The 260042-nt window shown below is 38.1% G+C and overlaps 5 protein-coding genes and 1 long non-coding RNA gene across 13 annotated transcripts; 3 read left to right on the top strand and 3 right to left on the bottom strand.

The window, feature by feature from the left end:
- Positions 1 to 22810: 22810 nt before the first annotated feature.
- cep104 (centrosomal protein 104) lies at positions 22811 to 57257 on the top strand. Of its 4 annotated transcripts, XR_534025.3 has the most exons (23): positions 22814 to 23028; positions 23469 to 23585; positions 24412 to 24585; positions 24953 to 25091; positions 25474 to 25536; positions 27530 to 27612; positions 28212 to 28380; positions 32413 to 32568; positions 32687 to 32911; positions 33613 to 33828; positions 34872 to 35039; positions 37064 to 37237; positions 41527 to 41703; positions 46002 to 46202; positions 46860 to 46955; positions 47085 to 47160; positions 48165 to 48237; positions 48449 to 48557; positions 48702 to 48840; positions 50458 to 50519; positions 51744 to 51831; positions 53947 to 54227; positions 54310 to 57257. XR_534025.3 is itself a non-coding variant. In XM_008413098.3 (22 exons), the coding sequence occupies exons 2-22, from the start codon at positions 23473 to 23475 to the stop codon at positions 54081 to 54083; spliced, it is 2838 nt and encodes a 945-aa protein (XP_008411320.2). In that variant the 5' UTR covers positions 22814 to 23028; positions 23469 to 23472; the 3' UTR covers positions 54084 to 57257. The 4 variants fall into 4 exon arrangements, 3 of the variants coding, with proteins under 3 accessions (XP_081464911.1, XP_008411320.2, XP_081464910.1); XM_008413098.3 differs by having other exon boundaries at positions 53947 to 57257; XM_081608784.1 differs by having other exon boundaries at positions 22814 to 23050; positions 53947 to 57257.
- A 108-nt stretch (positions 57258 to 57365) lies between these two features.
- On the bottom strand, positions 57366 to 59917 carry b3gnt7l (UDP-GlcNAc:betaGal beta-1,3-N-acetylglucosaminyltransferase 7, like). Its single transcript, XM_017305852.2, has one exon. The coding sequence runs from the start codon at positions 59673 to 59675 to the stop codon at positions 58440 to 58442; it is 1236 nt and encodes a 411-aa protein (XP_017161341.1). The 5' UTR covers positions 59676 to 59917; the 3' UTR covers positions 57366 to 58439.
- A 1987-nt stretch (positions 59918 to 61904) lies between these two features.
- Positions 61905 to 66088, top strand: c7h1orf174 (chromosome 7 C1orf174 homolog). The gene is made up of 4 exons (XM_008413100.3): positions 61905 to 62245; positions 64077 to 64148; positions 64284 to 64643; positions 65596 to 66088. The coding sequence occupies exons 1-4, from the start codon at positions 62237 to 62239 to the stop codon at positions 65734 to 65736; spliced, it is 582 nt and encodes a 193-aa protein (XP_008411322.1). The 5' UTR covers positions 61905 to 62236; the 3' UTR covers positions 65737 to 66088.
- A 913-nt stretch (positions 66089 to 67001) lies between these two features.
- Positions 67002 to 70803, bottom strand: dffb (DNA fragmentation factor, beta polypeptide (caspase-activated DNase)). Its single transcript, XM_008413096.3, has 7 exons — positions 70596 to 70803; positions 69526 to 69652; positions 69249 to 69434; positions 68530 to 68609; positions 68277 to 68450; positions 67960 to 68060; positions 67002 to 67881 (listed from the first exon to the last, which is right to left on the bottom strand). The coding sequence occupies exons 1-7, from the start codon at positions 70716 to 70718 to the stop codon at positions 67632 to 67634; spliced, it is 1041 nt and encodes a 346-aa protein (XP_008411318.1). The 5' UTR covers positions 70719 to 70803; the 3' UTR covers positions 67002 to 67631.
- Positions 70804 to 71750: 947 nt separating this feature from the next.
- On the top strand, positions 71751 to 257530 carry nphp4 (nephronophthisis 4). Of its 5 annotated transcripts, none has more exons than XM_008413093.3 (31): positions 71751 to 71989; positions 72143 to 72223; positions 72305 to 72468; positions 73231 to 73365; positions 90927 to 91096; positions 93284 to 93348; positions 105257 to 105406; positions 109299 to 109435; positions 126999 to 127183; positions 131865 to 132000; positions 154533 to 154751; positions 155264 to 155396; positions 159023 to 159075; positions 173609 to 173746; positions 180822 to 180979; positions 183211 to 183402; positions 187923 to 188110; positions 204847 to 205007; positions 206301 to 206484; positions 220084 to 220218; positions 224134 to 224324; positions 225215 to 225429; positions 232830 to 233019; positions 233645 to 233728; positions 238551 to 238707; positions 239040 to 239116; positions 239345 to 239430; positions 241045 to 241216; positions 246357 to 246536; positions 247841 to 247984; positions 253888 to 257530. In XM_008413093.3, exons 3-31 carry the CDS (start codon positions 72319 to 72321, stop codon positions 254026 to 254028), a joined length of 4326 nt encoding a protein of 1441 aa, XP_008411315.1. In that variant the 5' UTR covers positions 71751 to 71989; positions 72143 to 72223; positions 72305 to 72318; the 3' UTR covers positions 254029 to 257530. The 5 variants fall into 5 exon arrangements, with proteins under 5 accessions (XP_008411315.1, XP_008411314.1, XP_017161436.1 ...); XM_008413092.3 differs by having other exon boundaries at positions 72301 to 72468; XM_017305947.2 differs by having other exon boundaries at positions 72143 to 72468; positions 253888 to 254034; positions 256340 to 257530.
- LOC103467042 (uncharacterized) lies at positions 197242 to 198174 on the bottom strand. Its single transcript, XR_014088141.1, has 2 exons — positions 197487 to 198174; positions 197242 to 197354 (listed from the first exon to the last, which is right to left on the bottom strand). It is a non-coding gene; the product is annotated as an uncharacterized LOC103467042 (long non-coding RNA).
- Positions 257531 to 260042: the final 2512 nt, after the last annotated feature.

Raw genomic sequence — 260042 nt, 5'->3', positions numbered from 1 at the left:
TGGGGTGCGTCTGTGTTGCTGAAAAGTCCTTCAGTCAAACTGTGGTCTGCCTATCAGGTAGTCACAGAGTTAGCTGATAGTTGAGGCCTCCAGCTGTGTTTTCTGGAGTTTCTCACAGAGCAGATCAGGCCGAATTCTAAAACTGAAAATTTGAGCAGTGATTGTAAGCAGCCAAAATCTTTTGCTGAAAAATCCACACAGCCTAAATGACATCTTAATCTAAACAGCATAACACTTCAATGCAAAAATCAACTGACTGAAGATTCGACTTGTGAACCTAAGCAGCTTACAATGAGAAAAGTACTAAAAAACATTTTGGACTTGGAGGAGGTAAAAACCAAATTGATCAGATAGCCCAAAATGAGCACAATACTGTTACGTTCAAGTAAAATCAGCCAGAACCCAATAAGCAGCCAATACAAGAGATCATCACACGTTTTATTAAAAATAATGAGATGGTGTAGAAGGGGCTCCACTAGGGGTGATTGCACTGGTAGGTCTGGAACACAAAAACAGAGATGAGACTCGTGATTGGATGAAAAACAGGGAAAACACAAAAAGAGATTTACCAGTAATGGGGAATCCACAGGAGCCAGAAACTCCTTGGACATGAATCAGGGCTTGAAAGCTGTGACAGGGGCAACAGACGGTCTTACACTGATTAGCAGCCGTTTAAATGGGGAGCAGCACAGTGCAGGTGATGCTCATGAGCAATCAGTCAGAGGGAGGGAGAGTAAGCAGCAACGTTAAGGTAGAACTGAAATCACGAGATAAAGTCAGAGATTCAAATAGAGACATGAAGGTGCAGCTTGAGACAAAACAAAAGGAGCAAGTATTGCCTGACAAAGTAGCAAAAAGCATCAAAGATTAATTTGATGATGTAGGAGAAAATGTAGACCTGCTGATAACACCAAACTTTGCAGTTGAAGCCCAACAGCAAGCTAAAATCTTTGCAGCTGAAAAATCAACTCAAACGGAAAATTTGAGCAGTGGTTGTAAGCAGCCAAACTCTTTTTCTGGAAAATCCACACAGACTAAATGACATCTTAATCTAAACAGCATAAGACTTCAATACAAAAGTCAACTCAGACTGAAGTTTCGACTTGTGAACCTAAGCAGCTTGAGACTTCATCTAAAAAAACAACTCAAACACACACACAAATTTAGGGCGGTAAAGACTTCAACTTGAAAATCCACTCAAGCTAAAACTTTGGCCTATGAACCTAAGCAACCTAAATCTACAGTTTGAAACTTGTATTTCTGCTAAATGTCTGAGTTTGTAGGGTATGTGTGTGAATAGCCTCTTATTTATTGGTAAATACACCATGCTAGGTATTTTCCAAGCAGCAATAACTCTTTCACACTGATATTGCCCCTGCTTAGAGGCAAAGAGCAGTAGAGGGCATACCTGTTGCCTCCTCTTCTTGGTAAATGTACATTGGAGTTCACCCAGGTGAACATAACGGCAGGGTCCCTCCACCTACATGAGGGAGGATGGGTTCTTGCTGTTTGTGCTTATATACAAAGAAGTAGTTCATATTACACAATCGTTTAGGAGTCATTGAAGAGGGACTCCCGTGTTGTATTGGGGAACTTGAACATCCAGTTGGACAAATATGGTGTCACAGCTGCTGCAGAGCTGTGACCACTCACATCTGATCATCATCACCGATCTCCAGCTGCTGCCATATAAGGACAGATCTTCCTCTTACACAGCGTCAGATTGTTGTGAATCCCTCAGCCGTAACACCTTCAGGCCTGCTGTAGTTACTTGACTGATTTGCCCGGTTACTAACCTGTCTGTCTCTTGCCTTCTGTAAAGTTGCCCTTCCTTAACCCCAATCCTTAACTACTCCACTGGATTTGGACCTCCTGGCGTTTGAACCCTGTCCGTCTGGACCTGGATTTGGATTCCCTTACTCTGACCCTGACCTGTCTGACTATGAAAAAGCCGATCCCTCAATATACACCTGTTCTGTATTCACTGCTCAGTGCCTGGATCGTGTCATATGGTTGACTTTGAGGTGATTCTGGTCCACCATCCGGCGTCTTGGTCCAGATGGTTCACCATCCTCCACTCGGGGCATTGTGTGTCAGTGGACAGAATTCTGTGAAGAACTTCTCAATTCCACCAGCACGTCTTCCATTGAGGAAGCTGAGCCTGAGGATCTTGGGTAAAGCTTTCTAACCCCTGGTGTTGATGTCACTAAGGTGGTTAAAAAAGGTGGTGAAAATAAAAACTTAAAGGAATAATAGTTAAATTAAAACACAAGGTATCAATAAAACACTGAATGGCCATATAATTGTGAAATGTTGGTGCAGGTTCACTTTTAAGGTGAGTGTTGAGCGGCATCAACTTAGCCTTTAAAGCCAAGTGTGTAGTATGTGCGCTCACACACATTTGCATTGAGCTGTGGAGACAGCGTGGTGTGGACTCTCCGACTTCTGTTAGAGTTTACACCAACTCAAGCAGCACCAAATGAAGTGGGTGCTGCTTGGGATCAATCACCCCCACCAACTCTTTGAACATGAAGAGGTGGCTGTAGTTTTTAGCTAGGTTCAACATCCCTCTCTCACTCATAGCCTGGGCGGTTTCCCACATCAGATCTGAAGACCTTAGTCCTTGCAGGCTCACCACTACTCGGCTCATCTCTTGGTTATTGGCTGCCACGAGTCCTCTCTCTATTCCGTGCCACATCTTCTCTCGGTAAGTCTTGAGGGTGTAAATCCTCTTATCGTAGGCTTCGATCAGAACGAGGATTACTACACAGTAGGGCAGATTGTAACCATTTATAATTGCAATTTTCTTCACCTTTGGAGGCCTTTATCAGATGCTCATCTTGTTGGTAATCTGGTCTTGCTCTGGTCTTTAGCTCCCCTCTGAACGTCCGGTTATGGACCTTGTACTGATGGTCAGTGAATACTATGAGGCCACCACCTTCGATGTCCCAGGCCTCCCCTATGAATTGATAGACTTTGAGTTCAGTTAACATTCCTACATTCCTGGCCTCGCAAGGCATTGAAGCCAGCTCTTGGGTCATCTTTCAGATGCCCGTTTTCTGGGTTGACTTTCTGGGTTGGTTGATCTCCTTTTCTTCTTCATCTGAATCCATGTCTACCTCGTCGGGGCTGCTCTTCTCCGTGCCTCCCTCGTGAGCTGACCTCTTTCATTCGGTGCTGCAAGCTCCCGGTTGAAAGGTATATTCTTTTGTCTTTGTGGGGAGAACCTCTCTGCCGCCTCCCTCAGGATCGCCTCCGTCAGGGGATAGTGATCCTCTTCTACATCCCCTTGACCTAGAGGGGGCAGGGCTGCTGGGTTGTTTCGCGGTAACTCCTCTTTGTCGCTGTCCAGAGAGCGATCTATCGTATGCGTAGCCTGTGGACTCCCTTTCATCTTCGGGGATCTGGTTCTGCTGGGAAGTTGCGACGACATGTCAGCCACGCTATCCGACTCCTCCGGTTCCCTGTAGAGCTGCCACTCCAAGCAAGCTATTCAGAACCATCTTTCTGTTTTACACGCTCAGACTTCTTGGGCTCAACCTCTTCTAAAGGTGAAAGTCCCTGTAACTTCTGCCAGTTTACTTTTATAATTTATTAGATTCTGGAAGCAAATAATTTTCTTAAGTATTTTAAAAGCTTTATTTTAAGCCTTGTTTAATTGCTGTTGAACTTTCTGGTGTCCACCAAGGAACTATCTACTTTTTTGTAATACCACTACATCTAGGAATATTATTTTTGGCTGTATGAGTAATACATTGACTAATTCCTAAATTTTATTCATTCATCAGTTTACTTAAATTTATATTTTTCATGTTAATCTCACTCATCATTTTAAAATTGTCCCAGTTTGCTTTCCCAAATTTCCATCGGCCCTCAATTTCTACCTGGTCTTGGTCTGTATCTATTCCTATGCTGACAAAAATTGTCAGCATAGGACAATGCTGACAATCACAAGGCTGTTTCCAGCCTTGTGATTGTCAAGGTACTCTCCAGCTACAAATATCAGCAAGAGATTGAGAAACCAAGGTTAGATCAATAGCAGATTCCTTACCCCTTACAAACTCCACCCGAATACCTACTCCATTTAAAAATTTGAATTCTTTTTCTTCAATCACCTCTTCTAAAAATCTTTCATTATTATCATCTTGATCTCCCCATAAAGTGATATGTGCATTTCAAAGTTCTTACAAAAATGCTGCGTCAAATCCTTTGATCAAAGATAATATTTCTGCCTTATTTTTAAAGTCTCGCAACAATGAGTCAGCTGCTTCAACAAACACCTTTACCATCTCTCCGTCTTGGAAGGACTTCTTCTTAATTAGGAGGTGACTCACTCAGAACGATGCTTCGGTGGCGGCTTTCGGTTTTGAAGTATGCTGCAAGAAAAATGACTGTTGTACGGACAACTGGCATTTCAATTCCTTCACCTTTTTCAGATAACCTAGCTTTCCACCAGCATTTAAACGAACCAATTACGCTCAAATCTGAGGCTGTCTGAAGCGCATAATGAGTCTAAAAAATTCTGGCGCACTTGTAACCGGATCTAGCAGTACACTACCTTCCGTCTGTGTAGATTTTTCAGCGATTTCAGATTTGGACTCCTTATATTCACTCACAAGCTGCAACTTCAGGTCTCTCTTTGAATCTCTGAGAGACTGTTATTTCATACAGTTCACCTATGTTGCATTCATTTTGGGTTAAAAGAGCAGTTGTTTGATTTTTTCCTCCAAGTCCAAAGTCCTTTTTTCAGCACTGTTTTGAGTTTCTTTCAAAGTCGTAATTTTATCTGTTAATGCTGCCATCTTGGATTTCAGTCTAGTCACTTCAGCTTTCAATGTATAATTCTCTTCCATCAGAGAGGATTCTTTCTTTTGCATTTCTTCTTCGTGGTTCATTATGTTACGGCCACTAGTAGCCGAAGTGCAATGAACAGCCAGCATGAAATTAACAATATTTATTATTACAAAATAAGAGGGTGAGTACTTGCAGGAAGTGACCCAAAAACAATAAAAAACTAAATAAATGATAAAGATAAACTGAAAATCAGACTCTAAAAGAACAGCAGGGCGCAGTGACACAACTGCAAAAAACAAAAATGACCAAACGTTTATTAAATCACTGCAACTAAATCCATCTAAAAAACATTAAGAACAACACTACATACCTGTATCGCACAAACCAGCCCTCTCTGATTTACCGTACCAAGTATATGGTCAATTTAACAGATCTGGCACACCCCTATCAAATAAAAACAATATTAAAAAAACAAAAACATACAATTCAATCCAGTTAAAAATATACAAAGCCTACCTGCAGCGTCAAACAGCCACACGCCCAGGTGATGCTACCGCTGGATCATCAATAATGATTATGTGGCCCACAAACAAACAGTGGAACGCGTGGGCCAAAGTTATAAATATTTTTGATTTTAAAATTTTTTTATTCACATATATATATATATATATATACATACATACATACATACATACATACATATATATATATATATATATATATATATATATATATATATATATATATATATATATATATATATATATATATATATATATATATGTATGTATAGGGGAGACCGGGTATGGTTGTAACATGGGGAGAGTTGTAACACCACCAGTTCCACGAATCAGGGATAAGATAGGAGTCACATGATCATTTCAGTGTTAACCCGCTTCATTCCCAATCAGCAGAATGAAGCTGCAATCACAAGGCTGTTTCCAGCCTTGTGATTGTCAAGGCTGGAAACAGGCACATGCAGATACTAAGGAGAAAAAAATTATTTTGAGGTAAGAAAGTACATTTTTTGATCATGACTATATTTTGTTTAGTACTTATACTGTTGCAGATAAAACCATATGACTTGCATTAGATGAAAGTGTAATTTCTCAGGCAAAATGTTATGCATTTTCCCGTGCTAATTTCACACCGCTATGCTACTACAGCTAGCTAAACATGGCTGACAGGGTTGGGGTGGGTTGTAACACATCTTTAAAAAGTGTTACAACCATCCCCTTACATACAACTAAGAACATTTTGATTTTAATAATTTTACAGAATGCCTAGGCAGTGGATACGAAAGACTGATAGAGGTGTGCCTGCAGATGTGTTAAGAAAGGCATCTGATGAGGTCACAAAGAAGAGCAAGTCAGTCAGATCAGTTGCGAAGGCGCATGGGATCTGCCATGTAACACTGAGCAGATACTGCAAATCACTGCAGAAGCTGAGAGAACAGGGGTCCAATGATCTTCCCAGTGTAGGTTATTGGAGCAGCAACAAAGTCTTCTCTGAGGTGCAAGGAGGAAGTGTTGGCTGACTATTTGACTCAGGCAGCAGACCTGTATTATGGACTTACTCCATGTGAGGTAAGCATATGACAGGTTAATCACTGGAGACAAGAGAAGAATTGAATACCAGCGTAGGTGCTAGACAAATTGAAAAACATTTTGTGTCTATGTACTCTGATTTTCTATTCAAACATATCACATGGTGTGGCCTCTGTTTTTGTTTCTTTTGTGTAATTGTTACAACTTAACCCAGCAGGTGTTACAACCTACCCCAGTAGTGGTAGGTTGTAACACAAAGACATATAAATTTAAATTAATATTAATAAATAAATTAGCATCACACAGCCCCCATAGCAACAGTAAACGTTGGAACACTAGTAACAGTAGCCATAGCAACAGCAGACGCCGAAGCTATATTAGCCACGGGGTTTATCTAGAGAATTCCCACAACGGTTGAGCCCTCAACGTTGAACAGACGGTACAACACCACGGACAGAAAACCAACGGTTCTTTTAAGAACCTTTACTTTAATAAGGACACTTACCACAAACAAATTATTGTAAGTAGTTTATTTATTTTTTCCTCTCACCTGCTTTGATCCTGATCAGCCACTCACAGCGGGAGAACTGAACATCCGGGTGCGGAATCGTCGGTGGAGCACTGGTTTTGGGGCGGTCTAGGCCCACCTAACTGCGGAACAAAAGTACATCAACCACAAACAACTCTTGTTTCTAACAGGCACAGACCCACCCAGACCTAGGTACTTTTACCTTCTCCCAAAGAACCCACTGAATGGACAAAACCATTTCAGATCCCAAAAGGGAGGCCGATTGTCTCAGACTGCAGCAGTGAGTCTTATGGCTCGGCACAGCTATTGGACCACTATTTGAACCCTCTCTCCCAAAAACACCCTACCTACATAAAAGACACTAAAGATTTTCTACAAAAAATGGCCATACACACTGTCACTGAGAAAACCTTCCTTTTCACCATGGACGTAGAAAATCTCTACACAAACATTGAAACAGAAAAGGGACTGGAAGCAATTCAGGAATGCCTCCAGGAGAGTCCAGACCCCTCAAGACCTTACGAAATCCTACTGGAACTCCTAAAAATCAACCTCGAAAGGAACCTCCTGTTTGATGACAATTGGTTTTTACAAATTAAAGGCACAGCGATGGGGAAACGTTTTTCGCCCGCCTATGCTAACATCTACATGGCCAAATGGGAAAAGGAAGTGTTCCAAAAGTGCCCAAAACTTCCGGAGGCCTTTTACAGATATCTGGACAATATCTGGGGCCTATGGGGACACAGCCGGGAGGATTTTGAGCACTTTACACAAATTCTGAACAACCACCACACCACCATCAAAATCAAAACCACCATCAACACACAACAAGTAGTTTTCCTGGACACGATAACATTCAAAGGTGAAAATTTTCAGAAAACAGGCAAATTGGACAGCAAAATTTATTTCAAACCCACAGACTCACACCAACTCTTACACCGGGACAGCTTTCACCCCAAACACACATTCCAGGGAATCCTAAAATCACAACTGATTAGGTACAAAAGAATCTGCTCCAACAAAACAGATGGGGAAGAAGCCACTAAAGTCCTCTTCCAGGCCCTCAGAAGGAGAGGGTACTCCAGAACCCTTTTACAAAAAGTGAGAAGAGAGGTTTTCCACAGAAAGAACACAAATAAAAATAGAAACACAGAAACACAACCACACATGATTGCACTGACAGGCCCCTACTCAACCTTCACAATGAAAAATCACAAGATATTAAAAGACCACTTCAAACAATTACAACAGGAATTACCACAGAGCCAGAATTGGAAAATCATCGCAGCACCCCAAAAGAACCCAAATTTACAAGACCTCCTGGTCCGCTCCAAATTCACCAGCAAGAACAAACCCAGTAAAAAGAAACAAAAACGCCCATACATTAGGAGTACCAGCAACAACAAACGCTGGCCTCTCCCCTCTGGAATCTCCCCTGATCAGGACAATGTAGTTTACCTAATCTGGTGCCACAAATGCAGGAAACAGTACGTTGGGGAAACGGTTTACTTTTATAATTTATTATATTCTAGAAACAAATAATTTTCTTAAGTATTTTAAAAGCCTTTTTTTAAGCCTTGTTTAATTGCTGTTGAACTTTCTGGCGTCCACCAAGGAACTATCTACGTTTTTGTAATACCACTACTTCTAGGAATATTATTTTTGGCTGTATGAGTTTTACTATATTTACAGTTTTACATTTACTAATTTCTAAATTTTATTCATTCATCAGTTTACTTAAATCTATATTTTTCATGTTAATCTCACTCATCATTTTAAAATTGTCCCAGTTTGCTTTCCCAAATTTCCATCGGCCCTCAATTTCTACCTGGTCTTGGTCTGTATCGATTCCTATGCTGACAAAAATTGGATAATGATTATTCCCCTTTGTGCTTTCTTTAAATACTCTACAGCCACAAATATCAGCAAGAGATTGAGAAACCAAGTTTAGATCAATAGCAGATTTCTTACCCCTTACAACCTCCACCCGAATACCTACTCCATTATTTAAAAATTTGAATTCTTTTTCTTCAATCACCTCTTCTAAAAATCTTCCATTATTATCGTCTTGATCTCCCCATAAAGTGATATGTGCATTTCAAAATTCTTACAAAGTTGCTGCGTCAAATCCTCAGCCTTCACTGCGCCGTGCAACGGTACTTCTTGACAGCAAGACAAAAAATGATGCATATAAGAGCCATTAGTTTATAAAAGTCGATGCAAACATAAATTTACCATTTTAAAAACAAAAAGCAGCGGGAGGATGTAACTTCATAACCTAATTTTCTAAGCAGAATCTCAGAGGGAAAAAAAGAGAAATTACGTTGTGTAACGCAAGAACAGATTATAGCAGCCAACTGGAAAAATTCACTCTAACGTGGATTGTAATTATTTTCGGGATTCGGGAAATACGTGATTTGTACCATTTGTTCAGTGGGTTTTTTATGTGGCTCGGTGCCACTTAAACGGTTGTAAAGCAAGGGTTTTGGACCTTAATTTGACTGACAACTTGTGTGGTTCGGATCGGGCTGAAGCGTTGCTGCCCTCGGTTGTTCTTAAATTACCGTGTTCGGTATCGGAGGGGCTCGTCGCTCCGACTGCATGTTAAATGTATTTTATATAATTGTCATATAAACAAAAACTAAGGAGTTCCCTAAAAATAATTTCATACTCTGTGTAACACAAACGCACATCAACACACGTAATTACTGGACACAACGGCACACCAAAAAACTCGATTGTTGTACCAGTAGCTCACAGATATTTTAAGTTTTGTGTCTTTTTTATGGTACAGATCTAGCAGTTTTGGCCAAGAACAATAGGAGCAAGCAGGACCCGGAACCAATCTATGTGGCATAAATTCAAACGGAAAAACGTCACCACCTCTCGTGGCATATACCCCATTTTTGCCATACTTTCATGAGTTTTTGTTCAACATTCTTTCCCTCAGATTTACTTGTTTTAACTGTAAAACTAATATTATTCTGAATTTCCCTCCTTGCCATTTTATCTGCCCTCATTTCCTTCTACTCCAATATGAGCTGGAACCCACACAAATAACTATTAAACCCATATTTTGTATTCTGAATAATGTATGAAATATTTATAATAAAATGTGCGTCCTACTATCTGAATGATTACATTTTAAACTTAATAATGCAGAGCTTGAATATGAACATATTGTTTTTAATGGTTTCATGTCTTCTACCCATTGTAAAGCTAATAATATTGCCAATATTTCTCCTGTGTACACTGATAATCCATCTATAATTCGTTTTCCAATTTTTATATTGAATTCTGGTACTACAAAAGCTATTCCTATTTTTCCAGTTATTTTTATGCATTTGTATAGATTTGAATATATTGATAATAGTTTAAATGTAACTACTGAACTATCTATGATGTAAGATTTGTCTTGTTTCTTTTCTGTTATTGACATATCTACTATTGCTTCTTGTAGAATTCAAGGTTGTATAATTAGGCCCGAGCAGTGAAGCGCTGCGAAGACCTATTGTAATTGAAATACATTTCTGATTCCTTCACATTCAGAAAAAGCATATTTTCAGCATGTTGGGGCTCTCACTCGTGGCATCTTTACAGCATAGTTAAATAGCGGTATTGTGAAGCTCAACTGTTAAACAGTTCCTACCTCGTTTGTGCCTCCTGGACTTGGGTATTTCTTCGTGGCCACTCAATAAAATAAAATGACACATCATTTAATGTATAACTAGTAAAACTTAACTTAAACACTAACTTAGTCCTGAATAACTTTCAGCACCAAGTTTAAATCACTTTATTTTTTAATAATACTAGTGATAATAATAATAATAATAATAAAATTAAGGAACATTAAAAATAATTCAGTAACATATTGTCTGACTTAATTTTTGCTTTTAATTTTAGTACTACAATTATAAAGGTCAGCATGAGTATCTTTTTACATTTTTGGATGCTGCAGAGTCATCATTAGGAGCATTCCAGTGTTCTTTACATCAATAAAATCCTTATAATCCCTATTTTCCTGGTTTGTATACCATTAATCAATAATAACTGATTAAAATGCTTAAATGTGCAAAACAATCACAGGAACTCCATTCGTTTGATAGTTTTTTGACATTTTTTCTAAATATGAAAAGTTTCCTAACTTTATTTTGGAAACTTGTCAATACAAAAAAGTTGCACACAAGCCTTCTAAACCAAACACAATTTATTTGAAGATTTTTCAAAGCTTAGTTTCAAAGTTACAGCCAATTTTCTAAAAACAAAAAAACGGGGGAAAAAAAAGAAATCCTTTTATCAGTGCAATCAGAATAAAGTGCCCAAGACACATTGTACATTGTGCATCAACAGTAAAATACAAACATTGAAATGAAAGTGTGTCAGTCACTGTATATTGTTCATCGTTTGCATAAATCACAATAAAATTACTTGCATTATGGCAGCCTGGTCAAAATATAATTTGAATAGTTCTGATGGAGACGGAATGTCATCATTTGAGAGGGGCGGCTGAACACCTGGTTTCCTCTTTGGACGGAAATTGAGTGGGGGATGTGGCAAATGATCAGGCTCCTTCTCCGTTTTCCACCCGACTTGAGTATTGGCATAAGTTTCTGACCTTTTGCGTTTCCTTTTACTTGCTGGACCATCCCGACTACTTTTTCTTCCTCTATTTGCACCCACCTGTTGTCCTCTTCATCATCCTCATTCAGCTCGTCGTCTTTCTCCTCCACGCCATTGTCAGTACTGCACACAGACGTAACATTACAGATTAGTTAGATTTTTCAATCACATGTTTGTCTTTATATATATATATATATATATATATATATGGCCTGTCACAATAACAAATTTTGCTGGACGATTAATTGTCTAAAAAATTATTGCGATAAACAATAATATTGATTCACGACTTTTTGACACTGATTTAATGGAAATGACTAATACATGCGATTTCCTGATAAATACACTTTATTTTCAAAAGAACACATAACACAGGAACTGATAAACAACCAAAAGCAAAAATAAAATGGATTCTCAGTCTCCATTAACAAAAAACGTACTTGAATAAAAACTAAACAACATAAAGCCAAAGTGGAAATAAATACTGCATTCAACCAAAAGAGTGCAGATTACGAAGTCTGTATTGCCCTTCAGTAATCACTAGATTTAAATAGCGAAAATGGGCACATCCGACTACACCATTTTTTGCCCCTATTTTCTCCTTATGACAATCTTAAATCGTTGGCCGATCTAACCGATCATCCTGCAGTGTGTGGTGGGTTATGGTAGATCGTCGTGGCCGCCCCGATCTAAATCAGGGGTTTTCCCCGTCTGGGAGCTTAATGCTGCCCGTTGAATGTGACAGGTAGCCAATCAGAAAGCGCGGATTCTCCTCCGTGCTTTCTGAGGGGAAATTACAGAGGGGAATCCCAAACAGCTGAAACAGCGCAACCCGAAGTCCAGCGGACGTTGCAGATGATTTGTGGTATCATTAATGTTTATTCAGCATTTTATGCAAAAAATATAGAAATGACAAGGGGAGGAGTTGGAGCCAAATTGCTATCTCAGTTGATAAACCCAGCAAGTTTTCAGCTGTTCTTCGTTAACGTGACATAAATAGGTTATAATGATTTTCATTCAGTCAGGACTTTATGCTGACTCTAGCCACATTGCATCACAGGTAGATTCTAGTAACGCATTGATTAATGCCTGATTTTAAAATTAGTTAACTGGACTTGTAGCCATTATTTTGGCTACAAGATAATGTAGCCGTGCCGTGTGGCTGGACACCACACGGCACGACGAACCCGATCGAACCGTTATACCTAGGATTTCTGTCGGCTAAGGTGTGGTCTCTTAGGGTTTGAAAATGGGCCGACAACTCTAATGTGCGCTGGACATTACATAAAGGAAATGAGGAAGGGATATGTCAGTGGAGAGCACCGGAGCTGAGCCTTTTTTCATTCAGTGTCATCAACAGAAAGAAAAAAGGCCGGAAGAGACGATAAAGACGATAATTAAAATGAGGTCGATCAGGCCTAAATATATAAAGGAGAGAGAGAGAGACAAAGAGAGAGCCCACTTACATCTCATGAAGTTGATCGATCCCTTCAATGAAGTCAGCTTCCTCGTCACTGTATGCGGCATCAGCTCTGAAGAATACCTCTTCATTCTCGCCATTTTGAGCAGTGACGAGCTCAAAGACTTCGGCCGCAGAGTAAAATCTTCTGACTCCGTGTCTTCCCATAATTTTTTTTCGTGTGTTCGCACGTGTTTCCAAAAAGATGTTGAAAATTATCGAGCACATGTTTGCTAGCAAAAGCCGAGCCGAATAGTGCAAACACTGGCAGGAAGAAAGTTGCTAGGAAACGGAAATGGCGTTCGGTGAGATTTGATGAAATGTCACGATATTTCATGCTGTCACAGAACAAGATATCCAACACAGGAAGTGATTGGCCACACCCGAGCAGATCTACAAATATAGGGATGGATGCTACCTCATGTTTGCCTTGCATCTTTGGGCCCATCCTTTTTACTATAAATCTGTGAACTTGTCTGCGCGCACACTGCAACTCGGGGGGATGTTTAGGGTCGGAAAAAGAAGTGTAATTCTTCTCTCTCGGGTTGACGAACCTTAACTAGCCAACTCCACCTGGTCAACTGACAGCGGGCGAGACGAGCCAGCAGGTGCAGTGGGATCGGATAAGTCCGAACACGTCCGAGCACTTTTGTAATTAAGCCATATGTTAATAAACCGAGCACATAATTCAGGTTTACTCAACTAATTTATCGCCTAATAACTTTGTAAAAGTTATTTTCCAAAAAGCATAATATACCCACTTTATTAATAGCTTTGCGTGCTCTCCTCCGCCATTACTGCTGGTGTTTGAACACGTCGCTTCAGGCCGCTGAGGATGCGCGCGCATATTGCACCCTGCTAGTGAACTAAGCCCGCGAAAATCAGGGGACAAACCGTCAACTATCTTTTCTTTTAAAACTAATTAGATTTTTTTTTAAATTGACTGTTAAGTTACGGACAAATATGTTTGGGGTTATATTAAACTATTATATTTACTTGACAAATTGTGCCCTACTCTATCCCCTTCTTTATCTTTATTTAAATTTTTTTTTCAACAGCTGTGTCAGCAATGCTAAAGCTTTCTTTGTCAGAGCAACCTAATAAACATTTTAAATAACCATAAAATAAATATCAAAGATTTTTTAAATAAATTATGTTTATTAATAAAATCCTATAACGCACAAACTTGGAAAATCTGATGAGGTAGCACAGATCGCCAGGATCGGTTGTCAGTATGATGCATTAAAGGTAGGTGATGTAGAATACTTTTTTGCTTTTAAAAAATTAGTGTTTATAGAACACTCTCATTGAATTCATTTGCAAGGAAAGTACTTCTTTCAGTAGAAGTGTTATTTTAAATAGTGAAAAACATTGATAGTTTTACGGTGACAATGGAAAACTGTCAGGTTCGTAAAAAGTTTCAACAGCTCAATAAGCAGCTGTCTGAGTTGATTGTTCTTCAAAAAAGGTGTTTAAAATATAAGCAGGAGAATGGACCTTACTAAGTTCCGCCCAGAAACGCCCCTCGAAAGTCTCACGTGACTGCATGTCTCACAAACAAAGCCTCGCTGTGTTTAGTTTCTATGTAATTTCATTTCAACTGACTCTCTGCAGAGTATTTCTGAGTCGATTAGTGTAGCATTTCTGCCGGATTTTCAAAAATATCAGCCACGACAATGGACAGGGGAACCAACAAGTTCATGTCATCTTTTTTGGACGACATCAAGGTGTTTGAGCCACGCGATGCTTCCAAGATTGTGCGCGTCACAGCTAAATGCTACCGGTCAATAAGGAACACAGCAGATCCTCAGACCCTCAGCATAAATATAGCTGTGGACAAGATCACTGACGCCTATTGTTCTTGCAAGGCTGGGTAAGTCGGGCATTCATGGTTTTGAGGGTGATTTCTGTTGGCAAATGTTCGTATGTGCCTAGGCCTGATACACGGTACTCGGAAGCTAACATGATTAGCGTGGCTAACACGATTACAGTTTAGTAAAAAGCCTTTTCAGGTAAAATAAAATTTTTAATGTATGTCAGATACGGCACACATTGCATATTGATCTGTTCAGCTAACGTAAGACTGTAACAGACAGGCTTGTAGAAGTTGTATCGGTACTGCCATTATGCTGTACTTGGCTAAAAAGTTTTCATAATGGATGTGTTTATTATTGACTTTCTTTTTTTCATTCACTAAACACAAAGAAAGCAAAGCAGTAATACTTACACCAGCAGACACTCCTTTGTTCTTATTGATCCAATGATGGTTGAGCTGCAAATGCAGTCGTGCACAAGCTTTGATCCAAGGAAGGTATTCCGTTTCAGATTTTGGAAATCTGTGAATTTTAGTTCCACAAATATGATCAGGATACCTGACATCGCCTGTACAGATACCCCACTGACAGTGGAGAACCATTCTTTTTCGAGTCCTGACGCAAAAACTTTCTGCCGGTCTGCTAGTCCACAATGTAAATTAGCATGTGTTTACTACTGTAGCTTGTGTTTGTGAGACGGTCACGCACGTGGTAGCTGCGCTGTGCCGTAAAATGGGCATTAGCCAATGAAACGCGGCCCCTGTGGTAAGGTCCATGAACAGCTGAGAGAAGTGTTGTATCAGCTTGAATTTCAGGTAGAAGTCAGTAAAACTGAACACCGGAGTGAAAAACAAAAACTTTCAGCAATAATAGCTGAATTGACACACAAGATATCAATATTAAAATCACTGAACGACCATATAACAAATCATAAAGAAAAAATGCAAAAATAAGAATCCTTTCTGACAGAAGATAATTATACATTGCAAGCTGAAGTGACTAGACTGAAATCCAAGATAGCAGCATTAATAGATGAAGCTATGACTTCAAAAAAAAAAGAAAAAAGAAAGTGCTGAGAAAAAGACTTTGGACTTGAAGAACAGTTGATAGTTCTTCAAAAAAGGTATTTAAAATTACACAGGAGAATGAACAGCTGAGACAACGTATCATCTTGAACATCTGTGAAACCGAACAGGGAGTGAAAAACAAAAACTTTCAGGAATAATAGCTGAATTGAAGCATAATGTAAGATGATTTATTTTTCCTTTTCAATTAAAGTGGTTACATACAGTTATTTACTAAAGTTGATCTACCCACCTTATTCCTAGACCCCAGGAGGCTATGCGTGATTTATGGGCTTATTATTTGCTGATGATAATGCTTGGTACTGCTGCTTTATTGGTTAAATATGCAGAACTGCAGGGTGACTTTTATTACAGGTAAGGTATGTTAGACGTTGTGGACAGTTCTTACTCATATGCCCCTTATGTAAGCAGCCACAGCATAAACCTTTACTTTTAAGGAATGTCACCTTTTCTTTGTTGGCTTTCTGCTTGAATGAGTCGCATTTTTCCATGCAATGATTTCTATCACAAAATAAGCACCGTGTGAATATAGATTTGCAAAAAACCCTACAAATTACAATGAAATAATGCTACTTCCGCTAGCCGCCGGAAGTAACATCCATAATCGCTTCCCCAGAATGCATTTATAGTACTCAAAAATTATAAAGAGAAAAATGTTTTCACCCCCATAAACCTCACAAAAGACTCTGCCATAGTGACTTTTCTTCTCATCTGTATCAATATATCGAATGATGACCGAGGCCTATACTTGCTTTGAAATATCAAGTGTACAGGCCAGTTCCACTGCAAAGTACTTAGAGGCTTTGATCTGGGCAGATATTTTATCCAAAACACACTCTGATATTGAATCTTAAAATTCATTCTGAGTGCACCATGTCATATATCCAGTGGTCTGTTTAGAGGCAGCCTTTCTAAGATGTTCTACCAGTGTGACATATTGGTCTGTGAGCTCAAGGATTCCCAGAAAATTTCTATTTTTAGGATTTCCTAACTGAGAATTTCCCCCCCTTAGTGGCAAGTTTCTCTCTGCAAGGAAAAGTATGCAGTCAATAACTCGAGTCAACACACTTCCCCTGTGTGCTTTTTCAGCTGCCATGGTTCTCTGCAGTTCACTATCAATAGTATTACCTAGGCGTAAGTGAGATGCCAGTTCTTTCCACATTAGATAAGCGTTTATGTGAGAACCACTGGTTTCATGGTGCGTCAGTGCAATTTTCTCTCCATTAGACAGTACACAAAAACAGTATGCTTTGGAAAAGCACCTCTTACACCTCTGATGCTGGGTATGGGCCATCGAAACATTTCTGTGAGCCATTTTCAACCATCTACTGCCTAAATGTGTCCTCCATTTTGTGTGGCAAAGGCCATTCTCCACTAAGTCATATGGTGAAAAAGCATTATATATTAGTTGTAAAAATTACAGATCTTAATACAGTTTTTAAAAATGTTTAAACATTATTGTTTGGGGTCAAGTAGCTGTTCCCTCACTTCCACCTAATATTAGACCAACCTGTTGCCTTCCCCTGTCTGCCATGATTCTTCCTCTGTCATCTTCTCTCCTTTCTCTCCATCTTCACATCCACACATTTTGTGGCATCAGCATTTTCAAAACACTGTCTGTGTTATGGCACCTTTTTTTCTTTGTTAGATTGACAAGAGGGCCAATTATAGATCACACAAAATTGTGGATGAGATGTTGGAGATCCTAGCTAGAGTTGTGAAAAAAACGATTCTAGAGGCCGTCCGACTTGAGGTGGACGAATCTACAGATATGTCCTTGACCAGGCAACTGGATATACATATTAGGTCATTTTACTGTGAATATAAATGAAATCTTGTACTAGGTCAAATAAAAATAATAAAAATTTTTAGGTATTTAGATAGAGATGGTCAGCTTTTCTGTCAATTTCTTGACACGGTGCCGCTAAATGATGGGAAGGCAAATACAGTAGCAGAGGCCATCCGTGAGGTGATCGCAGTCAAAGCCATATCAACAGATCGGATTCTTGGTTTGGGGACAGATGGCGCTGCTGTGATGACAGGAAAGAACTTAAAATCAAGTATAATTTTGAGTTATAGTTCCTATTTGTCTCCAAGTACCTGTAATGTCTATTAACGGCGCCAGAATGGTTGTGTCACTAAAATGATTTATGTTAGAAATTAACATAAGTTTTTTCATAACTGTTAGGATTATGTATTTTAATTTGTTTGGTTTATGTTTTGAGATTTGTGTAAAATGATTATATTTTACTTTGAGCTACTTTTTGTTGGAAGTCATCACGAGATTTGTGTATATGTGATTTGTGCATTTGTGCTGCGAGACGAATAAACAGAGAAGGAGCAGAAGTCTGGAATTGAGCACGTGCAGCAGCCTTGTATCTCGTGTAGCTGTTAAGGTATTTTGTAGTTATATTTGTAATATTTTGTCAATTTTATTGGTTATGGTGTTTTAATTACTTAATATTTTGATTTAGAGTGGACGAAGAAGTAGTAATCTGCTAAAGACCTCCGAAGTGGCAGGTGGCCACGATGTAACTTTGTTAAAGCACGGGTCACATGTCTGTCTGTAAATGTATCTATGTCTAAAGCTTTGTGTTTTATTTCTATAGTTTTCACGGCATGTAATAAAAAGAGCTCGTCTAAAGAAAGCCGTGCCAGTGCGTCATTTTGGAGCTACAATGGTGTTGAAAAACAGCTGAGACTCCTGGCCACAGCTAGTTTCTGTGCACTGCGCAGCACACTGCCTTCCTCTTGCATGCAAAGATGCTGCAGACAATTTTCCATTCATGAAAATGTTCCAAGGGAACATTCAAGATCTGCACCTTTATTTTTGAAACTGTCAATCGCACAGCCGTACGGAAAGCATCTTCCAGTGTTCTACAAGTGGACAGCCTAAAAATAATTGTAAGCAATCTTAACTTTTCCTTAATATTTTAGACATCACTGTTTGCAAAAATGGGCTAAATTCCCTGTCTTGAATTTATCAATGTATGAAAAATTATTTGTTTGGATAATTTTCCACACAATTATCTCTGTCCTTTGCATATTAGGAGGTGAAGGACACAAGATGGCTGTCCCAAGACAGAGCTATCTCAACTCTTCAGAGAAATCTTGCAGGTGTACTGGCAGCTCTTGCTGAGGAGGCAGAGAAAAAGGACCCAGTAGCAAGGGGCCTTTATACATATTGCGCAACATACAGGTTTGTAGCTGCCATCCATGTCCAGGCAGATGTTCTTCCCCACCTGACACAGCTTTCAAAGCTTTCCAAAAGGAAAAAGTCAATTGTTTGGCCATCAAGAAACATGTAAGTTGATTTTTAAGGACTAACTTACTTGTTTATGGAAAATTATGAAAAGCAAATAAGACTTGGATCTTTAATCTATTTATTTAATTAGGTGCCTGTTACTATTGAGGCCATTCGACAAATCAAGGAGGCAGGAGATGTGCAACCTCCAGGGTCATATCAGTTTTTTGGAAGAAAGAGTGAAACGCCTCAGTGATTTTGACCTCGCCTCTTTTTGGACTCGTTTTCAAACTCATGTCTTGAATATTCAGTGTTTCCAGTTACAAACTTGGAAAATATGATGGAATTAGACAACCTTTGTTTTATCTATTAAAAATACATCTTTTCACAAGGTAACAGCCATATTTAGACCATCTGATTGAGCATTTTGAGAGGAGATTCCCAGAGATGAACATCCTTGCTGCATGCATTCAACATACTCAGCCCACAAGCAGTGGAGAAGGAAGATGACTTTTTTGCAACTGCTTGTCAAAACGTTTCCCACTTTGGATGAAGGGGCAGTACTCCAAGAATGGACCTGTTTCAAAGTCCATCTTGGCCAAGGCATTTTTTGTTATGTTTGTGTTCTCAGTGGTTTATTTTAGGTTCCCTGTGTTATTTAGGTTTTGTGTGTCTGTTCCCTGTGAGTCTATGTTGTCCTGTCTACTAGTTGATTAGTGTCACCTGTTCCTTGTTTCCCTGTGATTGTCTCCCTGTGTATTTAAGCCCACCAGTTGTCTCTGTCCCTGGTTGGATCCTTGTCTAATGTCTGTCGTTAGTCATGTGTCCTTTCAGTTAGCCTTCCCAGTAGAACTGTAAAGTCCTGTGTCGGCATTAGCTCCTGTATGTCAGTCTTACCAGTTACAATCGGTGCCGAGTTGTTTTGTACCTACTCTGCCGAGTTGCCTGTGTTTCATGGACTGTCTGAGCTCTCTTCATTAAATCATGTTCATCATTGTCATCATCATTCTGGATCTACAGCATTCTTACTCACCACCACACCGCAAATCGTGACATTTTTAAGGTAAATAGCAAAATGTGAGAAATTTCTTTAAAACGTAAATTTTTTTTTTCACTTTTTCCCTAAAAATAACTATTCCAAAAACATTTGTTTCAGGATAAGTCACAGCTGGAGGTGATGCAGGATATGGCCTCTGACTTTGATGAACTGAAGCTACCCAAATCTGTCACCACTCTGCCATTGCATTGACCAGTGGTTCCCAAAAATTTTCTTCTGGGCCCCCCTATGGATTACAAAAAAAAAAAAAATCAACTGGGCACACACATCGTTCAACCAGACATAAACCTATACACATATTTTGTTTTCACACTCCACTGAAGTTTATTTCACACTTCAGGTTGCAACAAAACAAATTACGAACCATCTTTACACTGAAACACTTTTGTGTAACTTTTTTTTTTTTTTTTAGCTCTATACTGTAGAAGTTTTCTTTGTTAGTGTTATTTCAAACTTTTTTTTTTTAATTTGTAACAATATTCACCTTTGCTATCAACACATTTTAAAAAAGCCTCTGCAAAATGGGGTTAAAAAACAGTTCCACAGGAATTATTATATATTTGTAACATCAATTTTCTGTAATATAAGTGGTCAAACTATGGGTATGTTTGTAATTGACTTTGAACAAATGATCACCAAAATGGTTTTAAAGTAAAGACACCATGCACAATCCTTACCACAATAAATATTTCCACATACAGCACCATCCATCCATCTTCTATACACCCTTGTCCCTAATGGGTTCAGGAAGAGTTGCTGGTGCGGATTTCCAGCTAATGTTCAGAGCGAGAGATACAGCATTATATGCAAGTAAATGTGATTGAGTGAAAACTGAACAGCAGGGCTTCAACTTCAGTTCAGGAGTTCAGGGTCACTTATTAATTCTTCAAGTAGTTCGACGTCTCATGTCTATGCTTTTATTTTGAAGTGCTTCCTATTATTTTGAAGGAGGTTTGTGCCGTTTATTTTGTTCTTGACACTTGTCAACTGATCTGTTTACTGTTCAGAGCAGCGCTGCAGTCATTGATAATGTGAGTAGCTGCTGATCCTCCAGTAAAAAAACATGAGACCCCAAATCCATCAGTCAGCCGCTCTTCACTGTGTAGAAGAAAAAATAAGATGTTCTTTATACACACAGAAATTTAATAAATTAGAATTGAAAGGGATTTTCAGTTATATTCACTAGGTGAATATAAGACGGCGCTTGGGAAACCCAGGCTTCTGGTTGAGCACGAATCGGCTGAGATCTGGTCACTATTGGGGACCCGCTCCTCTTATCCTCCCGATGATTATCTACAGGCGAGTCAAAACACACCTCTGGAGAAGACTACACCAGCCGAACTCTAGAAGGCCACCTAGAGAGAAACTATAGGGGCTGCAGAAGCAGCAGATCCTTAGGCAAAACAGATACTGTAAGAACTACCAAATAATTTTCACGGATTAAAGACTCTTAAAATGCTGAAGACATACTGTTGCTGGTCAAAATCAAAGCTTTTTTTTGGGGGGGGGAAGGTGGGGGGTCACAATTACTCTATGTACTGAAGTGTATTGGTAACAGAATCATTTTATATGCATTAGAAAACTATTATTTATAAGTTACTTGGAAAATAATCAGTCAATTATATTTATAAAGCACCCTTCATACTAAAAGCAGTTTAAAGTGCTGTACAGATCAATAAAAACTAATTGGACACACAGCATTAAGTAGTTCATTATTTTTGATAGTGAAACACCAATGTGGTTGTGGGGAAGATGAGATAATAGAACATGTTATTTTGCACTGAATTACCAGATTCAGAAAAACAAGTTAAATAAGAATCTTAGTAATCCTTGTCAGGGACAAGGATTCTGTTATCAATCCTTGTCCCATGGTGGGGTCGGGAGGGTTGCTGGTCCAGGAGAGGGGCGGGGTCACCTGGACAGTTCGCCAGTCTGTCGCAGGGCAACACAGAGACAAACAACCATGCACACACTCTCACACCTAGGGGCAATTTAGACAGGCCAATTAACCTGACAGTCACGTTTTTGGACTGTGGGAGGAAACCGGAGTACCTGCAGTACACGCATGCCATGCACAGGGAGAACATGCAAACTCCATGCAGAAAGACCGGGGCCGGGAATTGAACCCGGCCCCGGTGTACATTTTAGGCTAATAAAGTATGCCTTAATTTTCTTTATTTAACCAGGTGAACCAAGTTGAGATCCAGATCTTATTTTCAAGAGGGAGCTGGGCAGAAGTCTGCATCACGCAGCAACCTGATTACAAAATAAAACTAATTAATACTTGTGCAGAAGTATGTCTTTTAGTTTGTTTAATGTAATATGAATTTTTAAGTGCCTTAATAATCTTTAATATTTGTGCAGAAGAGCTGTTGCTCTTGCCTTCTGGCAAGAGAGCTGTTGCCTTTCCTTCTGGCTGCAAGGCAACATATATATATATATATATATATATATATATATATATATATATATATATATATATATATATATATAATTTTTTTTTTCTTTGAAACAGTGTAAGTTGTATAAAAAGATTTCTTTCATTTTTTTTATCTTGTGGTACACACTCCTTACCGGTTGGTGTCGGTAAGTTCACGTTACTTTTTTTTTTTGTTGCCTACCGCCAATAAATCTCAAGAAGAAGTGCGAGTAGGAAGAAGAATCCTTTGAGGCTCACCTACTGCGCATGTGTGAAAAGCGTGTTGTCATCGGTGGTTATGGAGATGAGATGGGAGTGCGATCCTTTATTTATACGGTCATGTTGCTGGTAAGATGTCTCCAAAACCCCCAGAAGAAGGTCTTTATACATCTAGCTGTGCGCTTACAACGAGTTGTGAATAAAGACTCGCGACTGTCGGTCTTATTCGCATTTTAGTCGGGTAAGTCTTCTGTACAATACAGGTAATGTTAGACTAGATGACGTTTGCTATGTTGCAGATGAAACAATTTTAACACGTTTAAGTCAGCAAAAACGTACCGTTTATTGTGTTTAACAATGTTATCTATAGCCAGTCTATGTTGCCTTCATGAAGAGAAGTTATGCATGTAAATGTCACGTTTTGGTATGCAGCTGACAAGCTAGATACACTTTCCTGTCAACCCAAAAGTTGTCTTTCTTTTATGTTTCCTAATGTATTTACACAATTATGAAATTCATTGAAATATGTTAAATGTAAAGATAATTTTATCAAATTATTTGAGCCCAACAGAATTGTTCAACCAACACTTTACACGTGCAGGTTTAGACTGTTTCTTTTGTTTATATTTTAGTAACTCTTTTGAACAAAAATAAAAAAAAATATATCTTGGTGTCTATCAGAGGAATGCCCAAGAAGACGGAATTCACTGCGGTCACCTCTTCAAGTCATGAGGATAATTTCAGTGCCAAGGAGCTGATGGTGCATGCACCCACTGTCAGTGGTTGGAGATCCAGCAGGTAATTAAAACCAGGGGGTCTCTTTTCAGAAACGTAGTTAATCTCTGATGTATTTTTCATTTAAGCAATGTAGGCCTTAAAGCATAAACCTTAGATTTTGATAGTGCGGTATGGGTTCAGAAACCTTGCTCATCTTTTGCTCCCTATGAAATAAAATTGGTCTTGACCTGCTATATCTATCTACTTTTAAAATGAGTTAGTACCTACATGTGTTAATGGTAACTAAGAAATCTAATTTGTTGGTTTGATTGCCGAATAAAACCATTTGTCTACTATTTAAGATTTAGAACAATTAAAAGTAGATTCTGAATAGAGTTGTCCCTTATGTATAAAGAGTGAAGAATAAAAGTACAGTTTGCAGCCCATTGACAAAAGCAGTAAACAAAATGAATATTTCTTGGACTCTTAATCCCATCCGGTTCTGGAAATTATGTAGAGAGTTTTCATCAAAAACTGGAACAGACACATGTCCAAGCAATGTGCTTGGATACACCACTGTGTAAACAGTTGGCGTTATCACTTGTGATTTACCTCACTGTCAAGTCAGCAGTCGTCTCCATGATTAGCCCTTAAAATATTACAATATAATGTATAAGTGGGTTTCACTTTTTACATTGAAATACTGTTATTGCTATGAATTTCCATCTCGGCGGTAGACACTGTAAAATTCAAGATGATGATCATTCAAGCTATCATATTTGTTTTCTTAAAAATATGTTGACATAAGGCTTTGTTATTTATATAACAGCATGTCGTTTTCTCAAGTTGCTCTTTAATCTACCTTTTTAACGGAGCCTAATATTTATATGTATCAAAATTTCTGCAGGCTGTGTTCGTTTCCTCAGCACCTCACCCTTCAACTGGTGGAGAGATGTAGAATAAGAAAGTTGCAACTGCTGGCTCACCAGTACATGATCCCAGCCAAGGTTGAATTTCATGTTGGTGACAGCCTGCCTGAAGCCAGCCCTCCAGGCTTACCTGGACAATTTCACAGACTTGGGTAAGACCTCAGAGTTAGTCTGGAAAAATATTATATGAAAACGGTGCGACCATTCTATCACAGTAAATGTGGAAATGTGGACAGCTGATGCACATCAGCATTACATGATGATCACTCACTGGGAAATCATAATGAATTTATTGGTTGAATGATTGAGAAAAATATTAATGAATTGACATTTAATTGTCAATTCACTTAACAATTAATGAATTGTACCATAATCTCACCAGTAGATTAGAAAGTTGGAGTCATTAAGGTTTTTTTTTTCAGCTGCCAAGATGGTGGAGTTATAACCTTTAATAAACCTACCAGCACCTGCTCAAGGTATGATCTAATCTAAAATAACAAAGTTGCACTTTTTCAACAGGTATGTGTCTTTATCGGATAACGAGAAGACCGGCTTCAAAGCCCGGGAGCTGAAGTCGGTGCATGTTGATGCCGTCGGAACGTATCTGAGAATAACTCTCCACAGGAACCACGCCAACCGTTACAATCGCTACAATCAGGTAATCTGTTGGGGCATTTCTCCCAGATCAGAAACAAAGCTACTGGGGTGGCTTCAGGTTGGTTTTCATTTTGGTTCTCTACCAGAGGTAAATTTTTTTGCACAGTATCTTTTTCTTTTCTTAAAAAAAATGCCTGATTTACTGATCTAAACTGCTGTAGTTGAGGCCTGCAGTATTTAAGATTTAGCTTTTTTTGGAAACCTCAGTAACGAGTTAATGGAGTAATTTTGGGAGGTGGATCACTCCTGGAAAGACTCACAAATTTTTCATGTTTCCTTCATTTGTGGAGAATGGCTCAATGTGTTTCATTTGAGGCCAAAATTCCCCAAAAAGGACTTTTTAATTCTTCTCAAACTGATGTCAATAAATTTAACTTCTTCAGGTTGCACTGGTCGCCATTAACGTTCTGGGAGATCCTTTGGATAGCATTGCACATCACACAGGGGTAAGTGAACAGTCTCCTCATTTCACTCTGTGCTGAATTTACATTTGCAAAGCAGAAGGGGGGGATGTTGAACTGACTTTGGACTCTCACCATTGACTGGTCGGGCAGATTTAATAGATTTTTTTTTATTCAACCTTAGACCAAACCCTTGACACATTTCAAATTTTAATTTTGCAACATTGCATAACATTAACATAATGTTGGTCAGTTTAGCACTTTTTCTTTTTTTAACTTAACACCAGAAGCCATTAAGTTTGAGATATTCCGTTTTTGTTTTCACAAGCTGAAGTAACTGCAGATAATTGACAGAATACAGCAGGATGTTGGTGAAGGGGACGCACAAAATCAAGACTCGCACGACCTATTCAAATGAGTTATTAAGTTATCATTTAATTTTCAAAGTATTTATTGTTGGCTCTGGCCCAACTAAACTCCACAAGTGCCCAAACTTATTTGTACAAGTGTTTATGTATGTCATCCGTGTAGTAATGAGACACAAAGAGAGGGCACTATGTAATCACACAGGAGACCTTCAGTTGGTGAGTGTAATCAGAGAGTCCTGCAGATGGACGGCTCCTGGAGGAGCGAGACTGCCTTAAAACACACACACGCACGTACATGCAATAACACACAGAAACGCAAGGAAAGCGTGGACTCCCCTCGCACAGATTCCAGTGAACAAGCCGTGCATTGTTGCTTCTCTAATCCCGCTGAGCACCTTCATCACTGCAATCTTCTTGCCTGTTGGCCACAGCTGGGGCTCCTGGATCTGCTTTATGTTTGTTCTGGACATTGAAACTGTGATGTAAATATGTAAAACGAGGATTATTTACTTCTTGGTTGAACTAAATTTGATTAAGAACATCTCATCTCTACCTTGTCTAATGTCAGCACTCCTTTCTTTAGGAGTGTTGAAGTATCATCATTTACAAAATAATGCAGAGTTGGCACTTAGAGCAACTTTGCATTAAAAGTGTCATTATTTATCGAATTACACGTCATGACAACAGTCATAGACATTCATAAAGCCTCCTTCATGCTCATGACAGGTGTTATGTCATGTTTATCACAGTGTCACATCAGTCTTATTCACACCCCGTCAAATAAAGTGTTACCAAAATGGCTTCTGACACAGCAACATGCTCCTCTACTTTACATTAAGCGATTACAATCTTTTCCTTTATGTTCCTTCACACAAAACAGTGGCCTTCAAAAACTTTGACTAGACCTGATGTTGTCACTTAAAGCTTTACTGGAAAGTTCTTATTCTAACTTTTTTTCTAGCCAGCAGGAAGTGCTGCATGACGATAAACTTTGTTCCATGTCATGACAGCAGCTTTTAAGCTGAGATATCGGAAACATTTCAGCAAACGCTGCTTTGTTTGTGTAATTATTAGCTTTCAAAGCATTTGAAGGACTGAGTAGGGATCTGTGTGTGTGTTTACCACTGCCAATGCCACGGACATTTTCTTACAAAACCACAAACTTCAGTTTGTTTCATTTGGATTTTATTTGATCGACCAAGATAAGGCAGTTCATGATTGAGCAGTGGAAGCAAAAAATGCGTTGTTTTCAAAATTTGTTACAAATGCATGTAAAACAAGAAAAGCGTCCCACTGAGTCAGTACTTTGCAAAACGTCTTTTTGTTGTAGTTCGAACATTTGAGTTTGCATTGGGAATTAGATTTTCCCATATAGAGATTTATAATTTTTCCATTCAACATGCTCAGTCTGATTGAATGGAAAGTCATGGTGTATCATGAACGCCAATTTTCAAGTAATTCAACAAATTTTCAATTGCATTTAGGGCTGAACTTTAATCCGTAAATACACCTTATGTATTAAATCCTGAGTTTGACACTCAGGGTTTGATGTAAAGCCTTTGTTGGATTAAATTAGGGTTCTCTGACAGGGAAAACTCAAACCTTAGCCCTGCACAATACAGAAATAAGTGTGCAGCCAATCCACTTGTGTAATTTGTCCATCTGTTTAGCCCCAGCCAAGCAGAGACCAGCTGATTGAACTGTCCCTCAACAGTACCCAGCAGGAAGCTGCCCTGGACACGACTTTCATGGGGTGAGGCTTGGCCGTTGAACCCTGGTTTCTTTGTCTTGTGACAATAACACAGTCCACCAAAACCATTCAGTCTGGGAGACAACCAGTAAGCCATTCAGGGTCACACACGTTTGAGGACAATGCAGGTAGTTTTTTTGTGCGAGGAAACAAAACCCATCTTTGAAATATATACAAATATACTTACTTCTTAGCCTTTTAATCTGTGTAAATGATACAATTAGATTGTTTTTACATACTTTGATCAAGAATTGTACAGAAACCTTCTGAGGATTGTGATAAAAATAAAGTACAGAAAAAACATTTACATCAGAGCGCTGCAACAAGCAACCCTGTCAAATAGAGAATCATTTACTATATTTATCACAGACTGTATGATAAATACATTTTCTATGAGTACTCATGCTGTTGTTGCATGCGTTTGATCATAAATTAAATTTCTGTGGGATTACCGGTGCAATATTACCTGTGGAGATGCAACTTTTTATACAAGTGATCTCAGGCTTTTTTTAACATTCTTTACCAAAGAGCTATTAATTGATAATAACGTAAACTGGATTCCTACTCCAATCATGGATTTTCATGCTTTCTTTCACATTCAGCAAATGTTTATCAATCTCCCAATTTGATGATTTGGCCTTCGACATGTACCAGGACCCGGAGGTCGCTCACATCATTCGTCTCTTGGACCAAAAGAAGCAAGCCGTTGTCCGACAGGAGAACTTTGAGGAGGCCAAGAAGTTGAAGCAAGCCATCGCAGACCTTCAGAAGGTAGATTCAATTCCCTTTACATTAAGTAGAAGAAGTATTCGCAATGCAGTCAGAATGTTATGCATGAAATTCACAGAGTGTAAGAGCTTGGAGTGAAAATATCTTAACGGTAAATAAAAGATTGAAAGAAAACCGCAGGACACAATTTTCTTTTTTACAGAAAAGCAACACACTTTTACACTTTTTCACAGTAATATAATGTTAGTATGATAAAATTCTTTAGAACTTTTATCCATTGATTTTGGATCGTTTTGATTGTTATTAATAACATTTAGCAAATTAAAAGAAGCTTTTCTATCTAGCCAATAGACAGTTTTTGGGAATAAGTAATTCTGTGTTTTTCTCTCTCTTGTAGCTATTTGTATACTCATATAAACGCACACACATATGCGCACGTATGTATATACACAGCTAAGGTTAAGGAAAGGACACACTGGAACGCCCTCTTTAGGGCGTAGCTTAGATAGAGGCCTGCAAAAGGAATCAGAAACTGTTGCTAGGTCCCATTTGCTGTGTTGTCCCTTAAGGAAAGCATGGTGATGGGCCAGCGCTGCATTTTGGTCTTTATAAATGGAATTGATGAATTGACTATTCAACCTCATAAACTATGGACCTAGCGCAGAGCAACAGAATGAGGAAGAACAGCGGTGCAATAATCTGTGCTCCATTTACCTCTAGAAAATGATTTGTATAAAATCATTTTTACTGTCCAACTGCATCATTGGTATTGTTCTACGCCACAAAGACATCAGACCTCGTTGGTGCAACTTATGTTCTTGGACCAATAACAGAGTCCTAGTATTACATTAAGCAACAGGTCAGAAAATGAAAACATGTTTTAAAGTAATAAATAAATCATTTATATCCATGTATGACCAGCTAGACCTTTTCACATCAACTCATTATGTTTTGTCTCCTGAAAATCTAAATTATTCTGCAACTTTGTCTCCATTTGTAACAGAAGCTGTTAAACATTGTTCAGATACCTGCTACAGTCCTTCTTTGTGTTCAGTGTTACCATGCAGACCATGAATTCTTAACGAGCTCGACAGCTGCTGTCAGGATACCTGGCCAGTGTGTGTCCTACTCCCAGTTGAAAGGCCTTTTGTAACCAGATAACACACAGTCTTACAAGTGCTAGTCGCTTGTTAGCATAGCACTTTAGCATTGTGGACACAAGTTAGTCATGCTGAAAATCCCCTGTCGTCACACCCTCATGACGTCGGAATTATCCATTTTGTAGCATCTTAGGATATATGAATAAAACACACAACAAACTGACTTGCTCCATTTCTTCCATCAACAAAAATTCAGTTTATCACAGGAGTGTTTTTTAGAAATGAAACGATTACAAATTAATAAGAGCAGATGTGTGTTTTTCTGTCTCCAGGAGTGACAGAACTCCTAAAACCTCAGACACTCTGAACGTTTTCTTCAGATGCATTTAGAACCGATCCTTCTTGTAGTGAGTGAGGCTTGACTGTAGACCTGTGAAGACCGTGTTGGCTGGCACCTAGTTAGCAACTTTATTCACCTCGAAGGAATTTCCGTGCGTAGAAATTTTGTGTCCAACTCACTGGAAGCTGTTGTCGAGTTTCCACACTGTAAGTCTCAAAGTTTTAATATCTGGCACTCCTGCTTTTTTTCCTGAACCAGGGCTGGAGTATCATCTGAGGCATTTGAACTGGCCATGTGAAGATACATTTACATTTCTACAAATGTTTTGTAGAAAGAAAACATTTCAACTTTAGCCACCGAGGTGTACTAATAAGCATTTAAGTTAGACATTAAAAAACGTAAGATGCATCGGACAACTGAGCCCAATCTAATGACTTATTCCAATATAATGAATGGAAACCTCCATTGAAAACTATTCCCAGACCAAGTAAGATGTAGAGCAAAACATATGATAAATGTTTTAGCGTCTATAAAAAATTTACTCTACATCTTTTTGTTTAGTGATTGATCAAGTCCGGAGACGGGCGAACCAGTACAAGATTCTCTAAATGTGATGGATGCCCTTCGTTAAAAAATACCACAGTATTATAATGCATGCATGCAAAAAAACAACAACTTGCATTTAGGATATATTGTTTCATTTAAAACTGAGGAGAAACAATTATTGGTAGTGCAGCTAATATAGTTCAACACTAATTATTGACGTTTTATTAGTGGTATTTAAAACAGACTTATTTTGATACAGAGTATTAGCTGGATATTTAGTCAGGCTGTCTGCTCGGGTAGCTAAGCTGAAATTGGCTACTTAACAGACAAGCCACTCTGAAATGCAGTGAGAGCGACTGTCTGAATTCCCTACATGCTCATCCAGGAGGAGTGAATGCTGCAAGTCAGTGACTTGATTTTTTTCTGTTTCCTTTTTACCAATTTGAATCATAAACTGAACTTGACTGCGTTGTTAAATAACCAGGATCCGTTGAAATAGATGCAGATTGGTTTGAATTGACTCTTTTTTGGTAAAGTGTTTTGAGATTGTATGTTATGAATTGACACGAAATATATAATGTCTGTCGTCTCATTAAAGGGATTTTTAAGCACTGGAAAAGTGTTATGACAATTTTGACACCTGGTTCCAACCTACATGTGGTCCAGACCAGAAGATGTTAACACAATAATAGAAATGCAATGTTGACTAGCAAAACAAGTGTTTCAAGCTGCATAGGAAGAGAGAAGGAGGGGTATTTAAGCCCCTAATGATTTAAACCCTTGGAAGAAATGGGTTTAAATTAAGATTTTAAATTAATCCACATGTTTCTCCTGATGTTGATGGCAAGGAGCCCTTCCAGCGTCAAAGACATCAATCAATAAATCAAATTTTATTTGTATAGCACATTTCAACAGCAAGGCATTTCAAAGTGCTTTACATAATTAAAATAAAAACAGCATGTGACATTAAATAAACAGTGAGAAAGAGAGATTAAAAAAAAAAAGATAAAAACATTAAAACCTGCACCCCTTTAGGACTTCGGTTAAACGTTGTTTAACTGGGATTCTAACCCTCTGGGACTTTAGTCAAAAAACATTGTTTGACAAGGACTCCAACCTCTAGGTTTTTAGTTGAAACGCCGTCAACTGGGACTCTAAACCCCATAGGACTTTAGTTAAACGTTTAACTGGGACGTTTTCCAGGGGTTTTTACATCATTAAAACGTCAAAAAGAAATAAAAAGACATTAAAAACATTAAAGACATAAAAACATGAAAGACATCAAAACCCACACTCTAATCCTAATTTAGCCATAAACAACTCTAAACAGGTGGGTTTTAAGTTGAGATTTAAAGGCACCCAGTGTTTCAGCTGTTTTACAGTTTTCTGGAAGTTTGTTCCAAATCTGTGGTGCATAGAAACTGAATGCTGCTTCTCCTCGTTTGGTTCTGGTTCTGGGGATGCAGAGCAGAACCAGAACCAGAAGATCTGAGGGATCTAGACGGTTGGTACAGCCATAACAGATCTTTAAGGTATTGTAGTGCTAAACCGTTCAGTGATTTATAAATTATCAGTATTTTAAAGTCTATTCTCTGAGCTACAGGGAGCCAGTGTAGGGACTTTAAAACTGGTGTTATGTGCTCTATCTTCCTGGTTTTAGTGAGGACGCCTGACCAAAAATGCATAATACCTGCTAAAAGTTGGTCAACAAATAAAAAACGGGTTTGGTTGATTCCATTGATTGTTGAGAAGGTCATTACTGAATTACTCAACATTACAAATCAATGTAGATCAAATATGTTTTTTTTATTCCCTCCTTATATTTTGCATTCATTAGACAGGTTGCATTTTCTGTCAAAAAAACATTTCTTGGTTGACTGAAAATAATTTTAAATCTAAATCCACCAGGGGTATCAATACTTTTGGGCTAAACTGTGCAGGCTTTAATTATGCTTTTTATAATATCTTAACAGTTCAATAAAATAGTTATCCAATCTGAAACCAATTGCATTGTATAAAAAAATGTCTCTCTTTATGAACTTTATAAACATGCTGGAAAAGTCTCAAGGTGGTTTTGGGCTCTTCCAGGTTGGAGAGCGTTTGGCTCGATATGATGTGGAGAAGAAAAGTGCGATTGAAAAGGAGAACTATGACCTGGCCAAGACGAAGAAGGAGCTCATGGACGAGTACAGGAAGAGCGTCTACCTACAGCTGGAAGTTCACAACCTGCTGGACATGACAATGGTCAGTCTCAAGCAGTTAACCACGCTCCAGCTACACAGTCGAGACCAGTGGATTGTGATGGGAAACAAAGTTTTTAGAGTTTCCATAAATGATTCTGTCTCTTTCATGGTGTCATCAGATCACCAAGACCTCAAATTTGACCTCGGCTCAATGTCCTCCACTTCCTCTGCCTTCTCCTGCTGATGGTTCAGCCCCCACCAAGCCCCTGTTGTCCACAGATGACATTAAGGAGGGGAAGAAACTAAGCGCTCATAGTCAGCAAACAGCCACACAGACTGTTGTACCCACACCTAGCAGTCAGCCCGACAAGTCTGTCACCCCTGCTTCCCTCCCTACCGTTAACGTAAGTATTTTTTCACATCGAAATTGTTAATTAGCTTCTAGGGAAAAAAAATCCTCTATGAAACCATTTCCTAAGAGGATCAGTGTTTTCTTTAGAATAAACCTGCGGTGTTTTCTTCTTTACACACACATTCCTGTAAACATACCAAAGCTCAGAAGCACCTTTGGAACATGTCTCCTGACTAAACCTGAGCAGTGCTTGAACCCAGAGCACACGGGGAGATTATGACCAGCAGGGGCCTTTATGCTTTACTCACCACCTACTAAGACCGGACCTGCTACAGGTTTGGGTTTCACTATTTAATTAAAAGCGTGCAACAGTTGGCTGACTCTGGCGGCTGCCAACCTGGGCTCAAGGCAGTGCTTTGAGACTATTGTTAAGCAGTAGGCTGTCAGTTGGCCCAGAGGCACAAAACGCAGAACTTTCTGGCTCGAGCTTTGGTTTGTATCGAGGGTGGCAAACAGTCATTGTTGTTCGAATGTTGAATGATACTGAGTCTCTCCGGTGTTCAAATGCTAAAGTTGTTTGCAGAGATTACATTTTGACCTTTTTAGCCCCGAGACAGACAGGCTTCTGAGAAATGCATTCGGTTTTAAAATATTTTCATTTTGTAGAAAATGAGGGACAAAAATCGAACGATAAAATACTTTGAGGCGTAACATTTCAGCTGAAATGTTTATGTTTTTGCTTTCTGCTGACAGATCACCGGCATGCCTTATGATGAGAGGCCCCTGCCGGCACTTCAGCGAAAAGATAGGGCGGTGGAAAGCATCCATTCACCATCAGCGGGGAACTCCCCTAAATCTGACGTGTTGAGGTCTCCACGTGGTCCTGACCTGAGTGGAGAGCCAGAGCCCCTGACAGAGAAGGCTCTGAGAGAGGCTGGCCTTCCTGTTGAGGCCTTTGGAGAGAGTCTGGTAAGAATGTCATGAGTGCCATAGGCTGATGTAACAGAAATTTCAGTGACCCTTTTAGTTTTAGCTGATGAGAAAAACTTGCTTTGGTGTTTTTAAACCGTCCCCCAGAATGGCACCTTGAAAGAATATTCAGATTTTGAGCTTTTCCAACTTTTATCACTTAACAACCAAACACCTTTTTGTATTTTTTTGTGATTGAGTCACGCAAACTTGTGCGTAGAGGTAAAGTAAAAAAGCAAAGAAAACATTTTGGCCAGCTGGAAAGTTTTTCAGGATTTCCTTGCATTTAGCTCTGTCCATTTTCCTCTACTCTGACCAGCTTGCTTGTTACTGCTGAAAACCATCCGAACGGCAGCATGCTCCCTTTTCAAAATGGGATATTGACGTTTTTACGGTGACAAAAGCTTAAGAGATAGTAGTTCTTACAAGGCTTCAGCTGTTTTTTGAAATCAGAATTATTACGGTCAAAGTTTGTACATGCCCTTGCTGTACAAACAAGGGCATTATTGTGCTGACATCAGCCCAATAATCATAAAACCTCTCCTGCCTTCTGGAATCATTCACATGAAGCTCCCATTAAAAGGATTTCTGATTATAAAGGATGGGGAGCTTACTTATTAATGAGTACTTTTTTCGACACTTCTGTTTTGGTATTTTTAGGGCTTATGGTCTTACACGTTTGATTAGCTTGACGATCAAACATACACTGTGTTTACAATCCAGCAACGTGCAATTGTTTTTTTTTCTTTTCCATTTTAAGTTTTTGATCCATGGTGTATGTAGTGCATTATAATCGATGTAAGAAAGAACCATAAAAGGTGAAACATGAGAGAAATTTCAAAACATTTCGTACTATCATTACTTTGTGTTCTTTCTGGAGTTTCCTTGTTACCCATCAGCTGTATTTTTAAATCATTCCTGTGAAGAAATGCATTTAATTTAAAATAAAGGGTACCACTGTATGATATGGTTGATAAAAAGCATATATTTTATGGATAAGAGGCAGTGCATCTACGATATTAATGAGAAACATGCTTCCTCAGGTGGCTGGTGCATATTCTAAGACCTGGTGCTACAGAGAAGACGCGCTGCTTACTGTGCACAACAAACTGCTGGAAGTAAGCGCCGCAGCGCCCAAAGACGAGCTGAGAAACATGATCAGAGCAGCAGTCTTTCTGGTTAAGAAGGCCCTTCTGGATAAAGTTTCATCTGTGAGTCAATTTACTTTAAAGAAGTTTGCGTTGATACAAAAGGCAACTCTGTTAAAAGACAGTGGATCATAGAAAAGGCAGTATCTTAACAGGCAGTACATTAATAGCAGGGCTACATTATTTGAATAGATTCCACAAAATCATTTTTGCACAACAAAACAAAGTACTGATTTGTTAATTAGTAAACTAAGTGCCAGTTTACGACTAAATGTACATAAAAATAGTGAAACCAAAAACAATAATGTTACTTATTCAACATTAATTATTGTTAGAAATGGGCCTGCTAGTATATTGGCCTTAGCAGCTCTAACCAGGTTCTAAAGTTCCCCAAAAACCCGGTCAGAAGGTGAGCCTGCCAGCAGTGCACACCAAAGGAAAACTGGATTCTGGAGCAGAGACCCCACCTCTGCTGTCTGCCATCTGTCTTTCCCCTCCCTCCTTTTTCTAACTCCGCGTGGCAAAGATGAGAGGCGCCGGATCGGTCATGCTCCACAAGCGGCTGCTGGTGGATTTGTTGGGCAGCACGCAGTATTATAAAACCTCTATATGACAGGAGAGGGGGGCAAAAAGATGATACTAGATTGCGAGAGATTATAACATAAACGTTATGTCATTAAAGACATTTTTCAGTTCTTTGTAAATCTCTAAAAAGAACTGGTTATTGTTGAAAACATACTTGTGTATTGGTTGAAGTAGCTACTTCTGCCTTTACGCTAGGACTAGACAATAAATAAATAATTATACATATTGCGTCAGACACGTGATCAATATCAATATGTCCAATAATTTCACTGAACTCCGATTCAGAAACGCACAGCATTCTGGGGGATGTAGGCAGAGGACAGGCTTTTTATAGCCACTCAACATCTCACGGCTTATAAAGTGCCATCAAATAACTAGCTTGCTCTTTGTTTAACTAGCAACAACCTGATGACTAACTTGAGCAGCAGCTGATTCAGGTTTCGCCACCATGCCTCATAACCGCTTAAAAAGTAAAAAAAAAAAAAAACTGCTGTGGAGTGAAAGGAGAAAATGTGCACAGCAGCTTGAGAGGAAACTGGAAAAAACAGGAAGTCACATTGCCAGTTTGGCAGTATTTCAGGTATTTAAGACAGAAAACTAATCAGTAATTATTGATATCGACTGATAGGAAACACTTATGTTGTGGTATATTTTTCAGTTATTTCGTTCAGCCCTACTTTGCTTTATAAACAGCGTCATTCCTGCAAAACAGCGCCACGTAGCAGGAATAATGGCAAAAGAAGAGTTGTGTGGGGAGTGTAGTTTTTATAGGAAAGTATTGTAATACAGAAATCCTGTTTACATTTCTGGGTTGTTAAACATTCTGTAATATTTTTTTCCCAACCCCAGGCAAGTCACTGTAATGCTATTTTTTTTTTTGCAATAAATTCCATACCTTCCTGGTTTAAGCATCACATTGACGGGAAAAGGCTTTATGCACATTCATGCTGTCAACATACTTTCTGTGCCACATGCAAAACATTTCACACAAGCTGCTTTGTTAAAGCAGGAAATTTGACAAGCTTGACTTTGTATCCATTCTGTGGAAGCTGATCCCAGCTTTTCATGGTGATGTAAACGGCAGTGTAATTATAATTGCACTGATTTATTTCACACTGATCCAGAAAACGCCTCTAAAGATCTTTGAAATGTCTTTTTCTTACTCACATTGCTGTCCCTGATTCTATTTGGTTGGCCATTTCTGTATAATATTTCAGTAATTTTTTAAAATGTCTAAATCTGCTGTGTGAATCGACATTAATAAGCAGATAAATGTTGAATTTATAGTCATTATTTAAATGCTTAGTTGGCTTTTTTTCTTTTCATTTTCCTTCCTTTTAAGCTTTTATTAAATAAATAAATACCAAACACAGCTGTAAAATATTTGACTTATTTCAAGTTAATAATTCTTTAAGACATCTAGTTTTTCTGTGTTGTTACCAGGGGATTTTTAAAAATAGCTCACAAAGTTTTAAGCCTAACCTGTCTAGTTCACGCCTCAGGTTTTTCACGCCTCGCTGAAGCTGCTCCGGTTGATTCTGAGCCAGCTGATCCCAGCTCTGAGCCTCGGCCGGGTTGAGGTGACCCACTGCTTGGAGCAGACCTTACCTAATTTGCTGGCGAGGACGGGAGACTCCCCTAACCGTCTACGGGCGGCTGCCATCGCCCTCATACTGGTAATATGACACTCCAAGTGATGTGTTTGTTTGTGGGTTGGTATTTTGCATCTATTGAGCTTGTTGGTCTGACTGCTCCGTATCTGTACTTTTCAAGCCCAAGTTGTTTTCTGTTTTCATTCATACATACCAAAGTCAAATGTCATATTTGTCAATTCCAGACAAATGTGGAAATGACAAACACCAGGCATTTCCTTGTGCTTCCAGAACACAAGGAAATGCAAAGGATAACTTGTGTGACTGATGGGCAGACATTCCGCTTGCAGCTTGCTGACCATGGTCGGCTAAATCTGTTTCTCTTGGAAACAAAGGAAAACGGTGTGACCCTTATTTCAGCCAGCGTACTGGCAGTGCAGAGCAGCTTGAGAAATCTTTGTTCACGCTCATTTTCACTGAGCTCACATCAAACATATTAAAATGTAGAAATAGCAGGAGATTTCTTTCAGTTGTTTCTCATGATTTGTTGTTTAGAACCTCAACCTGCTATTGCATTCATTACACCTTTGAGGAAGGGAACTAGTAATCTAATTTTACTGGTTTTTATTCTGTAATTGCCTTCATGGTCATTTATATATTTATATGTTTTTAATTTTGTTGAAATCAGAAAATGTGTCCTTCTTTTCTTTTTGTGTTGCTAGGAAGAGGTACGCTTTGTGTGCGCGTTCTGGTTTGTTGAAGTCGTGAGTGTTTGGAATGAGTCTTTGCACTTGTTGATGTCAATTTGAAAGTCATTTTGTGACTCAAAAGAGGCCTGAAGATCTCTAGTTAGAGGAAACTCTGATCTTAATGTTGCTATGCACATGGATAAACAGAACCGGATTGCTTTCAGTGTGGCTGACAAGCTGCTTTCTAAGCCCAGTTGATGCTCCTTTTCAGTGGTCCAATATCCCAGCTCCTCCAATGGGAAAGCGAAGAAGCTGGTGGGATGTGGGCAGAACTGCTTTTAGGTATGCATGGTTGGAATCCCCAAAAACCACAATGAAAGTGTCAGGGTAGCAGTTTGAAGCTGGTTAATAGTACCAAACGGTTCCTTCAGGGCCCGCTGGGTGAAATCTCTGGAAGGAATGTAGACACCACCAGCATAGCTGTGAATTCTCGTGGCTAATGGAAGGACTGGCATTTCACAATAGCTCTATCAACAGAGAGCTGTGACTGCAGCGTGTTACAAATGCCCACCACATATGTTATTACTGGAGCTCTTGTCTCTTTTTATTTCTACACGTAACGACACTGGCCCATCAAGCCAGATTAAAGTCACTGACGATGTTGTGGAGCCAGGTTTCAGTCAAGGCAAAAACTCACAAGTAGCATATTTTGTACCGTGTGTTATTACTTTAGCATTATGACTTATTGTCGAAGAATAAATGTTGGCAATGTAAAGCAATACTGTAACTGGCTTGTGAGGTTTCGCTTGAAGCCGCACCCAGATCCCTGCCCTGTTGGAACATTTCTAAATGCTGGTATAATAGTTTCTGTCCATCCTGCTCCAATAAGCTGGACATTTCCTATGTAATTTACTGTATCCTATTTCCCTCCATAACAAACTACGACTTCTACAGTGATCAGCTCAAATTTGTCAATCCTGATAACTTTGTTCCAACAGATAAAGATATTTCCAGTCTACTAACCACAACAATCCCTTTTTAAAAATGTGCGGTGAAACTAAAAAGGAGCTTTGTTTATAATGTTAAATTCTTTGAATTAAATATTGATCCATTGTGTTTTTCTATCTAAAGACTAAAACAAAAGCAAGCAAGCAACGCCTTCTGTGAGTTCATCAGAAAGCTGGATATAGTTTTCTGTGCCAGGGGGAGACTTTAAAAGTGTTTGCAGGTTTGTGCATGGAGAGATGGCGTGTTGTGTACAGTATAGAGTGCCGTGAGAAAGTTCAGTAGTGGTGCCAACTGCCTGTTGTGCAGGATATCACAACAGGCAGTTGTGAAATTCTGGTTAATGGGTCAGGCTATCTGCTCAGGTAGAGCCAGCAGTCAGCTGCTTAACAGACTTGCCACTCATAGCTCACCAACTATATCTGTAAAAAAGGTGCAAAATTAATCATCTTTAGTTTCCACGGAATGACTCTTCATATTTTTTCAGACTGGAAAATGCTACCAAACCGCCCAGATTTTCCTTTCTTGTAGCCGAGAACATAGCATGGCGTTTGTCAGTGCCTTTTTTTCTGCTGTGACTAGCTCTCTGCTGGCGTGCCATTCCAGTGCCGTGACTTGTCCTCCTGTAGCGAGGCATGCCAATGATCTGCTCAGGAAGAGAGCTTTATGTCAATGTATGAGCCCATTCTTTTATGAGAAAGAGAAAATTTGCAGAATATGCAAAACTTAGACAAGAAAATAGACTAGCATTCACATTTTCAAGCCAAATGACAAAACATTTGCTTAGCAAAAATGTATTGCTTTCTTCAGATTTCAGTTTGTGTTCATCTAAAGAAAAAAAAAAAAAAGCTTACTGTAAGTATGATTCCTTTCTTGCCTCAATGTCTCCATCCTGTGCTTCGGCCTAATAAACAGTAAGAGGCAAATAAGGAGGTGTAGTCATGGTCTCTAAACAAGCCTGAGGTTGTTTTCTCCCCGACTCCCCACACTGACTCCTTTAACTATAATTGGTGTCAACTGGGACTGTGAGTTCATCAGAAAGCTGGATATAGTTTTCTGTGCCAGGGTGAGACTTAAAAGTGTTTGCAGGTTTGTGCATGGAGAGATGGCGTGTTGTGTACAGTATAGAGTGCCGTGAGAAAGTATTTGCAGATTTATCCCGTTTTAGATTCATTTCGCACTGAAATGTTTCAGGTCCTCAAACAAATAACCTGAGTTAAGAGAAAAGGCTAGCCAAGCCAATATGGCCCCATGCAAAATAGTGATTATCCCACTCGTTACATAAGGATTTGTAATTGTGATTAAGTGCATTTTGTGGAAAGCAGAGTTCAATTTTGTCAGTTGCACACAAGTCTGATTACTGTGACGCCACTAGAATCAAGAAATTACTTAAACATTTTCTGATGACCCTCTAAACTTTGGCCAATTATTCTGAGGACTGGTGAGAAAATAAATCTTGTTAAAAGTTTAATTACATTTCTAATAATACTAATGCAGCAATTCAGAAAAGGAACATTTTACAGGCAGTAGTAATGTGATAGGCTGAGGCCGCTTTGTTTTTTGACTTGTTTTAATTGGTGATCAATAAATTCTGCTCCAGAAGATGAATGTCCATCCATTGGTTTGTGATCAAAAGTCCAAGCTCACATGGGTTATTTAGAAGGGAAGCAATTTAATGTACACTACCTCTAAAAGGCCAAAAAGAACAGAAAATCCTTGTTTTGGAGGGGCCTAGTTAAAGTTAGGACCTAAATTCTATTGAAATGCTATGACTTGATGTTAGACTAGCTTTACAGTGTGGTTGACTTAAAAGCGTTCATTGAAGAATAGTGGGTTGAAACTCCTCAGCAATATTAAAGATTTGTAGCCAGTCATCCCAAGTTTTTGATGGCAGATGTTCCTGTCAGGAATGATAAATCTCATTATTTGGTGTAATGAGCAATTTTTCACATAGAAACAGCTATGTGAAAAACGACAGCCTGAAAAAAAGGCACTTAAAGATGACTTAATAAATAGTTATCTTTATTAAGAGATTATCGTTTTCTCTTAATAAATGGGGGTAAAAAAATGAAAACAGCTTTTTTTTTTGTATTAAGTTAGGTTAATGTTTGTCTGGTAATAACGTTTGTTTGATTATTTGAAATACTGAGGTGTGACAAAAGTACAGACTAAATCTCTAAGGGAACAAATATATTTTTTATGGCACTGAATATTCTTGCCCCATGGGAGCTGTGGCGGTGAACTCATTCAAGGGTGTGAGCGTACGAGAGGGAGTGTTTCCTTTAGCTCAGCAGCTCATAGACATTACCAAGCCTGACTGCATTCTAGGTTGGTCTCTAATGTCTCATTAATAAAACTTTGATTATTTATTTGCTTGACAAATACAAAATTCACTGTTTTTGTCTTACATTTCAAATGCATGTAGGTCTTACTTTAGTCCTCGACAATGAGAGGGGGTTTTATCAGAGCCTTCTTCTGCACATTACACTTGTATTATCTGCCATGACTTGTCGACTTATAGGATGCTTGTGTTGAAAGAGAAATTGCTATGTGGCAACAAGCAAGTACTTACCAGGAGCTCGCAGGATACATTTTACCTAATAAAAATCTGTAGGTCTAGAAAGGCATCAACTAACCTCGACAGTGTAAATCTCATTCTTCCTCTTGTCCTTTGTTTAGGAGATTGCTGTTTTGAAGGATGTCAGAGCCCTACAGCTCATCCCCAGTGAATTAGTGAAGCCTTTCAAATCCAACTTCCCCCCTCGTCTGGCTCAGAGTCGGGCTGAACTGCTCCAGAAACTTCTTGTGGATCTGGGCATAGACAACTCTGGCTTCACCCTGGAAAATGTCGTCATGGTAAAGAACCAAGATAGTAATAATAATAATAATAATAATAATAATAGAAGTTTGTCTTACGTTGGGTTTTGAGTTTTTTGTTTTTATGTAATCTTGAATTATTTGAAGTGTCTAAAGTTCACACTAATCCAGTTTTCACAAGTCAAAAGACTCGCATCACATTCAGATTTTAAAAAATCTCAATTAGAAATGACTTTTTCCCCCATAAGTACAGTCTGTTTTGCTTCCATAACAAACATCAGTTGCATGATAGTCTGTGATGATGGCTTCACAGATGGAAAGAAACTTTCTTCCCTTGTTTTGGAACAAATGCTGACCGTCATTCATACATTTATTTTAAGGACACAGTAAAGCATCGCTCTTACAGCATCTAGTCAGTTCTTGTGTTTGCTTAGCATAGGTTCTTTTCAGACCTCTTGCTCTGTGAAGCTGGTTCTTAATTTGTCATCAATCCATTGCAGATCCCAAGGAAAACACAACTTTGGGTTCTTGGAGACCAACAACTAATCAAAAAAATGTGACCATTATGTTTAAATCTCCTGAGGTAGTTTCAATTTTAATCTCCATAGTCTAAAAAAAACCCAACAACAAAGCAATAATAAATTTCAACATTACTGTCAGAAAAACTTGTCCTTTTTTTAACTCCAGCTGTATCTTTGAATATCACTGATTGCATAGCAAATGTAGGACAAAGCACCATACTATATTGCTGCTCTAAGCTACACTTCCAGCTGAAATAATATCACCCATTTGTAACTTCATAAACATTATTGTGTCATTTACACTCACCTGCTTGCATTTATAAATCCCTTTTGAAACGGTGCATGCAACTCCTGTTTGCAGAAGGTTTTTAAATACTTATGTTTCAAGCACAATTACACACACCAGCTGTTGCTTAACAACATTTATAGATGACAAGCTGTCATATCATACAGCAATTTAAGTTTAGGCCAATATATGTCATTTTGTAAAAATGTCAACCATCAAAAAGGCTGCAAAATGAAGTCTGGAGGGAACCACTTTTCAGACTTTAGTCAACTGTGAGCAACGCAATCAGCTAAAGGTCTTTGAGAAAGTAGCTTCAAGATTAACAACCAAACAGGGAATCACAAGGCAAGTGTTTATAATCTGAATTGTCTCCAGACTTTGATACTTTATCTCTGAAAACCCAAAAATGTTCCTCTTCTTCTGGTCTAATCTAATCCAGTTTACCATTTGAAAACAATTTTTGCAGTTTTTACAACGTACATTCAACTATGAATTTTATAAGACATTTCTATTTTTTTCCCCTAAAACCTTGCTGGCAGAGCGACTTTTTGTGACTTTTTATTTCACCCAGACTTCCAGTATACTCCACTCAGCTGAGCCTATGTTGGCACAAGTGACACTCTTTACTTCATTGGTTTCCAGTAATGATAAAAAATTTTTTTTTACATAGTTGTTTTAACTCCAGCCCTTTCAGGACAGTCTAAAAAGCTGCCCAGTCCTCTTTGGTCCACCAAAGAAAGTCTCTGTAATCCTGTTTGATCCTCCTCTTGACTCTGCTTCACATTTGTGAGGGAGAGCAAATTGTTAGTTTTGTCATCTCAGTTTCAAGTCTGGACAGGCTTGGAACCAAATGCCTTTTTAGAGGAGGGGGAGGATGTTTGCTTCGAAAACATTCTCTACCTAGATTGAGCTGTGCTATACTCACAGCTTGTCTTCTCCTCTAACACGATTTAGGATTAGAAATAAGATTTACTTTAAAATTAACCTCTTGAGTTGACATTAAGATTTTCATTTTGATATTTAGAGATATGACAGGAGAAATGAAGTTTGTTTGTGTTGATTCTTACTGCTTTACAGCAACTAATGGTGTCAACTTTAAGCATTTCAGTTGGCATCAGCCTTAATAATTTAAGGAATAAAAAACCCCTAAAAGGTTATTGAAGTATTTTAAAATATAGACATTTTGTTACTGATTCCAGACTAATGGAAAAGATAAGTATATCTCTTTATAAAGCAAAGAGAAGTATATCTTTTTAGAATAAGATTTTTTAAAGTCTAAACTTTACAACTCAATCCCGATGAACTGCATACAAAGCACAGTTGACCATTGTTCTGTTTAGTCTCTGAAAAGAAACGCGTTATCTGTGTAAAATATGCTCAATGTACACATAGTCATAGTCACATAGTCATATGTGTACAACATTTTTCTAACAACTCTCTCAGCTTGTGTGACGGGCACTCTGTGCTACTCTACAGTGGTCTCAGAGATGGTTCAAACATTTTTTCTTTTTCTCGTTCTGTTACCGTGGCGATTTGCTCTAAGGCAGGGGGCCAGAGTCAAGAAAAGGGAATTTCCTGCAATTAAAAATGAGAACTGGTCTGTGGAGACGGCAGAATAATGGTATGTTGTCCCTGAACCCTTTGAGCAAAGGATGGTTGGCCTTTTGACTCTGTTATCTCAGAGAAGAGAATCACGGCACTGAGGTAATACAGCCAGTGGGAACATGACCATTTGGACAGTAGCTTACTACTGAATGAGTGGTTTTTTGTTTTTTGTTTTTTTTAGCGTCCTGATATTTTAGCAACGTAATCAACTCTGCCTTTGTTACTGAATAAATAACTGGTAATGGCAACTTGAATATGTATGAACCAATTTTAAGTTTTTTTGTGATCCAAGTTGGGATTCACCTGTGCACTGATTTTTAAAAAAAATTATTATTATTATTGAATTAGCTCTGTATTGAATTGTACTTGCAGAATTAAAGTGGTGTGTTGGTCAAATTGCTCACTATTTGAGAGCTAAAACTAATGATTGGGACGACAACAACACAGCAGTTATCTTGGTTATGAAAAAAACAAATCCTGTCCCGTTGCTATATTCCTGACCCAGTGAATGTTTCCATCGGCCTCACAGTCGTCCTGCACGTTCAGAAATATTGCCTCCGAGCATATAACACAAGCACTGGACAAACAGGCGTAGAGTGCCATAATTGTGAGTCGTAGAAAGCGTATTTGAATAAGATTTTTCAATCAATCAAACATAGTTCACCTGTCGAGATTTCAGAGCCACAAAACAAAGCATCCCAAAGTCAACATCCAAGAAGTGAAAAACACTCTCTAAAGCCTCCTTCTCGGCTCCAAATGTAGCTCTGTTGAGGGTTATTTTTAATCCATATGGTTCAACTTTACATTAAAAGTTTATTTTGAGAATGAAACGGTAAAGCTTCTCAGCTAAACAACCCACTTGATTAAACTAACATCTCTATTGTCTAGCCTCTGTTTTTGGTGAACTCCACTCCACTTGGAGTGAGTGGGACCTGCCCTAAACTTATCATTAGAATTTTCACCTGCTTAAAATTTTATCATTGATATATTGGCAATTGGTTCTTCAATAGTTTCCTGTTACCTTAAAATCGGAAAGGATTCCAGTCCTTTCTTGTAGGCAATGAACTAGCGGGAAAATCTGAGGATATGTTGGCCTCGAGAAAAACAAAATTACTATATTTTATATTTTCTATGGACACAAGAAGTTTAAATTATGAGTTTATTTGTATAGCAAATGTTACAAAAAAACTTTTGCAAACCAATGTCTGTTTAGTGAAATCTCTGCAAACCATTTTCCTACAACGTTTAGGATCTGCAGCACAAGGTTGAATTTTGAAGGAAGGTAGCTTTTGTAACTTCTGAAGAGATGAGTCTATGTTTGTTTTTTGTTTTTTTCTGTATTGGCTTGACTAAGGAGGTTGGAAGGACACCGGAATTACATGAGCTGGGCTTTTTGTGGCCATTCAAAGCACTTCAGGCTTGTGATGTTACAGGAGTAAAAACAGACCAGATGTGAGAGCATCTGGCATCTGGTCTGGTCTGAGAGTCCCTGGAATGTTGCAGAGAAAACAGCGTGATGCTCCATCTCAAGGCTCCCACCTTGTGTGGTATTCCACAGGAAACAACAGGGGCAATTTTAGGATGTCAAAGAACACCCTGGGGTGGTTTTGGTTTGAAGCTATAAAACTGTCAAACTAGGCAGTACTGGCATGTTTAATCATGTCTTTAAAATATGTGATAAGATCTCCAGAGGCAGCCGATGAATTTGCATTTTTTGAAACTAAAAGGAGGAAAAACATGGACATAATTTATGGATATTTAGTTTTAGAAAACAACAACGACAACAAAAATGTCTTATTTACTTGTGTTCTGCTCCCCAGTGTCACATCTCCACATTTCAGTTCCTTTTTTTTTTGGGACTAAAACTACAAAATGTATCTATTCATTCCACTCATGTTGACCCAATTTCTCTTGTTATTTGTCAGTTTTGTACAGCTGCTTTGGAGCACAGTGCAAAAGGGGTTCGAGAGCTGGCAGTAAGCATCATCTTATCCCTGTATGAGCAGCACAGAGGAGCTGTTCTCAGCTACCTTCCGCCTAACGATGCTTCCGCACAGAAGAACTTTCTCTACAAAACCCTGTTTGATGGATTCGGGAAGATTGATGGAAAAATTGCGGCACCTCAGGCAAATGTTTTTTTTTTTTATTAACATTTTGATTCATTCTTCAGTGTCTTTACTCTGGTCAACATATTTGCATCAAATTGACAGACACAGGCAGTATTCATCGTTGTAAACGGATAGTAGGCCAATAGAGCAGCTGGTAGATGGGCAGTGAAACTCTTAGACATGCTAGATGGGAGCGTTCTTATAACCTGAACTTGCAGGACGGGTTTTTAGATGAGACTTCATCAAAAAGGCAGGTGAGAATTTCACGGAAGGTAAAAATAATCTGACAGAACTCGCAGTCTTTCTCCCTTTTTTGGTTAACAAATCAGCAAAAGATAGACGCATGCCAGTTTATCATGCATTAGAATGTTCTTTGGAAGCTTTTATAACGTCACTATAATTTTTAGCAGGAACCATAACCCTGGCTTTATCTTATCTACACTAATGTGCATTTGTAGTGCAAACTGTAAACTGCAAACAGTGATGGAACAAGAATGCATTCTTTTAAGAACCTTAGCAGTCTAATTTCTTCCGTTTTGCATAGTGACACTGCTTTTGAGTTTAGTTTCAAGAATCTTTTAAAAGAGCATCGTAAACAAAGGCTCAGCAGAACGCAAGATTTGACGTGGGCATCATTAGCTCAAATAGGCCAACGATGTGCTGGTTTTCTCTCAGGCTTTGAAAAAAGATGTCAGACAGCAGCCTGGACAAAAGGAGAAGAAAGAAATTCACTTCCTTCAAAAGCAGCTGGCCGCCTTGAAAGACATCACAGTAGGTGGAGATGTCATCAGTCTGCAGTTACATCAGCTCTTCCAACATTTGATCATTTCTGTTTATGACTTCAGTCACTTTGACTGTGGCCACATGCTCTGATATGCTTTTGTTTCCTCTGATGTGTAGGAAAGGGAGAGCGAAAGCACCACAGACCAAACATCCAATCAAGAGCAAGACAAAGTTGACAAACAGTCCCTAAAAGGTGCCAAAGCAAATGTCTGGATACTGTTTATTTAAAACAACAGAAAAGAATATCATATTCGTCTTATGCTATTGCTATGGAATATTATTAGTGGGGTATAAACATTAAAGAAGTGCAAAAACATAGACCTTTTAACAGATGTCCATAATTAATGGATGTTTTGTAAGTAGCCATTGTGCATTTTAATGAGCAAACAAAAAGTGAAGCCTGCACATTAATCATTCATATTATAACTTGGCCTCTCAACTTAACTTGCAGATTTATATAAACATAATGTACTGTAAATAATGTTCAACCATCACTTTTCTGTGTCTGGTATTTTAGCATGTATAGCTTGATTTTCAGATTGCCACCAAGTTTTTTGATATCTATTAACAAGCTCCACAGAGTGAGAATTTTAACCAGACACAAGTACACAAGTGCTAGTCAAATGTCACCGCAATGACCTGGTAGGATTACTTTAATCTCATGCTTTGCTGCGCTATGGAAATCTGTCAGATTTACACACCTTAGCATGTTAATGTTTGAAGTAAATAACACAGAGGAGCGATAAAATGTGTAATAATTTTGACAGTTTTGAAAAGTTCAATTATTTCAGTAACTTAATTCAAACAGTGAGATATGTTATATACAGACTGATGTTTTCAAGCCTTCATTTCTATCATTTATGATGAATTTCCTCTTACAACTAATGAAAACATGGCATTTAAAGTTAGCATATTATATCAGCAATAGAAAAAACATTAATAGAGAAATGCGGACGTGATGAGAGTATGCTTAATATCCGTTTAAACATTGTTTTACAATTATGTTATATTTACAAATATAACATAATATATAACATTTACAAATATATATAATATATTTATTTATTTTTACTATTTTAGTTAAAGAACACTTTATTTTTACTATTTTAGTTAAAGAACACTTTATTCTAAAAAATAAAACTTGAATCATTGCAGATGTAACACACAGCTTTTTTTTTTGCATGGATTAATTTACAGGTGTCACAAAAGGGCCCCAGAACCAGACAGCTGACTGTGTAGACGTACAGGAATCCATCGAGTATCTGGATAAGTAAGTAATGTAAAACCCAGTGCAGGCCTGTAAAAAGCTAATTAGTTAAAACTAATAAAAAAAGAAATGTTGGCGAGAGATAACGTTTGAAATCCACCGATTACCTAAAGCTCAGTTCCTTTTGCTGTTGATTTGTTTTATGTAAATTCTCATCTTTATGTCACTGATGTTGCACTACAACATGGTCTGACAGGATCTCTATCTGTTCTAGCATGTGCATTTTCTGTGGCAAAAAAGATGAATCTTTTACAGAAGATGGATTGGACCTTCACTACTGGAAACAGTGTCTGATGCTGCAGCGCTGCGATGAGTGCAGACAGGTACATTCATGCATTGGTATTGTCCAACGCCCCATAGTTTTGGGGGCTTGTTTTCTCTAACCTTCCTCAAACTAAGCCGCCACACAATCTGTTTTAGGACCTCTGCAATGGGCCATTGTGTACGTGTGTGTGTTTCGTTCACAGGTAGTTGAGATAGCCAGTCTCACAGAACACCTGCTGCGGGAATGTGAAAACAGGTCCAAGTTCAGCCAGTGTCCACGCTGCTCAGAGGCCGTGCCCACTGACGACCTCACTGGTCACGTTCAGGGCTCAAACTGTAACCGTAAGTTGTTTTCAGTATTTCACCTGGATGGAAAGTCTAAATAATTCATCACTAATAATGATGTTTTTGGGATTGTAAATTATTATTATTATTATTATTGTAATAGGTTGTTTATTCTGTCTTTTTTTAATTTTTTTTAATTTTTTTACTTTTGTTAAAATATATAGGTAAAATGACTTTAGGAGAGATCGAGGCATTCATCAAAGACCTCCCAAAAATTAAGGATGGGGTTATTAATGTTTAATCCATCACAATCTCTGTGACTTTTAGAATGTTAAACATTTATCACAAGTGCAATAATACACTTGTAACAAATGTTGTATAATTGATAATGTTCTATAATGTTATTATCGCTCACACAGATACTGTGATGACCATGTATTCACTGTAGCTCTGTTCTGGTAGCTGTTCTGTAAAAAACATATCAGACGTCATCCCTGAAATCTGCTTGATCTGTGCTACGAATTTGGATTTCCCCGTCTTAAATTCTTTAATAAACGCTGATGCAACCATAGCCTTAACTTTCCACCATTTTCCCTTTCACACATCGACACTTCTTAATCTTTGTTTATTTTTCTTAATGCTGATCTCACTTGGCATTGCACAAATCCCTTAATCTGGTTTGTCAGCAACTTGGTTTGCTATCATCGCTTTGTTACACCAGTTCCCAGAGCATGAAGGTCACTCTTCACTTCCTTTCCAAATCTTTTTGATGTTAACTTCAGGCCAGTCTGACCATATTGTGTACCGATGGTGTAAAAGAGATTTCCAACGCTCGCTGATGGCAAGTAGCTCCACATATCGATGGCTCTTTCAGACACGCCACTCTGCTTGTAATGTCTTGGCTGTAGCGAAGATCCTTGAGACGACATGTTTGTGATGGATGCTACAAAACTGCAACAACAACCACAAGGTTGCAATAACATCACAATTCACTTTCCTGATATCATACATCCCTACCCTAATGGTTTTTATTTACTCCAGTCAGAGGTAAAGTAGCTCCGTTTGTGGAGAATGGAGAGGTGTTACCAACTTTATTTAAACAAAATTACCTTTTCTTATGCAGTTTCTGTTTATACAGTAACTATTTTACAAAAGATCTACTTTCTAGTGATGATTGACTCAACATTCAATGAAGTCATTTTATGCGCTTTTTAAATTTGTCCTGAGGATAATTCTGTATTAGCAGCTACAACTTTGCAGAGTAGTTCTTCTAGTTATTGTCAGGCAAAATTATGTTTCAAAACATAATTTTGAAACATAATTTTCAAAATTATGTTTTGAAAATACATAATTTTTACATTTGTTGCAGTATGTAACTGCAACAAATGTAACTGTTGCAGTTACATTTGTTGCAGTATGTAACTGCAACAAATTGCAGTTACATACTGTCAACTGCAATTTGTTGCATGAATAATTAATGATGCTTGTTTGCTTTTAAGATGAAGTTTGTCTGCTTTCTTTTTTCACCACAAACTGATTAAATTTGTGTTCAGAGTTAGGTTCGACTGTATTCCCAGGCTTAACAAAACGTCATTCAGTGGGTATTTTTCTTTTAAATTGTGTGGCGTTAGACTTAAACATATTATGTTTTTTTTGTTCTCGCAATTGTTTCAGGTACAGTCTCCGCCTCCAACCACTGTCCTTTGTGTCACAACAACTTTCCACCTGGAGAGGAGGTGAGATTTTTTTTTTAAGCACTTTAGTTATTCACCAGTGAACAACAATGGCTTGAGCGTTAATAAAATGGAATGGTTTTGTCAAATGGTAAGATGTTTTTTGTTTCTTTCTTCGCATCAAAAAAGGGTGAGAAAAACTAGATGCACTACTTGGCATATAATAGTAGACTTTAGGCAGCAACAGATGTTCAGGGTAAACTCTGCTATTATCACACCCTTTGTTACTACAGGTGTTTGTAATTCTCTCCTGGTAAAGAAAATACCATCACACACTTTACATTTCCATTGCTTCTAAGAATCAACTTATGACGTTTGGTCACTTCTTTATGATTCTTTTGTAAAGTGAAATAGGTTTGACTGTGTGTCATCTGGCCAATTAGATACAATTATTAAAACTTATGCCTTATTGTGCTTAAGGCTGCAGTTTTTAGAGACACTCACCAACACTAATGGCAGCAAGGTGAAATGTCGCAGAAAAATGTCAGATTTTGGACTTTCTTGAATCCAGTTTTGAAGTGCTTGTATAAATCTCCACAGTTTGTCGGGTTGTTACTGTTTACACTTTTATGTTTTATAGGCTGTGGTGTATTGAGTTAAAAAAAAAGGCCCTTTGGTCCACACAGTAGTAGAAGTGATGTTTTGCTTTTGCACCCTTGGAGAGAGAGGGGACACATTTCAGTGGAAAGGTGGAATATGTTTGGGCCTTCATTTTTAATCGTTGTAATCATTATGCTTCACTGCTTCTGGCATTTTATGGTAAGTTTGAATTACAAGATGGACTTCTGAAGTTGCATATGCAACAACGTAACCAGGTTAGGACTAACCTGCAGTGCATCAATGTAAAATGTAGAGTATTTCTAAGATGCTGAATAAAGTTGGATTAAATTTGTCATGGACAAATTTAAGATTAGCTATTTTGTTTTTTTTGCTTATTGGGTAATGCTTCTAGTAAAAAAAATACAAAAAGGTAAAATAGAGAGAAAAAAGTAGAGCGAAAATTTCTTTTGATAGCTCACCTCACACAACCTAAAAAGGGGTGCAGAACTTCACAGATTCTCTTTGCCTCGTCTGCGAGTGTGAACCCAATGAAAGAGGGCACTGTTGGTAAGAGAGAGGGCAACCAGTCAGACTTTGACTGGGCCTACAGTCACCTGCGGTGGTCCGGGTCAAGAGGGTTCCTGGTGAGGGAATAAACTCACTGTGCCACTTTTGTCCCCGCTTCAGGCCTGGAAGACTCACCTCATGGGCAGAGAGGGCTGTAAGCAAAACTCACGCAGGACTGCGGTGTCCCAAAGAACCCAGCCAGCACAAGGTGAGGCATTCATCTGCCTCCTGCCTGCATGGTGTAGGGTGCAAGAGGTATAGAGTTCATACTTGTCTGTAAAAGTTTAATGGTGCACCAAATACCATTTCCTCCCTCAACATTGACAATTAACACGGTAGCAAGATTAGCTAGTTATTCTTTCTGTTCAATGTTTTGTAGGAATTCTTCATTTTGTTGTTTTCATTGGCTCAGTGTTTTTTTTTTTTTTTCCTTTCGGGGGGTCGGGATGGGGGATTTGTTGGTACTTTTTCAACAAGTCTGATGCAGACAGACTATTAGTGTTTCCCACTAGAAAACCAAGAGATGCATGATTCAGATTGGCATATAAACCAGTATTTCATAAGTTTTGTCTGTTTTGTCTTCTGTTATAACCCTACTGTTCTCATTGTTCAAGCTGCTCTAATTTAATCCATTTCCATATGAAAAATGCATGTTGCAATGAGTGCTACTATACCTCTTGCCAACACTAATAACAGCAACGTGACATAATGAAATGTCACAGAAACATGTCAGATTTCGGACTTTGTTGATCTCAGTTAAAAATCTCCCCACTTTTTTTTTTTTCAGGTGCTGCTCTTTAAACTCGTCCTTACGGTCTGTGGTGTATTGAGTTAAAAAAGGCCTGAAACCTTCTCAGTCGTGTTTCACAGAGTATTTACTTTTTCTTTTCGCGTTACTGTCTTTTATTGAGATTCTACGTGAAAGACCAATAAAGTGGTGCATAATTGTGAACTAAAGACAAATTGTTACATGGTTCAACTTTTTTTACTAGAGAACAAGCTGACATTGTGCGTTTGAAATTTTCCCCTTAGTTGACACTGTGGAACTTCGTTTCGCTCTGAAACAGATCCCTCTTTAATGTCAGCTTTGCATATCAGAGGCCTGGATTTCTATCCATTCGGATTGAGCTTCAGAATGATCTTCTCTTCAACTCTGACCAGCTTCCTTGTTCCTGAGGAAGAAAAGCATCCTCACAGCATGATACCGCCACCACTATGTTTTGCTGTTGAGATGGTGTGTTCAAGTGTTTTGCATGCAGGCCAGAGAGTTCGACTAAAACACTTCCTTTAACATGTTTATTATGTTCTTTATGTAGTTTTTACGGCTTAACTGGACTTCTGTTGACTTCTCAACAACGGCTTTCTTCTTTCCATTCTTGCACAAAGGCATGACTAAAAACTGTCCTGTAAACAGGTTCTCCCACCTGAGTTTTCCGGGACTCGTCTCTGCTTCTCTTATGGTAACTGCTATTTTGGAGCGTTAGGGGGAAAATGGCAACACAACACTGAGTTTGCTCTGATGACGGGGTGCAGATGTTTTTGTACTTGTGTGTACAAAACTTCTCATGTTATGTTTTGGACTTTGGGGACATTTTTCTGTGATGACCTCACCCACATAGGTATTCAATTGTAATGGAAAACAATCCGAAACGCAGAGTTGAGCCGAACTGTGTAGGTCAGGGTGTTAAACTCCAGTCCTCAAGGGCCACTGTCTTGCCGTTTTTAGATGTGCCACAAGTAGAAACCGTTGGAGTCAAATGGCTTAATTGCCTCCTTCTTAATGACCTAATTATTCTGTTCAGGTGTGGTGCAGCAGAGGCACATCTAAAAGTTGCAGGACAGCGGCCCTCCAGGACTGGAGTTTGACACCTCTGGTGTAGGTGCTAGTGGAAAGACGCATAATTGCCTCTGTGGTGTGTTCTTTGGCCGTCATTGTGTTATAGGTTTACCAAGGTTCTGCTAAGAAACCTTTGAATGCTTCACAGAACAATTGCATTTCTGTTAAAATTACAATAGCACGTAAGCACTCTACAAATCTGGTGGCACTGTCATTTAGTTGCAATTGAGTTTATTTAATTGAAAACGATATATCCATTTTCCGGCCCCACGAAATTACATTCTACTAAGTGTTGACTATCCGTGCTGTAACCCAACAAAAGGTTATTGAGTCATGCCATCATGACCTATTGACTTCACGGACGCTTCCTGTTTATAGTCGCGCCATCAGGGATGCAGGCTGCTTTCTTTGGAGTGAGCGTTGGTGAATTTCCCTTTTTTACTGTAGATTTAAGGATGACATTTGTGGGTGTGTTCATTTTTCCAGGTAGGGCTGCTGGGGGAACAAAGCAGTCGTTGTCGGTCAGAGCCGGAGCCAAAACCAGAACCGGGCCCGTGGGCAGAGGCAGCCGGATCCCATTCCTGACACCCATGGCGAGGAGAAACGCTGCAGGAAAGCGCTGAAGCTGGTCGGTCACAAACTCCATCGTCCAAAGGTGGTACATAATCAGAAGAAGCAACTCCCCCCCCCTGCCCTTTCATTTGGGAGTTATTGACGAAAGGCGTGCACTCAAGTAGGCGGACACAAAACTACAATTCATCATTAAGGTGATCTAGTTCAACCTGTTGGGTTTGAAACAAAAGTTTATTTTGTGTAGGAATATCAGCTGACTCACCGTCCTGTCCGCAGGTTAAACCTCTACCAGTAAACACCTGTGAGGCCAGTAAATGTGAGCGCACGCACTGTGTGCTTGTAAGTGATACGCCCCTACAAGGCTTCTCGTCTCTTACAGTCTTCTGTCGACGCTGTTTAAAGTCTTTTATATGTTGCTTAAAGTGAAGTCTTACCATTCCTTACTGTGGAGCTATCAATAATTTTAATCATAAAGATTATATTGGAAAAATGAAGCCATGTTGAGGGTATGCTGATTTATATTCCCAGCTGCTGGTGAAAATTCAAAAGCTATGTGATGCAGCACTTCCAGTTACGCAGCCAGCCGCGTCTTTTCAGTCCAACTTCTCTGCTCAGTCACTGCCCACGTTTTGCACAATGCAGGCACTCTGCTGGAAGCAAAGTTTCACCAAGCTGAGACAACACTGAATACATCAGTCTGACATCACCAGGGACATGTCATGTCTGTTTACTGAAATGCTGTGTGCGGAAACGTCTAGATGCCCATTACGGCAGTACGAGCCGTTCAGTGATTTCTCTCTCCTTTATTTAAAAAGATTGAACTGCATTATGGAGCAAATTTGTTTTGATGCTGTGTATCGCATCAAGATAAAACCATAAATGTACTTTTTCTTTTTTTTTCTCACTACTCATCAGCAAGCCAGATAAAAACTATTTTCTGTTTTAGGTCAGTAAGATTACTTGATCTAAAACAAATAATCTTGTTTTAGGTCAAAACCTAAAAAACTTAGGTCAAGATTTTGACCTAATCTTGTTTTTTTTGTCTGTTTGGTTACATAGCAGAAAAATAAGAGAGAGATTTTTTTCTTTTCTACTATTTTCTTCATATTTAAAAGCTTACATACTTGGGAGATTGTCAGGCCTTTAAACAATTTTGGAAAGCCCAGGTGACGATAATGCCATGTTTGCTTGTAGTTGAAGGCACAGCAGTGTATGTATTTTGACAAAACAATATAAATCTAGCTACTTTCCTTGTGTGATATCATGGAAAAAATCTACAGGAACCAGCAAAGATATCAGGATTGTGGATCAAAATCCTGATGTCTGAAAGCGTCACATTCATCTGTTGTAAGCATTATTCAGAAGTATAAGCAACAAGGGATGCTTGCTGAACCTGCTGAGAGAGTCTTTGCAGAGAGAAATGACACCTGTACCAACACGGGCCAAAAGGTCACATAGCAAAGCGGATTCATTTCCTCCAAAATCACCATAAACAACCAGATTACAGTTTGAAAATGGACTCCGAGAAAATAACGTTAGTCTCTGGAAACATCTTTGCTGGTCAGATCAAAATGCAGTTGAAGCTTTTGGCTGTAGTGAAGATTCTAGGAAAAATAGGGGAAGCTCACATTTCTGAGAACACTGTCCCGAATGTGAAGCACTTCACCAAATAAATGGCATCATGAGAAATATAGAAGCGGTATTTTATTCTATCAACAAGGAAGTTCATGACTTTCCACAAAAGGGCCAACTATTACAACTGTGGGGGAGAGTTGAAAAGGTTTGTGTGTGCGTGCATGTGTGTGTGCGTGCATGCGTGTGTGCGCGTATGTGAGCAAAGCGACCTACAAACCTTTAAACCAGCTCCAACAGAAGAATATGTGAAATCTCCAGAGCCTTGTTGGAAGGAGATATAATATTTTAACTAAGTCATAGAGACTAAAAGGGAATTTTCTAAAGACTAAAGAAATGAATGTAAATGTCAGAATTTTAGAAGAGTAAAAAAAAATATTTAAAAATTCAATTAGCAACCCAAATTTATTGAACCATCATGTCTGAAGCTTAGAGAGCCACTGCATCCTAGTCTGAGCTTTTGAAAATTGTTCCAAAGGTTTGTTTATCTTTACTTCTGAATTTAAAGGAAACAAAGATCTCTCATTTAGCAAGTATAAATCTATTTCACTCATACAAATAGTGTTGCAAATTTTGACTGAAATTGTCAAAACTTAAGTCTGATAAAATGTCAGACAGTGAGGGGGGGGGGGAAGTTGCATTATTTTCATGCCGTCTATGTAAATATCTAGTTTGAATTTTAGCTGAATGCTATCGTCTGCACAAATCTAAACCTCTGTTTGTAAGTGTGTTAAAACAAGCAGAAGTAACAAGCTGCTGGCTGAAGTCTCTATGGCAACAGCGCTGACGGTCCTTTCTTCCTAAAGCCATTACAGACCTGCCCAAGCTTTACTGCGGCCATCGGTGAGCCGTCTGCCCTCACATTCCCTGACATTGTCTTTCTTACACTGTACACAGGGAATGAAGGCCTTGCCAAAGGAATTTTGTTACCAGTTATTTTCCTGAAATTTCCAAATGACAATCTTGCAAATGAATGTTCTGAACTAAATATTAGCTGTAGAGGATGTTAAATTTTAAAATAATGAAACAAAGGGAGGTTATTGCACCATGTAGAGTCGCCCTACGAAGTTTAACTACCTAGAATATTTATTCAGTTATTATTTTAACGTGTAAATGTGTTGACAGCGCTAACTGAAACGCGTCAGAAAAAGTGACGGAATGTATTTGAATATGAAATGGTCGAAACTTTTAATGTATTCTTGAGCTCTGGCTTTTCGCACTTCATGAAGCTGTTCGTACAATGTCAAAGATGGTTAACGACGGAGCTACCACTGATCAGCAGCTGTTTTATAAAATGCAGCATATTTAGTTTCTAACACCGCATGCTTTTGTGTGGACTTTAATATGCTGTGACTTTATAACGGTTTTTTATGGCGCTTTCTGTGCACTGTAGCCAGTAATTCTTATGACATGTTTGCATAATAGCTATTTTTCTATGGAAATTTGTTTGTGTGTGTGTATGAAATAAAGCTGAATGACAATGACTTTTGTATATAAAGTTGAAATAACCACATTTTTCTGCGAATGTTCCAGCCAAAAATGGTTGCTGGCCGGTCGTTAGCTGCGCCGAAATAAAGGTGAAAATAACCTTATTGTCTGTACAGCACCAGAATCTGAGTTTTGTCAAATTACAGCTGGGAGGCTCTCCAGACGCCGCTGTTAATCAAATGATAACATCAGACATGCTACATTTTACAAAGTGACTTTGGGATTCCAGTTTTATTTTCACAGAGAACAAGAGCTATTAACATTAGTTCCTGTTTCTTTGGTCTTGGGCCTACTTTCTCTTAATCAAAAACAAAGGAGTTACATCAACCATAAACCATATTGACTGACTTCCACATATTTTTCTCTCTTTTTTTTTTTACATTTTTTTGACAATACATTGTAAAATAATCAAATAACTACTGTTTGCTCTTTACTCTAAACCTATAAAGTTCCCTTTGCAGATAAAATTAGGCATGAGCAAGGCAGCGGTATGATTTTCAACAGTTATGGACCGTAGCTGTTTAACATATACTAACATTTTTAATCACAGTGTTCCTGATGGTGTAATTTCTTTAAATAAGAGCGCTCTCCAGCTGAATAGAGTGCAGACTAACAAAGCAGTGCCCTTCCCACACTTGTTGCAGCAACATCTGTTGCAGCAACATCACAGGTGTTGCAGCAACAAAGGAGTTAGCTGAAAGAAACTTGTAAAGAAAAAAAAAAGATATATGGTGTTTTTTTTATTTTATATTTGCTACACATCAATGTTTCAATTTAGGTTTTAGTGTCAGTGTGATTCCATAGAAGTTTTACTCAAGGCCGTCATCTTATCATTGGAATCTAGTGCCAGCCCATGCCTCGTTTATAAAATCCTTAAATTGGAGAATAAAATCTCAGGAAAAACCTGAACAGAGGAGTGATGGAAAGAGTCACGTTTTAACCTGCAAATTTAAAACACTATTCCCCCAAAGTCCATGATAAAGTGTTGTCTCTCACGTTAGGACTTCAGGATTGTAAATGGCAAACTGAATTTGAAAATGTTCACGTCTTATTAGTTGGAGCTTTAGTGGTTTTACAAGTTATAAATCAACCAAAAGAGGTCCACAGTGTTCAGTCAGCCAGGTTGCAGACAGTTTTATCTGACACGCAGAAAACACCGACTGCGTTTCTCTCCACTGAATCCGCTGAAGATCGAATACAGTCGGAGTAATAGTAACGAAAACCTCCGGACGATTTAATGAATGTATTGATCAAGTTTATTTCATAGCCTGCTGGGGGGGGGTCCTTCATATAAAGGTCCGTTGCGCGCAAACCAGATCCTTGTTGTGCACTGTGCTCCACATCCTGAGCAGCTCCTGCGCGCTCAGTTTGTGCACCACGATGAGGCTCTTGTAAAAGCACGGCTCCATGTTCATGGAGCTCACCTTTTGTCTGGTGATGCCGAAGGTCCTGAAGCCTGAGTGCAACTCCGGAGCCACGTTAAGCCTCTTCAGACACATCCCTAAGAACACGTCGTCGATGGGGTACAGCTCCACGTCCTCCGAGGCCGTGAAGAGCCTCCTGGCCAGCTGGGAGGACATCACGAACCCGCCACCCCCTACATAGGGCGGGTACGGCTTGTCGTAGAGCTCTTTGGGTATGTAGTATTTGCTCTGGCGGTTCCGGATGGGGATCGCCTTGGAGATTGTGTCCCCCACAAATAAGTCGGCGTCTTTGCGCTCCTCCACTTTGAAGCCGATGAACTCCAGCAGGTTGTGCGTGTTCACAAACACGTCGTCGTCTCCTTTGAATATGAACTGCACCCCGGGACAGTAGATGTTGAACCATTTGAGGAAATTCACCTCCTTTAGGGTCAGGTTGAGGAAGGTGTCCATGAAGTCCCACTGCAGGATGTCTTTATAGATCCGATCCTCGTACTCGATCAGTTTCTGGAGGTTCTTTGTGTCTTTACCTGTTGTCGGAGTTCCGAGTAGAAATACAGTTTTGATCTTCTTTCCGTTAACTGTGCGCTCCTTGCCCCAGGTTTTACGCACAGCTTCCCGCCGGTCGTGCTGCTCGATAACGGACTTGATCACCATGATGAGGTGCACCTCTCCGTCCGCGCATTTCTCCGGGTGGTTGATGAGCATGGGGAAGTACCTACAGTGTCTGTGCAGAACAAACTGGTGAAACCTCGGGTCCAGATGCCGGAACCAGCCCTGCCTCTTCACCAATTCGTCCTCGCTGCAGTTCAGAACTTGTACGTCCCAGCTGGTCGGGGTCCCGTTGGACGCCCGCTGCGAGTCCACTCTGTTGCTTTGCGCCGCGGCATTTAGTCTCCAGAAATTGGACTGTACCGGTGCCTGTATTGAAGGAAAACAGTCCGACCCGCACCAGCTCGCGTCCTGTGCGCCTTTCAAGCCCTCTGCGTCTTTTTCCGACAGTTTCAGCTTGAGAATCATCAGAACAGACGCGAAAACCAGGGAGAGACTCAACAAGGACTTCACCAAACCTGCCCGCTTTCTCCGAAAGAAGTGATCCATATCTGTCACCGTGGCGCCCCGGGACCCTCAGATGCTGCGCGTTTGGTCTTCATACTGTTTCACAGCCGTGCGTCCTCGTGGAAGCATCCACCGCCTTCCATCCTCACGCGCACTTGCGGCAGAGTGAAGTCGTCCCTCTGTGGGCCACTTCAGCCCACGTGGACGGTTGTCACACATCACTGTTTATTGTGGCTGGGGGGAAAAAAAGAGACGCATAGCTCGCAGTCGCTCTCGTGTCGCTTTTAGTCTCCTCGCTGACTGGAGACCTGTTGCAGGACCGCCTCACCCAAACATCCCCCCCCCCGCCCCCCCCAGGGATCTGCCCTGAAGCAGGGCAGATCTCTTAATCATCACCAGGTGCCTGATGCATCTTATTTGTGCGTATAGACGATTTATTTTCTAATGATCAGTAACGAGAAACTGTTTCATCAAATTGTAAAAGACAAGCACAGCGTCCTAAATACACTGTAGTATACTACAGTGTATTTAGTATACTACAGTTCTGATCATCAGTGAAGTGATGAGGTGCTTTGAAGAATATATGTATGCATTCTGACCAGTTCGGGTTCCGGAAGTTGAGATTCTGCATACATACAGACTGGATCACCTCGCAGTGTGATCAATTTGAGATTATTGATCTATAGATCTCTTTGATCTGCTTCAGGACTGACATTTTTTTTCTCCTCCGGCTGAATGCCTGGAGTCAATGTCGCGCAATACAATGAATCCACGACTAATCGGATGACCTCCTGACTGCACAGAGGGATAAGAATCCATTCCTTTCAGGTTCTGTGAATAGTAAAGAGTATACATTTCTTTAAGGGAATACCTGTAAAATGTAACTGATTTTTAAAAAATAATTGTTTAAGTATTTTTACTGGAAAAAAGTAAAAGACACAAGATCAACAGGTTAATAGTATTTTTTTTAGCTTGTAAATAGTGTGAAGCGCTTTGCGGTCCCCTGGATGATGAAGCGCTATATAAGCACATGGCATTTACCATTCATTATAGAGGGTTATTTTCCTTCTTTCTTGCAAATCGTTTTTATCTTTGTTTTGCTGTAGTTTTTAGACTGTAAAATTAAACTATGTGTCGTCTGGGGGTTTATTATGTGCTTTCAATGCATGGACTATTTGTCAGCTTTTGGGTTTTGAGAGAAGTATTTGTGAGATTTTGTGGCTCGGTGATTGGTGCTTTTATATTTCTGGTGTTTAAAATGTTGTATTGTCTCGTGCTATTAAATAACTATTCGAAAATAGATGCTGTAAACTAATTTGGGACTTTTAACTGTGTTTTTATTACTGCCTTATTTCGGGAAATGGTTTCTTGAACATATATCTTCCCTTCAGTCGTACTTTTCAACATGTTTTTTCTAAAACTAATTTTGTCTGCTACGTGAAATTGATAATTCCAAGTGATAACTAACCAAATATTACCTTTTTATAAACTGTAATCTTACATAAAGGACCTACATGCATTAACTGTGGCAGAGTCGTCAGCAACCAAGCAGAAGCAAGTTGTAAGATGATTATCCTCTTGCCCCCTCTTATGGATGAATGTGTGAACTACATTGATCATGAGGTGTGACTTTTTTTTTTTTTTTTTTTTTTTACCTCAACTTCCTCTGCAAACCACACAGTGAATTTTCCCACACATTTAGACCAAAGATAAAAAAAATAAAAAATTACCTCTACATTAAGATTTCATTGCAACACATTATAATAATATAAATAGTTAGGCATATGTACTCAGTTGTAACTTGCATATGTTTAGTTTAAAGCGAGGATCGTCGAGATTACTTTTAAATAAGATGATACAATCTCTTTGACTCAAAGTTTAAAACAAAAAGGTTGTAGGTTATGACTTTTTCTCTCTTTTTTTAACAGAAAGACTTTGGAATCAGTTAATGCGCAGTTAAAATGCGTGTTTAGGCTATACTATTGAGGAAAAAACCCTCCCTAACAGGGATAAATGTCCGTTCAGTATTTACAACCCAATGTAATATTTTTGTGTAGAAAGAGACTGACCCCTCACAGTAAATTCTTCGGTCAATAACGTTCAAACCCATATTTACATTAGTTTCGTCCGCTACGTCCGCAGACATGTAGGCTGCGTTCCAACATTTTAACTTTAGCTCTTCCTCTTATTAGGATGTGATGTAACTAGGAACACACTTATTACTTTAGGCTTAATAAAGGATCTGAATGAAGATTAAGTTCAAATTTTCTTGATACATCTTGCAACTACCTGACTCAGTCAAGAGGAAAGTCGCTAACCCTTCGTAGTGCACTACCTAGTGAACGAGTGAAGAGATTTTGAACGCAGCCCAGGGAGTACGCTGCAGTGCCAGTACAGGGACGCGATGACCTCAGCTTGAACCTGACAGCAGGAAATACACGGAGAAGGCGGCGGTTTAGACGCAGACAGACAAGCAGCATACAACAACGGCGGCACAGCTTGTAAAATTTCCACTACCTAATAGTTGCTTATAGCTGTCATTTTAGTCACAAAGCTAACAAAGAGCTAGATATTTGGAACCGAAATAGCACCGGCGACGAGCGATGCACAAGGTAAGAGAGAGTGTAGCTAATCGAGTAAACCAGTAACGTCGTGTTATGTAATTAAATAAAGTATTTTAGCTTTCAACCTTGGGGTGTAAAAGCATAAAACTGTTTTTCGACGTGTAGTTTTTAACACACACCGACACTTTGGGGTCATAAGCCGTTATTGCCCTTGTTGTAACTGGTTGAAGACGCTGCCGGGTAATCTTGGCGAAGGCTAAGTTAGCAATGTTTCTGGACAAAGGTGTCGAGATGGAGAAAATGTTCGGTATTTGCCGGAGGACTGGAGCCGTGATTGTTTTGTAATTTGAGACTTTATTTGACATTTCTCGCTTTATGTTCGTCAAGAAGGGCTGGTGGATGCCGTTGGGGCTCAGGATGAATTGTAGTAGTTTCTTTATAATATTATAGAGAAAATATTCTACAGTTAAAGCAGTTACAGTTACAGTTACCCCTAGCTCTACTCCTGTCTCTTGTTACTTAAGTCAGATGGTGGTGAAAATATCACAGTGAAATGGGACACTATGAAGAAACTAATGTTTCCCAATACGCTAGTATAATACATTAGTTTTCTTGAGTAAACATTTGGACTTTTTTTTTTATTTAAGGAAAAACATAAAATAATATACTAAACAGACGTTTCTATGTTTAGACCAAGAGTCTGCATTCAAAATGGCAAAAAGCTATGTTGTACGTAACCCCGCTAAATCAATTTTATTTACAGCTGCAAATGTTACATGACCTTTGGAAAAAATGATGACTTCAAATATTTTATAATTATCTACAAAGAAATGAGTTGTCCTTTTTAAAGATCAGTCCGTTTATTTTTGTTTTTAAAATAAGGAAAAACAAAACTTCTTGTAAAAAATGAGGAGGAATACATTCTCCTCTATGGGATGATACATATCTGTGGAATATATTTGGGATCACAATGTTCTACTTTTTTGTGAGCTAGAAGATTAAAAAAGTTGGGAACTTCTGCTATAAATTTACCGGCAGATTGAGAGCGTTTAAGCCAAAACCTTCAGCCTCACCAAGAGTTGTGAAACTGAAGTGTGTGTTGCTCTTCACTTAAAGCATCTAAAAGACTCGTCAGTGAAGTTTTACTTTGTTTTGTTTCTATTGAGATGTTTGCTGGTCGAACATAACGCTTCAGAGATTTCGTCTCCCAGGTATACATCTAAAAAATAAGTGACGTTTTGAACAATTGAAGCTTACTAGTAGCTGCTTTAGTGCTGCTCAGTAGTCTCACATTGAGTTTTTTTTTTTTAAATGTAAACACACTCGAAGAAAAATCTTAAGACCTGTTCTCCGTGTTCATTTTTTGCTTGCTGGCTGAGATGACATGTAGCTATTTGTGCAGATATCGATAAACCACTAGTCATCACGCGCAGCAGGCTGCTTTTGGAATCACCTTCTAATCTAATTTCAAAAGCGGTGCTTAATCCTAACCCGAGACGTCAACAGCACAACTCATTTTTGTCCTGACTTTAACCCAGCCTGTGAAATCCATAAAGTGGTCAGTTCGTTATGCCGAACAAGCGGTTTTATATGGTTTATCGTGAGCCTTTGAAAATTAGAGAAACATATTGCTTAAGATCAATTTACAGGCCGAGTCAGACCTCCAATAATCTGAAGGTAATCCGAGTTGCCAGTGAGGCTTTGTGAAAACATTTAGCTAAATAGCTTCAGTTCCCTGGGACCTGCTAGTGTTACAGCAGCTGCATCAGCTGACTGACTGAAGCCAAATCATTTAACTAAGTAGTTGCTATAATGATATGTGGTTACTGAGGAATAAACAGCCTGAGTCTTGGTCTTATTTATGCATTTCTTTTTCCAGATGCCTAGTCAACTTGATAACATGACGTCTAGAAAGAGGAAGAGCGGCGCTGAGGTCAGAGCCTCTAGAAAGGTTGGTTTTGAGACCACAGCTTTTGATCTGATTGTTTTTTTGTTAGTTGTTTTTGTTTTAAGTATATTTTGTACAGACTGTTAAGCGGCAACGGTTAACCACTTGACCCCTCTGCATGTACGCGTTCTGCCACAGGTTTCAGCTTCGGAGAAGAAAAACCGTAAAAGCCAGAAGATGCATTTGTCACCAGAGGACAGTTCAGCGCTGAGGACATCCAAATCCACAGATAAACTGTCTCGTATCAGCTGCGAATGCCACGAGGCTGCTGACAGGAGGAGGTGCCTGGGTTCACCTGAGCTCGAAGGTCAGGAGGGCAAAGAGAACGAGCTGAGGTCAGAGCAGGAGGTCAGCAACTGCAAAGCTAACAGCGTCTTGGAGGAGCAGGCTCCTGAATGTGTGGAACCCGAAAACAGTAGCAGAGTTTTATTCCCAGATGACGACAGTAATCAAATCCTTCCTGTGGAGCAGTTCTTCGGGAACTTGGATATTGTACAGGTGAGGCTTTGTGGTCTGCAAGTTGTGTAAGCTGCTATTATTACAAGTCAAAAAGCTCAAATGTGGCAGAAAAGGTCAGGTTGAGCCTTCACCAAGTCATATCAGTTTGTTTTTTTGGTTACACAATTTCTGTAGGGCCTTACAAAGTTCAAAATGTAATAATCATTCAATAACTATAAAGAAATGTAAGTCCTTAAATATGCCTAGATTTTTCAAGCAAGTATCAAATTGCCATTATTTAGGACATTTTGTTTATTCAGTCAGTTTTAATTTGTTGGCGGTCAGATGTGTTGCATATTAAAAAACAAAAGTCGCCTTTGTTTAAGATTTGAAATTTGTTCCTGTCTATATACTATAGCGTATAGTAGTTTGCTGTTCTGCTTAACCTGGTACAATAGTTCTGTAAGGAAGGTAAGCAGGAAAATGTTTTTAGAGATGCCACCTCAAGTGCCTGTTTTTTTTTCCAACGCCATATAAATAGAATAATCCTTTTGAAATTACTTTCTTATGTGCTTTTTTGTATTTAATGTTTTTAAACAGTTTGCTTATTACTATTTCTTCTCCTGTTTAGGCTAAACACGTGGCTGATATAAATGAAAACCAAATTAGCTTCTCTTAGCTCTAAGCAGCACATCTGCACATCGACAACCCCACAAATAATAATTACCTCAAAATGTTTTCCTCATTATTGGTTGAGAGATATTTTATTGGATGGATTTTTGCACCTGGTTGATTCTGTGGTTATTTTTTATGTTCTCTATTTGATACATGATTGAATTCATGGCAAGGTAACTTCAGAGTAAATAACCTTTTTTAATACTTTTAAAATGTCTATAAAAGGTGAAAACATTGAAGCGAGGGTCACACAACAGATTTCTGACACAATTAGTTCCCTGGTCTCATAGACGGCTGTGCCAAGTCAAAACTCTTGTACGAATCTCTGTTCCTGCAGGACCTTCCTCGGAGATCACCTGCTACTTCTCCCAGCGCTCGAAGGAAGGAGAGGTTTCGGCATTACTATGCACAGGAAGACAGCGACGGCGAAGAGGTGAGCCACGGCAGCCTCCGACGAGACGACGGACCCGGCACTTAGAAAAGAGCCGGTTAAAACAGAACAACATCCCAGCACTTTGGAAGAAGCGACAACAAACTACCTGCTCAGATGCTGCATTCAGTCGGTCCTCTTCATCTGTCAAAGTCTCAGCGCCATCACTGATGTGAGGATAATGAAGGATGGTTAGTGGTACTGGCTGTCAAAGAAATACTTCATTGGCAGTGTTTCTAGCGGTGTTAAAGTGCGATTGTAAATGCGGAAACGTTCTAAGCTGAAAGCATCCGTTTTGGTGCCGGATGCTTTCATGCTGTTTTCTCACATGCCAACAATCAGTAAAAAAAATTCTAAATATGTAAGCAAACACACAAGTGCTTTTTTTTTTTTTAAACCGTATATAGAGTCGCATATACTCTCATAAATCCACGCTCGATTGTAGCCTACCTTTTTCAGAGCTCTCAGCGGCATTTCAGGAGATATTTAAAAAAAGAACAAAATATGAGGAGGACAGATTGACTAGAAATGCACCAGTCAGAATCGTGCTGCTAATTTCCAATTTTTGTAATGCTTAAGTTTAATGCTGATTGTAGCCAATTAAGTTTTTCCTCCAAGAGCTTTCAAAATATCCATTTTTTTGTCCTTCCATAAGCATCTTAAAATTGAAAGTGTTGTCTTCTTTCTTAACAACTTCTATGCTGAACAGTGTAATTGTAACACACGGCCTGGTTTTTTGTTGCACTTATTGAGGTAAAAAAAAAAAAAAAAAAGATTACATTTGACTGGCCAGAGCCAGTCAAGTTGAAAATCTGCTCCATCTCTTATTGCTCTTTTTGAGTATTGATTAGCTGATGCAAAAATATCAACGTCCAGGTGCTCTAAATGACAATGTCTCTGCTCCAGGCAGTGTGCTTTAATGTCTGGATTGTGGAAGTGCTGAACACAAATCTGATATTGTTTTCCTATCATTTGAATAACTACAATAAACTATTCACTTAAAAGTTGAATAGTTTCAACCCAGTCCTTTTAACTTTCTACAGGCAGTTTGCATACATGCTGTATACTGTACTGTCATTTCAGGGTTGCTGTAATGTTGCATTATCCAGCTGTATCTTATCAGGATCCAACCACTTTAACATTCACTCTGAGATGCCAAATATTGCTGAATTGAACTTAACATTTTAAGGGTGCTTGTATAACAAATTAAGTTTATAGACTGATACAAATTTCTATAAATTACAGCAGATTGACAAATATGCAACCTTATGTCAGGCTACCTAAATGTTACGAGGAAAGAAAGATGGAGAATGTCCAAAGAGCAGATCTGTTTATTACAAGGTCAGAGATGAATGTCATATTCCAGCCATTTTTCACCAAGTGTCTAAAATCCATCCTTAAAGGTTTTTGGCAGCTTTGTAACATAATGTCTGTATGTAGATAAACGTATACATATATAGACACACACCAGTGCAGCTAATTATTCTTTATATTCTTACTGTTTATAGATGCTGAAGTTATTAATGACAAAGTTGATTTTTCTGCCTAAAAATCTGCAGTTTAACTAGATTTGAACAAACTTGATTGAGAAATATAACCTTAACAGGTTATCTGCAATTGCACTAGAACTATATCCACAGGTTTTGTATATAGCTGATTGATCTGACCACTTAACAGAAATGTTATATATTATTACTGCCTTATTTATGTAAAAATAATTAACATTTGTCTTCAGTGTGTAACGGACTGATTGAATGTCTCATTATTTGGGCAACATTCTTAATCCATCCATATATTTGACATTATTGTGCCACTTAATACAATAAAAAGTTTTTCATGATTTACAAATCTGTTTTGTTTCATTTTGTTCAATGATTGACAAGTTATCAATTTTACAGCAAATAAAAATGAATTAAAAAAAATACATTAGCGTAAAAATGTTTTTAGGTACAACGCTTTTTCTTCCCTTTGGTATCTTCTTTTGCTTTCCTTGCATTTTTAATAGTCCTGAACATCTTATTGGTGTCGCACATCAGGTCGTGCGCTCCCTTTTTGTGGCAGACGATGTGCACTAGCTTCAGGTTTTCCCTGGTGAACAGCATTTGGTAGAAGTAGTTCAAGTTTATGTCTGCGGTCTTATGAGTCTGCAGAGCCTCCAGCAGAGCGGGTATGATGGCCCTCTTCTTTTCAATCCTGCAGAAAAGGGAAGAAAAAAAAAACCCGGTTGATTTTCTGCTATTTTTAATGTGCCAGGAACAGGAAGTATCCCACCTGTGATCAAGGTTCCAAGTGCTGAAGACGATCCTGCTCTCTCTGCTGCCATACGGGTTGATTGAATGGAGCGACTGGCACAATTTCTGCTCAAACGATCCCTGAGGAGACCACAGAGAGGAAGAGTGAGGATTGTGCAAAGCAGCTCCACGTCTTTCAAAAATGGTAAAAAAAAAAATGTAAAAAGCCCATTTAAGTCACTGTATGTCTGCTGTGCTTCTCACAATATATTTCTGTTCCTAATAAACGGAATCACAAATGTCTGATAATTGGAGCAGATGCCATCCAGTTGCAACAAAGCTTAACTTCTGCCGTACCTGACAGGTAAACCATCCTTCCTTAGTGCAGAGGCGCCCAGACTCCTTTTCAGTCCTATCGAAGTATTTCCCGTTGTACTTCTCATTTTTCAGCATCTCAACCAGGCGCTTTGATGCTTTTAAAAACTCCTCCTTCACTTTAGCTTTCTGTATGCTGTTGGCTGCATTGTCCACCTGAAAAATTGACACAGGAAATTGAAACATTTAATTTGCGCAGGGAAACGTCCTAGGTCTCAGCGGGCCTCGGGTTCACCTCCTTCATGTAGCCTCGTATTCTGCTTTCACAGTTGTACTTCATGTAGGCAGACTTTGTTTTGAATCGCACATCGACACCTGGAATAGAACCAAAACAATTCAAAGGGTTAAGTTTAATACAGCTTTGGAGATGATCTTTCATTGAGTCTTTTCATTTCATGTTGTTTTAACAGTCAAAAAGCATTAAGATGTGGCCTTTTTACAAACCACAAAATGTCAAGTCCTTTATCTAAAAAAACAAAACAGTTTAAATTGAACAGATTCTTTTTGCTCTTTATCTTCTATGTCTACAAAAGTAAGCACAACAAGTAAACAATTCTTAAAGCACACAAACATGTTCAGTCAAGTATGCTGATCAGATAAAAAGCTGGTTTTAGGCATTTACAGCATTTACAGATCCTTGCATGTTTTGTAGAGTGCTGCACTGATGATGCTGGATACCAACACCAAAGACAAGTCATTCATCATTACGATTGAAAAAGAAAAAAAACAATTGTAAACACTAGTACTAGTAAACAATTGTTTACTAGTGGACTCACCTGTCCACTATTAAGTGTAGAAAAAAATCTGCCTCATTATTCATATATTGGACAACATGTACAATGTAAACTATGGCTGCAACCTATGTAAGTAACTGATTTATTGGTCTTAGTATAATGGTACAAAAAGTGGGAGAATCAACCGTCTTAATTTATTGCTCCATGCTATGCTATGTACCAGTAAACCAGTCTTCATCCTCCTCTTTGGTCTCCAGATCCGATCTGTCCTCCAGGTTCTGCAGCAGGTCTGTAAGGACTTTACGCCTCTTGAAAGATTTCTCGTCAGAGAGAAGACCCTTCGCTGCTTCAATGAGACCGTCAGAGTGGCGATCGGTGTTCAGCAACCGACCAATGTCACAAACAACTACAAGAAACAGTGAAAGGCTTAAAATAACAACACAGAAAACTAGTGTTTTAGATTATATGGAGGACAAGTATATTTTTATTTCATGTACCTCCACTCCATGTCTGATCCCTTGACAGAAGAACTAGTTGGCAGTTATCAGGCAGGGTGGGAAAGAACTCTTCTGTCACTATAGTTCCATCTTCATATAAACACACATGAGCACCAGAAAGTGGCAGCTGGGATGGTGAAGAACATGAGAACATCCCATTATGGTAAACTCAACAAGTACGCAAACACATAATTAGGTCAGATCGACTGCTTTATTCCAGACTTTAAACTTTGCACACACAGACATAGACTTGAGACTTTGTCTATGAGAAACTGATGCAGACAGCTTAATTGGAAAAAGTCAAATTTGCTGGTAAATGTGTAAAAAGCCAAACAAACTCAAGAAACTTATTTTTATGCGGCAACAAAATCTCACTCTGAAATGTTCATTAGGGCTAGAGCACAAAGGTTTCCCAGAATTGTGATATTTTTAAATTAGCAAAAAGATTATGTTATAGACAACAATAAACAAACATGTCCAGATGTAGACTCATCTGATGGAATCCCAGGCAAACACACAAACAAAAAGAAACTGAAAGTAAATTAATCGTTTCATTCCAGCAGCACAATCCTAAACTTGAAATTTATTCAGGAGAAGAAAAGGTAATTCACTAATTCATTCATACATAGATGTACTTATAAATGTGTTTGCTCTACCTATGTGGAATAAAAAATAATTGTGCCAACAACGATTATTTAAAAAAAAAAAAATTAACGTAAATATTAAATATTATTCAATATGCTGAAATTAATAGGTCAGAATTTTCTGTCCAATTAAGTTATATTCTGAATCTGAGTTAATTAAAATCAACTATTAATTTAAAGATATAAACTTTATCTGTATAACTGACGTATCACAGCTCTGGAAAACACCTTTTTGTTCCCCATCCATCGCTTCACTCAATGTTCAATTTGTTCGTGGATTATTAAAATACCTTATTTTTAATTAATAACTAAAGAAAACTGTTTAGCTGTCCAGGGTTATAATTTCCTTCTTCATTCTCGCAGGTTCAAAAAAAGCGGAACTGACTGCGACGAAAGTTAATAAACTCCAAAAAACATACGGCTTACCTGTAACAGCTTACAGCCTTTTTTAATCAGCTCCTTTACATCTTTAGAAGCAATGCCGTATTTTCTGTCCCCACTATAACCTCGAATTTTAACAGGTTTGTTTTTCTTGAAGAGTCCGAACATGTCACAGTTTATTCATAGTCTATGAGTTTATACATATCGCTTCCTTTGTTTTTCTTCCTCTTGACGCTGTGTAACGCAGCGGCAATGATGTTGTGCTGCCCCCTAGTGGTTATCTTAAGACAAAGTAAAAAATCATCACTGAAACATAACTAATTTTGGATTTTTAAATGAGCGAGTTATGATTTATTACTTTTAATAAATTGCACGGTCACCTTTAAAATAAATAGACTAAATCATCAAATCAAATAAACTTGCAATTTGCTGTTTGTTTTTGTGTTTTCTTTTTGCTCTATATGATTGTATTGAAATTACTTTAAAGTGGTTTGAGACAATGTTTTGTGAATTGGCGATAAACAAACTGAACTGAATTGAACTGTAGCTCTGTAAACACAACAATCAGTTGTAACATAACTAAAGTTGCACCTTCATTTAAATCTTAAATGTAAAATTTCAACATTTTGGACCTTTTAACTTTTTGTGTTAAAATTATCAGATCAAATTTAATATTATTCTCATTCTCAATAAACATGTCATTATATATATAAATGCTAGGGCTATGGTCTGCATTAAAAATCAAGAATTTATAGTAGGCCCTTGTTAACACAACATCAATCCAAACAATATTCAAGAAAAGAACTTTACTCTAATACACCATTGATATAATATAATATAATATAATATAATATAATATAATATAATATAATATAATATAATATAATGTAATATATTATATTATATTATATTATATTATATTATATTATATTATATTATATTATATTATATTATATTATATTATATTATATTATATTATATTATAAATGGGAACTAGGGTACTCCAGTTCATTATCTTTGTTGTCCAATAAAAGAACAAATAATACCGGCAACAATATTTTATAAATTTTTCTCCAAATGTTGGAGAACAGTTAATGATCTGTAATCATTAACTGTACGGCTGTGTGCCGTACAGTCTCTACAAGTTTTTGTGTTGTGATTAGAAAGCAACTTGTAGTGTTATATTTTGTGTTTTATTTTATTTTTGTAAGCTGTCAAGGGACTGCAGATGGGAATGTGTGTGTGTCTGTGTGAATATGTGTCAGCTCTAGTAAAATAGTTAATGTTTTAGGTATAAAACTGTGTTATATTTACTTACTCAGCATTCACTTGTAATATTCTGTTAAATATGAGATCACATTATTACCATGGCAACTGACGCAGCACGGTGGGCTCTACCAAAGAACAGGTTAAGACCGGCTAAACACCCCAATTGCAAAGTAAATTTTTTCGTGATAATTCTTTCTTTGAAACACACTTTGTTATATTGTAGTATGTAAACTAATTAGTATTAGTATAAAATTGTTTTTCTTATCAGGCAAAGCTTCTTTTTAAAATGTTTATATTGTTCCGCACCCCTCTAAAAAATATAGTACAGCTGGATTTCCAACATGGCGGCCGCATGTTTGAAAATCTGAATGAGAGAGAAATTCTATTCCAAAGTAGAACCGCAGGTAATTTAAATAATTTTTTGTTTTATTTTATGTTTTTTTAATATATATATCCTTTTATTGATAATGATATGGTAAAGACAGACGAGTGAAACAGCATGGCTGACAGCTGGGATGAAGTGTTTCACAAGAACCGGTTGGTTCCCCCGTCCAGCCAAACAGTCCGCCTGGCTGTGGAGAACCACCTCACCGCTAACCACGGCTTTCAGCTCAGCTTCAGCCGGCTTATTGTAGCGCAACTCCCGCAGGTAATTCCAAACATTAGTTGTCTGTGTCTGTATATGGCATACATGTTCTTGGGTTTAAACCAGTAATCTCAAACTAAAAATCCTCAAAGGCCGATGTCCTGCAATTTAGATGTTTCTCTTCTTCAGCACACCTGGCTCCAATATTAGCTCATTAGCAGAGCTCTGTAGAGATTGACTGTATGCTACCAGGGTAGTTTAGCCATTTAATTCAAGTGTGTTGGACTAAAGTTGTGAAAATCTGGCTCTCGAGGACTGCAGTTTGAGAACACTGCTTTAAACAAACAAGTTAGGTCCAGCAATTTTTTTTGTGTATTTCAGTCCTCTTTTATTACTATTATATAGAAAAATAATAACAAAGACCTGTAATATGACCCACAATAACCACACGCTCGTGTGTTTTCGTGTGATTTGTGCACCGGTCTGAAGCAGTACATAAATGTGAAGTCAAAGAAAAATAATGCCTGGTTTTGAAAATGTTTTAAAATAACAGTCTTTAAAGTGTTGTTTGCATGTATTCAGACCCTAAAGTTGGTGATTTTAAAAGTATACTTTTGAGCTTGGCTGTGTACTTTGTTTTACTGATTTGCTTGCCTAGAGACTGAAAGTTATGCCCGTATTACTTTGCAAAATATTTTAAGCTCAGACTGGTTAGAGCTTCCTACCTTCGAATTGCATGTTCATATGATTTATTTATAATTTGCTTAATTATTTTAGGCATCAAGAAGAGCTTTTAGTTGTCCATCTTCTTTTGTTGACCCACAGGATCTGTCAGCTGGGGAAGATGTGACCTACCAGCTGCGAGTGACTCTGTTTGACAGAAAACTCCAGCACTTTTTTGGAAAAACATGGAAGAGCTCATCCCAAAAGATGAAAAACAACAAGATTTCCTTCAACGAGGTAACTTTTTGTCTTAATGCATTTCACTGAAATAACAACTGCAGCTGCAAAGTGCTAAGCATTTATGGGCTGCAGGGCTCAGAGGATCTGTAATGAATTCTTCTCATGTTGTCTTCATAAGCATTCAGTCAATGATTATTTGTTGAAATCAATCCCTATTCAACCCTTAATTGTGTTAATTGAGCACTGCCATTATTTAATTACTACTCAAAACATTTGAAAATCAACTCGTTTAATGTGAACACTTATGATTGGATTGTGTTCTGCTGTGCTTTCGAGACTGATATGAGCATAAACAAAACTAATCACTACAATTTGGCAATCACTTTGGTGATGACCAAAAATTGATCCAAGTTATATAGCACAACTTCCATGTTTAAAACTTTCAGAAGGAAACAAAACCCAGATCTTATCACTGAAAACTGCATTTAACCTTTTTACCTTTCCTTTATTTGTTTTTGTTTCTGTTGAAATGGTGTATTGATATTTTTAAAGTGGCATGTCCAGCTGAGTTCAGCTTAAAAATAAAAAAAGACAGAACGGCACAGATTGTTGCAGCATAACTGATATAAATTGTGTCAAACATTCCTACTAGACTTCTCTGGGTTCTGGAGAATGTTGGAAAGTTTAGTTTTAGAAACTTTATTGCATAAAGGAACTCCTTCCTTTCTTGTAGGAAATATTTCTTCTAGTTTATATCTTGGCTGTGCTATTAGTTCTCTGCTGGAGTTTGGGGTTATTCAGACAAATATATATTGAATCAATCAATGTTTATAAATTGGTCCTTAATTATATGTTCATTGCTTCTTTGTGATGGACTGAATCTTTCCATGGTGTACCCAGTGACAGTCAAGTGTTTGTGTGCCAATATACAAAATCTGGATATTAAAACATAATTGCAACCCACCCATAGAAATACGGGGGCTGATGTTTCCTTTTCTTTTGCTTTTTACTGTTGTTTTACCAGGGTAAAACCCATTGGGATTAAAAACTTATTTTCCAAGAAAGTCCTGGTCAAGAGCAAATGGCAAATAATGTCCCCTTTCTTGTTCAGAGCTGCACTCAGCAGACAGACTGACACCCTCCCTCAAAATGTTGTAATTTGGACATTTGAATAGACCCAAATAGTACAGTAGGCCCTAAAATATCACTTTGCTTTACTGCTGCTGCTTGTACGCTACTGGACATCCTCTGTTGTTTTCAGGACATTCCTGCTGCTGAGCTCTGCAACCATTGTTTAAGCTTAGTTTGTTGATTTAGTTGCAGCTTAGAAAAACATCCTTGTAGACAGCTACTTTTAAATCACTCTGGAATAATTTCTTATTATGAGCCTGAAGCACAACTTCTGCTCTGGTACACTGATGATTAGTTGAATTGATTCATCAAATCATTACTTTGAGCTTCTAGTTAGTGATGTGCTGATTATGCTGCTCCGAGGAGAGAATGCTTTCTTCATTATAATGACAAACACTCAGAATGGAAATGAGTTTTTCTGCGTCTTTCAGTTTTAAATAGAACCATAGCCACATCTTCAGTTCAGCCTTGGTGCAGCACATGGCTAACACTGACTACTTGTCTGTGCCGTGCTGGTGTTTTAAACTTCCCATCTTCAAAAACACCCAGCTTTAATCTTTGAGCCACCTCTATGGTTTCCCTCTGTTCATTCTCGGTAATTTCTCTGCCATCATTCCTTTGGTCCTTTGTACTCTGTAATCATCATTAGACAAAGGAAACAGAGAAACCATTTTTATGTCACGCTATCTCATGTCGTCTCTGAAAGATGTGCTTTGATGATGAAATTCCTCATAACTTATTGAAAGTGCTAAAGAATCAAATATATGAGATACAAAAACTAGTACTACGTCTACTAGAGAGAAATTAAACTTGTTTACAAGTCAAGATTCTTTATGGCACTCTTTAATTTATTTTACTTCTCCAGTCAGTGTTGTTGAACAAAAACAACACTGTTGTCTTACTTGTTTTGTCCTGCGATGAACATTAACAAATTGATACTATTGTAAATTTCAAGCAAAAAAACCCAGCCCTTTTTATATTCTTTATAAGCTGTTAGATAGGGAACTTGGATTGTGTTGAAAGTTTTATGGTGTCAAAACACCAATGCCTTCGTAGACTATACTATTTGCTTTATAATCCTTTTATCAAGTTATTCTTTAAGGTTTTATTGGCTTTAGTGCACTTTATTTTATAGTGAGTTGACAAGAAAGGGGAAGACATGCGGTAAAGGTAACCAGGCCGCGAATTGAATCTGCGACGGCCGTGTCAGGGACTAAGGCTTCCATATGTGGGTTGTGTTTAACCCACATATGCATGAAGCACAATAGCAACCCCTTTTATCAGGTTATTATTTATAAACAACAAACTGTTAAAAATGGTGGTACATTTAAGAGTTTTAGGGAAAAAAAATCAACAGCTTGTAAAAAATCCCCAAAAAGAAATAAAACTACCATTTTAAGTGATTTATTTTTTTTTTTTTTACTAATGATGAAATACTTTCATCAGTGTATTTGTCTACTGCTTTCAGTAAGATTGATTGTGCTCAAATTTGTTCAAAGCTGGCTCATGTGGATACCGCCTCAAGTTCATTACATTTCATGTTATATCAGTCAGACTGGATATAACATGAACATTATGAACTCAAGTAGATTTTTTTTTATTTGCATGCAAAGTGCTGTGTGTAGTAGAAAACTAACACTGCATATTGCCCTTAACAGACTATCCTTTGGTAAAATATGGTGGTAGCAGCATCATGTTGTTGGGAGATTAAGAAGATGGATGAAGCTAAATCTGGGGTCAAACTGGAGGAAAACCTGTTAGAGTGGAGGTCCAGCTTCTAACTGGACAGAGATCCTTAACTTACAGCAAGGCTACTGTGGAATAGTTTAGATCAAAACATATCCATGTCTTAGAATGGGCCAGTCAAAGTCCAGTAAACAATAGTTTTTGTATTTATTATTTTTTATCACTTTGAAATACTTAAAGGACAAGTATAATGATTTTTTTTAATCATTGCTATGCCTCCAGCACTTTTTTTTTAGTGACCACTCTGCTCTCCGACACTTCATGATAACAGCCAGCCAGTAGCAGATGCAAAATCCTTAGTCGGGCGGTCAACACCACTTTTGTGCCTGCAATCTATTGCACGCACAACACGCCTACTAATTGCACCTGGAAATTTTATATATTTTTTTGCACGAGTAATTTAGTATCTTTGTATCCTTTTAAGATCAGACCCTTGGTCTCCTTACAGAAATCTTTAAATTTTGTCCTTGGCATAGGCTAAGTCACTTTATCTGATTTATTTTTTTTCCTCAAGTCACATGACCCAGGAGGGTCACGAACCACAGTTTGAAGAGCCCTGGTCTGTACTGTTTCATGTAGCCTAAAGAACATGGATATAATATGGAATGGATTGATAGTAGAACAGTGGCAGGTTGTCTAAAATGCCTGAGAAAAGCCATCTGCACACATTGCATCTGTGCCATAAAAGGAGGAAGAAGAGAAAAAGAAAATTCCCCGTTTTTTCTTACGCAATACAACTTTTAAAAAAATGTCAACTGCCTGTTTTTCAGTGACATGCTACAAAGTAGATGTTTAGCTGTTTTGATAACATATTCTTTTTTTCTGTGACTGTAAAAAGCCAGTCAGATGCAGAATCGCAGTCTAACTGATGGCAGGATTTTGACATCTTGAAGTCGAATAAAGTTTGACATTGCCTGCCAGAGGGTTTTTTTTAGAGCCAACAAATATTAACAATAAAATGTAGCTCCATGTAGTGTAGTTGAAAAATTTATCCGAAGGCCCCATGTTGTTATATTTGAGCCGATATCTGGGGAGCAGCTGGGTGCCTGTGTTCTCCCTCAAACATCTGAATGTCTCTGTGAATCCAGGCTGGAGGCCAGTCACCCACTGCTTTATAAATGGATCGGAGCAACGAAGAGCCTCCCCGTAGCTTCCGAATTTGAAACCTACTGAGGGCGATACAAATTTGCCTCCTCACCTTGCAGCATGTTTGTGTGTAAAATACGCATCTTTTAGTGAAAAAGGGAGTGTTGCAAAAATCTTTTAGCAGTGACATAAATGAGTCACAGCTATGGCACATTCTGATTTCCATTTTGCCACCGTCAGTTTTCTCCATTTCTCCCCCCAACCCACCGTCTGCTTGATGTTCTTTTGATCCAGCATTTTCGCTGTGCACGGCCTTACTTTGATCCACCACAATAGTCATAGCCGCTATAAAAATCCACTTGGTATCCCAATCAGCATCTAAATCCCATTATCCATCCAGGATAATAATATAAACCACATCATATCCTATAAGGATGATAAAGTAGGTCTGGCCCTTTCTCTGCCACGCGGCGAGAGCTGCAGCAGCTTTTTTCTTTTTATTAGATTTGGCCCGTTGCTCTCACGCTCATGCTCGTGTTTATGAGTGGCAAATTGCTGTTTCATATCCAAATAATGTCAGTGGGGTGGGGATTCACTCCTAAGCTGCATTAGCACGTTGAAAATTGCACCTCCCTCCCCACTCGGGCCATGATGGATTGATTTTAATATCCACTGAAAAGCAAAGATGTGCAGTGATTAAAGGCAGAAAGGGAGAAAGGGAGCTCCATTTTAATTCGGTTTCATTTTTTGTACCCGTTTTTTGTCCCTAAACAGAACTCACGACATCATTACGATGTTGTCGCTTCTGTTACTTTATGTATCAGCTCCTTAATGGTAAACAGTTTTTTTTTCTTTTAGTGAAATGCAGTTTATTTTTCAAGTAAGCTGCATGGGCTTGTTGAGTCTCGTTGAAGTGTTTTTTATGGGCCAGATGCAGAAATCATATCCTCTGACTGTAAAAGATCAAACCTTTGTTTAAAAAAAACAAAATAAACAAAAACGGGAGGTTAATTTTTAACTTTCATTGTCTGTACTGTTTCAGGATTTTTGATAGCGTAATAAAGCAAAGTAATTTTAATGTTGCAAAATCTTCGGAATGCTCTTTTTTTAGGGGCTGTTGCAAATTTTATAAAATTTGCTACAGATTTGATTAAATCTTGACTCAGATCCTTTGAATGGCGGTTAAAATATTGCACTTCAGATTGGTCTTCTCTGAAGATTTGTCAGCAGAGGGCAATGTTGTGTTGTCTGTACACAGAGAAGAGAAACAAGAGGAGGAAAGGGAGAAATGTGCATCTTTTTTGCATTGTCTCTTTCTGTGATCACTCCATTTGAGCACAGGGAACCAGTGGTTTCTTCTCACATGTGCAACATTATCAGACCGACAGCTGGGCTTGGGAGGAAAAGGCCAAGCTCCGTTCATGACCAACGCAATCCTCTGTTTATCTAGGTCTCCAAATGCTTCCAGTTAGATACATCTAAAGGTTTATATTAAAGTTTTCTGTTAGAATATTGAAAGAAAAGCCTAGGGTTATGCCTTTTATAAACAACAAAAAACCTTCAGCAAGATGGAGTGCCATGTCTTAGATACAGATGGTGATTAAAAACACTTAGCTTCACTCACTTATGCATCAACATAACCGTCAGCCATCAGATAGCCTTATTACACGACTTCAAAGAAGTGAAAAGCAGAAGACGGAATCTTACCGATGGGGTAAGTATTTGCATCAGTCCTGCAATTTCTTCAATTTTGTTTCGTAAGGATTTTTTTTTTTTTTTATAAAAATGAGTTAGTTTAAAGTGGGGCTTTAGTCACAGTCGTGCTGTAAAGCATGAGTTTCCACTCTGAAAGCACGCAATATGTTGTCAAAATGAAGCTGCTGTTGCTGTAACAAAGCTCCAGTCAAAGAAGCTTTCATTCTTTCCATTTTTTTCACCGCCCTCTCTAAAAGCAAAGACATGTTCAGCTGAAGGAAAAAAGAAAATCTCTTTGAACTCGGCTGCATTTCTTTTTTTGTGTGCGATACACTGTGTTTTGCAGTCTACCTTTTTTTTTTTTTTTGCTCATGTGTTTCACAGCTTGTCAAGCGTGAACATTCAGCTGTTGTGTAGGAAGGAACTGTGCCCCTTGCTGCTGCGTTTAGGGAACAGGTGATTACCAAGTTCTTATGTAGGACCCCTGTTCCAATCCAGTTGGAAAGAATAGTCATTAGATAATATATAACCTTCCTTGGCTTCAATTTCGTTTTATGGGTTAAAACGGTTACTTCTAGGTTAACTCTAGGTTATCTTGTAGCTAAGGGGATATCTCTATCTGCAGTTGGACTCTGCTCTGTGATAATCTTTTGAATTTATGATTTTTGTTATGTTTAGTAATCTACTTTTAAAATCTACAGACCTGGAGGCAAGAAACAAACATTTGCAGTAAGGGTTTTGAAGAAGAAACAGAGTATTTTTTTACGGTACATTTATTAGTTGTTTTTAATGTTAGATTTGTATTTTTTTTCTTCAAGAAGTTGGTGCTTACAGCACATGGCAGAGGTTGTCATGCCTATTGAACTTTTTCACCCTGAACTTCCATGTACTTTATAGCAATTAAAATATGATACCCCAACAAAACAGAACACAGTTATGAAGTGGAGAGGAAATTATACATGTTTTAATAAAATAAAATATTACTTGTATTGCATCTACTTGTATTCAGCCCCTCTGAGTTTTGTATGAAAACCTTTAGCTCAAAGTCTTTTTGGGCGTATCTGCACAGCTTTGTAGCCTGAACTTCACATCATTTTAACACATGAACATGCTTTCCATTCCATTGTAGCACTATCTGTATGTTTTGTCTCATTAGCCTGCTGAAAAAGGAACCCATATCCCTGTGACAATTTTTTTTGCAGCCTTTTCTTTCAGTTTTACTGTTTTGCACCATCCAACATCCCATCAACCCAGACCAACTTTCCTCTCTATGCTGGAGAAAACCATCAGCATGATGTGGCCACCACAACATGTCGGTATGGGAATGGTGTGTTCAGCGTGATGTTTTATATGACGGCTAAATAATTTAGGTTTGGTCTCATTTTACCAGAGCACCCTCCTCTTCATGTTGGTTGTGAGAAATTGCAAACAGGACTTCAATGGCTGTATTTCTTACCACTCCAAGGACAGATTTGTGGAGGACATGCCTCATAGCTGCTCCTTAAACAGGTACTTCCACCTCAGCTCTGAATCTGTGCAGCTCCCCCAGAGTTACCATGGGCCTCTTGGCTACTTCTATGATGAAGTTTCTCCACACGTTAGTCAGTTTAAATTTAGTATGTGCTTCTTTTTTGCAGTCAAAGGATGACGGCACATAATCCAATGGTTTGCATTGATAAATGAGGGTGAAGCAGTGTGTGCAGTTGTTTTAATGTTGCAGTCACAACCTTTGGTTTAATTTTTGCTTACATTTTACACCCCATTGGTTCGTCAACTCAGCGTTGTTCTGTAATCACTACAACAATGGAGATTTGATGAAAGACATTAGCCTGTTCATTAAGTGTGGATCTTAAAAAGATGTGCATTTCTATTTTTCAGTTTTTTGTTTAAATGTTATAACAGATTTGTATTATTGCTCAGTATTACTTGGAGCATTTGTGAGTTCATTACACTTGTTCTGTGAGTCAGTGTCGTATCTTTAAACTCCATAGCTTTACTAATAGTCTCTTGTGTACCTTAAGCCGTGAATTAGAACCAATTTGTTTATTGGAAGTATGTCAAAGTGTCACCAAATTTTATTTGTGCCCTGAGACACAAGCATAATTTTTATTGCATTGCAGATTGACAAAAATAACTTCTCACACACTTACTGTCCACATCATTAGGCACATCTTGTGGTGCTGGCTAAGACCACTTTTTGTCTTCAAAGCTGTCTTAAAGATAAGAATGTTTTGACAGTTGCTATTCAACTTATTTAGCACCTGTAGTCTGGATGATCATAACACTGACTTTGTGCACAAACTATACACTGTAATTTCCTGCAGGTGAAAGAAGATAGAACCAATTAAAACGTTAAAATAATTTTTCTAAGCTCAACTTTCAATCAAGATGAAAAAAATAACTAGGTGAACAGATTTTTCTTATTAAAAGATGTCTTTTTAGTTTTGATCTTTTAAAGAGGTTTATAGATATTTTTGTCTTGTGTCAAAGCTCACTTGCCCAAAATGCTCAGGAGGCATCTGTCGTTTTTTATTCAGAGCTGCTAAGTGCTCAGATAAATGTCTGGCTGTAAATCATCAACCTAGATCGAATCTGAGTCTGTTCTGTTCCCTTTCTCTTCCAATTCACGGCGCTTCTCCGAGCATGAAAACCGCCTGTGCAAAAGGTCGCATGATTGATGGACAAAGGAGCTTCCATAGCACAAGGACCCGTCTCCAGCCTACCTCTGTGCTTAATTCCTTCTCCCAACTGGCATTCCACACTAAAAGATATACACTTCAATTATATATGGGGACGACGGGGTTGAAGACTGCACGCCTTGCTTGAGAACTGATCAATATTTCAGTTCCACAGGGACCAAACACATCGTGGAGCAGCTGCTGCTTAACAGCTTTACACAGTGGAGTGGCACATCCCCTAATACACAGCTATACACTGTGGGTGTGTGTATGCACAATCAAAGGAACTGAAGGGCCCACAAGAGCTACTGCTGAGGTGACAGAGAGAGATGAGAGCCTCAAGGAGGTTTTAGCTGTGTGTGTGTGTGTGTGTTCATTTTTAGTGTGTGTTGCGTATTCATACTTGCCTTGTATTTGACTGTTCTTTCTCCATGCCTGTCTTCTTCTCTTCCTGTCCCCTCTCCCTATCACATCAACACACAAACTCTCGGATTCTAAAACACACATACAAGAGATTCACACACAGCAAGCTCGTCCCAATATTTCTGCTATCAGCTCTCCCTGGGGTCTGCGGTGCCTGTTTGTGTGTGGGCGCGTGTTGAGACTGAGGGGAAAGAAAAAGATTCTGCCTGTCTTGTACTTTGTTGTTCCTGGCTTTGACGTGTCAATTCCATCTTTGCCTCTTTGTGTCTGAAGTCTGGCACGGAGACACTGTTTTCTTTCCTTGTTGCAATCCTGCAGCATTATGTTACCCCTCCACCGTTCAGCCAGCACCCAAAGACTGTGAAACATTTCACTGAGTTTAGCAAATGTCAGGAGACCAAAACCTCTTACAAAGTAAAAAATTACCCAGCAAGCACTTCAATTTCTTGTTGGCAAAATTGTAGATGGTATAGAGATTTGTTTGAATAAGATGGAGAATTTTGGACATTAGAGGCACTGAAGCAAAAATGTAGAAGATTTTTTGTTGTTTACAGATTTCTTATATTGTATATTGTCATTTTCTGGAACTACCTCCATTGTTTTCCTCATGTGCTAGACATATCTTTACCTGCAGTTGTTGTGAGTTTTTGGCCTTAGTCTTTTTTTTGACTGTTGTGTCATACCCAGCCATTTCCATTGCTTCTTCTACTTGTTAACACACTATTTTGTGCTTGTTTGTATCTCCATGAATTTGAATATCTCACCCATTCATCATAAATGCAGGACTTTTGAAGTGCAGTATGCTACAAAATATTTTGGATATCTTGATTAATTGGACATATGCGAGTAAATACTAATTCTATAAGAATTTTCAAAAGTTTTTATATTATTTTGCGGTTTTGGTTCCCATTTCTTTTAATGAACTGTTTTGACAATTGTCACAAAAAAATAGTCTGTCCCAGCAGGAGGTTGACTGTCCCAGCGTCAACCTCCTGCTGGGACATATGAAGTGATATTTCCATATGTTAAACCATGAGAATATCATCATCTTCATATAAAACTCAGTGGAGTACAGCAAAAGACTTGTGGTGTTGACAAGGTGTCCCTCAGGGCATGAGCAAGTCTGAAGAGACTAAAACTTGAAATGTAGGAAAATAAGTAAAATCACCAGCATCTGGATCTCTCATGTATTTGTATTTCCTGCATATCAATAATTTTCCAAGTGCTGTGTAACTACCTAGTGCATATAATGTTCACAGAAAAAAATCTGGCCTTGTTGGAATTTTTTTTCTTTTTTATTCACCTGTCACACATACTGTATGCATACCAGTCATATCTCTCTTGCTGCAATCCAGTGACATATTGGCCATAAGGGAGCCTGAAGCCTCAATTCTTGTCATTTTCTTAGCCTCTCTATCATCCACTCTGCCATCTCTCATCTCTACTGTGCTTGTGACTGTCACAAAATTTCACACCAAAAGGATTTGTGATACTGATACCCACTGGTTCTGTGCCTGTAAAATGACTCGCTGAATCTCTCCTCCTTTCTCTTTCACTTCCTCTATCTCTTTTCTCATACTCATCCTGCTGCCAGACTTGTATCAGAGATCTTCATATATAGACTTCGATATCAAAGCATTGCAGCCAAGAAGCTGCCAAAAGTGTTTGTCTGCTTTATTTCTGAATCTTTGATTTTAGCTGGATGACTTGAACACTCGACAGCAAAGTCCCATAGGCTTTTGAGATGCAGTGAACGTAGCAGTTGTCTAGCAAAAACTTATGTCCACAAGTAAAGCTTTTTTTCACATTTGTGAAGAAAATGTACAGCAGTGTCAGTCTTGAGCGCTGAAATCTGGAATATTGTATCATTAACTAATCTAAGCATGCATATCTTACATGTAACTTCTTATCTAAGTCCAAGTCTCCAAGACAATGCACAGTGTTGGTCAAATTCATGGCACCACAAGTAAAAATGTGTGAAAAGCAATAACATTAACCCAACTTTTTAAGCAAGAGCATTTATAGCCCCAGAAACACAAATATTACTCTTTAAAAACAAGCTCATTTGTAATATGTTTCTTTAGGTTATCTGTCACATGAAGAAGCGTTATTTATATTACTGAACTGCACATAGTCACTGCATTTAATTATATTGTCAAATTTACTGATATTTCTTGATACTTTTTTTAACAAACAGTGGAGTTGATTGTAAAGTTAACAATCCTGACAGTAAGAACAACTTTTTGGAATTGGAGTTTATTGTATGAATCAAAATTCTTATTATAGAAAATTTATCACAATAAATGATAAACGATACGATAAATGCCCACTGCTACTCCAGTCCCCATCATACCCAACAATATGCAAATGGGCTTTTACAAATACATGTGCTTTGTTTCTTTCCTCCTTGTTAAAATCTAATGGTTCTTATGAAGACATGGTTTGGTTTCTCTGCTACATTGCTCTAGAAATTTTTTGAAATTTGTTCAAACTTTTTTTGTACCATCCTGCTTGCTGTGTACAGTGGTATGAGTCCTTTTCCAACCCAGAGACTAGTGATGATTTTTAAGTAAATAACTTTAACACCTTGATTTTGGAACATGTATTTCTAGGTTGAGGGGTAAATTATACTTTCATAGCTGTGTGAAAGGGTCCTAATTGATTCATTTAGCACCAAAAGACAAATGGTAAGGCAAATGAAGCGTTTATGGGTTAGAGCTGCATACAAAAAGCAAGCTCTAGGTCAGTGCAGGTTGTTTTTCCATTTTCCTACAATAATTTCCTTAAAACCATCTTAGTCTGATGCGAAATTATAAAACAGCATTCTACCTTGAGAAAATGTATTATTTCAGTTAAGAAGAGGCAGACTGGCATCCAGTTTAATGACTCAGAACTGCAATTTTTTTCTTAGCTGTCGAAGGTACATACCCAAAGTAATTGAAAAAAATGTTATTGCTCCTCTTCCATCTTGACTTAAGTTACAGCTATTTACCCCTGCGAGAATCAAGTGCCGCTTTGTTGCTGCAAAGCATAATCTCTCATTAGTCCAGACATATGTGGCGCCTGGTGTTGCTGCAGATGCAAGCTATTTCTCTAAATTACTTCTCCCAGAACTTCAGTGGCATTCAAGTAACAAGAGCTCACAGCATTGTCTTATTGTACATATCTGTTAAAAACTTGTTTGTATTGGTTGGGAAACGTAATGAATATGGAACTTTGCAGAAACAAACTGACTTCTGTGTTTAGTACAAACCTAGAGGTGCAATTGAGTGCAAAATGGAACAACCTGTTCTCCTTAAAAATCACCTTATTATGTGGAACAAAAACACAATTTATTACATATCTGTTGCCAAACTTTACCCCTTAATACCAAGTATTGCATATTCATGAAAAAATATAGACCAGTTGCTTAGTTGTGCAGTTATTCCTAAACATGAAAAGTCTTTTTAATTCGGATCATTACAAAATCTAGGAACATTGCAGTAAGGGAGAGCTTTCCTTCACAGTGCTTTGCAAAAGTGTTTGTTGTGCTCTTTCACAATTCTGTACATTACAACTATAAACTTCAGAGTATTTGATTGGAAATCTATGTGACCAACTAACAGAAGTAACATATATTTATAAAGAGGAAGGTCAATAATATGTGGTTTTCAAAATTGTTCACAAATAAAACTGTAGTGCCGCGTGCATTCTTTGTCAACCTTTTTTCAGTCTGATTTCTAAATGACATAAAATACAACCAGAATGTTTTCATCCGTAATGTTTTACCCATCCGTAAAACTCTGTCTGTTTTGCGAAGCCCTCAGAGGTCATCATGAAGGCCCAGAAACACAGCAGGATACACAAGAAACACGGGAAAGAAGATCCTTTTTACAGTCCAATCAAACTGATAGCTAATCCTCATCATTAAAGAAAAAATTATTCCACTGTTCTCTGCAAGTTTATTTACAGTATAGCATAACTTTCCAATTACCCTATTGTGTTTTTCCTCTCTGCATAAGAGTAGTTTTAAAGAAATATGGTCAACGATAGAACATTAATATATGCCTGAGCAGTGAACTGGTCATGAGAATTTCTTTCTCAGCTCCTGGCTCTGCCTCTGACACTAAATCAAATTTTAAAAATGGTCATAATTTTCAGCACAAATCTTCAGTTTTTACAAAGTAGTCTGATCAGTTCAAGTCAGCTCATTACAACGATTCAGCTGTAATGAGCTGAATCGTTTTACATCTCGGGGAACTTTTCATAAAAAGCAGTTCCACACTGTAGTCTTGATTATGTTAATTCTGAGCATATTCACTGAATGAGTAATCCTTTCTGTCCTGTCTGGACTTTTGGGCTCATGGCTGGTTCTTGGTACTCTAGCTTTCTTTGTACTAAAGGGCTATGAGACAAAGTTGACCAGTTATGTGGTGTTGTATTATACAGATATTTAAAGCTCGAAAGAAATGCACACAAAAAAAGAGGAAAAACTGCCTTTGTGGCCCAAGCGTCAGGCCAGCCCGCTGGGGAATGTCCCGTTCCTTCCGATTTGCCAATCCGGGCCTGTTTGTTGGTAAGAGATATAGTGGGACAGCGAAGGGAGCTCATTCTTTAGAGAGAAGAAGAGAAATCCTTTGAAAGTCCCTTTCATTTCAGTTTATTGCTCCTATGCAAACATTCACGTTATTACACATCTCTACAATTGTATGCATGAATTTTCCGTATTATAAAAACCAGATTTGTGGGAATTGCCATTAATAACCGCAATGTTCTCTAACTTTTCCAGAGATTTTCTTTTTAACTTTCAACAATGGCAAGACAAAGGAGTTGTTTCTGAACCTTTTTCAAAGTATACTAAATACCCTCTAAAACAGTGGTTCTTAACCTGGGTTCGATCGAACCCCAGGGGTTCAATGAGTCGGTCTCGGGTTCGGCGGAGCCTCTGCCGCGGAGGTAAAGGCACACTTGTGTAAAGTCGTGACGACGCGCCCCGCTTTGCCATCACTTGCTGCAGAGGATCACGTTACATTGCTTAGCTAATCAGTGCTGCGGAGAAGCACTGATTAGTGGTTTGGGGGGTGGAATAAGAAGGGTTCGGTGAATGCGCATATGCAACTGGGGGGTTCGGTACCTCAAAAAAGGTTAAGAACCACTGCTCTAAACCTTCAAACATTTGGCTTTTGTCCTCCGACAATCTGCTTTCATTACCGAGTCAAATGTCTCTGCATTGATTGGAGCTGTTTATCAGCTTCAGCCTGCATTGATGGAAAGCTGACACTTGGCTGAACACTTCCCACCCGTTTTTATGATGAAATGGTTTGATGAGAAGGCTTGATGCTTCATTTAGGGACTTGTGTAACTCAGTCATATAAGACGCAAATCCCAAATCTTTCTGTTAAAGCAGCATTTCAACACTGACTGGACTGAATGTAAGGTGGCGTCAATGACAAAACCATGACAAAGTGATACTTTTCTAAATGGTACCAAGAATAAAAGAGGGTGATCTTGGGCATAAGATTGTTGTTACCCTTTCTACTGTATCCAAACAAGCTGGGGTCCATAATTTTAGACTGAGAAAGTATATATTTACTGGTGGAACCCATTCAAGGTTAGACTTTGTAGGATTGGTCCCATCTTTCTAGATTTGAGCATGCTGTACCCAGAGAAATTACAGAAATCCCTAAACTTCATTTTAGACTCCATAGGACTCTGCATGTTTAACTTCTCATAACAGCACAGGTATATAAAGATTGAATTAACCTGGCTTCAGTATATCAATTCAGAACAACTAAATTAAACTTTGGTTAAATACAGGTCTATTTAGTCCAGTTCAAAAAAGGTTTGGTAGAATATAATAATGTTTCAGTTCACGCCAACAAATTTGATTACTGATAATATTAATAGGATTAAGAAACATAAATTAACAACAAGCTCTATAATGAACACAATGAATGGTGATAAATATTTCAAGACCTAGGGATGGAGGTGTTGGCATAGAGAAGGAAAACTATATTGTAATAATAAAAAAAAAAACACTTCTGGCAGAACCAGACTCCGAAATGGTGCTGCCGTCTGACTTGACCACCTGGGAATTGAAGTACAGTTATGGGCCAACAACAAACATAAACATACTTGCTGGAAAAACAGAAAAATTATCTGCAGCATCTATTTGATAATATTGCCTTAAAAATCCTTTTTTTCCCTCAAACTTATATCAAACTTTGCAAAGTTTGATCTTGTGGGAAAATGCCCTTTAGACCAGATGGAACCAAAGTGTAGACGTTTGGCCAAAATATGAACAAATGTGATGAAAACCAAACATAGCATTGTGCACATTAACACCTTGTTGCTGAATCAGTTCTGAATTTCTCTATAAGCTGTAGTAATAAGTAGGACCAAATGTCTGACAAACAAATTATCTCGCGCAGTTGATTTGTGAACAGTAGGAGTTAAAAGGGACTCCACCAGAGCTGCCTTCTTCTGTTATGTTGTATTAATGAAAATCATGTCAAACAAAAACTAAACCAACAAGAACAGAAACAATATTGTGAATTATATGCAACACGCTTCTGGAAAAAGACATGGTGGGCCTCCTGCTACATTATTCTTCATAGAACAGAACAGGCTTAGATTTTGTTGTCAATGTTGGGTTAGAACTGATAAATGACCTTGGAGAGAGCAAGATGGGGGGCTATTTATCTTTTGAAAATATAGTCAAATTGCTGTAGATGGATGAGTTTAATTGTATTATCTTCACAACTTTTATGCCATATTGGTTATAAATAAACAATCTTCTTTGCAGGAGAAGTTGCTGTTAATGTAAAAAAAACATTGCAGATAAAAATAAATCCATATCACAGTGTTAGGAGAACTTTGTATGTTGTTCTCTTTCTTTGAAGTTATTGTATTTGGAAAAATACTAGCCTTACTAGATGGTGTTTGTAAAAAGAAAAAAATCTAAATAAAAAAAGCCCTTCTGCAGACTGTGTGATTTTACATGTGGGTTATATGGACCTTTTTGCATCAGAAGCTTGGAGAATCTCTTTATTTCAGGGTAGCTCAGATTAACTTATTTTCTGACAATGTCATCATGGTATTGATGGTGATTTAGAAAAATAACATGAGTTGTTCCACACAACCAGTGGATCAGAGAGAATTTATAGGTCTCCTTATGGTATTCAGGCCTTTGTGCTGTGTAAAACAGGGTGGCTCTGGCACAGGAAGGCTATTATTTCCAATTTGAGCACATCAGAGCCTGTATACAATTGCATCTACCTCACACAGACAACAAAAAGGCTCCCAAAAGGTATTGCCATCTCTGAGCTAGTGCAGAAATAGCAGGTCAGTGCAACTCATCCACGTCCTGAAAGGAAAATTTGTTGATTTCAGTTAGTTTAGGATGATATCAACAATTGTATTGATTTGTCCCAAACATCAAAGCTCAAAAAAGTACAACAGCTGTAATAAAATTAGCTGATTCATCTTTCTAAGATAAGGATATTCTTCATCAAGTAGCAAGGTACATGACTAAAACGGAGATAAATCAATCCAGCAAGGTTGCTCTTTTTTCTGTTTTTGTTTTTGTGCATGTCTCAAATTAAATTCCCTTCAGTTTTGACACAACAGCTTTCAATTTTTTTCTAATGCATGTCTAATGTGAATCTGCAGTGTCCTTGGGATATTAGGAATTACCTTCCAAATGCTACAGTGGTGTTATGTTTTTATTTTGAATGTCCCTGAACTGCTCGAATGACAGCAACAGTGGATGCTTCCAGCCAAGCAAAGTACCCTGGGACAGTGCACCATCTGTCCTTGTTTATAGGTCATTTCCCTGATGTGATTTTCAACATGCCGTTTATTGGTCATTATTATTATTTTACATGTCGTCTTCATCATGTTTCTTTCATCAGTGTGCTCAATCCCATTCAGGCTTAAAGAAAACAAGCAGTTTCTATGCATGTCTGTATTCGTTTCCTTTATTCTTATTTTCCAGATCATAATTTGTTTCCTTTATTGCAAGGATGCAATATACCCTGCTCACATATAAAATGATGGGATTGTGTATCAGTGCCCTTGGCTAACTCAGTCCACCCTTCTGTGATGGCAGAAATAATGTAGATAAGAACATTAATATTTTAACACAACATATGTGGCCTTCCAGACCAAACCTTTTCTATCCTATCATACTCTGTAACTACCACAAACACATGGCTAAAGATGTATGATGGACAGCTTAAGGTGTTGATGAGCCGACTCCAATGCCGAATGTGTGAGTTTTAAAAAGACGAGAACCTGTGCGGTAATTAAAATATTTTTGCTGGAAAACTAGGTCATAAATATGCTTAAAATGCTTTAATTTTGGTTATTCTCACTCCAAGAGTGTTTTTTTTAAAGTGTTCTGAACAGGAATGACAAAATAGTAAAAGCACCTGAGAGACGAGCTCTTTTGTATGACGGCACATTTGGACCTTTGTACAAATTAAAGAAAACATGAACTGTGCAAGGTGAAAAATAAACTGCAAACAGAAACCTCTCAAATTATGAGATGGAAAGCATGTATACATATACATGCTTTCCATCTCATAATTTGAGATTCTTGAAAAATCTTGGAGGACTTGTCACTTTTTGTCCCGAATGAATTTACAATCTCAGAAAAAGTGTGTTTTTACTTACTAATTTCTTACTTTACAATGTCAGTGAATATTTTAGCTTCAATATTGTAAATTTATTGCCTTTAATTTCGAAAAACTTTAATATTTATTGCAAAAGTATGGCTTTTGTCTTTAAGATATGGGAAAGTAATCTCAAAGCATTCTGAATGACTAAACACTGTAAGTTAGATGATCTCTTTTGGTGTCCCATGTGTTTATTTCTCAGGTTTTGTACCTGCATACGTCCTTGCTGCTGCCCAGCACTCTGGTCGTTGTGGAGTTAGTGTCGCTATCAACCAAACCAGACGGCTCCTACCTGTCTCTGGGGAGAGGCTTCAGCATTCTGGAGCTTTTTACCAACAGACCAGAGGGTCCAGGTACTAATGGAGACAGAAGGTGATTATTGAACTCTTAATTACCACATACATGGATTAATGAGCCTTCTCATTAGGACATAAAGGACAGGTGTATTTATAATGCAGGAGGTTGATGCTTTCTATCCAGTCAGGTTGTTTGGTCCTGTAATGTACATGTTTTTAGTTATTGTAAAAAATAGTTCTAATATTTTAGTTTTTCACAGCATGCGTGACAGAAATGCTATTATCCCTATGGGGTTTAAAGCCACCTCAGTCTGCTCTGGTGTTGGACAGTTTAATTAAATGTAGCTGGCATGATAACAGACACAATTAATAATGAGAAGGTTATAGGCTCACAATATTAAAACATGACGTTAAACTGAAGCCTGTCTCCAAAAATGCCACGTTGCCGCCAACAGAATGGGACTTCAATATGGTAAGATGAAGTTATGAATATAAAAGAATGCTTTAATCTTAGGTGCCCTGTTTTGGTTGACAAAACAGGGCACCTTACATATGTATTTTAAATACATATGTAAGGTGTAAATAATTTATATGACTGCATCTTTATCTGGTAGAAAACAATGGAAAAAAAGTCACCTGTTACGAGCAACTTTAAGCTCTACAAAGAGATATGATTATTAATGGCTGCAAAGATTGCTGCCATATAATTTTCTGTTCAGAGTCTGGTTAGTGACCAATGCTGCAAGGCATCGCTACAAGACATTGGAGAGGTTTTGAACCTCTTCCATTCAGATATCCGTCACTGAAGTCCAGTATTAATCTGTTCTGGCCATTTCACCGACATCAATTAATGAGAGGAACTGCAGCGATCCCAACGTGGGTTCCCCTTTAGATTTTTAATTGGTGCTGAACTAAAGACATATGTTTTAAGGAATCTGGGCTTTTGACAAGTTTCAGCTCACAATCGAAAATCCTTAAACTAAAGCTTGAAGTAGATGGCTCTGCTTTAAGTTGTTTCTCTAAAACACAGTTTGACATTTATGAAAGCTCTATTCTATTTATGAAAACAGAAAAATCTATTTCTTTTCTGTTCTTCTTTGCCATTGGGACCAATTCAGATTGTGGAAAGTAGGGAAACGGTATTACTTTTATCAAAGGTATTCCGTCACTCATTCAAATAATTTAATTCAGGTATTTTTATACCTTTCATAGCAACTGGTGAATAAAATCAAGCACCTAGGCTTGCAAACTGCTTCTACAAATCACTGAAAGAATGGGTTATACTCTCAGGATGCCACCTGTTAAATCTAGCTTGGTACTTTGATAGGATGTCACCTGTGAAATTGGTCCAGTCATGAAATTTCCTCACTACAAAAATTCCACAGTCGGCCGTTATAACAAAATGGAAGCGATTAGGAACAAGAGAGACTTGGCCATGAAGTGGTAGGCCATAAAGAATCACAGAGCAGGGTCAGACGAGACATGGCAACTCTTAGTTTTCCTAAAAAAAAAACAACTGTTCTTGTCCTTGTAAACCTGATATTATGTATTGTCTTTGTTAGTGATGTTTACAACCGTTAATAGTGTGAAAAATTGTGACCACAAAAATGATCAGTATTGTGTTGAAGCAAAATTCACTTTGAGTTACTTTTCTCCTAATAGTTTTGAAAGGAAGCAATAATCCTTATGTCCTACTTTAAGCTTTTTACATGATTTTCATTGTCTTGCTGTCTTACTGTGTTTGCCATGTTGGCTTTTGTTTACAATAGTATTTGGTAGGTTTCTGCTTTTTTTTTAGTCCTTCCTGTCCTCCTGCTGCCTCTTCAGTCAGCCTCTCATTAGATGAACTGACCCCAAATCCCCTCTGTCAGACAGCAGTTGGTGAAAGCAGCTATTTTACCACAAACTGTACTGCAACCTAAATTACCTTTGCATTGCAGCATGTAAAACTGATTTCTACCTTCGTAGGTTTTGAGGAACATCTCAATAACTGTAGTCCGGTTGGATGTCTTTTTAGCAAGGCATCTTAATTATGCAGAGTACTACCTCAACAGTAACAGTTTCTGGCTGAAAGCAGGCAGACTAAGACATGAGAAGCACAACCTATCTGATTACTGGCGAATGTAATACTTTGATTCCCAGCTTTTCTAATGATGCAATCAGTGCAGTACCCTTAAAAACGGGTCAAGTGCTAAATTAAGATTGTCAGATCTACTATAGTTTGCAGGCCTGCTTTTAAGATCTGTTCCACTTTATTCCACAGGCTGAATCTACACCGTGGATCACCAAGAGGCCTCCTCCACCCCTCACTGAAGGACTCAGTTGACTGTAAGAATAATTTGTCCACCATTTTTCTAGAGTAATACATGCAGGATTTAGGGGCATCTATTTCCAAGGTGGTAAGGCTTCCTTTGTTTACTGAGGTACTTACATCCACATGATCTTTAGCCATGTGATATGATTCAAAGTCAAGATGGCAAATGTTTAGGACAGTAAATAACTGACTGCTTTACTTTCAAGTGACTTTTAAAATGCTTTTACCTCTTGATCCACCATTTTTAGCTATGCTTTGCTTACAGAAGCCAACTGCTCGTAGCCTGCCTCCTCCAAAATTGGAAAGTAGTCAGACCTTTGGCTGAGAGGTGTTTTTTGTCCTTGGATATCTGATTCAACTTAGTTTAAAATTTAATAAATGTTTTTTTTTTTTTTAACTACTTAGCTCCTGCTGAGGCTCATGGTTGGTTTTGATATGTCTATGGTTGGCTTAAAACCAGGGCTATGAATTACAAAACACTGCTGTGCCTTACCGTGTGAATAGCATTGTGCCCAGCGAGAGCCAGAGTTCCTGTCTTGGCTATCATGTCACATGAATATTAGAAAGCTTGCTCTCAAACGGACTCTTATGCTCCCTGAATTATTCAATGTCAGCCTGTTGTTTAGTGGATGCTGCTTCTCTGTTTTACGAGTCATGTTGCAGGCATTCTTGTTTACCTTTATATGGTTTAAACCCCTTTTTATCACTTTAACTTTCATCCACTTTAGCATGGGTACATGCTTTTTATCTTTTCACTGTGAAATACTCGGGTGTGTGTCTTATGTCTAAAGCGCCGTCGTTATGGTGGTAATTTCCTTCCCGATTGTGTGAAAGAATTCTGACGGGAAAAAAAATCTGTCAGGGTCAGACTTTTTGTTTACTTAATTTGTAATAAGTGCAACATTATGCAATTTGGCCTTGGAGAAGGAAAAGGACATTGTTGATGTGCTGCAGATACAATTGAGGTTAAATGTTGAATTTAATAACTGTGACACAATTGTATAACAATTTATGTTTATATCTCCTACCGTACTTCAGTTTCAAACGTTCAACATAATCATTATACTGCTGGAATCTGTCACATTGTCTATATGAAAACTTATTGGTCAATACATTATTTTTTACAGTGAATATTGTAGTTCTACAACGTTCTTCATTCACTTGCATTCAGAATAAAGCTCATGACTTTTCATGAGACCTACTCTCAGACTTCATTTTAAATATTTGAAGTTATTGACAGACAAAAACAAATCTTTCTAAAACTCCATCGGCACTAGTTCATAAACATTTGACAGAATGGAAAGGCAGAGTATAGTTTATAGTTGCATGGAACATACAAATATACACTTTTCTGAGAGGTGACTAACAAAAATTAAAATAATCCCCGCTTTGATATATAATAGTTGGCTAATGCTGTTTCTTTGTTCCTGACAGCTGTTCATAGACTTTCCTCAGTTTATTACATTTCACAGCTTTCACATGGGTTTCAACAATGAGTTGCACACTGATTAAGTATTTAAGTCCACTCTTAATATACATAATTCCTGACACATGGTTGGATTTTATCATAACTTAATGGTAAACCGCAGTCTGTTCACAGCTCATAAGGTGAACTGATTCATAACTTTACATTTTGATTACGTAGCTTCATGGCTTCCAAAACATATTTTTAGTTTTATTGCTTAAATTTTAATTAAAATCATTTATGTCTATAGTACCTATTTATTAGATATGTTTTGTCGGCAGTCAGTAAATTATGATAGAACATGTTTTACTGGAAGAAAACTCCAGTGACATAAAACACTCTGATGCCAGTATCTCTGCCAAAGCACTAACGGATTGAAGTTTGTGTCGCCCATATGGCACCTTTCCTTTCCTCTTCAGATGGCAGCCTCCTGTCGTCACCATATTCTGCAGCGTGACTAAGTCTGAGATGCTCATCAAGGTTAGTGCTATTGGCATAGCACCTCACAGTCTTCCTCCGTAATTTGCATAAAGCACTGGTCCTGGTTTATTAATTGGAAAAGTCTTTTAGCTCCTTTCAAAAAATACACAGTATTGCCCCTAAAATGTCACCCCCCAAATTTAACTTAACAAATCGGTAAGTTATTTAACCCCAGCTGATACAATAAGTAGCTTCTCACATTTGATTAACAGCCATGTGGAAAGGCATCCTGTCATGGAAAAGATGTTGATCTGTTTTAAGAAGGGTCAAATCATTGGGAGGCATGAGGCATAGAAAACATCTAAAACGTTTGCAGGAACTACTAAAAGTGGATTGAGAACTGTCCAATGCATTGTTATGCCTTATAATGGAAGGATAGTAAGGTAAGGAACCGTTGTCTTTGAGGAAATAATGTGACTGGAAAAAAAACTAACAAAACCCGAATGACCGTGATCAGTGATCACTTAAACTTTTGGTATCCAAATCGAAGACAAACAACAATAGTATTAGTAATATAACAATATTATTTACTAGTTTAATATTGAAAGTGAAATCATTTTTCTACACACAGTGTGAAGGGAATTCAAGTGATTCGAACTGTAGCCATGAGAAAACCACTAATCAGTGAGGCTAACTGATTAGTTTGCAAGAGAGCATAAGGCCTGGACTCTAAGCACATGAGACATGGTTTTCACACATGGATCGGCCACCACAGAGTTCAGATCTTAAGCCCATTGAGATTCTTTATGATGTTCTGGAGAAGGCTTTGCTCAGTGGTTGGACTCTCCCATCATCAATACAAGATCTTGGTGAAAAATTTATGCAGCACTGGATGGAAATAAATCCTTTGACATTGCATAAGCTTATCGAAACAATGCCACAGCAGATGAGTGCTCACATCAAAGTTAAATGCGAATGTGCAGCCTTTCTGTCTTTAGTGGCAACTTTTCTTTGGCCAGTCAGTGAACAACTCGGGAATAAGAATCCTTTTTTGTCTTTTAGGGTAGAAGTCAGCCCATCTCTCATACAAAGTGTAAACAACACTCTAAAATAATTTCCAATAATAAGAGTAAGAGGCTTACTCACTGTTGCTGAAAAGTAGATTATGTATGCTGCTACTTTCCTGTTTTAGTCCCAACAATGCTTTCAGACACTCTCCCCTAAAAGCACCCAGAAAACACCTGTAAAAAAAGTTTTTTGTAAAAAAAAAAAAAAAAAAAAAAAAAAAATATATATATATATATATATATATATATATAATTTGAAGTTTATCTTACTTTTTCTGTCAACTTCAAATTATTCTACTTGTTATACCCGCTCAATCTAAAGGATCAGGATCGTTATGTAGACGCCACGAAAGGTTTAGCCTGCAATTATTGCAACTTTAAATGTTTTTCAAATGTTTGAGTTGTTTGTGTAATTTAGAGAAAACCATGTGTGTTTCATCGTGTTATGTAAATAACATTACAAACAGCCCTTTGAAGATTATGATTTATCACAAGATACATTTTTTTTTTTTTTAGATGAACATCTTGGGGAAAAAAACCAATAGCTTTTGTGTTGCATCTAATTTCATCATTAAGTAATAAGCCATCATGACTCTTGGGCGTGCTCTATGACCTTAAGGCAACACATGCATGTCTAACACTGTTAGCTTGAAGTTCCTTGATGAGAAATCCTCATTTTCAGTTGGTGGTTGTTGTTCCCGTCCTTGTTTCTTATGGACATTTTTGTTTTATAGTGAAATAAAAAAACCTTAAATATTTCAATTTATCCCAAAAGACTTGTTTTGAAGCTCTTTTTTTTCAAAGGTACTTCTAAATTATCAGAGCAGTTTGCTTCATAAGTTTGCGATGGCTTTTATCTGAAGATAATGAGGATAAGTGATAATTGTTCATACCCCTTGAACAGTTTAAGGGATATAAATACTTTTGCAAGGCACTGTTTGTAAGAAGCTTTGTTATTGAGAAATAGAAATGAAACCTGTGTCTTACTCTTTAAACTTTGGTGTTTGTTTCCTTTACAAGGGCAGCTGTATTACTCTGTCCACAGGAGATCTCTGGTAGGTCGGCATTTATCCACTGACTGCAGTAAAATGTAGCGTTTGTGATTACAGCACATAAGAAAGTGCCACAACATTCAGCAAATCAGACAGAAAGAAAAGGTCAAAAAGGAGAATGTTTTGCCTCCTGGAAGGCAGTGTCATGATTTTTGCATAAGAAAATGTGTTCATGTTTTTTTTTTTTTTTCAATGTGAAACTAAAGGAAAAATAAATAATCTTGCTGAGTGCATTGTGTGTGTGCAAAGTGACAAACTATGTAAAAAGTTTTAAGATCAGGTTGTGCTGAATGAATTCACAATGTAAAAGCAAATGTGACAGAACTTGATTATACACCAGTGGCATGAACACAGACGTCAACATTCCCACTTGAAAGTTTTATCCCAAAGGGATAAAACAGAGCGATTTTTGCTTTTCTTTGTTTAGCCTTCCTGTTGCCTACTGAAAGTCTTGCTCTTCCTCGCTGTCACACTGCCTTAAAGAGCTCCAGATATTATAAGAGAGCTATTATTTTGGGCCTCACAAGCCACCGTTGCTTGGCAGCATGTTGGTCAGTCTACTCAGACCATCTGATCGTCTTTGGCTTACAGCGTTGAATGAGCTCCTCTTGACATTAAAATGGTATTGCAGTTGTACTGGAACATGTGTTCTGCTAACATTCACGACAGAAATGACAACCAATGTTTGTTTTTTCTGTTCTGTGATCTGTCCCACTCCTGCCATTTTGGTTTGTTGAAGCACTGATTGTGGCTTTGTTTACTAATCGTAATCCACTTGCAACAAAGCACAATGTGAAAGCAAACTGCACCAAACTAAAAAAAAGTAATTCTGTTTTTGGTTCAAACCAAAGAAGTGGACCAAAGAACTTTTTCTGACAGAGGAGGCCAATATACCAAGTTGATGCTTGCTCTCATTGTTATCAGGAGCAATAATGTGGGTTTCAGTCTTCAATTTACTTCTGTAGAGAACTTCAAATAAACTTTTTACATATACCTCTAAGCGTCCACTTATTCCATAAAAAATACAGAATAATCCTTGCCCCCATTAATGAAAACAGCCATCCCAGTATTCTTGCTAGTTACTCTCTGCTTGTATGGAAGCATAGCCAAAAAGTAGAATTTTAGATCTCAGTCTATAAATGATATCAGATCTTCCATCACATTTTCCATACCAGTTGTGGAATGTCAATAATTTAAATTTGTTGGAAAATAAATCCAAGAAATTGTACTTGTTTTATCTAGTCATAAAGAACTGTGTGTGGATTTGGATGTGCAGGAATGATATATTAATAGATTCCAGAAAAGGTAATGGGTGGGATACAGTGTAGGTTCTACCAAGTGACTGGTGTTTATGCCTTGCCAGTTACTAGCTTGGTTTTATAAAAACACACGCACGCACGCACACACACAGAAGCAAAGACACATTACATGTCTTTCTATCTTCACAAGGACTTTGAAAGAAAAATGAATGGAAGTCAGTGCAGTTTTATATATTAATTTCAAAAACGGCACTACGTTTTTTTTGTAGCCCTCTTTTGGACCAGCGGCTCCTCACGGCGTACTATTTGTTTGAAAAATGGGCCTCACAAATGTAAGAAATGCTAACAACACACAAACTCTAAAGCACACTCCTCTCTTGAAAATATGTGATGAGATGTCCAAATTCTCAATAGTGAGTCAAAATGTGATTATCATTGTTTCTTAAATGTTATTACTTTAGATAATTCCATCTGTGCCTGAGGATTGAGCTGAAATACAGTGACAATGTTCATCAACACAGGGAGAACTGGCTGTTGGTTCTGATGCTGACAGAAAAAGAAGCTTAAGTAAAAAGATAGACTAATCCTGGCAGACAAATCAAAATTCTGTCCGGGTCTTCAGACAGAAAAGGAGGGATGACAAGAGGAGAGAAGTTACATAAAGTTTATTGCATCCAGGGATGCAAAAACAGGAGGGAGAAGAAAGTGCAAAAGGAGGCATAGACATATTGGTTTGATCTGAGCGTCTCTTCTTACCAACTGGGAGGAAAGGGGAAGGAACAGAAAAAAGGCGAAATCAGAAGGAAGTAGGGGAGACCTCTTAATGTGTTAAACAGATGGTAGTTTGTGTTCGCATTAGCATATCTTTATCTTGTGCCATAGAATAATGCATTCACTTTGTGTGTAGGGGAAGAAAAGAGTGCTGTGACATGTTTTGTTTCTGGTGAACAAAAATGCTTTCTTGTAATAAAGATGAAGAAACACTTTGACTTCTTTAACATGGGTTTTATTTATACATTCCTCTACATTACCTATACATAACTTACTGCTTCTTCATTGAACTTCCAGGGAATCCAGAACAGTTTTTGTTTAATTCTGTGAACAAGTATAATCACTTTTACTTTATCCACACACAGCATACATTTGTTGCTGACATGAAACACGTGATTTAAGATTTAAGTACGAACCATTGCTGATTTTAGATTAAAAAAAAAAAAACTGTTTATGCATAAATACAACATAGATAGTATTGAAGAAAATGTTTATCAAAGTATTTACATCAGGATGGAAATAATTTGTTTTGGAGTTTAGTGTGATTTGAGATGAAAACTGTTAAGATTGAGTTTATAGTGAAGAAATGTATTTCCTTCAAGAAAAGCTCTGGTGTACTTTTTTTTCTTTTCTTCAAATGCTAATCAGCTCAAATAAACGTCTGCTTAATCTCACCTGAATTGTAAAAATACAGAGACGGCTTAGAAAAGGGCATCACTGTGATTTTCTTTTTTCTGGTGCAAATCATCATAAGCTGTTACTTTCTTTACTTGCACAAATCTTTATTGAACGTTTACATACAGAGAAGCATGCTTTGATGGAGCTAAAATACTTCCTTGATAGAAAATCTTAAAACTGCGAATGATCATGATATGAATTTTCAAATACAGCATTTTCTCTGCAGTGCAGATGTGGATTTCTTTACGACCAGATATTTGATTATTGATATGTTTTTTGAGCAGTGTTAGACTCTCTGCAGTTCTATCTTGTCTGCTGTGGTACGATTTCCTCATCCCTTCAACATGCAACGAGTGAAAATATTGAGTGATGTAACGGTAAAAAAAGCATTGGTTTATTTTTTTACAGCTTGAGGTTCCTTAAAATTTCTGGAGAATTATAGTCTGCTGTGCATTTTTTTGGTAGGAGGGTAAAGTATGTCAACAGGGAGTTGCATTGTGTTCATGTATGCAGGATAACTCCTGATATGTCCTACATATGAATTTAGTTCTACATGCATATTATCAGGATCATTTTTATGCACATGCTGCACATCCTATTACTTCAGGTACTTTTTAAAAATATGTTTTGAATAGTTTTTTCCCCCCTCCAAATGGCATTCATGAATACATAGAGCACAGGCGTGATGTCCATATATGTAACTACATTTAGGTGCTGAAACTGGATTAAAACTCCTAAGATTAAAAGAGCTGTTCAAAATAAATGGATAATTGTCTTTTAATCTTTTAATTAATAGTGTATGCAGCAAAATTAAAATTAGTAGATTTAGCTTCTGAGAGTAAAAGCAACAAGTCTAGACAGAGAAAGAAGTGCCACATAATTACCATATGGAAATTTCTGTATGTTGTTTGACCCACTGTGTTGCTGTTTTTAGTTTTTTTTTTAATGTATTCAGTATTCATCATGTAACATATTCAAATGTCTCCATTGTACTAAGGAGCAAGTTGAATGCTACAGAAACACTAGAGGCAGCATCTCTTACACATTCAATCACTTATTCAGTCTTGGCTAAAGTTCCAGAAATATTTATCTTTTTTTTTTTCCTGCTGGCCTTTATTACTTTTTAGTGAAATTTTCACCAGATGTCCAAAGCAGATTGATCTTCTGAGTGGAATATTACAGAAAAGATCCACTCTCTTTTCCGGTCATATTTTGTTGGTGTATCTATGAACACTTTTTTTTATGCAAATCTAGATGTAAGGCAGTGAATAACATGTTACAACACAAAGTCCTGTCCTCTTAACAGAAGTATTGTTTTTAATACACCCCTACTGTGTAACATGTTTATAGCGCAAGTTGCTTTTACTGTAATATCACTCAAATCCTTTTTTTTTTCTCTAGTTAATGATTACTTAACCATCTTGGACTGAAAGTTCAATGCTCTATGTGCAGTCTATGTTTACCCCAAGTAGTCCGATATTTTATTAGCTACATCATGTAGATAATAGATTGAGCTGCTTATTTATTGAAACCACTTGAACTTTTCGGCAATGAGATGATTAGATCTTAAATGGTGCAGACAGAGTATATGCATAGAATAGCATGAGATTATGTTGTTAAAAGGAAATATTTGGTGTGATCTTTGAGTAACACTTGCATATATTCAGTAGCAATCATATCTATGTGTTGGCACCTCTTGCCACAGAATTTTTCTACATGTCAAAGAAATCTATGATTCATGTAGTTCTGTTGATTTAACAAGAGAAATAGCTACATAAACTAAAACGTTGCCGACACATTATTTACCCAAAGGTGTGTATCTTGACACTCCATTGAAAGACAGATCAGATTAGCTCTGGTTATCAATTAGAAAGAATTGTTCATGCCAACCAGAAATCATTATCTGCAAGCCACTGGAATGTAGACCAGAATACCTGGCTTCCTTTTGTGTTGTAATACCAGCAATCATCAAATCCAGCTCTCCACAGGACCGAACAGTCTGGAAATAATTTATATTGCCAACCCAATTTTTGCACAGAACATGTGTGATTATAACATATTACATAGTGGAATTAAAATCCTTCTGTCAGTGATTGTTAGTTGACACTGATGAATATAAATATTACTTAATGTCGTGCTCGAATGCTGTTTCTTCTGTTTTAGTGTTTTCCCAGAGTTACAATTTCTGTTTTCCTCATTCTGAGTCATTTTTGTCCCCCAAGCCGTCCAGGTTCCCGTTTTTCACATCTCTTGCCAAGTAGCTGCTCAACCAACTCTGAGGTACCACACCACTGGTACTGCTGTAAGGATATTTTGGAATAGTTCTCTAATCTATGCACAGCATCTGACTGCAACATGAGCCTGATGCATAATAAATACCAAGACATAAATGATGAAAAAGAATCTGACACCTGGGCGCCATCTGTGTCAAGAAAGTTCTATGATTTTGCTTCATCCCCCCCTGCCCCCCCCTCTTCTCCTTTCTTCATTCATTTTTTGCTGTGTTACAGTAAGAAATGGCTTTTCAATAAAAGCTGCTTCTGTGACTCAAAGTGTTTGCAGAAGAGGTTAAACTGCGCTGCAACCATGGAGGTTTCCATTTTCATTTTTAGAAATAAGCGCCTTTCTTGTTGTAAGCAAGCTGCAGGAGAGAGCCGAAGCTTTTCGACAGAGTTGAGTCACTAGCAGAGGGAAGGAGAACGCAGGGATCCAGTCCATCATCCTTCTCCATCAATCTCCCCCACAGTGACTTAAAAGATCAAGGCAGTTACTTGGTCCTCAAAATGGCCAAAGTATTGCCAACCTCTTTTTTTTGTTGTTGTTGTTGATAAGCTACTGTCTGTGATTTTTCAGTTTGTTTGGTTATTTCAAAAAGGAGCAGGTTTATTAATAAACGATTAATCAATTTATCCTTGGACAGTTTCATGTTTCTTAATAATATGTGTGATTTAGTTGCTCAACAAAATATAAATGTAAAAACCCATTAATAAATGTAAATATATATGTAGAATTGCGTATGCTATCGCATTAACAATTTATTTTATACTGGAGTTCATAGTAAAGTTATGATTGTGATTACATCAGTACCTCCCAGTTACAACATGAACTTCATGTCAAAACTACAGATTATTGAAGCTTTATTAAGATTCTATTAAAAAAAAAAAAACATCTTGGTGATTTTGAGTCTAATTTCTTTGAAAAAACAGTATGTGGGGCTACCTTTGCACGACATGCTTCAGCACCGATTTGAGTTATTTGACATTAGGGAAGTCTGAAACTAAAATTAAGTAAATATAATACAGACTATGTATAACTTTGGAAAAATCAGCAACTTGAAAGTGTGGGATTGTAGCAGTCTGCATTTTATCAGTATTACATAGTTACGGTTGTATTGTTGTTGTGTCTGATATTACCTCACTGCCATCTCTCTTGTTTTTCTTGACAGCAACAGGTATTTTGTCCCAGAGTTTTTGGAGAAAAGCTCAAATATGCTGCTACAGTTTAATTAGCATTTAACTGTATTATTTGTTTTTAAACATGTCTGTCTTGGTAAATACTGCTAGTGTTCAATAAACCTATAATTTGGTCCCACTAACCATGTTTTCATGTGAAGGAGTTTCCTGGAGTTCATTTACAATTTGGTTCATAGTATTTTGGTATTTTTTTATTTTTACATTTTTTTTTATGGCACTTGGTGTTTTTATTACTAGTCACCAGACAGGAAATGGCCAGGGGGACTCTGGTATTGAAGTCACACTGCCCTACAAATTTTAGGCATTCCCCTGCTTCAGCACACATGATTACTGTTGGTTTCAAAGCATTATTGTAGAAGAAGAATCACAATGGCTAACAGAAATTTTCTTTGGCAAAATAAATGTTACATTTTTACACCAAGTCCAAAAATGGAGAAGTCACAATGTCCTCTGTTGGATCTCCCAGTATTTTGATCACATCTTAAATCCCGGATTTGATCCTTCTGATGTTTGACATGCTTTACTCTGAGGCATTTGAGCAGCATCGTGTGATGTTCAAATGCGTCTTCTTTTGTCTTGGTGCTTGACATTGAATGATGGAGACTGTATATGGAGGAAATGTCCTGTAAATCAGCAGTGCTTGTTCTTATTTGAATGTCAGACATTCATAATTTTAGTGGATGTTCATAGTGACAGTGCTGTTTGTCGTTCTTAAACAAGAGGCTGTAAAGCTGCAATAAACTGTTTGTATGGTCCCCATGTATAGGTCTTCTCCAGATGTTTGTCTCAATGTAAGCTTTTCAATTATTACACTTTCTTCAAACAATCTGTTAGTCCAAGAGTGCTTTTAGACAGTAAATGTTTACCCCTCTATTGATGAACTGTGTATTTAGTTTGCAGAAGAGTACAGCTAAGGGGAGCGGGTGACTGCATATAATAGAAAGAATGGGATGTGCTAAAATTAATGGGTCTAAAAGTGTTCAGTTGAAGTGGTAGTTTTTCAGCAGTGCTGACAGTGAAATAAAGCAAACAACCAAGTTTCAGAAACGATTAGAAATCAAAATGGCGAACTCAAATTGAAGCATCATTTCTCCATGTATAATGACTCCCCTCCAGATTGCGCTGCACCAACTTGTTGAGCCACTCATGAGCGTGAATGAAGCTTGCTCTGTCGTGCTGTTCAAGGTCCAGTCATTAACCCTGCCACGGTGAAAGATTGTTATGCTGGTCAGGCTTGATCGAAGCCAACGTACGTCAGCGTATCAAACACTACTACTCTCACCTTCCAAATGATCTGTGCTTTGTGTTGATGACAGGAGTTGTGGGTTGCTACTTGTCTCTGAATGACCTTTGTGAAAGATGACAATGTCTAACTCATTGCTCATGTCTCGCGCCTCATCTGCGCCGCAGCGGTTCTTTGGGTTTCGAGCTGAATGGCTGTCATTTCAGTTTTAGTCCGTGAAAATGATGCCTGCAGCGGAGTGGAACATTGCAGCTACGTCACAAACAGCCAAATGAAAGATTGAAAAATTGGGTGCACTTTGGATGCCATGTTGCCAGGTGACTTCCCTGCTCCTGGCGGAGATATTAGAACCTGACACCGAAAAGATGGATAACTTTTATTTGGATGGGCTGATGCTAATGGCCAGGTTGAAATATCACATTGAACTCGTTTGTATTCAGCAAAATGTTTTGCTTGCTTCTCATGAAATCATGCCTTTTGTTGTTTTTTTGCAGATGGCAACCTATTGAAGGTAATTGATGGCGCACATTTGGACTGTGTGATGAAAACACATCCTTCACTGAATTCTGCAGTGCATCTGCTTCCTGAGCATGCTCTTGTGTCTGGAGAGGACAACTTACCTGGGCTCATTCCTTCTCCAGCAGGTGAGCTTTTTACATCTGGTTAAACATGAGGCTTCAGTTTAGGAGAATAAACTGTGATGACACAGTGATGAGTATTAGGAAATGTATGGGGGAATTTCTCTGCCATAATCCAAGAGCCTGTTTATTATTTTTTTACCAGTCTTTACAGTCTGCATTAGTCTAAAAAAATTAAAACGACAATGTCTAACATATTATTATTATTTAAAACAGAAAAGCTCCTATTATTCCTACTGCTACTGTAACAGTGCAATACATTGTTTTTTCTCTCTGGCCTTTTGAAGAAAAACAAGTATAACAAGCTGATAGAAACTGGCTAATTAGTTGAGCATTCGGCCTGCATAACCAACATGCATTATGTTGCTCAACCTATATCTGGTTATTGGGTTGACAGGTTTGGTTTTAAAACGGTGTTAATGAGCAACATTGCAGTTTTCACATTATGCTTGCATGTGTTTTTCACTGTTGTAAATATTCCAAGCAGCTCAATTTGTTGAAAAGTGTAATAGTTTTCTATCAGTCTTTTGCCTGCTTCATCTGAAATATTAAATTATCTGTGTATCACAAGGAGGAAATGTGATATCTGGGTTCCCAGAAATACTCTAAAAATAAATTATTTTGAACCTGTAAAATATGCCAGTATTTTTTGGCCTCACCAAAAAATTTTCCTAATAGTTTTCATTGCTTTAGTTTCTCATGGTGTTGGACGAATCAGTCAAGCAGAGGTCTGGTGCTCATTATAAGTGCATGCGGAAACAGCTGCTGTTGGACACCCCTGTCTTGCTTTAACATTTGGATTTCCCAGTTCTGCATTACCAGATGAATTCAGGAGCTGGGTAATTAAAGTTAAATATAAGAGAAATATCGCAACATTCAAGAGCAACCATCATCCAAACAGCGGACAGTATTTTCTTTTTTTTTGCTCACATGAATAGCCATAAAATGAACATTTATTAAAACACTCTTTACTCTGCTTTATTAAATGATTTTTACTATTAATAGCCATTCATAACTTTGCAGTTAATTTTAGTCCATGTTGTTCATTTCTTGAACGATTCTTTATTTTGTTGAAAGACGTATTGAGACGATATTTTTTCAAATACCATACTTTGTGATCTGACAGGATTTTTACAACTTAATTTTACATAGTTATGATCACAAGTTAAAAGTCTACAAAGACGTATTTGTATTTTTGTGGACTTCTCATTCCAAAATTACAGAAGTACGGATTGCTCTTTGGGCCCTCAGCCAAAGTGCTGAACAAAGAAGTAAACCAGCTGAAAAGGTTCATTTGAATTTAATCTAGTCATATATGACTTGGCTTAACTTATCATATTTGGTACATCAAGCATAATCCATTATTGCATACAAAACTGCACACTCATCTCCCTCCAGTTGTCACAATAACATACAGGACATTCATCACAGTGGTCTTTTTTTAGAAACTTGGTTCCAGCAGAAGTTGAAATGTCTGCAGTACTTAGAAAGTAAGTTTCTAAGGGGGAACGTAATGAAGTCTGACAGAGCAGAGCTATAATCATTGGGAGTCAGTGGGAGGTATGGTAGCAAGCTAATCCTCTTCATGTTCTGGGGCTGTGAGCAGCAGAGACCTAAGCTGCCTTTTAAGACCACAGCCACCAGCTTGATATTCGCACAGCATTCAGAGTAACTAGACTTTGTGCTTCTGAGATGGAGGCTGCAATGAAACACTGGATAGAGGCATTACTCTTTAGTCAAATATAAACAAGCTGCCAGTTTTTGTTGTGTCTGTAAGTCAAACTTTCAAACTTCATCCATTGACTGAAATAGTTCATTTAAATCAGTTTTGATTCAATTTATATCAAGAATATTTTCTAATATGGTCTCTTTTGGTTTAATTTTTATTATTAAAAGCATGCAATACAATCATAACTCTATGGCTGTGTAAGGGCTATTTGACCAAGAAGGAGAGTGATGGGGTGCTGCGCCTGATGACCTGGCATCCACAGTCACCTGACCTGAACCGGTGGTGGACAATGTTCTTGCAGACATTGTCCATTTTTCTAGACAGGTTTCTTCTTAAACAGTTACCATATATATATATATATATATATATATATATATATATATATATATATATATATATATATATATACACACACACACACAGTACAGACCAAATGTTTGGACACACTTTTTCATTCAAAGAGTTTTCTTCATTTTTATGACTATGAAAATTGTAGATTGACACTGAAGGCATCAAAACTATGAATTAACACATGTGGAATTATATACTTAACAAAAATATGTGAAACAACTGAAAATATGTCTTTTATTCTAGGTTCTTCAAAGTAGGCACCTTTTGCTTTGAATTACTGCTTTGCACACTCTTGGCATTCTCTTGATGAGCTTCAAGAGGTAGTCACCTGAAATGGTCTTCCAACAGTCTTGAAGGAGTTCCCAGAGATGCTTAGCACTTGTTGGCCCTTTTGCCTTCACTCTGCGGTCCAGCTCACCCCAAACCATCTCGATTGGGTTCAGGTCCGGTGACTGTGGAGGCCAGGTCATCTGGCGCAGCACCCCATCACTCTCCTTCTTGGTCAAATAGCCCTTACACAGCCTGGAGGTGTGTTTGGGGTCATTGTCCTATTGAAAAATAAATGATGGTCCAACTAAACGCAAACCGGATGGAATAGTATGCCGCTGTAAGGTGCTGTGGTAGCCGTGCTGGTTCAGTATGCCTTCAATTTTGAATACATCCCCAACAGTGTCACCAGTAAAGCACCCCCACACCATCACACTCCCTCTTCCATGCTTCACGGTGGGAATCAGGCACGTAGAGTCCATCCGTTCACCTTTTCTGCGTCGCACAAAGACACGGTGGTTGGAACCAAAGATCTCAAATTTGGACTCATCAGACCAAAGCACAGATTTCCACTGGTCTAATGTCCATTCCTTGTGTTCTTTAGCCCAAACAAGTCTCTTCTGCTTGCTGCCTGTCCTTAGCAGTGGTTTCCTAGCAGCTGTTCTACCATGAAGGCCTGATTCAGTCTCCTCTAAACAGTTGTTGCAGAGATGTGTCTGCTGCTAGTCAGCAGTCAATATATTCCAGTCAACATTTTCAATCACTTGATTAGCTTTAATTAAATTCCTTATAACTGACTTTTTACAAGGACTTTGAACAGATATTAATCTAGTCTCAATACTGTACTCTAAAAAACTGAAATACAATATTTTGCTGATCTTGGTAGATTATAGCCCAGTTCTTCATTTAGCATTCCTGTTAACAACAACAACAATGGTGTCACCCCCATGTCATACAAAAGTACAGATTTTTTTAAATAGCACTTTAAACCTTTCACATGCCTCTTTCTTTTCTAAACGCCTTACTGATACTGAAATTATTAAACTGCAACTCTTCCTCACTCAGTATCAACATCCAGACCAAAGACTGTTGCTCGCAGCATGCCCTGATTAGTCTCTAGTCAATAATGAACATGCTGAACATTTATCAAGTTCTAGTCAACAAAGCATTTCTTGGCACAAATATTATACCCATAAGTTCAAAAAACAGTGATGTAACCTTGTCTGTCAGAATCAGTCACCTTATGTTTGTGCTTCCAGTCATTTATAATGCTAGAATTTATTTTTGGTAAATTACATGCAATTCCCATGAATGTATAGATTGGCTAAAAACGAGTGATTCATTGTTTTATCTGTATTGAGTCACATTTCTGTCATGCTAGACTTCACTACTATCACACTGTCAAAGATGGTGTATTACCCTCCTCATTAGCCCCAAAGAGAAAACCCCTTTCCTCTCAGTGTGGGCTTTGAAGGTTATTGAAAAGAGTCGTGTAAATACTGGGTATATGCGTGTGCGTGTATGTTGACGCCATACTCTCTCTGTTCTCAGGAGATGCTCTGCTGAGGCCTCAGCTGCTCAAGATGACGCCCTTCACCCTGGATAAACTGACCATTTCCCTCCAGCCTTCCCTGGAGAAGTTTGAGAGCCTTCTGTTGCAGCTCATCAATGCTGACTGCCAAAACACAGTAAGGCCGTCTTCACAGCCAGCACAATCATTTCACTTTTCATATGCCTTTGACACATTTTGTGCAGCCATAATAAAGTTTCTTGCGATAGGTATGCAATCATATTGGGGGATTTAAAAATAAATAAATAAATAAAATCTTGCAGGATGCTACAGCTCTGACAGCTGTATTGCTTTTACAACTGAATAGAAATTCGGTGAGAAAAACGAGCTCCAAGTACAGACTGAGGGATGCATTCTGGTTTATCTACACTCTTAAAGCAGTGTGTCTTTTACCTTATCTTACATCCTACAGCATTTTCATGCATATTATGCAGACTGTGTTTACAAGGGAGAACAAATTACCTCAACAAACAGTAAATAGCCCTGTCACTCTCCTATCTAGGCATAAATACAATACCTGAATATTATCTTGCGTATAATTCATCACTCTGAGGTTGCTGTTTACCACACTTTTTAAAATTATAGATGGGCACAATGGCATTGACACACCTTTGCCAACACTGCTTTCTGGAGCTTGATGATTTCCTTGATCCCACTTTTCATTTCCTTGGCATACAAGCATAGGCCCACTTTACAGCTGCCACTGCAATTTAGGCCATATCCTTTGCAAAGTAGATTGAGCTTATCTGTTTTCTTCCCTTTTTCTTGTCTATAGCAACCCTGATGGTTAACCTTATTTGACAGGTGCAGCTTTGGACTACCAAATATATGTAAAGTGGCTGCACACTATCTGTTCACTTGAGCTTAAATGAGATGTGTCCTTGGGAGGGATGAGAATTGTTATGACAACGCTGTCCGTCATTGTAACCGTCTCACTGCTGTTTGCTACTCCCGGGCTCGAATCCTCAAAGTCAAACGCAGGGCACCACGAGTTGATTATGTTAAGCATATAGTCAACACTGGACCACCACCTGATAAATTCATGCTTAGCGTGTCAGAGATTGCATTTTCTCCTTGAATTAAAAAATAAATAAAACTGGCCTTTGCCTTTCTATTTGCTCATTTTAATTCATGTCTCAAAATGTTAAAGTTTAGCTTCATGAAGTACCTTAACTCATGAAAGCCCTCAAATTCATCCTCGCTTATTCTCATCATGCCTTTTTTCCATCATTTTACTACTTTTCTGTGTGATACCCTTCGCTTTTCTGTTATCACATCCTTGTCTTTTTGGCAAATCAGTAATTTTCGGCAGCTCAGCTGAAGGAGCGCTATTAAGGTGAAACACAGGTTTATGTTTCAAAACAGGACTGCATAAAGTGCATTTTTCGTCCCACCTTCGAATCTGTTTGGAACATTTCGCTTTTCTTTTCAGCTTTACTTCACTTATAACTAGCTCTGCTTAAGGATAACCGGAGGTGTCCGCACTACAACACTGAAAGTTGGTCTAAGTGGACATTACTAGTTAATCGATTGGGACTACTTTTAATTTAGTTGACAATTAATCGTAAGTTGGATGAATTGGGTGCTTTCCTTCTCATCAGGGCGATGTCTAGGCGCCAGCAAAAAGTGTGAAGTAACTAGAATGCTACTGCTAGGAGAACCACTTAGCCAGACCCTCGGAAGTCAGAGCCAGCAACACTGAAGTTCCTGATGAAGTCTGTGCTTACTTATGTTGTCTTTTGGGTTGGTTTGATACTCTAAAACATTGAAGTGTGGCAAATATGTAAAGGATAGGAAATCAGGACGGGGAAAAACACTTTTTCACACCACAAAACATTCAAAATCTGTAAAAGCATTAATAAAAGCTCTTAGTTGATAAACGATGATGATTACCTTACTCTGCCTACTCTTTTGTACAAAATATATAGAATGTCTTTGCCAAAGTAATGTAGATGTTACTTTGGCTCAAAGTGATGTGTTCATCAGCCTTTTGAGCTGTTGAACTTATTTTCAAGCATTAAGCAATTCAACTTTTATTCTTGCGTACACAGTCAAATCTTTCTATGTGTATAGCACCTTCCTTATATCCAAGTGGAGACAATGAAAAGTCAAGTACAAGTTTCGCTCCATGAGCTAACTGACATGTTAGCGTGAATAATTTTCTTTTTTTGGTATTCACAGCTCTTTCCTTCTTTATAGCTACTGCTGTATGACGGCATTCTCACGTCTGTGAGAAGTGTTAATACATGCAGAAGTCGGCTTGATTACAGCTTTTAATTAAAGTGTGGGTGTGTGTCTGTGTGTATATGCGACAGAAATAGCTGGAGAAGGAAAAAGGGTGTGTGCTTGATATGTGTGTGACCTTTAAATGTGTGACTCCGTCTGGATTGTCATCAAGCTGTCTACAAAGTGACGGTGACACCTCACCCGTCGACTCAGTTTTCCTGTTGTTTGGGTGAATGTGTGTGCATGCACGTGTTTGATACCAACGTATGTGCTTACTCTGGTTACAAGGGAGAAATGGGGGTTGTGTGGTAAAAATGACCCTGGAAAAGGAGGCAGATGACTGTACAGCACAGCATATGATGAATTCTTTAGCAGTAGCTCCAAAAGTCTTCACGTAATGTCCCAATAAGTATTGCTATTTTCAGCTCGATCGACCAATCCAGCCTCTTTTATGGTTCGCTTTCCCATACATTCTACACCCTAAGCGGACATGCATGTAATTTGAACTACTCTAGCTACTTCCCACACATTTATAGCACACCTTTGTGAGCCTTAGACTGAGTTAAACTGCTGTCCTGAACCTCTCCAAACACACCGTAATCTCTTGTTAAAAACACTGGCCCTATTCACCTCCAGGGTTGCTCGAAAACGTGCCCTCCTGCACCAGCTTGAGCAAAGCCAGAGGGTTTATTACCTTCAATGGCTTGTAGCACAACTGCTAACCTTCCGCCCCAATAAAATCTATTTCTCTTGATGAAAGCACCAGAGATATTGTCAGAATTTTTGTAACATTGCAGCTTTTGATCAAAAGACCAGAGAGAACAGAAGTGGATGAAGAGGAGGAGGGGAGCAGGCAAGGACCAATGCCATGCTGCAGGCAGAACAAAACGCCTAAGGCTGATTTAATGAAACGAGAAAGAGTTTGGTAACAAAGCTCCAGGAAGTTTTCACTTGTACTGAAAGAGCAAAACTTGCTCCAAGTGGGACTGTCCCTGTGGATGTGCTACTATATATAAAAAAAAAAGACAAAGGAGGTTGAGCATTTCTGAAATGGGAGGCATCTCGCACATTGTTCTCTGAGGACGGTTTGGCCGCCGGCTGGTCACCACTGTAACCAATGCAGTGTAAAGGAATGGGGCTTAATGGGATGGCTCACATCACACATCCATGAGATGCAGCTCTTTGTAATGATAGAAGATCCAGACATTAGTTGAAACAAACTTCAAACGATTATAGTCTCTGAGCCAAACAAGACGGAGGATGCGTTGCAGATTAGTGAGGAAAGATACATTTATCCACTTTTAACTATATTATATTGTTTCTTTGATGGAATAAGTTATATTACCTAGAGTTTCTAAATCTTTTTAGAGAAATATTTTGTTAAAATTGTTTATTAGACATCTAAGAATCTACACTTGTGATTAATGCAACATTTGAGTCTGCTGAATGTAGAGATTTGATATATGCTATATAAGCATTAGCCGCTTTGAGGCTAAACAGTATGATCACCTGGTTGAATATCACAGGTTTTACTCAAAACTTAAAAAAACGCGCAATGTTATCTAATCTTTAAAAATGAAATCAGAAAACTGATATAACAGTATAACATCAGTAATTGGTTGTAATGATGTTATTTGGGTTTTCTGTTTATTGTTTTGATTCATATAATTACACAAAAATACATAATGAGCATCTGTTAAATTTAGTAGTAATTTTCAAGCCCTTACAGAGTCATATGTGTTTCTACTTTTTAAAGAGTAACACAAGTATTGACATTAGCTCTAAGTCAGTCATTTACATCAGACAGATGAAGATCATCCATCAATACCAATAAAAATCCTACTTTAATCATCCGTTTTTTGAGGATTCAACTTGCATTGTATTCCTATTATGATGGAGAGAAAACAAAAGTGGAATGACGTGACTATTTTTAATCTGTCATTCTAAACCATGTTGATGTCAAATTGTTATTAAGAGCAGATACTGACCATCGTTCTCAGTTTGGTTTCACTTTTGAACGTCCAGCGGGTCGTCGGTGACAGCGGCAGGTAGAAACGAATAAAACCAGTTAGTCAATCACTGGGTTATTTTTAATGTTAGAGTCCAGTTGAATTCCTCCAGAGCAAGTCAAACCTGAACTCCCCAGATTTCTCTACTTCCTGTGTTATGGTGAAATTGCAGGTGATGTTAGGAGCGTTGACTTTAACTTCAGACAGGTCCCTGCAACATCAAAGACATCCAAAAAAAAGAAAAAAAAGCTGGACTTTGATGACATGAATTATGTTCAAAATTAATCTGGTGATGCAAACATGAAAAATGCACTATATTAAATAGACAGGTTATAACATCTCCAAGAAAAAAAAAAGTAGTTTGCTCCTGTGCCACGCTGTTAGAATATTTTCAAAATGGGATTTGATTTTGCCATGATGCAATACACATAAATGACTGGGAAAGCATGAACTATGGGCAACATTCTCACATCTTAATTCATTCAGCTTTTTCTCTATGATATGAACTAACTCACCAAATGTACAGCACTGTGTATACTATGCTTATTTTTGGTGTTTTGTAGTAAATTGTTTTCATTACATTATCAAATCTAAACCTGCAGGTTTAGATTTGAAACAAACAAGGGTAAGTAAATTAACCACAGTACTTCTGAGAACATCCATTTGTATTTTTGGGTGTATTTGTATTCTGTCCATTTGCAGTACAGCCTCTGAGCTGTATGTGAAAACATTACCTAGATCTGTAGATGACATGGCTAAGAGGAAAGTACATATGCAAGAGTTTTGGAAGGAGGAGCAATGCAAATGCGAGTGGCCAGATTGCAACATCAAGGATCTGCGGTGACCCAAGTTGGCATAAAAAAAATGAGGTGGTTGAACATTTGAAATGAAAGATGACTTTAAAATTTTGTACGGATATCCAGAACTGCATTACCATCACATTACTCCTTTCGATATGGCACTTTAATAAAGTGTTACACTACTTTAAAAAATCTGTGGTTACTTTATCTGCTATATAGTTTTCTGTAGTTCAGTCTAAGTATTTTAAATTTTGGGCCTGAGCTGATTATCTATTTATTCTCTACCTCCAAATCAAATGCTGGAAATTAAGCCACAATCCTGTTTGTTGCTGTTTTGTCCTAAATTAGACGGACTAAAGCTAAAACCGTAATTAACTCGGGCATTACTAGTGTTTGGATCACCATGAGTCAGCCTTAGGTCAAGATGAAAGTGGTTAACATTATTTGTTAACTTTGTTATTAATAAGAAGAGGAACTGACCAACCTAACATTACTAAAAACAAAATCTCAACGACGCCTATTGGTGTTTCACTGGTGGAAGTAAAGACAAACGAAGCCGCACAAGCTCCATCTGCAGCTTAGAAGTTCACCTATCTTCAGATTTTTCTGTGGAATGTGTCTTCAAATTATTTGTGGAAAATGTTTTGTCTGTTGAGTATATCTAACATATTTTAAGCAAAATGGAAAGCTGAAATACCTAGCTTGATGTTACTTGACATGCTATTAGGTGGCATTTAAAAAGCAGCCAATCCAGGAACAATTAATGCATGTTTAGCAATATTTGGTGTTTTTAAAGCGGGTTTCGAGTTATTGCAGATTCAATTTAATAATGATTGTACCAGACAGGTAAAAAAATATCACTTGTACAAAACAAATATTTGTATTTAGAAGTGGTAAACTTTCTTCTAATAATGTATTATTAAACCTTTTTAAGGATATAAATATCTTCAACACATGCAGCTTGGAAGTTTATTTCTGTGTGGAACCAACTTTGCTGTGATCCGTTAGTCTGGTGGTTGTGCAATTTTACATATGCTGTGTATAGCAATACTAGTCGAGAACAAATGGTCGGAAGCTGTACAGGAAACAGACTGGCAGCAGCACGACTGTGTTTGACTTAATAATTTTGGGCTGAAATTGTGTTTCAGCAGCAGGGCAACAATGATTTATCAGTGAGAGCTCAGTGCCAGTTAAAATTCGTTAAGGAGTGGGGGGAGTGGGAGGATGAGAGCAGCCTGCTAATGATGCTGCAACTGTTTCTTGCCATAGATGACTCATGCTCAATATGGGGGAGCTAATATCCAATGTGTGAGGAGCAACTCACTGTCTCTCACCAGCTCACACTCTCATTGTCATGGTGACAGTATAGACCTTGGTCCGGATGAGCAAAAATCTTTTTTTTTTTTTTTTTTTTTTAGATATTATTGGCTTCACAAGTGTGGTTTGAATTGATTAGCATGTGGAAGGAGATGTATTCACAGTTAGGCTCTTAGCCCAGATCGTGTGAGATCTATGATTGCTAAAAAAACAACAATAAAAACAAGGAACTGTTGCCATTGTTTAGCATTTTTTTGTTAGATCTACTTGCCACAGTAAGATAACTACCTTGTTAATTTGGCTTACGCAAAACTCATGTGGGACATAATTTCACCTGCTTTGCTGCACACATTTCCTCGCTTTCTCTCTCACTCCAGTTACCGTCTGCAGAGATATTATTACTTTTTACCTTATGATGATTTCAAAAACTACTGACAAGAAAACTCACTGAAAAACCGACTTCCGACTTCAAATGCTAAATAGAACCATTCACTAAAAGCCCTTTTAAATTTTACCCTGTTTTCTTTCTTAATAAGCGTTGAAATATTGTTAGTTGTTTGTTCCATCAATCCATTGCCTATACCTGCATATCCATGCGGGGTCACAGTTGTCCATTTCAAGTGTTCATCAGGTGAGAGACCCTGTGGACGGCCAGCTGCTCGTGCATCACAGGGCAATTTTTCAGACTCGCAAAAGAAAGTTTAAAGTGTAGGATTTTTGTAATTCTTCATAAATTTTGAACTGTTACCTTCTGAATAAGCAGTTTGTGTAACTAAAAACATGTTAAATGTTTGTACAGTCATAAACTGGAACTTGAAATTGCATAATTTCAACATATTCTTAGATTTGAAAGCAATCTAAATACTTTGTGTTCAAAAATCTCATAATTTGCCAAATGCCCACTGTCACTACCAGTGTATAATTATTTATTAATAAATACATTTTTTTAGGCAAAACATCTGAATGAGTTGGAACATTTATTTATTTTATATTATGCTTCTGCCTTGTATTTGTTCTTTTCAGCTCTTCCAGCTATATCCCTAGAGCATAACAACCAAAAACTTTTTGTTTTTTGTACTTTATTTAAAGATTATATGTTGCCCCACCTAACCACTCTTTCTAAAAAATGTTTCCTCAACATCAGCTACAATAATTTGCAGCAAGCGAGACTGTCATAAATCTAAGTTTGAACAATATTATTAGTGTATTAGTCACACTAATACACAATTTAGAATGTTTTCCTAATAGTTCATCACATGTGTTCTGGCAACCTTGGAGCTTGAATAACAGCTAAACACCCCAACCCCTCCTCGCCCAGCTCGTGATGTCACAATGTCCATTCAGATGACACTATAAACTCTCACTTTTATTCTTAGCATGACTCTCAAGGCCACTAGCTTTTTCCACAATGATAGCTATGGACCAAGGCGAGACTGTCCAGAAATGAGTACAGGTGCCTTTAATTAGCTCCACTGTAATCTCATTTGTGGCTTGTGTTATGTTTCTTAAACTTTGTTGATTCATGAATGCTAAATATTTTTAATAATCAAATTTTTTACAGAGTTGGATTAGTTTGCTGCAGATCAAATTCTCCGGTCATATTTGATTTATTCCTCTAAGGCAGAGAGAGAGGTGTATGCTCAAAATGCACATTACTGGCTACACCATGGCTTAGCATAAAAACCTCAACATATGATAGCATTGAGTAAAAATACATTTGTTTCAAGACCTTAATTTTTTTTAAATGTGTAAAATAATCTAATTGCTTTTATAATGAACAAACAATTATATATATATATTATAAGGTACAATGTCACAAGGCCCAAAGCAGCTTTCTTGTAACTTGATGAGTTCACTTCACAGCAGTAGCCTGTGGAGTGACAACATGTGAAACCAGTAGACCAGTAGAGCATCTTTGTGTACTGACCAGCAGATTGTTGTATTTTACTGGGGAAAAGAGTAATATAAAATGGCAAAATACAACCTGTAGTATGTGTATTCTAAATAGCCAAACGGCAGCTTATTCCTGAACAAATGTAACGGAACACATTATTTATGTATTTTTATATATTTTTAATGGTAAACATTTACATTTCATTTCTTTTAAATCAACTGGAAACTGAAAGTCAACAAACCTTTTGAAAGACATGTTTTAAATGAAATAACCAAATGCATGTTAAAGATAAAATCTTCACAACAAAAACTAGCTAGAGCACTGGAAAATTAAGAGTTGTGATCATCCTACATGTCCCTCCAGGGACACCTTTCATCCACACACAGGTGTGGATAAAAGGCATGTATAATTAGGATAATGAACCTTATTCACAACCCACAGGCTGTAACAGTGCCAGTGGCCCTTGGAGATGCAGAGGGTCAAATTGCTTTTTGTGCCTTTACATGACTCACTGAAAGGTCTGATCAATTCTCCAAACCTGAAATGACATAAAATGGGCAGTGGACCACAAAACACGTTTGTTGTAAGGTGACCGATTTGTTTGTGTATACATTCTAAATAACTCATCGACAAGATTTAAATACGTTAATGTCTTACAGCCCAAATAATTCATTTTAATTTAACTTTATAGAAGGTGTGGATGGTCAAACATTTTGCTATCCTGACCCTTGTTCTCTGTTGTGATCATTTAGGAGAACTTTCCAACTCATTTAATTCCATTGCCATAAAGCTTTTCTGAAATTTTCCAAGAATGTACTTCAATTTATTTCAAATCTTTTTTATTTTTTTACTTTTTATAAACTCTCATTTAATTTTTCAGCAGTTCCATTACATTGCTAGTGTCTCTCTCTAAATTAGTTTGGCTTACTAATATGTCACCCTCACTTTTTCCCCCACCTGCCTCACTTAGTAGTTGGAACAGTAAATTGCATCTAAAACAAGCTTTGTTCATAAGATGTAATCTCCTGATTCTATTATGAAAGTGCCATTGGAAACTTCAGAGTACTTCAGAGTGGAACGATGTAAGAGACACTAACCACTGTTGCTCTTTTCAGCCTGTAGTTCAGACACAATGTCTTTTTCTGGTGTTGTTCCAGCATATTTTCTTTCATATGTTTTAATGGTTTTTTGGCACTACTGGCCAACATTCATTAGTAGCTTGAGAGAAAAAACGGCAGAGATAGAAGGGAAGTACATCTAGGGTCGGGAATCGACCCTTGAACAACTGTGTTGTGGACTGTAGCCCATGTGTGGTGTACACTCTACCACTGATCCACCTGATGATGATATTAGTTTTGTTGAAGGAATATTTGTAGAAGGCATATTGCATGTATTAGAGTAAAACTTGTCATTTCAGTACACAACCAGGAGATTAATAGTGTATTAGTGAAGCAGTTATTTTTTTCATTTAAACATTCATATATTTCTTTGCTTTCTGTAACTGGACAAACAAAACAAACAAATTAATTAAGACTACCAGCAGGTGTGAACACCTTGCCCCACCTTTCCTCCCAGTTTCTGTCACTTTAATCAATACTAAAGTTTTGTATTGATTAATGACAACAAAATCACAATTTTATTGCTGATTTTTGAACTGAGCTTTGTGAAACTTTGTCTGGGTAATGGCCAAATTTGGTCAATTTTGATTTTCTTCCAAACATAAAATTTTGTTTATATATTTTCTTTCATACTTCTGGACTAAATTATCTCGATTTAGATGACTAGCTCTTATGGAAATGAGCTCCAACATGCTTTTTTTGTTGTCTGCATCCTTCTGGAAAATATTTCTCTCGTTAAAGCCTCAAATCTCTTCAGTTCATTATAGCAGATGATTTTTATTTTGTCTTCAGTAACGCACTGCCTTTTGGTAAGCAAGCAAGGTGTAAGTTCAGCAAAAGAATATTTAATTTCCTCCTAAATTATGTTGCATGCCAGGGCTTTCTCATTGCCTTGCAGTCGTGCAGCATGAAAAAAGAGACATGCTTTGACATTTAGAAAATAGTTTCCTATGTCATTCTACTTCCTCTGACCTTATAATATAAACACGTCACTCATGCTGAAAATAACCAATTTTGAGAGTTCTTCATCCAGTAGCAGCATCCACACAGAAGAGCGTTGCTGTCATATTGACCCGGTCGTGCTTTTTTGAGCTGCCTTTTTTGAATGGAAAAATTGACTGGAAAAGGCTTTTGACGTTTGAGCGCAGCAACTCATGAAGAGCCAAAACCACAAATACTTGAACTCTTAGAACTACCAAACATGGCTTAAAGTTAATTAATAAGCACAGTGCAAAATGTCTGAGCCCTACTGCAGAAGCTAATATCTAAACACCAACCAATAGCTTTGTGGCAAGGTCTATCAACTTCTCAAGTTTCATTTCTGTTTGAATGGTAAATAGGTCCACTGTGTAATATGTTATATAGGCTGAGGTCCAAAATTAGCTTGTGCAACTTCTATCCCAAGTTGAGCAATTCAAGTTGTAGTTAGTGAAATATCAAATACTTGAATAAAAACAAATTAGATAACAGGCCTGTGTAAATGAGAAAAAAAGTGAGGAGCACACCCCTGATCCACCGGTGTATTCATCACTTTGAGAATTCCCTCTTCAGTGACTACAGAAATGAAGTATAATTTAACTTTGGGGCCATTTCATTGTTCCTGTAAGCTTCTTAGCCCTAAAATATTCATATTCCAGGCAAGGGAGGAAGAAATCTGTGACGACAGCAGACAGAGGCAAGAAGGGGAAGAAAGAGGATAGTGTGCAAGATGGGTAGAGAGAGAGAAAAACTGACAGAGTGAGGAAAAAGGGAGCAATGAAATAAATGAAAAAGGAACTTTCAGGAAAAGAGGGACAGAAGGAGCAGAAAACAGCATTTTAGCTGATGTTGGCTTCTAAACAACTTTTCCCCCTGTCTTTCTTTTATTTTTTCTCTGACACACTTCATGACAGACCTGTCCAACAAAAGACAAACCCATTTGCCTGTCATCCTTCACAGACTGCAGTGAAGGGAAATAGTGAGCTCAGACAATCTGTGGAAATATACACCATCATTATGATGTGAATGTCACTGAAAGCAATTATTTACAGATATCCTGTCACACTTGTGCTGATAGCTGCAACTCTGTCACAGTGAGACTAAAGGCGATATAACATCTTAACTCGATAAAGCTTAGATACATCAGCTGCATGACGCAAAAGAAAAGCACCACAATCTGACATAACAATGGACAAGATGAGCTTTACTTATTGTTCTGTGCACAAGGTGTTCCATATACATAAACACTTAACATATGCGTGGTACGATGTACATGTTATATGACAGCTCAATGACAGCTACATTACACAAGCAAAAGCACGTGCTTCAAAACATTTAATGCTTGAAACCAAAGGCAACATGATGTGGAGCTGATATTTTCAACTGACTTCTGCATTTTGTATTATTGGTTGATATAATTAGCCTGGCTAACATTGCCAAATGTTCACATCAGTATATGTGTATACCCAAGAAATGTAGACATTTCATCTGACCGTAAGATTTCAATAGTCCTGCAAACACATCCAAATCCAGGATAATTCAAAGCAGAAAGAGGTTGAAACATACACACACACACACACACACACACACACACACACACACACACACCCACACACACACACACATATATATATATATATATATATATATATATATATATATATATATATATATATATATATATATATATATATATATATATATATATATATATATATATATATATATATATATATATATATGGGGCTGCACAGTGGCGCAGTTGGTAGAGCTGTAGCCTTGCAGCAAGAAGGTTGTGGGTTCGATTCCCGGCCCCGGTCCCTCTGCATGGAGTTTGCATGTTCTCCCTGTGCATGCATGGGTTTCCTCCCACAGTCCAAAAACATGACTGTCAGGTTAATTGGCATTTCCAAATTGCCCCTAGGAACACCCCCGGAACACCAGCCGGAGCTGGGCACCAGCAACCCCCCCGACCCCACTGAGGGACAAGTGTGCAGGAAAATGGATGGATGGATATATATATATGTGTGTATGCTTTGAATTATCCTGGATTCAGCAAAACAGCAGTATTGAGCAGTCAAGTTAGTTGCGTTGCTGAAATTTCAACCTGCACAATTAAGTCTTTGAACATGAATGAAAACAAACAAACAGATGTCTGTATGAAAACTGTTGCATTATTGCTTTTATCAACACATTTATGCATCTGCATTAGAGCAGAAGCACTTCAGAGCCATATGAGCAATTTAAGTCTGAGATAACAGGCATGCAAAGAAAATGTGCTTTATATGGAAAATGTCTGCTATTGACCTTCCTGATTGTACCAATATCTTTAAAATAAATGGTAATAAATTAGATTAGACAATTAAACTCACCACATTTAAAAAAATATATATAATAATGTTTGATAGTAATTAAATGTCAGTTTTTAGTTTACAGATCCTATAGGCACATTCTAGTTTCATTTTTCAAGTAGGCCTGACTGGTCATAAATGTAATGGTAATTATTGTTGCAGTACTTTTTATGTGTTCAAGTATAACCACAATGGCAGACTGATAGATTAAGTAAAATGCTGATTAAAATCAGCTCAAATTGTTTCACTAAGCATTGGACAAAAGGAAAAAAAAGCTTTTACTGCTTGAGGTTAAAATCTCTACTACAGTAGACTAAAATCCAATTCTATACACACACGCGCACACACACCTGTAGAGATTTTAGTTATTCAAAGCGATGATGTGAATATGTAAATCGGTTTGCAGAGAAATCATGATTATGTTTATGTAGACTTTGTACGCAATATTTACTTGTTTTAGGTAACTATAATGTAACGATACCACCTGCAGTTTCTGATGCATCCTCATTTGTTCTTGTAACTCTGCGATTAAGGCATCAGCTTGTGTGAGCAAACTAAAATGGTTATATAACCTGCCCTAGAGTCAAATTACAGCCAGCATGATTCAAAATGCATCAGAAATGCTGTTAAATTGATGAAAAACATATTGCAGTACTTATCAAGCATAGTTGCACAGAATACCTCAAACACATAATAAAGGCAAGACAGTTGATAGTTTTGAATATATATATATATGTAACCAAAAAAATCATTTATTGAAAGAAAATCTCACATTTGTGGTTAACAATTGGGTTGGTTTTTTTGTTAGTTTTTTTTGGGATTTTTTTCAAACAGGATAAAAAGGCTAGGATTTGACAAGAACCTTAATCTCCCATAACCAAACAGAAAATGTCATAAGTTGTCGAGCTTTTGTGCAGCTTGGCTTTAGAAGAAATGAAAAATTCAAACTGTGGGTAGGTTGTAAAAAGGATGAGATGAGGATAAAGTCAAACGTTGCATAGATGTAACCTGAGAGGAACAGTAAGTAGTTATGTGGGCATGTGGGCTGTTTGGTATCCAGGCAAGCTAGGCTGCTGCTCCTGCTGTTGCTGCTTTAAAAGAAAACCCCCGTCTGAATTGATATGCTAATTTGATTGAGAAGGTGTGGGTGGATATGGAGAAGGTTTTAAGCTGCTAGGGGGACCGAGAGCGAGAATGACAATGGAAAGAGAGAGGAAAGAGAAAAGGTGAGTGGGAGTAGGAGACATTATAGGGAGAAGAACACTGAAATGAAACAAATAGGAAGGAGTGGGAACGAGAGGCGAGCATATGGTGTCTTTGCATTTCAGGGTTAGACAGTTTGCAGTCAGTCAGTGGACAACTGTCACTCACTTAACAAATAGCAGCAAGTGTGTAGTCCCTCTCTACAATTACTTGATACACAGGCCTTCTCAGAATCAGATTGTGATTTACATGTGTTCTGTACGCTTCAGTGATCAGCTGAACGCTTCAATGCAAGGAAAATGCATCAATGGATGTTTAACTAGGCCTTCAGCAGCAGTTAGAGAATAGCTGTCAATTTTCCCAGCTTGAAGGCTGTCTGCACAGGTGAATTTATAAAATATATATATCATTGAAAGGCTAATTTATTTTAGTAATTCAGCTCTGAAAGTACAACACATTATTTGAGTTCATTATGTAGTGATAAAGTTTTACATTTATCTTTGGTAATTTAAATGATTTTGACCAACAACTAATGAAATTGAATTATTCAGTTCCTTGGAAATTAACATGTGACATAATATCTGTCAAAGGGACATTTAAATGCAAACCTATTGAAAAATATGTCCATGTACTTCACCATGATTTGCGGCTTTGGTCCAACAAGGCATGAAGACAATAATATTTATGGCTAAGCTAGTGGGTTAAGCTTCTATACATTATTGCTTCTATGATCTCTCATTTTCCTCTTGAACATGCTGTGCAGGTTTTCTAAATGTAAACTATTTAAAATCATTTAATATGTAATAGCATTCTCGGTCTCAATAAACAAATATCAAAATTTAAGCATTCATAGCGCGGTCCTGAGCCTTAATACATTTTAGTAAACATTCTTGATAGACCTTTGCATCTTTGTCAGAATTTTTACTTTATCTCTTGGCAAACCACTGCTATTACCAACTAATTCAACATTTCAGCAAACAAATTTTCTTGTCCACAGAAAGTCTTTACTTAAAAATTGCTCGCTCCTCCATAATTGCGGCTCATGGAGTTCAAAAGTTGTACAAGACCCCTTAACTGCCAGTCTGCAGGGGAAGAAAACATAATAAGCTGACAGTAGCATGAGGACATGATTGGACGTGGAGTTTCTAGTTTTCTTTCGGTATTGCCTTCATAAAAAATAAGAGTTCAACTCTTTTTTTTTTTTTTTTTTGCTTTACTCACACCATCAGATCCATATTTTTAAAAAGCCTTTTTGTTTGAATGTACCAGTGAATCTGATATTACAAAAGAAGGGATTAATGATATATATTTAATACTAGCAATTTAATTGGCTTTTTTTCCAAAATAAAGGCTAAAATTGCAAGCTGCTGCTTCTGTCTCTTCTCCTTTACAGTATTTTCTAGAAAGCAAGATGGAGAAATTTCTCCGTTGCCTCAAAATCTGTGACAAGAGGCATAGTTGGCTTGATGTGTTTTTTAAAGGGATATTAAAGCAGGCTTTTTGAGGTTTATCTGATGTTATGATGATATCTCCTCATCACAAACACACCTGATATTGCTTGTATCCTTTCAGGAATCCATGAATCTCCTCTGGCGGTCCTCTGTGGTGCCTGATTACTTACTCTCACTTAACGCTGCCTATTACCCTAGAGCTGCAGTCTCCCCCAATCCTCGCTCCGTCAGCTCCTCTAGACTAGCGGCGAGCAAACACCTGGTTGAACTGCTCCTCTACAGAGCTTATCATACAAACTACTTCTCAGTCCAATGCTTCTAAGAACAGTTGTAAATTACGTAACGGAGGAACATTGTTGTGATGACGTGTTGAATGTGGTGTGTCGGAAAGAGTATGAGCTTCTTAAAGAGATATGTCAATTTCAAGGCATCATATTGGAAAATTACATTTCTTTTATGTTATGATTGATATATGCAGCATTTTTATAACAACTGAAGTTAACATAGTTATTTAATGGTGCTCTGAAATGGCACTCTGTACCTGGAAAATACTTATCATCCCCCCTTTAAATCTTAGTTGGGTTTAAGATCAAATCTCCATCAGAGACTCAATTTTCTTTGAGTGTTACTTTGCGATCAAAAAGAAACCAGACTGGACCCAGCAGTTTTAGAGCTTATCAATATTTTTTCTTTTATCTTCAGTTGAGTTTACAGCATATGTCAGTCAAAACAAGAAGAGGGAGAATCTCTTTTTCATCTGAACCACTTGGCTTTTAAGGGATTGGCTCCCACCAGGACTAATTAGAGGGGTGGAGACATTCACATTTCCAGAAAGAAAGAAAGAAAGAACATTTGTACTAAACTATATTCCTAAAAAAATTCTACACAGTTACAATTAACTCAAACAAAACTAGAAACAAAAACAATCTGCATCCAATCAAAATAAAAATGCATCTCTCCTCCCTCTCAGAATATGGATTTTACCAATGAGGCTGATTGGAAACACCAGGTCCTTGTCAGCACTGCTCATGGGTGCATTTCCATGGCAACGCATGACCAGGTGACCTCAAATCAATCAATCAATCAAATTTTATTTGTATAGCACATTTCAGCAGCAAGGCATTTCAAAGTGCTTTACATAATAAAAAAATAAATAAAAACAGAGAATGAGAGAGATTTAGAAAAAGATTAAAAAAGATAAAAACATTATTAAAAGTAAAGATAAAAACATTAAAAACATTAAAAACATTAAAAACATCGATCCATGTGAGGACTTGCCCTTATGTGGTCTCCTCGAACAGAGTTTTAGCAGAGCGACATCATACAAGGATTCTCAAACCTAAGACATTAAAACCCGCAATTTAGCCATAAGCAACTTTAAACAGGTGGGTTTTAATTTGAGATTTAAAGGCACCCAGTGTTTCAGCTGTTTTACAGTTTTCTGGAAGTTTGTTCCAAATCTGTGGTGCATAGAAACTGAATGCTGCTTCTCCTCGTTTGGTTCTGGTTCTGGGGATGCAGAGCAGACCAGAACCAGAAGATCTGAGGGATCTAGACGGTTGGTACAGCAATAACAGATCTTTAATGTATTGTGGTGCTAAACCGTTCAGTGATTTATAAACTAACAACAGTATTTTCAAGTCTATTCTTTGAGCTACAGGGAGCCAGTGCAGGGACTTTAAAACTGGTGTTATGTGCTCTATCTTCCTGGTTTTAGTCAGAACACGAGCAACAGCATTCTGGATCAGCTGCAGCTGTTTGATTCATTTGTTAGTCAGACCGGTGAAGACGCTGTTGCAGTAATCAATGCAGCTAAAGATAAACGCATGGATGAGTTTCTCTAGATCTTGCTGAGACATAAGTCCTCTAATCCTGGAGATGTTCTTCAGGTGATAGAAGGCCGACTTTGTGACTGTCTTAATGTGGCTCTGAAGGTTCAGGTCAGAGTCCATCACTACTCCCAGGTTTCGGGCCTGATCGCTGGTTTTCAGTTGTAATAACTGAAGCTGTGCATTGATTCTGGTTTGCTCCTCTTTAGGTCCAAAGATAATAACTTCAGTTTTGTTTCTGTTCTGATGAGAAGATGATTAAAACAAGTAAATAAATCAAGTTACTTGCCCAAACAATACATTTACCCAAATAAATTAGAATACATAAAGTACACAAAAAACAGCACCTGTTAGGGAGGGGGTAAATCCCTCACAATGAGCATGACATTGAATACTAGACAGTAATCTTGTTGAAATCAAAAGATTCATCCACAAGCACTGTTCATGCAAACTGCTTTAGCTTTGTGTGTGTGATAACCCCAATGTGATCTTCTCTGTTTCTTAGAAACAACCTGAACCTGAGGATGCACAACAAACGGTTGTCATTCAAGAACGGAGGCTTCACGTCGGAGTACACAATGGCTGGTGTTTCCTTGATAAGCCTCAAGTGGTGGTCCTGGAGCCCGTTGCGTCAGGAGTCAGAGGACGAACAGACAGCACCTCTAAGAAGAGCATGCTGGTCAAGGACAGGTGAGCAGGAGTTACACGTGTATAGTGGAGCTGTAGCTGTAGGCTGCAGAGGACGGTGAAGCAGAACTCTGATGTCAGACAAGATCTGCAGATGTGCAAAAATAGTTTTTGGCGTGCTTATTTTTATGGTATTTCATCAGCTTCTCCAAGCACCGTTCTTTCTGCTGATCGAGAAATGATTGAAAGTTTATCTAATAAAGTCAGCAAAAAAATGTATACTTGAAGAAAGCTTGCTAGGCATTAATGTCATTTGAGTATGATATTGGCAGATATCAGGGCAAAGTGCTATTCTTGGTGTCCGTTTCTGCTCTCTCTTTTCTGGAACTGCAGCGCACACTGTATTTTTGCTTTACATGCTGTCCTTTGTATGTCTAGATGGCTGGGACAATTTATTTCTTTTTTGAATTTGAATTTTTTTCTGCGGTTGGATTGATAGCAGGGGTTATGTAGAAATGTTCTACATCTAAATGAAATAGTCAAAAAACTTGTGCAAAATTATATGTGGTAGACACACAAAAAGTTGTCGATAATTAGAAATTGAAGGAAAACTATGCATGATTTTTGCCAAAAACTATGGAAAGGGTGTCATGCATTTGTCTTGAATTCAGCTAAATTAATACTTTGTAACTTCTTATGACTTTTGAAAACAATTTCTTGCCACTCTTGCCAGATTTGTTGACGGAATAAACAGTGAAGTTCAGTGAGATGCTCAAAGCATGGGATCTAGTATTGCTTGAAACTTCTCCACTAATCTTTCCCTAAACTTGCCTGCATTGTACCTAGGTCTTCATAATGCTGTTCTTTAAAGTTTAAAAAAAAAAAACAACAAACAAACCCTTAGACCTTCACAAAATGTCTGGATTTATACAGAGAATAAATCAAACATTTGGATTGTATTTAGTAGATAGGTGACATCTGAGGGCAGCTGGTTGCACTGGATTTCATTTTTAGGGTTATTATGGTAAAGGAGGAAAAAAGCATGCCACATAAAAATTTTTTTAAACCATTTTGAGAACCATGAATAGTTTTCTTCCCCTTCATAATAAGATTCAGCTTTATGTTGCTCAATCACGTAAAATCCCAATAAAACACAATGAAGTTTCTGATTATGACAAATTGTGGAAGATGTCTGAATACTTTTACAAAGCAAAGGCGCTATCATCGTATCATAACTGATCACATTAATACAGACCTGCTCATATGTCACATTATTTTAATGCTTGTCTGTTTTAACCAGACTTGGACAGTTTTTAATGGTCACAAATTGAAGTGTATTATTGTCATGGTGAAAACTGTAAAGTCTTGCTCAAATAGCAGTTTTTACTGCTGCCTACTCTGCAACAAAAGTCCTAAATGGCTTTTGTTGCAGAGTTTGATGGCCAATAAAAGCCTGCTGTTGCATCATTGCAGTCCTCCACTCCGTAATGCTATTCTTTGCTGCATCCAGAGGCAACAATGGCTAAAAAAAAAAAGAAATTAATGATGAAATCCAGTCAGTAGAGTTTTGGTACATCCATTGAAACCAAACTAAGAACAAAATGTAAAATAAAATAGTGAGAAGTATGCAAACAGATTGCGTTCCCCAGCTCAGATAAAAGGTTTGGCAAATTCTTCTAATGTCTTCTTCTGGCATTCCAAATAAATTTGCATAAATGAAGAATCCTTCTGTTTATGCACTTCCTCTTCCTGCCTGTATTGCTCATTACCTGCACCTCCTCCACACAACAGCTATATCATCTGTGTCAAGGGCGTAATTTAAGATATGCTTTTTTTTTTTGTCTCTGGTGAATAATGCTGCAATTAGCAGTAATGCTGCAATTAGCAGTTAACTCCTAAGCAAAGTTAGTTGATATTTGTTTGTTGGATTTATTCAGGTAATCCCCTGACCAAACTGGCCATTTGATAAGGAAACAGGAAAATTCTTATGCTGCAGAAGCAGGTGCAAGAATTCAGTGTCCCCACACTTTAGCTACTTACTTTGCATTTTAATTCATTATTAAATACTAAATAAATTTTTAATGCCACAACAGAATTTGCACAAGGCAATAGTACATCAGAGCCTGAGCTCATGAATCCTGTAAGATTTAGTAAACTCAGCATTGAATTTAAAATAATTCTCATGTTTCAGAAAGTCTTCAGTGTGTGAATGTAACAGCTTTATATATATATATATATATATATATATATTTTTTTTTTTTTAATATATATACTATATCATATTTGACCTACATGAAACAACTTTATTTTTCACACCAATGTTTCCTGATAATTACGTAACGGTTCAGAAGAGATGCTTTGGCCTTTGAGCCTTATTGAGACCGCGAAAAAGTTGATGTCAACCTTTCCAAAGCGGGTGTTGTGATGTAAGGTTATCAATCCACTCAGTGAAAGGAAATCTCATTTCTGACACTCAGCACAATACATTCTGAAATCTCATAAATATTTTAGAAGTAACTGTTTTTCTTAATTCATTGTGTTTCTATTTTGGGTTTTTTTTTCAACGTGGAAATGTGATTGCATGTTCCAGATGAGGTTACTGAAAACTCTTTTGAAAACAGGTACACCAAAGTGTAGAAAATGTTTTATATGTTAAGAAATGTTAAAACATGGGTAAATGTTTACCTACAGAGGTTTTACATGTTAGTACACAAAATAGATCTTGTATATAAAATGCCTGTTTTACTGTATTTCATTTTTCACATGGAGATCACTTGTGATCTAATGGATTTCACAGGCAATTTTATATGTTCTTCACACATTAAACCTTCCACCTTGTCAAAAATCTCGTGTTTAATTTATGCAAAGTAAGTATAATCATGTATCATATATCTCGATCTATTAAGACATTAACATTTTCATGAGCTTTATCACATTTTCTCATTTCAATTTCCCATGATTTTGCACATGTGCAGAATTACATTCATGTGTAATGACCTGTTGACACAGGTTTTGCACGTGTGAATTTTATACATTTTTCCTGAAGGTTTCTTTAGTTTGTGGCTGAATTTCTACCAGCTGTCCAGAAACGGCACATTTACTCTGTTACGTTTTGCATTGCAGCTCACTTTGTTCAAAATACACGAGCTGTCCCCAGAAACCCACAGTCGCTGCACTGGTGACGGCACAAACCTCTTGGCTCACACAAATAGAAGCTCCAATTAATAAGTTGTGTGTGTGTGTGTGTGTGTGCATCAGCGAGCCTTTAAGGAGCGGGTCTGAAATGTTTTTATTTTTTTCTTTCAGAAGTATTGGGAATATCTGTCATGACAGTCTCTTAAATATTTTTATTCTGTGGGTAAGTCTTACACATTTTCCTACCCACAAATATAAATTTTTTTTATTACGTTTCTGCACTGCTTCTTTACAAAATAACACAAATGAGAATATTTCTGATAAGTATTCTGTTTTGAAGCAGATTTGATAACGTGGAGGTTCTGGCTTCGGTTGCGAACATAAAGTTCACGGCTGAAGGTCAAGTTGTTCCTTTCCGGTTTCTATATGATGCCCGAACTCTGCTATCTTTCATTGCTCGAAGTTTGTCCATTCTTAATTATACCTACTGTGAATGGCGTTAGGAAATGTGGTTGTGCTGACAGCACTGTCTCCAAAATACCTAATTGGTTGAAAACATAACACTGTTCGCCCACATGCTGTCACTGGACAACCTTACTAGAAACCACTGCATGCGCCGAATGTGTGTTCTGACATTTTTCCACACATTCTTGTCAGTGTGAGCGCTCTTATTTAAGCTCTGCCTGTCAGGGTAATTGGCTGGGATATTTTATGCAGTTTTATAAAATAGTAATGCACAAAACAGTAGCGTGAAGGATGAAGTAATTCCATTTAAAAGGTGAGAAAACTGGAATGGCAAAATAGGCTAGGGAACTCAAAACATGACACACAAATTCTTGAAAGCGGGTATCCACATCAAAATGTATTTTTTCTCTGCTGCATACCAGACCCTTGGAGAAACTATAATTATGAGTGATGACACGGGCCTCTTACCATAACAAAAATGTATGTACAAACATTTAACTATAAAACAAACTCATCAAGATGCTTACCCACAATCTGTGCCTGGCGACTCGTGCTTTATGACCACAATAATCATCTTCTCCATAATAAAAAAATGTTTTGCACTTCTTTCTTTTTTTTTTTTTGAAGAGGGGAATGTCTGTTGTAAATCTGGTTTGATATACCCGTATAGTGTAGGCAGTAATTATGGCGTTTGACTCTCACTGGTGTTGTCAGTGATAGCTGACAGTCTGTCTAGCTTGTGTTATGCTGGATGGTTTTAGAAACTGGAGAAAAAGAGGGGGAAAACTGACTCCAGAGAATCTGTGAAGCGAGAGGAAGAAAAGGCACTCGGCCCCACCTCATGACACGCGAGCACTGCACAGTATGCTCCCGCCTCTGGTGTATGCAAACTGTGAATGACGAATACATAGAAAGCCGTTTCATTTCTCACACAGGAGGCAAGTGCTTGCCAGGAAATATTTAGCAAGGGATTGTAAATCTTACAGCACATTGATTTTGCTTCACGTTTAAGGGAAAATATAGCTGTAGGAGGAGAAATATTAAAACCTTTCACATTTTGGAAAAGCATTGTAATTTCTTCATTACTGCCTTCACATTTTTCACGCCTACGTTACACATCGATATCTCTTTGCTTTCTCTTTAGCTCAGCAACATCGTCACGTCCTCAGATGCTGGGCCTTCGCAGCAGCTTGGAGATCAAAATGGCCAATAATCAGGCTTTGGCAATCGTCTTTCAGCTAGAGTACGTCTTCTCCGCTCCCATAGGCCGAGAGACTATGGTAAGAGAGACACACATGTATTATGGAGTGAGTTAATCCTAAATCCAGATCCTGGCTTGGCATCAACCTCTTCTTGAAATGGGCCCCAGCCAGGAAGTTATCTTTATAGAAAACAACTTTACATGAATAAAAATGAGAGGGAAAAAAAGCTGTCAAACACTCAAGTATATTTTCCACAGTAACATGTGCAAAAAGATCTGCTCGGAGTTGAATTATCCCTTCTTCTCGTCTTGCTGTTTGAGCTTCCTGTTCGTGCAGATAAGTTTTAATGAGTTTGAATCCAAACATTTTCAGTGTGTGGTTTCAGCGATGGCCCCCAAGGCACCATTTACCTCCGAGCTGCTATGATTGGAAGAGTAGATGACGTGCTGGTGTTCTATTATCAATCATTTATTACTTTTAAAGTCCAAGTTTAGATTTCTGAGTTATAAACCAGATTACAATATTTAGAGATGCAGTTAGCATAATTTCAGATACAACTCTTGGGAGGGGGGGATCATTATTTTTAGATCATCTAGGTAAGAGACTTTCTTCTGCTAAGAGCAGTCTGCTGGAAGCAGTGAGTGACCCTCCGGGCTTTCTGCAAGGACTACATCCCAGTCACATCCACATTAAGCCAGAGCAATCCAATTAACCTGTTATATTTATTATATCTTTTTGCACTGCAGCTGCTGTGCCAGGAGATCCTGTCTGGCTAAAACCAAAAATATCTCAACAAGCAAGTGAAACAAACAGTCGTGCTATTGAAAATGTAGAAAAGAGAGTGATAAACAAGAACTGCTCTAAGATCAGGTTGCTTGCACATAGTGATTAGTATGCATAGTGCTCCACTTTAAAAAGGCCTCCAGCTAGGGCAGACAGACGCACACCTCCATGTTGTGCATGAGAAACCAAAACTTTTACACTGTCAAATAGACTAACTTGACAAGAGAGGAAGAGGGAGAAAAGTGAGAGCAGTGGCTCCTTTTCTTGATTTCTTTTGACTAACCAAGGTGGTCATACAGATTACAGTTTAGTTTTTTTAAGGATTTCCATTAGTCCTTACTGTAGTAGAGTTTTCTTCCTGTGGTTCATAATGAAAACATTACAATAAAAACAATATTAGACATTGCAGAAAAAAACGCAACACAAAAAATCCCTTATTGTACATATGTACTGTGACAGTAAATTCTTAGTCCAATTTATAACCAAATTATCCCAATTCTTCCCTGTATTTAATTTTTACTGTATAACTGTTGACTATATTAAGTTAGAAGCAGATATTTTATGGATACTCACTTTTTCTGCAGTATTAAATTATGCTGGAGTTTGCTCATGTTTAGGTTTTTTGGTCGAACAACCCAGTGATGGAGAGATCCACGCTGGCAACACGTCCTGGTAAAATAAGTTGATACTAAACAGTTGCTCCCAGCATTACAAAATGCACAAAAAGACTGCAGTAATTATGTGTGTGGGTGAGCCCTCAGCACTTTGCACATTCTGAGGCTAAGCTCCGACTATGTTACTGAGTACAGCCCCGTATGCAATGAAGGGTCAATAGGACAGCAATTAACAGCAGCAGAAAAACAAGCAGTCACAATGTCACGTGGATGACAGGGTACATCAGTATTAATATAATAACTAATGTCTTTTCTTACCATGGCAACGTGTTGACAGGCAGTTTTCTGTGTAGGTATGTATATGGTTGTTTTGTTTAATAAAGTTTAAAATATTCTGTGAGCCTTTTGACTCATAATGGATAATAATTAGACAAAGTGACATAGTTATACCGTCTAGCTTATTCTAGTCTGAGAAACATAATGCAGTTTAAGTAAGGGGTAATGACATTGCTAGGTTCTGTGAATATCGAGTCTGTTCCTAAGAAGATCATTAGGAATAATGATCAAGTCAGAATTAAACATTGATTCTAAGTTGGCTAAGGAGATAATTCTGGGTTTGAGGCTCGGTGACTACCGTTGGTTAAAGTAGAGAAGGACGTAGATGTCAGCTCTAAAACTTACATCAGTCCGTCAATCTATGTTGAGAGATTTCATTCAAAAAATGTTGCCGCTGGATATAAATCCAAAATGAGAAAATGACCAACTCGAGTTATGCTGCCACAGGGTCCAAAACCTGTGACTGCACCGCTGGTTTTGAAATATCCTCTTCTGTTGCCAGCAGTGGCTTTTATGATGCTCATTAGCTTTACTGTGGGTGTTCATGATCCCCATAGTATAACAAGCACAAACTAACATTTTAGGTTTTTACACTGACACTTCCGTTGCATCTAGCGTTTCATTTTTTTTTTTTTACATAATATAAAATATATTTATGCTTTTGCAGAAGCTTTTTTTCCACCATTTTTAAAAAATGTTTACCTAAGTTCAGAAATTCTAATAAACCTGTTGGAACAGTCCACTTGCCATCTAGATCATCTCAGAATAGCAACAGATCCTCACCCACTCTCTACTCCACCACATTCACCTTCTATGCCATTAAATCCTGAATGTTTGATGAAGTGAAAGATATATTTTTTTAAAAGTGCAGAATACTCTGTTTGCGGCGATGTTGTGTGGGTGTTTTTAGCGCATGTTGATACATCTGCATGCAAGTTGTCGCGTGTTTCTCCAGACTTCAGTTGTTAACTGATAAGGATTTCTCTCGTGCTTCCTCCTAAAAGACAGAAACGCAGCTGCCGAACTTCATCTTGCAGTAAGACTCCCAATATGATAATATCAGCTGATGGCTACAGCTTTATGCTCTGTGACTCTGGCAGCCAAGAACAGCATGATGAGGCAGAGTACTTGTGCATGCACTGTCTCAGCTGTCAGAGATGCGACACTTCAAAAGTGTTGAAATGGTACTGAGTTAAGGTGTGCCTTCAGGGATGTCAGCTGAGCTCTGCCAACTAGATTTCAGACCATTTGATGACAGCAAATATGGATGATCATGCTGGATAGTTGTCACAAACTTGACTAAGACTTTTTGAACATTTCCAAGACTTGGGGTTGTTCTCTCAGTTGGAAATGAAGCAGCATATAAATGTTTTTTTTTTCCTCGGCTGTGTGGAATAACACACGGCTTTGTGTAAGGCCGATGGGAGCTCAGAAATGGCTTGTCGTTTGTAATTATTTGATGAAAATCTTTTACAAAAGAGCCTATTGTTTTTTTGATCCCAAAGACCAAGATTAGAGATCAGCACTCCAATAGACTCGGTGAAGCTAAAAGCTGGGCGATATGGCCGGAAGATAAAATCTCAGATTTTCTTTTTAGACCAAATTTGATTTCTGATTTTAATCAATTTATTTTTTATTTGCCTCACTTTTTTCCTTAAAATACAAATGATGGAAAATGTCTTAAAACTTGCTTTTATTTTAATTCCTTCTGTGAGTTGACCTGGACTCAAAGTCAAAATAAATATAAGTTGTATCACTTGTTCTAAAAAATGGTAGTTCTTGCGTGGGCTAGTATCATGCCGAACTCTGGAAACTATTGGCCCAAATAGTATAACGAAAACAATTCAGATTAGCTTTTAAACATGTGCAACTGTTTGGATATCGATTATGCAATCAAAAGATGTAAACAACATCCATTAATGAACACTACTTGAATGAAAATTCCAAACAAAGAATAAAATTTGGATCATGTAAAACTCATATTATGTAGTCCCATTTTTTTTCTGGGACAAAACTATAACTGCGACAGAATTTTTGCCACAGCTACAAAGTTTCTCCCTTCTTCATTGCGTGCCTGTTCTTCAAAGAGATGTGCTGCTTGCAGGGCTTCTAAATCACGGTCATCCCACTCTAAAAGTTGAGAGATGTGCTCCTGTGCTGCTCAAGATTAAACTCATGATTACCCTCCTCCACACCGTACAGGTCTCTTATAGCAGACTCGTGTCTGCCGGTCCACAGCGGTAGTTGAGATGTTTTTTGGAGTTTGTAGTGACATAAATCATGGGCCAACAAATGCAGTCTGCTGTCGATCAATACCTGTGCTCAATACGTGGCTTGTTCTACCCCTGAAGTGTGTAAGAAAAACAGAGAAAAACCAAGCAGAACTTTGTATAATTGGCATGAATCCAGCTGGGCAGAATCGGTTTAAGCTACTGTAGTGGAGAAGCACATACAATGTTCCAAGGAAAAAAAAACTAAAAGAAAAAGAAAAGAAAAGAGCAGTATTTTTTTTTGCTGCTGATTTCTGGAACCAACTGGAGATATGCAGAAACTGTTGCTGTTCCTTTAACTCAAGTGTGAAAACACTGGATTTACTACAGCTTCAGATTCAAAGACTATCAGTTCATTTTATTTTGCTTTTGCTTTTCATTTGTTGAAATCCGAATTTGAATTCTTTTTTCTTTTCATGTAATGGCTGATTTTTAAAAAATGTATTTTTCTTTACTTCCTCTATTTTTCTGTGAAGCACATTTAATTACCTTGTGCATGAATACTGCTGTAAAAATTAAAAATTGTTCTTTACCATAGAAATGTGTGCGTAAAAATATTTATTTAGGTCTCACACTAGATGGCGCTGTTTGGTGCAACATTGACAACCGTCTTGTGTTGAACTGTAGTGGCATGACAGGTGCGGTCTGCCTTGTTTTTGCTCTTTCCTCAGATTAAATAGACTTATGTCTTTTGATGTTTTCTGAGGGGGCTAAGGTGGCTGCGAAGAGAGGAAAAGTAGTTTGCTGAAATCCCTTTTCACTCTCAAAACATTACCACTGCAATACAGAGGCAATCACCCTGTGCTCTCAGAGTGCCTGGATGCTTCGTCCGTGCTGTGTTGAAAGCCAGCCAGCCTCTCACTGTAAGGCAAAGCACAAGGATGGCCTCCTTTTTTTTTTTTTTAATACAAAATTGTATTGCCATCATTGCCTGAGGTTATGTAGAAAGAAACTCTTGTGGTGTCGTCATTTTTCTTCTTTCCCACTTAGCAATGTACAACCAGACTTTGCTGTTTGGTCGGTCCCTCTGTCATGTCTCCAAGTGTCGCCCTTGATCTCTCAAAATCTTTAAGCTATACTTCTATTTCACATTCCTTGCAGCAATCAGAGGGATGAAGAATAACGATTTTAATGAAGTAGGCTGGAGAGAAAAAAATTAAGAGGGTATATTCCTGATAGGCTGCTGTCCAGCCGTGTCTGGGGCTGATGAACTTCAAGTAATCAGCTTCTCTTGAGGTCAAATGCACTAGGTCCACTTCCTGCCTTTTACCTTCTCAATGTCGCTCTACTTTGTGATTTAGTATTTCACTTTTTTATTTTATTTTCATCAGTGGTCCTATTGTACTTCGTTGCAGACCTCTCGCTGCTCATGATTTTATGGTTTGCACTCTTCGTCCTGTCAAATGACGCATTTTATTCTTGCCGTTAAAATGCAGTAGCGCTGAAGTGCAGTGAGACAGAACACATCACTGGACTTCAGGCAGTTACTTTCTTCAGTAGCAGTGGCTCTTGAATAGAATAAAACCAAGAAGATGCTAAACGCCTTCGAAGTTTTGTTCAAAAATTTGCAATGGGAGATGTTCCCACACATTTTATGCAAAGAACTGTATATTGCCATTGTTGTACTTAACTTGATACCTGATTCTGTGATGCTTACCTTTAGTATGAAAGCTCGCATGGTGAATAATCAGGGGTTAGATACAGCCTAGAAATGAGTTTTTGCTGTTTGGTTACGTGAGAAAACTATTTCATGTAAGACTAAATCTAGTCATTCAGAAAATGACTTAAAGTTCTTCCTGAAGGGGGTTCTGAAGGTATTGAGCCATGGGGTGCTGTTAAAGAAAATTATACCTTTTAGCACCTCTTGCACTTAGATATTTACTCAAAAGTTTTTGTAAGAACCTTCTACAGTATGACAAATTGTGAGAAGACTTGGATCACTGACAAGTGATGTTAGGAAATGGCAGCTTTCCTAATTATGTCCTGTTGGCATCAATTTATCCTCACCTTAACTTCATCTCAGGCAACTCTTCCCTGCTGCTTGCTGTTTGCCGTCTCTCTTCAGCCTCTGTAAGCTTGGCACTGTTCACCTACTGAGCCATGCAATGCAGTCACATACTGTACAATTTAATACAGCACGATGGGGCATATTGTTGCCTGTCGTCTTCTGCTGACAAGCACTAGCTCATCACTAATGGGTGGGCTGGTCCAGGGGAAATTGAGGATGAAGGCGCTGACGGCCTGCATGACTTTGTCCTTTTCCAAAGAATCAATCTGTCATGAGGGTGAAGAAAGCAGCAGTCATCCAAAACACTGACATGAGGATTGAGTGATTGTTCTTTGGTCGAAGTCTTTAAAAAAAAAAAAAAAAAGACACGTAGAGGCTTAACGGGTGAGCAGAATTAAAGTTAAGGCTCCATCGAAAGGAGATAGTTGGATTCATGCTTCCAGTGTCTTCTGCTCTTGCCCCAGAGACACTGCTAGATGTGAGTCACCTTCTTGGAACAGTAATTGGCAACCCTCCCAAGCTGTTACATGATATCAAACCTAAATTACTAAAAAAGGATGTTGACAGTTGTGATATGCGTCATGTACTGAAATAGGTTCTCCGCTTGTGTAACTGGGCCAGCACAGAACGGCTAATGAAAGCGTTGCTGTCCTCACTTTTTCATGTTGTGCGACCTTTAACCCCGACTCAGCCTGGTGAGTGGCACAGTTGATTACCGAGCGTCTGAGGAAGTGTAACCATTAATGCTTGACCTTTAAACAAACTCACTGTTTTGCCCTTTACTGAGTTCTCATCTGGATATATGCAGAGGCAGAACTGAATCTGGCAGCAGGCTCTTTCTTTCGTCTGTACAGAGAAATCTACAGTATTGTAAAGAAAACAACGTCGTCTGTAAGAGAAAAGGTCTGACTTGGGTGGCATTTATGATGTTGAGTAAAAAAAGTGGCAAGGAAAACTTTATATCATATTATGGTAGTATGTTTATTTCTTAAATGCATTATATTTATACAGGGTACTTTGTATGATTTTAATATTTTTTAAATGTAGCATAACATTTATTCTAATCTGTGTTTTAACATGGATTTGTTTATCATCACAAACAATCCTAAATTGAAAAATCCATTATCTCTTCTGTGTAGATCACAGAATGACTTAATGATGAGGATTGATTCGAGGAATTGCAGCAAATACAGTGACTTGATTCATCAAATGACACATTTCATTGAAAAAATTTCATTAGATTTATTACAGGAACACAGCAGTCAGAATGATTTGGATTTCTTCTGCTTCGTAGCTGATTGTAGCTTCTTTGTGGTCCAATTTCTTTTGACAATCGGGTAAGCCTTTTTTGCTTAACATTTGGTTTGACTGTATATATAATTTTATATTTTCAATATAATTAACATATCAGTTCTGGATTAACACAAGACAGGAATTTAAGACACCAGTTTATTTTTCAACATTGTATTTGTCATTTTTATGAAATGTGCCTAAACAATCATGATGCTGTCCTCTGTCAGTGAGGAAAATGTCAAAACATTTCATACTATATTTCAAGGATCCCGTTACTTGCTTCATAAGTGGTGGAGACAAGAAAAAAGAGAAACATGAGGACTAAAATGTAGTTTTGCCTTTGGCCAACAGCTGAGGCTGATTAACAGAGGTGATATGGAGCTTATCAGATATTTTCAGTTTCCTATCTCCTTAATTATGTCTTGAGAGAGAGAGGCAGGGCTGGAGAGAGCATATTTTCTCAAATGTGGACAATAAAGACATTTATAGCGCATTAAACAGAGGAATTTTAGTTATTAGTAACTTGATTTATAGTGCAGGTTACACCCAAAATAAAGCAACTGGTTGGCATTTCATCAACAAAAATTTTAATAAAAATTAGACCATTTCCAAGATATTTTATAATGCAGTCTCTGTTCTCATGTTAATTTTTAGATGAGCTTTGTACATTATTTTTCTCTGGTCTTTTGAACCTATGCAACAATACCTTTTTAAAATATTAATGGCTTCAGTTGCCACTAATTCTGCTCCGACTCCTACTAATTTTGAATCGATGGGAAAGTATTTTCCTCCCCACATACTTCAACTGATTATCATTTTGATGTCACAGACAGATTTCAAGTCCTAAAAGTTCTCCCACAGAGATTATATCGATAAACCCAAAATATTTTTTCAAAAGATGAGTACATTAGGAAAGAAAGTTATCCAAATCAACTTGGTCAAATGTGGAAAAAGTAATTGCCCCCTAACTGCTGGTTGTTCCACAACAACTGCAGCAACAACTTCCATCAACCGTTTATGATTACTAGTAATAATTCTCTTACATCACTGTGGAGGAGGTTTGACTCACTCTTCTTCAAAGAATATTGTTAATGCAGTCACCTTGTAGCATTTTAAGGTGATGACACAGCATCTGAGTTATGCAAGTGTGGACTTTGACTAGGCCACACCAAAACATTAATTAAATTTTTATATCATTTAGCGGGGAACTTATTAGAGTGCTTTGGGTCATTGTCTTGCCTGATAACCCCATTGTGTTTAACTGTGACATTCCTGGAGGCGGCCACTAGACAACCCTCAATAAGTTCCTCTGCCATTCTGTATTCAACTTCCTCTCTCCTGAACAAAGTCTTTGAAGGAGCTACTGCTGCCACTAACTATATGTACTCTGTTTTTCATCTAATGGACTTTAAAAACATTCTCAGGACATATCTGTCAATAGGGTGTAACGGTACCTGTTGCTAGATTCCTGATTTTTGTTCACTTTATTAATCTATCCTTCTTGTAAAGTGCCATATTACGTTTATTGTGAAATACATTGAATTGAAACTGAATTGCACTCAAATTTAAGGTCAGACGTTCCCCTTTGGGATTTTCTGTTTTCTGTAGAATATGAAGCATGTTGATGCTATCTTTGTGTTAAAAAATAAAAAAATAAATAAAAATGATAGTGATTGCTGAGGGATTGCCTTACCTGGCTCCTCTGACCGCATGTCCCTTTTGACAATAACCTGCTTGATCTATACTGAAGATCCAATCATTTCTCGAGGTATTCTCTTAGCCTTAATGTTTAGCTTGGGACCCAAGTGCTACTCTCTTAGTGGACCTTAGTGAGTGTACAAAGAGGTGTTTCTTTTATTGGCTTGCAGCTGTCAAGTTTGATGGAACTGTCAGATCTTATCTGATTTCTTGTAAACGAGATCATGTAAGCTTCAAAAGTTTAGTGATTTAAAAAAAATTTTCAGACATGCCGTAGAAACTCCTCACTTGTATTAAATGTCACCTTAAACAGTAGGTAGCAAACTTTGAGTGTTTAATCGGCTGACTCCCTGACTATTGCACCTAGCATTATACTTCAATCACAAAAATGGCAAAAAATATATATTTTGGACAGTAAAAATAAAATTTTAATGGGTTTAGTTTAATATTTGCATAAACTTGTATTGTAATGACAAATTTTTCATATCAGTCATTCTACAACAAGCATCGACTGATAGCAGTCCAATACTTAACTCAGCTGCTATAAAGAAATATTACACTGCATTGTACTTATTGCACTTCATTCAATATTCTCCTTTAACATGACAAATTCAGTTCAGAGAGCTGCTCAAATGTCCTGACAGCACATTGCTTAAAACATATAGATTGCAGTTTTAATGAAATATCAGACTCAGTTTAATAAATATTTTTTTACATTAAAAGGATTTATTCACGCTTTGGTATATCTGAAAGTTAATTTGAGTCATAACCCTTTCCGCGGGGGTTCCAGTTGTTCAAGTTAATTTCTACATTAAATTTTTTTTTAATTTTAAAATTTTTTTCGGGCCTTTTTGGCCTGTGGGACTCCAGAAGCAGCTGATGGGTACCGGCGGGCGAAACCGCATGCGGCTCGGGTTGTCGCTGAGGAAAAACTCGGGCGTGGGAGAAGTTTGGAGAGGCCATGGAGACAGACTTCCATACGGCTTCGAGGCGATTCTGGTCCACCATCCGGCGTCTCAGGATGGGGAAGCAGTGCAGCACCAACATTGTTTATAATGGGGATGGTGTGCTGCTGACCTCAACTCGGGACGTTGTGGGCCGGTGGGCAGAATACTTCGAAGACCTCCTCAATCCCGCCAACATGCCTTCTGTTGAGGAAGCTGAGCCTGGGGACTTTGGGTTGGGCTCTCCAATCTCTGGGGACGAGGTCACCAAGGTGGTCAAAAAGCTCCTCGGTGGCAGGGCCCCGGGGGTGGATGAGATCTGCCCGGAGTTCCTTAAGGCTCTGGATGTTGCAGGGTTGTGTTGGCTCACACGACTCTGCAATATCGCATGGACATCGGGGGCAGTTCCCCTGGATTGGCAGACTGGGGTGGTGGTCCCCCTGTTTAAAAAGGGGGACCGGAGGGTGTGCTCCAATTACAGGGGGGTCACACTCTTAAGCCTCCCTGGTCAGGGGTCCTGGAGAGGAGGGTCCGTCGGATAGTCGAACCTCGGATTCAGGAAGAGCAGTGTGGTTTTCGTCCTGGTCGTGGAACACCGGACTAGCTCTACACCCTGAGCAGGGTCCTGGAGGGTGCATGGGGTGCAGGTCCCTGTATGACCGGTGTCAGAGTCTGGTCCGCATTGTCGGCAGTAAGTCGGGCTCGTTTCCGGTGAGAGTTGGACTCCGCCAAGGCTGCCCTTTGTCACCGATTCTGTTCATTACTTTTACGGACAGAATTTCTAGGCGCAGCCAAGGTGTTGAGGGGATCCGTTTTGGTGGCCTTAGGATCGCATCTCTGCTTTTTCCGGATGATGTGGTCCTGTTGGCTTCATTGGAACGTGATCAGCAGCTCTCACTGGTGCGGTTCGCAGCTGAGAGTGAAGCGGCCAGGATGAGGCTCAGTGCCTCCCAATCCGAGGCCGTGGTCTTGAGCCGGAAAAGGGTAGAGTGCCTTCTCCGGGTCAGGGGGGTCGTCCTGCCTCAAGTGAAGGAGTTTAAGTATCTGGGGATCTTGTTCATGAATGAGGGAAGAAGGGAGCGGGAGATCGACAGGCGGATTGGGGCAGCGTCTGCCGTGAAGCGGGCGTTGTACCGGTCCGTCGTGGTGAAGAGAGAGCTGAGCCAAAAAGCGAAGCTCTCAATTTACCGGTTGATCTACGTTCCCACCCTCATCTATGGTCATGAGCTTTGGGTCATGACCGAAAGAACAAGATCACGGATACAAGCGGCCGAAATGGGTTTCCTCTGCAGGGTGGCTGGGCTCTTCCTTAGAGATAGGGTGAGAAGCTCAGTCATCCGGGAGGGACTCAGAGTAGAGCCGCTGCTCCTCCACGTCGAGAGGAGCCAGTTGAGGTGGCTCGGGCATCTGGTCAGGATGCCTCCTGGACGCCTCCCTGGTGAGGTGTTCTGGGCACTTCCCACCGGGAGGAGGCCTCGGGGAAGACCCAGGACACGCTGGAGGGACTATGTCTCTCGGCTGGCCTGGGAACACCTTGGGATTCCTCCGGAGGAGCTGGAAGAAGTGGCTGGGGAGAGGGAAGTCTGGGCCTCCCTTCTGAAGCTGCTGCCCCCGCGACCCGACCCCGGGTAAGCGGAAGAAAATGGATGGATGGATGGAATTTTGTTTTAATAAATACCCAAAAGTGTAAGGATTTTAACTGAAACTAGAGTTGATATTGAGTTGATTTACATTGAGAAAAAGCCTTTTCCAAGTTGAGCTCTACACAGAAAAAAAAATCATCCTCTTAATCATGTTTTTATTTTTCTATCTGAGATGTCAGTGCAAAGGGGATAGAAGAGAAACGGTATGTGGAGCAGAAGGTAGGAACATGGCTGGCAGCAGCAGGGTTTATTAAAGGTGTCAGTGTACAGCCTCTCCTTGGTGCCACGGAGACTCTTGTTTGGGTTTTAATTGGCTCACAGACGGTACATGTTGTATAGATTGTTGTGTGTTTTTCCCATGACTGCCCCTAAGTGGCTGTATGTGTGTCGCCTCTCTGTGCGCCTTAAGGGTTGTGCGGTGTTTGGTAAATTAATGTGAATCTACCAAAGCTTTTAGCAATCAAACACTCATTAAAATGTTTGTGTCACAATGACACTATCTCCAGAACACACAAAAAACACCCCTCAGTGTTTGGTGCTGCTAAGGTAATTGGTGCTACCTTCGTTGTTACGCAGACATGAATCCTCCCACTGGTGTGAAGCTCACTTTTTAAGAAACCAGTTAAATATTTGTTTTTGTTCTTATATGAAATGTCATACAAATGTTAATTAAATGTTAATCAAACATCCTAAGAAAAATAATGTCATGAGGACTTAGAAGTGATATATACACGGCCTGATTGGTGGCCTTTTCTGGAGTTCATTCTTCCCTGGAGACGCCTTTTCCTTTCTCTCCATGAGAGGAGACGTTGAAGATGAGGCAAGGGAAGCAACGTGCCGCAGACACATTATTTTGCCTGCCTAATTAAAATGAATGTCAGTTCTTCCCCCGCCGAGAAGTGCATCAATCTCCCCCCCGCGATAGGCCCGGGGTGAGTCTTACCCTGTCAGTGCCTGCCAGCAGTGCCATCCTTTTCCAGATGGATGTGGCGCCCTGGCAACCGGAGAGGCGATTGGTGATGATGTTTGAACATCTAATCATTGTCTTGTGAGTTCAAACTCAAACTTAGACCCTGCTGTCTCTGTATAGCAGCTTCAGCGAGGAAAGCAAGGGTTTTGATTAAACACAGTTACCAAATGAGGTGCTAAGAGCCACTTTAAACCTGAAGCAGGTCTATTTAAATTATGCTTTTTCATACGCTCTCTTATATCTAGAGCAGAACAGCCAAGTCTTTGATGGTGTATGAAACAATCCATGTGTTAAATCAAACACTTTTGCAGGACTATTTTTAGAGAAAGAAAATGAAGTGTCTTTACCTGGCAACGAAATTTGCACAGTTGGTAGTTCTGAATTTACATATTATCACAAACTTATAGTGGTTAAAATTTTTATCGCAATGAGAATAATGAATGATTTACCACTTTGATGAGGAATTAATAACCATCTGACCATTACATTATGGTACTGCTTTCATATAACAATACCAACATTTCTGAGCAAATGTAGGTGGAAATGCGTCACTCTGATTGGTCTGCTATGGTAGATTGTTATATACAAAAAACGACAAAAAAGAAACAGTGGCTTACAGTCATACCCGATGAACATTTCCACGTTTGATCACACAGCAACTACAAACTTCAATTTTTAAAAAATTGGAATTATAGATAATTCTAACACAAAGTAGGGCATTCCTGTGGAAAGCAAATTTAACATGGGAAACTTTTAAACATTTTCCCAAACATGAATCCTGCATAACTGCCCCGGTTATACATTTTCCTCGGAATGTGTGGGATGTCATTAACAGGCACACATTTTAGAGTGTGAGCCAGCCCACAGCATGCCTCTTGTGCTTCACGTTATCCTGCTCCTTGTGTGTTCTTTCTCCTGCATTGTTTTTCTGGATTCTTCTGTACCCGGCAGGCAAAGCTGCCGACTGTAGAGATGTTCACTTCCATAGCTATCCGAGAAGTCTGAGCAGTTAAAAAATGAATGAGTTAAAAAACAGATCTCTTGCAAGCTCTCCCTTAACTCTGTGCAACTATATTCTTAACATTTTTCCTAGCACTTTAAAATGCAGGCAGAAGCAAATCTCTGAGCTTATGTCTTTTTAATTTTAGACCCAGAGAAAGTAATTAGATTTCCACCAGCACTTCATGTTTGTCTATAAAGAACTCCAGTAATGCCAACATTCTGCGTTTTTGACCCAATCCGGAATCCTCTTGGATGCAGAATACATCATGATGCCTTCGCTTAACCCATAGTAGAAGTTGTTTGCACGTTAAAAATATGACTTCAAAATTAAGAAAAAAATAAATAAAAAAACTCCCATAATCACTGTGTCCCAGAAAAACTATTTATTCACTGGTTATTTATTGTTTCATCATGCAATGCTTCTACCTATGTTGCAACATATGTTACATATTTTGGCCAAGATGTAGCTTTTAGAATTAAAACATATTATTTTCATTTACATTATTTTCAGTGGAGAAGTGTGTTTCCTAATGCACTAATATTTAAGATATAAACAGTATGTTGAAATGAGTTACATTTGTCTTTAGATGTTCAACTGTGCATTGTTTTCCAACTAGTTTTACAAAACAAAAAAAAAAAAAAAAACCGCAAAGTGGGAATTAATGGTCACCATTACATTGCAGCCCTGGTTGAAACAGTTTATAGTCCTTGTCCTATTGGAAGCTGAAACAAAGTTGTTGTTCTCTTTCATGTGACTGATGATTGTGGTTTATGTGATAATTATGTGATTGCAAAACATAATAGGATTTCTGAGTTTCCTAAAGTTTATCCCCTATAGAACAGACATCTGTTTTAGATTGCCTGGCATTTTACTCAATACTGAAATGTCAAACTGCCAGTGGTGATGTATGGGGAAAAAAACCTGAGGATCCATAAAGCGTCGCATTAAACTTTATGTCAATCCAGGCACTGGGTGGTATATCTTCCCCAATATTAAGGCAGGGGCAGGTGAAGCACATTAGACTAACTCAGCGACTCAGTGCTGGAAGCAGCTTTTTCATCTGTTTAAAACATCTTCAGTTTAATTAGAATGAATAATCTCCTTGTAAAATTTTATTTGAGGTTTCTTGAATTTGGGTTCTTAAGTCAAAATACTCTATTTCTTAGAGTCTCGGCTAATTTGACAAATTAAGAAAATGACAGGCACTTAGTGCTTGAAGCCTGTAACGTTACATTGTGATGTTTGAAAGGTCTTTACTAATGGTGCCTCTAGTTAGTTGCTCTTTGTTTGAGGATTCTTCTTTTTGTTGCTTTCAGCAGGAAGAGTACATCTTAGATGGGTAAGGAGCAAACGATTATCTCAGCAACTGTAGATTTATTTTTCTCAAGTTTCCTGACAAAATCTCCCCACAATATGTTGAGAATCGTTGTTTATCTGTACTGTTAAGTGAAACTAAGTGCTGCCAAGTCAAGTCCGCTGCATTTGATAAATGTGAACTGACAGAATGTCGCTCCAAACTTAAAAACTTACCCAGCTGCTTCTGCCTCCTGTCATGTCATTAATAAATGCTTTTGCCCTATTGCCACTGGGCAACATAGAAGCCCATGCCATCACAGATCATATTTCCAGTTCTGGACCTGGGTGCGAATTATGCAGAGTCAACAGGAGGCTTGATATTTTTCTAGGATGTGAGCATAGCCTGCTGTAAAAATACAGTGTGCAAAATGAAATATTCTTTGTTTGGACAGATAAAAATAAAAAGTACCAAACATATGACTAAATTCAAATTCAAAAATACTTCATTAACCAAAGGGGAAATTGAATTAAACAAAATAAAGTCGGATTTAAAAAATCAAAATCGAAAATGCACAAAGCCGCACAAAGACCAAAAGCAATTACAAACAAAATCACCTTTCAAGGCATTCTTTTCCTGTAGGCAAGTTAATTATGTGTATAAATGGTTTGTAATGGAGAAATATTGACAACTGTGACAGACATATGGATTAATTAAAACTTAAACAGTATAGTGCGATCTCATACAATTAAATGCACTATCTTGCACTATTTGTCTCAATCAATTGTGTTACAATATGAGCAACCACTTACAGAAGTGATCTCAGTCAACCTGCCTGAGAAGTGAACCAAACTTTGATCAAAATCTTTAATTTTCAGAATCAGCCGTTCTGAGAACGATGTAAATAAGTGTTTCTCAACCTTTTTGGCCCAGTGCCCCCCTAGCCTTTATCCAGATCCCTCACCGCCCCCCACCAAAGAATTTGTAGGCTACTTTGCACTGACTATTATTTTATCATTACTATAACTATCACTATTGTAGATGTTTGATTTTTATGCTTGTTCTGTATTTATCATCAAAAATAATTTCCCAGAGAACAAAAAGTCATGGGAATAGAAATTATTTTCACAGGTGTCTATGAAAAATGCAATGAGCATTTAAGTTTAAATTGGTAGGCCTAACAGCAGCCAATCAGTGGAAAAAATATTCTTATTCTTTGCCATTTTCTAGTTGTTAAATATTACACAAAATGAGCAGATAAAAGATGTAAAACATGCCAGTTTAAACTTTGAACTATTTGCAAACGACTGAGGTCTCCCACATTAAAACATGGATAGAACTGTAACTACATAACTCTTCTTCTCTTCAGTGTTTGTCAGTTTCTGGTGGTGCAGCTCTGTGCTGCCTTCAGGAGAATGGGACATCAGAGCATCATCCATAAAACTTCACCCACGTGGCATTTATTGTGCAAACCAGAGCTTTCAGTGGAAAAACAAAAGTTCCAGATCCTTTTAATGCCATACAGATATGAGACAGAAACATGGATTATATCTTTATATAGACCTGTCTATTGATTTATAGATTAATAGTTTTACTGGACAGAGATTACAAAGAACAAATCTGGTTCTTAATCAAATCGTAATGAGTCAAATTGAAAGTGTCATGGAGTCATCAGCCTCATGACAATAACACTGACATGGAAAATAATATTGAAGAAATAAATATATCAAATCTAATTAAAAACATAAATAAATGATAAGTTATTTACTGTTCTGGTCTGTAAGATATATTTATTTTCAGTATTAGATATGGTCTCAATAAACCCATGACACTTCAACAACATTATTTTACCTTTTATCTGGAAATAGTGTCTGTTATTCTTGCCATACAGTCCTCTGTATTAATTATTGCTCGAATGGTCTTGCCATACTAGTTTATCCCTCTGTATTTACTTTAGTTTCTTAGTTTATTCTTGCATTTTGTTCTTCATTCATTTCCATTTAGTTTCCTTTATCCTCTCTTAGTTTATTGCTATGTCCACGTTAGTTTATTTCCTGTTGCTAGATTTATTTTATCATTTATTGATGCTCACCATCAGTAATCTTCACTCATCACCTGCTGCGCCGCCTAATTTGTAAAAATTTCCACCAGCGCCCCCTGCCATCTTCTGAACACCCCCCGGGGGGCGGTACCGCCCCTGTTGAGAACCGCTAATATAAATACTTCAATTTCCTTCAATGGAGTACACAGGATTCCGAATTTGTATGGCGTATGTGTATATGTAAATGTGGCTATATTAAAATATCGGCAGTCAAGACCTTTTAAATTAATGATCTTGATGCATGTTCTCTCAGTCCTGTAAGGCTTCTCATTCTGAAGTATAAGTAGAGGAGGCTACGGGCCGGTTCCTGTCACAGGGTCTTGGCTGAAATAATGACTTGAGCAGCCCAACAGACTGCAGTAATGGTAATAACTGTCAGACTTTGTCTTCCACCAATGCCCACATCCTCCTAATTTAGGAATAATTCTTTCTGCACCCTAGAAAGCCCCAAGTCACTGAATATCTTTCCAATTTCTTTGAGTTTCTCCAAAGATATGTCTTCGCAAAGCGCTTTATCTCAGCTTACTGCAAGCTTTCTCTTTCTTACCCCCCTAAATCCGGACATATTCAAGGAAGTCAGGCAAGCCGTCACATATCAGGCTGTGTCTGTTTCTATGATTGCTGATGTTTCGGTGGTGAATCAGGCTGGTGTAGTGCCTCCACTTCCAGCTCTTCTTGTCGGCTGGGAAACGTTTTCCGTCGTCTTTAATGTACAGAACTTGTCCTCCACACACAGTTAAATAATATTCCTCTCTCCCACATCTTCTTAATGCCCTGCAGGAGTTAGATGATTACCCTTCCTGCTTCGGGTCACAGCGGTGGAGTCTTTGTTTCTAACCCCGTTAAATGTTTGAAACAGACAATTTCATTATTTGACTGGAAACAATGCAGCATTACTCTTCTAATCCATTTTGATGGATTCTCCCCTTAAAAAATGTTTTTGCTACATGGAGCAAATTATGTGTGAAGTGACATTGCCTGTTATTGTTTTCAGTCGAACTTTATGAAAAAGTTTCCTCCCTTCTTGTTTGCACCTTGGGCCTACGTTTTTAATTCTTCACTTCCAAGCGCACTCTGGAAACATGTGCCGGTTTTCTTTCTAACTGAAACTTAATGGCTTGTTTTGAATATAGCCTTTAACACTCAAATCAGCAGTGTAATCACACTGTGGGGAAATAACCCATTGATCATTCTGCCTGTATGGACATAATGGCTAGCCTTACAACAAACTTTTAATTCAAAAGACAAAATCTCTGATTAATATTTTTTTTTGTCCGTGTCCATAACACTCTAAGTGCAAAAAGTTATACTTCTTCTAAAATATAGTCATTGATTTAATGTCTCTTTGCTGTCACCAGCCAGCATGCAATTGATTAAGACTCAGTGTGCTACTGTGGTGCTAAGAATAAGTCGATTTTTCCTGGCCTTTTTTTTTCTTACATTTATGTCTTCAATAAAAATCTTCATCCTATGCATACATTGGCTAACTACCTCCTGCTGTGCTCTGATTTTACCACAAAGCCATTAAAAGCCTTGTACCTGTATATAAATAAGACATTGCTGCACTTTATTCAAGAAGTTTCGTGACACAGTTTTATTGTTAGCAGTTCTGAGATGTACAGATTAAAAGATGAATAATAGGAAGTTTTTCGCACACACTTCTGAATGGGGTTATTATAATCTTTGTTTTTATAAAACTTTGAGTCTCTGACATTCCCTCTTTCATGTTTTTTGCCAGCCCGAGCTGTCAACACTCCATGCTGTTCATCTGTAGATCCTGCTCTCTCAAAGCACTTTAAAACACCACCACACTGAGATCATGACAGGGATTAATGCAGTTTTTACTTTCACAAGGAGCTGTTACATAATTCTTTCAGTTTATTCTAATACAATGTTCGGGCCTTAAGAAATTGATAAAAAAAAAAAAAATCACTGTGGCAGGAGAAGTATTACCTCTCTCACCCAGTTGTCCTAAGTTTTTTCGCAGGGGGCAGTGGATCCGCACAACAAGGTTTTTGTTGAGAAAAATTAGCTTTACAAAGTGAGTAATACTCTGATATCTTTAGTTTATCTTTTGGTTTAAACATTTGTGAATTAATATTTTGCTTTAGTTGGTATTTACACCAGCTAATTCTTTTTTTGTCCTCATTTGTACTTACTGTGAAGACTTTTGAAGAAAAAGTCATTCATAGTTTCTTATGTTGGGGAAGACTGAAAGTCTGTGATAAGAACTGAGTGTGGGGCAGATAAAAGGCTGCAAGCATCCCAGCAGAAAAGACCTCTTGATTGGTCTTTTGTCTCCTCTTTTCTCTCACGGCTCAGCCGGGCGTCTCTGCTACTGAATCACTCCTGCAATAAATACAGTGAATAATATAAGAAATTAGTTGTATGTCATATGCTGAACACTCATTTTACTTCTTCAGTCGTGTTCTATTGGAATGCATACATTTAGAGATGAAGTGTGTGTGTGTGGGTGTGTGTGTGCGTGTGTGTGTGTAGGCAGGGTTTAAGTGGAGAAGGAAAACATTCAATTAAATTTCCTTGCAATTTTTAGCGGCGACTTTCTGGGCCATAAAAAGACTTTTGGCTCATTGCATCATTTTATCATAACTTTGGAACTGAAATAGTTTAATGTTTCACATAAAACATTTTATTAATTTGACCACATAAGATGGGAAAACAGCAATGTCTCAGGAGGGATCACACATCTATCTGTTTAATGGCTGCCATATATTTCTGCAACTCCAGTTTTGAGAAAACGCTGTTAAAATCTGTGCTTCTTGGGGATAAAATCATAGTTTTAAGATGGCTACGTGTCCGAGGAGATGGGGTGTTGATCAGCTTTAGGGCTCTCTTAAAACTTTAAAGCGGTAAATGCACATCGTGAAACAAGCAGGTCCCTTTTGTATTTGGGTCAAGCATAGCTATTGACTACATGTATATGACAAGTAAAGCCACTTGTTTCAGAGCCACAAATCAAATACACAATGCAGCTGCTGTAATCTGAGATTGGTATATTGAAATAGAACTAAGGGGCGGACAACAACAGACATATGAAGTATTACAGGGTTTATATAAGGTGTTTGTTTACATAATAATTAAAAGCGAATATTCAGATCTCTTTAACCTTTAGATTTTGAGCGCTGCGTCCCTGCTGGAGTGCAGTATTCCTTGCACTGTTCAAAATGTCAGCTCCATTAACCTATCCGAGCACTCGACTTTGGGCTTTGTTAATTGGTCAGCAAGATTACTTTGCATAATGCAAAATAAATTGACATTTTGAATCTGCCCTCAGCAGAGATCGCACTCGTTAGTCTTCGCAACAACGAACAACATGATTGTCGCTTTTGTTTAGCTCGTAAGGACCTCTTGTGGCTAAATTAATTATAAGTGTTGTTGTCAAGCTGAAAGGATGATTTTTGAAAGGCAACAAAAGTTTCTGGAAATAATAATAAAAAACAACTTCAGAGGACTTACAGTACAAAGTATTTTCCCCCTCCTGATTTTGTTATGCATACGTGTTTCAGACCATCAAACAGATTGTAATACTACATTAAGATGACCAACCTTACTACAAAAAATGCCAAATGATTATTCAAATTATTTTATCTATGAATGGCAAAGGTTACTCAGATCAACATGGTAATGTCTAAAATAGTCAATTTCCCCCTTAAGTCTTGAATCAACTTTGATTAAGTGCATTTTTGGCTTGATTTCACTAGTTTCAATCAGACCTGAGTGACTGGCTGAACTCCAGAAAAAAGAACGACTGGTTAGTCTGGTTACGTGGTAATTTAATTCTGGTCTAAGCCAGTGAGTCAGAAATGTTGTTCAGCATTGAAAACAATGGGATAGGAATGATTCTGGCCTTGTGTTGGCAAACAGCTGATGTGAGCTTTCAGTCACCAGTAAACCTCTTCTCAAACAAACTTGTTCTTTTAGCAATTTGGTCCTCCCTTCAGTTTTTCTTGTGGTGTCATACGCCGCTCCAGCTCTCCTGCTGTGCACCGCCAGTGAAACACAGTACATCAGATATGACTCTCTGGCTCAGTAAGGGGATACAGAGCTGTGTGGAAATGGATTAAATCAATCGGTGGAGGCAATATTGTCGCTTTCATTTGGGCTTCTTCACACGAAGCTCACTGGAAATCAACCATTGGAATACATTTTTCTGCCTCTGGTTTTCAATCTCAGTATAATGTAGGTAGGTAACCTACATTATACTGAGATTGAGTTACTTTATCATAACCTTGAGTTAAAAGAACTGCATTTTGAATTTCAATCAAAATGTATAATTAACAATTATTTCAATTTTAATAGATAAACTAAACGTCCCAGCCTGCACTCTACTGTCATATAACATTCTACTCATAGCTTGCTAAATGTAGTTTTACAACAGCATCCCAATAAAAATGATCAGTTAGCTTCTTCATAATGTTATCTCTCTTCACTGGGTTATGCTTAATTGTTAAACAGTTTTAAATTTTAATTTTGCTCTTAGTTTAAAGTAGTACAATCTCTTGTTGTTTTACAATGTATGTTTTTTTTCATTCCAAAGACCTAAGCTTTAGAAGTTGATAAATCATTTACTGTTGCAGTTGTTTTTTCCGTGGTCACTTGGTAGAAATTGTTAAAATTGATTCTAAATTATTACCTGCAGTTCTTGTTTTTCATATTATACCTGGTTAAAGGTTCTGTATGACATTTAGATTAAATATAGCATTTGTATGAGTAATGATCCGCTGTATCAGATTTTTGTATGAGGCATACGAGTTGTGATTAGGAGAATTGTACTCCCTCAGCGAACCATAATATGCTGCGCTTTCTTCTAAATTAACAAGGACTTGCAGGTTGTACTGTATGGGTAATAATATATACTGTCTCACATTTGATTGATTGTAATAGTTTAAGGTTCAGTTTTTTAATCAATTCGGCAAAATCTCATGTTTCTGCTGTGGGTGATTTAAAGCACAAGACTTTTCCTCCATTCTTTATATGTCTGAAACAGAACAGCCCTGATTCTAAACCAGATTAATACACAGCAAAGCAGCTGAAACCATGTGATAACTCTGTCTGTATTTCAAGTAGTTTTATTTAAGGTGCTATATTTAGTAGTTAAAATAGGGCTGCATGATTTTTTGACAAAATGGCTTTCCGATGTTATTGTGAACTATTGCAATGATTAATATTTATGTAAATTTTTCTCTGTACACTTAGTCTTTTTCATCATAACAATATCTAATCCAGGTCATTGAGATCTGTTAGCCATGAGCATAAGGGACAGCAAAACTCCTTCTTAGTGACCAGATATATCACTGGAAAACATGTGAATGACTTAAAACAGTCATTTTCTGTATAGTTCTGTTCCGCACATTTATTGTGTGATGACAATTATGTACATTTCAGTGTATTTACATCTGCACGCTCAAAAAACCCAATGCTTCTGAAAACAATGGAGACAAAGTTTAGACAACGTTTTGCCCATCCTAATATCCAAGTTATAGTTTTTCCCTAATGATGGGGTGTTTTTTGTAAAATTTCCAAATCCTACATAGTTAGACAAATACTCTAATTCCAGGTGAAAGTTTAAGCAGAACTGGGTAAGTATCACAGTGTGAATTTTCTTTTCTTTTCTTTTTTTCTATTCTGATAGCTATCTGCTACCTCCACATCCAGAGCTGCCTTCTTGCAGTGCCTTCGTTGGGGGATTTGGTGCCCCTTCCAGGAGCCAGCTCACTGGAAAGGCAAAGAGGTACAGCTCGTTCTGCAAGGAGGTGCAAAGCCAAATCCTCTTGGAGTGATGGTCTACAGCACAGAGGCATCTGTCCAGACTCACAGCAATGCTGCAGTCTCGGCTTCAAGCACAGTCCAGGTAACACAAAAGCTCAAAGGGAATTATATGAATGTCTGAAAACGTACAGAAAGGTGTTTAGACTAATTGCTTTTCTTGGACAACTGCAAGATGGTGCTGTCTCTAGGGAAAAAAAACAACAAAAAAACCCCACTATTTTTGTTGTGAATTGTCCGTATTGTCAAATCTCAACAAAGATGACAGCTTAAAGCTTTGCTCCAAATATTCTAATCACATTGACTGAAAATTGTCTGGAAGTTTCTCCCTTTTAGAACGAGAGTTAAACAAAGAAAGAGTGTTAAGATTCTCTGATATTCCACACATATGCTGTCAATTATCACATAGTTGTTGTTATTACTGTTTTTTCAAAGTACTTTTTGCACAGTGTCCTTTTCTTGTATGTTTGCTGTTTCACTGATTTCAGCCCTTAAGTGGCTCCAGAATCTGTGCTGTTCCCTTTAACTGGAGTGAAAGGGTTCTTTTAACGTTTCTCTTTTTGGGCACTGACATGGCTTAAACTTTCTCCTCTTAAGGAACGCTCGGAGGCAAAGGATGTGATAAGATTTTGGCTGTTTTCCAGTTTGGAAAAGAAGCCATCCAGCCCCAGGGTATCTCTGAGGACTAAGCAGGAGGATGTGCCACGTCAGAAATCATCACCTTCACCAAGTAAATATCCTCATTTAATTCACGAGGACTTTTTGAGGTCACATTAATTACTCTATAAGTAACAGGATAAATGATGTAAGAAAACATTGTTTTAAAGAAAGTGAAACGCTTCTTCTTCTTAAAGCTTGAACTTTATTTTTCTTCTAGCCACTTGGTAAAATGCACCAATAAACACTGTTTTTTTTGTATATTTACCGATTTGAACCGCTGTTGCCAAGTTTAGCTGATTTCTCCTGAAGAATTATAAAAATATTTTTTCCTTGCCTTCCTGCTATCATTGCTCATTAATTGAGGGTGACATTACATTTTCTTAAGAAAGACAAAATCCTAAGAAGGATCACATTTCAAGCTGTCTTCAGTATTTCTTTATTACTGGCTGTGAGTTTTCCCATTAGGTTGTAGATTCTTACCTAAACTTTGAGATTTTCTAAAGCATTCACAAATTCATTCTCAGTAATTCACATTTATGTACTTAATGTTTCTTTCATCTTGTTTATAGAGCCATTTATTAGTATTTATACACAACCACCAGTGCTACTTAGTTTGTAGTTTACTGCCAGGCAGTAAACTAACTCCCTCTCTCCCCCTCTTGGAAGCAGCAAGGCCACTGTGGTGACGTTCCTCAAAACCACTAATCTGCCACTGAGTCCCTCATCTTATGGTTGGCCTGCAACTTCACTTACTCGGACCAGCTGGACGTCTTCTGGAGGCGTTCTGCTTTGTAAATCCTCTGTTACAAGCTGGATGGCCGGTGCAGGTGGAGGAGCGGTTCATGTGCCACCGCAGCAAGTTTGCAGGGCATCAGAGTAGAGCGTTGCTGCTGTCACCAGCTGCAGTCGGAGGCTGTTTGACACAAGGTGCAGCCATGTGCTGAAGAATTCACTGGAGTGGCAGCTGAACATTCTGACCTCTTATCAATTCCAGCCTATCACATTACTCTAATATTTTATTTTGACAATGCGACACATTTGTTTATTTTATTTTTTTACACAATTCAGATCTGAATGAACCGCAGTCAGCGCAAGGTAGAAAAAAAGATGCTTCTGAATTTCTCCTACCCAGGCAGGGCGCTGCCATTCTGCCCCGACGAATTAAGCACGTTGGTTCCACAATATCCTTGCTAAATGAAGTTTTGAATCCCGAGCTTTAAAGAAGTCTCCCGCTAAAACCGAGTTCTGATTAAATATTCTGTGGCCGCTCATACCCGCGAATAAATGATGTGCCACTGTCTGCGTGTCTTATCGAAGGCTATACTGCTGATTTGTTGTGATTCTAACGGTGAATTGATTTAAAAGTGTGGTTACGCAGCCACTCCATCCCAGCGACGCATTAGGAACTCGAGTGAACCCTGGTTGGGTAATTGATTATTTCCCTCCTAATGAGACTGTTTACTTATCTCAGGAGAGAAGAATAGCGCTGATCAGGGCTTGTGTCACAAGAGTGCAGAGAAGGCTTTTGGCTGCATCTATTGATGACATCTTAATCAGCGTTCAAGTGCTTTTACAGAGTCACAAAAGGAGACTGAAGACTTGGGCTTGTTTTCAAAGAAGAGTGATATTATGAATTTTTCTTTTGATTGATGTTGGTGATCTCTGATGGATTTATTAATTCCTTTCTTTGCTACACCGTCATCTTTATGTACAATAAGACATCTCCCACATCTCCTCTGTGACTGTAGAGGACGTGTTACATTCAGTTTGGACTTATAATGCGTTTACTTCCTTTGTGGTCTTGAAATTTAGAATTTATAGATTTGAATTAATTCTATTTTCTTGTCTGGACAGTTACATTAATTTGTTTCTGATGTTTTAACATATACAGGTCCATTCAATATTATTATTGAAAAGCCCATTTATTTCAGTAATTTTATCACCAAGTAAAAAGCAGCATATAGCTTATACACAGATGGATGTTTGAAAGCCTTTAATTCTCTTGTCACTTGCTGACGAAAATCTTCCCCAAAGACTGATACTGCCTCCACAATGTTTCACTGTGTGGATTTTTTGTTGAGGGTAGTGTACTGAATTATCTTCCTCCTTTACATAGTTTTTCCATGTAGGTCTCACTTGTCCTATTAACAAATTTCCCATGCCTGAGCTGTGGATCCCTGCAACTCCTCCAGATCAGAGGGATTCAAAGTCATATAGGAGATTTAAAGTGTTTCCACTTTGTCAATTCTCAAAATGTTGCTGCCTTTGCCCGGTCTGTCAGATTAGGTGAAAGGTGTGATGTACTTATGGGTTGTGTTTGTTTTAGGCCAAACGGTCCCTCCAGATATGGGGAGTGAATAAGTCGCACTGTCCATTTGACAGATTTTTTTTCACTTGAGCTCTAACTCCCTCAAAATTCCTATCAGCCTCTTGGCAGCTTTTTTCTTAATGAATGCGTAGTCGATGCAGTTATGTCATTCGCTTTCCACAAAAGTTCTCTACAAGTTAATATTTCTGTTATTTTTTCTTTTTAAAGTTGAAAATCATGTATCCTTTCCTTCCAATTCAGGAAGGGCAGGATATATGTGACAGACATCTTTGTGTCTGTTGCCTAAAGTCCAGATGAATAAATTTAAATTTGTGATTATGACATGACAGAATGTGGATAGATTCGAGGGGTTTGTGTTTAAATGCGTTCCTTGTATGTCCCCCTGGTGTTTTACTCTTATGCAGCCCACCTCTCGTAAAGCAAACAACTGTCCAACTCTGGGTGGAGAGCTGTTTGTTCAGCTGTCACGACAGCCACTCATTGATCCCAAACAAACGGCCAATTGCACATCAGTCCTGCTAACGAGGTGAATCAAATTCTCCACGGGCTCCAAAAGTATAACAGTGAGAAAACAGCAAGCCCCTAAAAAGAAAATGGTTGCCGGGGGGGTTGATGCCATAGCGAATTTGTGAGAGAAAGCCAGCCAGTCTCATAACATGTCCACTCTGTATGCATGCAGTCTGAACAGATGGGAGCTACAGCAAGACACCGCAGGCAACTGAAGCAATTTCCAAAAGGCCAGTGAAGCCCAGCATAAAGAGTGAGGCAGAGTTGGAGAGGAGGACAAAGAGATGCTGGAACGCCTTTCATTTCACCATTGCCATGGCTACCTACCAAAAAAAAATCTCAAGGAAGCATTGTTACTCTTTAAACTCAGCGAGCTGTCTAAATCTGACTCTGGCTCTTGATCTGTGTGAAATTGGATAGATTTGTCATGTTTGAAAATAGTGAGGGATTCAAGTGTTCTGTGGAGTTATTTACTTTGCCCGGGTTATTCGGTACATAATGTTACGGTTTATTCATATACCTCTGGATGCCAGATTGCTTCAAATCCAATCAGTAGAGAAGCAGTTTATATAAGATGACATTTTACAGTTAACCTCAATTCTTTCTCACTAGCTCGTATTCCATTAAATCTTTAACCTATAAAATAATCCCCTTCGATGTACTCAGAGCATGCAGAAGGCACTACAGCGCCGTTATTTCAACTTGTTAAACTCTGAACTGAAAAATCTGGTGTGTTGTCAGGTGACTTGTAAATGTAGACCTCTGCAAGAATACAATATGAAAAGCATCACTTTTCTAGGATTGAAGTTGGCAAGTTTGATTTGTTAAATTTTTTTTTTATTAATTTGCTTGTTTTTCAGGTCGAAAACAGATCACTCCCACCTCTCCTCCTGAATCCCCTCGAGGCCCCGGGGTAAGACACCTTCTTAGTCATTACAATCCATATGCTAGTGCTATGGAGTCACATGATATACAGCATCCATCTGTTATGCCAACTTTTTGCACATTTTTAAAAAAGAGAAATGCAGTACCTTAAGAGTATTCAAACTCATTAAGTTAAAACAAGAAATCTTTCTATATTTCAGTGGATTTTTATTTGGTAGACACACACCAAGTAGTGTATGATTGTGAAGTGGAAGGAAAATTATTTGTGGTTTTCTTTTTCACAAATAAAAATTAGTGTTGTGCAAAAAAACAAACAACCAAAACTCCAGCTAGTTTTATTCTTTACACATTTTTTTCATGGTAATTTTTTAAAGCAATATTGTCCTCCTTTATGGTGTCCTACACAATTATATATAAATATCTGGACGCAAAAGTTGGTGAGACAGCAAAATGTCCAGCCTTGTCTTCTTGAAATAACGACAGACCTACTGGGAAAAGAGTTACCAGATGAATCTGTAATCATATGCCACACTCATAATGATATGTGTATGATTTATATGATTTTTGTTGCGGTAGCACCTTGAAACAGATGCTTGTTTTCCATAAACTAAAATGGCGAGTCCTTTAACCGCATGTTCATTGTTTCATTGTTTAACTGATGTGACTTGCTGTATTAGAGCCGGAGCTTCTCTGAGTTGATATATTTGTTCTTTGTAATACACATTCAGGGTAGAGCTTTGGAGGCACTAACAAACTTGGCTGACCTTAAGTCACGTGAGCTCAAGGTACTCCAGCGCCTATGTGGCTGTATTGATCACAGCAGCATGACAGTTTCTCATGAAGATGCACCCGAAGGCTTGAAGGTCACCCACAATATCCAGAAGCTCTTGCACTGGCCGTTTATTACCCAGTATTTCCCCAGACTTCCTGCAGTCCTTTTCTAATATTACTTGTTACATCTGGAGGTGAACATGGTATTTAAGGTCTGGTTGAATCATACAACTCACTTTTATGTTGGAAATCATTGTATTTCTAAGGGAAAGTATTTTATTTAATATGTACATATGAGACCTGCTGAGCTACATCTCAGTCCAGTGCTCCTAAGAATGGTCGTAGACGACATCATGGACGACGTGCTGAAGGTGGAGTGTTCAGAAAGAGCAGGAGCTGTTAAATTGCGAAGTCAAATTTCTATCAAGTTATGTTTGATATATATGTAGCACTTTTCTAACAACTGAAGGTAAGTTATTTGACCGTCCTTATAACTGTGCTTATAATCTAAACCTAACCAAGGACCTTTTATTGCTAACCGTAACTATGTAGTTGTAGTTTCTACCTGAAGTAATGCAGGAACTGATCAAATATCTTGAGAGTGTTTAAGGCATTTTTATTACCGTGTTTCCCCGAAAGTAAGACAATGTCTTACTTTCTTTTTATCCCCAAAAGCCCCACTATGTATTACTTTCGGGGTATGTCTTATATTGGAAATAAATTGTCGAATTTTTTGTTTTAACCATAAAATTAACATTTATTAACAACCTGAACAGTATTGTATTACCGTATTTTAAGCAGGAGGCGGCAGTGACAAGTGCAGGGGACGGCGCGGTGACGTATGGAGAGGGGGACGGTGCGGACGTGGGCAGGAGGCGGCGCGCAGCTAGATTAGAGGGAGGCGGCAATACCCCCGTGTTTCCCCGATATGTCTTACTTTCGGGGTACGGCTTATATTAGCCAACCCCCCTGAAACCCCTGACATGTCTTACAATCGGGGGTGTCTTACTATCGGGGAAACACGGTAGTTGCAGTATCTCTGTTTTCAGCTCAAATAGCATATATGACAGAGTTAAAAAAAAAAAAAAACCTCTACCCCTAGGTCTCCTTGTTCAACAATGTACTTTAGCCAAGACTTATAAAATGATTCCTGTTTGGAGCCAGAAGCTCGTTGAGCAGCCTTTATGCAAGACTACAATTTGTTTTGTGTTTTTTTTTTTTCCCATGTCGTGTAGACAAGGATCATAAATCTCAGCTAACACACACTTACACTGTCTTGTTTGTCCTCAAATATAGCAGGTCAAACCTATAAATTTTGCTAAATGTCAAGATAAATAACTTATCTGCCCCGGGTTTGCCAACATTGTAAGCAGGAGGTACAATTGAGAACAGGCTTGTTTACAAACATTTCTGTCTTTTATTTTTTCACCTGTATGAGCACCCGGGAACATTGTGGATGTCAAAATATTCAGCAGAGTTTTTCTGAAATACTCAGCAGCCACATAGCAGAGGGGGAAATAACAGAAGTGTGTGGGTGCATATCTGTTGGAGATGTTATTCCTGATGAACGACAACAAAAGGTCTGTTTGTGTCAGTCACAGAACACTTGAATCACCTCGGAAACCTTGCAAGGATGGGGGGAGAGGAGAATTACTGATGATGATAATCACGCCTAGTTGCATCCAATCAGATTAAATGTCACATTAGCATCTGTTTATGTCAGAGGCTTCCCACAGGCAGCTAATATAGTACTGATCAATCCCTCTCTAACTTTGTAATATATTTAATTGTTCCGTGATTATCCTTCCACGACATCGAGTGCGAGTTCAGACGGCTTCTACTATCCGGTTCTGAGCAGGAACTTTACACTAACCATATGCTCCGAACATATGTGTTGCTGATTTGTGTACATTGTGTGTCCTGCCTGAGCTCAGCTGAGCTGCGGGGCGTAACCATCATCCTTCAGCCAGAGTGGAAGTGCCAATGGGGACTGGGAGTTGTGATAAATGGTGCTCTCTCTATGAGGATGAGGCTGAGGACACAGGCATGCACACAGTACCACAGTTGAGTCCAAGCGAAGAAGAGACGATATCAGCTCTGTTTCAATGCCGGCTCCCTGGGCAAGAAGTGGGTCAGTTTGTCGACTCATTTTAAATTGAACCGGCGGGGGCTGCGAGCCACAGCAGCGCTGCACCCCTGAACTCTACAAATCGACCTTATTTTGATTAAGCTTCCAGGGCAGTGGGATTCCACAAGTGAGCTGCTCCCAGCAGCCGAGAACAGACGTCTGTGGTCACTCTGGGCAGCTCTTAAGGGACATTAAGAAAAGGTGCTTAACTGAATACACTCTTCACTCTCGAGAGGATCCAAATTTTTAAGCTTAATTCCCAAATGATTTATTCTAATGTACTGACTCAAATTATATTAGACAAAAAAAAGATTATTTTCACTTTTTTTTTCTTTTCATGTCTTTCATCACATTCTTGAACATTCCCTTTGCAGCTAACAAGATCATTTTCAGTAAGGGTTTGAGGTTAGAGTTCAGCTATTATTTAGGAAAAAAAGGAGCAATTAGGCTTGCCTCAATAAAGAAATATAATGTCATAAAAGAGAAAAAGTCGATTTAATAAGCTGTTAATACAAATTGTTGGAGGGGGGAAAAACTTAAGAAAAATTAGGGACCACTTCTGACAATTTCAGGATAATCGCAAGCTGAATTCAAAAACACCATCATAAGCAGCCAGTCTTACAAAGAGTTAGCAAACCTTCAGTTTTAATCTGTTAAAAGTACGTTGGTGAAAAATTGGCCTTGAGTGTCATTTCAAATGCTGCTCTCACCACATTTAAGATTGTGCTGTTTTTCAGTTGCATTGAATTGTAGTTTAACGTAACCCTTTAATCCTTCAAATTTGTTTCTGACTTTTTATGGGAATAAAAAAGTAGTAAAAAATCTGGTGGCAAAACTGCAATCTCTCAGGTGAAGATGTTATTGTCAGTAGCATATTTTCCTCAGGATAAACTGAAATAAAAGTGAAAGCTGTTGCAGAATTCTTTCTTCTTACTAATGTGGTTTGGAATTAAAGGTGTGACGGCAATTGTTCTACAACTCCATAACCATATATTTGAGACATCAAGCGTTTCAGCATTCAGCCTGTTTTAAATGTCAGACTTCTTTCAATTAAAGTCAGCTTTAACTGAACTCTAGTTTGTCTAGAAGGTCTGGTTTATTTTGGGAGGTGTGAATCAAGCTTTGATGTGGACCAAAAAAGCGAACTTTGGTCCGTTTAAAAACCTAGGTCTCTGTTCGGTTGAAGTGAACTCTGGTGCAGTGTGAATGCAAGCGTACAGGAGACTGCTCCAAAAGCAGGAAGTGGGATACAGCTCAGGGCATTCTGGGTAAATACAACCAAAACAAACATTGTAGTCTAGCGCTAGGGGAGAAATAGCTCAGTCTTTTACCAAAGACAAAAGAGAAATCCTACAACCTCTAAATACTCTATTTTTGTTTAGATTTTGTGAAGAAGAAAGTTGTGCTCATGTCTTCTTTGGAGGTTTTTGTGTCACTTCCTTAAGTCATTCTTGGTGCAGCACCACTCAGTTTTTCAATTGGTTTGGTTCATGTGATACAGTGCAGTGTGAAAGCAAACTGCACCAGCTGAAAATGCAACAAATGTTGCAATTTTCATGCCCAATCAAACATAGTCCACGCCTGTATATTTCTGGGTAAATCAAGAAGTGACAAAGCAATTAGTAATTCTATCATTTCTTAGTATCCAGAGCAGGAAGAGTTATCTAATGGCCATCCAGGTCCTCCAAGAAATGAACGAAACAGAAAAACACTGTGTGAGGCTGAGCTGTTGATCACTGAAGTCGCACTTCTGTCTAATTCAGCATGACTTGGCCGCATTTTTTCCCACTTTTTCAAAAACCCTGACATGGGAAGAGCAGCACAAACATTTTCCCTTTCGTAACATTGCCCCCATCCTTTTCAACAGGGATCCGAAACGTTGATTAATCTGCAACATCCTCCGCTGACACACCTCTTTAAACAAGCTCCATGCACATTGTCTTGTTTGCTGGCATTGTAGAAGCCTGATGACTTTCTTCTTGCTTGCATAAATTATTGATCCTTGACGCTCTCCATTTGCCACGGTGCTAAAGATTTTGTGTTATTTATAGGCTGCATTTGGAATGATGGCGGCATTTGTTTGCCTCTGTTGATGATTATTTCTCTCATGAGTTCTCACATTGGGCAGCGGTCAGGCTCCAGGGTTGCGTTCATGTTCTGCCGACCCAGGTGGTCGTGTAGTCAGTGGGCTGAAGGTGAAGCTGTGTTCTACTTTGTTACTTGGCATGGGCTTGTTTGGCAACTGGCACCGACTCTGTGCAGCCTAATTTTAGTTCCTTTCCTTCACAGAGACTAGTTGTGCTGCTTTATCCTTTTTTGTAAGCTAAAGATGAATAGAAGGTTGCTTTTCTACGTTCAGAATAAAAATCTCTTTGCTTTCCAGCCTTTATTCTTCCATGTAAAGGAGTTAGAATCTCTCAGTTCATTCATGGAGCTAAACTGTAATTTATGAGAGAAAACCGTTTGAACTGAATAAAGACAAAAGTCTTCTGTGAGTCAAAGCTCAAATTGTTTTTGTGCCTTTTGATGTTTGAAGCTCTTTCACTAACTTCCTTATAAATATAGAAGGGAAACTTTTAAGTTTTTATAAACGTGTGTTTTTGGAACTGATTCTCTTCAATGTTCACATCTTACAAGGACCATTAGCTTGAAAGTTTTTCTGTTAAAGCACCTTGAATTTATTTTGTCACCTGACAGCCACAAGTATCCTTTATTGGGATTTCAAGTGATAGTCATGAATAATTGTGATCAACAAAATTATTAAAATAATTCATAAAAGAAGTACATTTGTTCCAATATTTTGAGTTATGTTTTTACCAGATTAGCATGTAGACTGACAGTTTGCTCATTTATTGTAAAATAACATCCATTCAGATGGAAAACATCTGCCAATATAATTTGTCTAGTTTTACCACAGATTATTGATCAGACCTAACTCTGGAAGGTAAACTTTAACTCTTTTGCTGCCACTAATGCCTATTCTTCCAGGGTTACTTTCTACTAGGTGCTGTATATTTCAGCACAATGTAGCTGTAGAGTACATTTGAAGATTTGCCATAAAAAAAAAACCCCAACAGAAAATATAGTGGTGAGACAAGTTTCATTTGTGGTTATTAAAAACTGTACATTTAGATTTTAATTTAAATCATGTTTAATGTGAAACTAGTGAGCTAACAAGTTCATATACATTTAAATTAAAGTTGATTGTATTTTTTCATTTTGTTTAACTCAAGACGATGGGTTTTAGCAAAGCATAGCTGGCAAGAATAAACAACGTTTGCGACTTTCATGAACTTCACCATACTCCCCATGCTGTGGATGCATACACTGGGTGATAGTGTAGGAAACTCCCTTTTTTTTACATCAGAAGGTCTGAAGGAAAACCAGACTCAGGATGGTCAGCCATCTGCCTACACCGGTGGGGGGTGAGAAAACAGGAAGAGAACACAAACAATTTGACGCCAAGAATTTCATGAAGTAGGAAAACACATTGTTGCTCAGTGATAAAGATGGTGTCATCTTGGTTACCGTGGTTATTTAAACCTATTTTTAAAATAGATTTGTCATCTTTGTTTGCTCTTTTAATGTATTTTTGTTATATTTCAGCCTTTTCTAATGTTCTTATCTCCTCATATGTGAAGTTGTTACCCATTCTTACAGCTACCCCCACTAGTCTCCATGTTACTAAAACTCTTTTTTTTTGTGTGTGGTTTTTTGTTGTTTTGTTTTGGACTCCCTCTTTGGATTGGCTTAAACCCTTCTTATTGTTTGCATGTCTATCTCTGAGACCTCCCGTTGAAACCTTGATTTCATGCTACGGCCTCTTCCTCCCATGCAGATGTTCAGGAAAGAGGCAAATGAACACTGATGTGGCTCATTAAAACACCTGGCCCAGAGGAAGTCATGGTGCTAGAGCCGGAACATTTGAGAATTCAGAACAAATTGTGAAAGCGTCTCAGTTTAGGGGTTAACATTCTCTCCAAATACTACCTCTGTGACATTTTTTTTCTACTTTTCCCGGAGAGAAACTCTTTTTCCAATATGTTCCACAGGATGCCTGACAGTGGCTTGAACTTCTTGTGCTTTTCAACCCGTTCTTGTTGCTCTTCCTCTGCTATGGTGTGTTGTACCTGCACTCTTCTCAAATTATTCATCATCAATAACCCAAATCCTCCTGCCTGCCAGGTCTCCCCTTGGGCCCTCTGTCCTGTCCTGTGCCAATGCTGACCAAGTAACAACTTCCCCATGTGAAAAATGAAACCAATATGGAAATACCAAAAACTGCAGTTTCTTAAATGGACACTGGAGAAGGCCTAAGAACTCCCGTTGGTCCCCCAAGTTGAAAAATGACCAGCATTAGTGCAAAAATAAACATGTTTCTGCCCTGGTCAAATTAATCACTGTTAAGGGTTGTACTGCACTGAGTGACAGGTGTGTTACCCAGTGGACACAGCTGAGTTTTGTTTTCTCTCAACTCCGTCTGCAAAACCCAAACTGGTGTAACCTAATTCTTGTATAAATATTTTTTAAACCGAAGCTTATCAGAAGGCACTGAATTTTTATGTTCAGGTGTAAAATTAACTTTTGATAATCAATCTTTTATGTGGAAAAATGTTGTCTTTCACCTCCTATGTATGATTCCTACATATTTCTATAGTTAAAATTTCATAATATTCCGTAGTTCTAGTTTTCCCAGTCTTTCTAATCCAAGTATTAGTGTGCAAATACAAAACTGTATTGACACACAGATGGCTAGATAGATGGTTTTCCAGTACTTCCCTTATTTAGATTGAATGATTTCTTCTGATTATTGTGTGTTGTAACAAGGCGGCCGTTTTGCGGTTGGATTTTACGATGATGAAGATTTCAGGAGGCAGAGTCAGGTGGTAACAGCAGTGGGTTTATTCTCCTCACAGCATCAATACACAGACAATAATTATTCTCTTCACATGTGAAAACTGAAGGCTTAAATAGTCTCAGCTGTGTTGGACTCAACCACTTCCACTTCACAGTGGGATCTCCCTTAACAAATCTCCACCTATTTAAATAAAATACACTTTAATAAATATAAACATTTAAATTTACTTTTTATAAATATTTCATATTTTATCCTACACCAAATGAAACACCACAAAAACCCATAAACGATTATCTCCCCACACTTTTCAATGGCCTCTCCCAGAACCTATAAATGGTGTCTGGACCCCCGGGGTAGTATTTGCCCAAACACCCTGGAGAGGACACAGAAAAGACAGGTGAGTCACTCAATATCAGCACTCCACACTTTACAGATTATGCACACACATTTGTTCAGTTTTACCCACCAGTAGCTCACTGCTCTGAGTAACAATTATCCTCCCTCCACAGGCAACCAGCTCACTCTCCAATGACGAGCAGCTGTGCAGAGCCCAGAACAAAAGGCTACATGCTAATTACTAAAAATACTCAATAAATACCATTAAAACTTTGTGTGCAAATTGCTATTTATGTACAAATCTCTGCTTAAAGTGCAGTGCTAAATAAAGTGCTTGTTCATAAAGTGCAAAAAGTGCATTTAAAGTGCTATACAGTGATTTAAGTAAAAGTAGACCCAGTAATGAAGCTCTCTTCATTACATGTGTACACGACAAATCTAAGTGCTTTAAGCCTCAACTACTAACAAATGTGGAGCATCCAAGCTGACAAATAGCAACACCGTGATCATAATAATGACTTGTAATATGAGCTTTATTTCTATACAGTTGCATGAATAATTTTGACATTTAAAGAATCTGATGCTACTCATGAAAGCAGTTTTGTAATGTAGTTGGTTTAAAAAAAAACAAAACAATTCTTTTGCCCTAAAATCTGGTTCTGTTTTTTTTTTTTTTTCCTTTTTCCAACCAGTAGTGTTTCTTGTGAAAAATATTAACACATTCTTAAAGTTCACTACCTCTTGTTGGTTGTTCTGGTGGTTGAACACACATTTTAAAATACTTTTTGAATCTCCAAATTATTATTAGTCAGATTAATTTCTGTAATTCGTCAAATGACTTGTTTAAGACGTAACACTTGCCCTGATTTTGGATTTGAGTGGAAAGTCTTGAGACTTACTTGTGATATGCAAAACAATGACTTGATCCCAGCTCTACTGAAATCCTTTATCATATAGTATTTCCCTCCATTAGATTATTTTTCATACATACCTACAATAAAGAGAAATTTTTCCAAGGCTTTGTAGCTCCTTCAATGTCACTTTCTGGCAATCATTTTTAACTATCAGCATTTATTTTCCAAGCACAGCATTAAATTAGCGCCTGAGAGTTGTGAGTGCTGACATATTTACACCCAACTATGTTACGGGGGTTTCAATTTGAGAGCTTAAAATTTGAGTAGCAATGTGTTTAATGTATTAATATTTAGCAAACTTTACATCATGATGGCTTCTGCCAGTCTTATAAACTTATTTCTGCCTCTTATTAACTTAATTATAGAGTCAGTTCAATTTTTATTCTCAGTCAGACTCAAGTCGGGATTCTGGCTGGGCCAATCTAAACTGTCAATATTTTAGTCAAATATTAAAGATTACTTTAAACTTAAATCTGCCAGGGGTATGAATATGTTTGGGGTTAGCTTTGTGTTTCTTGAGCGTTGCAATTTTAGAAGCTCACACAGAGAACTGGACGCTTCCACTGGCACCATTTAGAATTTGTTAGAAACCCAAATTGGCTCAGCTTGGTAGCGCTGCCTCTAAGAATGGGTTGAGTGGGGCATTTAGTTGTGGCATAGGTTTGACTGCCAAAGTTGTGAGCTCAGCCTGTGTGCCCTTACAGCCAAGCAGATCATCTGCTCATATTTTTGGCCTCATATGATCTTCATGTCGCCATGTGTGTGTGAATGTGTGTGCGTGTGTAGACTTGTGTGCGTGTGTGTGTGTGTGTGTGAGATCTTTTCATCCTTGGTCTGTCTTCTGTCTTTCACACCCTCGATGTGCAGAGCACAGTGACTCACTTGCATGTGTTTGTAAAAAGGGTTTCGGCTCAGCGGTACTTGCAGGACCTGACTTGTGACATTACCCTGGCCTTCACACTTTTGGCATTTTGAAATGTGTGGATGTTTTAACCATCATCTCGGTGACCAAAACAGCCCATTTTAGTCCTGTACATCTTATGCCTAAATGATGAGCATAAAAGATTGATTCTCCAAATAAGCAGAGAATGTAAACTGATCTTTTTATATATACTTGTTCATTTATAAGATGAAATACAGAATGGGAAAATATAAAAACATAACTTTACATTTATGTCTTTATTTATTTTCTTCATTGTTGATTTTAGAACTTGCTTTCAAATATTCCTTAATTTCTTCAGTTTTCCCAGACGTGATTAGTCTCTTTCCATTTTGCTTGGACTTTTCTCTGCCACTTTTTCTTCAGCACTTTTATAAATTCATCCTTATCTGGATTGCATATATAAAATTTAAAAGAGAATTCATCGTAGCCACACACAGTAAATCCCTCTGCTGTGTAGTTACACACAAAAAAACACATGCTTACATCAGATCTGCACACAGCCCACTCATAAAGTGCGACGCTCTAGACACATTTCATAAAGTTTGTTTTGCATAAAGTTTCTAACAAATTCATCTGCTAACATACTTTCTATAAAATAAATTGTTTTGGTTCTTCCTCTAATACCTGCATCATACTTATGTTCTGTTGTTCATACCTTTAAATTTGCATCAAAGACGGGAAGCCTCCATCTGCAAAGTCATGTATCAAATTGTGGGCTGAGATTTAACAACTACTTGCACATCTTCAAAACTATGAATAGTAAAAAAAATTGCTAACTTAACCTGGAGGTGGGAAAATCAAGAAAGGTTGAAAATAATAATTGCAAACAATTGTGGCACAGGTTACTGTGACACTCCTATAATTCATTCAATAAAGCAAGCAGAAGTGTCCAAAAAAGATTCACCTTGTGCCAAACTACTTTGTTTTAAAATCTCAGTTTTTTTTGTTTTTGTTTTTTTTTTAAAGGTACATTTGTATCTAAAAGTACTGCTTTTTAGGACCAAATTCAAAAGCTCTTTTTTTCCCCTTTTTTTATTGGGTACTCATTCAATATGGTACCAAGGAAAAATCTAAATATCTCAAATTAAAATCCAGTGCAACCAACTGCATTAATAGTCACCTAATCAGAAAATAAAGTCCAGCTGTGAATTATTCAATCTCTACATAAACACAGCTGTTCATACTTTAGAAGGGCACAATAAGCCCTGTAACATATCATTTGTTGTGATCTATTCTTTCCACTCAGTCTGTATCAATGCCTGTTGTGCCAGTTCTATAGCTATGTGTAATCTATTATACTGTAGATTATAGCATAAACTATATAAGGCTATATTGTTAAACATATTTATGGGTTGGAATCCATTAATAGCGCTACCTCTACAGTCTAACTTACCCAGCTTAACAGCTGTAGTGGACACTGATGGTAAATCTGTGCTTCTTGTTTGGGAACATCCATGGCTCATAAAGCTTGATGGGGTCACCCATCGATATGTCGATGAGTTCACCATAATTTTCCCAAACGAGCATGTCCTATTATGCCTCTAAATGTAACCCTTCCTGTTCATGGGCCCAAGTAAAAATATTATCCCTCAAATTATAAAATCTTAAAAAGTTCAGAACTTTATTCATAAGCATTAAACTCCATTTAGTTACATCCTAACTTTCTACGTCGTTTAACTTAACAATCGTAGCAAGTGGCTCTGTGGACCTTTTTATTTTTATTTGTTTTTCAGCTTATTCCTGCAATAATTGCATTTCCACATATTCCACAAAAAAATACCAGTAATCTTTACCTAGCTCTATCTGTTGTTATTAGGTTGGAAAATATATGTAAATATCAACATCCCATATAATAAAATGCAGCAGACAGGAAGCATTTAAATTGATTACCTCACTGAGAAGTTGAAAACATACAGTCAGTAAAGCAGTTCTGAAAGTCGCACGCCGCTGTGGTTTGTTATTCCTTTCTATTTAAAGCATACCTGTTCTCAGCTTCCACTATCTGCAGCTCAGGTTCTGTGCTTCCTTCAAATGTGCTGTCAGAACACTCATCTTGCTTTGCAGACAACGTATGTCTAAGTGTGGTTGCAGGTTGCACTGATGATTTCAGTAAAAAGGTGTTGAAGTTGTTGATGTTTTATTTGCAGCAGTATTGATTATGGGTGTTAGGCAAGCGAGCTAAATGTCTGTTTAAACCCGGAGCACTCTCCATGTGAAATGGAGAGGATGTGTGAACTCCTGTCAAGCCTAATGTGGCCTATAAGAACATTCTCTGTGTTGTCAGCGATGGCCGTATTGCTAAGCAACAAGTTATAAAAATAAGTGATCCCTTTAACTAGGCCGCTAGGGGAAGCTGTAAATGTTCTTGCTGTGATGCAGCATCTTGTGTCAGCTCTGGAAGCTGTCCCTGTTAAATGGTAAATTCAGCCTTTGAAACAGTGGATTTCTTTGATACGAAGGTTACGGTTTCTGTTGTCTCCTTAATCTATTTTCTCCGTAGATGGCATATCAGTTTAGCAAAGCTTTTCAGACAGACTGATCAGTGCAACAATTCATCTTAGGAAAATATAAAACAATGACCTGTAAAGTTGCTAAGAAGCAAATTTAGATAGAAAATCGCTGATTCCTAGTGTATTTTTTTCAGTACATATTTAAAATATAGCTGTAAATGAATGCAGTGCTGCATTGGTTTAAGAGTTTTAAATATAGAACTCATAGCTTGCCTCCTTTTAGCTAAGAAACATTGCAGGTATACAGTGTTATTTGAAACTTAATTCAGCAAAATATTTGTTGATTAACTTTATCTTTAACTTTTTTCCTTAGTCATTTTTGATTTAGTAAGAGTTACCTTATTCAAAGCTTAAATAGTATTTTGGGATTTTTTTTGCCCATTGATTAAGCATGTATTGTCAAGTCTATAAATATTAGGTCAGCGACGACTTTTAAATTTTTTTTTAATCGACATCACAATGAATGTAAAATAATCAAACTAAGATGCAGCTGAAGAGCAGAGTTTATGCTTTCTTTCTGTGGGTTAAACCAAAAGAATTGCCTAAAAAATATGAGGAAATAAAGCATGTGTTTATATGCAACATCTTGGTTTTAGGGGCTCAAAAGTAATATGACTCAAATCAAATAATTCAACGTAAAATGATAATTTCTAGTACTTGGTTGTAAATCTTTTGCTGGAAAAGAAAGCCTAAAGTCTTGGTCTTATGCAGGTCACTAGATGTCGAATTTCCTTCTGCTTAATGACCTTATAGGCTTTTACTGCTGTGGCTTTTAGTTGTTTGGACTAAGATCAAGTGACTGACTTGCTTTGTAAGCATAGTCTACATCTTGGCTTCAATAAACTCCTGGGTTGTTTCGGGTCATTTTCCGTCTGAGTTCTGAAACTCCGCCCAATCAATTTGACTTCATTTAGCTGGATTTAAGGAGACAGTACATCTCTGAATACCTCAAAATTCATTCAGCTCCTTCTGTCCAGAGTCGCATCGTCAATAAACTAGTGTCCCAGGGCCAATGGCAGCAATGCACATTCAAGCCCACTTTACTGCCTCTGCTATATTTTAGAGGTGATATGGTTTACTTTGGATCATGAACTGTTCCACTCCTTCCCCCATGCTACTTCTTGCCATCATTTTGGTAGATGTTGCCCATGGTTTTATTTTTCCAAAAATGTTCTGCCATGTCTGTTGTTTTTTAGATGTTTTTCTTTAATAAAGTCCAATCTAGCCCTGATGTTCTTGAGGTTACAGATTTGCTTGTGTATCTGTATTTACTTCCATTCAGTCTTCTTTTTTTTGTGGATTTAGGTATTGATACACCTACCTTCTGGTTGATCACTTTGTTGACTGTTGTGAATGGATCTTTCTAGAATTGTTTCTTATTAAATACCTTTTTTTTCAATCAGTAGATCAAATGGTCAACATTTAAATTCAGTCAGTAAGTTGGGAAAAATTGCTTTTCAAAATATAGTTTGGAGTGTCTTTGTTTGCCTTAGTTTAGAAGTACTTCTCCTGCTCTTTATACACGAAGAGAGCATTGAAATAAACTTAATGTTGTTCATTTGCATTTGCGACACCATTGACCACTTGGAAGCAGAGGAGAGGAAATATGCTGATAAAACGAGAACAATTAAAAAGCATCTACTTAAGCAATCAATTAAGATTCATTAGTAGCAAATATGAATCACGTAGACTACAAGTAGAGAGGCAGTGGTGCTCTTTCGCTTTGTATCAAGCTTGAAGCATCCCCCATTAGTAGTTATTGGTGTGTTCCCGATGCCACTTTTACATAATCTTTAAGTTGTGACTGGGGGAAAAAAAGAAAAAAAACTGTAATCTTTTTCACATGTCTTCAGTATCAGAAGGGAGACGAAAAACAATTGTAACCTGGGCATGCTTGGAAAGACAAGCTTGTGGGTGTGGAGGCGGGAGAGGGGGGGAGGTGGGGGTGTGGAGGTCTGATGGGATTCTAAGTGTTAAAGAGTAATGGGCTGTTGTTGTGATCTGAGGCAGCACGTGTCTCTCTGGCACAAAGTGCATTTCTTACCGCTGCTGTTGTTAATCATAATAATAACAGCAAGTCGTTTGCATTGTTTCTCCGCAGCTCTCACTGTCTCAGCTGGCAGCTACTTCACGCTACCCAACCATCAGCCACTCCAGCTCGGCGTTACCGTGGCAACAGTCATTTCCTTCTCTACTCCATCCTTCCCCATTGGCATCAGCCCACCAGCTGTCACATGTCGTAAGATTTCCACCCCCGTTCCCTTACACACACATGCACACGCACAGTCATGGTATCTCACCGAAACTTCACATACATGCCAAAGGAAATGCACAAGCATTTAACAACGACAAGCATTTACATGTTTGACATTTCAACACAAAACATGCTAAACGGTTTGAATATCCTCAAGACAATGGAGGGAGTGATTGAGTTCAAGCATACAGAGCCTTGCTGAAGTCTTCACACACCTTGACATTTTTTATATTTTGTCACGTTACACCTGGAAATTCACTGTATTTTATGGGACGCTATGTGAGTTTTTAGAGTACTTCTCTTGTGTCTTTGTGTTTTGAGAGACTGAATGTTTTGTCCATTATTCTTTGTAAAATAGCTCAAGATTAGACTGTATGAAGAGCATTTGTAATTTCACAGATTCTGACAGAGTTGTGCCACAAATCTCGTGATATCAAGATTTACTCACTCTTTTCCTGTTTTCAGCATTAGAGATAAATATTAGTTATGTAATCTGTTTTTTATCTTCATGTAAATTCTACCTTGCTATTTTGTTAGTACAGGGTTTAATAAATCTACATGTTGTCATGTATCTAGTCCAACTTTAATCTATAAATTCAAGCCAGTTTTGTGACATCGATAGATTTATTTCTCAATGATCTAGGGTAACTTAATGATGCACATTTAAAATGTTACAAACTACAATTTCTAACAAGCTCGATGAAATGAAGGGCATCCTGTTAATGCACTCAGCTCATATACTGTTGCAAAGCCGAGGAAGTCAGCTGCACTGTGCGGATTTTAATACCTCTGGTGAATAATTTACTGGAATGATGCAGGAGTAACCTGCTCCCCGCTGTTGTGGGTGTTTGCTGCTGAGAATTGGCTAGGACTCATTTTGCCTTTGAAAGCTGCCTTGTCTCTGCTAAATTAGACCATGTTCCCCCACAATGATGCACATATTTGGGAAGTGATGCAGAGCACGTTGGAAACAGTGGTGCAATCTCACAAAGTGAGGAAAGATGAAGTAACCACACACAGACACACACATATTCTAAACTGATTAGTAGAGAAATGTATACACTTCTTTAACTTTTCACATTTTTGTACATGTACACAAAATCCACTACTGTTTCTAATGTATTCATCATTTCCCAAAAGTGTGCATTTTGAAATGAAACATGTAATTTACGAATGTAAAAAACAACTGCTCTCTCACCTATATAGAGACAGAGAGATTTCATCTCAGGCTTGGGTCCTTATTTTACCTGGTCTGAGGATTGTGCTCTTCTGGACTGCGATGACGGATGTTTCTCCAGGTATTTGTTGGAGCTCCGATGACCACGGCCAATACCGTTGCCTCCACCTGCCAGGCTCTTTCTAGCTCTTCCCTGAGCCCTTGGCATTTCTCCAGTTTCTCATTTTTTCTGATGTTTTCATCACTTGAACGACTACATTATCACAACGACTGTCCGTTGCTGCTTACCAGTGATCACATGGTTGACCCATTGCCATTTTGTCCGTTTGTATCTGAAAGTCCCCAAGGATCTTGGCTCGGTCATTCTCCACCACCTTGGGGAGGTGATTCCCACTTTGACCTAGGCATCTCCAGTTCATATTCCACACAGATGTTTCTGTACATGGCACCAGCCTCTTAGTTATGGTGTTTCATGTTTTTCTTTACTGCTAGTATCTTACAGCCTTAAACCTACAACATTCTGTGAGACGTTTACATTTTTCTGGGGTTTCTTTGCACAGCCTGCATTTGATATCTTGGCTGGTGTGGTAGATTTGTGCTGCCATGATCAGTGCTTCTGTGCTGTCTTTCAGTCTCTACCCCTTTGGTAGGATTTGGTCATATCAGTCACTTCAGCTATCTGTCGGTGGTACACCCTAATTAGCTGTTGTTCTTCCCATGATGGTTCTTTCAGCTTGTTCTCTTCCATTTTTTATTGTCTGCAACATTCAGCAAGCTCTTCATCCCTTGGGATCTTCCTGATGTATTCCTGGAACTTGGATATTTCATCTTGGATGATAGCTCTGATAATCACCAGACCTCTATATAAAGGGGAACATTAGTGGACTCAGTGTAAACTAGGAAGGTAAGCATCTCGAGCTGTGAATGTTCAATCTATTATTCTATTATGTAGCCCAACTGCAACCCTACAAAAACGTGGCTTGACAAGGAGAGTATTAATTATAGAAGCATTAAATTAAGTAGAAAAAGGCAGCTCTGGATCTTTTCACAGATCCTCTATTCACTTTGAATAAGTGGAAAACATGGTTTTGGGATAATTATTAACAGCTTCTTTCACAATACTAGCCTTTATGGAATAGTAGTGAGAAGAAAACCGCTGTTCGAAGAAAGTCAGCATCATCGCATTGAAAATGTAGAAAATCTTTCAGATTTATTCCCTGATTTCACATATTTTGAGCTTCATTGCTGAGGTTTCAGAAACACTAACATTCCTCATATTAAGGCTGCAAAGCTGCATGGAGCTGAAGGCATTAAGTGTTGACATGAGTGAAGCAAATAGATGCTGATCCTTATATCCAACTGGATCAGTTGTTTGTCTTGTAAAGGAGGACAAATGTGTGCATAGAAAAAGACCTAAAACAGACAGTTTGGGACTAAACAAAGACAAGGGAATAAATCTGCTGGTAAAAATGTCTAACACAACATTTTTTTACAAACCTTATTTTGCTATCTATCCAGCTGTAATGTCTTAACTAATGTTAAAAAATACTATCTTCAACAACAACAAAAAACAGATATAATGCAAAATAGTCTCACTTTTATCTTGGCAGATAAAAGTTGGACTAGAAATTTAAGCTAGATAAGGTATTCTGGGAGTGACCCTCACAGCACGACTTGGTTTTTGTGAGCCAAATTCAATTGTATTTCTTTTTTGCAATATTGTGTTCCTGATTGTTCTCTTATCTTCAGCAAGACTCATTCGCAGTTCCTGGATTATTCAGGCAATATGATTCAGAACCTAAGCTGTATGGATTTCAAACATAATAGATGGGAGAAACATAATAAAACAGTTTCTGTCTAGTTAGAAAACCCATTTCAAGTTGTACTGCCACACAACACCACCACCTTTACAGTCTAAAGCGAATAGAAAGAGGAAAAAAAACAACATTTCTCATTGCAAAAAATGTTTCGTATCAATTAGATAAATTGCTAAGATAATATTTTGCTTTCTGTAAATTTCCTTGGACTACTACAGTTATACCCCAGTCATGCTACTATAAAATGCTAATTAAAAGAAATGGATGAATGAATGGAAGTCGACACACCCAGTGCCTTTTTTCTGTGAGGCACCATACTTGGCCAAAAAAAACATTTAGTTTAATTTTACTTGTTCATTTCAAGCTGATTTTGTGCTTAGAGTGAGAAATCTGGTTTCTTTATTAGAGGCAACTCAAAAGCTAGCTGTTAATAAAGTTAAGGAACGTCTGACCCTTACGTCACTGCCTGGAAATAGTTCTCATTTATAATGCCCTAGGTGGTTTCTTTTAGTAAATTACAGTTCAGAATTTACTGTTTAAATTTCCATTTGCCCTTGTAACCATAAAACTTGAGCACACCTGCCCATGAAAATCACTCATCTATGTGTTATCACATTGCAACAGCTTAGTGTCAGCGAGTTCAAAGGCGCCAATTCTTTGGACCATTTAACATTTTTAAAGCTACTGTCTCATCCCATGCTAAACTCAGAGTGTGTTAAGACGCTGGCTGTTCAATCATATGTTGTACACTCGTGTGCTTTATGCATATACAACAACATGGTATTGGCCAATGTTATTACTGACATGTTTGATGGAAAGTCAAATAATATTCAACTCTATGTCTTCTGATAGGCAAGCTAAACTGTGTGTGAGAAGCCAGAAAGGAAACATAGACTAGAAAATGTCTTCATTAGCTCTCGATAGATAATTGTTGGTGTGGTCCAACTTCCAGCTGTGCATCTGTGGTAGTGAAGGAGGGAATTAGGTTTTCACTAAAAAACACATTATTCCTTGTCTGTGAGCTCCCCTCTCACGTTGAGCTAAAAATCTATACCAGCTACACATCTACAGACATAATTAATGATTTATTATTTCTTGATTTGTTACACAAATACACACATATGAGATGCATTTTGGATAGTAATCCATAAATGTTCAATACTATTGAGTCATAATAAGAACTGAAGCTGTTGTTTTCCTGTACCAACACAATGGAAACAATGCAAGAACTTCTTTCCAAATCATTAACTGTCCTTAATATCTTATCAGCTTCTATGAATTGTACATGAAGTCAATTTAAAACCAAAGCGAACCCACAATTCTGACACCTTTATACAAAAACATTGCTTGCATAAATTACATGTAATAATATTTACTTAATTAAAGAATAGTGTTCAGAAGAGAAAATACTTTAGTTTTTTTAGTGTGACTTCCTTAAGTGGAACACAAAACATATTGCCACTTATTATGCGCAAAATTATGAAAGAAAAACATGAACCTTGATCATTTTAAGTCAGTTCTACATGTAACCTCAGAAGCTGTTGTGTAGACTCCTATTAAATTCATATTTATTACAGTTTCAGTGTTTCTATTGTCTCTGGCAACAAGTAGGTTCGAGGTCAAAGGCTTGGGAGAAATGGACAAAATATACAATGGACTGTTTACAGCATTTGTAATCATGAATATAAAGAAAAAAACATTTTGTTTCATACGTAATAATCCATCTAAATAGTCCGTCTCATTTATGTGATGGGTGTTTTTGCCAGGGCACCTGCTGTATGTTAAAGACTCATTAAGATGTCGCTGTGAAACTGAGCGAGAGGCGATCAGTGGAGCGAAAATTTTGCAGTGGAATTAGAAAATTAATTCTTCCTATGCACCCTCTACTAAAATAGAGTGAGTACAAAAATCACATAGTCCTTCCTCTGCTGTTATAAGATTATGCTCTGTAACATACAGTACTGTGTATATTTTAGGTAAATGTTTTTGTGATAGATCAGTACAAATTCTGTAAAGTGAAAAGACAATCATTCAATTTTGTTTTTTGTTTTTTTTAACAAACAAAAATGTGGCATGTATATGTATTCATCTGCACTAAATCTGTACTGAAATTTTGACTATTTTTTTTTGGAGCTCACTCTAATTTAATGGTGACTTGTTTGTAATTATCGATTGCCAAATCTTGCCACAGACACTCTATGCACATGTGAACTTTGACTGGGCCGTTCTAACATGAACATCCTTTGATCTAAACTCTTCCATTGTAGTTATGGTTGTATGTTTAGGCTTGATGTGCTTGGTGACCAGTAGAGGTCTTTTCTACCTCCACTGGTCTTTTGTTTCCAGTGTATTGATCTTCACCCACCTTCACACTAACGGTAACCAGTTTCCCTGTTCCTGTTGAAGGAAAAGATGCACACAGCATGATGCTACCCATACCTAGTTGTTTTACATGTAGATGAAAAGCAAACTTTAAACCTCATTTGACCATATCACATATTTTACATTATTTTTTCAGCAAACTACAATCAGGAATTCTCACGGTTTTCTTTCAATATAGTCTTCCATATATTATTGCAAAAATGTGAAAACAAAGTAGTTTATTTCCACTCAGCAATTCAACCCTTTGCTTATACTGTCACGTAATAAAAAAAAAAATACTATTTTGATTTGTTAATTTGAAGAAATTAACAAATCAATCAATCAATCAATGAGAACGCTATGAATACTTCTGCACCGGACTCCACCTTGGTTTATGATGCTTTAATGAAACGTCTTTGAATTTCTGAAAAATATTTGACACAAATCCAGAATCACTAAACTGGAATTTCGGCAACGTAGAAGAAACATGCGCACATTCATCTGAAGGCACACGGATCTCAGCTGTTGTAGCTCAAAGTGATGTGCTGCAAGTGAAACTGGAATCTGACCTATAACTTGTAGGACACAGTGAGTGAGTATGATGAAACTGCTTCATTCACTTCTGACATCCTCTGGTTTCCTCCAAGTTTCTTTTTAATAGAGATAAAATGTCAGAACACATTTTTTTATTGTTGCGTTTTATGTGTTTCTTTCCAAAGACAAAAAAATAAATAAAAATAAATACAACTATTTAAAGTTTTTGTAATTAGAGAGGCACCAAGATATCAGCCTAACATTGGAATCAAACAATTATTCTTGATCGACTGAATTTTATATTTTCCTTGTCATCAAATGCATTAAAAAAAAAAGATCGATAAACAAATAAACTAACAGAATGTAAAATAATGTTTTTTTTATTTGAAAATCAGATTTTGGTGCATAAATAGGGATGAGCTTTTAATTTATTCATGTTCTAACCTATTGCATTTAAAATCACTACATCAAAGTAAGTAGTAGTACATCATGTGTCCTTAGAATAGGAACATCAGTAAGTTAAAATCAAACTTTATAGAAAACTAGGAAAACCTTATTGCTGCATCTCCATCTGTTTTTTATTCTAGATGAGTAATTAGAGTCAGTGCAAACATTGACAAGGACCAAGTAAACCCAGACCAGGGTAAGCTCCTTACCTCCTCCTGTGACACGTGGCTGCTGTGTGTAAAAGATATATATTTCCACTGTAAGCTCAGGGTTGGAGCAGTCGGAGCATTAGGCAATTTCCAGAATCAGTTTTGACAAATCCACTCCAAGCTTTTTACTTATTGCCTCATTCTTTTAATCCAGGCCTTCATAACCCAATTTTACTTTCCATGAATCCAGTTGTCAGCTGTGTTTAGCAAAGTTGGTCCTTGTCCTTGTTTTTATTTCTTTTTGCTCGTGATTGTACTGTACTGAGTCATTCCTTTATGATTCATGTGTCTTTGCCTACACTTTTGTGTGATCGGCTTGTAATTGGATAGTAGAATTTGCTTTATGCCATTCTGAGTGATGAGTGTGAAAGTGAACTTAATTAATGGGAACAGACTGACTTATCAGAGCGGATAAACAGAGCTGGTTCCCGGTTTTTTGCCTTGCTCCAGCAGTTCTGCTGCATTAATCCTATTTATTACATTATTTATAGACCGGTCCTTGTGTCTTTTTGTAGGCCTGCTCGGCTGTCAGCAACATCACCCACCTGGAGATGGACCTTCAGCGGGAAGGCGACAAAATGACCTCCAAGGACGAAGAAGGGGATCATCTTCAAGAGCTGCCCTTCACCCCTATCCATGCTCCTGTCATTAGTCTGGGAGCGAATGTGCCGAGGTGAGGTGTTCATGTTGTGTGTCCCCGATTGTAGCGGGATTTAATGCCACTTAAATCCTCCAGGACAATCCGGCTGACGGTGTCGTCACCTGCTTAAAATTCATTAAGAAATAGTTAAATATTCCAAATGAGCATCATGGAATGACACTAAAATCTGTGCACGATAAATGACCAAGGACAAAAGCAATGTTCTGTCATCTTCACATATCCTGGATTTTCTCTTACTTGGTTCTTGTTTTTGTTTTGAGAGTTTTTCGTTTTTAAAGGACACATCTACTTCTTCCCAGTCGTCCATGTTTGTTCATATTTGGTCTAAAGAGATTTTGTGAGCTATCCCATCTGACATCTGACTATTGGTGAGGGAAATCAGTTCGACTTAACTTTCAGTTGATTAATAGATAAATAAATACATTATTAGATAAATAAATTGATAGATATATAAATAAATAAATAAATAAATAGGATTGATTTGACATCAACATATTAAAAATCTATTTTAATAAGTTTCTGTCAAATCAATGCTACTGCAATAACAGATTATTGAATAACTCCTCCCACATTTTTATCACAGACGCCAATAAATGTGGTCAGTGCTGTACAATAATGTGGGGAGCCTCCATCCGTCAGACCACAGAAAATCTAAATCTTAAATAACCTTTTCAGCGGCTACTGAAAATCACGTTCATTGTCATCTCCCAAACTCAGTGGAAGTGAAACATTGTCCGCTACAATCCAAGACTAACTGCTGGTCCAAAACTAAATAAAAGTAGTCTCTTGATATTGTTCACCTAATTACAGCTAATGCTTTTTTTTTTGCCTCCTAATAAATATTTTGTTATGCTTGGGTTATAATGCATCTCTGTTTTCCTCCTGGTTTTAATCTTTGCTGCAGTTTCTGGAGTTCATCCATGTGAATCTTGTACTTCCAGCTTCATACAGAAACATATTAGTTTTAAAAAATATATGTTTCTAAATTTACGCTTACATATTCCCCCCCACAACACATACATAGGTGAATACTTACAACAATCGTTTTTCTATGCTTGTTCAGTTAGTTTCCTGAAAGAGAATGTACACTTTGCAAATAATGAGCACAGACACAGAGAAACAAAGCCTTGCATTGGTGAGCAGCATCTGTACATAAGCAGCTGGCACTGAAACAATTTCCCAATCCCGGCATTTTGGATCCAGACACCATGTTGTTCAGTTCAGCGAGCTGAAACATCGTTGCCTCTTCACTCAGAGCCAGAACATCTTTTTGACTGTTTCCAGTCTGAAATGACCCACTTTTTGGGGAGGAACAATAAAGTCAAAAGAAGTTTAATCCAAGTTGCTCTGCATATCAGATGGAGCCCCTTTTTGAAATAAAGACGACGGCCTGAATATTAATCCAGAGTGACTAAATTAAGAGAGAAGTTTTAAGAAATGGGAAAGTGACATAAAGCATGAAATTGATGCAGCTGTGGAGAAAAACACAATTGATTCCCCTTGTCACTGCTGTCACCCTGATTAGTTTGATCAAGGCTTCTTTCTTTGGACATTTTTAATTACTGTCTCAACTATTTACCAAATGGACTCCGACCGTGTTAGTGCTATGGCATTATTGCTCATTTCTTATGCTTGCACTTTACCCAGCCATCTGTGTGCTGCATTTATCACAGCCATGGCATTCCGAGTCAGTGTTAAAAGTATAAGTTATGAATGTTACCATAGTTCTGCTGAAACAGGTGGCCACTATGATTAGAGATAACTGGCAATTATGCTTGAAAATCCTGAGGGAGCGCTTTGGCACCCACCCGTTCCCCCCCTTCTCCCTCCCCTATAACTATTATCCTGGAGCTGCTGTTTGATGGATATTGCTGACATCCGTATGCTGTCTAATCATCGTTTCATCACATTTAGGTTTAGTGCAGACGGATATTGCAACTCAAGTTCGGTTAAACGGGGCGAAGTGACAAAGTTGACGTTATCGCTCAAACGATAAACATCTCGAATTAGAAAGGATGCGGGATAAAATGGTGAAAGGTCTGAATTGATAAGCAGGTGTTGTATTTTACCCAGCTCTTGTCATTTTTCCTGTCTCATTTGAAGTAAATCACCTTAATGAGGCCTGTGCAGCAGGGAATCAACACATTACCTCCTGTTTGTCAAGCGTCAAGAACACATTTGAAGACGTCTGTGTGCCGTGCTCCAGCAGATCTGACATTTTGCTTTGATGATTTTTTCTCCAGCTCCTGCTCAGTCAGCTCCAGGAGCTCTCTGGCACATCTTTTCTCCGCCGGCTTTCCTGAAATCCTTGACTGCAGCGGGCAGGTGGCAGAAGTCCTGGACCCGACTGAACCTATGCCCTTCGATCCTCAGCGGGAGGAGGCTGACCTTTTACAGGGAAACCTGCTGGTGTTTGAGTTTCTGGCATTTACCAGGTGAGGTCTGCAGTGCTGTGACACATACAGCAGCACTGACGATGCTGACTCTCGGCAGCATCCTGTGTCCTCCTGAACAGTGCAACAATACACACTCAGTATTCTCTCCATATTTAGCGTACGGGTCGAGATAGGTTAGAAACTTCCATTTCGTCACATTAGAAAAGCAACAAACTTGAATGTAATTTAGGATTTTATGTAATTTACTAACACACACACACACAAAAATTGTGAAGTGAAACAAAAAACGACAGATGTTCACTTTTAAAGTCAGGGCATAAAAGATTACCAAAGATATGCTTTTTCCATATTTGTTAAATTATTATGCCGTGATAGTGATAGTAGAAGATGAGAAGAATGATGTGTGAAAAGATTGAGCTTCTCCAGTGTTACTATTGATATCTGAAGAAATGTGCCACTCCTGGTCAGCCAATCAGAACCCAGAGGAGCATCTTGGTTTGATTCATGAAGATGCTAAACATGGATAGCAGACTTCCCTGTTGTCAGCACATTAACAACTTAATCCTTATTATCGTCTGCCACGGTTGTTGTTTATCTTCCTGCTTCTGCATATCAGGATGCAGAATAGTGACCTTTGTTGAGTATCGATGACTTACAGGTCAGGTGAATGCAACCTGGTCATACAGAAGCAGGTCATATTTGGAAAAAATCTGATATTTAGGGCCACATATCCAAGTGGCCTTGGTGGCTTTTTTAAAGATCTGCTCTGTATTATTTAGACAGTCATGAAAAGATTGAATACTGGGCGCGAAATGGAAAAAATAGGATTCAGGTAACTTAAGGCTGCAGAGTGAACGTAGTGAAAATCACACTTCATTCACACTTCTTAGATTATTTTATTTGGGGGGGGGGGGGAAGCAAAAACTATGTCACTCCCCTTTCAATATTTTGCACAGCTTTGTGTTGATCTCTTACATAACACAACAGATCACAACCAAATTAATTACACTGGAGTGTTTGGTTGTAACGTGGCAAAATATTTAAGGGGTATGAAAATCCACACAATATTGCTGCATTAATCTGTGGGAGAGTCAGAATAGATGCATTGTGACAGAAATGATTTGTCATTAATTTACAGTTTGAAATGAATTTGTCACATGATGACATAAATAAACGTTTAGAATGAAAAGTAGTATTTGGAGGGGGATCTTTAGTTTACCTCTTCTCTCAAAAATCAATTTGCTATCAGTCGACCGTCCATACAGATACCTCTTTAAACACAAAACAGGCATATAAAAATAATAAAAAAGTAGATGTATTATTTTTGTAATGATATAATACTCTACTGAGTCAATATACTTCATCATACATTGATCACATCTTGTATTTTATTATTTTCTTAAAAGTAAAAGTTGATCTAGTCTCTTTGGTTTCTTTAGACAGATTGTTCCACAGATTTGTTCCATAAACAGAAATACAGTATTCCATTTGTTTTGTTCTGATGTTGGTTTTTTTAAAACCCAAACACTTAGAGCACACATTCCTTTCCATCCATTAAACTACTGGCCGTTTATCTGCATTGAGGAATTGATATTGTAGATGGACATTTGTTTGACGGTTAAGGATAATCCCCCACTTCCTGCCTAAACACCTTACATTTTTTTTAATATATATTTCTTTCTTTCTGTGTTCTACAGATATACTTCAATTCACATAAGTTCTCCACAAAGTCCTGCCTGTCAATTACATACCCATACATGGCATGTATGCTCTGTATTACAGAGGCGCCATATTTCCTGTCAAATCAGGCAGAAGAGCACCTCTGTCATTGTCCCATCAGCGAAACCTATGGCGTAGTCGTCCCATCTGACAGGGGCTGACAGTGACAGGGGGCTGCTGAGGGATGTCAACAAAAGCCTTCACTCTTTGTGTCGTTCCATCAGCAGTCCTTTTCGCTTGTCTTGGTTGTCACTGACTCATCAGCGCACTGCTTTGACTCCTCGTTCCAACCTCAATTCTGTGCAACTTTTCTCCGATTAGAGGCCTGATACATGAAGCTGTTTGCATTGTTTATTTATGGATCTTTGGATTTATGCCGTTTCTGCTTGGAGCAATTACAATCAGAACCTCTAACTGACAGCACATACATGCGGATCATTTACAGATGAGGAAATTACACCAGACTCATATTCCCAAGTTAAATAATCAGATTGAGGGCTGAGTTTTATATGTCAAGTGTTTATGTTTCTGCAGACTCTTTTGAGTCTGAAAATGCATGTTTAGGTCGATAAAATGTCTCACCTTGAACGATTGATCGCTCTGTCCAAAGTGCTTGTGGTGCATTCTTTAATAACATGTTGCTATGCACTATTATGGAAGTTTGAACAGGAATGGGACGCAAAGATCCCAAAGACTAATTTGAGGCATTTTTTTTTAGAGATTACGAACTGAAATGTTGTGCTTTTTTAAAAAACTTTCTCTTAATAATTTTTATGTTTGTATGTATTCATAGTTACATATTGATATGTAGTCATCATTAACATTGTCTTTCAGAAGTATTTAATTTTTTTTTTTTACCTTCTCTTTAACTTTAGCATTTTTTTAATGGGATGTTATGCAGTAGACCAACTAAATGTGTTAAATCACAAGATTTTAAAATTGTTCACAAGTAAAAATCTTAAAAGTGTGGAGGACATTAACATTCAGCTGCATTTAAGCATCAGTGCAATTGATTCCCTTCAGTGAAGAACTCAAGAGACCTCTGACGCTGGAGTAGATAAGTAATTATTGTGTTGAATGAAATATCAGCATTAAAGTAGAGAGCTGCAGTATAAAAGACTTTCAGTTGTAATTTCAACAAAAAGTAGTTCTACAAAATTCACACTCAAGGTGGCCAAATATGTTAAACATTCTTACTGTCCTTCCACGTCACAAGAATGTCATGCTTTTTGTTGGTCAATTCAGTTCATTGAAGTGGGTAAAAATGTGAATAGTTTTACAAGGTTGTGTTTTTCTGTAACCCTTTACAATGTGATATGTTGGTATAAAAAAAAAAGCAAGTTCTTAGCCGTCCGCTGTATTGCTGCTGAGACTGTTCCAATTTGTTGGTTTTGTGCAAATTAAAACTCTGATAAAGTTTAACTTCCTGGCCTTAGTTTTACACTAGGACCAAAGCAAAAATGTCTATAAAAAAATATGACTAATGCAAAAAAATCTTGAAGGTTGGTACAATAAATTCCACAAATGTGTTATTTGGTATAAACCTATTATATAATTCAAAGAAAACCTATTTTCCTGTTGTTGTGAGTGCAGTCAGGCTTGGATTCCATAAAGGCTCGCAATTTAATCACATCCTCACTCCAGGCAAGGTGAGAAATTTCGATCCTGGCATTGTTAAAGTATAACAGCAAATGTTTAAAGCCTGTGGGTAAGTTACAATATCCCCACATAAAAAGCTGAAGACGGTGCAACAAAACACAGTATGGATTTCTATCTCGGATTTAATGACGCGCTAGTAAGAAAGCTGATTTAATTCTTCAACTTCTTTTCCAAAGCAGCCTGGAGTGCTACCTGAACCCACACACTCAAGCTTACAGCTAATTGCAGACCTGTGTGCTTCTCTGTTGAGTGGGGCGAGGGTGGGTTAGCTACCTCATAATTATGACAAACGGGTATGGCAGGCGTTAGTTGTTACTCTGCAGCAGTATCACTGAGACAAGTTGGGACACTGTTGCCAGACGTCATTTTCTTCCTGTCTCAGGTTTCATGGTTATGAATTGCATCTTTCAAAGGGATGCATCTCCACTCTGAATCTGCTTTTACAATGGAGCATGACAACCAATTTTTAACAAGCTGTCTTTGGGTTCACTTCCACTTTAAACTGTGACGTTCTAACCACCTGTTTAGTTTCAGTGCTCCTCCCTGCTTTGCTTTTTTCTTTTAAAAATATTTATTAAAGCATAAATCTTTTTTCCATTTACCAGCTGAAGCAGCTGAGCTTGTTTCCTGAGTGTATTTTTTTTTCTTTTTTCAATAATTCACTGCTTAAAGTTGCTTTTTTGCAAGCTCACTGGGAGTCTTTTTGGGTAAGACTTAATATTGAAGTGTTGCATTGAAAATTTGCAACAGTGTGTGAAATTGCACTCAGAGGGAGGCGTTTGTGTGAAAAGCAATACAAACCGCTGGGATTTTCTTAGTCTCAAAGGCCTCTTTTTCCTAAATGTGATTCTTTCAAAACAAAGGAAGGATTTCATTTGTATCAACTTGAATGGAGGTGTATTTATGCACCGGCTTCTGAACACTATTTCCTCTTTTTCATTGCACAAAAGCTTCCTGTGATAAGATTTTAAAGCCATTTTTATTTTGTGTTTTTTCCTCAGAACTCTCTTTTATAAACCATTTTCTGAAATACAGTTTACTCTTAGTAGTACATGCTATTTTTTAATATAGTTTTTGTCATAAAATAATAACTTTTTTGTAACTCAGGAATCCATCACATCTGATTACAACCTATTTTTACATGTTTTTAAATATATCACATATTTTTGTTCTTTTTACAGAATACCAGGAGCAGGAGGTGAAAGTGACTGGCCTCGCAACATCTATGTTACCTTCCAGTTTTATCGCTTTCCACCTGTCACCTCGCAGCAACTTAAGCTGTTGACCAGCGATAAGGTTCGACCCAAAGCTAATGAGGCACTTCCTTGTGTCTTAGCCACCATCAACAAAGATGGATCTGTTAATACTGGTAAGGCTAAAAGGCTAAAACACGTGAATTATTCTTCCTCGCTGTTGTTTACATGTGTTTTTATGGAGTTCTTTCAGGTCAAGATTGGCGTTTTTGATTTCATAGTTTTTGTCAAAATATCTTTAGGTATTTTTGTGATGGTGCTTTTCATGATGTAAATGCTGGCTGTTTTACCTTACCATCAAAACACTCCCTGTTCCTGCTCATAATAGGTCAAACCCTTTTGTAATCCCTGACAATGACTAAACGATTACCATCTCCACTTTCCTTGTTACCGTTGTGCAATAATATCCTCGGTCTGTAACTGTGTTCAATGGTGCTTTGAGGTTATGTAATGCTCCAACACTTCTCCTTCAGTCAGCTGAGTGAAGTCTGAGTCTATTCATGTCGTAGCTAATGAAATGGAGGAGATATTACAGCTTCTGACAGAGTGTGATGTTGAGCACACAAATGACCCTCCTCCACCTCTTTCCACATTAACCCTCAAACTCGCACACCTACCGATGTCTCCATTCCCAAGATGCTCTCCAGTCCAGCTCTGTCAATACTTCCCTGTCTATTTAAATTCACCTGATCATCTACAGACAAACGTTCGACTCCTGAACCTTTTCTTCCTTGTCTTAGGAAATAAACTCAAAGGTTATGATTTAACAGGATGCTAATTTGCTTTTTTTGTTTCCTCAGATGTCGATTTCTGATGTCTTTGTTCTTAGCTGCTTTATTTTATTGGCTACAAAAACTAACTTTTTATTTAAACATGGGTGAGCCTAACTCTAATAAACAAATGCATATAAGATTCTGGAAAATGGCAGAATAAAATGAAAATATTGCAATGTTCTTTCTAGAGCTGATGCCTTTGAGTGAACTATACAAGCAACTAAGAAAAGAAGAATTCACAAAAACACAGTATAGAAAATCTTACATTCTTTCTTCTAAGTTTAGTGATTTTTCCTGACTCGCTGCCAGAGGGATTCCTGCGTAAAGCCCAGTCCATCTGGAGTCCAGAGCTTTGTGTTCACAGATACTAGCTCCTCTGGATAGTTGGGAAGCTGTCAGAATTGAATCGGACATATAAAGCAACTTTTGGTCATTTAAAGTTTTCAGAAAAAGAAAATAAAAACACAAATTGGTTACTCTTTACTTAAAAATAAAACTTTAAGCATTACTACCTACATTTGATTGCTCAAGGGTTCCATCGTTCATCCACTAAATCAATGATATACTTGATCCCTAAATCACTTTTGCCAAAGTGTATTTAAATGTCCCAAATGAAGCTGCTGTACTTCACTGGTTATGATCTGGCAATTTTACACATTGGCGGTATAATTGAGATTCTTCCCTAAGGCCTCTAATATTGAGTTTTTGATTTTGTGTCATTTGCTACAATGTCATCTGCTGTTGTTTCCAGGACCTTTTTACTAAGATCAAGTTTTTTTTTGTTTTTTTTTTGTTTTTGCAAACATAAAACCTTTTATTCAGTCACTTGCTGATAGGAAACACAGATGTATAGTTAGTTCTCAAAATAGCCATAAGTAATCCCCTGCTGAAATGACTCCTCCTTATTTGACAAGTCACCTTCTGGACACAATATCAGTCATTATTCAGTATATTGGATTATATAAAACCATCTATATTTGAATTATCTTTAAGAAATTCAAATATAGATGTTATGAACTAACATAATTCATAACATAATATATTATTTCACTAATTTACCTCATTTTTTTATTCATGTTGAAATTTCAGTGAAAGATTACAATTTAAAATTAGGCTTCTGGATAAGGATTTATATTCATAACCTAGACAATTCTGTTTTTTAGGTATTCTACATTGCATGCACCATGGTTTGTGAACACCTGTGGAATTCAGCATCCAAAGACTGAATGCATTTCTTTCAGCTGTTTCTATATGTGAAAGAGAAATATTTAGAGTGAGATGAGAAGAGAATCGAAGGGAAACTGGATCAAAGTTTTCTTCTTTTAGTTCTATATTTAAAAGCTATTCAAGTTGAAATCACATGTCAAACTCAGAAGTTGAAAAAAAGACAGAACACGACAGAAGCAATCAAACTTCAAAATGATTCCTAGAATTGAGCTGGTTAGACTCGGAGTAAACTGTCTCCGACTGTCTGAATACAAGGATTTCAAACAAGGCAGCAAGTTGTTGAGATGTTTCTGACTCCTTCACGGATTCAGATTAGAGATTAGAGTTGAGACATCAGCCACAGCATTTTGCATCCTTGGCCCTCTTGTCTTTAAAGTAGCTCTTACATTCTGGAGCATAGAATGAACCCTCGAATCATGTCCTGTCATATGATGCTGTCAGTCAAAGTTAAAGCAAAAAGCAGCTTTGAAAAGACGATTTCATTTATTTTGAGAAATAAAAACTATCCAAGCCAATGTAACCAATTTGTAAAAAAGTATTCACTTCCTTTGTTATGTCATGAATGAAAAATGATGAGCCACATTTCTTTGGAGACCTGAATTTAATTTCTCAATACTTTCAAACTTGTTGAATCAAGAAAGTACTTAAAAAGGAAACCAGACAACATGAAGGAGGTTGAAAGATCTCAAAGGCAAAACAAGATGCTCCGACTTCAGGAAATTTATGAAGGGATGAGAATCAAATTAGTTGACAACCAATCAAAATTATTCCAAGAGCACATTGACTCACTCAGGCCACAAGGGACATAAAGGTATTGCAGGTTTCAGCGTAGTTAATGTTATTGTTCATAATTGAACAACAAGAAACAGAATGAGCAAAGAGTGAATCAATGCCAAGTTTACTTATGAATTCAAAGGCCTGTCTTACATTTAATAAGTCTCCCTAAGCTGTTGTGAAAATATGGAATGACAAAAAATTTGACCATATCTTCACATCTGGTGTAAATGTAGCACAGCATCTCATAAAACAAGCATCATACTAACAGTTGAACACTGATGTGCTTGTTAAGCTTAAAGCACAACAGGGCTATTAGGCAGTAAGTCAAATAGGCAAAGCACACTGGCAAATCTAAACCCCTGAATAGCTGCAAAAAAACAAACATCATTTTGTAGTGGTCTAATCGAAGTCTTAATTTAAATCCAATTGAGATGCTATGAAATGACCATAAAGAGGTTGTTCATCCTCAAGCCCTGCAATGTGGCTGAATTTTAAATATTCTGCAAAGAGCAGAGGGCCAGAATTACTCCACAGTGATGTAAAACACTCATTGGCAGTTCTCATAAAAGTTTGATGGGCCGTGCTGCTGCAAATATTTAGCTTTAGGTGGCAACTACTACTGGCCGGGTTTGGTTTGGACAGCTTTTTATCTTTATTAATGAAATAATTTAAAAATGGCATTTTGTTTTTAGTTTGGTTAACGGTTAAGTTTTGTGAAATAAAATTTGGTTTGATGATATGAGACACTTAAATGGCGACTTTTTTGCAGCGTATCGCTTCTGCTTCCCTCAGTTTTTACTGTGTTGTTTAAAGTCTAAGTGGGTTAAAGAGTTTGTAGCCACTGTTGAGTAGCAATGTCATTAGGGTGTTTGCTTGGCTAAAACAATATAAGTCTTGTTGGTAGATACAAACATTGACCATATAGGCTTCATAATTATCAAGTTGAACATTTAAACCATTGATGCTTTTTAACTTCTCATAGTGTACATGCTTTTTATTTTGGATTCATTTAGACCAAGGGACACAGTGTTAAATAAATCATTTGCAACAACTGGAAATTAAATGTTGTTACAGTAATGTATTATGAACTCTACCCAGATAGACTGATGTGTAAAAGGTTTTATTTCAGAGGTAGAAATAAAAGGATTCCTTAGTATGTCCCACATATCTGATTTTGTCTGATCTTGAAGGCGTGTTTGGAGCTTTTTGCTTCTTTCTTTTTTTCCCTTGTGCGGAATTAAGATTGAAACAAAGCCAGTTTGAGCCACAGACAATGTACCAACTAAAGAGGTAATATATTTAAGCAGCTGGCCTTGTGTTTACATGTGTTGTGAATATAGCACATGAACAGATTCGTGTCTCGGCCTAAATGAAAATCCACAACAGTATTTGTTTTTTCTCTTAGGATTTGTAAAACTGTGAGATGTGTGTAAATATTCATTAAAAAGAACACATTTTTACTAATTGAAACCAAACATTAGATGATCTGTTTGGTAATAGATAAGTTTGTCATGTGCTTATTGTTGGAAAAACAAGGTTTTTTTGGTCAAAGGGTAACTTAGACATCAATAATAACTGGTACCATCTAAAATGCAGTAAAATCAGAATGGTTGCTTTTATGATTCTGATTTCTACTTGAGCTTAAAACTGCCTCACCTTTGTAAAAGTGAAAATGTGATAAATCTTTAGTTGCAAGTACATTTTGGTGAGACAGACCAGTTTTTATGTCCTGACGTTTTAGCGGTGCTGCACAGTGGCGCAGTTGGTAGAGCTGTTGCCTTGCAGCAAGAAGGTTCTGGGTTCGATTCCCGGTCTTTCTGCATGGAGTTTGCATGTTCTCCGTGTGCATGCGTGGGTTTTCTCCGGGTACTCCGGTTTCCTCCCACAGTCCAAAAACATGACTGTCAGGTTAATTGGCTTCTCCAAATTGCCCCTAGGTGTGAGTGTGTGTGTGCATGGTTGTGTGGCCTGTGTGTCTCTGTGTTGCCCTGCGACCTGTCCAGGGTGAACCCCGCCTCTCGCACGAAACGTTAGCTGGAGATGGGCTCCAGCTAAAGACCCCACTAAGGGACAAGGGTGTCAAGAAAATGGATGGATGGATGGACGTTTTAGCGTTCGTTCTATTTTTCTGGTTTAGCTTTGTCACAACAGTTACTTAAAATGGATATTTATTTGGTTGCAAGAAACTGAAAACTTGATTTGTTGTTTGGTATTCACTCCACTAAGTCAATACTTTAGCTTCTTCAGCAGGAATTACAACAAAAAGGCTCCTGTGTTATTCTTCTATACATTTTGTAGATCTTGCCTTAGAATTTTTGGACGCTGTATAAGCAAACCTGCTTCATATTCTTCACATTGAAGAGTTAATGTGGAGCTATATGGGCTTAAGCTAGATGCTTTCAAGGTGTGTTCTCATAAACCTCTTGGATGTTGATTTAGTTGTGTGTTCATCAGGGTTATTGACATATTGAAAAATTTCATCTCTGCCTAATTGGGTTTTTTTTTTTTTTGGAAGACTTCTGCTTTTCTTTCATTCAATAACTTGTTCATTTCTATTTTCCTGACCTTTGGAGATGGCAAACATAACGTATAAATCTCAAAACTTAAGAATATTGTAAAAATACTTTTTTTGTTACTCATTTCAGAAAATAAAGCTCGTATCTTATGTAGATTAGTTCTACATAGTGAAATATTCATAAGAAACCTTTTTTATTTAATGCCCAAAAGCCAGAATTTCAGAAAATTTGAATCTTAAATAAATTCAATAAAAATTTTATTTAAGCTAAAATGTCAGACTTCTAGAAAGAGTGTTCATTTCAATAAACACCATTTGGTTGGACCTTTTTTTGCATGAATTACTGAATAAACTAAGTGATTCTGAAAACAAAGTCTTAAGAAATCACTTGATGCAGGACAAACCTGCAAGAAAAGTTGTAAGAGGCTGCAAAAGATGGGAGACTTTACAACAGGACAAGAATCCTGAAACTGGGTAACTGCAGCATAATAATTTAAATCTAAGAATATTCATGTGAAAGAAAGGTCCAGTTAAAATCCAGACCAAAATCCATCTTAAAAACTGTAGAAAGGCTCAGAAATGTATTAGGAGTTGTTTCTAAACTCTCTTAATCGTAGCTACTGCTTTGTGTCGATCTATTGCACAAAACTTCAATAAAATACATCAAAATGTGTGGTTTGAATGTGAAAAACTATTAGTTTCTGAGGTATATGCTGTCGGGGTTTCTGGTTCAGAAGTTACAGATTCCTTTTAGTGACATGTTAAATTAATTTGCTAAAACAAAAGAAAAATCAATAAAAAGTTGCTCTTAAGAATTCAAAATAACCCCTTTCAAGGTTTTTATCTTTTATCCAAGCCATTTTGAGTGCAATTTTCAAATATTTTCATATTTTTACAAATAAAATCCTAAAGCATATCGGTCCAAAGCAATAAGACTCTAAAAAAGTACCTCTCGTTAAAGCAGTGTATACTTTTCCTTGCCTCTTGTATGTTTCTAGGTTTAGCCTGGGCCTTGCTTTATGCTGGGGTTTGCATCAGTCTCAAGAACTCTAAATACACACTCTGCATCCACACTATTTTCTTAGCCTGGAGGCTTCACCGTCTTGTTAGGCTTGTTGATCCCCAGCAGGATTTTCAACCCAGGCGAGCGTGCTGTGCAAACACCAAACAGGCCATCCAGGTTAGGGGGACGTCTGCTGGGTGCCGCTCCTTGTCGGCAGACCTTGCTGCACACATGCAGCGCTTTACAACCCCTTGGGCCAGATCTGTCAGCTCTTCCTGCTTCTGAGCAGAGACACAGCTCATCCTGTCTCACTCTCACGCTCTCCCTCCGCGATCTTATTGCTACTCGTTTACAGCACACAAACCAAGAGCGTGCTGGGAGAATTATTACTCCAAGTGGAGAGAGAGAGAGGTGCCAGGTGGTTTTGGTGAGAAAAAGGTGGATTGGAGGAGTGAAGAAAGGAAATGGTCTCAAGGAGCAATATTTTATGTAATATTGTCTACCTTGTAAAAAATTCATAATCCTCTAAGCAAACTTATTTTGTAAAAAAAAAAAACAAAAAAAAAACAAGATAGCTCTTGTGTACTGTTGGGTTATTACCAGTTGTATTTAGCTGCATCTAAACCCAATGTTTTGATCATCACAACCTTAATTCAACAGTTATCTCAAAACGATCTAAATCAAGTCGTATTAGTTTCTTTCTAATAAGAAGGGGACAGAACATAACTAACTTTTGTTATTGCAGCTAAAAACCCAATGTTACATGTGAATAAGATTGCACAGTCATGTTCACGTAGAACATAATATTGACATTCTTTTTTCTGATAAGTGATACTATCTAAAAAGGTAAAGAAACTGTCTGTACAATTTTAACTTTAGCTCCAGAATATGTTATCAATTTAAATTTGCATTGTTTTGTTCAGTGGTGCATCTAGATTGAAAATAATCACTACTTCCTTGAAGACTCGCTGAGCCATCCTTTCTTGCACTTTAATACTAAGCAGTTGGTTTCAGTGTGGCAAACTCTGCAGAGGAAGCCCTTCTGTTCCTCTTCCTCATGGGTTGTTATTATTAGTCCCCTCTGTAGGAGTGAAGACATTTCGAGGCTCACAGCTGAACCGTAACCCACTAAATGTGCTCTCTAACAAGGGAGACATCGCTCTGCAGAAACGCATGCAGGAGGGTCCTCGCAGAGAGCTTTCTGAGGGCTCTGGAGAGAAACGCTTTCTGTTCTTTTTGTAATTTTGTGGTTGAGAAATAGAACCTTCTTGCCTACTACCTTAAATGCATACTCTATGTGCTATAGGTAAATATAAGAAATTCACTCTAGAACCTTGTAAAGAGTAAATTCTATCAAATGTGTGTTTTTTTTTTACATGCCCGTCATTGAAAATGAAAATGGTTAGAATTTTGATTCTCTATCACCCAGGAAAGAAGCTGCATTTATTTCCCTATAGGCACCTTTGCTACCCTGACACTTATATTTTGTATACAGAGTCTTGTGCAACACAAGTTTCAAGCATGAAAGCTCTGACTTTATTAAGCTCACTTTAAGTCTCATTGTCATCATAGAGTTACAATTGCCCATCCTGTGTTAGGGAGAGAAGTTGGTCTTGAGTAGGATTTTGCTAATATTAAGCTAAGACGAGATGATTTAAAGTTTATATTAGCATACTATCAGTGATGAGCAGGATTGTGAATTCCCTGGAGCAGGTCTCTCAAACTTTAGTCCACTAATTCATATATAAGCACCTCATTGATACTAAATAAAACTACTTTGTTTTTTCCCCTCAGTATCAACTTCAACACAGAAGAGTGCTCTTTTCAAAGTAAATGAGTATCTCTCAAGTTTGCTGCATTCACCAAAAATCGTCCGACACCCGACAGTTTGTCTGTGCACCTCGAATCATAATCATTTCAATCTGCTGCATTGAAATTTGTGGACGGCAGCAGAAAGAATTTTACATTTGATTTACAGAAATCACAAGACACTCAGCTGAGTAGTATGAGACATTTTTAAGTTTTGATTGTTAGATTAGGTTAGTGGAAAGCTGCTGTTCTGAGATGACCAAGCAAAGCCCCTGTGGAGCTCTTTTCTGAATAAGTGGCTGTGAGGAGTACAAACATGACAGTAAGAGGGAAAATAAAGAATGGACAATATTCTTTTGAGTTTGTAAAGCTTTCTGGTCTTTTTAACTGAATGGGCTTCTTACCAAAGTTCCTCATTACATCACTTCCATTCAGCCGGTGGCTCCACTGTACTTTTATCCCCAGGGAGTAAAGGCAATGTCGAGGCTTTGATACAGGGCTGGAGGGAGGCTCTGGGCAAGAATTCTGATCGTCCAGTTACCTCTTAGCCTCTCGCTCAAACCTTTGATACAGTCGTGCATAATACTAACACACAGGTTAGTTTGGGGTTGTGGCAGTATGCATGCTGTACCAGCTCAGCCTGTTGTACAGGCCCATTATTGCATGTTTGTTTGTTTTTCCTGCTTTTCTGCTTCAGGTATTCACAGTTTGCATCCAGGATTTTACTCTGCAGACATTCAAAGTAAACTATTCTTTAGCTTTCTGAATGGCCACAGTGTGATTCTGTCCTGATGTTTAACACTTTGTTAGACAGAAAGGAAACTTTTATTTCTGAGTCTTTGAAATGTTCAGTTTAGATTTCTTAGATGAAGACACGACTTAATCAAACAGATTATAAAATCGCTCTGGAGGTTTTTCTGAAATTGTAAGCTGCTTTTGCAGTCTTGAATTGCCGTAACCTTCAGGGGTGGCCGACATTGTGGAAAGGCTCTGTGCTCTCAGGTTTTCTGTTCTCAGTTATCAAGCTTGGTGGCTCTCGGTTGACAGCTATTGTCAAGTTTTCTGGTCTGCCCAAGCCTCCTCAGCTTCTGCCCAAACTTGAAAAGGCTTGCTCCCATCAAAGAGACGCCGGAACAACTCATCTCAGTGACATGTTTTTTATTTCTCTTCTCTTTTGTCTTTAGATCACATACAGGACCACCATGATTTTATATTAAGTGGTCACAGTAGACAGAGTCACCAAGCAGGTTGAAAACCTACAAACAAATGACAAAATTAATTACAAATTCCAATCTACTTTTTCAAGTTGATGAACAAACAAACTTTCCTCAACACGTTCGATTAATTCTTCTGAAAGCAAGTTCAATGATTTAATATACAACTCATACCAGTGGTGTCTCTGCAGGAGCTTGAAGCTGAGTTCTTTGTTTGAAGGGTACATACTGAACACAGGTGTGCCCGGTTACTTTATAAGCTCCTGAAGGCCTGAATGAGAGAGATGGGTGCGCTTGATTTTCTGTGAGGCGTGTGCCAGTTGGGTGGAGATGGTAATGCACTCAAATACATCAATCGCTGTTTTAACTTAACACCTCCCACTTGAGCTCCTGGTTTTGAACCCAAGGAGGTCACACCTCTTTTTCTTCACCAGGTCCTGTCCCTGCAGGGTTTTCTTGTTCTTCTACAGGCAATAATACAACAATGCGCCTGACATCTCTATGAAGTATTGTCGAGGGAATCTTCATTTGAAGTTTTCTTCTCATCCTCCTTGTTTGTCCTCCTGCTTTCACAAGTGGTACAGGGTAACTTGGATAAGTTCGTACATGCACATCTCTTACAGTCCCCGTTCCATCACTGTTTACACTGATCACTCTGCCAAGTTTATATTGACTTCTCAGAGCATTTTGGTCTGCAAGCCAAATGATGTCTCCGACAGCGACATTTCGCTTCTTTGAATGCCATTTGCTTCTGACAAACAAATTTGGTCCAGCTAGTTGACTCCATTTTTTCCAGAATCTGTCCACTTCTGTTTGGATGAACATTAATCTCTTCAGTGGATAACTTTTAAAGTCAAATCCACAGTTATCACTTTTTTGGACTAGCTCTTCCAAGCAGCAGAGAGTTTGGTGTGATGTAGCTTATGCAGTCTTCTCTACTTTGAGTTCTTGCATCTATTGGCCTTTCATTAGCTAGATTAGCTGCCATATACAGGAATGTTTGAAATTCACTCCATGTGAAAACTCCATCTGATCCTAGATTATGCAATGCTTGCTTGACTATCTTTACAGCTGCTTCGCATGCCCCATTCCTATGGGGGGAGTCTGCGGGATGCATTTTCCAGCTCCACTCAGTTCCATGTTTTAAAGCTTCCTGTTGAATTTTCTCTTTGGTTTAGTTGATCCAAAAACAGATAAAGATCAGCCAGGACAGGTTTGGCTCCAATAAAGTTCTTCCACCATCTGACCATAATTTCCTGGGATGTCCTCTTAAGGCTGTAAATCTTTGGTATGCTAACAAGAATCCTTCACTCGACTGATCACTCACAAGATCTGTGTGAATAGCTCTAGATGACATGCAACAGAAGATGATACCCCACACTTCAGTTTAACTCTTTTCCGGGTCTCATCCCTCACTTCATAGGGACCAAATAGATCAATGGTAGTAAACTCAAATGATCTGGCAGGCTGTGTTCGTTCTGGTGGAAGATCACCCATTATCTGCTCACATCTTTTGCTCTGTTTTTCCTACATGTTACACAATTATCCACAACTTTCTGGGCCAATCTTCTGCCTCTCACCACCCATGCTTTTTTTCTCATCTGGAGTAATGTTCCAGCAATGTCTTCGTGATTTACTTCATGAGCTTCAAGAGCAACCAATGTGGATACCCATGAGTCAAAGGGCAAAATGGGGACAACTTTTTGTCTTCATTAAAGGATGAATACGACCCCCACAAACCTGAAGTCCAGAATCTTGTTCTTTAAACACAACTAATCTGTTAAAGTTGTGTCATGGAACGAAGTACTCTCTTGAGCAGCCAGGAAAACATCTTTCATTGCATTCTCACACTCTTTAACACTAAGCCTGGGATGGATGGTTGGCTGTTTGACATCTGTTGAAATTTTTACTTTCACTTTTTTGCCACTTTGCTGGCTTTCCAAAGTGAGTTTCCAGTTTCCAATAGCTCTTCTCACCCATGCAATAACTCTGACTAGTTTAGAAAGACTACTGTATCTTCTCTCTTGAATTAGTTGCTTGGCAATGAATGTAAGAGGAGAGATTTTGAGCTGACCACCCCTTTCTTTACACTCTGTAGCTTCTAAAGGATTCTTTGTCACACCTTCACACATTTTTTCTTTAATTTGCTTAGACTGTGCCCTGGTCGTCACTGCTGAGAAAGCTTTTCTTTGGAGCTTTGCAACACTTTCTTTTGCACATATAGCAATGTCTTTGGCTGATCTCATCGGCCATTGATCAATAGGTTGCAACAGGAACTTTGGTCCATTTTGCCACTGTGAGTCCTCTTGGAGGTGCTCAGGACATGTTCCTCTTGATGTAATGTCTGCGACATTGAGATCACCTGGGATCCACCACCAATCTGCAACTGGCCCAGCTTTCTGTATTTCACCGACTCTGTTGGCAAAGAAAGTTTGGTACCCATAGCTGTTGCGCTGAATGGCTCCTAGCACAGTTTGGCTATCCAGAAAATGGAACCAGCCTCCAATCTCCATTCTGCTGTGTTTCTCAACATACTTCCTCAGACGAGCTGCAAACACTGCACCACAAATCTCTGCTTTTACAGGTTCTCCCTTCTGGTCAAGTGGAGTGAGTTTTGCTTTGGATTCTACAAGTCTCACTTGGATCCCTTGCTCTGTTTCCCATCTGAAGTATAGAATTGCACCATAACTTTTGTCACTCCCATCAGAAAAAGTTATCCCTAGGGGCTTTCCAATCCAACTGATTGGTGTTAAACTCCTGTGAAATTTAATCTGGCCCAGGCGCACATACTCCTGGAACAATTCAATGGCTTCATTTCTAAGCTCATCAGAAAGTGCTTGATCCCACGTGTCACCTGCTTTGCCTGCAGTTCTGGTTTCTTGGAAAGCCTTTCTAACAAGAATGGCTCCTTTCTGTTTGGTGGGTGTGACTAGGCCAATGGGATCAAAAAGGCTAGCTACTTGGCTAAGGAGTTCTCTCCTAGTGAGAGGATTTGGAGTATTTGCTCTCACTTCTCCTTCCTCTAGGTTTTGTCCCACCTTCATTTTTTTCCTTCTTTTTGAGAAGTGATTGATGTCATCACATACAATTTATCCTCTTCTACCAGATATCCCACTCCCAAAGCCTTATTATCATCCTCTTTCATCTGATTGGGGAGTGTAAGGATTTTGTCTCTGCTAGGTAAGGACATTTTTGCCTCCCACTTTGACCTGATAGGACCCATGGTTTCAAAAAGAATCCCCCAACTTTTAAGACCTCTTCCACCTTCTCAATGTGTTTGTGCAAAAGTTCTGGGTCATTGTCAGATGTTAAGATGTCATCAACATAACAGTCTTCTTCCAGGATCCTCCGCTCCTCTTTACAGCTGTCAAACATGGGCAGTTTGCAGTCTCTCGCATTGCTACTTGGGCAATACATCCTGCAGGACGATCCCCAATGTTAACTCTGGTAATGGCAAACTCACCAATCTCCTCCTCTGAGCTGTCTCTCCAGAGGAACCTGTGTAGATGTCTCTCCAGGTCCTCTAGCCACACAGAGTTATACATCTTTTTGATGTCTCCCAAGGCAGCATGCAGACCCCTTCTGAACCTGAGTAGAACAGCACGAATAGGATTTAAAACATCAGGACCTTTCAGCAGAATATCATTCATACTTAGACCTTCAAATCTTTGACTGCTGTTCCATACTAAACGCACAGGAGTGGTTACAGAATGAGGATTTGGTGCCACCTGGTGGTTTACATACCATACTGGTCCTTTCCAGCCATTCAAAGTTTCTTCTGTTAGCTTTATTGCTGCTTTTCTTTGCACCATTTCATGCACCTGGTTTGCATAGACAGTTTTCCATTCAGGCTCTTTATTTAATCGTCTTCTGTTTTAAGAAAGTTGACTCAACACTTTTCCTGTTGTTGGGAAGACTAGTGGGTTCTACAATCCACGGATACTTTGCGTCCCAGTGGGGAGTATCACTGTGAGCATCTCCTTGCACATAAGTAAGACCTTGTTTAATTATTTCAAGTTCTTTCTCCTCCATTAATGTCATCTCTTTTCCACCTGGTTGACATGTCCCACAGCGACATCCACCACACTTTGGTTCACAAGCGGCCCCTATGCTCTCCCATTTCCACCAATCAAACTCTTTATTGGCAGTTGTATTTTTGCTTTCTGCTTTAACTTCTTTGAGATTGCAGATTTCTTCATACTTTTCAGCAGCAGTGCGCATGGAACGAGCAAAGTGTGTTTCTGAACTGTGTGCTGCCACGTCGACGACTTCACAAAGATCTGGATGAGCTCCACCCACGGTTATGCCGAGTGGACTGTTCCACAGGACCAGGTCTCCAACAACCTTGACTCTTTGAGGGGCCAGTCTGCCTTCTCTGTGGCTGATTAGTAGCTCAATGGTATCTGGTCTTTTGAGGTCCTCCAGGTCAACATCTGGGAAGAACTTTTGTAGCTGCAGTGGTTGAATGACTTTATGCACTTTAGCAATCTCACTGAGTCCATAACAAATGAGTTGGTGAGCTTTCACTGTCCCTTTGGGGGTTTTAACTCTCACTTTTAACAGGTATCTTCTTGTTCTAACTTTGACTGACATTCCCCCAACACCATGAACAACTAATGTTATATTCTCACCTTCTAGGTTCAATTTTTGAGCTGCTTGGTGAGTAATGTAATTAGTATCAGAAGCCAGGTCAATCAAAGTGCCAATTTTCTGGCCTGCATTTGCAGTAACTTCCAACAGCATTAGGATAACAGGTTGCTCTTTTAGTCCATATGACTCCATAAGACCAGGGACTTCACCCTTTATGCTGCTTGTTGATGCAGTCACATTTGAAAAGGCTTTTCTGCATTCCTCTGCTAGCTCTGGTGAAAGTTCAGCTATGAATTTCTCCTGTTCTTCTGTCAGTCTATTTTTCCATTTTGGCTTATCACCCCCAGCCTTTGTAAGTTCACCCTTTGGGCAAAGGAGGAAATGGTGATCTGAAAAGCTCCCTTTCTTACAATCTTTGTTCCTACAAAGGTAAGTGTTTATACATCCAGCATCCTCTTCATGCTTTCTCAAACACCTTTTGCATGTTTTCAATGTCTTCACAATATTGAGCTTTTCAGCTACATTCATTGCTTTGAACTGTTTACAGAAGAATATCTTATCTCCATGTCTTGTGTCTCCACAAACAATACAGGCATGATTGGTTCTTGCGACTCGAGTAAAAGCATGTCGCCTCTCAAACTTCTTTTCAACTTTTTCACTCACTCCAAGTTGCTCTAGTTTTTCTAGAACTTCCTCCTGTGTCTTCAGAAATCTAAGAAGACTATCAAAATGATTAACTGGAGTTACTGCATTAGCAGGGTTAACCATAAAAACTAGCCAGTCTCTCTTTATAACATCAGGAAGTTTGCTCTCTAGAGATTTTATAACCAGAGGGTTTTTCATGGCTCCAATGTTTCCTAGCTCTGTTAAATCAACTAGAGCCCTTTCAATTTTTTGTATAAGATCTATCACCTTCCTTGGCTGGTTTGCTTTAAGGGGTGGGATCTTCTCAAGCTCTTCAATGATTTCTAAAGCAATACTTGACTTATCGCCATACCTATTTTCCATGACTCGGAACATATCCGCCGCAGTATCATACGCAGACAGGTGTAATTCATGACAGATCCTTTCATCTACACTATCCAATAACTGGAACTTTTTCACTTCAATTGAGCCACTTGGTTCTCCCTGCTTCTGCAGGCTTTCCCAGTCTTTCCTCCATCTGTGAAAGTTTCTTTTACAGCCATGAAATTTTGGTAGACAAATAGGTCTGATCTTTACAATGGGTGCAGATTGAGCTAGTAGAGGTAAAGATGCAAGATCTCCCTGAGCTGCATCTGATTTCCTCTTCTCCTCTGAAATTGTTTGTGCTATAGCAAACTGTGATTTTCTTGTTTGAAGTTTATTTTTCATCAATTTAATTTGTTTTATTCTGTCCTCTATACTGCCCCTTTCTTTTACTGGAATCCATATTTCCCAGGTCACAAAACCTTTAACAGATTCCTGGATCATATTCTCTACAAAGGACAGCTGCACTTCATATGCAGTTTTATTCACAGTCAAGACCTCTATGTCAGAAGCAACATTGCAAGCCTTTTCTGCCTCCTGGATTGCAGTATAGAGCCCATCTTGACCATATTTTTCCCACAAATTAGACTGAACTATTTGTTTGACTTCATCAAATTTTGATTCACAGTCATTAATAGTCTTTTCAAAATCAGCTTCTTGCTGTTTATCAAGCTCACCAGCTTCATCTTCCAGCTCTGCTAATAGTCCTGCTTTGTAGTCATCATTTGAATCACTTACATGTCTGGCATCAGAGCTTAGCTTTTTGAACTCCTCTCGCAGTTCCATCTCTGTCATGTTGGCAGCTTTTCTGCTTAGGAAGTTTGCTTGCTTGGTGAAGGAAGATTTTGCCATGGTGCGATCCAGCTTCAATTGTTTCAGTGACTTTCCAAACATTTCTTCAGCCATTGTGAATTGTACAGCTGCGACGACCTGATGTCCTCCTTGAGTTAATCCGTCGAAGCCCTCCTTAATCAGGATTTCCTGGTCATCTGGTCAGTTGGTTTCCGACTGGTTTCCAATTGGTTTCCAATTGGTTTTGCAATGGTTTTCAACTGTCAAGTTTTCTGGTCTGCCCAAGCCTCCTCAGCTTCTGCCCAAACTTGAAAAGGCTTGCTCCCATCAAAGAGACGCCGGAACAACTCATCTCAGTGACATGTTTTTTATTTCTCTTCTCTTTTGTCTTTAGATCACATACAGGACCACCATGATTTTATATTAAGTGGTCACAGTAGACAGAGTCACCAAGCAGGTTGAAAACCAAATGACAAAATTAATTACAAATTCCAATCTACTTTTTCAAGTTGATGAACAAACTTTCCTCAACACGTTCGATTCATTCTTCTGAAAGCAAGTTCAATGATTTAATATACAACTCATACCAGTGGTGTCTCTGCAGGAGCTTGAAGCTGAGTTCTTTGTTTGAAGGGTACATACTGAACACAGGTGTGCCCGGTTACTTTATAAGCTCCTGAAGGCCTGAATGAGAGAGATGGGTGCGCTTGATTTTCTGTGAGGCGTGTGCCAGTTGGGTGGAGATGGTAATGCACTCAAATACATCAATCGCTGTTTTAACTTAACAGCTATATTACCAGCTCAGTGGTATCCATAAGGTTGACAGCTGAGTTGACTCTTAATTTTTCTTTTCTCAAATTTAATGTCACCCTTGTGGGAGGAAAAGGGTAATATAAATATTTATGATCATGCATCAGATATGCACCATGTTGGTGAGGGAGACTTCCAGGCTCACACATCCTTGTCAACACCTTAGCCAAAAAATGTTCAGTAAACCCAGCAATACTGTGCAATTTTGATTACAAAGAATAGAATTTGGTAGTGTATCCTACATACATACTGTATGTTACCAATTAGACAAGAACAAATGTTCATCTGGGTCTTCAAATAGACTTTTTATGAGGTGTTTTGCCTTCTTGTCAAGGTTCTCCAGGCCTGCAGATTCAGTTCAGAGTTGATGACGATTTCTTGAGGCCAAGAGAAAAGCGCTGGTTCCTCCGCCACCTGGCCCTCCATACCATGCACATCGATGTTTGGGACAGCGACTCGTTGCTCCTCATTGGTTCTACCGCCATGGAGCTCAAGGTAATTGACTGAAAGTTGGATGTCAGACTGATGTAGTTATTAAAGACACATTTATCAATTTTTTTATGATCCAGTTTTAACAAACCTTTGTCTTGCTGGTAACAGTTGTTAGATGATTTACCTTAAGGGGAAATAACAGGAGGGTTGAATTTCTTTTTCTTGATCATCACGTTTGTGAGAGAAGTCACTATAAAAATGAGATTTTACTACGTTAAATCAAACTAAATGCTTTTGAGTTAACAGTTTAGCAACCTATTGTAAAAGTTAGTGTGGTTTGATATATTTTCATTACTAAAACACTATTTTTAGTTTCTGTGCATAGTTCTTAGTTTCTGTGCATAGTTCTTAGACTATGTACATCATAACTTTAGGTCTCAGATTTCCAGAACATGGTTCTTATTTTAAGGCCAAAGTGTTCAGAAACTGGCAGGTTAAAACCTCAAACAAATAGATAAACTTCCCGTGACTATCTCCTGTAATTTAAGTGTTTCTGTCTTGATCTGTCACAACCTAAACAGTCTGCAGACATGTTTTAGATAATACATTTTCCTTTTAAATGGCTTCCTCTGACCTCAGTTTGAAATTTATTACATATACTTCAGATATTGTTGACCCTTTTTTTTTTTAACCCAACAATATCAACATATCATAAAGCCTCGTAATACTAACGTATGGGGCATTAACTCGTCAAATTGGAAACTCAAAGAAGTACATCAATTTTCAATAGTGTTTACTGTCTGGATTGATACAAAGTAAATCATGTGTCATAAATTCATGCAGCATTCGCTGAATGTTTAGTGGCAAGAACTAAACAGAAAAATACATCTCATTTTAACTCTTTGTTTACGGTTACAAGCACTACGACTATTAACAAGATAGAAAGTACCAAAATATCTGTTATTTGTTGGTCAATTGTCTATGAATAAACATGTTACTTCATAATGCTGCTCCATTTCCCTGTGGAAGTGGATTAGATCAACACATTTTTGGCCTTTAAATCCGTTCAAAAAGTAGAAGATGCATGTATCAGACAGATCCACTCTTGTGGACCTCAGTCTGTTATTAATTTGTTTGGATCAGACTGAAATATTGAAAACTCTTCATCACACAGATCTATTAGAGCAGTTCAGACCCCAGCTTCATCTATCTAGTTCTATCATCCAGATTGAGAAGTTTTTCTTTCTTTCATTGGTTTGTTAGTTAGTTCTTTGTTTCTGTCTTTTTTTATTTTCTTTCTTTCACTTGCTGGGTACAACTTCGATTCCTGTTAATTTGTAAATTTTCCCTCCCCAGTACTTGCTGCGTCAGGGGAAGCCCGCCGTCCAGGCTCTTCACGAGTTGGAGATCCTGACCACAGACTATGTGGAGGAGGATACTTTACTGCCTGACGCAGATCAGCATCTGCGTTCAACATCCACCGCGATGACTGTTTACACCATTGTCAGAGGCCGGCTCCACATACGAACGGGCAGCATAGGCAAGTACAGAAAAGCTTTTGCTTCCCATTCAGAACTCAGATGTTGGTGTAATCACTGACACCTTTACAATAAAATATCTACATAAAATAGGACTATTTTGTTATGTAATCAGTGGTGTCTGAAATTTTTATTTGGGCCAAAGTTGTCAAGTCAAAAGTAATATAACTTTGAAAAAATGCAAAAAACTCTACCTTGATTCCGTTTTAGTTGTTTTTTTGATCGACTAAACATCCTATATTTTAACAAAAATAATAAACTAGTCAAATTGAAGGGAAAGGGATGATTAACTTTATCTCCTTGTGAAGATGACTTTTTTTTAACTACATCTCCCCACTTTCTCAAGAAAAAACTTACAAACAGGTTTTGTTACTGGTAGACCAGGGAGAGCCTGTCCAGACAGCCCAGAAGAGACTATGAGGAAATTCAATGAGGAAAGCTCAATGCTCTTGTGTTTAGCCTCATATTTTACGTTACACCAGCAAACTTGGGGTCTAATCTGGGCTGACATGTAATAATCCACAAGGCAAGGCAGGGCCGTACCCCGCCTCCGCTCCCTAGGCAGCTGCAGGGTTTTGTATCTCACTCTTGGACTTTTATTACTCCATATGAACTTTGAAAAATGTTTATCCAACTGACTAAATTGTTTTGCTGGGACCTGCACAAGGAGTGCTGCGAAAATCTACAGCAGTTTTGGGAGAACACTTATCTTTTTTATTCAGATTCTGCTGCCGAGGTTGAGGGGAAGCGGGCTACAAATGTTCACTGTGGATTTTCTTATTTGTTTGTAGTTAATGTCATATGTGTAATGTTTTTTTTGTTTTTTTTTTAATCATTAAAACACCAAAATACTATATTACGTTATTCCAGTTGAATCAGTGGCTACACATGAATTGTTTGGAAGGATAAAAAAAAGATTTTTTTTTTTCTGGCTGTGTGTAAAAAGATGCATTTTATTCTTCAAATGATCTCTGAATTTCTTCAAATTAGTTTCCTTAAACTTTTAACTGAAAAAGAAAATCTCCATTTAACATTATTTCAAAAAGCAATGTAATCAGTTTAAATTAGGTGAAAGCAGGACTGAGTCTGGTGGTGCTATTTAAAAAAAAAAGTTTGTTTTTTTAAAAGTGTTCGACCTCACAAGATGGTCTAAATCAGAGGTTCCCAAACTGTGGGGCGAGCCGTGCCATTGCCAGGGGGGCGCGGGAAGCCGTCTGGATAAAAAAAAAAAAAAACATGAACCCTGTATGCGCTGGGTTTTTACCTTATAATGGCCAACTCTCTGTTATTCCTATGTCAATTTGATACAGTAGGGGCTTCCACATTTTCCATATATGTGTCCTCTGTCACTTTTATCAACAGTTAAAACTGTTTAATCCATTGTTAACATGTGGTAACCTGTTTTTCCGAGCCACCTTTAAACGCAACATGAATGCTACGACGCTCGCGCTGGGTGCGGCAGTGAAGGAGACCTTCTGCTGCTGTACGGAGCTACGCAGGTGTGTTAGAATCACGGCAGCAAACCAGCAAAGAACTTTTCACAGTTTTTCCCCCAAACTAACCGACTGAGTTGAGTAAAGTTGCTCGATGCAGGTAAAGTTAACTAAAAGATGACTAGGTAGCTAATATCAATACAGCACCTTAAGCTTAACAAGTAGCTTGTAGGCTACTGGTGTTGTTGTCTATGTCCATTTACGTATATTCATTTTGCTCCCAAAAAAGTCGATCACCCCCACCCCCCCAGAGGCAGGGACAGGAACAAGGAGTCTCTAAGAATCATCTCTCCCCCCTCCCATCCCCTCCCACACGTCGTTCAACCAGACAGCCATTTGTAATCCATAGGGGGGAGGGGGGTCAGAAAATGTTTGGAAACCACTGGGGGGCGCAGGAGAAAAAGTTTGGGTACCATTGGTCTAAATCAAACTATCCTAAAATGATTTGAGTACAAGGATAGCTTCCTTGTATTTAATGTCATCTGGATACATTTGTATCACTCAATACAAATATCACATCGATATCTGATGTTGGCATCACATATCGATGGGATTCAAATTAAATTCAAAGATATCACAACCCTAAAGACTTCATCCTAAATGCCTTGTCTGCCAACATCTTTGTGATTTTCTTTTTGTAAACATTGCATTTTCATAACTTTATATGTGTATATGGACAGCACATCTAATCTCCCAGGCAGATGTTTCATTGTGGATTTCTCCAACACTGACTTCTAAAGGAGACTAAGCCTTGTTCTGTCTCAGAGCAACACAGGAGAGAAGCAGTTGTGTTTGCTGGCTTTTGAGCAAACATCCTTGTTCATTACATCCCAAATCATCCTTTTACATCCAAAATGTGCGTGGGCATTAATTATTCAGGATATATTGGTTCTTTAGAGCTTGGGATTATGAATGAATGTTGCCTGCTCTCTTTATTCGAGTGTATAGTTTTGAAGTGATGGATAATCTCAACGACTGGGGAAGACAGAGGTGTGGAAACTTGTAAAGCAAACGGTGCCAAAGCAAAAAATATCTCACTGTGATAGTCCCTCTCTATCTGGCAACTGAACGCTTCTCCTCTTCCCTTGCACTCATCCAATTTGGGCCTGGCACGCCCCTGCGGCAAAATGGCAGCTGACGATGGCTTCCTTGCCATTAATCAACTGCTGAAATGATATTCCACCTCATAAACAAGGTGTCCTTTTTCTGGTTGAAGAAACTCTTCCTACTGGCTTTATTGTAGCTTAATATGCCAGCAAGTTCTCATTGTGCTTATCACTGAAAGCAGGTTAAGAGTGGGTCGGGTAACGGGTTATTGATGGGGAGAGGGGTTTTTGTCTGGCATGTAAATTCACATCAATGCTTAGATATCCATCGGGGCGGCCTGGCCGACAGTCTGAATAAATTTTGTGAGGGTATTGCTATTGAGGGCTTTTATTTGTTTTTGCTTCCATCTGCTGCTGCCTTTTTCAGATATTCACATCCGTCTTCACTCTTCATCGATGTCTTTTCTGTTGTCTCCTGTTTCTTTCTCTCCTTCCACAATTTATTTTTTCTTACTGGTTAATCCAGCTGTGAGATGTAACTATTAAGTGTCACATTTTCTCAGTTTCTGTCATCAAGCCTTAACGAATCAGCATGGTTATTGGTTTGGGAGTAAAGAATGCAAAGCCACAGATTGAGTGATTGGTTGAGTTATGAATGTTAAACAATTTAAAGATCCAAAAATGCATGGCCACACATACATAAATACATAAACATAAACATTGCCTTGCGTACTTCTATTCTTAAAACTTTCAATGTTGCTGTTTTTTTATGAAGTGTGAGGGAACATAAATGTATTTAGCATTTTTGTAAATAAAATTCTAAGAAGGTTTTTTCTTTTGTTGCATGTATATTTGTCCCCTTTTAATCTGATAAATTTGAGCAAAATCCAGGGTAAGTGATGGCTTTCAGATATCAGTTAAGTTGTCTGTAGAATATTATCCAGCAGCAAAAATATGTATCAAAACTTCTCAGAACGTCCACTATGCATCACCCTGAACATACCATTCCAATCTTTAGGCATGATGGTGGCCGCATAATTCTGAGGATTCTCATTATTAGCAGAAACAGGGAAACATTAAAGGAGTGAGGGATGGATTTTTGTAAAAAAAAAAAAAAAAAAAAAAAACTCTTTTAAAGGCTACAAAAAACTTGAAACGAAGGATGAGAATCACCTTTCATAGGACAACAAACCCAAATATACAGCCAGATCTAAAGTGAAATGGTTTAGATATAAGCATATCCATGTCATAAGAATGGTCCAGTCAAAGTCCAGACCTAGATCCAAATACATATTTGAGGCAAGACTTGAAAATGTATGTTTATACAGGCTTTCCATCAAATTTGCCTGAGCTTGAAATACTGAAATGTCAGTATTTTATTCATTTCTAAACTTTACCTTTAAAACACTTTGGCTTGATCTACCAAGTAAATCCAGATCATGTAAATTTAAATCTTTTGTCATAGCTAAACGAAGGGGAAAAACATTAAAAAAATTATAAATTATTTTAGAAGCACAAAGAAGACAAATCATCAATCTCAACCCTTTTCTTTAGTTCAGGAAAAGGTTGAACGGCTTCCAAGTTGGACTGACCAAGCTGTGACTGATGACGTACAGATGCACCTTTGGGATTCTAGCGTAAACTGTGGGGTAAAGGCGGCTTTAAGGGGTTTATCTCTTTGAATGCAACAAGGGAGGAGTTGTGTGCTTGGTAGAAAGATGTGCTAAGTCAGAATGGTGAGTTGAACAGCTTAATAGTATGTCATAAATTCCTAAATATGTCCTTGAGCCTTTTTAAGGTCCAGTATATAGAAAATGGCCCAATGTTTCTTCTGATAAACACCCCTGACATACTGAAGCCAGTTTTGATATGAGATATTTTCCCACAAATCAGCCTGCTTGATAACCTGCAGGGTTGCTCAGCTTACTGCAGGAGCGGAGACCCCATTCCTCTCTGGCGCCCAGCGCTGATGGCTCTGGGAGGCATGATAAATGGTGTGTAAGGAGACCCAGGTGTGGCCAGAGCTGATGGTCTGTCCTAAAAACCAGCCAAAGCTGGCTGACTAGTCTTTCAGATGCGCTATTCTCAAATGGTCATTTGTTCGGGGCTACAGCCAGCATGCTTTTCTGCCGTTTCTCTCATTGATTAGCTATCTGTCATCATGACTGACAGGAATTTAACTTGCATGACAGTGTAAAAGATCTATTTAATTGCATACCTGCTTATTCATCTCTTGTTAAATTGACAGCAGACAGCAGGGCAGCTACCTTATCCAATGGCAAACAGGGATTTCACTCAAGCATAACAGGCAGTGCTGCCTGGTTTTCTTGCCAATATTAGTAGAAAAAAAAAGTTCTAGACCAATACAAAGACATCTTTCAGATTTACTTTGTTTTATTAAACACAGCTTCAGGTCAAAGCCGAGTTTTTAAATCTTTCATTTGAAACAAACAAACATGCTGCAGCAGGGGTGTGTGCCTCGTCACCTTGTAAACTGCGCATAAATTACACTCAAAATTTTAAACACCTTGTGTTTTGTACATGACAAACCTAACAGTGGAGGGACAGCAATTTAGACTCTCCCGCTGAGCTAAAATAAAATGAATACACATAAATAATGCACTCAAGTGATGCAACGATAAGAAAAAGGAGTGAAACTGTTTATTAATTTATGAACATTTGTAAAAAACTGTTAGATGGTTTTGTATCTTGTATAGAGGAGCTTTAAATGCCTAATCAAAAATTCTTAAAAATGAAATCGATTCATATTTCATTTTCCCTGATCATTGCACTGCATCTATTAAATGTTTTTTCTTCACTCACCCACCTTAAATAAAGATGGTTAGTGATATTTCAAGCAATATTTAAGAGGTGGGACTGGCTTGATTGACATGGTGATGGAAAGAAAATGCAAAACACTCGACCTTCTTCGCGCCACACAAAGACCATCATGTCATGCTGATGGTAAGTTAATGGAAATACTGATGCTGTTTTCTTCTTCAGTTATAAAATTGTCCCAAAATAAAATATGCCACAGTCGTCTTTAGTAAACATTCTCTTTTTATCCACTTTGTTTCCAAAAGTTCCTGCCATACCGATTTAAGTTTTTTTATTTCTTAAATTTGCAATAAACGCAACAATACAGATATTGCTTAACTTAAATCAGACTTGAAAGAAATATTTTCCTTTGAAAAAGGAGAACTCGGCAGGAGAGCCGAGGCAATTAAATGCCTCATCTGTTGTACGAATGAAATTAATGCAGTGCAAACATGAGCTTTTTTTCAATTACTGTTTGAGGCATTATGGCCAAGATTTGAAAAAAAAATATATATTTTAAAACTATACACATTAAATTAAATCAACTTAGTTTTTTTTCTAAGCTGTTAGAACTCTAAGAGCAACACACTGCTGACTATATACTGATATCTAATTTCCTGTTTTTGATTCATGGATGTTATCAGTCATGTTTTATCTTTAATGCTTTAGGAATTTATCAGCAGCAGGCTGAATTAAAAACGAAAGGCGGATTCCTATGCTTCTGAGTGAAAAACTGCATATCTTTTAGTCATCCTAAAGTAGGACTCGCATGTAATTGATAAAAAGAAAATGTTAGAAATTGTCATATCTGTTCAGTCGCACTACAATGCAGTAATTATTTTTAAAGGTAAAGGACCCAAAAGTAGATGTGCTGAATAATAAAGAGATTAAGTAAGAACGGCTTTGTTTTGTTGAAACATCTGCAGTCTTTTAGCAAACCAGAAGGACTGCCAGACAATTGTCTGAGCAGACTCAGAATGGTTAAGATATAACAACTGCTGGCTTGCATTTTAAAACTAATTATTGAATCTACAAAACTGATTTTTATCCACAAAACCACAATACACTCAATAAAGGCTGAGACAAAAAGCCGACATATTTAATAAGAATGTTTGATGAGCAGATTTGCATTTGGTCAAAGCAGAATTATCCTGACGTATAAACGGCTTCAGGAGTATAGAGCGAATAACGAGTAATCTTTCAATCCATGATTTCTTTGTGATCAAAAGCCCAAAGCTTTTTGAGAGATAATGTTGACTCAACAGTGGCTCATTAAAAATTACTAATCTTTCGTTAGTTTCTAAACACATCTCTGTGTCCAAAATGTTTTCCAGGAACAATGATAGTTATTATCTACTCCCTTTTGTTGTCTCTGCATATATCAGGATAAAGTTAAATCAGCTGTTTGATCAGAAGTACATTAAAATGCATCGAATTTGTCCCATGAATGACCCCAGGATGTTTCCTCTTTGGCGGATCGTTAACGCATCCTAATCCTTCGTGATCGAACGTCAGTCAGATATTCAGATTGTACTTTCTCAATAAACACACAAACCGCCATTACAGATCACTTTGCCTTTTCACAGCATACACCTTAATCCACCACCACGGGTCTTCCTCAGCGTGGTATCTGCATCACATTCTGTTGATTAACGCATTTCTCAGATCAGACTGACAGAATCGAATAGAAATATCCTTTATTGTCCCACAGTGGGGAAATTTTTGTTGTGACAGCAGCAAGCTGGACAGGCAATCCAAGCATGTACATTCACACAAAACTAAAGATATAACATCTATGAAAACAGAAGAATAACACAATGTATTTTAAGGGCTAAATTACAGCCCTTAATAGTGCTCATGTTATTTAAAAATGTATATGCAAAGCTTTACAAAAAGTGTACATGCTTATTTGTGAATTGAAAACAGACTGTTTGCAAGAAGTGACAAAAACTGTGCAACAGCAGAGATGTGCAAACAAGAGTGGAAATGTTATTTGAAAAGAGAAAGCTGTGCAAATACCAGCAGGGATATCAACACCTATTGAGTTTGTTGGAAGCAGTGATATTATAAAGTATAATAGCTGCTGGGAAGAAGGATCTGCAATAACCCTCTTTTCTGCACTTAGGATACAGCAGTATGTCACTGAAGGATTTCTCCTCTTCAACAGCTTCATGCATAGTCTATGACATTGGAGGGTGAGGGTCTTTGCTGTGTGTTCACTAGCAGACCCGTCCTGCTGCACAAGTGGCATGTAGTTTGTTTTTTAATGCAAAGTGTTACTGCTTTTGTTTACTTTTTCTCTCTTACTGGGTAACTTGATAAGTCTTCACGGTCTTTCTCTATATCTTTTGTAAATATCCACTCTTTTCCTGGTGGTGTTCTTATAGGACTGATCATATTAACATCATCATGATACCAGCTGCAGCAAGCTTGTTTCTTTTGGCATCTAATCATACATACTTGACAGATGTAGGGACTGATAGTGCAATATTATTCTGTTTAGCCATTTTTTTCGGTGCAAAAGTGACTGGTTGTTTAAATGTAACATTGCTGGTGCAGTTGTCAATAAAGTCCACTCAGAGCCTTATGGGATTGAGGAATAAGGTTGATGGTCCTCAAAGATTAATAAAAATGACATCACAAATTCAAATCCTTGTTAGTTTGATTGTTTTTCATAAATGTTGGTTAAAAAAAAGTTTTATTTACAAATTTAATGCCAAATTCAACCATAGACACAGTTGATATAGTTCTATGAAAGGTCTGTGGGTCTTGTGGTAAACTCAGACTTAAATAGTGACTAAAGTCACTAAAGGCTCTTTCAGAAAAATAGTCTGTGAGTTTAAAAAAAAAAGTATTTGTATGAAATAATATTGCTGACTCAGTTGAATCTGTGCTCTTTCAAAGTCCGATTTTCTTCTCGACTAACACGCAGGACGCGCAGAAGGACACACAAGCAGGAAGCGTATATCTGCTTTAGCACAGTGGAAACGGGTGATTAGAGCCTTCTGCAGACCTGACAGTGCTGCTCATCTGCAGCAGCCTGATAAGCCCTGAAGAAACTGACTTTTGCAGCTGGAGAGTGTAGAATTTCACCCCGATCCCCCAATACTGCCACAATTGGGACAAAATATCAGTGAAATTTACCTGGCCGTTAGTTTGGCTATAGATAACAGCCCACATGAAGTATCTGTCTGTCATTAAAAGCTCTCACTGCTGGCACAATTACGCCAGACTATATCAGACTTGCCGTTAGCCTTAAGGTGAGGCTGAATCTACTTATTTTGAAAGGTCAGTGGCCCGGAACGGCGAAGCAGAAGAAATCGAATACCGCAGGCTACTTTGAAACCCCCCTGGCGCTCGCTCTCATTTGTTCTAGAGGCCAGCAAATCAGTGGTTTGTTATGGCCTTAACCTCAAGAACTGCTAGCAGGGCAAATGAGGTGGGCAGGTAGGGCTATTGTCATGCGACAGCGTCTGGCAGTTGATAAATTTGATAGACTTCAACCTCCTGAGTCTTTGTTCACTAATTTTCTTCTCCACACAGAGTGTGCAACACTCTCTCTATTGAAGTTTGAATTTCTGTGTTTGATTCAGTAGCTATGGATGGGTTATATGACTGAGAGCAAGACATCCATACTTGCATCACCATCCAAATAATTTTGGTTCCTCATCATCGCATTATTTTCATTACCTCCTTATAACACTATCTTATGTTTGATGGTGATGATGATTAAACAAAAACCCACCATAGATGCGATATCTTCACAGGAAGAATAACGGATGGAAGAATCTACAACGAGGCACTGGGAATAAGATATTTGCTTTTGATTGGATGTGCTCTCTAAACTCTACAGCATAAGTGATATGTTCACAGCAATATTTGAGGAAATATAACTCAGGCAAATGCACCCGACTGAATGGCGTGGCCAGTGTAGGGTGATGGATGATGAGGAAAATGCTTTGGGATGGCAGACACCTCTCCCATTAATCTGCAGAACAGCACCGTCTGCCTCTGTTTGCATAGCAACACCGACTCCACATTATTCATTTAGCTGCTGCCTATTATCTGTTTGTTGATGAAAGGATTCTCCTTTGAAAGATTTGGAGGATGCTTTTGGCTTCCCCTCTGAAACTCCTGCAAGCTATCTGATGTGTCAGTTCTGGGCAGAAGAGGCAGTTAATTGCTGCTCTCGCTACATTTCATACGCGATGAGAGTGCACCCTGAACGGGGAGCTGCACAGCTCCTCAGAAAATTCTAAATTTGTTTCAGGTTTGCACCTCATTTTGGGCATACTGAGATTTAGGGCCTGCAAACATTGAGGAAAAACTGAGTTCACTTCGATCAATTTTAACTTTTAGTTCTACCTTCTTTGTCCGGCAGCGGCTGTAGATTAGGTCTAATTTGTTTCAAATTAAGCTCTTAGGCTTAAAATTGTGCGAAATACTGATGCTGTATTTAACAACGGTGATTCAGAGTAGCTGATTGAGCCTTTGCAATCATCATTCACATTGTTAAAAATGGGAATTGAATTTACAGTCGGCAAGCTGGGAAAGGTACCACTGTTAATCAGCCCACTGCAGCCTCGCTAACTGAGTAAGTAAATGCTGACTTCTTATACTGGAGTGCAAATTGCAAGAACAGATGATGCTCTCAATAAGATCTCAACAGCGACTACTAAGTTTTACATTCCTGAGAGGTTTTGGTCTTTATTAACATGGCAGATTCTTGCCGTCACTTCAAATGCATCAACTTCACATTCAGGATGCAAATGTGGCATTCCATCACATCCCAAATGTGCATTGTGGAATTGAGATGTGGTGACATGGGAGGCTATTGGAGTACAGTGATCTAGTGGTCAGGTTCCAGAAACCAATTTGAGATTATTTCAGCTTTCGAGCGGCACAAAGCACCACTCGATGGTAGCCATCAGAAGATGGGAACACCGGGGTTATAAGAAGATGGACACAGTCAGCAACAGTACGGTACAAAGTGTGCAGAGAAAACAATCCTTCACTCTATTACACTATCATCACCACAGTCTGAACGGTTTACAGAAGGCAGATTCTGACTCTACTAGCTGAATATTGAAACTGAGATCAGGACCTGAGACACTTCCAATGTGTTACTGTCTAATTTTAGTGAATCTGTTTGAATTGTAGCCTTAGTACCCTGTTGTTTGCTAACAGGAGAGGTGCCTAGTGTGGTCTTCAGCTACGGTCACCTGCACGCTTCAAGGTTCAATAGGTTTCTCTGTACTTGGTTGTAACACACGGTTATTTGCCTCCGTTGCTTTTGTACTAACTTGAAGCAGTCGGCCTATTCTGTGACCTCTGACATCAACAAGGCGTTCACATAACTGCTGCTCACTGGATAGTTTCTGTTTTCCAGACAATTGTCCATAAATCCATGGTTCTTTGAGGAGTTGATAAACTACTGATCTACTAGGATTTTCACAAACACATCTGTCTGGCATCAACAACCATGTCTTGTTCATTTGAATCCGTTTTCTTCTACATTCCATTTGAGCGTAATACAAAAGCCCGCTGACAATTTCAAGCTCCGAATGACAACCGCAAACTTTTGGACTTTTTGAAAAAGGTGTTGCCTTAAAAGCTATTTTGAATAAATAACTCCTAAACCAAGCAATTTTGATTTATTTTTTATTTTTTTACTTTGGATCCTATTCTGGCTTGTTATGTCAAAAACTTCATGCTAAGGTACAGCTGTTGTACAGATGCTAATTTTGTGGATAATTGTGCCTCTACCACAGACTCACCTGATGGTGGTGACCTAAGAATGCAGTGTGTGATCAAACATCAAGAGACAAATGTGTCTTAATAAAACTGAATTTGCTTTCTGTGTTGTCATATTTGCTTATAGACACGAGTCTCAGTGAAAAGAAGCAAGAAAACTTGCTGGGAAAACTGGGGCAACACATTCTTGTCAAACTAAACTATCTGAAATCAAACTGAGATAAGATCTATTTGTGGAGCCCCTGCTGGTGTCCTCAGGCAGATTCCAATGTTTTTTCTCTAAAGAATCAGCAGGATTTTTTACATATAAAAACACTAATGAAACAGTGAGCATTTATAAAAAACTAATGACTTTGATAACAGCTACTTTTATATATTTTATATAAGCAATAAATTTCCCCAAATAATTATGCAAAGTTGCTGCTGTTTTTTTTTTTTTTTACTTTTTTGTAGCTCTTTTATTGGTTCTCAGTTTCTGTTTCCAGGTGTTTTGCTCTTCATACTTAGTTTTTTTTCATGAAGCCTCCACAGGATCTCAGCAGGATTGAGATTAGAAAATTATGTTAGTCAACATAATTTGTCAGATAAGCCTAATAGTCTATATGAAATGTTCGGTTTTCTGTGGTACAAATGTATTTGACATAGTTAGTTTTTCTTCTTCATCAGTAGTGTTGATCATGTTTGTACACCCCATCGTCTCTTAAATGTCAGATTATTACTCTCACCTGCATACTGATATTACGATGTTGCCTGTAATTTTTATTACGTACATTTACACAAGCACAAACATATTATTTTAAAAATATTTCCATTTTACTCCACTTGACATTTAATTTACATTTCACAATATCAGCTAACACTGAAAGTTTGTTAGCTGAAACACAAAATCTCAAAATAATTTGAGATTATGTTAAATTTCAACTGCAACTGCTGCTGTTTTTTTTCTTTACTTGACAAATGTCAAAGAAAAATATTAGATGTTTGATACCATTTTGATTCTGTAAGTGAAAAAAAAAGTTTAAAAATGTTATTACAAGAAAATATAAGTCACATAATCCAGTAACATTTGGATAATTATCGTCTTAATTAATGCAAAGTGTCATCTACTGCAACAGTAGACAGGATAGTACTTGATATAATTCTTAATATTTATGTTCACTTTGGATTCAGTTGCTGAACAAGTTGTTGGAAACCAGGTTTGCTAACATTAGGGTATTCCGTCATGGTATTTGTCTTGGGTCTGGTCGACTTTTGTCAAAAATTTTACATAAAATTCTTAGCCTTTTTAAATCAATACTATTCATAAATGTTTCTATATTACTTTCTCTGTTAGCCAGTGCTGATTCCTTCTACTTTGTACCTACATACTTTTATGCTTGTGGCATTAAACTATATCACATTATTTTTTCCACTTATTCCAGTATTTTAATAAATTATGTAGAAAAATTTTATAAAAATCTGATACAAATCTGTATAATATGAGTTTAATTGTTCATTACTATTTGGAAACTTGTCATTACTCTCCTCCATTCCCCTTTATTTTGGTGCCGAGTTCTGTTTGGGCCAGTTGACTCCTATTCAATATGACAAATTCTGATCATTAATTAAGCCAGAATAACTCAGTGGACTCCTGTTGGAAGCTAAAATTTATTGGACTCACGTAAGCTAATTTTCCTGCAATATGCTATACGTACAAAGTAGAAAATCACTTTAAGGTCACACCAAGTGCATAAATTCCCACAGGCGGGTAAGAATCTGTAGTTATTTTTATTTTTTTCCATTTTGGAAAATCTTACTTTATCTTATGTCTCTCGACATCTCAGATTTCTCTTGTGTCATTCTTACTGAAATGTTTTATAGATAAGAATATTCTTTTGTCTATCAGCACTTATCCCTCAGGATAAAAATATATCATCACCATATAAGTAAAAATACATTAGTGAGAGAAATTAGCTAGCGCTTTATTAGAAATATGAAAACTACAGAGAATGATGTGCCTATTTTTTTTTCAAATTAATGTAGACTATGTTGCTATAAGAACTGTCTTTTATCATTTTAATGTGCACTCCGACCTCCATCGACTTCTCAAAATATCGACTATTTAGATTTTCAAATCTTTGAAATTATTGTTCGCATTATATCCAAAAAAAAGTTCTTTTTAATACCCATATTTTATAGACACCTGATTAATTATGTAGAAGAAATTCTGAATGTAAGTTCTCCTTTAAGTAAGATTAACTTTGAAACAAAGTTCTGTCACATAGAAGTAATACAGAGAATTAAAAGTGACTTTTAATGCTACGGGAATCTGTTTGATTTATCTCTCATTTCTACAAAAGTGGCCTGACATTGAATTTGCGGCACGTCAAGTGTCTCCTGCTCCTGAAAGACAAACAATTTTGATCTGTTTCAACTTTAAAGTTTAGGTTCATCAGAATGTTGATGGCTGGTATCGCACACTTACAGTGACGTTGCCGTTTGCTTACTGCAGGATGTCCAGCTGACCCCAGCAGGAAGAGAGCAGCGGACGGGATATCGTCTTATTCTCACATCATCACGCCTCGTGAAGTCACCACCACCTTTAAAGGAGGAAGCCTGTCAACCCGAAACATTCTTCAACTTAACGGTCAGCACATCAAGCTTAATATGTTTTAATGCACCAACAAATGAGTTGCTACCACTGGGGTAAAAATGTTTTTTAAAAAAATAGATGATTTGGTTGCAGTAGCTTAATCTCAAGCTCTGTTAGTTTGAAAATTACAACCATATAACAGGTGACGAAAGGAAGAGGCATATCTGACCATTCCTCTTTGCACAATCTCTCTGGATGGTTTTAGTTCCTCTGTGTGCTTTGTTTTCTATGTTTCACTCCTCGCGTTTTATATAAGCCTTGAATCAGGATTATTTATTTGTGTCGATTTTCCTGCTGAAAGACCAAATCACCACTCATATTCAGTTTACTGGCAGAGACAACACAATTTCTCTGTAAAATTACCCAATATTTTAAAGCATTCATAAAGTGATGCACTCTGACAATGTTGACTGGGTCATTTGGAAGAGAAGCAGGCCCACAGCATCATATACCCTCCACCTTACTTAAGTCGGCACGAGGTACTTTTTCAAATATTGTGAAATGTTGCGAAAAAGCTCAGCATTAATCTGATCTGACCAAGAAAACAAAAACAAAAGACAAACATGACTACAAATGAAGTTCCAGAAGAGTTCATAAATATTTTAATGGTGGGACAGGGATGTGTTTTGTTGTTTCTTACATGACTCCCAAACATTCCTTATAATGTAGAAAAAAGTCCAATAGTTGTCTTTTTAAAACTGTGTCATCCTGTAATGCATCATTGGTCAGTAATGAAAGGTTTCTACAAATTCTGATCACCTTAAAAAAATATAAAGTACAACTGAAAACATTTTCAGTTGCATTTAGAGGCACCAATAATTCTGTCAGCTATCCATTTGCATTAATTTTATTAACAATAATCAATTTGAATGTAGGACTTTTTTTCAGTTTTCAATGTACAATTGCAGTAACAAATGCATTTATTCTTAACCTTTACCATGAGTGCTAACAACTTTGTTTACCTCTGAGTCAGGTTATTGCACATTGCAGTGTCTCCACTCAGCTATCAGTGTGTGTCTGAGCCCATGTTTGAGTGGAGCCTCAGCCACAGAGGAATTGGCGTCTTTTATTTGGGCGTTGACCGCGCTGCTGCCGCCGCCTTGATCGGCTTAGTCAGATACATTTCACATTCTTTCTATTGGCTGCACCAGCGAACCACTCAATTTTCAGGCTAATTGAGCTTGCACAGGCATCTCTAGTGGTTAGCCACAATCCTGTTTGTGTGCGTGTGTGTGTGTGTGTTTTTTGCTGTTGTTTTTTTTGACTGTGTGCGTGCATGTCTGTGTGTGCAAGCATAGCCTTAGCAAAGGCACACAAACACACTGGGGAAACCAATTTTTCCCTCAATTAAGCAAGCCATCATCAGTCAACTGGCTTGCTATTGGTAAATTTGCCTCAAATTGTAACTATTTCTGAAGCGCACGCACTCACAGAGTCAGAGGTTTCGCGTAAGACATATAAAACAAGCATATAATTGCACAGAGTGATGCAAAATGCATCTGACAGGTATAGAATTGCAAACTGGCCTGCAGAAATGATGTCGTTTCACAAATATTTTAGCTTTATTCACTGTGACCAAAGCACTGATAAACAGTTATGCTGCTAAGAAGCTCAATGTAGCTCAGATTCTGTGTATAAAAACATATTTACAAATTGTTTCATGGGCAGGTTCACCTCACAATCGCTTTACACACTGTGGCAATCAGTTACTCACACCTACTCACACCTCTTGTTGCTATGCAAACACAGGCTGCTCTGTTTGCTCTGTTTCTTACATGTCTTCCTCACCACAGCGTACCCACTTATTGTCTTTTACATTCTCTCCTTCCTTCACCTTGGTGTGCCAGTTAAGCATACAGTGTGCCTAATTGCTTTCACTGGAGTCCAGTCACAGCAGCAAGACGGAGTGAGCAGAGAAGCTACACACCATTGGGTGGTGTGTGTGTGTGTGTGCGTGTGTGTGTGCGTGCGCATGTGCGTGTGTGTGTGTGCGCGTGCAGAGGTGTGTGTGCGTGTGCATGTGTGTGTGTGTGTTTGTTTGTGTCACTCTCCTGCCCCACTTCTTCCTGCCGGTGGCTGTGAAGGATAGCCAGACACTATCAGGTTAGCCCACTGGCTCCCAGCCTGATACGGCTTTGATAATGAGACTTGGAAAAATGTCTAAGGATAAGGAGTCATACAAGTAGGGGGGGAAAGAAAAGAATAGCAGACATCAAAGAGTTTGCTTGGAAGCATATAACCTAGAAATATTCTTCACAAGGAAACTTTTGTAATACCCGAAATTTATCCAGGATTAATTAAGTCCAATAAAAAAGATTAGCAATGTTTGTTTATTGGTTTTAAAATGTTCCATCCACTTTTCCAGTTTGTATCCCAACTTTGTTCTGTTTGAAATCATGTAGATCTTGAGTAAACCATGGAAATGTATCACTATCACTTTGTTAACAAACACTTTTGTTCTGACTTGTGAGGGCAGTTTGGCAAAAAAACAAACAAAAAAAAAAACACGAAAAGCGTCTGTTTGAGGTGAGGGAGCAAGCTGGGATATCCAAAGAAACCTTAAGCACAAGTAGATGGAAACTTTATATAAACAGGCTGAAACAAACTTGAAAAACTTAAATACTTGACAAAAAGTTGCTGCTTAAAAAAATATAATCTTCTTAGAGTGGGGTTCTGTAAGATGACTATAAGTATTCAAAAATCCTACCTTTGTGGAACTTGCAGATCAGAAAGTGAGTCAAATCTGCCACAATGAGAAATGGCTCTTATATAAATTAATCTTGCATTTCTGACAAACAACTACATTCCCTAAAAATCTACAAAAATAAAAACAGCTAAATTCCTTTTGTGGAAGAATTACCGATATATTTGTTTTGTTGTGACTGTTCCTGTTCAAGGTGTTCCTTCCACATAGCAAACACAAAACCTTTTCTTCTGCTAATTTTCATCTTGCCAATTCATTTGGTTAAATACTTATAATTAGTTTGGTTAAACTAATCTATTCAGCATTTTACATGGTGCAATATTGTGAAAGTGAACTTTAAGATTCTTTTGCAAAATGGTAGAAACGTAAAAAAAAAATTCTCAAAGAAAGCAGGATACAAGCAAGTGACTTCAGTTTGTTAGTTATATGTGGTGCAGCAGAAAGCACTGATCAGCTACAAGCAAAGTATGTGGCATATAAAAAAAGTCCACTTCAAATGGACAAAATACTAGCAAATGCAGAAGCATTAAAAAGTTTGTTCTACCACTTGTATATAACAAAACAGAACTGGGTTAACGCACAGGAGATGTTCCCAGATTGCTGTAGAAAACTGATGAGTGCGTGGGGAATTAGAAAAGGTCTAATGTCTGGTGTACAGCAAACACAGGAGGTAATGCTCCTGAAGAACCTAAATAAAAGCCCACTTTACAGCTTACTCTCTCTTAAGCAATTTACCAATGTACCAAGGACTGTTTTCTTCCTTTTCGCTGCTCATTTTTTATGATTTATGATTGCATTCAGTGAGACTAGGTTAATTTTCCCCATTGTGAAAATGTAGACTCTCTCCAAGCTTAGGAATAGGGGGGGTTATTTTTCTAGAAATCAACACTGCAGTTTAAACTTTGTTTAAATACTTTCATAATTCTGTGACTGGTCCACTTGACTAAATTAAAATAATTGATAACTGCATAATCACTGAGGTAAAAGAAGGCATCAGAGAATCTTCTCACTTGAGAATGTGTCAAACCTTTTATCTTCTCCGTCTGTTTTTATTTGTATTCTTGTTATCTTTTTCCTAAAGTGTCATTTGGGTGTGTTGAAAGGTGCGAACAAGGAAAATGCATCATCATTATCAGCATGAGGAGAACATATTCTATTCTTCCCAGTGAACAAATTCATCACTTCGGCCTGTTTTTGCTTGGCAGCTAGGAACACGGCACGAGAACACAGGCTGGATGGAGAGCCGGTGCTGCTGAACAGAAACGGGATCAGAGCTCAGGACATCACCCCTGAAGCACAAAGCCTGAACAGCGACAGCAGACGGCGAAAGCTGGACTGCATGGCTGCAGTGCATCGACTGGAGGCTAAAGAGAACACAACAGCAGCCGATGTTACGGTAATGTCCGACTTTAGTACTGGTGAGGTGCTTCTGTGTGAAGCTGACCAACAGCAAATTGAACATGACACCACACAGAAACATACAGTGACTTTTGACACATGAGAGATTGCAGGTCAGTGTTAATAGTCACTCTGGTAAGAATGACCATCCGCTGTTTTATATACTAACATTTTTAATATAATATGATTTGCTAATAATTTTGTTGCTAAACATTTTTGAAAAATCAGTGTTTCATTTCTTAGCAGAGTATAAGCTCCAAAACAAGTGACATACACACACATGCGCGCACACGCACATGTATGTATTTATGTGTATGCTTTTAAAATCAAAAAGACATCTTGACACTTTTAGAAAAATATTTCCAGTATTTAACACTCCCAAATATGGCTGTTCTTTGTTAAATTGGAATACCTATTGTTTATTCCAGACCCTTGACGTAGACGGAGAGTCTGCAGCAGTAAGCCTGCCTGCTGGGTTTGCAAAACATTTATCCAAACTGTACTGTGTTGTGTAGAAAGAAAGCAATCAGTGGAGAAGCAGTGAAGTGTTAAAATATGTCTTGAAATAGTCACCGAAAGGTCACGGAGAAAATTATTGATTTAGTGCAACCTGAGTTTTACTGGCTGTACATTGGCCAGTGTTTCTACCAGTAGTGATGACATTTTACTCCACAAAGTCATTAACTGAACACTCTGCTCTGAGAGCGTTAGAGCTATGAGCTGCTGCACAAGAGCGCTGCGCAGAAGATCAAGACTGATCACAAAACTGCTCTGGAAACTGTCATAGCAGTTCATAGAGAACATTTTGGGTGAAGACCACGATGGTGTGTAGTATGATGCCACTATAAAACATTTATCAATTCTTTGGTGTTGTTTTTCTGGTGTCAGGGTCTAAATCCAGCAACTCAGTTGATCAGAGAACATCAACCCAGCGACGAGTACAGCAAGGCAGAGGGAATTGCGAACATGCTGAGCCAGGCCATCACCACACAGCACCTTCTCTATGCCAGCCTGGGCTCTGCTGAATACATGGAGTTTGTCCTGAAAAATCCCTTTAACGTGCCTCAGACCATCACCATTCACATCGACGACTCTGAGCTCAGGTGAGACTCTCCAGACCGTTAGGAGGGAGTGGTAACTAACTTTATCTACAACTTTATTAGTTTATTTTTGAAAGACCTAGTCTTCCTTTAGAAAAAAATAAAAACAAAGGTTTTCTTAAAGAAATTAAAACATTTTATGGCCGCAGTGTGATACTTCTAGAGTGCCTCAAAGTAACAAGTGTGTGGTGTGAGCTATCAATACATAACTTTATGTGCTTAAATATTTATCCGGAAATTACTTAAAGCGCTCTGTTTTTCCACATTTTATGTTATAGTTTTGCACACAGATACCCCATTATGACAATGTGGAATAATTGTTTGAGTATTTTGAAAGTTTATGAAAAATAAAAAATCGGTAACATCATTGGGGATCTTGCCGTCTTTATAGTTCAATGCCACCAGAAAACTCAAGAGATCAGTTTTGTTGTACCTGTTTTCACCCATACATTTTTTTTGTTTTAATGTTTTCTTGTTTTTAACAAGAAACCTGTTGAACTTTTCCTCACAGATATATTTTTAGTAAACTCGTTTATGACGGATTCATCCTTGCGTCGTCTTTACCCGCCTGCATTTCAAAGTTGGTATTAACCCGTTTACTGTGACATGTTGAGCCACTTTTTTTTATAGCCACACACAACTTTTATTTGTTGCTCTCAAGACTTCTTAATTTATTAATTTGTAAACACGGTGCTGTGCTTGCTTAGTATGTGTTGCCTCTTTTAAACTGGAAGGATGTTGTAAATTTATTGGTGGCTCTCCAATCTAACACACTAGGTGTGAACATGTGTTTTTTGTGCCGTATGTGTTTTCTGTTGTTAGATCGTAACAAGCCGTGCTCCTACGGTAAGCTGTGTTCACACTTTGTGAATGTGTTTCCATTTATGATGTTAAAGCTCATGAGCCTATTTGTGCTCCGTGTTGTGGAATAATGTATCCTCACACCTCACACACTCCAGTGTAGCAGACTGAGAAGTTGGCTCTTAATTGACAACTAAACAATTCAACCATTTTAAAATTTCACTACTCTTGTTATTATGCTACAAGTTAGTACATAAAGTTAGGGCAGCTAAACTTTGTCTAGACACTTTACAAGTCAAAGAGGTCCAGTTCATATCAAATTATATGCAATCCACTTCAGTCCAGAATAAGTTTAAATCTAACCAGAAAAAGGCACAGAAGCAGTGGGCCCGGTGAGCTGTCTGTAATGGAGACGGTGAAAAAATGCATAAATGGACAGGAAAACTTAAGCCACTCTGGCTGTAGGTTTTATCAAAAAGGAATTTTTTTAAACATGGTTTTGAAAACAGATTTGCAGTTTCTTCAATGAACAGCTGCAGACATACTCAAACGTTATAGCGAAGTTATAAACACTTTCCATTTGTGAAGTAATGTTTTGGAACTAACGGCGACCCACAATCAACACTTCTACGATGATTACATCTTTATTTAGGAGCCAAACATTTATTACTCAGAATGGCATTAACAGTGGTACTTTTCGGTCGTGTCATCTGTTCTTCTCTCCTCCTCTGTTTGAATTAATACATTTTCTGGCATGTTTTGTGTTATCAGACTCGGTGATAATGAACATTTTGGATTTAAAATTGAACACCTGTAGGATTCCAGTAATTTGGGACTCTCGAGAGTTTTTTTTTCCCTTAAACTTCAAGTTTACATGCTAAAGAACGTCCATCTTTGTACCAGTACACTTTCTTTTTGGTTTGTTTTTACTTTGTGCCTCTGGGCCGTACTTGTCATGAAGCTATGAACTGTGGGCAATTCCCTGAGGCAAAGTCTGCCGAAACGCAGACTCTCTGAAAATGTTACACCAGGGCTCAAAACGTCTCGGAGAGAGTCCCGATGGAGCTGACAATTTGACAGTGGGTCCTCACAGTATTAGCTGGAACCAGCTTCATACTTTCTACGTGAGCACCACAAATAAATATGCATGCATATTTATTTGGACTATTCCTGAATAGTCCAAATAGAGGCTGATTATTTGGAGGTACATTTCATGTGTTTACGTCAACAATGACAAAGGAGATAATTTCAGTTTACAAGAACGTTTCTATATGGCATCATTCGTCAACTTTTTTGCTCATTATTCACAGACACTTAATAGGCTCTCAGACAATGAAGATTCTTTCGCCTTCAGAAACACAAACATGTCCTTGACACAGATGCATCTGTAATCCTGGCAAGATGCCAAATAACCCCTTTAATCCAAACACAGCAGCCATTATTACTGATGTTTGCGCTTGATTCCTTCTCCGTCTCCATGCCGTGCCCGTTTCTTTTCATTTAGCATCATAGTTAATCCCCGCCTTCACAGAGTCTTTTGTTTTGGATTCCGATCATGCCTGAGCTTTGGATTAACATATATCAGGTTGATCAACAAAGGCAGCGGCACACCATGGATAAATCATTATGGCATTAGCCCGGCCACTGGGCCTCCTCTAATTGAGAGTCATCAATCCCACTATCTGTCCTCTTACTGGCTTAGCACCCTCTTTGTTTATTTATTTCTTGACAAGGCAGTGTGACAATTTGTGCCAAATGCTTTGACCTTTACCAAGTGGTGGAATGCGTGAATGAAGAAGGAAACTTTTGCATTATTGGACATGTGTCTTTTGCAGCATCTGGGTTTCATTAGTGAAACTCGTAGTTCCCTAAGTGCACTATATGTTTTATGACCTTATGATATTTAAGCAACTCTCCTGCATGTTGAGCTTCAATGTGTCTTGGGTCATCCTTCCCTACATGGAAGAGATTAAATGCAGGAATTCAAATAATGATTTCATTTAATTCTGTTTTTTGAGACTTGATAAAACCAGGAATTTTTTAGTTATGAATTTATTGATTTTTTTTTTTTTTACTCTTTCAAATAAAAAATGTTGGAAAGATTTTAGTTTCAGTGACTCACTTGGCTTTGAGTTGTGCAATAAACCCTAAGTTGAAGAACTTATTCACATTCTTTAAACCAACTAAAAAGTTTATTTTCTACTTGTTAAAACCTTATGCAGATATGTTGAATAATTCAGACACAATCACTGACAAAAATCTCAAGTACCTTGAGAATGCGAGCAGATTAGGACACGTAACCATAGGTTACAGATAGTTATGGACCAGTCACCGTTAGAGGTTATGATAACGTTAATAAAATTGTGTAAAAAGTGACCGTCTCATTGAGTTACCTGACTGCAACAACCTGAAACTGTGGTCATTATAATCACGATCATGACAGTACTATTAAATCCTTGTTTCTTGTCCATCTGTATGAATTCACATCAGTCAAGTCATCAGTCAGAAAATGCATCATGAAGAAGAAGAAAGCATGTATAAATGCATCCGACTTAAAGTTGCAGGACGAGCCAAACGATGGTATAAAATATGCAATTCATTGCCCATAAAATGCTGTAATTACTGACAGTTGTGTAACCACAGGTTTATCTGCTGATCATTTTAAAGTCTATCAAATTTGAAAATATGTTGGTTAGTCTTTGTGACACCCAATACTAATTTAGAAAAAACAATTCCAGTCCCCAAACATTTATTATAGAAAAGCAACTCACTTAGCTTTTTTTATAAGTACTACTCAAATTAATTAAACAGCATATACAATTAAGATGTTTAACCCTCCTGTGGTCTTAGCGCATCGCTCAGGAGAAGCACAGCAAATGTCACAGACAGGGTGAAGCAGCTGGTTGTCCGGTCACACCATCAATTTCCAAAACCACACACACACACAAAAAAAACTTGTAAAATTGCACACAAAATTGCACATAGGGTCGGTCCGACCCCGCCGGACTGCGCACAGTGTTAAAGGCTTGTGGGGTTTAAATGATCTCATCTCTGAAGACCGCTGGAGGGTGAAAAGCTTTGAGCAGCACAGGACTTGTTTAAGATATGGTGAAAGGAGAGTTGTTTTTTTAGCAGATTTATGCGCCTATTGCACCCACATACAAAACGATTTTATTTATTTTTTTATGGAGCAAAATTGTCCATAAAGATGCATGAAGGTTACATGTGCCAAATCCTTGCAAACAGATGTATTATCATGCCCATTCCTGGCCTGCATTTAAAGCTTTTTACATCGTAATCAGATTATTCATTTTTTCCCACTCAGTGTAAAATTGCTTATCAAGGAGAACATGGGGTGACACATGTGATATTTACAGGTTTATTGTGTAGTCCAAATTCCAGATCAACATGCCAAATGCATACAGCAGCATTTCCAACCTCTTCTTGATATATTTAACATGAATATTGTGTTCTGTCAAAAATACATACTGTTGGACGAGGTTACTCCAAAAACAAGAAAGATGGGTCTAACAAAGCCGATAAAGTTTGAATAATAAACCAAGTCAATGATGGCCAACTCTTACCGATCTTACACAATTTCAGGCAAAAAGACCTCATTGTGAAGTCCACTGTAATCCTTTCATCCATATTTCATCTGTTTTCTTCTCCATCTTAGCGGGGAAGTAAAACTGTCTATAATATCTGTGTTGGACTACACGAGCAGCAGCTTGGTCAAAACACAAAGTTGCTCTGCTGTCGCTTCCTCATCAATATTTCAGCCGATGTTTGACACGTAGGTTTCTTGAGAACCTGGGGCGAGCTTTGGGTCGGGTCTTTGTTCTACAAAAACAAACTAGAAACAAGGCTGACCCTACCTCTCAATTCCAGCATCAGTCTTTGAAGACAGAGTACTTAGCGAAAGGCTAAGCTAGCTCTAGCTTTGATGTCAGCAGTTGTTTTCAAGCCCAGAGGCTCCTCTGGATGGACACGTTTGCTACCTGTTGCCATTTATTTTGTTGGGAATTTTGCACTTTGCCTGACCGAGCCCTGTGTGCTGGAGGAGTGATGGCCAGCAGATTGTGTGTTTCCTCCCAGCTGTGCTGGCTTGCTCCCATAATTCTTTTCTTTTTTTTCCTATGCTGTTTTCAGCTCTGCATTTCGGTCGTCTTATTCTTCGGTTTTTGGTTTCTCTTACTTTACTGTTTTTACTTTTATTTAATAATTAATCAGCCAACAGTTTGCAATAAAAGCTCACAGGTGAAACAAACACCCATAAAAACCTCTTTGTTGTCTATGCCAAGGGCAAAATGTTTTATTCAAACCGCACTGTGGGAATATCCAGATACATTTCACAGAACTGACTGTAGCATATTTTGCCTAAAGTTGGCAATGATGGAGTTCTAAAAAATTTAAAAACTCCTAGTCTCCTATTGAGAAGAAATTCCCCCCTCCACTCCCATGGTTTCAAACCTTTGAAGTCTAAAGCAACCGTTCCCTGAATGCATTTGTGTGTGAAAATTTTTGCATATAAAGAGAAAAAGAGGAGGAGAGATAAGACATTTCGTCTGTTGGAATGGGTTATTGCGTTCTGGTCGTTATTCCCTGGAAATCCATTTATTAGGGGACCCAACTGGGGCAATTTCTGTCCTCTTCACACCTTTTCCATACACACTGTCAATAATTTAAGGCAAATAAGTGTGGTGGAAGTGTAGCTGCTTGGTTCAGGAGTTTAGTGAAAGTGTACTTCTGGCTGTTCAGTAGAATGTGTGCCGGTTAGACTTCAGATTTAAGATTTCCCTTTATTTTTTAAGATCTTGTCTCACCAGAAGTCTTTATTCATCAGTAGCTTGACAAGAAGATTGGCAGAGAGAGAAGGGGATGACATGCAGCATGCTGAGGTCGAGAATTGAATCGTAGAGGACATTAGAGGTGCACTTGCTCTACCAGCGAGGCACACAACAGCTCCCGTTTAAGATTTTCTTCATGGCTTTTAAAAATACAGAGTTGTACATTAATAACAAGCCTCCCAACTCATAACTATATATGAAATGGTTGGTTACCTTCATTTCAGGAGATTATGTACTATAAAAATAATGACTAATTTTATTAAATGTGCCTTTCTTACACAAAGACACATTACAAACATAAACTTCAGTTTATTTTGTTTGGATTGTATGTGACAAAGCAACACACAGAGGTGTGTAATCATGAAGTAGGAGGAGCACTAGATGTTTTTTCAGAGATAGTTTTTTTGCAAATCAAATTTTGAAAAATGTGTAGTTTATATTCAGGCCTCCTGAAACCACGCACACTGTAGAAAAACATTTTTGCCGCAATAAAAGCTGCAGGTTTATTTGGGTATTTCTCTGCTAGCTTCTGTTGAAGAAACGAAACATGATGCGGCCGTCATGTTTCAAACAACATCCCCATGTTTCACAGTGTTATTTAGGGGTTATGCAAAGTGTGTTTTCTTACACAAGGTCTGCCAAAAATATCTAAAACTTAAAAGTTTGGTTTCATGTATCATTTTTATTTTCCATTCCATTTAGGTACTTAGGTCTACTTGTTGCTGGATTTAGTTGCTGGTTTTTTTTACTATAAACCTAATAGTGTTTATTACTGATTTTAAGAAGGTTCTAATTTGTTGACATTTTACAGACTAGACTATATGCCTGAATAAAGACATTTATTGGTGTTCTGGTTTTCTTTTTGAATTATGTTTTAGATTTTATGTATCTTTACAATCAGCTTTGACCTTTTTTGTGGAAACATAAAAAAATATGTTCAAAGACTCTTCCAGTTCGTTATACTTTTTATTTGAGCACTGAATGTTTAAGTACTTATTTAGTTTCATGTGAATGACATCTAACTATTCTTTTTAAAATGTTTAATTTGGTTTCTGATTTGTGTCCATTCCATCAGATCAGTTTGTCACGAAGAAAACATTTTACGATCATTTCTGAACAAAACCAGTTTGAACCAAACATTGTGCATATTAAATTCAAAATAAAACAATCTTACAAGACTGTTTTTCAGATGTCTTGAAATGCGTAGTAATATATGACAGTTATCTCACAACAGATTTGAAATTTTAATCTGATGCAAGTTTTGTCAAATTTGCAGAGGCTTCGATTTACAGTTTCTAGTGCAGCTAAGTGATATATTTTAATCTTATCTTCCACAGCAACTTGCTTCTTAAAAAAAAAAAGTGAAAAACAAAGTGAGTCATGATCCTTAACCGCTGTTGGGCTTGCATGAAAGCAAGATGGTTCTTTAATACATGATCATGGATTTTCTTACAAATTTATATTGAATTTATGACAAATCTTCAGATATGTTCTCTTAAATGTGATGTACCCATCTTGGTACTTTTTGGAGTTTCTCTCGAAGTTGAAGCATATGTTGCTTTCTTCAGTACCAGGATTTGGTCGTTCTACAGAAACAGAAATCAGATTTTCTTTTGGGGGGGTGGTGTCTCTTCTGCTCTACCACACGGTTTCCATTTTGATCGCATAACAAGTCGCATTGTGATCTTGAATGGCTTAAAAAAATATGTAAATCTTGCTTTGATCACATTTCTGTCCTTTAATCTTTTCATCCAGTGTCATCACTGACACAGAGGAGTGGCGTTACTTCAAAGCAATAACGAAAACCTCTACCCCGCTGGAGGAGAACATGTTTCACGTGGAAGAAGCAGCTCCTGGTCCCAGGGTTTATCTCCGGCCTAAAGAAAGTGTCCACATTCCCCTGAAGTACCAGAGCTTCCTTTGCAACCACACCATATCTGTCCAGGTGAAGTTCAGATCAGAGGGTGACTTTGAATGAACTGTTGTTGTGATTTCTCTTTTTTTCCTCACCGTCTTTATTGTTTTACAATATAACATTTAAACATATTTTATTTCTATTTTTTTTTTAACTGTAGGAAACAAACTTCATTCTACCATATGAGAAAACTCAAAGGAACTTCTGAACACACTAGTTTCTTTTTTGTTTGCTTTGTTAATACTGATTCAAGTACATTTACATCTTTTGAAATATATTGGTCGTGAGCTCATCAAATATGTGTCTCAACTGCGAAGAAACCGTGCAAATAAAATGTGGAGCGAGGCTAAGACTTGAGGAAAATGTCACCGCACCTCAGTGTTTAGTAATCACAGCTGATCTATTTAAAGGACTCTCCGGCTTTTTCATTGTATTTCTTGTCACAAGTTTGGTTCAAAACAAGTGTCACTTACGTCAGATGTTGTTTAATCCTCAGTGGATTGCTGGTGGCTTGAAGCCCTTCGTTTGTTGTCTGTTGTTACCATTTACAGTTTTCTTGCCAGGGTTTGTAAGTGTATTTCCTGAGAATAAATTAGTGTTTATATGTAGATGCTCAGTTTTGATAACTCTGTGTGTTTTTATCGAATCCTTACAGGGACCAAGCTTCCTGCCTACAGGCAAAGGTTCCCAGATGGCCAAGAAGACGCTGTCCAACATTATTAATGCCAAAATTATCAAGGTACACAGTGTCCCATTACGCCTTGTACAATATTCTATGGAACTAGTTTTATCTCCAGCTGCAGATTTCTAGTTATCTCGGATGTGCTTGTGTTTTATCCTTCGAAAAACCTTTTATCTGAAACCTTTAATGTAAAGATACATCTTAGGCTTCAAAATGAAACCACATACCCATCTGTTACATAATGTCTTAATATGTTAGACATGGCAAAAGAGGATAAAGACACCTAATCTCAAACTACTGAATAGATTTTTGGATCTGAAGCTTTTATGAGTTAACTTTAAGCTCCATCATAAAGTTCACAGTCTTGTATGCACACAAACCCACAGACAACTCCCTGAGGCATGCCAGGATAGCATTTCTTACCTTCTCACTTTTTACACTCATGTCACTAAAAAAGGAAGTGAAAACTATTAACTAGCCAAAGAAGACAAAAGAGTAAAAATGTGTGATTAAAATAACTTCTCTTTATTAGCCTCTAATCGATTTATCTATTAGTCTCGAGATCCTAGGACTTGGCATCCACGTATGTGGACAAGACATTTTGGGTTGTCTAGTCCACAATGCACAATGCCTGATGTCCACACGTGAGGCCGTTATACTGCCACGTAGTGGTAGAGTAGAGCACATTGCAGATTAGAGTCAAGATGGCTGATAACACACCTCAAAATTTACATGGCAGCTTTTGACCCAAACTTTGCTCTGGTAAAAAATCTTATAAAATTTTATGGCTGATTTTTTTCGGATATTTATAAAAGTGTTCAGTGTTTGTTGTTGTAAAATTGTAAAAGTTAGTATCTGTAGAGATTTACCATGCTGCTAAACATGACGTACACATATGCGGACAGAAGGATTTAGTGTCATTAGTTTTGTTGTTGATGTCCACAAATGTGGGCAATGGGAGTTAGTTTTGTAGAAAATGTTTTTGTGTTATCGTAAATAATAAACACAAAACGTGAGAATGAAATTCAGATTTAAAAGGGTCTTAAAAGGCGTCAAATTTGATTTGGTGAAGCCTGCAGAAATCCTGTACTATTCCATTCTAGCTTTGACTCCGCTCTGTGTCTATGTCCTGATCCAGGATCACGCTTCATATAACTCCATCTGGTGTTGACACCTGCTTTTGAGTCCCTGCTGAAGAAAAGCATGACACCACCACTGCCATGTTTCATGGTGGAAATGGGTGTTAAGGGTGTTTGTTTTCATCCACATGGAGTCCTTGCATGTTTATCTTTGGTCTCATATTAACAGAGCCACAGCTGCTAACAAGATGTTGCAATGTTTCTGATGATCCGATACAAACAGAGAACTGAGCCATGTATCTGCAGAATGGAGCTTTGATCCTTTACAAACAGCGTCTTCAAATATCCTCATCAACCTGCGTTACAACATGATCCTCCTGGTGTTCATTTGCAGTATTTTGATTTGATCACATTACACAAGGTTGATAAATATGTGCCAGTCTGCCAAGTATTTTGTGCACCACTCCCGCCCCCAGCCCCTTCCTCCAGTTTGTGTATTTTCTGAGTCGGTCAGCACTGCAAGTCGGAGCAGGCAAACAAACAAAGAAGAAGAAAAAAATCATGTCAACAGGTCAAAGAGGTCAGGTCTGGATCAAATCTGTATCCCGCTAAAACTGACAAGTCCCAACAGCAGAGCTGTCAGTATGCCAGCTCTGGCCCCGCTGTCAGTCAGCATACATCGGCAGATATAGGCCACAACTGCAGGTCAGCATGTCGCCGCAAAGCCGATACTCCCACGGTTTGGACAGCTGCTCTGCGTTCAGCAAGCAAATTGTTTGAGGTTAGCTTCCAGAACTGGAAATGTTCACGTGTCAGACTGCTGGGGATACCTTTGTATTGTAGCAAAGTACAGATTGAAAGCGTTGCTTTAAGTTTATTTTTTTAAATCGCTTTTCAACATTTCAATGTTGTGAACATTGAATTAGAAAACTGAATAATTTAAAAGTAATTATTTCTACATCTTTCTGAGTTCTGTACACAAAAAGCATAAACATAAGGAGAGTAGCTAAGGTACAGTTTAGCAGAAAAGCTCTTCTTGACCTGTGCCAAGATCTTGCATTGTAATTAGCTTTTTACAGCTGTCTTTCTCACCAGTGATGCAACTTTCAATAAGCTGCCTAAAAGCCTCGTAAGTGGAGTCCCAATTTGGGATCCATCAGCTCCTCTAAGAAGCTCCTTAGCCTTCGGGAAATTCACCTAATTGATGTTCTGAAAGGGAGAGAAGGTTATCAAAGGATCCCCCTTTTCAGATTGTTGTCTCCGCAGTTTGTAATTTAATTAGGAACTTGAGTAAAGGGAGAGGTCAAGTCGAGGCTTCAGACACCAAGAAAAATGTGCAAGAAAACCTCCAAGTCTAACTTGAACCTTAAATTGACTGCAAAAACAAAACTCGGAGAGCTTTAACAGACTCTGGAGAGGTGTTGTACTGACCTCCGTGGATGAGTCATAAGAATCAGACACGTTCCTGACACTGTTCAGGGTTGCTTTGGTATGACTTTTATTTGCCTGTTTAGAGTGCTGGGGAAAATCGCATCGCATCCCAGTTTTTCTTCTTCTTATTATTGTCTCTACCCAAATTTAACTTCAAACAATGTTGTATTTGTAGTCCTCATTAGAAATAATGCAACCTTATAGATTTTTTTTTTTCTTTCTATAATGAAACAATTAAGTGTTGTGGGCGTAAGTTTGTTGACTACTTTGTTTGAAAAAAACACTTTATTTATTGAGGCATGAAATATAATTAAGTTGATCAAGTTAAGTTAAACTTTCTTTAAGTTGACAATTCCAAACTCAAAGTGCCATTTGTCTATCTCACAAGTTGAAAACACATTTAACAGAGAAGATTTGCTGATCCCTAGTTGTTCTGGCTCTCGCTTCAGGAATCCAGTTTGGTCCTTTGGATATAAAGTCTAAGAACCCTGTTACAAACAGTCTGTGATATAAAACAGACCGTTTATAATGATATAAGTGATTAAACTATAACATAAACACATCCTGATTAATGCACATGCTGTTGGCTACTTTATCCAGCAGTCTTCAAAGCATTCTCCAGTGGTCATTGGAGATTTAAATAATTAGACACAACTAATTGGTATTCTAGTTGACACGATTCTTAATGTGTTATTGTAACACATGTGGAGAGGCAAAGATTCCCAGGTTGTTGATTCCTTAGGAAATGGTTGTGATATCTATAGTATTCTTTTATGCCAGTTCATAAAAATAAGGAATTGGTGGATTAATTTTTCTAAACATCTGAGGCCCAGTTTGGTTAAGGATCTCATAATTAAACAAGCTGGTGGACCTGAAGCCATTTGTCTCTAATTCTTGTCCATTGCTCACATCCTCCTCCTGCAGCGTTGCCTGGCAGTCACTGTACACACATGTATGTATGTGGAGCCATCAACCACACTCGTATTACTAAAAGCGTCATTGCAGGATGAAAATCTTTTTCTAGGTGAATTTTTACTCGTATTGATCTACCAATAAATAAATGTACGTATGTGATCTGCAAATGTAAGGAGGCGCGGTTTCCTTCAGGTTGGTAAACAGCTTGTTGTTTTGGAACAGTTTGTTTTGGAACCGATGACGACTCAGCAGGCGAGAAGTGAAGACATTATCTTGTTTTTACTGTATAATATTGTTCAAGTGAGTGAACTTTCAATCTTTCAAGTGGATTTCCTGTTTTAACTGGATAAGCTTCTCAGGGCGTTCCACCTACCTCTTGATGAAATCTGAGTTTACAATGATTTTATGAATGAACAAAGACATCCCCCACTTCTGCATTGTTTTTCCGGAATAGTGTGTGACATCCTTTTAAGTGATGCACCTAAGACGCATAAAAAATTAAAGGTTGATGCTCTCCAACTCACGACCTGCTTAGTTTTCCCTGTTTTCACAAGAACACGTGATATTTGACAATGCAGCCGAGAGAACTGAACGTGTAAGGATTATTTTACATCTATTTGTGTATATATAAATGGAGGCGTATTGAAGGAGGAGTCTGATATTCCCTCATGCACCTGCTGATTCCACAATGATCAAAATATTCAGACATTGTGCTTGAATCCATGTGTACGAACAATTGCATGCATGTTTTTCTGTCCATGTGCAGTAGAGGTGGGCATTTATTATATTGTTTATTGTGAAACAATGTCTTATAAAAGTTTTAATTTATTGTAGTCACAATAATTTTATTAATGGTAAATAAAAAAGAACCTGATAGTATGATTGGAAATGTAATTTTTGCTTTTTTTTCTCCATTGTTTGTTCTATGAGAAAATCAATAATATATTCGAAAATATGAATGAATTCAGTTGATGTGTGCAGATTAGTGATATAAATCACACTTTTTAAAGTAAGCGCTTTTCAGAATAAGCCTGCTTCAAATGGGAATGTTTATCAAGATTTATGTTTGTGGTGCTGTGAATGCTGTGCTTTGCAGTCACAACCATACAGTAAAATATCAGTTATAGTGTTTTGTTAATAACTTTGGCGTACTTAAGAATTTAGTAGAAAATCCATGCAACTCTTTGTACGTGATTTGCCAGGTTTGCACACATTCAAGGTTACTGAAATGCTGTAAATTTTCCTTACTATTATGCTGTATTTATTACGCATGCTTATTGTTATTATAAGCGATAGACGTCTATATACAATTTACGTGAAAGATTCATTTAGAATTACCGCTCGTCCTCTTTTCCACAGAGAGCAGCCCTTCATTAGTCATTTTATGTAGAAAATTCAATTTGACTTCAAGCCTGCAGTGCATCCCACTGATATTCCACCTCTTCCCTCTACAGGTTACATTCAGAGCAGAAGACTGCAAGCCGATGGCCATCTGCCAGGTCAACGTGGAGCCAACGCCCCACGTTGTGGACCAGACTTTCCGACTTTACCACCCTGAACTTTGTTTCCTTAAAAAGGCCATCCGCCTGCCGCCGTGGCAAGGCTCAACAGGTTGCTAGGCTTCTTTCAGACAACCTCCTGTCATCGATCTTTCCCCATAAGCCACAACGCTCCTTTGTGCTGCACTGAATATATATATAATAGATCTACAGGAGATAAATGTGTTTTTCTTAATTTCAGTCACAGAGGAATTTCATTTGCATTATAGCGGTACCTGGGGAACCAAGGCAGGGGATGGAAATGATAAGATTGAAAAGTCCATGATGATAATCTAATTCCTGGGACGTGTTCTTATAAATGCTGATTAGATGCACCATCTAACTGTGGACTTTTCTTGTAAGCATTAACATTTTATTTGTTTTCCTTGTTTGTGTGTCAACCAGCTGAAGACCCAAATTCCTGCTCTGATATTTCTGTGCACTGCAGTGACCCTAATATCGTCTGCCAGACGAGGATGATGGTGAGACATCATTACTTTCCTGCATGTTTCTGTTCTGACCACAAGTAACCCACAGTAGCCTTTGCAGATTGCTACACTAGTGATTAAAGAGGTAGAAAGCATTTTCTTACAATTCCCCAGGCATGAGTTTTCATCCACCGCCATACTGGAGACACACATGTCATTGCTTTCTTAGTCATTTTACGTCTCCAGTTTAACATGTTTTTCTTAATTGCTATTCTTGTTTAGGTTCCTGGAGAGCCTCAGGATGTGTACTTAAAAGTACCAGGGAGTCCCAGTCCACACATAAAGATGTTCTTTGTCATGGTTTTCACGTATGTATTGTTTGCTGCCCACGCAGGTTGTATACGGTGAATACAAACACAGCTTAGCCTGAAGGAGTGTCCATTTTTAACTAATTGAAATGTTGATATAGGCTTGAACAAGTTTTTTTCTCTAAGCGAGTGGTACCTCTTTGTGAGAGAGTGGACCTGAATGGTGGATATTACAGAATCCATAATCTGTTCTACACTGAACCTCAATAAGACATATAATGTCTTGCAAAAGTATTGAACATTTGTTTTGCATTTTCTCACATGAAAGCCACACACTTTGATGTATATTATTAGGTTTTTTGTTGTGTTGTTTGAGAAGGAAGAAATGGTTTTAAATACAGTATTTATTTCTCCTTGACCTGTCCCTTTTTGCTCACTATGCTGGTTATTTATTAATGTTTCCTTATAAACTTCTGAGGATTTCAGAGAACAGCTGACATTCTCTGCTGTTCACACATTCAGTGTCTTCTGAAAGCAATTGATTGCACTTTCATTTAGGAGTAACTAATTAGTCCTTGCATGGCGTTTTTTTTTCAAAGCTTAATTAAAAAAGAAAATGTGTTCCATTTTCACCACTTCAGAATTATGTGCTATTTCATGTTGGTTGCAACAAAAACATTTAAAGAAATATAAATTGTTAAAAATTGAAGGCATGTGGATGCAACTGCCAGGCATTCAGAGATTAGATCCTATTTTTTCCAAAATGGTGTAACCAATGATACAGAGTGTAGATGCCATTTTAAATGTAGAGGCATCATTTTGCACAGGAGCTACCAGCAGTTGTTCACAAACTTGCAGACAGTTTTTATTTCACTCCTTAAGAGTGGCTCAGCTGGTAAAGCAAGCTAGTGGCAAAGTCCCCGACATTTCCTTTCTATGCGCAGAAGTGTCCTTGGGAAAGACACTGAACCCCGAGTTGGTCCTAATGGCAGGTGCACCCTTCTCATGCCAGCTTTTTCATCTGGCTCTGTGACTTTGTGAGAAAAAGAGGGAAAAGAGTGCCAATAAGTATAAATCCCTTGAAACACTTTAAGCCACTACTTAAACTAAGTGCTTTTCATTTTCCATCAAAGCTGTACATATAGCTGAATGGAGAACGGCAGTATTCACAATATATGTCATGTCTAAGACATCAAATATTAAAGTTATTATCCTCTGCTTTCAGTAGTTAACACTGTGGTGTGAGTTTGGAACAATTAAAAGAAAGTGTGACTGGAAAACCTCAAATGCTCTTCTATGTGTGCATCTGTTCGCCATTTGGAGATATCACTTCATTTCATCAGCAGCTCCAAATGTTACTGATGTTCCACCAGCCCTTGAAAACTCACACTGCCTTATTTCTATTGCAAATATCCCCAAAGGCTCCTCGAGTGCTGAGCAGAACCGAGTAGGTGACTACATTGCCTCCCACTCTCACAGCCAGCTACGGCTCCTGAGACATTGTTCCCTTTATCTTAGCTCTGATTGGCGATGATGTTTGTGCTTATTAAAATGCTCGCAGAGCTGTTGATCAGCTCTTATGATTTCCAACCTCAAGCTTCACCTGCTGCATCTCCGGGGGAGCCTTAATTGTTCTCGACCGTGTGTTTCTCGTTTTTTTTTCTTTGTTGACAGTGACAAGTGGAAGGCGGCGCCCTCTCAGATCTGGCAGGTTTACGTGCATTTTCTGGAGCGGGTGGACGTCAGCTGCGTGACTGGTCAGAGAACCTGTCAGTCACTGGTTCTGAGGGGGAAACAGGCCGTTCGCAAGATTAAATGTTTCCTGTCACACCCTAAAGAAATTGAGGTAGACTGTTTTTAATTTGTAAAGAAGTAAAGTGAATTTATTTTGTGTCTTGATTTGAGCTGATATAACAAAGCATGTTGTGAGTGACTTGGCTTCTATTTACCCAAACTAAGTGTTAAATTGACAGTAAATTAATAAATTAGAAAATCGTAAATAGAGATTCTGATATTCAGTTATGTGATTTGACGCATTCAATGCATATTATACAGACTCAAGGAGTTTTTAATTCAATATTTAGTGTAGTTCTTATCTTAGTGTTGCAACTAATTACAAAAAAAATACATAATCACTGTCAGCATTCAGTTGTATTATTATTTCTCATTTTAATATTTGCATAATAGGCCCCAAAGTGGTAATTTTGTGCTTATATTAACATCATATGAAAGAGCCGCTAAATCTGTATCGACGGCTGAAACTGGGGAGGCTGGTAAAACCGCAAAGGACTTCAGAGCATGACTGCAGCGTAAAAAGGACTGGTGCTCTGAAACCTTTAACTTTATTGGTGTGTAAATGTTTGTAAAGTGGTCTAAGAGCTGTAAAAGCTAGCAATAAACTCCCTCCACAGCAAGCTTTTCTGCCATGAAAAACATTAATTATTCATGAGCAAAGGCATATTCATGTTTGTACATGAAAGATTGAGAAAAGTCACACAAGATGATTTCAATAAAGTAGTAGTTTCTTATTTTAGTCCAAGAAAGCCCTGAAATTTGATGGTAAAATGTTTTAAGCTGTTTTTAACAGCTCTGATTAGACATTAGCACCATTGGCATCTCTAGCATCTACATATTTTTTTGAACTGTAAATGTTTCTACCTTGTGTCAACATTCTCCTGACGTGTTCAAACCTTATGTGGCAGACAGAAGTTAAACATTCAAAACAGTAAAATTAAGCCACTTCCTGTTTTGGGGTTTGCTTTGCTGTTGCTGTTTAACTGAGATTCTTACTGTCACACTTACAAATAACATTTGCCATTATACATTTTTTTTACATGGACTAAATAACAAAAATCTGTCTTGTATTTAATTTTGACTCGTTGACTTTAAAATAACTCCAAAGAAGGAGATATTTTAAAACATATTGGGTAAAAGTCAGCCATGTCTGGATCAGCGACTTCAGCTTGATATCTGGTCCAAGAATGACGATGTCTGCATCTTATCTGATACAGATATTGGAGCAGATTGTCCCCATCTCTTGTCTTGTGTATCATCAGGGCTCTATTTAGTATCCAAACTTTCCATGAGCTTTCTAACCTTGATGTGTGTCTCCATCATGTTTTGTTGCCAATTGGCGATCTGGTGCATACATAATATCTCCCTCTCTGCTCCAGTGGATGGCAACAGCTCAATTATTGGGTGCTCATGTTGCTCCTGCCATTATTGGCTGCATCATCCTGTCTGGAGAAGGTTAGTTGCTCTGGCTTTGCCATGTGCCAATTACTTGTCGAATAGGTTTTTTGTTCCCTTGGGTCTAATTTAGGAGTCATCTAATTAGCTTAGGATGTGACTTTTTGGACAAATTATCCAAAGCGCATTCATTTAAAACCACTAGAAATAGAATTTTTCATTCTGGAGAATGATTTTACTCTGTCCCCTGATATTTTTTTAAACAAAATAGAGCACATTTTTTGGACTATTTGACATTAAATGACTGTCACAACTTGAATCCTAAAATAGTTAGAAAATAATATGCTCACTTGCTGAAGTTAATGCGCTCACTTCAGCATTTTTATTCAATAATTGTTGGGCAAGATAAGTAGCTGAATCAATTTCTACACTATCAGTGTAAAATTATTTCACACAATGCATGTTGAAAAAGATGACAATGAAGGATTAGAGTCTGCAGTTACAGCAATTCAATACGCCATCTTAAAAGGATAGTAGATCATTTTTGAAGTGATTTGCTGTTAAAAGGTTGTAAAGTTACAGTCGCACCTGCAGCAGATAATTTTCATGGCATTTTATTTGTAAACTGAGAATAGTTGGAGGCTAAAGCTATAGTTCCTATAAAAACTACACATAATTCTTGGATATTTTACCCTTTTTGTTGCATTTTCAAACTGTTCATGAGTGACAAAATTAGTATTTTTTTTATATGAAAGTAAAAACTGATTTATACAGAAATAACAATTAAAAAGACATTTAACATAAAATAACAGGTATTCACTCCCTTCAAGTCAGTACTCACCTGGATGCTGCAGTTTTACTCAATTTTTCTTTGCAAAACTGTTCAAGCTATCAGGCTGAAACTTTTCAAGCACCGCCATAAATTCTCTGTTGTTTTGAAGTCGGGGCTTTGACTGGGCCACTCCGGAACCTCCGCCTTGTTGTCTTCAAACCATTTATATGTAGCTTTAAACAGATTCATCAAATTGCTGCCCTGCTGGAAAACAAATGTTTCCAAGGCTGTAAGCTCACATGGGGATAGAAAAAAGTTGTCCTCCAGAATTTCCCGATATTTTGCTGCATTTATATTAGCTTCTACCTTTACAAGCCTTCCAGGGCAGACAGCCAAGAAGCACCATGATGCTGCCACCACCATGCTTCACAGTGGGAATGTGCAGTGTTTGGTGTCAGACATACCGTCTCGTCTGATGGGCAAAAAAACTTAATTTTGGTCTCATCAGACTAAAAGCCTTTCTTCCACTTACTAACTTAAGTCTCCCACATGCTAAACTCTAGTCAAGCCTTGAGCTGTGTTTTCTCCAACAGTAGCTTTCTCATTGTGACTTTAAAATAAAGCTTGAATGTGAGCACATTGCACGTTTCTCTGTAGGTCATTCCAAGCAAAAAGGCTCTCGGCTTAGATTTGTTACCGAGACATTGTGTCTCAATTGCTTGAGACACAGTCACTGCCCCCATCTGATCTCCATTCCTCTCATTGTGAGACTTCAACCACCAGTTGACTGACAGCAAATGGTTCTTCTGTCATTTTTTCTCAAAAAGCCACATTTTGTTGATTGTGACTGATTTGTAAAAGCAACACAAACATCTAAGAGGATGAGAACTTTTTACAGATAATGTACTAGCAAGTCTGAGAGAGGCAAAGACGGAAGCTGTGGCCTAAAACAACTCTAATCTTAAATATCACAGCAGTTTGTACAAACACTATTTTACATATCTTTAAGCTGTCACTATATTTGCATTGGACAGTCATTTACAGTGAAGCTGGTAATTATCTACATGAAAAAAAGAAGGAGGAGACTATGTGCCACCAATGGTCTTCCTTTGTGAAACATGTGGTTTTCTCTGGTGGAGAAAATGCAAATCATTCCAGACAGTATTACAATAGCATTACAGCGTTTTTTTGTGTGTGTTTTTTTTCACATTGACTTACTTCTCTATACTTTTCTGTATACCTTCCATTCTTTGTGTTGAAAACTGTTGAGATCCCTGTTGGCATACTACCTTATACCTCCATTTTGTAGCAATCATTGGGATCTGGATAATTGTGAATTCTACTACCAGCAAGATATTAACTGTTTCTACCCTTATAACAGAATCTCAAGTCAAAAATAATTAAGTAAGTCTCTTCTTACTACTTCTCCCACAGAAAGCACTACAGCCACTGGTCGATGGGAGACCTTGGAGATAGAAAACAACATTTAGCAAGAGTTGAGTTTGATTTCAAGTTGCAATAAACTAAATATACTTGTGGAAGATTGGCTCAGCAGTTATTAGGAAAAGTGGAAAACACAGTCACTAAAACATGCACAGAAAAAGACCTCTGGTGGAGAGTTATTTTACATTTTTTCAATTGGATCCAGTGCAAACTCAGTTAGTGGACCCATAATTATGGGACTGCATTTAATTATATAAACTGTGATTTGCGACAATGTACCTTGGAGAACAAAGTGTTGTGTCCTTTCTGCCACCTGCTCTTGTAAGCTATTCTGTCACACTGCATGTTATCCAAAGAACATTTTGCACACAAGCACCACTGGACCAACATTTCAGGTATTATGAGTTCTTTGCGCTTAGATGCATTGCTAAAAAGAAAATCTGAAAATGTCACAGGGACCTCTAATTTCTGGATATCTTTCATCTTTATGTTTGCTGTCTGTGTCTCTGTGTTGATTGGGCAAAGCCAGCTGAAACCTTACTTATCAAATGAGAAGCTGCAAGGGATTTTTTTTTTCTTTTTTGTTCCTACTGCACATCCAAAAATTATTTTCTGCTAATTGTTCTTCGAGCAGCACAAAGCAGCATGGAGCGGAGGAATAACAGCGGTCTCCTTTGCAATAACCCCTCTGTTCAGATTCAAGTCATTACCAAGACTGAAGTGTGCACTGAGAGGGTGTGTCATTTCAATGTAGGTTTGTCTGTGTTTTTGCAATGATGTCAGATCTAAAAAAAAAAAGAAAAAAGACTTGGTTATATGAACACATAGCAATGTGTTCTGTGCACAGCATATTGCCCTTTATTTTCAATAGATGTTTTCTTCTTCATATCTGATAGCTGGAGCAGCCAGACTGTGCTTCTCAGTCAGAGTTATTTCATAATACTCACCCATATTCAAAGAAGGGGATGATGGACTGTCACGGTTTTCCTGTGCGCTTCACTGTACGACCCAAACATGTTTACCCTGTAGAAATAGGGTACCGTCTGAGAAAGTGACAGATGTATTTTTCAAAGAGTTCATCGTATGCATCAGTGGCAGCTTTGATCTGGCTCTCAGCAGGTTTGGCTGACGGAGGAATGCACTGAAGGAGTCTTACAAAACAGGATAAAGCTCAGCTTCAGAGAATAGTTTTGCTTTTCTCTGAGCAGATTGAAAAACAGCTGCACAGTAGAGCTCAATCTCACATCCTTGTGTATGTCACTTTTTCCCTCCTCTGCCGTCTCTGGATTCATTGTCTGTTCCCTTCTCTTTACCTTTTTCGCCACATCTTACTTTTCTCTGGCCGCACTCTCAGTAAACCGGGCACCTTCTTTATTTCTCTCCGACTCTTTTAAACTCCCCGTCTTATGAACCCCGTCCCTTTCCACCCCTCGCCTTTGTCCTGTCACACTCTTTCTGTCACTTGTTCAATGGCTCTGCTCACGTTCATTGTGCCATCGCCGTTCTCATAACCTAATCACCAGCATCTCATCACCTTGCTGCCAGGTCCAATCAACCTTTCCCGCCCTCACCTCCTCTGCAGGTGGACCCGGCCGGTGTGTTTGTTTTGCCTCCCGCCGCTGTGCAGGAGCTCCAGCTGAGGGTTCAGCCATGGCAGGCTGGCAGTCGCTTCCTGTATGTGAACGCTGTGGACATGGATCAGAAAAGGCTGTTCGCCGCCTGGCTCCTGTGTCTCAGTGTCCACCATCCTGTCCTGTCAAAGGTGAGAGGATTGTTCTCTGAACTTCTCTGAAAAGAAATTCTGTCTAGGTTTTTTTTCTTTTTTTGAGAAATGTTGAAGACCGAAATTGTTGTTGGTCAAATGTGACAGCTAATCATCAAAATAACAAGAAATAAAGGCTTGAAATAATGTACTTTACTCTATGTGTAATGGGGGGTTAGGGTACAGTACTGGTTAAACCAGTTATATACATTGTTCTTTCTAAGATGGGTGACCATTTTTTTGTACATTTTCACAATATTAAAAACATTTTTAAAGCCTGGCTGCTATGCAGCGGGGGGATGGGCTTCTCTCTGCTTCTATTCCAGTGTAAGTTTTGTTTGCGTTTAATTATCTTAACTTTATATTCCATATATGCGTTCAACATTGTCATCCATTTACTTTGACACCACTGATGTCTGCACATCCTTAAAATGCCTTAAATTAGTGTATAAAGTAAAGGTCTTAAAATGTCTTAAATTCATTTAAAAATCTTAGTTGGTCTTTAACTTGTTAATCATAATTCTTACTATTTACTGTAGTTTTTTCTCATTGTGCTTTGAGTTTCATGCAAACATCTTCATTGCATTCTGAGACTCAAGGCAGTGGACACTAGCAATCTGCTAATATAGCTACGATAGCTTGCAAGCTATTTTTTTTTAAATGTTTTAATGTCATGAATAAGTGAAAATTTATCGGCAGCTGGCTGGATCATTTTTTTGTCAATGACCGACTTCTGCTGCCAACACAGACAAGGCTGAGTAGAAAAACTTTTCCACTGGAACTGTGGCTGTGAAGAGCGATATGCGATATGAGAAGCAGAAAGCAAGATTCAGAGTTTTTGCTACAGTTGATTGTAATGCAGCAAGTTCCCCCAACCATCCCTTATAGTTACAGTTTAATTTCATTTAATAGAATTCAAGATAGCATTTTATTTAAAAAGTCGTAAGTTTGATTTGGTGAAACCTTCAGATATGCTGTTAGTTTTCTTTCCTATTTTCTCAGATATTAAATTAATGCCAAAAAGTCATTTCCAGATTTTTTTTGGTAACCCGTGAACCATGTTTTGACTTTTGATTGTAAGAAAGAAATTGATTGTAAGTTAGAAAGTTGCTCTTTCTTCTTCATTTCAAATGTACATTTAGGAACTTAAATTATTTCTTGTGCAGCTCACATTTTTCCAATGGTTACTGCTGTTCCTTGTGTTTTTTTTATCTTGATTTTGACACTATAGCTAACCATACTTTGCAAAACAAGTCAGTGACAAGCAAGTGTGCCATAAACCGTTTGCGTGTGTGTGTGTGCAGGCATTCGAAGTGTCCGTCCCAGCTGGTAATGGGCGTGGCAGCTCCAGAAAAATTACCTACACCAACCCTTACACCAGCACACGGATGTTCTTCCTCCGCTCCGACCATCCCGACCTGCTCCAGTTCAGAGAGGATAAGTTCCAGGTGAGATAAGGCAGGAGGCATTACAGTTCTCTCCGCTTCATTAAGACTCAAATCAATACTTTGATTAACGCCTTGACCAAAGTTTGTCAGGTGTCCTCCACAGATGGTTTCTCTAGATTATAGGATTAATCTTGTTAACACGGTGAATAATTTCTGTGTTGCTGATGATCCGTGACATGCGTGCGCAGAAAGTGAAACATCAATCCTTTTTCCCCCACCAGACGTCAAGCCATTAAGTTTTGTGACAAACTATTGATTAATATAAACTGTAATAGAGGTGAGTCTGAGCCGTAGAAAAACTAAAAGTGATGGTTTATTGGAGCCTCGACCTGGAATCACCTTTTTACTCACGAAGTGGCTCTCGTTCAACACTGTCAATTGTATTTTATCTATCTGCACAAAATTAATCTTGTTAAAACCTTGAGAAAGATCTAACAAACATATTGATTATTCATAAAAGAATAATGCTTTAAACACTCACTGCTAAATAAATAAAACAGCAGCCCCCACATCTATTGACACCGTGGGAAATATGTGTAATCAGCCTTAAAGTAAATGAATCTTTTGTTGCAGAAGTGGTAATATCACTGCTGGTAAAATGAGGAATCCAAGCTTTGATTTGAGTATATTGATTTAGTAAGGAGGGGGAAATTGATTATAAAAACCTAATAGTTTTCTCCAGTTCTCCAGCGCCGCACTTTTTGGAATTTTCACAATTTTATTCTTTTCAAAAGGACTGCACTTAATCTTCCCCTAAAACGTTTTTAGAAAGTTAACGCCAACACATTGGTGGATCTTTTTGTATTTGCACAATCTTTCCAGAAAAGTTAACCCAGTGTCCTGGATCCTTGAGGAGACGACGTCTCTTTGTCTTTATTTTACCACAGATTTTTTTTAAACATGACTTAGACCTGATAACTGAGATGGCTTTGAACGGAGGTTCATTTTGTGTCTGATAAATCACTTCTGTTAATTCTGTTGGGTACTTGTTTTTATAGGCAGAATAATAACACTTTTTCTTGGTTTAATGCAACAGGCGACAATACTTTTATTTGAAACATTGATAAGGTTCTTAGTTGCTTCAAAAGTGCAGAATGCTCATAGTATGACAAGATTATTCCCCATAGCTAACAGTATGGTGAATTTTTTAACTTTTGTTCCAGTGAAAGTAGAAATTGGCAAACAATCATAGGTCTACGTTTGTAGTGGAGGACAAGAACAGATTGTCTGTGGTCAAAACTACCAATAGGTTTTTATATTTTATCTAATGGTTGTTATATATTCTTGTTGTGAAACTATTATATCATCTTTTGTTGCACTTTTTACCAGTAAGCTTTTTTTTTCCCCCGTCACTTACCAACCTCACTCTTTTTGTCCTCTTTCAGTTTCAATTGATTCAAACTTTTAAAATGTGTAGCCATTTTGACATGAAGATCATCTTACATCTGTACTACTTGAATGATATGTTGTGATATCGTTTTCATTTTGTAGAGTGACATTTCACATCAAAGTATATTTTTAAATGCTCTGGTCTACTTAAAATGTGAAGTATAAAATGTTGTATGAATATTAGTAGTAGACACCCTTATACTTGTTACACATCTTTAAAAGGAATGCCATTAAACTCAGAGTCTTGCAGATATGTACACAGGGGTGAAAGTAGTTTTAAATTCTTGGGGGTACTATGACAAAAATATATATATATATATATATATATATATATATATATATATTCTTTGTGTGCTTTGAAGTTTCTGTGCTAATTAATTTTTTTGTGAAGCGATAAAAGCTGGGTAGCTCTTGAACTGCTACAAAATAAAGCTGTATTTCATTCAGCCCACTGGCTGCAATGTTGACACCTTGAGATGCTATGAGACCTAAATTCTGAACACCATGGCATAGAGTGGATCCCAGTTTTCCATGTCTGGCATATAACCATTTATTTTAGCTTTTAAACTGGTTATATTGATCCTGTGTCCAGATAGAGGGATAATCAGTAGCCCAGCATCATGACCTGTTTGTTCTGAAGATCCTGCAGCTTCCACTTCTCTTCCTAACATGGCGCCTCCTCACCCTGACTCTCATACTGACAGGAGGAAATACAGAGCTCTGTTAGGTTAAAGCTCATCTTCTGAAGTTGGGATATTTTTCCTCCAACAAGTTCCAGAGGAATCACCTCAAACCAGATGTTGGACTGGATTTTATTTCACTGTCATTTGTGAATGTTAGAGCCTCAACAGTGGAGCTATAAAGGTTGAAAAAGGTTATCATTTTGGAGAATCATAAACATAAATATTTCCACTAAATAAGAGGCAAAAATCAAAATTGTTTAATAAAGGACAAGCCTCTCAGACTCTGAGCCCGACAGCACCAAACTATTTTTTTAATATTAGACAATTAATTTAATTTCACATAATTATCGTGGTAGAAGCCATTTGTTTGTTAAATACCTAATGAGACATATTTACCGTGTTTGATATTTGTTGTAAGTGATGTATTCTCACAAAGAACGAGGTAATTAGTCCAAGTTTGTCATTTATTGAACGTTCAAAAACTACAGCGGCTGTGATGAGCCAAGACAAAGGAAAACAAAGGTAAAACAACCCGAACAGGTGATCAACTCTAAACCACTCGCACACTTTTACTCTCCGTCTCTCTCTCATTTAAGCACAACCGTTGCCATGGCAACCTCCTGCGCTCCACAAGTTAAAAATATAACATTCAGTCCGTTACGATATCAGGTTTGCAGGCTTGATATTTATTTTGCGATCATTAATAAGCCTCATGAACACAGCGGTGGTTGATTGGTTAATTTTAAACTCCTGGTCTGCTAGTTATTTTGGTAATGGAACCGAAACGCACAGAATTACGCAACACCTTGTTTAAACAATAATTACTGAGATTATTATTGTTGTTGGGTCATTAATTTGAACATGATTTGTTGATTTTTTTTGTTGTTCTTTCATAAAGTTACGAACGTTTTAAGCGAGTCAGAGGAGGACGTGCTGCTCTCAGCCTCCTGGCGGCGTTCAGTTTGTCACCTAATGCCAAGATCGACTCAAAACCTTCCGCGATCGACATATTGCACTGCTGCTCTAGCAAAGCACGAAGAGTTCAGAAATAATATGAAATGAGAATAAATGTATTCATTAACTGATTAAGTCTTGTTTTAGATTGTTCATGAAAAACTAATCAGTCACGGCTGATTAGTGGGTGCTCTCACAACTGCACAGTGAACCCATTCATGTTTTACAGAAGACAGCCGCTCCCCTCTCTTGCAGGGTACTGCGTACCCCCGCTAAATCTTTTAGGGTTACGCAGTACCCTGCCATACCCCCTTACTTATACCACTGTATGTTCATATGTCTTTGGCAGTGAATAAGATTGCATTTATTTCAACACATTTGTTGTTTGGGCCTCAGCTGCAACGATTGTTGCGCTTGTTTGTTTTCAGATCAGATGGAGGGGAATATTACAAAGCAGTTCTTTATGTTGCTTTGTTGCTGATTTCCTGCTGATTTATTCCCTCATCAAAATAAAAAAAACATTTAGGTTGCTGCCGTCATTTCCTTATCATTTGCTTAGGTTTGACAAAATAGCAAAACAAGCGAGACAAACACAATATGTGAGACGCAATAGGAGTCAGTTTGCACATAAACATTGAAGGAGTCTTGCTGTGTTTGGCCCGAAGACGGTGCATCATTATAAATGAGGTGGGCAGAGTGAAAAGCAGCCTCTGTTTTTCCCACCTTCCTGGTGAATCTCCAGGTGTCTCATGAAGGATCTGCTGTCCCTGTTGCCTCGAGCAAGCGAGAAGGTTGTCTTTTCTGTTTTATATAACAGCCTCAGAAAAACGATAAATCACATAAAGGCTTAAGGAAAGTAATTGCTCTGTAAATTTCACGTTTTGATTATTTTATGTTCTTTCCCCTGATGTTATGTAAATGAAAAACGGATAATGGCTGATAGAAATACCGTGAGAATATAAACAAAAAGATTAAATTATGACCTTGTGGGCTATGAACCCCAACAACAAAAACATCAGCACTTTCTCCCTTTAATTAGTGAGAACAATGAAAATTGCAGGCTGTGTGGACAAAACTGGTAATTTATACAAAAAGAGGTGAGGACGGCAGTGTCAGGAAGTTACAACAACAAAGGAGCGATACTACTTTGTATCTCCTCTCCTATTTATTTTCATTGTTCATGAAATTAAGTAGAAAAACTGTTGGAAAAAGCAGTTCAGCTGTTTTTTGTAATAGAAACTGCTAATTTAATGACTGTACATAAAGCTGTGTTTGTGCAGCATCATGTCCCATTTAACACATTTTTAAATCTTATTCTGAGCTTTTATATAAACTGATATTTTTGTGTTACTATTTCATTCAAGACGATGGTCTCATTTCAGTATATAACATGCAGCCTGTATATTCTGGCCAGTTTTTCTTATTGGGCTCTCTGGGTCTTATTTGCTTTACAGTGTTGGTAAATTCACAGCCACAGATTCATGGCATCGAGCTCAAAGCTTCTGTCATTATTGAACACAGATATACTGGAACAGACCTCTGTAATAATATAAACAGAGTAGTATGAAACCAATTGGAATGCCTCATTATAAAGAGAGAACTCACAAGCCAAACCAGTGTGCTCATTTACAAGCTTTTCTTTTGTTAAGGCAAGAAAAAAAAAACAGCAAAAACTGTACATACATAATTCTGGTTTGAAGTTTACACACTGTACATCCAGCATTAATATTATATTGTTAGGATTTCAGAAACTCAGTTGAACATTTTTTTTTTTTTTTGACTCAATAATTGGGTTCACTAGTCTCAATTTATTGTGGCTTTTCTCTTCATGCTGTGTCAAAACTATACACACTACAAACACAACCTCCAAGCAATTTCTGTATAAATGTCCCATGTAGATAACCCATGTGCTTTTTGTGTGGACACCTTTTTTTTTTTTCTTTCTTTTCTCCTGATCCAAGTCATCTTGACGTTTTCCAATATGGAGTCCTAATCTGACAGTTAAACTTTAATAAAATCAATATAATATGTATGCACAAAGCCTCAGTAGCTTTAAAGTGCAGTAGCATAACACTACGTTTCATCAGTGTTGCCTTTTGCTCACCGGCGTTTATAAATGCTGCAGGTTCTCTACCTGACAGTGACAGTGACAGGCGTCTCAGCTGGTGTTTGAGGAGGATAACTTTCCAACATGAGATTAGCTTTGTTAAGAAAGCAGCTACAGCCTTCTGAGAGCGCTTTACCTAACAAGGCCATCAATTTTTCATTTGTTTCTGTAGATCTGTCTGACTCGACACATACGGATCGGTTTTTGCTGAAGAGCTTATCTGATGTGACTTGTTTATTGTTTGAGTTGTAACACATTTGAATTCAGTTCCAGTTGAGCGATGTAGCGATGATAAACGGTGAAGTACACTGAATCTGATCGGATGATTCAAATTGATTCAGGACATCAACATATACTGACCTATTCAATAAATCAGAATATTGCTGGCAAGCCCACTTATTTCAGGAACTTTATCACTAAGTTAAATATTACATAGACGAATCAGACACAGATGGGTTTTTGGAAGCCATTACTGTTTAATTATGATTTTCCACTTACAAAAAACATGACATGTAAAATTAGAATATTAAACCCATAAAAATACATTTTATATCACAGAAATGTGAGTTGATGGAAAAATATGTTTAATATCTGCTTAAAGGTTGTTATCTTTAAAAGGTACTTTTAATCTGACCAACTTGCCTTATCTGCAATCATATTTTATTGAATGTGATTACATGCAGACTTATTGACACAGAGCTTATATTGTTTAAAACAAAAAAAGAACTGGACAGTAAAGGGGATGTGTTTGCTTTGTTCACTGTGTTCAGATTGGCGGTGGAGAGAGTTACACGATCGGATTGCGATTCGCTCCCAGCCAGAGTTCGGGCTCGGCGGAGATCCTGGTTTACGTCAACAACTCTGAGGAGAAAACCGAGGAAACGTTCTGCGTCAAAGTCAACTATTCTTGAGCATCGGTCTGAAAATGCTGCTTGTATTTGAGTAATATTTTATCACTCAATCTAGTTTTATAAAACATTTGTTGATGGCTATTTTTTTTTTTGTATTACTTGTGTGATTTTGTACACTTGAGTACTGCGGCCGTACTAATACCAAATGAAAAAATTTAATAAAATCACAAGAATAAAATTATTATCTTATGAGAGTAAACTCGTACAAGTATAAAGTCATAATATTATGAGAATTAAGTAGAAATACAAGAATAAAATTGTACTACTAGGAGAATGTTCATAATTTTACTTATGTCTTATTTAACCTTTATTTCAACATTTTAACTTTATCCTTGTACAACTTTATTCACGTAATATCATGACTTTATTCTTGTCATTTTATTCTTATTTTCTTAGCATAGCCCTAATTATCTGTTGCAGTTTTGTACTTTGTAAATAATAAATGTAAACCGTTGACTCAATTAGTTTGTTTCTAACACAACAAAATATTAACCCTAGCATAAACCTAGACAGCACAATGCTCACAGTTTCCTGTAGCGGCTGAGGCCGATTCCCTGTTCCCATCCACGGAAATGTCCAGCAAATGTTTGACAGTTTAAACCAGCCGAATGTAACATCAGGGTGAAAGCAGTAACATTTCATTCGCTCTAATTACCCAGTGAGCCCACTTGAATGCCACTTGACGGTTGGGTTTTCATCTAAGACAAGCCGGCGCTTCGACCTTCACGTCTCCCCACTTTTTAAACAACTTATTCTCATCACCGGTGTTATTAGAAACCCTGCCGTAATGAGGTATGATTTTATTTAGCAAGGCGCACATCTCTACACAGCGCCCTCATTAACACAAGCACCCTTTTAAGCCCTCCACGCTCTCCCGCTGCTTGCTGCGCTCTGTGTTTCCCTGTTTGAGGAGCTGGGAGACAGAAAGAGAAGGCCATGCATATTGTGTTATATAACTCAGAGTTACACAATTCCTCCTCCTCCTCACCGCCGCCGCCCCCCACGCTCTCCCTCCCCTGCTCGCTTTCAGTCTCATTAGAATGCAGGCTGCAAAATGAGCCTCGGCACAGCAGCAGCAGAGACAAATAAAACAAAGACAGTCACTAAGCCGGGTTCATCGTATAGATGCCTTATTGTCTTTAGATGTTTCGTGTCAACGTGAAAGTAGCCAGATAAAGTTTTGTTTACTTTGTCGTCTACACTTTGGAGCATTCTGACGCAATGTTCACAACGTTCTGGCCAGTTGTGCTCATCTTCATATAAAGTCTTAATGCTTTATGTGCAGGTTGTTTACTGCCCCTGTTCACGACGTTCCTGACGTGAATCACTTCTCGTATAACCCGATTTCAGAAAAACGTTCTGCTTCTCAATATGTGTAAATTAAATCAGCTTCCTTTAAGATGCATGCAAAAAAGAAATGCACTTTCTCTTAGTCCTATTCTTGGGCAAATGTAATAAAACTCAAAATCTCTAGAGGGTCACATATATGGACCCTTCAACATAACAGTTGTGTACTTCAATATTATTCTATCATTGACATCAACGCAGTTTTTATTAGTGTAGTACCAAATTACATCAATGTACAAAGATGTTAAAAAAATTACATTTTAAGAAGTATTTATCGAATGCAGACAGCTATTTATTAATATTTTAAGTGTATTTTGGGGTTTTGTTAGTAAGTACATTCTGGCACAACCAGCCCTTTGAGAACATTAATGATCTTGATGTGGTTTAACATGAAAATGAGTTTGACGCCTCATCAAATATCAGCACATGACACATTTTAAAACCTGTGTTTGGCAGGTTTTGAAACGACATACGTTTAACCTAAAGTACTCAAAATCTCTAACAGATTCAGCAGTCATCATTTATTAAACATTCATCAAATGGAAAAAAATGTGTCTGAATAATTGAGTTCATCTTTGTGTACATTTCATAAGCTGAGAGCCAGATGTTTATCTCATGTTTACAGTTTAGCTCTTGAGATTTCCAAAAGGCTGCCATCTTCTCCTAACCCAGAATGTTCCCAACCACAGACATGCAGAACACAGGTAGATGCATTTCACTACAGTGAAAATGGCAACCTCTGCGTTTAATTTTACTTTACAGCATCATCTGCCTTACAGAAGACAGGTGTGTGCAAGTCTTCTACATGGCGAAATTGCTAAGTGGAAAAGGAATGGGGGGGTTTGTGTTTCTGCCTGTCTGGATACTGTTCATAACATCTGCATCACTGAAACTGAGGTTTTGTCTGACAAAGGACTGTCAAATTATCATATTGTAAGTCTTGTTCCACTGCTTCTGTGTACAGGAGATTTTCAGCTCCCCGCCTTCCCATCTCGGTTGAGTAACCCACAGCATCTCTTGATGGGGGAATGTAATGATGTTTTGTCCAGGCTGCACTCTGCCTTGTGTGAAGCTCTTGCCTGTTGTGGTTGGAACGTGTGGACTTTGCAGCAGTCCTGAGTGGGAGCCGAACGGTTGTTCTCCCAGCGAGGGGCAGAGTTGTTCTGACACCTTATTAGCGGTGCCAGTCCAGTTGTTGTCGGTTCCTCCTGAAGAAGCGCTGACATCCACCACAACGGCTCTCATCGTCTGCTCGCCTTGTTAGGGCGGTTAGACGGGACCCGTCCAGCTGTCCGTCGGAGAGGCGGCCTGGATATTTGCTTCCCGATGTCGGGGCTGATTAGAGGAAATCCACGACTACACGTCGTAATCTGTGTTTACGATTTTTGTATGCAGCGGTGCCCAACCAGAGCCTCGTGAGTGGGTACACATCTCACACAGCAACATCTCAGTGTATCAAAGCGCTTCGCAACTGAAGGAATATGCAACCTAGCAACCAGCCCTCCTCCTCGTGTACAGTATGCCGCTGGTTTGGATTGTCAACGCGGCTGAGAGGAGGCTTTATTAATGCTGCTGTGGAACACTTGAAACTTGAAGGACACATCGCAGCTCGTAAGGAGTTCTGACATTTTTGTCACCGACAAGTTTGAAGGAACATTCACAGCTCCGACGAAGTGTGAGAAGGAGCTGTTAATAAACTGCAATTCATTTACCTTGTTACCCGTCTCAGCAGGATCCTCTCTATCAGCCACGACTGATCTGGATGAGGCGGCGCCGCTGTTCCTGTCACTTTATTTAGCATCAAAATTGATCTCAGTAGATGGCAGCCTTACACACACACAGAGAAGATTCACATTTCTTATCTAACCATCTATCCTCTGAGACAGTAAAAAATTAAAAAGGGAGGAATTATTTATATTCTGATATTATCACAACAGAGAAGTATAAGCAATAATCTTCTTACCTCTGTTCTGTCCTTCATTTTGTTTCCTCCATGAATACAAGGTTGTTGTTTTTTTGTTTTGTTTTTTTTAACCTAGGACTAGGTTTGCACTTTATGCCTCTGGTGATTCTTGTTCTGCGTTTTTTTTGGGATCACACAGATTGTCAAATCAACTTTTGATATCAAATAAAGATCACCTGAGTAAACACGAAATGCAAACGTTTTCATTTTTTTTACTTATTAGATTAAATTGCTCCAGTTGAAAAATGTTTGAATCCTATTCAATAATTAATTTACCTTTGATTCACAACATATTTATTTCTGCCAATCAAGAAATCACTTCAGTGACAACATGAAGTAGACTACTGTATATAAAAACAAACACATCGTTTCCTAATCTCAGGTACATCCATCACTGAATAGGAAGCAAGTAATTGACATTTACACCACAAGACTGAAATGACATTGAAATGAATTCATTTAAACTTTTAACTGTGTAGTTACATACAAATGAATGCCACATTTTTCAGATTTTTAAGAACATTTTAAATCCATTTATCCTTCACTATTCCTGTAACAATTATGCACATGATAAAGGAAGAGAGGCTTGAAGGATATCAGGAGTTTAAGGCACTCCAATTATTGCCTTGAGCTTTACATCCATCACATATCCAACACGATAACATATAAAGAAGTCTGTTTGCATGCAAGTACGATTTAACTTTTTGGCTCGTTTATGAAATGCTTAAGGTATTTGCAAATGACGAAACCCAGTGACCCTAAATGTCCAGATTTTACCACAAAATTACAAAACAATTTAAATGTTAGATTTTTAAAATCAAATTCTTCCCTAGTGCGTGGGGGGGCGAGGACTACCAGAAACTGCACCCGTTTGGATTATTGATTCACTCTGACCGCAGAGTTTGTGATGATTTGTATTACATGTTTACTTTGTATTTTCATACTAATGAAGTGACTTTAAAAAAAAAACATATCTGTTTTCGCTTTGTTTAAACACTTTGTGTGTTTGTTTTTGCTGTTTTAACATCTGTAACCTTTATCACCTACAAAACGATGTCCAGCTGAGGAACATGGCACTTTAAGGTAACCCACTGAATTTAACCATAAATCCCAGATGAGGTGTTTTAATCAATTTTGTCGCTACTGCAGATACATTTTCAGAGCTAATACAGTAAAATCACTCAACCGGTATGTCATGCTGTGGCCTTTTTTGTGGTTCCACCACATTATTTCATCCTGCTCTGATGTTTGGTCCATGTAAGCAACCTCCTTCATTTATGTTTCATCTACGTCAAGCAAAATATCTGACTTGCTCTTGGCTTTGATGTATCAAATGAAACTCCTACATCTGATGCATCAGTGAAACTGACAGCTCATTGAGCTGGTTCAGGGTTTGCTGTTGCAGCGGAGCAAACGCCACGCTGAAAATACAAACCGGTCGTTCACAGCCGAGTACTCTACAACAACTGGGAGGGATTTACATTCCAGTACAATCATGACGCCCGATACATCAGTGTCAGTCACACATATTGATGTTGGCACAGTAAGCAGCAAACTTTAAACACCATTAGATGGAAGCAGATGCTTTTGAAGCTGCACTTTTGGCTGAACTTTTTTAGGGGGAGGAGTGGCTGCTGCTGCAGCGCCTCCTGCTGCGACAGTGCAGTGGGTCTCATGGAGGGCAGTGGAAAATGAATTTTCTTCACACAGTGCATTTGTGGGCAGGCTGCTCACTGCCCAGTGGGTTCAGGGGTCCGTCTCTGCAGACATTAGAGGTCTCCATTATGTGAAAACCATTAAAACTGCTCCTCAGGGTGCGTCAATATCCTATTGAAATTGTGGTAATAATTTATCTTTCTATATTTCTATTCTCACTCCACAATGAAGGAATGACCTAAAATAGTGGATTTCATCTTTGTGTTCAGAGTAAAATTGTAATGCAAGGACATGAAAGGATTGATTGTCTTCAATCTTGGATTGAAGACAAGGAAATATTCTTAGGAATGTTGTAAAACTCCAGCCTCAAAAATGTCCTAGTGGTAATTATATGAACCTGTAAATCATCGTTATATTTGCATTGGAGAGCTGATGATTATTTACCCAGTAAACAGAGGAAGGAGAATGTATGGCACTAAAATTCTTCCTGGGTTTGAACACATCTGTAACAAAACATGAAAGCCATGTCCGATCACATTACCCGCTCCACAGAGTGAGAGTGAAACTGAAACGTAAAAATCAATGACCTTTCTAACCCTTCCTTCTTCCTCTCTTATTAACTTTGATCAAGGTTATAAACTAAGACTAATCTGAAAGTGCAAATTAACTCAAGTTGAAAAAGGAAAGGTTGAAGGAGGTGAGTAGGTCCGAAAGCTGTGGCAGAAAGATTGATTTCCCCCCCTCTGCCTTTAAGGCCGTAGTTCTGTTGGAGAGTAAGAACATCTATTACCAGCTGATTGCTTTGGATGCTGGAAAACATAATTCATGTGGCCATAAAATGTGGCCCATGTTATGATAAACCAATATAACTGTGGGGGCCAGCACGCCTTTAAAGATTTTATGACTGACACAATTATGCAAAGTGCATAATGATGAGGTTTTAAAGACGATGCGTATTTCGGCTGCAGAGGTTTAAATATGCACATCGCCGTACATCTATGCAGGAGTTCAGACACAGTTTGGTGCACTGCTGCGGCAGTAAGTCTGA

The sequence above is a fragment of the Poecilia reticulata genome, chromosome 7 (genome assembly GCF_904066995.2).
Source record: "Poecilia reticulata chromosome 7, P_reticulata-male-v2, whole genome shotgun sequence".
NCBI lineage: Eukaryota > Metazoa > Chordata > Actinopteri > Cyprinodontiformes > Poeciliidae > Poecilia > Poecilia reticulata.
The sequence above is the reverse complement of the archived record's forward strand: the minus strand, read 5'-3'. Positions and strand labels throughout refer to the sequence as shown.

Bases quoted from the DNA above. Each gene is read 5' to 3' on its own strand.
- nphp4 (XM_008413093.3), top strand. From the start codon at position 72,319: ATGGCTGACAGCTGGGATGAAGTGTTTCACAAGAACCGGTTGGTTCCC. The intron at 93,349-105,256 runs GTAAGAATAATT...GTTTTTTTGCAG, and splicing joins ACTGAAGGACTCAGTTGACT to ATGGCAACCTATTGAAGGTA. The intron at 159,076-173,608 runs GTAAGACACCTT...GTTTCTCCGCAG, and splicing joins AATCCCCTCGAGGCCCCGGG to CTCTCACTGTCTCAGCTGGC.
- dffb (XM_008413096.3), bottom strand. From the start codon at position 70,718: ATGTTCGGACTCTTCAAGAAAAACAAACCTGTTAAAATTCGAGGTTAT. The intron at 69,653-70,595 runs GTAAGCCGTATG...TCACCATCCCAG, and splicing joins AAGGCTGTAAGCTGTTACAG to CTGCCACTTTCTGGTGCTCA. The intron at 68,451-68,529 runs GTGAACCCGAGG...TCAATTTTTCAG, and splicing joins TACGAGGCTACATGAAGGAG to GTGGACAATGCAGCCAACAG.
- c7h1orf174 (XM_008413100.3), top strand. The intron at 64,149-64,283 runs GTTGGTTTTGAG...GTTCTGCCACAG, and splicing joins AGGTCAGAGCCTCTAGAAAG to GTTTCAGCTTCGGAGAAGAA. The intron at 64,644-65,595 runs GTGAGGCTTTGT...CTGTTCCTGCAG, and splicing joins GGAACTTGGATATTGTACAG to GACCTTCCTCGGAGATCACC.
- cep104 (XM_008413098.3), top strand. From the start codon at position 23,473: ATGCCCAAGAAGACGGAATTCACTGCGGTCACCTCTTCAAGTCATGAG. The intron at 25,537-27,529 runs GTAAGTGAACAG...CCATCTGTTTAG, and splicing joins GCATTGCACATCACACAGGG to CCCCAGCCAAGCAGAGACCA. The intron at 51,832-53,946 runs GTGAGGCATTCA...TCATTTTTCCAG, and splicing joins AAGAACCCAGCCAGCACAAG to GTAGGGCTGCTGGGGGAACA.
- b3gnt7l (XM_017305852.2), bottom strand. From the start codon at position 59,675: ATGGATCACTTCTTTCGGAGAAAGCGGGCAGGTTTGGTGAAGTCCTTG.